Consider the following 264,503-nt stretch of genomic DNA (forward strand, 5'->3'; position numbering starts at 1 on the left):
AAAAAACGTAAAAAGTTAAACAAAAGAACCTAACAGGACATAACAAAAGGAAAAGGGTAAAAACGGTGAAGATGGGATTGATGAACAAAACTATCTTCAGTTTTAATTATTCCTGGTTAAATGAAATTCTGCAAGCTTTTATTATTATTATTATTATTATTATTATTATTATTTATTTATTTATTTATTTATTTACACATAATACATAAAAAATCGCACTGTCTTCAATTGTTTTGTTTTGTCATCTTAATCTGCAAAAATGAAAGTATAAATGCACTGAATATACACTAAAAGTCGTTATCAGGTATCTCTATATCAGGGATTTTGAGTCGTTAATTATACTCAATCGGGAACGAGACAACAATTAACTTAAAGTTTCCTGTGCATTTAATTAGCCACATTAAACAGGAAATTTGTAAAAATGTATCCGTTATTAAGATTATTGATGAGGGTGTTATGCATAAGTTTAGAAAAAATATTCAATTCTTTAAATGATCAGGAGATAAGGTGTATAGTACAAAAATTTTGATCTACCACTAGACCATTTTTTCACAATTGATTAAAAGAAACCTCGGAATGTTTATCCAAACATTCTACTTAATACTAATAGAAACAAAACTAAAGTTAAATAAGTTTCACGAAAAAAAAACGTTAAAATTGGAATGGAAACCCACCATAAAAATAGGAACTGCAACAGCTGACAAATTTCAGTTTAATATTTAATAAAAGAGGAAACAAAGGACCCAGGAATAGACCGTTAATAAAAACAGGACAAAAACAAAATAAACACACACACACAAAGAACTTGAAATCTTGAAATAACTAAAATAACACGCACATAGAAACAAAAGTAAATGAACGATCCAGACTCTACTGAAAATTGTGGCAAGTACACATGGTGCATTTCTAGAAATCTTCGTAGAAGGTCAAATTAGGTAAAAGAGGAAATGAAAACGATGGCAGTTGTGAGCAAATTGGTTCTCATGGTGCAGATGACCCACGTGTTCATGGTACCACTTCCAAACCATGTGCTAGAGTAATCAAGGGAACTAAGAACGTTGAAAAAAATCGGTTCTCATAGTGCAGATGGATACACTATAACGATCCACGAGTTCATGATGACGACCACAATACTTTTGCAGTGATGACTTCAATCTTGTGATATGCATACTCCATACGGAATGAAAAGTCATCTGGTTTGTCGTGTAGTTTTGTCAGTAGTTTTCCTTTACCATCGATCTCTAAGTGTAAGTCAATATTTGAGGCTAATTTTACAGCGTCTGTAGTATCTTTATCTCAAGTTCGTTGGGGGTAGATGCGATGTATAAAATCCCCGAAACTTGGATAGTTTAACGATAATACGTCAACTAAATAGCAGAAAAAGAGATCAAAGGGTTTGGCTTAACGGTGTTCCTTCCTTTGGATAAGATCAGCAATAAAGTCAGCCTCATAAGAGTGAAGGAATACATATTTCGAAGCATACATTAACAAGTTAAAACATAAATTTGCATATATTGGACATGATATTATTATATGTTTCTCATCTTCTACCTTATCGCTGCATACACATGTACATACCATATTCTGTCATTGATAAGTTCCTGTTTCAATCTTCAACGGGACCACTTCATAACGAAATTTATCTTATATCTCAAAGGTATATTTTGCGTGAAATACACCCTATTCCATGATTATTCTTAAATAGTTTTAAGTAGGTCATTTCTTGCCAGTGTTTTGAGATGAAATATTTTCTCCCAATTAAATATACCACAACAATTAAAAAATATATAAATAAATCTTCTAACTGTATTATTTCACTCAAAACTATTTACATCGAGAAATCTTTTCAATTTGAAATATCTGAACTATAACACCATTCTGTAATCACCAGGTTCGTCAAAATCCCCTGTTTGGTAGACATACGAGGTAGACATATTAACTATGGACCTTATTTGTGGTCTCTTACTGAGTATGATGTGGTTACTGGGTGTGACGCCGATATATTTTTCTTACAATGCATTGCTACTGTACTTGGAGCGTTTATCATAAATGATACACTTGAGTGTTTGTCACGAGTTGACAAAATGATATAGTACACTTGATTGTATGTCACAAGTTGACGGTATGATACTGGCATCATGATTGAATTAAAATTCTAAACTTGTATATTTTGGTTTGTTCTAACGAAGGCGATGTTTGGTTATTCAAGTGTTCAATAACATTTATTTATGGTTCCCTTCTAATGCTCAGTTGTATCCGTTCTGTTTAGTGTCACTAAATGTAAGGTTTGTCAATTCTTGGCTTTCTAAGATGTGATCCGATTCCCCAATATTTGCCAGTTTTAGGTACAAAAAACTATAAACCTTAATAAATTTATGGGTCGGTGTAAGTTATTCATTATTTGTTAATTGACTTTGGAACTATTCGCACAATAAACGTTACCTCTAATTCAGGCGGCGGTAATTAATTGTCTCTGAGCTCAGAAAAGGCCGCAATAAACCGGACAAGGTGCTAATATGGTCAATACTGGGCCGGATACGTTCAGCATCGTTACAATATTGTCATTAATGTTTTACTTTGTGGTACAATAAAAGATCTAGCGACGGAATACGCTTTCTCATAAATAAAGTGACGTGACGAATATCAATACTATATAGTTTACAAAGAGCCAGCACTCAATTTGACCACGCCTTATGGCAAGCCATTGTGGAATTTCTTCCCCATTAATTGATATTAATAAATATTTAATTACGTGTTAACATTTATTTATTGTGTTGATAAATCATTTCAAGTATTGATATAAATATTTATTTATTAACATATGAATAAATATGTTATATTTATTGATATCATAATTAGTCCAGAATATTAATAATTCATTTATTAAAGAGGGTGTCTGTATAGGCTAAAAACCACTAATTCCACTTCCCATAGGCTTCTATGCTAATTTCACAATATTCAATGGCTTCTCGGGACTTTACCTTAACTTTAACCTGCAGATGACTATATATCAGCATGATTCTACATATGTCAGCTCACAATCCTCAGAATGGCATGTGGGGTTAGCAGACTTGCAGTGCAGTACTGGTCACCGGAAGTGAAGGGTCTATAAATAGCATGGGAAATCCCAGTGTTTTCACAAGATAGGGGTATATTTAAAAATCATTATGGAGATTAGGCTTCACATCACAAGAAGCAAAATGCACCAATAAAATGTACAGAAATGTTTTTCCTTTCAGAAACTCTTTAAATTTTTAAAATAAGATGAGAACTTTTTTCACAGCACTAAGAGGAACAGGGGTAATTTCTGCGTAGGACTATTTTTGCGTACGTTCCAAATGCTCATTGGTTGAATTGGTGGTCTGTAACCTAAATGTATAGGTGGTTTAATCGTGGTCAGAAAAGTGTTTGTAATTGCTTATTTTATTGAATTGGATATTGCCCGGCATGCATAATCTGTAATAAGATTGAATAACAGGTTGATTAATATTATTAACATATTAATAATTCGTTCAATTTATTGATATCAATAAATGATTTATCAACATGTTACTAATTTATCTCTTAATTGATATCAAAAAATCATTTATGCACATGTTGATAAATAATTATTAACATGTTATTAAATATTTATTAATAAATGGGGAATAAATCCCACAACAGATTGTCATAAACTTGGTGTATCGAAGTACTAAACAACATATCGAAAAATTGCGATTAAAAATATATTATCAGCATTCTTTATTTCCTCTTTCCAAAGATCATAACATCAGGTTTTTAAAAAATTAAGTATTAATATATAGCAATGAATAAGACAGCAAACGATTCAAAATTCATTGTTCGTGAAATATCATTCATTAAATATTTGGAATACTAGTCAGAAAACTGACCACTATATAGATCTATGGTAATAGGGTATATAAGTCTGGTCACGTGAATCCGTGATTTGATGAGAATGGGTCCTTGTCTACCAATCAAATGCATGGAGATTTGTCATTTACACAACAATGGGTTCAATATTAAAAGCAATTTTTTGTGTAAAAATACTGATAAAAAATGAAAATATCTAGTTCTACATTTAAAAAAATGTTCAGTAAAACATAAAATAGAAGATTTTGCAACACGATTCCCTACTTGCGGAGCTCGGGATGCAGCCATATTTTATCATGTTTTTGCAGAGTTACCTCCCGTAAGAGCATGTGCAATTTCGAAGTCTCTCTAATCGATGTTCGGATTCGGGTGCAGAAAAAAAGAGGCAACTCGAATGAAAATGGAATCCCCCAGCAGACAAAAACAACGGTGTTTCTAAAATTTACAGGGTGTTTTAGTTTGTTGGTAGGTTACATGAGAATGATTTTCATTTGTATCCCGGGTAAAGAAAATTTATGGCAGGGTCAGTAGAACGAGAAATTCCCTTTTGACTTTCGAGGTTTTCTAAAGTAGGGAAAATGGCTATTTATAGTTCAAGACTACTTTTCTGTCCGATCTTCGTGGACTCATCCTATTTTCTTTGCGGGAAATTATTTTTTCACATGTCCTTAGAAATGCTACATAAGTGAAAGTTTTATTGAATCAATTTACATATTTTTAAAAAAATCCTAAAAATGTGCACTTCACTATAGAAGTCTATGGGAAAATTAATACGATACTGAGACCGGTAGTGCAGCGTTTCGATTTCCCGGAAGTAAACAATAAAATGCAGATCGGTCTTCGGATTTCAATACATCTATATCGGAAATTGTGGAAGGAAACTAGAACGAGACTTACAAACTCTATACAATAACACAAGTAATTCTGTGGAAACCTTAAACGTCGTCGCTAAAATCATCGTGAGAATTAACTTGTTTTTTTTAAATGATTTCCAACAAAAATATAAGAACTTAAATTGTAACTTACACAAGAAACGGCCTGGAGAGAATAAAGTAACCCCCTATACTACGCTCCTTCACAGAAACGACTATGCATGAGGAACCTATGTAACATCCGAATTTTGAAGTAGCTGTACGATACGAAACAGTTCATAGAATTTTGCAAGTTTACCCTAATGTATACTAATATTTTGCATGATTTTTGATTTTTCTGTTTCCGGATTTTCTGTCCCCTCTCCGTAATTGAGATTGTCTTATATCATTAGATCAAACTTCGTTACTGATTTCGTCATGTGAATAGGTGGAGCTTTCGCATTTAGAACATTATTAATCATTGTATGAGTATGTCTAAAGAAGCAGGTAAATTTATATACTGGAGGTATTTCTTTTAATTTATTTTTTCTCAAGTCAGGATATTATCTTGCCACAAGGCACAACCAGAGGCTTCATCATACCCCACTCAAGGATCAAGACGCTTCAGTATGCCTTCATCCCCGCAGCCATCAGGATATGGAATGCCTTGCCGGACACACTAGTTGTTACACTCACACTAGAGGCATTCAAAGTGGGAATCCTGACAGCAGAGTAGACGAACTTGGATTTTAACTGTATACACTGATTCTTTTAAATGTACAGTCATTTGTCACGGAATGTAATTAGTGTACATAGCCAAGTTCGACAATACTCAGACATCTGAGGGACGAACTTCATAGGAAGAAAAAGAAGAAGCCTATTGATCTGTCATTGATTCTACAGATAGCCTTTTGACTACAGAAATACTTATTTTGATTTGACATAGTCACAATATAAACTCATTAAAGGAAAGACCACCTTTGCATTAAGTTAGGCTCTTATGATAAATCATACCCATGTAAACAGAAATAAATAACCTTTAATGCAAAATGCGCTTTTATAAAATGCTCAAGGCTATGCAAAGTTCGAAATCCTTGAAATATAAGTGGATAACCATCTTGCAGAATTCTCCTATCTAAAGGAAGATCATAGCCAGATTTTATTGATTTTTACCGATAGCTTCCGATTGGTTTGTGATGTCACTAAGTCGGTTTGGTACTGATACAAGTACTGCAAATAATAAGTAAACAAAGAATATTCCATAAATATTTCTACGATCCTGTTTATTTAATCACCTAAACATGATGACTTGTCAAGCTTACAATTGCATGAATGATAAAAGAGAAATGTTCTAAAAGTTTTTTTTACCAGCAACACGAACATTCTTCGAAAGTAGCCATAAGATTTTCCTTACAAATACTAGTCAACTGGCTGCAAAGCCCGTTGTTTGTTAATGATGTCTGACATTTGCTTATTCATGTTGTGTCTCAATCTCTTCTTCTATTTATTTTGGGTTGAAATTACAGGGGGAAAGTCCCAAATTTGTGATTTCTTCAGACATCGTAATCAATTATCTATTTACTTTCCCTTTACAAACCGACTTCATGACGTCACAGTTCAACTCGTCATGATGGCGCCCATAGGCGCGGGAAATTCAAATTTCCTAATCATAAATCTTGATTTATTAATTAAAAAAAGGAAATTAATTTGTTTCAATTTAATTTTCATGAATATTTAACAGATTAGTTTCGATATTTATGACTTGCACAATAACATTCTCCTTGAAGAGATTTTTACCAAGGTATCAGCTCTTCTCAAAGCGACAGTGACAGAAGACAACAGTTTCAATGTAGTTAAACATGTTTTTACAAACAATGAATGTGTACCGGTCAAAGAATAAATCTCGCCATTTTCAGTTCCAGTTTATTTCAGTTTATTGGAAAACACTCAGATGCATTTACAAATATGTGTGATAAGAGGTCAAAATACAAACATTTTGATAAAACATGACAATATAAACATGCAATGACGAAGGAGACACTGTTAATATGTTTACATGTAAACATGACAACTATATCAAGACAACAATTTTCTTGACATAAAGAGACATTTTTTGTTTAGAGCAGTGTTACAGGAAGTCGTTAATCCTGTTTGTATTATTCATATAATACATGCAATTAAGCAAATAGATATTTCTTAATTAAACAATGTTATGATTTGTACATGTTAACATTGTATGGTATTCATTGCCAGTTTCCTCCCCACAAAAATGTACAGATTTTATCTTCTGTAGGTACATTGTACCATCTTCCTGTCTCTATAGTCAGTCGTTAATTTGAAGTATGGAGTTTTTTAATCCAAATTCTTGGTTGCTCTAGCAACCGTATTTAATAAGGTAGCTTTCGATCTCAAATTTTTTTCGAAAAAGTAGTATAAAATTGGCCTCTAGATGCTGCCATTATGGAGCTGTGCCATTCTTGCACAAATTGATCACATAAACTTGTCTTATGCTATTCATATTACACATACATGTACCTACATGTAGTTGAATATTAAAAATAAAGGACATATCAAGGTCATTGGCAACTGATTGAATAATATCTATCCACTTGAAAGTGACATTGCTACTGAATTGTAGAGATAGCAGACAGAAGTATTTCTCCCTTATCTCTACACTGTAACAAATTTCATTTCTGAATGAAAATTGTTGTTACATATAGGCCATAAAAAATATACAGTGTACATGTACAATGTATGTATGTTTATAGTTATTGTTACATATATACATGTAGTACAAAATAATGTACCTGGCTGACCCTATCACTTCGCGTCTGTTGTCGTCATTAACAATTATTCAAAACTCTTCTTCTCTGACACTACTTGACCAATTGGAACCAAACAAAGCTCCTTAGGATATCCTGCATAGAACTGATTTGGGGAATTCAGATCCATCGAAAAACATACAGTGTATACCCTGTTACTAAGAACAGAACTTAGGGTCACACAGTAATTTTTCACATATATCTCCAAAACTGTAAGGGTTAACCAAATTTTGACATGGAGTAAAAGTGTTTAGCATGATGAGATTTATCTTCTCCTCTGACACTTTTGGCCAATCAGAACCAAACTTTGTATGGATGTTCCTTAGTATGTTTTGCATAGAACTGTTGTGGGAATTTTTGATCCATCGAAAAACACGGCTGCTGTTACTAAAAATATAACATACATGTAGGGGTCAGACAGAAATTTTTCGCATATATCACCAATATCGATAGGTTTACAATGTAGCTGAATTCTTTCAATTGCTGAAATGATCCTCATTATAAGGCTTACTATAGTCTGCATTGGGTCGAAGTTGTCAGATGACTCCTTGTTAGAATTATTGAAAGGTGAAAAATGATGTTTTTACAGTTTTTAGTCAATACATTGTGTCTTGAAAACTATGATAGATGCATTTTGTACATGTAGAAAGAAACTTTCAATTTCGTGAAATGATCCTTATGATAAGGCCTACAAAAGTGTGCGGTGATCAAAGTTGTAAGACAACTCCTTGTTAGAGTTATTGCCCTTGAAATGTGAAAAATGATGTTTTTAGTAGTTTTCAGTCAATATCGTCAAAACTGTGATAGATAAAAAGTAACTTTCAATTGATGAAGTGATGCTTATGATAAGTACTACCAAATTCCTCTTAGAATCAAATTGTCAGACAACTCCTTTTTAGAGTTACTTCCCTTGAAAGGCAAAAATTTAAGCAGGTAAGTGATTCAGGCTCTTGGGAGTCTCTTGTTTTTATGCCCTTTCCTTAGTCATTAAATAAATGTTAGTAATGAACAGAGGTGCTTTAAAGAAGGCATTATGAAATTCGTATTTACAAGGTGTTTTCACATAAAAACATACAAGATGGTGACAGAAACATTATTCCTGTCATGCTGAATATTCAAGGAACTATTTACACAATTTTAATATGAGAGGACAATTTTCCTGTCCTTTCTATCAATAAGTAATTATACTACATCATTACATGTGACTACATGTGACTGTTTTTATAATGAAAAAAAAATCTTACCAATGGTACCAAAATTGGAACACAACATGATTTAAATCTAATGTCATACATTTATTTATTTCAGAGAGTTTACCCCCTCCTCCCTCGTATGAAGCAGTCACTCAAGGACAGCCTCCTCCTGATAAAAATGATCAGTCACCATACCCTCCTCAGGCACCAGGTATGTTTGAAGAAAGTTACTTTACCGGTAATTTAACGTAAATCTTGGTTATTTATACTTAAAATACATTAACTTTAATCCATATAATTTATTTTTAGATTTTTGATTTATCAAAACACCTTATGTCGCAGGTCTATCACTGGAACTTCCCAACTATTTCTGAACACTACACAAAAATATAGTCCAAATTTAATTCGTTTTACATCATTCAATACTTCTTTTATAACCAGTAAATATGTTTCTTGCAATTATTCAGCTCAATAATAGTCTTATTATTTCTGCAAATACAATTGTTATCTAGTTCTCATATCAACTGAAGATTTGAAGGACTCCTTTTAGGCCTTGAAAGGTATTAAGTAATAAATTTGCATTTAGGAAATTGAGTTCTTGCAGTAATATGTTAAGCATATTCCATTTAACAAACTTATCAGTCAAATTCTCCATCCTTTCATTAATTGTTTCCCTTTAATAAATAGGAAGTGAAGAGCAGTGATTTTAATCAAGTAAAATTGGCGGGAACATTCAAATTGATAAAAGTGTCAAGTTTTTTTGAAATCTTATGTTTGTCCAGGAAATTATTTCTTAAGCTGAAATTAGTTTCATTTGTGTACATGGTGTAATAAATGATTTGTTACTTTAGGTTTTTTTTTAGACAGTTTTAAAAATTCAGGAAAAAGGTGAAGTTCAACACAATTTGAGTTGGTATGTGAAGTTGGATCAGAAGTATGGATTGACATTCAGTTTATACATATTAGGGAAAAAACAGTTCTTATATTAGATATGAAAAATGCAAATGTATGATTACAATTTTATTTTACATCATGTAATCTTAAAAATTTTGTCCATGCTACAATTTTCACAAGAATCAAAAACCTCCAGTGTTGACAGCACTTTGATTATCACTTTTCCCAGAAACCCAGATTGACAAAATTTGATACAAATGTATATGTAGATACACATAAGGGGTGCATGTGTTGTTTTATACACACATAAGTTCTTTTTGAAGATTTCAGTCTTAATTTTTCTTTTTTCTCTAGGGTATCCGACACAGCCACCTTACCCACAAACAACTGGTGGATTGTACCCTGGACAGTATACTGGCTATCCACAGCAAGGACCAAACTATTATGGCATGCAACCAGGTGTGCAACCAGGTGGACCATCAGGATATGGCCCAGGATATCAGCAAGGTGGACCATCAGGATATGGCCCAGGGTATCAGCCAGGCCAGTACAACCATCCTGGTGTTGTAGCACCTCCTATTACCAATACAGTTTTTTTCCATGGACAAACAGTACGTGTATACAAGTTTTTATAGGAAAAAAAAGACAAGGTTGATACTGATTTTGGGGGTTATGCCCTTTTGCTGTTTCTTAAATTAGATGCCTAAAATATCAAGCATTTTATAGAACTACATAACTCTGGTTAAAGCAGATAGAGGTCTACAATATTGTTTTGCATTATTCTATACCAATGATGTCAGACTGAGGTTAATTTTGGGGGTTAACACTTGAATAATCTAGGAATGAAGGACAAAATTGTACTATAAGAGGAAAGCTGGGATTGAAGTTTGGGTTTGTACTCATGTAATTTGAATGTTAAGGAATTAAGGGCTAAAGAGGGTAAAAAAAAGCATTCTCATGTCCATATGATAACTAGTAACTGAATAAATCTCTTTGCAATTGTACCTCAGGGTACTGTTCTACAAAATGGAAACAGACCAGATATGGTGAAGTGCAACAAATGCACCAGCCTACAACCTAAAACTCAAAATGGCCATTTTATACCTTCAGAGATCACTAAAAGGTCTTTATCAAGGGAAGGATGGGACCATATAGATTGTGTATGCATAAACCGATAAGGAGTCAAATATGGGCCACTTTGCTTCAGTCAAATTCTTTTCTGCAATCAAAATTAAGAGCTATATTCAGCTTGAATTACCCAAATGGTTCATGTTTAACCTCTGCAGTTATATTACTGGTAATTTGTGTCATGCGTGATATTGTATTTATACTTGTGTGCTACATGAACATGTACAAATTTTGCTACATAAGTAATTTACAGAATTAAAATTTATGTTGTAGATGCAAAAGATAATTAACTTGAATACATGATTTCTATCTATAAAAAGTGATTTATAATTTTCTGTTTGTTTAATATTTTGGGCAAATATTTGTCTTATTTATAGCAACTTAATTAAAAAAACAAGACTTAACAAGTTTACTCAGTGAACTAAAAATTTTATTTTCAGACCGATAAACAGACTGACATGTACATGTATACTCAGTGAACTATAAATACATTGTACTATGTTTCAGACCAATAAACATACTTTAAAAGTATAGTCAGTTAACTATAAATATTATGTTTCAGACCATGATGTTGACCCCTGAACAATTACAAGCAAGGAAACGAAAACAGATAATAATGTTTGTTATAGGATCAGTGGTTATGGTTATCATATTCATAATTATAGTGTCATCCACAGCGTAAGTACAGTGGTACTCTCAACAGCAGAACATGTAAACATATTATAGAAGTAAAGTGAAACCAAGGGAAACCATTAAACTAAACAGTCTGTGGGTAACTAAGGGACCATATTGTTTCAAAACAGTCTATAGGTAATTAAGGGACCATGCATTTTCTAGTCTATAGGTAACTAAGGGACCATGTAGTTTCTAAACAGTCCATGGGTAACTAAGGGACCATGTATATTCTTAATAGTCTATGTGTAATTAAGGGACTGTATATTGTCTAGAAATCAAGGGATTTTACCAGTACCTAGAGAAACCAAGGGAACATCTATTGTCTAGAAATAAAGGGATTTTACCTGTACCTAGAGAAACCAAGGGAACATCTATTGTCTAGAAATCAATTAATTTTACCAGTGCAAAGAGAAACTAAAATCTAACAATGTTCTATTTATTTACCCAAGTTATTTTTTATTTGTTAGTGTTGAGTCTTGATGACTCGTACATGTTACTTTGACAGTATAGATTTATGAGCACTTTAAAGTTTTAGGATTTGTCATTAGAAGATGGTAGAGTTATCTTTCTTAGCACTTTACTGAAATGCACACAAGCAAATTTGATAAGATCAAGAAATGATATGTTATATCATTTCATGTACGCCAATCCTTACGAATCATCAATTCTTAGTCATTTCTAAGCATTTGTATTTTACTTGTTGGCATTCTTAAATAACTCTTTACAATTTATACATTTGCAGGCATTTGTGTCGATTTGCAAAAGGAGATGAACAATTTTTGACATGTCAAAAATTTTTACACAAATAACCACAAATGTTTTTTGATTATTTTATTTGTATAGAGCTCGCAAACCATATAACCATTTGTAGGGCATCATTTACTGATCCCAAGAACTTGTAAAGCATTGTTTTATGATTCATTAACAAATGATTGGGAGTAGTAAATGATAGTTTTTCAATCACTTAACAGAAAACACAAAATCAAGCGAGCACTTTGTATACGTAGGCGATTAGGTTGTCATGACAGTGACTGAAAAAGAATTTTCAAGTATAAATTTGACTCATTTCAAATATGTCATGTGTGCATGAAGATGTACGTCTTGAATTTATATGACAAAATGCAACTCCATTGAAAAATCTGTATTGTAACCAAACTGCAAGTATGCGTAAAAACTTGTTAGACTATCGTAAGCCATTGTTTAATTATCTAAAAGAGCTTGGACCAAATCACAGCAATTCACAATGCACTCACAATTATTTCTTAACAATATTGTATGCTTTTGCAAATTGCTAGTATTTTATTGCATTGAATCTTGAACTACATGTATTAACGTAAACTCATCACATTCATTCTTGATAATAAGTACACTGAATGTTCATACTCATAACCAATCATGAAGCACTCATAAATCACTGGTAAAAATGGCTTAATTCACAAGTGTTTGTTTGTTTTACCAATCTTGTAAATTTTAGAGGTTTGTAAGGATTCGTAAGAAAGATTTGTGTATGTGAAGGGGATATTATGGAGAGAATTGAAATGAAGATCTCTAAAGTAGAAGTATATACATTGGTCAATTGTTCCAAATTGTGACAAATAATTATATTAAATTTCCAGAATTTTTAATTGGTTGAAATGTAAAAGAATAAATGCATTTTTGGTTCAAACGAACCAATTGATTTTAATAATTTTTTTTTTTTATTTAATAATTCGATTAAATTTGTAACAAGCTTTATATTTGGTGGTTCTCTTAGAGGAAACCAAACTATTTTGTATAACTTGCTTTAGTACCACATCATAAATGTTGATTGGTCAGTACTCCACAATCCAAATCATCCCAAATAATGTATTGATAACAAGCAAATTCCGAGAATCCATTACAAAGTAAGTTATAAAGAATGTTTCTAATTTTTGAACAGGTTATACAAAATAAAATTGATCGGGCCAATTTACACTCTTAATCTGTAAACTGCAGCAAACCATGTTATATAAACTGTTCAAACTTAAATGAATTCTTTATTACAAACAAATATTATACCAAAAAAATCTGCTGACTATTCATCACACACTGTGTAACTCCACATACTGGTGAAAAAGAAAGGCTGATGAATTGGTTTCTCTTATGAAGTATGTAGAAACCCTGTAAAATAGGAGGAAAGCTCTCACATAAATTTTATCATCATATGTGGTATAAAAGTCATGAGCATTTTTAATCACCGGCTAAGAAAGGAAGAAATCCATATCTAAATCATACTACCAACATAGGTTGGCTATCCTGCCACACATGCTGGTAAATCAAAGTACTGAAATACTGAAGCACCTGAAGTATTCAAATAAATAATGATAAGCCAGTATCATACATAATATCAATTAGTCATAATAATTATATATATATATATATATATATATATATATATATATATATATATATATATATATATACACACGATACTACACTTTCATAAAAGCTGAAATCTGATTGGCTGATGTTGGTCATGTGATGAAGAAATAAGAAGAGTATTGTTTGATCCTACATATATGGTCAAACTTTAATCAGATTGAAATGTACCATTTTAATTGTATTTTTATTTTTATATTAAGGGCTTAAGAACAGCATTTGAAGTAGATCACAAGATGAAGGAACGTGAAGCAACATACTTAAGTATATATCTACACCATCCTGTTTTCTCAACAAAGTTTGATGGTTTTTAATTCAATTTATATCTATTAGTGGTTGTTATATTATGCCACAGTGGTAATCTTGTGAAATTCAGTGCAACTTTTGTTTGTTGAGATAGGAAAATACAGGCATAGGTGTATTTGGTTATTAATGGAACTGAATCTCCAGGTTTTTATGCATTTTTATCGTTTTTATACTGCCATTAAATTATCTTGATTTCTCATTGTAAATAATTTATGCATTACAAAATATGTTTTCAAAGAATTTTGACATCAACATTTTGATAAAAGTAATTTCAGTGGTTTCACATTTTCAAGTTTGAACCCAGGACTGCCACACACATTTTACTTACGGTCTGACTGTTGCATTTTTGTTACTTTGGCATCTTAAAGTTGTAAGATTGACAAAAAATGTTAACTTTATAAGAACCCTTATGGCTTTATGGCTACAAGTAAGAGTTTGTTGCAGTTTTTGATACATGCAATGTGATGGTTAAGTTATTGTGCTGAACATTATAAGTATGACATACTTTAACATATATAGATGCTGAATGAACTCCATTGATAAAGGCCTGTAAATGAAGTGATCAGATTCCTAAAGGAGTTTCCTACTTACATAACATATGTATAAATAAAAGTCAATCACTCTTACGGGGTGATGGATCATTAAAAACCATGCGGAACATAACAATAAATTAAATAAATGTCTAAATATGTTAAACATCACCAAATGATGGTAAAATTTGGATTGATTATTTTGGATAACCAATATCTTTATCAACATAAATCTAACAAAGTTTATGATCAAAACTTTGATGCTGAGTCACACCATGGGTGATTGTACCTTTATTAAAGGCACACATAAGTAAATGATAAGGAATCTGAATGAGAACGAGAAATGAATTGAATGTTGAAATCAATTAAGAAAAGTCGAATTGTAGTAGTACAGTGTATTGATGTATAGCATATAGTGTTGTACCAGCTTTAGACAAGGATCTAACAGTGAATTATTTTTTCTCGTTAATTCCATCTGGAGAAGTTGTAATTTTTTCATCCAAAAGCTTTCCCAAGACACTCTTACTTTTTGACCAGTTGTTATTATGATCTATGATCATAACAATGTTGTGGAGATCCTCCTGGGTGTGTCCAGCAGATCTAAGATGGCGACTTAGAGGGAGGTCTGGTTTACATTTGTAGTCACTGTAATGACAATTCATGCGCCTGTTGAAAGGTTCTCTCTCACCAAAGTACTGCATACCACATCGGCACTGGAGAAGGTATTGTGGTGTTTTAGGTTTTGCAAGTCATGTTGCAAAAAATGGGGTATTCCTTTGCAATGCAGTAGCTTCAAAACATTTGGGTGTGCAGTATCTGGGTACAGGTCTTACATATTTTATCTCCACATGGTTGACACTGGCTGGTTGTATTTTGAAAAGGCTGAGATGAACTCTCTGCTCTTACCGGGGCATCTCTTTGACTTTAATTCATTTCTAGTTCTCATTCAGATTCCTTATCATTTTACTTATGTGTGCCTTTAATAAAAGTACAATCACCCACAGCGTGATTCACCTTCAGAATCATTGTTTTGATCTTAAACTTTGTTAGTTTTATGCTGTAGAAGGATATCCGTTATCCAAAATATTCAATGTAAATTTTAACATATTATAAATATATATATATATACATGTATGTGTGTGTGTGTGTGTGTATCCAGTAGCCCTAATAGATCAAATTCAGTCCTGGCACTAGGTACATTTTATAAGTGCATTATAGAGAATTAGATTGTAAGATAGAACTGCCCTTATAGATCTAAATACGTCTTGGGTACATTTTATCAGTGCAATATAGATGGGGTATTTTTGTATGAGATATATTGTGTTATTATGTCAGGAGTTATAATAAAAGAGTTTTTGTTTATATTTACAACAGGTTAAGGGTTAGGTTATTATACCCCTGGCTTGAAAAGAGGGAGGTATTTAATAATCATGCTGTCTGTTCATCCGTCTGTCTTTTTGTCACCAGTTCTAAAAAACTCCTCTCAAACCCCTGAATGGACTCTGATGAAACTTTCATGCATTATTTATCACAAGATGCCATTGTACACCTCCTTTTTTGTTTTTCCATCTGAATGATTTTGGCTTTTCCTTTTTTTTCATTGGTCAACAAAGAGGACCATTTTCTAATCTATAACATCTCTAAAATCCCTGCATTGAATTCAGTGAAACTTTCACACATTGTTAATCACATGGTGCCATTGTGCACTTATTATATTACCATCTGAATCTGACATGATTTTTTGTTTTATGTGGTTTCTAGGGAAGGTAGCAGGGGGTATCAACAAGCTCACAATATATCTAGTTTATAATTAATTTTCTATAATATCTTGGTTTATTACCTTTTTTTTGTTATCATGTTAAATGAATCTGTGATATAAATAATGCTCTTGTACCACATGTATTCTTCATGTTTGTCATATTTCTATTGTTTTTTATGTTATTTTTTTCATTTGTGTTCTCACTTAATTAAAATATACAAGTAGTGATAATAGATTAAATATGGAATCAACAGAAATCTTACTTCAATTAAAAAAAAATTTTGATACACCCACTTAAAAAAAGAAGTTGAAAATAAATTCACCATCAGTGTATTTCCATCAATAAAGTATAATATATTGTGAGTAGTAGTGTAGTGATTTTTGTGTATTAGGTCCTATGAAGGGCCTTGATTGGATTGTATGTAGAATGGGATATAACATTGAATCCTGACACCACCTGTTTGAAAGTCATTTTTGTTAACAATATATGGTGTTTCTGACCAGTTTTTTTTTTCTTTGTCTTCACTACAGACACAACATTGCAGACACATTTTTTCAGGATTACACAATTACTTGTGAAAGTAATTATTGCATCATACCTATTTTCTTTATTTCATTTTAACAAAATAACAGATTTGATGGAAGTATGTTTTCATTTTGTAAATAGTAACTACATGTATGTTTACATTTTGTGTTAATAGTAACTACAGGTATGTTTACATCTTGTGTTAATAGTAACTACACATATGTTTACATTTTGTGTTAATAGAAACTACACATATGTTTACATTTTGTGTTAATAGTAACTACACATATGTTTACATTTTGTGTTAATCAGTATGACTCATGATGATTGATAGTTTACTTTTCAGGTGATTTATACTTCTCTGAGCATTTACTCTGAAGGAAAGCTTTTTCTTTTCTTTTGATGTGTGTTTTATTTGTGTTTTTTTTTTTTACTATTTATAAAGTGCCTCTCATCATTATCTTATACATTTATATAATTGTATATTGTTAATGCAACCTTGTCAGCATAAAAATGACATTCTAGAAAATATGCATTATATAATGATAAAATAGTACAATATTGTTTAACTACATTTATGTAATGATTATTGTTATTTTCTGGGGTGAAATGTGAAATAAGAACTCAATTCTGAAATTTATCTATTCTTTTTTTAATTATTATTGTGAAAATGCTTCCACAACTCATAGCAGCAAGTTCAGAATTTTGAAAAGTATATAAATTTTATCTTTATATGTTACTTTAAAGAAAAGAATGTGTTTATGCTAATATCCTAGATTTTGTATATTACATATAGTAATTCCAAAATGAGGTAGTGCTGAGTCAGTGTAGGAAAAAAACCAGTAAGTTCTCAATGAATGTGGTTTATTCTGGAAACTAGCCATATTTTTTTTACATTTATTGATTGTGTGATAGATAAAATTTGTGAATTATTTAAAGCAAGAGGGTGGTAAATTGTGAAATAAGAAGTTTGCATAGGTTGAGTCTAATTTGTTAATAACAAATAAAAACTCCACTTGTACACTATAAATAAGGGGGGTGCAAATACTGAAATAAATGGGGTATTATTAAAATTAAATGTTGGGTATTGTTATGAGTAATGGGAAGTTAAATCCTTTACTAATCATGCTATAGATCATGACATCCACATTATTATTATATATTTACAGGTGTATAGTTGATATAAACATTTTTGTTAATATCTTTATATATTGTAATGGTTATTTTTATTGTTAATAAAACAGATAATATTCATATACTACAGTTATGTTTTTTAAACAATTCTTTTTGGTATTTATGCATTTGTAAGAATTCCTTTTTAAATGAATCAATTTATCCCTTCACTACAATTTTTTTCGTCCCCCACACTTTTGTATGGTGAACTCCATAATCGCTTGATGGATTTTCATGAAACTTTCATTGAATGATTATTTGTAATGATGTGCGGGTGCTGTTTTTTTATTAGATTTTATAGGGGGTTTCTATTAGCATATCATGGACTTAGCCTTTGATACAGATAGTTGGGTGTTGGGTTCTCGTTTTGTATCTGCAATTCCTTTTGAGTCGCTTGATTGATTTTTGAAAAAGAAACTTCCCGGAAATGATTGTAGTGCATTTTGTTATTTTGATTTTTGATCAAAATGAATTTGAGGTTTCCGTAAGCGTAACATGACTACTCGTTTGAATTAGTAATGCTCTTGTGTAAGTTTTAAGTTTAAAAGATATTTTGTAAAAGTTGTGCACTAATAAAATAGGAGTGCGGTATTTTATTTTAGCCTAATGCTCACATTTACATGCGCTCTGCCCCGGGAGAAAGTGGCATGTTTCTATGTATAGTGTAAGAAAGACAACTCAATCGCAGTTTTTGTCTTACTGGCATAATGAACTTTCTGCCAGTAAACAGGGCGAAAGAGTTCTTCCGCAATTTGTAAGTGTAGTTAATCCATTCTTGTTTCCTTTTTTTTTTCGTATCTTCCGACTCGGAATTTGAGCACACTGAGATATTTATGTTGTATTTTTCACTATACCATATGCTCGTGCGTTTCTTTTTCGTTCACTGTTACATTATACACAGATTAGGTTGTCTGTTCTTCATGTATAGACATAGGTTTACTGCTGTCCGTGTATTAGTGCGTATATCCCATAATTTCTCAAAAATCTCAGCAATATGTAATTAAAATAATTGGTTATCGCCTTATTTTAAAGTTGTACCTTTGTAAGCTTTTCAGTTAGCTTGCGCTTCTAACTTCATGTTTGCTTGGACGATTTTATCGCTTTCTGAGATCTCGTATTTTTTTTTGTCTGATAACTCTTAGTACTCTTTCATTGGAAAGATTTACGTGTGATACTTTAATTGATAGGTAGTACCACGAGTAACCTTTCCAGTTCGTTCGCGCATCAACTACATACACGTGTACCGAAACAGCCATGGTTCTTTTGGGGCAATTGTCATTATCCCAGCAAACCTTAACGTTCATTGTAGGTAATGTAGATTTCACTTAAATTAGTTATCAAAGCGTATTGTGGTCGATTGATCTTAGACCCCACCTCTAATTGATGTAAATAGCAGAAAAGTTGACAGTTGTTTTTTCACTTTTTTCACTTTGATAAGTACGATATTCAAAAACTAAAGCACTTTTTTAAATACCCGTCCGCAGCACTCCTTGTTAGTACGTTTCAATGAAGCACGAATTTAAAGGTAAGTAGCATCAATCAAAGCGGTAGAGAAGCTAAGTAGGGTTGTAATTTCCAGGAAAGAAATTATATTTTGACTTATCTTTTGTTTAACCTTCAAATACAGTGAACATATGAACAGGTGATATATTTCTTATAAGTCGAATTGATATGGAGTTGATATTGCGATATTAATTTGGTAATAACTTTTCCCCTTATTACGTTTTCTTTAAGCTGCATTAATTAGCTGTCATTTTCGTAAATTGTTCTTTCTTTTGAAATATGCCTAAACTTTGAATTATTTCTTCTACATTGTACTTTTCCTGGATAATTTTATTTGATATTCATAAATAAAATGCTTTAAATACATGAAATAGGTGTCTATATATTTATTGTCTTGCAAGACAAAGAATTGACCTAGATAAATTCGTATTCATGTGACTTCTGGTGACCGTAATCCGCGCATGTGCTGTGATGGTCTCTTCTTGAGTAACAAATCCGATTGCAAAGCGAAAGTGGTTATTCAACGGCAAGGAAGACCGACAAACTCGAGCCGTAAAAGAAAAAAAGTCGAATAGAACGCAAGGATCCACGTATTGTGACATAATGTGGCTCAAATGTGGTCATTATTTTGAAAATTAATCAAGAAATAGATGAAATGAAATGAAAACAAGACACGTGCTCACCAGTGTATCAGTTATTGATATTTTTTTACCAAGGTTAAAGTATTTTTTAACCCAGGTGTATGTCCTGTCGGCAATCTTCGGAAGTAATGTCGAAAAATAATTAGACCAGAGCTATCGATCTTCGCTGATTAAAAAAAAACCGTTGTTTTCACAAAATTCTGTAGATATTATGGACATTTATTGCTTCAGTTGCATTACTACGAACTTATTTCATTGAATCAGAAAAATTCAGTAGAATCAAAACTGAACAGATTGGGAAGCTAATGCAGCTTTAATTACAATAATAAAGGAAAAAACCTAGACCACTAGGTAGTACATATGCCAGTGTGACATGGATTCTGGACATAGGTCATCATAAGACAGGCCTATTTTCATATCCTATTACCCCATCAAGTCATTAACTATTAATAAATCTGGCAACTACGTCCGGTAAAGTACTAAACAACCGTCAGTGAGGTATAGATTGGTCATATATACTGTCCATATCGCCACTCAATGTGGACGGTGACACGGGTGAGGTGGGGGTGGAGGTAACTTAACTGATAACAGGGTACAGGTGTGCGGCCCCAAAATTTTTTACCCACCCTATTCATATATTCTGACAATGAAAAACCGACACCCATTCATATATACATAATGCATTTATGTAACACATCAATATATGCATGGTGTTTATCAGTATCTACATATCACAACAGGATGCTGATCAGAACATTTGACATTGTATCTAAAGACATTATCATGTCAGCTTCCTGCTTATCAGTCAAGTGTTAATCTTTATTTACTTTGATGACTTTAAGGATGATTCAACTGATGTAAAACCATGTGTAAATTATAGGGTATAATTTGTGAATTTTAACCCCAATCACCCCTTATTTTTCACTAATCCTCACAACTATTTTTTGTCTCGCTTTACTTTTTACTTATATGCCACCCAAACCTAAAATCCTTGATCCGACACAATTGTATACATGTGTACCTGAAATGAGGTTGCCCGAACAAGTTTCCAGTATTTATATCTATATGAATTAACATTTGTGGAATTCCTCCGAGTTGAGCTTTTAAGACCTTTACCTCCACATTTAAATGTATCAAAAACGAGGGACAAACCCGCTGACATAACGAACTTATAGCTGCATTAGCTGCCAAATTTGTTAGTTCTTGATTCTACTGAATTTGGCTGAATCAATGAAATAAGTTTGTAGTAATGCAATTGAAGCAATAAATGTTGATAATACACACAGAATATTGTGAAGACAACGTTTTTTTTTAATCAGAGAAGATCAATGGCTCTGATCTAATATTTTTTCGCCATTAATTCCGAAAATTGCCGAAAGGACATTCACCTGGGTTAAAAATACTTTAACCTTGTTAAAAAAAAACAATAACGGATTAACGGATACACAGGTAAGGACGCGTCTTGTTTTCATTTCATTTCATTTATTTCTTGATTAGATTTCAAATAAATAATGACCATATTTGAGTCGCATTACATCACAATACGTAATTTCCAAAATGATCCTTGTGTTGTATTCGAACTTTTTTTCTTTTACGGCTTGAGTCAGTCGATGTTCCTTGCCGTTGAGTAACTACTTGCGCTTTGCAATCAGATTTGTTATTAAAGAAGCGACCTTTTACAGCACATGCGCGGATTACGGTCACCAGAAGTCACATGCATACGAACTTATCTAAGTCGATTTTTTGTCTTGCAAGACAATAAATATATAGACACCTATTTCAGGTATGTAATGCATTTTATTTGTGGATATCAAATGAACTTGTACAAGAAAAGTACAATTTAGTAGAAATAATTCAAATTTCAGAAGAAACAAAAATTTCCGAAAATGACAGCTAATGCAGCTTTAACGAACATACAAGCAGCGTATGTGGCTGTCCAATAAACAAACCTATAATGACCTGCCTTGATACAGGCAAACACGGGAAATAAACCTATCATGACCTGCCTTGATACAGGCAAACACGGGAAATAAACCTATCATGACCTGCCTTGATCAGGCAAACACGAGAAATAAACCTATAATGACCTATAAGGACGCTTACCCTACCGGTGCACCTGGTCCATGCTCCCAGTTCTTGGTGGAGTCCGAGTTGCTCATTTACTTTTGTTGCTTTGTATGTATGATTTTAGTTACTTTATGTTCTTTGTTGTGTGTGTCTGTTTTCCGTGTTTGGTCTTTGTCCCTGGATTACATTCTTTTGATTGCCGCTGTAGCCTTGGTTCCCTTCGTTGCTCTTTGATACAGGCAGTTGCAAATACTGGAAATAAACCTATAATGACCTGCCTTCACACAGGCAAATATGGGACATAAACCTATAATGACCTGCCTTGATCAGGCAAACACGGGAAATAAACCTATAATGACCTGCCTTGATACAGGCAAATACTGGAAATAAACCTATAATGACCTGCTGTGATACAAACATGGGAAATAAACCTAAAATGACTTGCCTTAGTGAAGGTAAAAAAAAGAAATAAACCTATAATGACCTGCCTTGGTTAAAGCAAAGAAAGGAAATAAACCTCTAATAACTTGGCTTGTTGGTACAGACAAACAAAGTAAATAAACCTAAAATTAGGAAAACAAAATATCACACATGAAAAAACTATAGCACTATCAATATGAACTCCTACAAAACACACGGGAAGGACGAAAAGATTTTCGGGTAAAAATACGTATATTTATTCGATGGTGCTTATCTTCATTAGTTACCATGTTGATACCAATGCAACTGTTCTTTGTTCTAAAATATCACATATTCTGCAAAGAAAATCGGTAAAGTACAGATATCGTAAATATTCATATTTGATAATGACCTTCAATTGTGTTACAAGGACGTTTGCTTACTTGACAAATTACAACGGTCAGTTAATATGACACTAATTACTTGACCTGGAAATAAATTGGTCATATTGTGTTGTCAATAAATAAGTGATGTAGTTAGAGATACATAAAGTGTGTTTTATACACACTGTAGAGGTTTTATGATATGCAGCATTATATATATGGCTATTGCAACGAGACTCTAAGGAGCTATAATGGTTATGGTTAACAGTTCGTCTAGTATTTACGTTTAAAAAAAATAGAGCACCTTCACAGTTTACTCAGTCGCCTAAAAGGTATATGTACATATATGCAAATATAGAGTAGTCATCAATACTAGTACTATTTCATACATTGTTTACTAAACCAACTTCATGCAGTCATTACCTTTTATTCAGTTATAAGATTTAAAGGCGTTTGGGTCACCTTAAAACAAGGGTGGATCCAAGGGATAAATATGTCCTGGTCGTCCTTGGTGTGACACGCGTACACGGCCCTTAAACAAGCAAAGTTGGCTTTTTGAAACTATTAAGCCAATTTTCTCTCAATCAAAAGAAATTAGAAACCTAAGTATAAATATTACGAGGTGTTGATTTATTTATATGTAATATGTAAATTTTATACCCGTAATATACCCATGAACCCACAATTTAAATATGCTACGTATATACGTCATTTGCAAGTCTCATTATTATTATTGCAAAATATTTCAGACCAGCATAGTTGATTTCCCTTTTCATAAACTATTATTTATTAAAAGATAAATATTTTTGGATCAATTAATCATTCATTTGGCAATTCTATTATCAGTAGGAAGGAGCTAAGCTACAATACGTCACGTTACGTCACATATTGATATTTTGAAATATGTAAACATTGGAAAAGTTAGAGTAACTGGTATCATTTTGTGAATTAAGATCACAATAAATAAAGGATTGTTCAATTACAAATGTCAATATAATGGGTGTTCAGATACTTTATTTGTTTATTAGTAGTGAACTTGTGAACTTTGCATTTTAAAGTAGAGTCAAAGAATTTAACCCTAAGAAAACTATATCGACTGTATTTTTTAAGGATCAAAAGTTTTATGTTGGAATCAATGTTTTGATGGTGCAAAAATAAATCGCAGTGGAGGGTGTCGCTTAAAGCATATGGGGTAAATTTTGTAAACAATAAAGATGTCATGCAAAACCGTTCAATCAATATATATATATATATATATATACAAGGTCTCAGAATGTGACGACTCTATTTGCTACACTGCTCCATCGGATCAAATTGATACAGGGAAGATATATAAACGTATAGAAAGGTCCGAAAAATTCCCAACGATGTTAGAACTGTCAAATTTGCGATGCTAATTTTTGGTCGTTCCCTCCGCGGGACTCGAACTGCTGTGACATCTATGGCAACACCGCCTGCACAAAGTACAGCGCCCTAGACCACTCGGCCAGCTAGGCTATATAAAATATAGCTTTCGCTGGCCGGGTCATTCCTCCTCGTAGGATTAACGTAGGGCTGTAAATTAGTACACGATGTATGGTGGTACAGCGAAAGCTATATTTTATATAGCCTAGCTGGCCGAGTGGTCTAGGGCGCTGTACTTTGTGCAGGCGGTGTTGCCATAGATGTCACAGCAGTACAAGTTCGAGTCCCGCGGAGGGAACGACCAAAAATTTGCATCGCAAATTTGACAGTTCTAACATCGTTGGGAATTTTTCAGACCTTTCTATATATATATATATATATATATATATATGGCGATAGGTGCCATTTTCGAGCTTGTATTAGTCTATTTAAAATTAGACCTTGCGTTTTTTTGTTGTTTTTTTTTCGCGAGAAACAAATAAAAATCGGAGGGAGTAATTTTCATTAGACTGGCATGTATGTGAATATGGGGGAAACAACCTTACTTATATGGCTAGTCAGTAAAGTTTGCATTGCGAAATATATTGATGCCGAAACATTCCATAATACATAAGGGATTGACAATACGTATGCAAGCCACGTGACCATAATTTCATCAATGAAAGTAACGTAAATATTCCATGACGCATGCCCAAGAAACATTAATACTACAGTGTTTACAAATTAGTATGCAAGGTAGCAGTGTATGATACGGATAGAGCCAAATTCTTACCGATAATTAACTCTTTATTTCAATAGTTTAAAACGTTATGAAAGATAGTAAAGTTATCAACAAAGATTCGGGATTTTTACCAGCAAGTGAAATGGAGGAAGGAATTACCGATGGAGGAGAGGGTGTTCAGTATCTGTTTCCCGGGGTGCAAGTCGTGGAAGTGGTAAGTAGAATCAGTTCATTGAATTCATTCAAAACAGTATAATTATTACTCATTAGTAGAATCCGGTAGCCTTGTTCAGATTCGTCAAACATATATGCGAGTATAATAAAATGTAAATGAAGCGATGTATTGTTATTATTTATTTATTTAATTTTTGGTGTTTTTTTTTTGTTTTTTGTTTTTGTTTTTGTTTTATTTTTTTGTCATAACAGAATATCGAGTAAGACGATAAAGGCTTTGACTTGAATCCGGAACATCAAAAACATCAAAATGTTTGCGCTTCCAGGAAAGTACTACTTTCGCGGTTTTTTGACAGACTCTCCTGTATACGGAAGTGAATGTTATATATACAAATAATGATATTAACACTCTGTTAGGAGAGAATTTGAAGTATTATTGTATTATTGAAGGCATTTTTGTTGTTGTTGTTGTTTTGACCTTACAGTAAAGGGGTTGGTTATTCCACGCTTGTCATCAATATGTTTTTACATGTATGTCGTTACATTAATTTTTAGTTTGACTGAAGAATTGTCATCGTTCAGTTTTATTACCTTGTTGTCGGGTCCTTTCTAAGTTTTCACTTTTGGTTATCTCTGGAAGTATTTACTATATTGTATTTATGTTATAATCTGGTGCATTTGTTGTTTTACCGTATCCATTCTTGTTCTTTGTCTATAAATTATTATGTCATCTACGAATCATCTTAATGATTTTATCTCTTATTATTAACAATATGTATGGAGTGACAGATTTATCCATAACAGCTGCCACTCCCAATACCCTGACCGAGCAGTTAATCTCTATGACGCAATAAACACATGCAGGGTGTATGTGACCAAGCAATTACATGTAACAATCACAGTCTGTTAAAATCTATTACCGAGGGCACATGAGACATGTTCGTTTGCACCGTTTTTGTTTTGGACTCGAAGTGTCATTTTAAAAAATGATCAAGGATTGTTAACAATCGAATAGTTTTAAGTAATACCTTTTAAAACCACAATTAATTCAACATTTTTCTTACAATGTTCAGATAATGTAAAATGAAAGAACAATATATGTTAGTAAACACTAACTATTGATCGTACATATAGCACGTGTTCGAAAGATTCCATGGAAACGTAAATTCTTCTGGTATGACGCATTTCATGTATCAAGTCAAAAAGCACATTAGCGATAAAGCTGCGAATTGATTTTAGTTAACACAGATCCACAGTAGCTTATTTTTATTTCAAAAGAAATTAAAACGAGCAATTAAAAATAGATCTAGCCATCAATTAACCCCAGCATCCAAATGTGTTTACAATTAGTGGCAATGTTTATTTATAATTAACTATCGATCGATTCCAAGAATTTCTAGAGATATCAACGCTGACTGGCATTACGTAATTGTTTTACTGGAAATGGATAGGCAAGAACCATTGGCTAAAAAATACCGTGCACAAACCGGACATCAATAAACTTTTCCACTAGGTCATGAAGGTCAATAACTGACCATTACCCGCTATGTACGTCACATATTTTAACAACTCAATAATGGCTTAATGGTCCAGCTTACAGTGATCGCTTTGTAGGGTAAAAAACTTCAGGTTTCATCGATTAGTAGGCAAACAAAACAAGCTTTATAAAATGTACCGACAGCCTGAGTAATAACATTGATCAACATTAATATGTTTACAAGTGGTATTATAAAATAAATGTATGATTTAGTTGTTGATTTTGAGGAAGTTTACACTCATTTGAATGGTTGTTTTCCCGCCTTTTGTACAGGATTGTTACTACAATGTACGTCCATCTGTCGTGTGTGTGGTCATATCTGGGTGTCGCCCAAACTTGTAAAGCTACTATTAACAAATCCAAAACAATACGATCCTATCTGGAAAATAATGTGTTAAAATAAAGTATACTTTAACAATCTTAGAAGAAATATATCAACAAAGAAAAATTACTATTTGCACATATAAAGTAGGCCATGCTTTTCAAACTAGTATATTCAGTGTAAATTACCAACTGGAAACAAATAATACTACTACAATGTTTTCTCCTTTTTTTTCTTAATGTAATGTTACTTTTTTTCTTTTTGTAGAAAGAACTCAACGTAACAAACCCACAAAGAAGAGAAGATGTTTCTAGCTCTTTCGGGTCAATGGACAGCGAAGGAAGTGCGGACGACTTCCAAGCCAAAATAGAGCTGGGGCAACCCCGAGCAGCATGGGGAGGAAAACTAGAGTTTATGTTGACGATGATTGGTTATGCTGTCGGTTTAGGAAATGTTTGGAGATTCCCTTACTTATGTTACAAGAATGGTGGGGGTGAGTTCGATAGATCATACCCAGTGGCGAATCCAGGAAGGGGTTTCAGGCCAAATTTTTCCCATTTTTTGCCTAAATTTGACATGAAAAAGGGATTATGGGGTTCTGATCCACCCGAACCCCATTTGGTCCGCCAGTGGTGCCGTTCAACATAACTGTGAAGATAAGTTTTTACAGTGTTTTTTTTTATCCATACACATCACACATTTTACTTTTTATATATACAAAATGTATCTTGACCTGAAATTTAGACTGACTATGATGTATAATAAAATAATTTGTCATGTTTATGATTTTTTGTTTTTAAAAAATATGATTATAACGGAACGTTTGTTGTAGGTGCTTTCCTATTACCGTACTGTATAATGCTGGCAGTAGTTGGCTTACCATTGTTTTACATGGAGCTGAGTTTGGGCCAATACGCCAGTCTTGGTCCCATCACTGTATGGAGACTAAATCCATTATTAAAAGGTTTGTACGTCAATGTCTTCAGTGTTCTGGTACTAATCAATATTGAGACAAAGTAGATATTCAGCAGAATTATTATAACTGTTGATTATTTATAAATTAAGACCATTTGTGCTAGTATGTGTAAGCTGAAGAATATATTAGATGTCTTTTTCATAATTCTTATCTAGAATTACTTTAGTACTTGTTTATCATTTCTTAATGAATCTAAAATCTCGATTAAATAAAGTGATTGGGCTTGCACTCCATTTGAAATTGCAAATTATAATTAATGGGATAAGCATGAAACACAGAGAGAGGAATATGATGCAGTAAGTAATCATATGAATGTGATATTTAGTGTTGTATTATTTAAGTGAATTTAATTTATATTTTCTCCTTTTTTTAGGAAAAAGTGGTCCCTTCCTTATGTAATATTTGATGTTATTCTATTTATAGGCTTGGGGTATTCTATGGTGATTGTTTCCTGGTTGATCGGGCTGTATTACAATGTTGTCATAGCCCATGTACTTTACTACCTGTACTCCTCATTCACCTCTGTGCTGCCATGGACAACATGTACAAACGCTTGGAACACCGTGCACTGCCTGGCTGCTGATAGCACGGGAAAACACCAAGGAAATGGTGAGTTTTCTTATCTCTGAAAGAATTGCTTGTGAAATTAACCACATAAGTCTGTCTGTCTGTTTTTTTCTAAACAATGGGTACAGACATGTCATATTTAGAAAGTATATTTTAATGAGACTCATTATTTTTGTTTACAGACACATTAAATGCTACAATTGATTCCACTACTCCGGGTCACCTAAAGGAGAATTTTACTACCAGAACACCAAGTGAGGAGTATTACAGGTATAACGATGTACAAATCAAATCCTTCTGTTGATGTTGTTTGGATGGAAAAATTTATGTTCTTTGGCAAACATTCTCGAAAATGTTGTCCTGAAAAAAAATATGATTAAAGAACAAATGTAGAAATGACATTTGATATATGTAGCGAAGATAACAACTCACATCTTTACAATGGTTTTCGTTTGGTAAATCATTGTAGATTAGAATTTAAAAAAAAATATTTTGTAGAACTTAATTGACTTGTTAGCACTTCTACCCCAGCAGTGTCAAATCTCAGAAGGTTTTGTTAGGTTATGATAATTTACATGTTGCAATACTTTTAGTATTTTGAAATATGCTTTATGAACCTTTGATTTACAGATTTGGTGTTCTCTCCCAGACAAATTCCATAGATGAATTTGGATCTGTTCAATGGCATCTGGTATTGTCATTATTCATTGCATGGCTTCTGGTATTTTTGGTCTTACTAAAAGGGATCAAGTCACTAGGAAAGGTAACTATGCATTAAAGGAATTCCTTCTTAACAAACTTAAGAATATAATTGATATTACAGATGTTGTTTGTTTGTTGTTTGTTTGTTTGTTTTTTTGTTATTTTTAATCTAATGTTTAACTCTTAATGAACAAGTTTACTTAGAGAATTTTTGTCACCTTACATCTTTTAGAAACATTTTAAAATAAAAATGTCGATAAGAGTTGTTTTTTAGATTGAGAAATTGATGAAAATTCTTGTAGTCAAATAGTTTGGTTGAGTTTAATGTAAATATTTCCCGCCATTTCCTCATCGCACACATAAAACCAGTTATTTTTTCTCCACTTTACCAGGCCCCTTCTTTTCATTTTCTGGATTACAAACAGTTAATGGGACATAAATGTACTTAGTCAATGAGCATAATTATGAAATACAACAAAAATTATCACTTATGAAATTAAGTTCGTGATTTTTTTACATTTAGGAAAGATTAACCGTATTATTAACTGCAGACTGAAGACTAATTTATCTGTACATTTTGACATGACAGGTTGTATACTTCACTGCCATATTTCCGTACATAATGTTGACAGTTCTGTTCATTCGGGGAGTAACACTGCCAGGCGCTGGAAACGGAATTCTATATTACTTGAAACCCGACTTTGAAAGGCTTTTAGACCCACGTGTATGGAGTGATGCTGCCACCCAGATTTTCTATTCTCTGAGTGCTTGTTCAGGAGGTTTAATTGCTATGGCAAGCTACAACAAGTTTAATAATAACTGTTACCGTGACTCACTCATCGTCTGTATCATTAACTGTAGCACTAGTGTGTTCGCTGGTATGGTCATCTTCTCTGTTCTTGGTTTTATGGCTTTGGAAAAGGGAGTGGATATCAAAGATGTAGCTGATGATGGTAAGTCTGTCAAATTATTTTGTGAATTATGATATCAGATATTTAGATTTTAAAGCGATGTTAATTTAAATTGAAATATAACGGCTTGTGAAAGTCATTGTTGTTATATGATGTTCAAGTTGAAATCAGTCCTTATTGATAATACCAAAACCTATTTGTTCCTCACTTCTAATTTATTTTAATACTTGTAATTTTCAGGACCTGGTCTTGCCTTCGTCGTCTACCCAGAGGCTTTATCTCGCATGCCTGTAGCTCCGATGTGGGCTGTGTTCTTCTTCATAATGATGGCAACTTTAGGATTCGGTTCAGAGGTAAAGAGTCATTTTATCAAAGTGAAAGTCTCTGGCACTTTGTTGTGTTTACCTTTTCTTAAATATTTTAATCTCTGAATTCATTGACTGTACTAACCAACAATCAAGCTGATTTGAAATTCCACTTGTGCTTTAAATATGGGTTCTGTTTACACAGTGGTAAAATGATCTCTTTGTTGAATTAGGATTTAAAAGTTAAAATTTTTGTAAGAATAAACAATTCTTATTACTGTTTAAATGTTTAAAATTGGAGTTATATTTTTATATCACCAGATTTTAAATTGAATCCTTGTCAATTGTTTCTTACATATTATGAATGTAATATAGAACGTGGGAATTTCTTTACTATATTTTGTATACTTTTAAAGATCTTAAACTACTAAGTCCATCTATAGTAAGGCCAGGATTAGGAGTTAAGGTCATTTAAATTTTTAATATGTTATACCCACACAACATTATGGATCAAAAACTTTGGTCAAACATCATCTGGTCACCAGGAATAACATAACAAATAAATTTTAAGTACAGATTTCTATGATATATGATTTTATTTCAGTTTTCTATAATTGAGTGTGTTTTAAGTGCCCTGAGTGATGAATTTCCCATTGTTAGAAAACAGCGAAGATACAACATTATATTCCGTGCTGTCTTCAGTGCTTTAGCCTTTTTACTTGGTATTCCAATGGTTTGCAGTGTAAGTCTCCATGTTATAGATTATGTACTACAACATACTATATCTATAGCTTTATCAAACACATTCTGTAGCAAGAAGAAAATCAAGCATCGATACCCTGAAAGCTCTTGTAGTAAAATATATAAGTAAATTATTCTGAAATTACAATGAGGAGGATTCTATTTTTTGAAATATTTTTGTTAATCTTCCAATTTGATGATGGTCACTCCACACCTTACAGGTTAGCTACCCACCAATTCTTAGTAATTTTTACCATTATGCATTCATCCTTAATCAGAAAAATATATAAAACTCGATAAAAAACAAAGACTATGTTTTTTACTTATTTTATTTTCCCATACTTATATTAGTTATTTGGAATAGAAATATTAAATGAAATTGTTTTATTTACAGGGTGGTATATATTTGTTGAACTTAGTAGACTACAGTGTAGGTGGTTTCCCTCTACTTTTTGTTGGTCTCCTGGAACTTATTGCTGTTAACTGGATTTATGGTAGGTTTCATTAAAATAGTAAAAAGCTTTGCCCTTGGTTAATTTTTGTATCAGAATTTCCTTAATTTGTCTATTTCTCTGGTATCATTGTGCATTCTTAAAGTGTTCACATCATTGAGAATTACAGGATGTGAATGAGAAAATAAATCACTTTATCATTAACTTTGCATAAAGATTAACACAGAATCTACATGTTACCCAATCCTATGTTGTTACATATTGTTTTGTTTTAAACTGCTGTAAACATCTTTCCTTATAGGACTAACCAAGTTTTCTGACAATATAAAGATGATGTTAGGAAAGGAACCAGGAAAATACTGGGTTATATGCTGGAAATATGTTTCTCCTCTGGTCATTTCTGTAAGTATTGAAGGTTTTTTCCAACTATTTATTTAACTTTGTGTATGACAGGGATTTTGTTGGTATGCACCTAATGATCTGTCTTATTAACTGGTATGATAATGTTATTCATATACCAATCTTTCTATCATTGATATCTTTTTCACACCTATAATGTTGAACAAATATAGTTAAGTTGTTATGAAGAGCCCGGATTATCTAATGGTACTAAATCTGATACACAGTTCATTGTTAATTTGTTTCTTTCACTATAAGGAAGGATACCAGTAATTGTTCTCAGTTCCACTTTAGTAGAAATTGGCAATATCGTAGTTCTCAACACATAGCAGTCCCACTTCAGGAGAAATTGACAATATTGTAGTTCTCAACACATAGCAGTCCCACTTTAGGAGAAATTGACAATATTGTAGTTCTCAACACATAGCAGTCCCACTTTAAAAGAAATTGAGAAAATCGTAGTTTCCAACATATAGCAGTCCCACTTTAGGAGAAATTGACAATATCATAGTTCCAACACATAGCCATTTTACATTAGGAGAAATTGACAGTATAAGATGTTTCTATAAAGTAGTTTTCTATGACCTATTTCAGGTTACCATAGTAATGAATGTTATAATGTACAAGGAGCCAGACTTGGATGGTATATTATACCCTGGATGGGCTAAAAGTTTGGGCTGGTTGATTGGAATGTTCCCAATTATTGTCATTCCAGTTTGGTTCCTCTATAAATACTGCCACATAGGAGGTTTAAAGGTCAGTCTAATGAAATAGTACATTGTTGTTCTACTGAAAAGTATTTCCAATGAAAATTGTTAGATGGTCCGTTATGCTGTAATAATTTACTATCAATATATATTTCTGTGAATTGATAGACATAGATGTATCATAACACCCCAACAAGAATAAAAACAATGTTGCATTTATTAAAAGTTATGAGTTTAAGGTTGAGGCAGTTTCTGTATGATGATAATAATGATGACTCAAAACATTCAGAATCTTTGAGAGAATTTCATATAAAAACAACAACACAAGAAAATAAGACAAAAACCTTGCCTTGGTGAATACTTCAAAAACCTTGCCGTGGTGAATACTTCAAAAACCTTGCCTTAGTGAATACTTCAAATGATTCAGATATGTTTATGAATAGACTTCACATTTTGAAAACCGGTTTCTTTATTATGACTTCCCCAACAAGTTAGTCTGAATGTATATCTTAGTCAATTAATTGGTTTATTTGTGAATTTGTAGTAAGTGTTTACATAATTTTTTTTCAGTTGATGATAGACAGTATGAAACCATTGCCATCTTGGGGACCAGCAAGTCAAACAAAGGAGTACCAGTATGCTGATGTTGAAATAAATGTTGATGGTCCAAAGTCCAACCGAGCCTTCGCCAGGCTGATGGGCAGTACCCTGTCTAATGCTACTACGGTAACCGATTACTCTCCAGCTTCATCAACTATGAACTTGATCAGGACAAAGAATCCCAGTGAGTCTAACGTTTGATGACTGTAATATGTTAGAGTTTGAGTGGAGTATTACGGGTATCAGGACTGTTAGGTTACAGCTGAAGAATAAATAGCCTTAGACTGCAATTAGTTTTGGTCATTGTCACACTTGTATTGAGAGTTGTTACAACGGTAAACCTGCTCCAATAGTGGTTTTGTTGAAACAACCGACTGATATTGAATGCTGCCGAAAGGTTGATCTCAATGACTAAGTAAGCTGTTAACTCTTTACAGTACTCTGTTGGTTCTAAAGTGTTCAGTACAGTATTTATTATCTATGGTCGGCATACACATTGAATTTTCATTGACTCTCATTAGAATTAGGAAGATTTGCTTGCTTATTATTTATCACTCAGTTTTTGATTCAGCTCAGTGGTATACCTAGATTTCTTACAAGTTGCATAACTGAATATCCAAGATAGGACAATTAAAATGATATTGTATGACCAAAAAAGTAGTAATATATCAATCTGATTAATCAAACCCAGCCATCCTGGTATTAATGATATGATATCTTTTGTTGTATTGCATGCAGTTAATTCTAGTTGTATATTTTGTATGGAAATCTCAGAAATGCTCAAAACTGAATCTCTTTTGAAACATATCATTTTTGGTGCTTCACACATCATGTTTATAGTATTTCTCTGAGAGACAAAACAGTCTTACAGATATTCTTGTGTATAAAAATTCATGTACTGGATCAGAATTATACGAATATGTTATGCATTATTATGTTTGTGTGCAGCTGTGTGAATTCTGTTTGATTATTTATGAAGGTACGCAATAGGGACACAATGTATGAATGCTGATAAAAGTGAAAAGAGAATGTGTTATTCATGACACCGTCCATCAATGAATTGACCAAGTGTCTTTTTCCTAAATAATTGTTCTCCTTTAGATCTTAATCTTCCATGAATTATTTTTGTGATCATTTCGAAGTACAGGGGATTTTCCTGATTTTAGATGTATATTCTTACTTTTCTGAAATGTTCCACTTCCATACTTTTATTACAAGCTCATATGAACTTGATTTTATTCCTTAAAGAGAGAGTTTTGTTTATGATTAAAAAAAGACCAGTGCACTGTTTAAACACACTTCAACTGAATAATTTACATTATGACTGTAATTTATTATTGAGGCAAGTTTGTTTTCAATTTTTTTTCTGTAACAATGAGGAGTGTCTTTGCAAACTGTTTACATATGCATACATATTGTTTCTTTTTTACATATGCATACATGTTGTTTCACTTTTGTTGACATGTGTATACATGCACATATTGTCTTTTTTAGTTAACAAATGTATACATTTAGTTTTATTTTTTTGATGATTGAAATAAAAAAAATAATTTTATTCTTGGACTTGTTTTCTTACATTCTACATTATTTAGCTAAAGGAAGAAATATAATATTTACATCATTATTCGTTCATTATGTCTCATCCTTTGATTTCAACGACAAAGAAGAATGCTGACTGGTGTTTAATCCAGAGAAACCATAAACATTATTGGTTTCTTAATTTATACACGAAAACAACATTTACTAAAATAAATATGGTAAACGAAGAAAAAAGGAATGGAACCGTCGGTCTCTCCTTTTCCTTCGTGACATATTGATGCATACTACATCGTGTATCCGTTATAATTCAAACTTGCATTAAAGGCTACCAATTTTGTGTTTACCAATTTTGTGTTAATATATATCGAGCGCTAGACTTGTTATCGGCTATAGAATATTTTACTGGATCTGAGTTAACATATATCGTCTTTCATATTCAAAATAGTAATCACGGGAACCAAGGTTATAGCGGTAATCAAAAGAATGTAATCCAGGGCCAAAGACCAGACATGGAAAACAGACATACATAACAAAGAACATAAAGTAACTGAAATCATACATACAAAGTAACAAAAGCAAATGAGCAACTCGGACTCCACTAAAAACTGAGAACATGGACCAGGTGCACCGGTAAAGTAAGCGTCCTCTGCTTTTCTAGAAACACCCGCCGAGTGCTCATAAAAAGTCAAAAATGTTTAAAAGAAAACATCAACAAAGAATACATGGCATGAAAACTACTACATTTATTTAAAGCCAATTTGTGTTATAAGTATTATAGAAGAAAGTTTAATTGTAATATTGTCAACGTATTTTTGTCCCGCTCCTACTGTAATTCTTTTTTCTAGATTATCAGCAGTTAACTGGTTTCAGATTTTAGTGGAGTCCGAGTTGCTCATTTACTTTTGTTACTTCGTATGTATTATTTTGGCTTTTTTTGTTCTTTGTTGTGTATGTCTGTTTTACATGTCTGGTCTTTGTCCCAGGATTACATTCTTTTGATATCCGCTAGGATCTTGGTTCCCTTGATTACTCTAAGATTTCCGCAAGTAGCTTGGTTCCCTTGAATACTATGATTTCCGCTAGAATCTTGGTTCCCTTGATTACTCTAAGATTTCCGCAAGTAGCTTGGTTCCCTTGAATACTATGATTTCCGCTAGAATCTTGGTTCCCTTGATTACTCTAGGATTTCCTCAAGTAGCTTGGTTCCATTGAATACTATGATTTCCGCTAGAATCTTGGTTCCCTTGATTACTCTTTGATTTCCGCAAGTAGCTTGGTTCCCTTGACTACTATGATTTCCACTAGAATCTTGGTTCCCTTGATTACTCTAAGATTTCCGCAAGTAGCTTGGTTCCCTTGAATACTATGATTTCCGCTAGAATCTTGGTTCCCTTGATTACTCTAAGATTTCCGCAAGTAGCTTGGTTCCATTGACTACTATGATTTCCGCTAGAATCTTGGTTCCCTTGATTACTCTAAGATTTCCGCAAGTAGCTTGGTTCCCTTGAATACTATGATTTCCACTAGAATCTTGGTTCCCTTGATTACTCTAAGATTTCCGCAAGTAGCTTGGTTCCCTTGACTACTATGATTTCCGCTAGAATCTTGGTTCCCTTGATTACTCTAAGATTACCGCAAGTAGCGTTCATTTAGAGGTATTTTGAATTTTGTTACTTTCACTACTATAACCCCCTCCCAATTTGTCTCCTTAATTATTTCAAATATTTATTTATCTATTTGTTTCTGAGGTAAGGATGTTGTGAATTACTTTAAAGTTACCAGGCATACAGTCTACACGTAATCATTTCATCCTAGTCATGAAGTAATTATAGAACGTTTATGGAGTGTGTTAATAATGAATTATTGTATATTTTTCTTCGAACATCTTATCAACAACAGGATATTTTGTACAGAAGGAAGTTTGCTCATTTCCTGCGGATATTACTTCCGAAGCACCATTGACGGAGGATGCAATGAGTAAGGAGATCTCAAACTACCGATACATTTTACGCTGCAAAGCTTCAAGTGCCATACGGACTTCGTTGCCAGTTGCATTTTACTATATGTGTGTTTAAAGTCTGGGTTTGTGTCTTTATTTGTGATATCTTTTCCCAGTAAATCTAAATTTTGGGAGGAGCACAAAGAGACACACTGTATGTCTATCTGTTGGCCTGTCTGCCACGTCCGTTCATTTTTCTGTCCCTATATACATGTAGTACATTGCAAGCATTATCCCTAACCCGCTCAATGAGTTTTAACGTGGCGTTAATATGATGATTTGACATGTAAATGTGCAATATCATCCGATGACTGCATTGTGAGAAAATCAAACTTCTGGGTGTTTAATGTTAAAATCTCATCCCTAAACTATATCTTTTATCTGAAAGATTATATACATACTCGTTTTATTTATCATTAAAATGTATGACAATGGACTTTTTTCATTTTTAATTAGTCTGCATGTGTCTTTCTCGTGTATTCTTATCAATGAGGCTATAATTAACGTTCCTAAACCTTCATATTAATAGTAGGAGTAGACAGCAAAACGATTCCGTATATAGACAATCTATATTTTAACAGCAATTGTACGTTAAATAAATCATGTTTCTTCTATAAAAATAGTGGGAGTATGTCCATTACCAAGAAACAATGAGTACTTTATCAAAACATATTTCTGGTCGTTGTTCACTTGGTTTCTCTGTGAATGCATATTCAGTTGCAGTATGAACTAGTATAGATCGGCTTAAAGTATTTTGTTGCAGTTAAATCTGGTTTTAACTGGTTAACCAATGAATTGAAGGAACCAGTAAGTGCATCATATAAATGCAGCAGCAATTATGTCCTTAAGTGAAGTAAATATGGATCGATAGACACCGATAGGAAGGACCACATTGTAATATTTCTACAGCTGACTGTCAGTATAATTCTCGAGTTCAATAAAACATGCACAGGGAACAACATTTTTAATAAGTTTGATGAATTGATAGTACTTTAATAAGACCGGATCAAAATATGAAGACATTAAAACTACATGTAAAGTTAGAATTAAGTATTTGTAATGTTGTGACCTTCGATCCTGAGTTACTGATGCGTACTTTCATTTTATATTTAGACTGTATTATAATTTTACATCGATTTCATACACATGAAAACAAATATCTGTTTAGGGTGTATTGATTTAAATATTTACGTCATCAGAGAGACGAGTTTTATTGCTTTTGAAACCAATGGATCTTGATTGTTCGGTATGGAACAAGTATTATTATTAACTTAACACTTAATCATACAGGAAGCCATTAAATTAATGTCAACGATGCTATATTTGGTTTAAGTTAATCAGTTAATACTGCTATAATAGGAAAAGTATTGATGATGAATTTGTTTCTCCTGAAACAGTCGTTAAGTTCAACTAAATCCTGACAAGAAAAACACATCTTTGGAGTAGAAGACATTTATATTTTAAAAGGTTTTAACATCTGTCCGGCTTGATAAATTATGATTAAACTCATAAAACTGATTTGTCATAAGGTCACGAATAATGAACATAAACTCTGATTAACTACGGAACAAAGAAAGTGAGTTTTTGTTATTCATAAGACCGGTTATGTTTGATTCAAGTTTTAAAAGTACATTTGACTTTAAAACAATATACGCTCGTTATTATTGTGTACTGCTTATTAAAAAGAGACTTTTCGTATTTGTTTTGCTTTTGTTTTGTTTTTATTTGTTTTTATTTGTTTGCTTTTGTTTTTTTTTTTTTTTTGTGTCATTGTTTCTTCGATTTTAATGACTATTCTGACTGAAAAAAATTTCAACAGATTATCTGACCTCACTGTACTTAATATTCGAAACGGGATTGTACGATATTGTAGACGTTATCAATGTGCTGTTTTAAAAGACACACCTAGTAGTGTTTATACATTCTAAACATATCTTAACAAGGTTCAAATCATTATTCAACTCCTCAGATAACTTTATCTATGGCTTTAAAGACTAAAATGGCCACTTTCATTTAAAAACAATTGAACATTTATTGTACCCATTTGTTACCGAACAGCTTATCAAAACATTTTATAGAAACGCCTGTGACCAGTATTAACGGCGTTAAATGCTTAGTAACATTTTTCACAAATAAGTGTAACAACCACTGTTTGGAAAACTATCTTGGTCAATGAGAAATGTAAATAAAATAGCAAAACATGAAAAGCAAACCAAAAACTAAACAACTATTACCAGCTCTTGTCGTCTACCGATATCCTCGTTAATACAAATAAAGCATAGCTTTTGTTACAAAGCGTCTTTGAAATGACTTTGTATCGACTGATAGTGCAAACAAAATCAATAGATATTCAGATGCTATTTTTAATTTTCTGTATGGTACTAACAAAATAAAAAAGCAGAATCTTAGATATTCATGCCATATGTAGGCGGCTGAATGAATGGTCATACAAAAACTAAAAACAAAAATACTGATATAGGATTGACAACATCAAAATACAACAAATACATGACGAAGAGATGTTAGTTCTTTTAAGATGTCGACAAAGCAAATATAGCAGATTCATTAATTAAAAAAACCCAAAATATTCATGATCAAAAGGTAAGAAATTTGGTACCATGCAAGTCTCTTCTGGCTTAAGTTTCAAAAATCGTTTCGTACAATGATTTTAAAAAAATAAGAACCAATCAATTCTGATGTGAATTTCTCAATTCATTCTGTTTTTTTTAATATAAGATGTCATGTATTTTTTCAACAAATTACTATCACAAATATACAAACATGCATGGTGTATAGTTGTTTGCAAAAACTTGTTTGATCTGTATAAAAATGATTAAAGTCAGTTCCAATGATTGAGATATTGCTAATGTTTAAACGCAGTCCATCTTTAGACAAAACAGGTATTCAAATTAAACAAAACTCTTTTTTACGTGTACGATGTGTATCACTTTTTGTTTGTGACCGACTGTTTCACAGATAGAATGGCACGAAATATCGTTTAAGATTAGGTCTAGTGCAGTATAAAATTATTGGTCATATTCCACCGAAATTTTCCGCTCTTCTTTTAAATACATTTGGTTACTTGATGGTTTCAGTTGTATTTATTTACACAGCTGGCAGTAAGTGACAATATGCACTGTATTTGTTGTTGTTTGAGCATCTCGAAGAGGTAATATTTCTTCAGAATCAATCCTTATACTAGAGACAAATCGTTGACATATTTGTACTTTAATATTTTGATTTTTCATTGTACATAATAACAAAAAGCTTATAAGATCATTTACATTAATTTCATAACAACATAATACTTTTAAGCGGATATAACAAATCCCCTCCTATGAGAAAAGAACTTGTTGACCCATACAGAGAATAACATTCCTACATACGTAACAGTCAACAAAGGTTGGTCCAATCAGTTGATAATGACCTACATATCCTCATTTGAACCTGTAAATATTTTGTATTTAAAAGGTCCAATTGGGTTTATGGAGCTCTTTAGAATACTGATTAGCATATCGTGTAAAACCATGATTTGAAATCTTAATCCAAACATTAGCACCGAGTACTGACAGAAGTTGGAGGTCATACATAATCACATATTTACTTTTAAAAATCTGGAAAGATTTTGAAATACACTGTAAATATCTGGGTTTTGTACAGGCAACACTAGTAAATTTGACTCAGCCAATTTTTTTTAAGGACTGACAGCATGTTTTAAGCTTATATAGAGAGATTTGAAATGCCATACCATAATAAACTCTTCTTCTATGGGGCTGTGAAAATTAGGGTGTTGTCATGATTGAGAAATAGTAATTAAGAGAACCAAAATTCTAGCGGAAATTAAAAGAATGTAACCCAGGAACAAAGGCCAGACATGGAAAACAGACACGAACAACAACGGAAATAAAATAACCAAGACATGCATACAAAGTAACAAAAGTAAACTTGGACTTCACTACTCGCCGAGTTGGTCATAAAAAGTTAAGCCCAGGGAAGACAAAAGAGGAAAGGTATACAGTTTTCATGTCGCAGATGGATACACCGTAACGATTCACGAGTTCACGATGACGACCATAAAAGTTCTATAATAATGACTTCAATCTTGTAGCAGCATAGCCTATTTGTTAGAATTCTAGCGTGATACAGGTGCTGAAGGGATGTTGCTACAGATGAAAGAAAAGTTGACAATACGGAAAGAAATGATCGCGTTTGTCGTATAGTTTGGTCAATAGTTTTCCTTTAACATGGATCTCTAAGTGTAGGTCAAGATATGAAGCTGACTTCAAAGTGTCTGTAGTATATTTTTTTCTCAAATTCTTTGGGATAGATGCGATGTATTAAATCCCCGAAACTTGAATTAACGATAATACGTCATCTATATAGCGTAAACCGAGGTTAGAAGATCTAGCTAAACGATGTTCCTTGTTTTGGATCAGATCAGCTATAAAGTCAGCCCCGTAAGAGTGAAATAATTGGTCAGCAAGTATTTTCATTTCATTCAAAAATGTCAACTTTCCTTTCATCTGTGGCAACATCTCTTCAGCACCTGCGTATGGAGTGTTCATATCACAACTCATACGTTATGCCAGAGCTTGCCGAGACTACGCAGACTTTTTGTATCGCACTAGAATTATAACAAATAGACTTCTGAAGCAGGGTTATGTAGCTACACGATTGAAGTCATCACTACAAAAGTTTTATGGTCGTCATCATGAACTCGTGGATCGTTACGGTGTATCCATCTGCGCAATTAAAAACTGATTTGTTCAACGTGTCATAGTTTTCCTGTCCTCTTTCGTCAACCCCGACTTGACTTTTTGTGCGCAACTCCGCCGAGTTGCTCATTTACTTTTGTTACTTTGTATTATGATTTTAGTTACTTTGTGTTCATTGTTGTTTATGTCTGTTTTCCATGTCTGATCTTTTTGCCTGGATAACTTTCTTTTGATTACTGCTATAACCTTGTTTCCCTTGATTACTCTTGTTCCCATTGGAATACCGACCATTTGTTGAAATACACATCCACCACACTGGACAAATATGTTGTTGATAAAAAAAAACATCTTCCTCGGTATATATGGAAGATGATTTGAAATTATTTTCTTTTTACAAAGTATGAGGAATCTCTACCAAGACTAACATATTTGTATCTATGTATACCGTCTTTTGTTGGAGTAACAACGATGTATAATGATTTTGAGTCGGACTTTGTACTGAGTATTGGGAATAGAAGTATAAAGAGTTGAAACATCATAGGTTTTAAGTCCCTGTATGAATCGGGCAGTCGGTGAAATATGGTATATCATTTGATAGTGTAATTTGACTATTTGCACCAAGAGAATTAAGGAAAACAGACAAGATTTTCCATATCATGCTGGGCCATTGAGTGAAGATTTCATTAAAATGCACTTAAAATGAAGGGCAAATAAAGATTTTTGCGCAAAGCCAGTGATGCAGAGATCAAATAATGGTCTTTTCAAATAGAGAAAGTATCCCTAAGTGATAATACATGGTCAGATCGTTGAGTTTTCACATGCACCTTGTTTCTGATTTTTTCCCATTTTGCCTGATTCTTACAAACACTTACACTTCATAATATTGTATTCAGATAATAATCTTGAGTTGAGAGTTTCCAGAATATATTTGAATTTTTCCGGATCCACATTGAATTAATATCACTAAGGGAGTAATAAGTGTCGTGGTACGACTAGAGACTCTCTTTGACAGCTGTCAGTGTAGAAATTAAAAGCTTTGAAAGAGGATTGGTGGTACATTTAGCAAATCCAGCTATGTAGCGGTTTTTTTTTTGTATGGTTTTTTGGGGAGTTAAGGAAATAAATATATATATTGTGGGACCCTACATTACTGACTCCTTCCATAGACAATGTGGGATATTTTGGTAGTTGTTCGATTTTTTTAAATCCAATTCCAATTATCATAATTAGAGAGAATGAACATATATTGTCATACTGTTTTGTTACATTTTATGTGTTGTGTGATTTATATGCTCTATATTGGCTCTATGACTACATTTATTCATATATTTCTTATAAGGTTATTTTAGAACAAGCGACTGAGTTGAATGTAAGATACAGCTGATATTCCAAATGAATTATTGATTTATATATTCATAATTATTTTTATTTATAATAAGAGACACTGTTTCAATGAAATATAGTATGGGCCTTGTTGTGCCAACAATATAGAATAAAAATATCTGTTCCTTGATATCATGTTCCATGATATACGTTTCATATCGTTTGTTTCCCGCAACATATTTTGCCGGGAGATCCGTCATAACTTTGACGTTTCATTTTGGTTTCATGTTATACTAATGAATTTCTATTTACATCGAGGTTGGACCTACTAATGTAACGTACTTTAAGCTATGTATTCGTCATAATTAATAATTCTATCTATGTATTATTTCGCTGCTTCGTGCAGTCAAATATCATTCTTTATTTTGTTTATTCAGCCAACCGGAAATGGCACTATTTTGACGAGTAACGAAAACTCCTGTTGGATTGGTAATGATGGGGATTCCGAAAACGGTCGGCAACACGAACAGTCGCAAATAGTTAAAGGAAATTTTACACCAATTACATCATTTTAACATCTTGAATGTGTTGGCTAGCAAATGGGCGTGGAAATATATAAGTAAATGGTAAAACACAATAGTAATACAATATCAATAGAAAATCAATAGAAAATGACACAAAAGCATGAAAATACAATATGTAAAAAGAACTTAATTAAGATTTAATTAATTAAATCGCTATTAAGCTTCACTGAGAAAATAATTTATCGATCGGCACCTAACATACAGTGAAAAATTGCGGTGCACTCGAAAATCAATCTGCCTAACATTAAAATTAAAGTCAATAAACCTACAAAAATTATATCTAATTATCAAAATGTATGTAATTAACCATCGGAATTATATTTATACAAAGATAAAGTAAAAAACTCACCAAATTAATAATATTTCCACCAAATCAACACAGAAAAACAATCGTGAAATTACAACGGAAGTACTCGAAATAGTAAACAATAACACTGGATGGAAAAATGATAATCGAAAATGATGATTAATGATATTTGGTTTAACGGTGGAAATGAACTCTACATACCAGCCCCTTAATTGTGAAGCATAGCGAGCAATTACAATAAAACAAAAAAATATAAACCATAAAAAAATACAAGAAATACCCTCACAAAATAATCAAAGTGAAAATGTCAAAATAACAAATGAAACATATCTCAAAATGTCCCTACTAGGTAAGTATACATAATACCCTAAATTAGTCTAACTCTAAAATTGTACACAGTTTGTCAATCGGACGGGTAAGTATGGTTGAACCAATCTTAACTTTGACTTGACGAACTAGTCCATTACGATCAGGAATCAATGCATGTACAAGTCCCATAGGCCAAGAATTTCTTGGAGAGTTCGAATCAACTACTAGAACTACATCTCCAACATGTAAATTTCTCTTAACATTGTTCCATTTTTGCCGTTCTTGAAGAATTGGTAGGTATTCACATAACCATCGACTCCAGAATAAATTGGACATGTACTGAAGTTGACGCCACCTACGTCTGCAGTAATTGTCAGTCTTAGAAAATAATCCAGGAGGAAGAACCGGCTTGCATTTCATCAGAAGCAAATGGTTTGGCGTTAATGCTTCTAAATCGTTCGGATTGTCAGAGTTCATAGTAATAGGTCTGCTATTCAGTATAGCTTCCACTTCACACATCAGTGTATGTAGACCGTCATCGTCTAGAACTTGTTCCTTGATCACACTTGAAATTACTCTCCTGATACTACGAATCAACCTTTCCCAAATACCTCCGAAATGGGAACCACAAGGAGGGTTGAATTTCCATTCAACACTGTTTTGAAGCATCGAACTTTCAATCTGATGTAAATTCCATTCGTCAATAGCTCGTTTCATTTCCCGTTCCGCACCAATGAAATTAGTTCCGTTGTCAGATCTTATGAGTGAAACTTGTCCTCGTCGAGAAACGAATCGTCTTAGAACGTTAATATACGAATCAGTGTCCAATGATGAAGCGATTTCCAAATGAACTGCCCGACTGGCCAAACATGTAAATATCACTCCGTGACGTTTAACTCTAGATCTGCGTTGTTTAACCTCAAAAGGTCCAAAATAATCCACACCGACTCTAGTAAAAGGCGGATCGTCCGGTAACACACGATCTTCTGGCAATTCTACCATTTTTTGCTCTCCAACTTTAGCACTTACACGACGACAATTTACGCACTTGGAAATTATCTTTCTGATGGCGGAAGGAGCACTAATTATCCAGTATCTTTGCCTCAACGCTGACAACATATGATTACGACCACTGTGTTTCAAAAGAATATGAAAATGATGAAGTATCAAATTCGACACGTGATTGTTCTTTGGCAGTATAACTGGATGTTTACGGTTTTCTGGTAAGCTTGAAGAATGTAAGCGTCCTCCGACACGCAATAAATTTCCATCAAGAAAAGGATCAAGAGTTCTTATACGACTGTTCTTGTGAATTTTCGGATTTCCTGACTTCAAAGCACCAATTTCCTTTCGGAATGCTTCTTGCTGCACAATACTTATAATAGTGTTTTCGGATTCTTCAAGATCTTTTAAAGTCAGTTTATGCCTAATCCTGTGATCAGCTCTTGTCTGTAGTTTACGCACACGCTTCAGTAATTGCTCTTTAAATTTTATTATCCAAGCTACGGCACGTTTTAACTTATACCATGAGGAATAATGCTCGAAAAGTTTTAACATAGTGTCAATGTTTGTGTTGTTTAGTCTTAACACAACTGTAGCAACTTTCGCACGCTTTATTTCTCGATCTTCCGTGTCGATGTTCCCGAGATCTTCTGTAGGTAGACTAGGCCATTCATCCGGATGCCGATTCAAGAACGCCGGTGCATCGATCCAATGTTTTTCTAGCAAATCGTTAACAGATGCACCTCGAGACGATATGTCTGCAGGATTCATCTTCGTATTTATATATCTCCAATCACTAATATTCGATCCCTCGTGAAAGTCTATTCGCTACGAATGTTTGAAATCTAGCGGTTGTGTTGTTGATATACCGAAGAATGGACATACTATCAGTCCAGAAATACGAATGGTCTATCGGAATTTCGAGTTCACTTATAATCATCTTGTTAGTCCTAACAGCGACCGTCGCTGCCGTAAGTTCCAACCGGGGAATAGTAACTTGCTTCAGTGGCGTAACTCTAGCCTTGCCCATTACGAATGAACAGTGAATTTCGTGGTCGACATTTTCAAGTCTGAGATAACTTAATACACCGTAACCCGATTCGCTGGCATCGGCAAAATGGTGAAGATGAGCAGATAACACGTTTCCGAAATCGGGTGGTTTGAAGCAACGAGGCACACTGAAGCTAGAAAGTCTCGACAAATCGTTGTACCAAATCTCCCAGTTCTGTAATAGTACGTCGGGTACCGGATCGTCCCATGCCAATCTCAACTTACATAGTTCCTGAAGAATAATTTTCGGTCTCAAAGTAAGCGGAGCCAAAAATCCCAACGGATCGTACACACTACTGACCATTGATAAGATTCCTCGTCTGGTTTTCGGTTTGTCTTGAAGAGATATCTTAAACTGAAAAGTATCGGTTTCAACGCACCATTGAACGCCTAACGCTCTGTCGATCGGCAAAATCTCTTGATCTAAATCAATGTCCTTCACTTCTTTGGCTCTATCTGATATCGGTATCGATCGCATCACATCTCGACTACTGCTAATCCATTTAGCTATCCTGAATCCACCTCTCCGAAGAAGCGCTTGTAAATCCTGAACTAACGTAATAGCACCGTCAACTGTTTCCACCGATTTAAGACAATCGTCCACGTAAAAGTTTCTCAATACCGTATCTATCACTTTATCATTGAAATGACCTCTGCCTTCTTCTGCAGTTTGTCTGAGCGCATAATTGACACAGCTCGGTGACGACGTGGCACCAAAAAGGTGAACGTTCATTTGATACTCGATCGGTTTCGAGTTAGTGTGTCCATCTTTCCACCATAGGAATCTTAAGTAATTTCCATCTTCAGTAGGCACGCGCACTTGATGGAACATGGAATCAATGTCACCCATTATTGCAATGTCATCTTGCCGAAATCTAATCAATGTTCCAACGAGACTGTTCGTAAGATTAGGACCTTGAAGTAAGCGTTCGTTTAATGACGTACCTTGGAATCTTGCCGCACAATCGAAAACCACTCTGATCTTGTTCTTACGTGGGTGATACACACCGTGATGTGGTAGATACCATACATGACCATCGTCCTTTAACAAATCTTCTGATGATACCTCCGACGCATATCCTTCACCTAAAACTTTTTTCATGAACGTTACATACTCATCTTGAAAGTGTTTGTCTTTTTCAAAACGCTTAGCCAGTAACATCAACCTCTGTTCTGCCTGCTTACGATTATTCGGCATCGTGTTTTCGTTCGACTTAAACGGAAGGTCTATAATATAGTGTCCATTTTCGAGAGTTATCGATCTTGAAACATTATCTAGAAATTTACGATCTTCTACGGAAGGCGAATTGACATCATCAATAGTCCTTTCACAAAAGTCAAAGTCAAACTGATTGCGAATTTGAACTTCCAGCGAAACGTCTATACGATTCTCGGACACAACTGACGCACTGATGCGATTGGCTCTGACGAAATTACAAGAAGTATTTTCATCTCTAGAAACATTCAACGGACCGTTTATTACCCAGCCAAGCACAGTCTCAACCGCGAAAGGTCCACCATTAGCACACGGTACCACACTCCACGGCTCCATTGCACGAGGAACATTAACTCCGATTAAGAGTCCAACGTGATCGTTACTAATCCTTTGTAATGGAATATCACGCAAATGTGGCCAATTTGAAATGTCACTTACTGAAACGATATCACTACTAGTAACAGGTAATATCTCCTGTGAAAAAGTAGTCGGTAAGGATATAACATTATTACCGTTTAAGTCACTGATTTCCAAACCACTAACTACGTAATAGTCTTTCACATCCGTTTCCGTCTGTGTCATTGTAAGCAAACCGAGTTTCGTTTTCTTTCCTTCGACATTCAATTCGCGCATGATAGTTTCTGAGCAAAACGTTGCGGTACTGCCACAGTCAAGAAAAGCGTACGTTTCAACAAACTTGTCACTTTTCGCACATTTAATTCTTACTGGTAATATTGGAAGTGCCTGCTGGACGACATCTCCAGCCCCTGTAGACGTTGCAGAACTAGTAACATCTCTAACCGAATTGTCATTACAAGTTTCATTTACTTTCTGTTCACGTGAATCGACGTGAAGAATTGACGGATGACCCTTTTTACACACGGAACACGTTGCCTTCTGACTACATACAACCTTCTGATGACTGTATTTCAGACAACCGAAACAGAAACCTTTAGACTTGAGAAAATCGTATCTGTCTTCAAGAGACTTACTTGTAATCTTGTCGCACATCTTCAGTGAATGACTTGAGTTTCCACAGTAAACACATGGTTTCGAAAATGCATTAGGTTTTGAGTCCGTACTATCGTTACGATCATTTTGAGAGTTAGATTCAACTGACGTGGCCAACGTTTTACGATTACCATAAGACGAGGATTTCGATTCTTGAAGTTTCTTTACCGACGAGGGTGTACGCATAACGTCTTTACCGTAAATAGGGTCATTAGCCTTTTTTGCCTCTCTCTTAACGAAATCTACAAGTTGACTAAATAACAAAGTTCTTCGCTGTGACTTTGTTGCATACACTATATTACGCCACTTGTCTTGTAAATTGAACGGAAGTTTTCGAACTAGAGTTTTCATATTGTCCGAGTATTCTAACACCCTGACCTCATCGACGTTCTGAACAGCATACAAACACTCGGTAAGAAATATCGAAAAGTCATCTAACGCTTTGGGGTTATCTTGCTTAACCACGGGCCAATCTAAAGCCTTTCTAACGAACGAATTAGCTATCACATCCGGCTCACCGTACCTGTCCTGAAGTTCATTCATTGACGCTGTATAGCCTGTTTCCGCATCCAAGTGAGAAAATCCTTTTACAATACGATGTGGCTCTCCAAGGGTAAACTGTAACAAGTAAGTTAAACGTTCATCACAGGAAGCCGTATTCGATTCAATTCTAGCTTGAAATTGTCTCTTAAATCCATTGAACAACATAGGATTGCCATCAAATTTCTGTATGTCGATTTGATTTGAGGCTTATTCAGCTCGCGGACTATTGAAATACTTTCTGACGGAACGACAGGTGTGTTTCTATTTACTAAGTCGTAGTTCTTCACCCTAGGCGTAGACTTACTTGGAATCCATTCAGATGCTTGCGGATTTAAACGTGACGTTTCTTCCTGTACATACGTTTTCATACGTGTTGCCTCTGATTGTCTAGGTTTCTGATTGTAAGATACTTCAGTTAGATTTTCATGTCTATTGAGTTTAAATTCTAACAAATCGTCGTCTCTCATACTTTTCTCCAGTTCCTCTATCACCTTTGATTTAGCGTCACTAACTTTAAGCTCCGTTTTTATTTCCAATTCTTCTTCCTGAATTTTAAGTTTTAACTTAGCTTCCTCGAGTTGTTTCTTCTCACTTAACGCTTCGGCTCTTGCTAGCAATTCTACCTTACGTTGTTCTTCCATTAACTTGGCTTTGGATATATGACTTGCATTACTAGATCTCGCACTTCTGTGTGACCTTGCACCTGAACTCCTGTGCGATCTTACGCTCCCGGATCTGTGTGATCTCTGATCATCTTGAACTATATGTTGCGGCGATATTGTTTTCGCTTTATTCAATATAAACCAGTCCTTTGCTGATTGATTTGTTGATAGAAAGACTCGATTTTTATCCTGGAACGAGGCATTGTCTACTTGTTTATCGTTCAAGTCAGTAAAAATTGCTTGGTACTTATCATGTGTCTCTAGTAATTCCTCGTATATACCTATCCACTTAGAATACACTGGTCGGACCAAATCAACGTCTCCTGGTTGCGATATCAATCGTTCAAGTTCACCACTTAGGATTGTCAATGATTTTATAAGACGAGTACGTTGGTTTCTATAAAGATTCATGGAATACATCAATCCCTTTTCCGTAAGCTTTCTTTCTCTACTAGCTTCTACTAAGTCTTCCGTATTGTCATCCATTGTCACTTGATAAATTATTAATTTTTAAATAATGTGTTGGCTAGCAAATGGGCGTGGAAATATATAAGTAAATGCGTAACATCTTTAATGACAACAACCAGAGAGTCCAGAGATTCCAGAGAGTACATTTCATTAGCTGAACAAAAATATAGATGATGTTGACGATGTTGACGATGTTGACGATTTACTGAAAATAGAAAAATGAAATACAATGTACCTATGTCGTCAACCAAGAAAATAACCAATCAAAACAAAAAATACAAACACAATAGTAATACAATATCAATAGAAAATCAATAGAAAATGACTCAAAAGCATGAAAATACAATATGTAAAAAGAACTTAATTAAGATTTAATTAATTAAATCGCTATTAAGCTTCACTGAGAAAACAATTTATCGATCGGCACCTAACATAAAGTGAAAAATTGCGGTGCACTCGAAAATCAATCTGCCTAACATTAAAATTAAAGTCAATAAACCTACAAAAATTATATCTAATTATCAAAATGTATGTAATTAACCATCGGAAGTATATTTATACAAAGATAAAGTAAAAAACTCACCAAATTAATAATATTTCCACCAAATCAACACAGAAAAACAATCGTGAAATTACAACGGAAGTACTCGAAATAGTAAACAATAACACTGGATGGAAAAATGATAATCGAAAATGATGATTAATGATATTTGGTTTAACGGTGGAAATGAACTCTACATACCAGCCCCTTAATTGTGAAGCATAGCGAGCAATTACAATAAAACAAAAAAATATAAACCATAAAAAAATACAAGAAATACCCTCACAAAATAATCAAAGTGAAAATGTCAAAATAACAAATGAAACATATCTCAAAATGTCCCTACTAGGTAAGTATACATAATACCCTAAATTAGTCTAACTCTAAAATTGTACACAGTTTGTCAATCGGACGGGTAAGTATGGTTGAACCAATCTTAACTTTGACTTGACGAACTAGTCCATTACGATCAGGAATCAATGCATGTACAAGTCCCATAGGCCAAGAATTTCTTGGAGAGTTCGAATCAACTACTAGAACTACATCTCCAACATGTAAATTTCTCTTAACATTGTTCCATCTTTGCCGTTCTTGAAGAATTGGTAGGTATTCACATAACCATCGACCAGAATAAATTGGACATGTACTGAAGTTGACGCCACCTACGTCTGCAGTAATTGTCAGTCTTAGAAAATAATCCAGGAGGAAGAACCGGCTTGCATTTCATCAGAAGCAAATGGTTTGGCGTTAATGCTTCTAAATCGTTCGGATTGTCAGAGTTCATAGTAATAGGTCTGCTATTCAGTATAGCTTCCACTTCACACATCAGTGTATGTAGACCGTCATCGTCTAGAACTTGTTCCTTGATCACACTTGAAATTACTCTCCTGATACTACGAATCAACCTTTCCCAAATACCTCCGAAATGGGAACCACAAGGAGGGTTGAATTTCCATTCAACACTGTTTTGAAGCATCGAACTTTCAATCTGATGTAAATTCCATTCGTCAATAGCTCGTTTCATTTCCCGTTCCGCACCAATGAAATTAGTTCCGTTGTCAGATCTTATGAGTGAAACTTGTCCTCGTCGAGAAACGAATCGTCTTAGAACGTTAATATACGAATCAGTGTCCAATGATGAAGCGATTTCCAAATGAACTGCCCGACTGGCCAAACATGTAAATATCACTCCGTGACGTTTAACTCTAGATCTGCGTTGTTTAACCTCAAAAGGTCCAAAATAATCCACACCGACTCTAGTAAAAGGCGGATCGTCCGGTAACACACGATCTTCTGGCAATTCTACCATTTTTTGCTCTCCAACTTTAGCACTTACACGACGACAATTTACGCACTTGGAAATTATCTTTCTGATGGCGGAAGGAGCACTAATTATCCAGTATCTTTGCCTCAACGCTGACAACATATGATTACGACCACTGTGTTTCAAAAGAATATGAAAATGATGAAGTATCAAATTCGACACGTGATTGTTCTTTGGCAGTATAACTGGATGTTTACGGTTTTCTGGTAAGCTTGAAGAATGTAAGCGTCCTCCGACACGCAATAAATTTCCATCAAGAAAAGGATCAAGAGTTCTTATACGACTGTTCTTGTGAATTTTCGGATTTCCTGACTTCAAAGCACCAATTTCCTTTCGGAATGCTTCTTGCTGCACAATACTTATAATAGTGTTTTCGGAAAGTGACAACCACCCAATATACAAAACTTGAGTGGCACTTCAGGACTAAATAAGGCGAGAATGATACAATGTAACGGCTGTTGACTGTTCTCGAAATACATTATAGTTACTAAAATATCAGTATATAATGTATTGATGTATCACCTTGAACATCCTTTTCGGACCTCTTTGCTTTTGCACAAAATTTGTCAGGAAGACAAAAATTGAAATTAAAAAAAAAAATTCAAAGTATATGAAGAGAAGAGTTTTTATATTTTAAAATGAGAGAAATATGAGAGTCATTTTGAGTTTGTTCATTTCGCTCATTTTTGCTGATACTTTTAAGAATAAAAATTTGTCACAAATTGCTTACTTACGAATAAAACAAACTTTTCCTGCATATTTTATCCCTAAAGTGTTCATTACGAATGCAATAATACCTATGTACTATGTATACTAGAAAATCTGGGTATTTATTTCTGAACACACTTCCTTTGTTTAGGGAAACTTTTTTGTCATAGTGTTCATCGAATCCTCTCTAGATTCGGGTCAACTTAAAGTGTCATCTGTTTTATCAAATCCTCGAAAGAGTAATCAAGGGAACCAATGTAATAGCGGTAATCAAAAGAATTTAATCCAGGGATACAAAGTAACTATAGAAGTCTATGGGAAAATTAATACTGAGACCTTATACGTTATGTGTTTATAACTTAAATTATCTCCCTTCTAACATCAATTTATGATTTAATTTCAGAAGTAACACGCTTCCAGGTTGGATAAAAAAAATTGTCCATTATCTCATAGACCAAATTGTGTGTATGTCTGTGACGTTATCCACCTTTCCAATGATTTAATCGTTTGATACTAAACTTAAATTATAAGGAATGACATATTTTTCAGTCTATTCGAAATAACCTCAAAGCCCTTGGAGCACACTTGAAAATAACCTGCTACGCAGAATATTTAGTGTACATCGCGTGATTGTAGACAGAAAAAAATATAACAGTAATTCCTTAATTGATTTCATAGCAAGGTTATATAAGTTAAAGATATTTTTTTTAAATCTTGATTTGTGTGAATTTTAAGGATTTGCTCATAAACCTAAAGTTACCTTAGTAGTTTCTTTTGCTCTCTGTGTGAAACTTTTAATTTAGATCCACTTATAATGTATGTATTACCTACAATGTATGTATTCCCTACAATGTATGTATTACCTACAATTTCGACAAAATGAGTGAAACAAAGGTATTCAATGATTTGTTTCAAATTTTCATTAAAAAGAAATCAGAATCTTAATGGAAACTTATCTTCCTGCTCCCTTTCTTAAATGAGACATTTTTGTTTGTTTTTATATTGTTGTTTGTTATTTTTGTAGATTTTATTGCTTGGATTTCTGAATATTTATTTTTGTTTTGCCGGTTTATTTATCATTTATTGGTGAGAGGAAGAAAGATTTTTCGCCGAGTACATAAACTCCTGGGTCGTGCATAATTTAACGAAAATTTCATAAGCACTCATTATTTTTGTGGAAACGTGTTTCACAACACGGACATTTAGTAACCTTTTTGTAATCCTTTAAGGTCTTTTCAAGCAATCAGATATATCATGATGCCTTGTTTATTTAGTTATGATTCGTAAATGAGAAACTCGGACTGAACTAAAAACTGGGAGCATGGACCAGGTGTACCTGTATATATTTACATTATTTCTCCATTTTTCGTAAATTCGTATAGATCGTATAGATTTAAAAGAGTAATCAAGGTAACTAAGGTTATAGTGGTAATCAAAAGAATGTAGTCCAGGGACAAAGACAAAGATCAGACATGGAAAACAGACATACACTACAAAGAACATAAAGTAACTAAAATTATACATACAAAGTAACAAAAGCAAAAAAACAGAAAATTTAAATTTGAAACTTCATATATAACTAGTTTCTGAAAACAAATCAAATCATAGATAAAAAAAAACAACTTCGATACTGGAATGCGAAGGGACAAGTGTACAAAGGTTCTCATATGAGTTTAAATGCTGTTATTTCCCCCCAAGTAGTTACAATGTAGTTAACTAAAAGTGTCCTGTGTTTAGTAATAAAAAAGTACAAAGAAACAAAAGTAAATGCGCATCCAAGACTCAACGTCCTATTTGAAGCATTGAAATTAATATGCCGACCACTATGGCTCGAGTCTAAAAGAGCGACAGAAACAAAATTGTAGATAAAATAATGCAGCGTTTTCTTAGAATTGCCAATAAATCCCGTGCATAGTAAATGGTTCTTATTTTAGATAACTAAAACAAACATAACCAAACAAAACCAAAAGAAGAACGCATACAATTTTTATAGCTTGAAGAGGGACAACTGAGCAAATTTTTGTTTTGTTTTCCGAAACATCTTGGAACAGGCTATCAAGTGGAACTCAAACCTATATCTCTGCTTTGTTAGCTTTGAGAAAGCGTTCGGCAATGTCCATCGAGAAACACTATGGGAGATTGTGAAAGTATATGGAATACTAATGATGGTCAAGATAATGTATGAAGGCAATAGATGTACAGTTGTTGATGGTACAGGTGAATATGAATGGTTCAACATTAAATCAGGTGTAAAGCAAGGGTGCGACATGTCAGGCTGTCTATTCCTTTTTTTTTCATTGATTGGATTATGAGACATACCTATACAAATTACAACACTAGTATAAGTTTGAAAATGACAACAAATCTAGATTTTGCAAATGATATTGCCCTTCTCCAAAGCACAAAATATCATATGCAAATAAAAGAAGACAATTTAAACAACTACGCAACATCAACAGGACTAAAACAAAATGCTGTAAAAAGCAATGCGCCTCAACGTAAAGAAAAACAGCCCAAGTTGAACACATTAGCCATCAAATGAAGACCTGCAGATGGAAATGGATAGGCTATGTTTTAAGAATGAATACCAATGCGCATCCACAGATTGTCTTATCATGGACACCAGGAGGAAAACGTAAAAGAGGTAGGCCAAAAGAGACCTGGCAGCGAACAGCCGAAAGAGATAGGGACACCTGGGATTTAAGACATAGACGGAGGCCAGGACAGAGATCTGTGGAGGACTTGTCAGCAGCCATAATCTCTTCTAGGGGAAACGAATTCAATCAAAAAGTCAAATTTAAAACAAGTTGTTTAGTATCTAAACATTTTTTTTAATTGCTTTCCTGTGTTTTATCTCCAAATTTTTCTTTTGAAAGTTAAATGGTAGTTTCGTTGAGGTTCTGTATCAAACCAAATTATAGAAAAAAGTCTGATTTGATGATTTCTCATACATGTTCCAACAATACACCATCACTTATAAGTTGACAATGGAGAACAATAGACTGAAAATAAACTTCAGGAAGAGGATAATAAATTACATTGTTTAATAACTGACATTTCTTTTAGATGGAATCCTTAACGCTGGAGGGTGTCGACAAGCGTCTTCATCACAAGTTCGACATTTCTGACCGTCTATGGTTTGGTATGTTGGTAAAACACATTCCTTTGGTATACCCCACAATTTGCAATGAAGTTTTGGACAAAGTGGATAAATTATCGTATCGTTTGTCAGGGAATTATTAGTTGTAGGAGGTGGTTTTGGGGTGGTCGGTGGCGGATCAATACAAAGGTCAAGATCACAATCTCTACAGAGAAATCCATTAATCCTTCTGAAGTGTCTCATTACACATTTTTGTGGAATGTGTTTATCGATGCAAACGACACCAGCACAATAAGGTACTGCAACTTTCGGAGGCCATTCCTTTATGACACAAAGGTCCACGTCACAACTTTTACATACGGTACCATTCAACATAATAAAGTCCTCTGCAGCACATTGTGGTGGAATGAATAGGTTTGGACATGGAATATCACATGGTGCTGCTGGTTTAGATGCTGAATCTGGTTGAAAATGAAAATAACAAATTAAGTATGGAAACACATACTGCATTTTTTTTTTATTTATCGGTTTATTAGAGGAATGTGTTTTATGTCTCTATGTTAAAACGTCAATATGGTGTTTTGTTTTATCAAACATTTACAATAATTCTTCTATTGTCCTGTAAAGAAACTGAATTAACATTCATGACTTGGAACTTTCTCTGAATTAGTTTGTTTGAGCAGAATAAGGTCTTTCAAATCACGAGTAGGTAAATTGATTGATAGCATGTAGATTTGTCGGAAATTTTCTGCTATATTTTAATGTAAAGTCTCTACATTTTTAAATAAATTGTTTAATTTCGGAAATACTAACTGACTAACTATTTATAGTACTATTCATGGTGAAATAGGATGTATGCCATTATTTGCTTTTTTCCGTAACATCTTTAGTACAGTGTACTGTAAACGGACTCATTTTCGCAGTTTAATTATTGTTGTTATTTTGGCGGCGGACATAATAATAACCGCGAAATTGGTTGTGAACCCTATATAAAGCTAACCATTTTTTATACCGCGAAATTGTTTTGATACTAGTAAATTTGTTCACTGAACAGAATTCGCGAAAATTAATACGTTTAAAGTAATGTTTACTGGTATGTAAACAATTAACTCTTTTTACTTAACTAACATACAACAAATGACAAGTTGAAATATGAGAATTTCTTTATTTCAACTCTATTCAAAATCTAAAAATACATATTCGTAAACCTTACAAATGATCATGAAACATGATGTCACAGAACTAGTCATGTGTGTTTGCATTTTCTTCCACTTACGTGACATTTGCATATAAATGGTAAATCAAACTCCTTATATTTTTAGAGATAAATACAATTTCAATATATATAAATTCTAAAAATACATATTCGTAAACCTTACAAATGATCATGAAACATGATGTCACAGAACAAGTCATGTGTGTTTGCATTTTCTTCCACTTACGTGACATTTGCATATAAATGGTAAATCAAACTCCTTATATTTTTAGAGATAAATACAATTTCAATATATATAAATTCTAAAAATACATATTCGTAAACCTTACAAATGATCATGAAACATGATGTCACAGAACTAGTCATGTGTGTTTGCATTTTCTTCCACTTACGTGACATTTGCATATAAATGGTAAATCAAACTCCTTATATTTTTAGAGATAAATATGATTCCAATATATATCAATTCTAAAAATACATATTCGTAAACCTTACAAATGATCATGAAACATGATTTCACAGAACTAGCCATGTTTGTTTGCATTTTCTTCCACTTACGTGACATGTGCATATAAATGGTAAATCAAACTCCTTATAATTTTAGAGATAAATACGATTCCAATATAGATAAACAACACAAAATATTTCTCGCCGTTCTTTATGACCAATCTATTGAAAGGTCAACAATGTAAATATTTCATTAAGTTTAAAACATGTTAAACGCTATTGAAAAAAAAAATACATGGCGTCAGCATCGTGAGGTGCAGAGTATTTTTGCTTCATTAATGTAGGAAATTCGGTTTTGCTACTAGGTTGGGATTGTAGGTATTTTATAAAATTGTCCCTGAATTTTATTAATTTTAAGAACGTCACCCTCTGAAAAAGTAAATTATAGTTACTAACTTCATGAAAAAAATAAATCAATAATATTTTTTTCTCGAAAAGGTCTATTAACATATACACTTTTATAAACATTTCAATTCTTTATCCAAAGCACTTCCTTATACGTAAAGCGCACGTAACTCCCAATGAAAAGAAAAGCTAAATGTGACAAAATGCCCTACATACACTTGATTTTCATCAATGTCAAATATTAACCGACTATCCTTTGATCTGACCACTTACCTGTTACTGGTACAAATGATAATCCGGCTATACAGAAAATAATCGTTTTTCTCCGAAGGTATAACATCATACGAATAAACAAAGTACGTAATGGCGATAATTAATTAACTAGAATAATTAATTATGTGACAAGAATAATAGTATAATTTAAAACGATGTTTTATTTAGTCACTGAGTAAGAAGACTTCTATGAGACACGTGTTGTATACATGACTTACATAATACACCGAGTTTCTAGAAACAGACCAACTGTATTGTCCGGTCACGTTAATTGATACATATAGTGAAATTTAATTCTTTATTCTAATAATTTCTAAATGGAGTATACAATGTACAAATTATATCCCCTGTCTTTCCCATCTGATTGTTTTTATCGGTTTTGTGATGGTTGTTTTTTGTTTTTTAATTATTATTATTTTTATTGTTATCCTTCAAATGAAATCCACATGTTTAAATTTGTTCTTTTTTCTTTCTCATCAACTCTATGTAATAGTACTTTTTCTTATAGTCTATGGTACCGTATGAACAACCAAGCAGACTATGTTTTTCAATAACTTCGTGTACATATCAAATTAACCTGGTAACCATATAAAACATAAAACAAAATAAGACAGGAAAACTCGTTTTGTCCCATGTTTAAAACTCTGGATGTAATATATACCATATTTTTGACATTTCATTTTTTTATGTAAAGGGAATCAAGTAATCAAGGGAACCGAGATTCTAGCAAATGCAATGAGCGATCAAAGTACCATTCCAAGGAATGATACATATCATGCGAATTTCATATGGTTTTAGGCAATGAACACGTGGTTTAACTTCTTTTTGGTTTAACATTTATTTTCTAAAATTCGATACAAATTCAATATTGATTGGTGTGTGTTGATGAGCCTTCTAAAAATACATTATGACCACGATTTAATGCTGTTAGGTAACTTGACACTACAGTGTTAATTGCCATTTCCTTCTAACTTTAAATAACAACACGAAATATATTACTATATTTATTTGTAAAATGAGATAAAAAGTATAAAACTATATTGCATTCAATGAGTACAAATAAAAACTACATGGATTTCTATGCAGTATAACATACAATTTGTAGAATTTGTTTAATTTAATCTGGTTCTTAGAACTATACTCCCATCTCCAAGTTACTGCTATGGCAACCAACTGAGTTGATATATATGTTGATATCGATGGAATTTAAGACTAAGGAATCACTTAGCTTGCATCATTTTGAATGATCCTTTCAACCCCAATAAAATTTATTCGAGTAAAAGTATGGACGAGCTCGAATATTGCGGCATATATTTTTATAACAGCCTCTGCATTTTCTTCCTCGGTATAAGTAAAACGTTGGCATTTTACATCTAGACGGTATCAAAATTCGCGGACATCTTAATATCGGACAGCCTCTATTTAAATATCCTCTGGTAAACTTGTTTGTATATCGACCTGAAATTGGAAGTAAATATAAGTGGTGATCATAAATATATATATATATATATATATATATATATATATATATATATATATATATATATATATATATATATATATATATATATATATATATATATATATATTTATGTATTTATTTATTTACTTGTGTTTGGTATGCTCTTTTGTTTCTTTTGTCAGTTGGAGTAATTTGCTATTGAAATGGTAAATTAAGTAAAACAGCAACACATCGACGGATTATCTTCTAACTAGTAAAGTAAAATCAAACAACCGATAGAAATTAGAGCGTGTATTTTAGCCACCAGTTATATTATGTTGTTGATACTATGAAAGTAGTTATTCAATGTATACAATGTTAAATCTCTTATGAATAATAGCTACAAAAAGTTTGGATAGAAGTCGAGATAAATTTAAATTGATTTATTACCGAAAATAATATGTGAGAGTACTACATGATGTATTGAACAAAGTGTTTGACAGAAAACAAAAACTCAATTAATCGCCTTCTTACAGTGAGGGACTCTTTGTTCCAACATGTCATATTTTGGTTAACTCGTGATCTAGTTTTAGATTAACAAATAATATTACTACTTACTTTCACTTGAAGCCACAGCAAAAATCAATAAAACAACAATTAACAAGAAACGATTCATGTTTGGAGTTCAATCCTCACTACCAAATATACTAAATTATATGACCTAAAAGTTTCCTTTATATAGGTAGTAGGAGAACCTGTGACATGTTAATTAATCATCTTACAATAAAACAAACAAAAAATACATTAACATTTGATGTTTACTTACAAGGTATTTCTACAGTTCTTGTTTGTGTCATAATTGATAAAACAATAGAATGGTCACTGAATTTCGTAATGCGTTATAAAAAGTTTATTTTATCCATATTATTGTGTTAAGTATATAGAAGTTGTTCGTCTTCCTGGTTAAAACGGGTAGTACATATAGGGTAATATTGGATCAACTTGGCATATCTCATCAAAACAAAAAAATAAAAACAAAAAACAAAAAACAAGACGCAAATTAAAACAAAAACAAAACAAAAGAAAAAAACGAAATATAGTTTTCAGTTATACTAACTGCGAAGAAATATGTAAACAAGTGACCAACGACATTGTCTATCATTAACCATTATATATGTATCATTATAATGTAAAGAGTGTTTCAAGTGTTCATTTAAAGTTTGAAAATTTTCTGAAAAGTTAATAAAAATAAAGAACATTCAGAAAGTGTAACACAATAAGTAAGCTAACGTTTGTAGCTTTTAACATTAAAATTATGTACCTTGTATCATATAGAAAAAAAAACCAATATCTAGCCCGAATGAAAAGTCTAGTCACTCCCCGCAGAAAATAATATAGTCACTGCCTGAAATAGATTTTGAAACAGTGACATAAACCAATTATATCAGATTGAAACAGAGAAATAAACGACTGATGTCAAATTGATACAGTGACATAAATGACTAATGTCAAATTGAAACAGTGACATAAATTACTAATGTCAAATTGAAACAGTGACATAAACGACTAATGTCATATTAAAACAGTGACATAAATGACAAATGACATATTGAAACAAACACATAAACGACTAATGTCAAATTGATACAGTGACATAAATGACTAATGTCATATTAAAACAGTGACATAAACCAATTATATCATATTGAAACAGAGAAATAAACGACTAATGTCAAATTGATACAGTGACATAAATGATTTATGTCAAATTCAAACAGTGACATAAACGACTAATGTCATATTAAAACAGTGACATAAACGACTAATATCATATTAAAACAGTGACATAAACGACTAATGTTATATTGAAACAGTGACATAAATGAGAAATGTCATATTGAAACAGTGACATAAATGACTAATGTCATATTGAAACAGTGACATAAATGACAAATGTCATATTGAACAAATACATAAACGACTAATGTCAAATTGATACAGTGATATAAATGACTAATGTCATATTAAAACAGTGACATAAACCAATTATATTATATTGAAACAGAGAAATAAACGACTAATGTCAAATTGATAAAGTGACATAAATGACTTATGTCAAATTGAAACAGTGACAAAAACGACTACTGTCATATCAAAACAGTGACATAAATGAGAAAGGTCATATTGAAACAGTGACATAAACGACAAATGTCATATTGAAACAAACACATAAACGACTAATGTCAAATTGATACAGAGACATAAATGACTAATGTCAAATTGATACAGTGACATAAATGACTAATGTCATATTAAAACAGTGACATAAACCAATTATATCATATTGAAACAGAGACATAAACGACTAATGTCAAATTAATACAGTGACATAAACGACTAATATCATATTAAAACAGTGACATAGACGACTAATATCATATTGAAACAGTGACATAAATGACTAATGTCATATTAAAACTGTGACATAAACGACAAATGTCATATTGAAACAAACACATAAACGACTAATGTCAAATTGATACAGAGACATAAATTACTAATGTCAAATTGATACAGTGACATAAATGACTAATGTCATATTTAAACAGTGACATAAACCAATTATATCATATTGAAACAGAGACATAAACGACTAATGTCAAATTAATACAATGCCATAAACGATTAATATCATATTAAAACAGTGACATAGACGACTAATATCATATTGAAACAGTGATATAAATGTCTTGTATCACAATGAAACAGAAAAATTTAATGACTTCGACTTATATCATATTGAAACAGTGACATAAATGCCATACATCATATAAAAATAGTGATATAATGGCCGTACTGTAACCGTATTAATTTTTGTGGTGTATCAATTTTCGCTGTTTTCGCAGGAGACAGAAAATCGTGTAAAAATAGTACCCGCCGAATTGTTTTTAAACGTTATATAACGCTAATTATATGGTTTTTTTATACCGCGAAAATTGATACCCTTGTTTGAACCTGCGGAAATTAGCACCCGCGAAATGAATACGTTTACAGTATATCATATTTAAATAGAGAAATAAACGACTTATTTTGTATTGAAACAATGATAATGGTATAAACGACTAATACTGTATTGAAACAGAGACATAATCATTATGTCATATAAACACAATACATAAACGACTGATATCATATTGAAACAGTAAATTATCTAACAACAATATTGCAGCTTGGTAAGCGGTCTGAACTTCATCTTTTCCAAATGTCATCACAACAAGAGCGTGTTCTTCAGAAAATAATCTTAAGCAGTAAAACTTTATTATGATTGACCTTTTATCAAATTGAGATGTAAATTTTCAACCGAATTCATTTAAATCGGACGCAGACTTTTGGAAGCCTTTTTCGTGGGACAGAAATTGTTTAAACACTAATGAAATCATCATACACTACAAATTTAAAACCATTAGATTTAGTAGTGATTTTCATTGCTACAGGTCGCCTGATTATAAATATGAATTTTACTTGTCTCCTTCCTGATTTTTTGGGGTTTTTTTATTGTTGTTTTAATTTGTTTTTATTTTTATTTTTATTTTTGTTTTTGTTAACTTATGTTCGTTACTTTTAAAATGAATAATTCAGATATAACTTCAAGTGTCAATTGAATCCATTTTGTGTTTTCTTTGAAAAATCAATAATTGGTTTTCTTCACACATTTTGATTATTTTGGGTAATAAAATGAAAGCAAAGTGACATTTACTGTCTAATGACGTGACAAAGGAATACATTTAAGGTTGTATTTAACATTTTATAATGTGCTAAATACTCATACATAGAAATAATGATAATTGTTAACATGTTATCTTATAATGATACCTTTATTGTTAAAACCAAAAAGAATTTACTTATCAGAAGAATTGGTTATATTACGGCCATGTGGTGTACCAAACCCATAGCAGACCGTTGACATTGGTTGTCAAATTCGGAGAACATAATTATTTGTGGGAACGATAACCACATTCACTTAATTAAGACATAGAAACACATGTTGACATTTCAAATATTTCCCTTCCCGGGTTGGTAGACGTATTAATTTCTTCAAAGTTCATATTTTTCTAAATACTAACTTTTTAATTAAACCAATGCTAGTTCTTTTACAACATGAATCTTTACATACTTTTTGTTCAGAGCTGTTCATTTCAGTGCTAATGTTTGATTAGAACGAACCTATTACGAATATACCGAACTCGAATCGTTTTCTTACAATGTAAATGCTATTTTAGTGATTCGCTACAAGCAATACGACAAACAAGGTTCAACAAACCTTGTTTAAAGGTTGAATAATCAGTGTTCATTTTATCTGTTATTTTTTAAAGTAAATTGTTGTTTAATATTACATTGTATCTGTGGGCCCGACATTGTGAAAAAAAACCTTCGACTGAAGGGAATTGATAATCAAAATATAAAAAAAATATTTTCGATGCGTTTTTTTTTTTGTTTGTTTTTTTTGTTGAAATGTTGAAGTTTGAAATCAATGTGACAGTCGAAATAAAATTTAGCATACGATAGTTCGGTAACGCAACAATTATTATTAGTGGAGTCCGAGTTGCTCATTTATTTCTGTTTCTTTGTGCGTGTTTTTTTATATGTTCTTCGTTGTGTGTTTCTGTTTTCCCTGTCCAAAGGTTTGAAATAGTATTAAAATAAATATGAGATCATTTTATCTCTTTATTTGAAAACCACAATATACAATAACTATCAAATACTACAAGTAAAGAAGCTATTTATAAACGTCAACTTGGATTTCTGAAGTATATTGCTTATGTTTACATTCATTTAAATATTTATCACCACGTAAATTATTTGTTAAGTTATCCCTATAGAAGCTTCTTTTTACAGAATATTTTAGAGATCCCTAAACAACAGCCAAGGTACAAGTTTCAGAGATCCCTAAACAACAGCCACGGTACAAGTTTTAGAGATCCCTAAACAACAGCCACGGTACAAGTTTTAGAGATCCCTAAACAACAGCCACGGTACAAGTTAAAGAGATCCCTAAACAACAGCCACGGTACAAGTTTCATAGATCCCTAAACAACAGCCACGGTACAAGTTTCAGAGATCCCTAAACAACAGCCACGGTACAAGTTAAAGAGATCCCTAAACAACAGCCACGGTACAAGTTTTAGAGATCCCTAAACAACAGCCACGGTACAAGTTTTAGAGATCCCTAAACAACAGCCATGGTACAAGTTAAAAAGCCCCCACAGTAGCCATTATCCCTTTTCAGGCACATAATCATTTTATAATGACTTTAACGGGCGTCGTTCAATTATCAAAATTAGAATTGTACATGTACAATTAAACACATAAAACTCAACTGCTAAGATCTTATCTAATATTAAAGTTAATATACCATCATCTGATAACCTAAACGATTAAGTTCATCTTTATAAAAAAAACTTCATCACTAAACAAATGACTATCAAAATATATCAAACCATTGTCACGCCTTTAGAAGGATATCTACACCACTTGTGTAATAAGCTTTCTTTTAGTTAGCGACCATCAATAAAAGTTATATCACATCACGTATTGATTTCAAAGTTCACAGATATTGGTAATGAGTGTTAATAATATCTCCTTGAAAGATGTTAGATACGCTCAAAATATGTGTACAATATTACCACTCGATAATCTCAATGTAAAGAAGTTGTCCGTATTCATTGTCAGATTAACCAGTTTTAGCACTATTGAACTTAAGCACAAAACCGCTTCACACATTACGATGTTACAGCATACAGCAGTCCTAGATCATTGCATTACGTCTATATCAACCCCAAAAAAATTTAGTATGTCGGTATGGTGTTGGTTGGACATCCTCGTCATCACAGATATTATGATAGCAACCTCTGCATCTTCGTCCATTTACGTAGTAAAATGTTGGCATTCTACATCTAGACGAAATCAGCACTCGTGGACAGTCCAATATACGACATCCTCTGTTTAAATAGCTAGCAGTAAATTTGCTTCTGAATTGCCCTGGGTGAAAGAATATAGTACATTTATTTTCATTATTCATAACTGAATGTTTCTGTTTTTTATCCAATGCCTGAGAATATTTTTGGAAACTAATATTCTTAACCTTGAATTAATTTGTTTTTTGGTTTGTTTAAAAACCCCATCAAAGATATCCCAAAGTAGTAACTGCTATAAATTTGAAAATTATTTTTTATGAATAATAAATATTAAAATAAAATGTTAATCCATACAAATTATAACTTCCTTACCTAGTGAATAATGATGCATCTAAGTTTGTCTGTCTGAATGTTGTTTTATACTGATGTAAATCAAGAATAAATTAGTTCTATTTCTGAACGAAACATTTACATTACACACTGCCATTTAACATGTTTCACTCACCTTCAATAAATGTGGTTGTGAAAGCCGTTACAGCAACCCAAAATAGAGCTCGATGCATTTTAATGTAACTCTTTGGCAATCTCAACTTCAGATCAAGTATAACTGGAATGTTGTGTTTGGAGTATTCTTTTATTTATATACAAGGTACTTGTAAAATGACAACGAATGATAATTAACCAACCCACTGAAAAAAAAAACATTTTAAATGTTAAACGTAGAAAATTAAGGACGTCTTTTCCATGTTAATGTACACTGATATGATACCTTTAATTTGCTTTCACATTTTTAAGAATTATTTTAATGATTATGTTCATAAAATAACCACAGACAAAAATGTTTTCATCTACTTAAAACAATTCGGCGTGATTGATTATTTCCTAAGTGAATGTATACAGTTGATATTAGTACAAATAAGATAGTATTTGGTCCCCTTGAGGAAACGATTGTCTTACATAAAAGCATATCGGTTTTAAAACGCTGAGTCTAGATAGTCAGAGTATGTTTATAGAGACAAAGGTATATGTTCAAAATTAAACTTCGGGAAAGCAAAGTTTTAATATAAGCAGAAGCAATAATATTAACAAACAATCTTTCAAATGAATGAAATATAAACCAAAATATACTCTCTATATGACGCTTTTATCAGATAAACAATTGTATACATGTAACGAATCACAATTTATGACTAGAATAAATAAAGACCCTTCCAAACATCATTTGGTAGAAAAATTTAATAACACCTTTAGATATTTGGACGACATTTTGGCTCTAAACAAAGATGACTTCAATATTTATACTAAAGATATATACATCCTGTAGAACTGCCTTATAATAAAGCAAATATTGACAATAAAGAATATCCATTTCTTGATCTTAGTATTCATATCGGTAATGGTAAATTTAATAATAACATTTACGATAAAAGGGATGGTTTTTCATTATTTTTGTCAATTATCCGTTTTAAAATGGTGACTTCCCCTTGTCACCATATTATGGTGTTTACATATCGCAATTGGTTCGATTAACTCGTATTTGTCACAATGTTTCTGTTTTAACAAAAGGAATATTTATATAAACGAGAAATTACTACTTCAAGGTTTTCGATATTACATTCTCGTAAAAACATTCACAAAATTGTTCAATCGATACAAGGAACCCGCTCTCAAATACAGATGTATTTGTATAGGAGTAATACGTGCGGGTATCTCTCACTCTTTGTTTTACGGTTATATTCCACATAAAGAACGGAAAGCTTGAAACTCAAACAATAAGTTAACTAAACCGTTGAATATGCTCATTTGTATTGTTGTCAAATCGTTAATGATAGCTTTTTTTTGGTATTAACATTCATTCGTTCATATATAGAAATTAAAACACCATATTTTAAAGAAGTTTTTGGCATGACATGGGTTCTGTCCTTATTGTATTATTTATGATGTACCAAGATTATCATCCTCGCATGAGAAGAATTAGGATTGATTTAAGATACTATGGGGACATAAATTTTTGTAAGTTCGAACAGGTCTGGAACTGGTAATTCACTTTACTGCAAGTAGTCCTTAGTTTGTACATTTGTGTAGTTTATACTCAGTTTATTTCTGGCCTCTGTATGTCTTGTTCTGTTTTCACCTTTAGTTTATTTTTTTTGTTACTTGAGTGTACAGGGGCAACTCTTTCGCTGTACCTGTGTATAATGGTGTTTTGGGGCCAACTTCATGGGGATTTCCTCGTCCTTCATTGAAGACTAATAAATGGGTGGCCGTGGGCCGACATTTTCATCCCGGTGGGGTTGTTGTCTCTTTGACATATACACCGTACCTATTCTAGTTATACAACTATTTCCTATAATAAAAAAAAACTCTGTGTGTGTATTTTGCTGTCAACATAATGCAATTTATTTTGGCTAGCGATTACAACAATCCTTTTGGTTTATGTGTATTTTGTATTCATATGACTGACTATCATTGTAATTAATAGACGTTTTGTCCAAAACATTTGCTAATCTGATGTTTGTTGCATCACAATTTTTTGATAAATATTGTTTACTTATCAATTTGACAATAATGAATTTTTCGTTTATGCTTAAAATCTGTTTTATCAAAATAAACGTACATGTTTTACGTCATATTAAAAGTCATTATTTTTTGTCGACTGATTTTTTTATATTTTTTTTTTATTTCTATTTGTTTTAATTACTTTTATTAACATTTTGTAAGAAATTAAGTGTTAAGTGAAAAATGCTTCTGTGCACACTGTAGAGCCAAATACGTAGACAGATGTAACTATAAACTGCAAATTTTACTAGTAACTGCCATCCAAATATTCTAGCTTCGTAAGATTTTCAATTTTGATCACAAATAGTAGTTGCCAATAAGTCCATATACAATTCAGACGCTGCCTATGGTGAGGTGGTTCATGGTGTAGAAAAACCCACGAATCAGACGATGCTTTTTTGGTCTATATATGCTATGTTTTTATGTGGCAAGAGTCCTTTCTGTATTTATAATGTACTTTTGTGAAAACTACACTTTGACCTCCCACTAAAATCAACCAAAGCAAAACCAAATCAAGAACGATAACTCTTGGAAAATTATAATTCCATGTACAGTCTATATAAATTTTATCTCAAAAGTGTCAGCCCAAAATAAAAAAAACTACGACTGGTAACGTGATCTATAATGGTTTCTTTATGAACAAGAAATAAAACTGAATTCGGTGGGTTATTTACATGTATGACCACATCCTGTCTGATTTTTACAGTGACTTATTTATTAAAAAGTGCAAAGTAAAACTGTTCATATTTCAATTAAACACATTCCATGTGGATGTACCGGTAAGTAAATTAGTACTAACTAAAGATTCATTTTCAAAGTTTTCAGTACTGAACACATACGCACGCAGTCTGCGTCTTTTGGATGTACCGACAAAAACAATTCGTCTTTCTAAGATACTTTATTCTCAAACAAAAAAAAAAACATAAATACAACAGAAGTGTTGTATAGTAATGCTACAACCTTGTCTGTCTATCTGTCCCTAAAGAAATAAAAAGTCCTTGTTTTTTCTTGTTATTTTACAACTCTGTTGACGTTTCTGTTATGTTGGAATCTTTACATTTATTCAAAATGTGTACTTAGACCCAAAAAGTCAAATTCCAGATTCAGTTTTCACATCAAAATTAAAATCATGGATATTTTCTGTATCAATGTGAATTTTCCCTATAAAGATTTAAATGGGTTTCAAAATTTCCTGTTGGCCTGTGGCGGAATAGCAATATTGACACAAACAAGATAAGGAAACGTTTTTTGAGAAATATCTATTTTTCACCCAGTCTAACGTCTATATGTCTAGAAAATAACCACATTTCTTATAGGGTTCATAATGAGTGAAAATTGAGTAACGCAAAATATCAACACAAGTATCATACTAAACAAGCTTCGGCAAGCTTATTATGATGTTGAAGTTTTAAAAAAGCGAGTTGATATTCTGCAATATTCAAATTTCACGATCTGAAAGTTTTAAAAAAGCGAGTTGATATTATGTAATATTCAAATTTCAAGATTTATAAATTCTTTTTCTATGATTACGCTTGTCATAGCGGAAATTTTATCGATCGTCCGTCTATGACGTAACCAGTTATTACAGGAGAAAAAAACATAAGAAACGTCACCTCGTTTTGGACATATCAAATTTTATTGACAATATGCGTCACATTCACACAGCAACCAAAGTTTCATATCGTTAATTCATATCACATCGTCCATGAAGTAGATAAAACGACCAAATCAGAGAGAATATATCAAACATTTCTGTATATATAATAGGTTTAACAGTTTACCTTTTATGCGGCTTGGTAATCAATTTTCAATTAAGAAATGATCTAAATGGCAGAACCATATGCATCAATTGCCTATCTGTGGTGTGCCAATAATTTTGGTTTTCTATGAATATACTAGAGTGTATCACACACTTTACATAGTATAACCAATATGTACGCCTTGTGTCTATATGTAATTATATAAAACATATCCTCTCCTCAGAATAACATCCTCCTTTTTAACTACAATGATAGGATCGCGAATATGTCGAATAAAACCAAAAAATACTAAATCAGCGTGTTGAACACCAAATTTATTAACTCCAACTTAGTTTAAATAGTTTTAAGAAATGCTATCGGTTTTTTGTTCTTGATAATGCCAATTCTACAATGTATCTTTTTCATATGGGAATTGAAATCTATTTTGAAAATTTCAAAGGACCTAAGCCATTTTGTTCATGATTTTGACACAAGTAGAGCCCATTTCAAAACTTCAAAAATCTTAAATTTTCATTAGATTCTCCAAAAAATACCTATTGTTTCCAAAATACAAACTTGTGAAGAATAAGAAAAGGAAAAAGTACAAAAATTAGCAACAAAAGAGGGTGTGTGATTTTAGAAAAAAAAACCATAGTCTATAAGCGCAAGATGGTTGAATATGGTGCTTTAATGTGAAAATTTAACTTTTTGGTTTAAAATGAAACCCAGAAGCAGATAACCTTTTCAAGAGTAATCAAGGGAACCAATAATTTAGCGGAAATCAAAAGAATGTTATCAAGGGACAAAGACCAGACATGGAAAACAAACACAAAAAAAGAAAATAAAGTAACTAAAATAATACATTCTAAGTTACAAAAGTAAATAAGCAATTCGGACTCCACTTAAAACTGGGAGCCCTTTTCAAGAGTAATCAAGGGAATCAATAATTTAGCGGAAATCAAAAGAATGTTATCAAGGGACAAAGACCACACATGGAAAACAAACACAAAAAAAAGAAAATAAAGTAACTAAAATAATACATTCTAAGTTACAAAAGTAAATAAGCAATTCGGACTCCACTTAAAACTGGGAGCATGGACCAGGTGCACCGGTAGGTTAAGCGTCCTCTGCTAAGCTTGTTATATAGTGCTCGTAGCCAAACTGACTTGACAGCTGAACTCTGCATTCATTGCTTAAAAAGAGGCTTCAATTCGTGTCTTACCTTGGCTGTTTTCGTTAAATGACAAAATATGAACGAAATACTTGGAAAGTTGGTCCAAGCTCTTTATACAACTGTTATCATGATGTGATGACGACGATGAATGGAATACGTTCAAATATTGATCTTTTGGATCAATCCATTTTTTCTTGTCAGCGGATTTTTGTTGCTCATTTCCTTCTATGTATTTGTTTTGGTTTCTGGACTCTTTGAATTTATTTTTTTTCTGTACAGAAATAAGCTAATTGCTTTCATTTTTCTAACATAATGACAAGAAAAAGTTAACACAGATATGTAGAAACGAAAAACATCAAATCGTTTACCAACATATTTATTGAACATAATAAATACAGCACTAACTAGAGCAATATAAAATGTTTACTTCAGTCTTTGGACAATCACAGCATTTAATAAATTAGCTTTTTGTAAAGTCAATGTTTCGTCTGTTAACTCCTTGTTAGGAAAGGTCGTCATCAGCACAAAGGTAGAGGAATTATACTGGGGTCTCGCTCTGATGAAAAGTTAAGGCACTAAGCATGTATTTATGAACAGTTCCTACTACTTGTGATCAATGCTTTCAGTTCTAGATGAACATTACATCATAATATGCGTTAAACAAAAAGATAAGATGACTGTAGTAACTGCTAGAATTCGATGAAAAGCATAAACCGAATAAGTGTACCTTCTTTACTCTTTCCATGTGAATTTACCTCTAAGGATCTCTAAGGACTTTACCGCAAAAGTCATGAAAATAAGTTTCAAAATACATAACGTATTCTGATAAACATTTACAGGGGCTGTTTATCCTCAATTTAAAAGTGCAGTCACTTCAAGTAACGGATGCATTTGAGGTAATGTAACTTATACACAGTTCTTAGAAATATCTGAGTGAACAAGTTTTCTAACAACTTAAAATTATCGGAAAGTTTAATTAGGAGTGTCTCATAATTTCGAGAAACCACAAGCCAACATTTCCCCAAAATTTTTAATAAAGACCTCTATTTTGAAACCATCAATTTGTTACACCTGACCATAGGAAAGATAGATTGAGTGCAATACATTCAATAACTATTTAAATTATTGAAAAGTAATCTATCACACAGGCTAATTAATATTTCATTAGCATGTCATTTCACTAATTCATTAGCAGTTAAAAAGAAATTGTATAAATGTCTAATTCAAAGGAAGGTACAAGCAGGATCAAACAAACCACTGTGAAGTGAATAAAAAGACATGGGTTTGTACTTTAAGAATAATTATTACATGTATAAATTAATTATCCTTGTGTCATTGTGATAGTTGTTTTAATCCATAATTACAGGATTCAAAATGTTTTATAAGAGACCTAGTATCAGGACACTCATGTATACAAAATGAAAACTTGATGATATAAATAATCAATTATAATAGTGTTTTCTCTTTCTTAAGGTAATATGTAACAGTAATGTTTAAATTTTCAATTTATAAGACAAGGACTGTAGTGAAAACTCAACTAATCTAAAAATAGAGAATTTCTGATTTATAAATTAGAGGCTTCTTGGAATAATGCCACACTGTGAATCACTATAGAACTGTTTCTAGAATTACAGTTTATCCTATGTATCATTTTATATTAAGTATCAGTCTTTACAAAACTCAGGAGGTGATTCATGCATGTTAAAAACCCACCAAATTCAATTTTATTTCTTGTTCAGAGACAGTTACTGATCACATAACCAGTTACAGTTTTTCATTTGGTTGTTGCGCTTTTGAGATAAAAATTATATAGATTGTACATGAAATTGTCACTTTGCAAGAGTTATTGTTCTTGATTTTGTTTGATTTCGTTGGTTATATAGTTGGAAATAAATGTATGATTTTCTAAAAAATTCAGATCTGAATACAAAAAATAACTATTGCTATGTGAAAATATAGCATATGAAGACTTAAAAAGCAACCATTTGTTTGGTGGGTTTTTCTACACCATGAATCATTTTACCATTGGTAGTGTCTGAACTTTATGTGGTCTGGTACTTAAAAAGTTAACATTTTCATGATTTTCTTATTATAAATTTTCCATGTGAAAGTCTTAACCAAAAGTCCTACAAATCAAAATATGGTTATCAAATTTTCATTGACAATGAAAATAAACAGTTTGTATAAATCATCCTGCCCATATCTTAACACTAGATTTACAACCTATTAATGTTCGTTAAATAAACATAGATTTTAACGAACATCTAGTGTTGCACAAATAGATAAACGGACTCCAACAAGATTTGTTGGTTGGTAAAATAAAATGGAAAGACATAATCATCATTGAATACTCCCTTTAGTAAATATCATATATAACAATCATTATTATTTTGAGGAGATTATCCAGTGCTTTTTTGAGGCAATATTTAATTACAGAAGAGTTTAACCAATAAATTTAAAGACCCCATAAAAGATTAAGAACAAATTAGTCTTTGACAAAAGATGACTTTCATCTTTGCCATTTACATTGAATCTGGTGGAAACTAGTTTACCATTTTACACTAGACAAAGAAAGGATATCTGATTGGAAGGATACAAGAACAGTAATAGTTATGTAGAAATACGTCTCCTAACATAAAAATATCCAAAATGCTTCAATAATATATGTATCCTTTACAGATTCTTTGTAGTAAGTGAATGTCCCATTGTCATGTCTCTTGACCTTATACTTGTTGACCCCAGTTCACCTCAATATAACTTTTCTGGAATAAAAGTATGAATGTTAAAGTTGTTTAACTTAAGGTAGCTAATGATGTTACCTGATTAATACATCATTCAGAGGTCAATTTATTCCTAAACCATTCACATCCTCACAGACCATGGCTATTATTTTATTCTTCAGGGTGACTATTAAACTGAGTAATGCAGAATTTGTATCCTAATAAAGAGATACAGGTAAATAATAGGTTTACTATACAAGGATACGTGACTATGTATCTTCTGATATCTCGTACAGTATGAGTGTGGTTTAATTTTGCTGTTAACCTGAAGAAAAAAACATGAATCAATCACAAAATATTGATATAATCATGAAATTAAAATATCATTATCAAATATACAAGAACAGCACAAAATCCTGTTACACATGTAAATACTGCTACTGCACTGACAGCAATATTACAGATTTATTTTCTTAGCAATTACATAACAGATAAAGAAAATTGAACCTATTTTTTTTTCATTGACAGAATGAGAGAAGATATATGTGGGGGAAACCTGACACATGTAAAAAAAATAAATACTGAAAACACTGTGGTCTACCTCACCTGTCCATTAGGGACACAAACCAAACATCATCTCCAATAGAGTAGCATTTAATGTAGCTTTATATGAAGTTTGGGAAATATATGAATAAGGAAAGATAATTAATATCAATAATGTTATCAATAATACTGCAAGATACTGTAACAGATATTAATCCAACAAAGAAGTGTTGTGGTATCACTCCAAGTTCTATTTACTTCTCAAATGATCATTTTTTTTATAATGCAATGAAAAGTGAGAAAACTAAGACCATTCAACCCTTTAATAGATTTCTAATTTAATGAGTAAATAACAAAACAGATTTGAAATATATGTGGTGAATTAATTATAAAATATTAAATACATTTTATAGAATTAAACTTATACAGAAGTGTAGTATTAAGATGTTGGGAAAATGTGAAGATGAAATCAATGACTACAACAAAGCATCATGTCAAACAATTGTAACAAAATGTGTCTAACACCTGAGATTATCCTATCTACTAGAGAGTGCCACACTGAATTTCACACTTTCATCAGCCCTTTTTGAAAATGAATAAAATTGGGTACAGTAATTAAAACAGGAAGATTAATTGAAAAGAGTGAATTACCAAATTATGATCACTAGTGCCAAAGAACACTTAGCTTTAACAAGTGTGTCAAACTTATTCCACATACAAGTCATATCTTTGTGCATTCCTGAGACAATATTTATATTTCAGTAATTCAAAATAACCAACTGATTACCCTATTTAGTATATAGATTTTTATCATATTTTATCGCTATTTCCAACATAAATTTTAAGTTTTGTGATCATTGGATTGATATTCATGTTGTGAATTTTGGGCAGGAGAAAGTCCAAGAATGTGCATTGTGAAATTTTTTTGCACAGGGATCATTCAATAATAACATTCAGTAACTACTACTAAATGTAATGTTTTCATGTTATAATATGATTGATTAAGTATGTCAAAGTTACCTCGACCCATCAGCTAGACGAATCTGTATATTTGTTGTAGGTTGAGATGTGTTGACAGATATTTCACTTTGAGCTGCACTTTCACTTGCTGAGGAACTTGGTCCTGTGGCTGCTGCAGAGACAACATGTGGAGCTGGGCTACAAATTTCAGATTTTTAACATATCATTCTGCTTCCATTCTAAACAGAATATTTATCATAAGATGTTGGGTTTTATTAACAAGAGATATCGCCTGGGTTTCAGAAAAAAAAATCTAAAATTGAGAATTTCATTAAATCTTCACTATCAGTCAATCTGATTTTCATAATTTTAGTTAACTGGAACTTTTTCCTACTTTTGATCAAAGGAAATACTTGAGAAGTATAACTTTACTGTAAGTAAAGCTATTACCTCTGACCATCACCTTTGAATGCTTTGTTAGAACTTTATTGTAAATAAAGCTACATGTAATCCTCCCTAACAAACGACCTTCACCAGATAATACTTCCATAGCAACTTTATTTTAAATAATGCTATTACCTACCTAACATATGACCTTCACCAGATAATACTTCCATAGCAACTTTATTTTAAGTAATGCTATTACCACCCTAACATACGACCACCAGATAATACTTCCATAGCAACTTTATTATAAGTAATGCTATTACCTCCCTAACATATGACCTTCACCAGTGAATGCTTTAATAGGAACTTTAGGTTGTACATATTCCTCCGTTCTGTGGTCTTCCATATCCAAGTTTACCTCCCCACCTCTAGCCTCCTTCACCAACTCATTTGGGACTTCACTGACAAAAAATAACAAGAATTACAATGTACTGAATCAATTGGTTCCAATAACATCAATAAAGTTTAAATTCCAAAATCCTTATTTCTTTTATCAGCCTGGTAAAATAACAAGATGACTAAAACTTTAAACTGATGGGAAATTATTCATGTTTTTAGATTATATATCTAAGGCCAGAATTTTGGTTTTATATGCTGTCTATCGGTTAAGTAGCCTACATGTGTCAAGCCACTCTGTTCCATGTATTTTGTATCTGATTTAATACACCTACCCTTTTGATATGGAATCTAAAAATTCTTTATTTGTAGGATCTTTGAAATCTCTTAAAGGCCCATTATCAACACTGAATCCATTCTTCCACAGTTTTAGCACCATATCTACCTGGAAATATACCAAATATGGGAAAATACTCTCATATAATACATATAGTCAAAATATGAAACATTTTTCCTACATCAGCATTTTTGTCAGTAATCAGGTCTACAAAGGTATACTGGCAATATCTTAGCACTAAATATTCCACAATATATGATAAGCAAGCCCACAAATATACACAAAAGAATAATGTAACAACTTGTAGACTACCTTTTCATGAAATAAAATTTGTCAAGAGTACAATTCACCTGATGATTATATATTTTCAAAAATAGTATAGAAAATTTGTGATTTGAGGTTTCATTGCATACTTAAACTAACCTTACATATTTGGAAGGATAAAAATTCATGTAATAAGAAGCATAGGCAAAGGGAACTAACTCTAATCACTCAAGCATCAATATTGCCAGTAAATGTTCAAATAAACAGGGACAACTCAAAATTACCAGTATAAAAGTATATTGAAAATGCAATATAATATACTCTCTTTCTTTATGTACACTTTCATTCCAACTCAACTTCACACAGAATCTTTATTGATTTTAAGTGTTTCAGAAATACAAATAGATAGATTCAGGTTATTATTCGTATCCCTATATAATTTTAGTGACAGGGAAAAATATAACTTTATTAAGAAATATAACTGTATCATTCAGGGTGCTTATCGCATACTTATTCATGTTTTTTTTTTTAACTTTGGGCTAATGATCATATTGCACAAATCTTTTATCAGTCCAGATTAAGCAGGATATATTGAACATAGAAACAATACCATAGTGCAATACCAAAACAACAAAACTGAACATAGAAACAATACCATAGTGCAATACCAAAACAACAAAACTGAACATAGAAACAATACCATAGTGCAATACCAAAACAACAGAACTGAACATAGAAACAATACCATAGTGCAATACCAAAACAACAGAACTGAACATAGAAACAATACCATAGTGCAATACCAAAACAACAGAACTGAACATAGAAACAATACCATAGTGCAATACCAAAACAACAGAACTGAACATAGAAACAATACCATAGTGCAATACCAAAACAACAGAACTGAACATAGAAACAATACCATAGTGCAATACCAAAACAACAAAACTGAACATAGAAACAATACCCTAGTACAATACTAAAACAACAATACTTTTCTAGGTTCTGTTGATAGAGGTCCTCCATGCACCATGTCTGAGGGGGTTTCCTCAGTCTCCCCTAATCTGTATCCTGCCCCTCGGAAAGCCATTTTAGTGGCAGATGGTTTCTTTTGTTCTGATTCTTGGACTTCCTCTGCACCATGTCTAGACAGAAAAAGAATGAACTGATGAATAAGATGGATCCTGCCATTAAAGTTACTCCTGGTAATGGTGTCAGAGAAACAGTCATATACAAATAAAACAAAAAAACAACAGGGCACATTGTATAACCTTTTATACATTATGTTATGTAATGTCATGTGCCAAAATGACTGACCTAATTACATTTTATTTTAGTTTAAACATATTAATTCAGTCAAATACATTTCTGTTTGAATTTTACACAGTACAATAATACACACTGGATCAGGAAACAAGCAAAGCTAATATTAATCCATCTCCATATAAAGTATGACAAATATAATATCATGTAACATAGTATGATGCTCTGTTTACGAATTTACTAAACGATGAATTGCTTGAAGTTAATGGATAGTGTTGAAGTAGTATAAAATACAGAGGACACCAAATTTAACAATATAAAATGAACAAAAATGTAGAAAGAAGAAAACAAAAAAGTTTTTAAAGAAATTGAATAATTTGAAATTTTTTGTAAAATTGGAAAAGAAAAAAAATGTGAAAAGTTGAAGTGCATATCTTGCTGTCAATGATATACTTGTGGACTTCTAAAAATAATAGTTTGTTTTGATCAACTAAAATTTTTATTTCATTTATCTCAGTGCATCTGCAACTATAAATGGTTATGTAATGAAACTTAAAACAACTTTTATAACACCTTAAAAAACCCATAGATTTTATAAGACTTAAACACATCATAAGTTAAGGGCACTGCAAGGTAAAATAAACAACTATCAAAATAATATATTTATAAATGTAACCCTTCATTTAACATCACTTGGGTTTAAATTTGAACATATGTCATTGCTTGCAATTCATAACAGCTCTGCTTTATGCTTTTACATTGTTGACTTTATAGTGTTGTTCTTTTATTTTAATCCTATTTTACATTTGCTACTATCTGCCTTATATGTTGACTGATGATTTATGTATGTTTGCATGAAAAGGACTAGATAGTTGCCATGTATTGTACTTGTGATGAAAATGTTATTTATTGTTGTGCATGTATGTTAATTTTAAAAGCTCCCAGGAGCTTATATTGTATTGTTTTAAAATATTGACGTTAAAAAAAGCTTTTGTATTGTATTGTATTGTACTGAAATATAAAGGTTGAGACCATGTTTAAACTGATACAGAATTACATCTTAACTTTTTGAAGTGATCGTCATAAGCTTCAATGTATTGAATTTCCTTTTGGGCTACAAAAAGGATCCGTAAAAAATGGAACATTAAATCACCCTATTTTATCAAAAGATATTGGCAAAAGGATCTTAGTCCTACAAATTTTGCATTATCATAAAATCAAAATGCTGGTAAGAACTAAAACAATTAATACCATAAATGTACTTTTCAAGGTAAAACTGGAACTGAAATGATTATATAATGAATGCATCCAGAAATGTCAATATATAAACCTACTCTTTGGCAGATTTAAACAGATCTTCTACAATTTTCTTGCTATTTTTCTTCTTGGATGGTCCTATGACTTGCTGTCCACTGTAAAAAAAAAATACTATTCATAAAATTCTCCACAAGCCCAGCCTGATACATATGCAATGGTCAAACTTGAACAGCAGTTGCAAGTGACACCACATTCAGATCCATAGGCCCTCAATATGGACCAATTTAAAAATGGGACCCAAACAAAATCTAATTACAAGGTTGACACCACATTCAGTTCCTTAGGTCCTAAATCTGGACCAATTTAATAATGGAAACCAAAAATTATTTTTTAAATCTTATTACAAGGTTGGCACCACATTCAGTTCCTTAGGTCCTCATTATGGACCAATTTAATAATGGGAACCAAAAATTATTTTTTAAATCTTATAATAAGGTTGGCACCATATTCAGTTCCTTAGGTCCTCAATATGGACCACTTTGATAATGGGACCAAATTATAAAAAAAAATCTTATTACAAGGTTAATTCAGCATATCAAAGAATACTGGAATTCATTTTTTAACAAACAATATTTAACAAAGACCCTCTGGATAGTAGTATAGACCAACTTACTGGGCCATAACTAAAATTTACCATTGTAATCTTGAAAGTGATGACACTGCCATTATGTTATATGACCACTGATTTCTTTTAAGCCACATAAAAAGTGGAGTAAAACAGATGTAAACCAGACCTATAGGACAGGTATGGTTTATGCTAGAAACCACTCCACTTTCCATAAGCTTCAATGCTAATTTCACAATATTCGATGGCTTCTCCGGACTTTACCTTAACTTCATCCTGCAGTGGACTATATATCAGCATAATTCTACATATGTCAGCTCACCATCCTCAGAATGGCATGTGGGGGTTAGCAGACTTGCAGTGCAGTGCTGGTCATCGGAAGCGAAGGGTCTATAAATAGCATGGGAAATTCCAGTGTTTTCACAAGATAGGGGTATATTTAGAAATCATTATGGAGATTAGGCTTCACATCACAAGAAGCAAAATGCACTTATTAAATGTACAGAAATGTTTTTCCTTTCAAAAACAATTTTAATTTTTGAAATAAAATGAGAACTTTTTTCACAGCCCTATAAAAAACAGGGGGTAATTTCTGCATGGGACTATTTTTGCTTACGTTCCAAATGCTCATTGGTTGAATTGGTGGTCTGTAACCTAAAAGCAGCTGTAAGGTTTACACAGGTCTCTGAACCAGACCTTTAAGACAGGTATGGTTTAACCAGGTAAAAGGTTTACACAGGTCTCTAAACCAGACCTTTAGGACAGGTATGGCTCAACGAGGTGGTAGGTTTACACAGGTTTCTAAACCACACCTTTAGCACAGGTTTGGTTTAACCAGGTGTTAGGTTTACACAGGTCTCTAAACCACACTTTCAGCAAAGGTTTGGTTCAACTAGGTGGTAGGTTTACACAGGTCTCTGAACCAGACCTTTAGGACAGGTATGGTTTAACCAGGTAAAAGGTTTACACAAGTCTCTAAACCACACCTTTAGGACAGGTATGGTTTAACCAGGTGGTAGGTTTACACAGGTCAATAAAGAGACCTTTAGCACAGGTATGGTTTAACCAGGTAAAAGGTTTACACAGGTTTCTAAACCAGACATTTAGCACAGGTATGGTTTAACCAGGTAAAAGGTTTACACAGGTCTCTGAACCAGACCATTAGGACAGGTATAGTTTAACCAGGTAAAAGGTTTACACAGGTCTCTGAACCAGACCTTTAGGACAGGTATGGTTTAACCAGGTAAAAGGTTTGCACAGGTCTCTAAACCAGACCTTTAGGACAGGTATGGTTTAACCAGGTAAAAGGTTTGCACAGGTCTCTAAACCAGACCTTTAGGACAGGTATGGTTTAACCAGGTGGTAGGTTTACACAGGTGTTTAAACCAGACCTTTAGCACAGGTATGGTTTAACCTGGTGGTAGGTTTACACAGGTTCTAAACAAGACATTTAGCACAGGTATGGTTTAACCAGGTGGTAGGTTTACAAAGGTCATTAAACCCGACCTTTAGGACAGGTACGGTTTAACCAGGTGGTACGTTTACACAAGGCAACAATTCATTGAAATGGATTATAAGAGGTTCAATACCTGCCTGGTTAATGTGAAAGTGCTGTTGTTCGTAGGATACCAATTTTCGTGGTTTTCGTAAGAAGTCCTAACCACGAAATTTGGTTTCCAATGTAAAGAGGATTTCTATTGATGTGTATACTGGAAACCTCAAAACCACAAATTCAAGAATCAATGAACTGGTATTTCTTCCCTTATCCACAAAATTGGTATCCACTAATTAAAGTACTTTAGCAGCATATAGATTTCTGATCAGGATTTGGTTTACACAGATGCAGTCATCAATATAGTAATATATGTGTTATTTCTTAACCTCATATCAATTAAAATATCACCCAGCACAAAAATGTGTGGAGAGTCAGCCATACCTGAATAGTTTTAGTGATATATAGTCATAGAAAACAGCATTGTTGCGAAAACATTCCATTGATAATTTTCATGTCAAAACATATAAAAGATATTGATAAATACATGGCTCCAAAAAAAATTCAAATCCATCAACATTTCAATGTTTACTTATATGTAGTTTATCGTCATAATTTATGGTCCCATAAAAACAATTGAGATTTTTCCCAAAACCATAACATCAAATGCTATCATGTTAAGCCCCCATTCAATATACTAATGAATACAAGTAACATATATATAATATAATTCAAATCAACCACTGTTTTCTCATTGAAACTATTGCATGAATAATGAAGTGAAATTGACACAAGGAAAAATCACCACTTTACTGGTATCCCGACAACAAATGCATGAAATAAAACACCATCTGAAACCAAAACCATAAATAGCAATCAGATTGAAATTCTTTTATCTACTTTCTTATCACAGGAGCTCTATATACTAAATTTCCAAATTAATGAAAAAGTTGTTTTTTCTTAATAAATACATGCTGTACATATTTTTATTAAAACAATTGGGCATGGTTTAATGCATTAACTATTCCACTTCAATTATTAAAACAGGTTCGTCGGACTGTCAGATATCATCGGTAAAAATGACAGGACTAGTAAAAAAATCCAAAACACCAGACCAGAAGTCCAGAAAATTGTCAATATTAGTCATTCGTCATTTTTGATTCAGGTCAAAATGGACGGTAAAACATGGTTTGGTACTGAAAATAGTACGTCATCACAGGACTGAATGTCCTGAAAAAAAACTGAACCTTTGGAAAGACTGTAAAAGATGTTTGTTTGTTGAGGTTTAACGTCCAGGCAACAATATTTCAGCTATATTCAGACGATGAACATGAAATTGATGATAAAATGAACATGAAATGATGATGAAATGAAAAAGGAATGGGACACAAGGACAATGGGGTCGACAAATTTTGATTACCACTGGAAATAGGGAGAGGTGGGTAGGGTCGGGCAATTTAGCCTCCTGTGGCGGAGCCCTATGGTTCCTACTCCGGGAGAATACCACAGTAGGGTTCTTCAATGTGCGAGGAACGTGGCATCTTTCCCAACACGGTGCACCGCTATGGTTTGCGGTCAGGTTTTCCGTATTATAGCCTGACAACCCCAGCATGTAACACGTCAGGGGTACCCCATTCCACCACCTGGGGCACACATCCCAGTTGTTCTGCTGGCAGAGCGACCTAGCCCCCAGCTAGGGTTCTGAGCACTATTTAGTCGCCTTTTACGACAAGCTTAGCGCTGCTGCAGGCCTATTCTTTAAACACCCGGACCTGCACGGGGCGACTGTAAAAGATACAAAATTTGCTAATATATGCCATGCTAATACACATAGGTATTTTTTTCTGATTTTTTAAACAATCAATACATGAAAAGCTTAGATATAGCATATTTTTGTTGGTTATGCACAAGATAATTGTTAACCTGTGTTCAGATCCTCCAGCATAAAATGCCTGCCCCTCCTCAGAACTTGAATCTTCATCTTCGTCCTGGTAATTTGACAATGTAGCAAACCTAAAATGATCAAAACTTTTATTTCAATCAGTAATTTCATAGATCACTCATTAAAAACATGCATGTCAATTATCATACTTGAAACATTGACATGAAATACATGCATGTCAATTATCAAATTAAGAAATAATCATAGAAGCTCCATTTCATCATTGTTTTACCACAGGCTTGGCCATTTATGTCACATTGTTTTACCCCAAGTGATATTGAGGGGTTAAAAAACGACATAAATGGCCAGCCTGTGGTAAAACAATGATAAAATGGAGTTTCCATGATTTATTTTGATCTTAAGTTTCTTCATATTTTTAAATAGACCCTGCCTATGTCTTTCACGAAATGTTGGTTATGTATTTATCACTTTTTTCCATGGCTATGGTCTAAAGAGCTTTGTAGCATGTTATATTTGAACTTGAAATAATTCATTAAAATCTTTTACTGAAAAAACTTAAGTACCTAGTGCAATTAAAACTAGAGTTCCTGGTCAAAAATAGTCTTTTTAGCTTTCTAAGGCCAAACTCTTGACCTTACTTAGCTATCCACCAGGTTTTCATGTTATTAAATATATCTCTCATAGTCATTTTTCGACTCTTCAAGGGCAATAACTCCAACATCAATCAACAGATCTTCATAAAATTCTTGCATAGGTCTGTCTCACCATGCTAATCAATTTTACCCCGTGAAAACTTGGCTACACCAATTAGTTTTCAAGTTATTTCCCCAATTTTGAAAATGGTGACCATGTTATTTGACAGATCAAAAATTTCCACACACAGATTGTTAAGGATATCCTATCAAACTTTCATGCCATGTTTGGTTACAGTTCATCCTACTAGTAGTCTCAAAGAGAAGATTTTTAAAGTTGAAAATGAAAAATTAAGGGAAAAAAATCCATTTCAGGACACATTACTCATTAACTTGTCGATAAATCCTTCTGAAAATTTTGGTGTACATCCATCTCATCATGCTGAACAAATTTACTCTCTACCAGATTAGTAATGGTGGCCATTTTTTTCTGCCAGATCAAAAATTCCCACACAAGGACTGTTAAAAATACCCTTAGGAACATTCATGCAAAGTTTGGTTACATTCTGTCAAGCAGTTTCAGAGGAGATAATTGAAGTTTACAAATGACGAAGGACACATAGTGATGGCAAAAGCTCACATGGCCTTCTGGTCAGGTGAGCTAAAAATATCAAGGTGTGGAGATACAGGGTATTAGGCAAAGCATGGTGTGGAGCTACAGGGTATTAGGCAAAGCAAGGTGTGGAGATATAGGGTATTAGGCAAAGCAAGATGTGGACATACAGGGTATTAGGCAAAGCATGGTGTGGTGATACTGGGTATTAGGCAAAGCAAGGTGTGGAGATACAGGGTATTAGGCAAAGCATGGTGTGGTGATACTGGGTATTAGGCAAAGCAAGATGTGGAGATACAGGGTATTAGGCAAAGCATGGTGTGGAGATACAGGGTATTAGGCAAAGCATATACATCTATATAAATACAACATATCAAATACCATGTCCAATGTACAGTTTTGAGTGTATGTACATTTCCATGTATTAACATTTAGCAACCTTGAACATCTTTATAATGTCTTAGCTAGCATAAAATAAAGGGGTGGTTTTTTGCCTCCCTTTTAATGTATATGACTGGAATACTGTCTCCCAAACTATATTTGGCAGGTATGCACTTTTGAATCTGGTAAAATGTCCCTTTTTCATATTACATGTGTATATCTCTCTACACTATATTTTTTCAACCTCAGTCACCAAAAGTGAAAGCAGGTCTGTAACTGCACATTTAGCTGAAACACTGATTCATAATAGTGTTTTTCTGTTGTCAGTAATAATTAATTCTTTTTTGACAAGGAGGTACATGTATATTTGTTAAAAGTAAGCAGCTCCTACACTGAATTATGTACAACTCATTTTTATTTAAGTGAAGTAAATAAGAGTTGTCTATTGTGCCTTTACCAACACTGTAACAGTGGCTCTACTGTATTTTCATTGACCCTCTATATTCATCTTTGATATTTGATTATACCAATGTGAGCCCTAACTCATACTTCTTTACAAACAGTCATGTTTGTTTCCATTATTTTTTTTATAATAAAATACATTTTCTGACAAAAAATAATAGTAATAGTTTTAACCTGGACTGTTTTGGTGGACCACTGGCACCATGTTGTGTTGAAGCAGTGGACTGTGTAGGCTGTCTTGTTGGACCTTGGGTCATGTCATCATCACCATCATCTTCATAAAAACTTGATATTGCCAACTGTAATCAAATAACTTAATTCCTTAAAAGTCTGCAGATTACTTTTGCTTTAAGAGAAAAGAATTATTATTAACTAACTGTTCTTTTTACTTTCTCCATTCATTGGATAAAAAGAGAAAAACATCACTGATAAATAAACGATATATGTATGCTGTTTTTTTTAACTATCAAAAAAGATGAAGATTACTTGATTACACTTCATATGGTAATCAACCATGGTTTTTTCAACAATGACATGTATGTACATGTAACAACTTTTGATTTTCTATTTCAGTTGTTGACTATGCCAAGCAAGAACTGTTTTGTAATGAGTGTGTACACCAAACAGATTAGGTACAAGTGTTATTCAGGGTCTGGAAAAGGCTCTCAATAATGGGGCAATTTACAAAAGAAAACAATTGGGCCCCTAGGAATAATGTGTTAAAATTTTAAAAAGATTGGACACGCTCTACTCAAGTTTTCGTAAATAAACTAAAGTTATCGGGATGCTAATGACGACGCTAACGGAGCTAACAGGGTGATACCATTATACGACCAACATGTTTTTTTGCTGTCATATCAAAATTAACATGTACTATCTCCTATATGCTCTGTGCTTGACATAGAATCTGTGACTACCGATTTTTAATTTTTGGCGAGACTTAACTGGGAACTTTTTGGCAAAATAGTAAGTGGCCATTTTGAAAGTTGATAGGAATATGACAATACATGTATGTCAATCCCTGAATGGTTACCATTAACCATTACCATTGGAGGAACTATAAGTACTGTATAGTACTTTCTCACTGAATCGTAGTATTGCTAGGACAAGCACATGGAATGATGTTCTGCTCCAAAAAGGGATTAATTGTTGACCTCGAAAATATATTTTTCAAATTTTTCCAAGAAACAGGAGAATAAGGGTTAAAATCAAAATTTGGATCAACATTATCAAGGTCAGGTCAAAAAGTGTTTACTAACGTATTCAAATCAGCTCAACATTCCATACATGGTATATTTTTTAAGTTTGCCATTGTGATTTACTGTACACGCTAACACGCTATAAATCAGTGTATGCATTCAAAATTAAGATTCATATACCAATATCAACCTACAATGAAACAGAACTGATTAAGGATGTGCTATGTAGGAGACATTCCTTACTAAAAATAAAATCAAAGTTAAATGCACGCAAGACCAAGAATTTCAACCTTTGCACCAGGTTAAATAATCAAGAGCTGCACCTCAAGCGCATGATATATCTGTTGGCCTTTTAACTTGTCCTTATGCTTTTAATGAATTTATAAGATCAACTAGAAATACTGTGAGCCCTGTCAAATACCCTCCCCCACCCCACCCCCAAAAAAGTCAATGAAAAACGCACACAAAATTTGGCACTATCAAGGCTACCTCAAGTTTTTAACTAAGTTTGTTGTCTTGATTTTTCACCCATACATTTCTATCTTATTCAAAACACACTTTTCTCACAAGGTTACCAAGTACCTTTAATATTTATTAAGGCATATACATTTATATAAATTGAAAGGAAGTTTACTTCAATAGATATGAACAATTCACCAAAGTTTCATAAAAGTTAGTGAAAGTGTTTTTGAGTTATAGTGCGAAAACTTGAAATTCCCCCTTCTTTTAAGTATAAAAATTAATAACACAAAAACGATAAATCTGAAATTTATAAAAATCAAAAGGGAACTTATGTCAATAGATATATACAATTCACCTAAGTTCGTAAAAGTTGGTGAAATTGTTTTTGAGTTATTGTCCAAAAACTTGAAAATCCCTATTTTTTTTAGTATAAATATTCATTAGAAACGAAAAATCTGAAATTTATAAAAATCGAAAGGGAGCTTATGTCAATAGATATATACAATTCACCAAAGTTTCATAAAAGTTAGTGAAATTGTTTTTGAGTTATTGTCCAAAAACTTGAAAATCCCTATTTTTTAAGTATAAAAATTCATTAGAAATGAAAAATCTGAAATTTATAAAAATGGAAAGGGACCTTGTCAATAGATATCTACAATTCACCGAAGTTTCAAAAAGTTGGTGAAATTGTTTTTGAGTTATTGTCCAAAAATTTGAAAATCCCTATTTTTTAAGTATAAAAATTCATTACACAGAAACAAAAAATCTGAAGTTTATAAAAATTGAAAGGGAGCTTATGTCCATAAATATGAACAATTCACCAAAGTTTCATAAAAGTTGGTGAAAGTGTTTTTGAGTTATTGTTGAAGACGGGTGTATACAAAAAATAATGGCAGCCAATAACCCTTGTCATTCCTCCATTCCTTAAATACATTGTAGGTCAGCATTTACAATCATAATATTTTTTTATGTTTAATAGAAGAATATCCAGGCAACATGTATGGAAACAGTAAGCGAGAAAAAAATGTCACAGGAAGAAAAGTCACAATTCTAGCAGGAAAAAAAAACACAGGAAAAAAGGTCACAAGAATGTTTGCTAGGAAAATAGTTCCAGGAAAAATATTTAACATGTCACAGTGCTTGAAATCAACATTATCATAAAAACCCTACCAATTAATAGGTATGGTTTCATGCACATGTCAATTGTAGCCTTATTTTCACACAATAATTTTCATTGCAGTGTGTAAAACTATCGCTATGCAGATCATACCCTGAATGTTGTAACCTTTGTTCTGGTCGGAGTGGCCTACCACTTTTTAAATACATGTAATAAGTAAATTCAGCAACAAAATGGCTTCCTTCCAAACTGAATACAAAACTGTTTACTTTCATGATATAATTGGGTTTTTTTTTATTTGATTATTCTTTTTTGAACTTTTCAGATATCAATATGCAAATATAGTTTAAAATTAAAATTTCAGTATTTAATTATATAAAATGGATGATAAATAAAACTTTTAATCATTTATAGTTGATATTTCCCGTGAATTTTTTTCCTGAGACTTTTTTCCCCATGACTTTATCTGTGATTTTCTTTGGTGACATTCTTTCCTACATTCCTGGAAACAAAACATCTCCATCAATTGTTGTTTAGAATTTTTTCGGAGGCTTAATATTTTGACCACTGGAGTGGAATTGGCACACTATATGCATATTACCATGTACACATTTTTTCAATTTTATTGTTGATGAATTTGTGCTATTAAGTATTTAGTAGTATTCATTATCATTTCTGAAGACCTTCCAGTTACTTACCCAAAAAATAAAGAGTTGTGACCTATTGATAGTTAATGATCGTTTAGAAAGACAAATGAAGGATTTTACTTTCAGTGCTGTGAAAAAAATGCAGTTCAAAAGTGAACAGCAACATGGTCATAGGGTTAATTTCTATTTCCCAATAAAATAAATACAATGAATCTAAATTATTATTACTTCTAAATTTCCTCCAGCAGATTCCAAGTAAAATTTTGCTCTATCATTATCAACGCCGGTCAAATTAATAAATTGTTCGATTTTCGCCTGATCTGCCATGATTTGCAGTTTAGAAATGAGTGACGTCCCTTGATGTTCGACTGGTACTTTTTTCATGTGGAGGAAATGGAGGCGTAGTCCTGGCTGTACAAAGAACCAGCTTAAAGTAGCGGCAAAAGTAGAAACGAAATTAAAATGAAATAAGCAAAACGAAACGAAATGAGCCCGATTAAATGAAATTTTATGTCACAAATCAAACGACAATTTAAGTCGATTCGAGTTTAGTCAAGTAAAATTTATTTATAAGTTCGTACATGGATCAATTAGGGAATAACTATTTGATATCTAGGGCTAGAATCAAATTTTTACTGTCCTGGATTCTTTTTTCAGTATATATTTTAATTTTTAACCCTGTCCTGGACCAGGTCCTGATTTTTTTCCTACCACTTGCATCCTGCCTTTTTATTCTAATCACTGAATTGTTCATCCTTGATTTTTGTTCAACCATACATCATCATCCTGTCTTTTTATTTCAAATTTGACCTTATTTAACAATCAAATGATTCTTGAAGGTCAAGTCAAGTAGGTCCTTAAACTCTATTGAGACTCGATGTTTAAAACAATAAACATAAGCTCTGTAGAGCTTTTCACAATCGACATAAATAAGCAAGAGACATAATACATATAACTAAAACACATATATGACATACAAATCATAGGTAACATGCAAACATATATAGCATAAACAAGAACGCAAAATATAGGTCTGAACTAAAAGTAATGAAAATATTAATGGAAGGACGTACCTAAAAGTAAAGCAAAAGTAAGGATAAAGCATCTAAGACAAACATGCCAGCAAGAATAAATAGAAGAAATATATTGTATCTGTCAGCTGAGTACATGAACGTCATACTATTTGTAAAAAGTGTTTGAACATCCCTCACTCCTCCACTTATTCATTAATTTTTTAAACCGATTAAGTCCCATTTCTTTTCCTATTTCATTTGGATATTGGTTTTAAAGGTTGGGTGCCCCATATCTGACAGAGTGTAGGTCATACCTGGTGGTGTTTACTCTTGGTATATTTACCAAAGTCATATCTAAAAGAGTAAGAACTTTCTTTAAAAGTAGTCATGTCATGAAAGTATACAGGAGTAAGTTTGTTAAAGATTTTATATACACAAATAACTAAAAAAACGTAAGCGTCTAATAAAGATGGCATCTTCGACTTTATCAATAGTTCTTCATAAGACGTGCTGTCAACGTTATAAATAAAACGTAAAGCTCTCTATTGATTTTTTTTTAATTTGGGGCTACTCTTATTGTAAAGATGTCAGACTCAATGACAGTAATTGAAATTTACAGGTATAAATTATTAATAAAATTGTTAATTTACCAAATTCGCTGAGATTTTTTTCCAATTCTCTTTAAAACTTTTAACTGTTATGATGCCTTTTTAGTTATATTTGAGATATAGTTATTAAAATTTAATTTAAAATTAAAAGTTATACCAAGTAATTCAACCTCGATCGTCCTTGCAGAGGGTGTCATTTTTATCTAATTTAAAAGAAACTACTCTTTCTGAGTCTTACTGTCAATTTCAACAGCCTGAAACTTGTCAGGATTGGTTTTATATGGTTATCGGAGGACCACTTGATCAAAATACTGTTCTCCAGTTCTTCTGTCAGAGTACATTCGAGTTACACAATTTAAACAGGAACAATATAATATAAAGTCCCTAAGTTTAAAGTTTAATACAATTCAATACTTTATTTCGCACAAACTCAAACAGAGCATGGTAATGGCATATTACAACAGATAGAAATATAACAATAAACATATAACAGATTACAGTAATATTTAAACAGTATATTTTTGATAATTTACAAACTTCGCTATTGAAGACTTAAATCTACAGTTTTAAGTACCAATCTATATACAATTTAGACACTGCCAATGGTAAAGTGGAGAGTATAAAAACCACCAAACAAACGATGCTTTCTAAGTGAATATATGCTACATTTTACAGAACGACAATTATTTCCGTATTCCGATCTGCACTTTTGAGAAAAAAACATACATTTATCTCCCACTAAAATCAACAAAATCAGACAAAATCAAAAGCGGTTACCCTTGCAAAGTGCCAATATCATGTACAATCTATATAATATTAATCTCAAAAGCGCAACAAACAAATAAAAAACTAAGACTGATTATGTAGTCTATGACTGTTTTGGAACAAAACAAACATAAAACTGAATTTGGTGGGTTATTGACATGCACGAATCACCTCTGTCTGATTTTTATAAAGAGTGCTATTCAAAACAAGTCAATGCAAATGTGGAAGACATTCTAAGAATAGTTGTTTTGTTTTAGATAAAGAGCAAACATTCATAAAGCCAGGGATTAATTTATTTATTGTATTCATTAGGTGTTGTCTTTCTTGTTCATAGTGAGTACAATGGTTCGAGTTAAATGCACGGTTAAGAATTTTTTCCAGTTACTGCTCTACTACGAGATATTCTTCGAGTTCGAGTTGAACTTCGAAATTGATTTTAATTTCGATTTTCATCCTTTGCTTTAAAAAATATTTAGGGCGAATCACAAGGAGTTGTGTACAGTAATCAACTCTCTCATCTTGAATACCTAGTGCCCCTGTGGGTGAATAGGTTACAGGCACAGGAACTATAATTCACAGGGTTTGTCCTTTGTTTGAAGGCAATGGCCTTTTTAACGTCCAGCAATTTGTATTGAATGCTGCATACGGGACAAAAGTTGTTAGATATGCATTCAATATTAAAAAACTGACATAAAAAGGAACGGATAGGGAAAAACGCAAAACAATGCACCAGCTTTTATTAGATACTTGATCAGATATCATCAAAGTCTTGTACACACACCTTCAAGTAATGCCTTGATATGCCCCGACAATAAAAGTAATAAAAACCACGGTAGCAGTACGATGGAAATTCTTCAAATTTAAACTAACAAGTAATATAACGACACAAAGACACATAAATGACAAACATCACAGCTGGTACCGCAATGGTCATGACTTAGTACAAGCATTTCAAACGAAATAGTGGGTTAAAACTAGGTTTTAAAGTGCGCTGAACCTCCCTCTTCCATTGCGGCGTGAATAAAGCACTGATGAATGCCTCAATATACACAATATACCATACAGACAAAACTAGCTCAGAACATATTTAAAGTGTAATCAAGGGAACCAAGATTCTAGTGGAAGTCAAAATAATGCAATCCAGGGACAAAGACCAGACATGGAAAACAGACACACACAACAAAGAACATAAAATAAAAAAATACGTACAAAGCAGCAAAAGTTAATGAGCAACTCGGACTCCACTAAAACCTGTGAGCATGGTCCAGGTGCACCGGTAGGTTAAGTATTCTCTGCTTGTCTAGAAACCCCCACCGCGCTGCTCATAAAAGTCCGGGTTAGACGAAAGAGGAGAGGAAAACTATATATGACACGTTGAACAAATCGGTTTTCATAGTGCAGATGGATGCACTGTAACGATCCACGAGTTCATAATGACGACCATAAAACTTCTGTTGTGATGACTTCAATCTTGTAGCAACATAACCCTGAAGCTTGATTGTAAGAAGTCTAGAGTGGTACTAAAGTCTGCGTAGTTATGGCAAACTCTGGCATAACGTGTGAGTTGTGATATGAAAACTCAATACTCAATTGCAAGTGCTGAAGGGATGTTACCACAGATAAAGGAAAGTTGACGATACGGAATGAAAAGTCATCGCGTTTGTCGTATAGTTTGATTAACATGTTTCCTTTACCATCGATCTCAAGGTGTAGGTCAAGATATGAGAATGACTTCACAGTGTCTGAAGTATCCTTTATCTCAAGTTCTTTGGGGTAGATGCGATGTATCAAATCCCCGAGACTAGGAATGTTTAACGATATGTCATCTTTATAGCGGAAACTATATTTTTCTTCCATTTGGATTAGATCAGCTATAAAGTCAGCCTCATAAGAGTAAAGGAATAGGTCAGTGAGTAGACCAGCACAATTTGTTCCGATTGGGATGCTGACCGTTTGTTGAAAAACTCGTCCACCACACTGGACAAATATGTTATCGATAAAAAATTCCGGCATTTTCAAAAAAAAACATCTTCGGCATATTTGGAAGATGATATGGAATCGTGTTTTTTTTACAGAGTACGAGCAATCTCTACCAAGTACTCAATATCTGTGTCTAGGTGTACCTCCTATTTTTTTAGTAACAACGATGTATGTTTTTGAGTCGTAATTTTATCTGAGTATGAGGAACAGACGAATAATGAGTTGACAAATCTTGGGTTTTAATGCTATTGTATTCTGATAATGTTCTTGAATATGGGTAACAACAAAAATACAGAACACTAATCCGATCCATAATCAAGTCAAGTCCAAAATAAACCTGACAAATGATCTCACCGGAGTAGCTGCTTCTGATTTGGTGTATGAATTTCACACCAAATGGTGGGGTAAATCTAGGTTTTACAACGCACCAAACGTCCCTCTTCCATTGCGGTGTGAATATACCGGAGGTGATTAAATAGCATTTTAAAATCGGTAAATCAGTGGGCATATCAGTACAAAGAATAATTTACAAGAAGTAACCATTACTCATTGTTTTATAAGAAAGTGTTATTTATCCCAGGACTGACCAATGTTTTGAGACGCATTTTTTTATTATTCTCTTACGCAGATACATATGTCGTTCAAGGAAATCAGAGTAGTTAGTACTTGCTCTAGCGTAGCGAATTAATACAATTTATCGTATTAATATAAATCAATTTAGCATAAGTGAATGAATCAGAGATTGGTATTTACTTATATGTAAAATGGTGGTTTTCTTTGTTACAAGAAAGATAAGTTCCCGAAGTGTTACCAATTCGGAATCTTTGAACTTCTTTGATAAAACCGGAGAGTTCGGGTAAATATTGCTACCATATCGGGGTTCGTGTTACTTGGTCTCTCTTGCCCAGTGTGTTATCACGGGATTGTAGCTATTACTGTTGCCATTAAAGCGGGGCTAGGCTTGCCAAATTACTAAATGCTAAAATTATTTTCACAGTGAAAATAATTGCGTGAACAGGATATGGCAAGATGACAAAAGTCAAAATCATACAATATCTTTTTACTTAAACTAGCATTATAACCTAGTTTAAAGAACCAGCCACGAACGTTTTATACACCATGCCTTAGGTCTTAATGTTGCCATTCACCCCTACCTCTATTGCAATTTCTACCACGCGCTGTTCTCCGGGAATTGTTCCTATTATCTTGAATTTGATGGGTTTGTTCATTTAAATTGTGTTTTCGCATGTTATTCATAGCATGGACTTTATCATTGGCATTTATGAACTCGTTGTCAATAGATTTAAAGATTGTCGTATTTCTATTGTTCATCCTCAATGTACACCTTATTCCAGACACGTGAGTTTGTTCTTGTTCTTAATTACTTTCACTTTTTGTTCTTTTTTTAAGTGTTGTTACATAATCTCCAGGTTTTTATCTTTTACTTTCTTTTCTTTCTGCCTGAACAACTTTCATATATTGAGATGAAGTCCATAACGACTAAAAGCCTATCGCCTTACAATGATTGGTATTGCTTTATATGTAGATGGTTATATCATTTGATACCGTTCTATTATCATCACTTATATGGTGCTTTTGTACAATACGCCTACCATAAGCTGACTATTCCACAAGACGGAAAAATCCAGCAAGAAACAAGATCCAATACTTCGGGATGATATAGATCGGCAAACTTTGGCGTTAGTGGAGTAAAAAAGACGCCGTACCTCTATATCTTGCGCGTATCTCTCCCTAAGCTTTGATAAAGGGATGTTTACTTTATTTTATTCTTTTACTTACTTGATTTTTTTTTTTTTTTTTCTTTTTTTTTCTTTTTTTTTTTTTTTTGGGAGGGGGTTTATATTATTTCGTTTTGTAAGAAGAAAAAAATTCATCGACGCCAAACACGAAATAACCAACATGACGTCTTATTACAATACATAACTGTCATTCCGACCGCATCATACATCACAAAGTTAAACATAGGTGCAAACTTACATTTGCAAGCTATAAGAAGTACAACCACAAAGATGTATTTACAAAGTAATAAATAATTATCTATGTAGCTATTTCTACTACTATTAAACCGTAAAATTTGCTCTCGTTCGTGGTTATCAGTCATATACAGTTGAATCAAGTGTCTTACCTACCATACACGGTAGTTCTATCATAGAAGATGGGACTTAAACGTATTCTCTGGGACCTATGGGAAGTGAAGCGTACCCTCATTGTTATCATTGTACCTTTAGTTCTACTTCCGGTCCCCCTACTTACAGACTCTAAGGTAAGACTATTCAGCAGCCAGCTTAATTACAGCAGTAACTAATTTTCTCGACAAGAAGTATTTCTTTTATTTTCGTGAATTTTCTTTTTGTCATGCAGTTTTAGGCTTATTTATTGATAATATCTCTGGACAAATGGCTCCCTGTTTTGTGCTCTGCTTATGGAATTGCTGAGCTGAAACAAATAAGTATTTACTTGGTATATATAAAATTTGATAAAAAATAGTCTATATTCTAATGGGTTCATAGGATCCATTGCGGGCTTCTTAATCGGAGAAAAGGATTCATGGGTTCGTTACCGCCAACAATCAAGGGCATTTGCATTTCACATTTCATGATTAAAAATTGGAATTTGGTAATAATGTATATCTTCAAACATAGTTGATGCTACCAAATTTGTCTTATATTCAAAAGAAATCCAGTAGTCTTCAGAGTTTTATAATTCTCGTAAGTGGGCAAGTAGTTTTTTTTTCTCACAAATGCAGTGCCTGGCCCGGAAGTGCAATCTGACTGATAGCAATTTCCTACGCAGACCTTTAACTACTTTCTGATGTGCGTGAAAACAACCACGAGGCATGAGCACTGCTCATAGCTACTTCCGTTGTACTGTACTTATTTGCACAAAGAGGTGTTGTTAAGTACTGACTGTGGCAAATGTGTAAAGCTTTGAAATACCCTCTGTACAGGAGATTGGACCGATAGCCCTCTGTGGAGGAGATTTGGCAGATAGCCCTCTGTGTAGGAGATTGGGCCGATGGCCCTCTGTACAGGAGATTGGACCGATAGCCCCCTCTGTACAGGAGATTGGACCGATAGCCTTCTGTGCAGGAGATTGGACCTATAGCCCTCTCTGTACAGGAGATTGGACCGATAGCCCTCTGTGCGGGACATTGGGCCGATAGCTCCTATTTTCATAAGTTCATTACAATTTACGCTGAGCTCGGATTCGACTTCATCTATAGTTCAGTGTATTTTTGCTTACGGTGACAAGATCTTTTTCTTCTTCTAATGCCTGGGCATACCCTTTTCTGCCATTAAATGATCATGTCTTGTATATTCTAAATCTAATATAACGATATGTAACTCAAATCTATTTTCAAATATATCATTTTAATTAACGAATTCTAAGATAAAACCTTCGATCGGATCTTAGATCTGCGATGATGACACATTCAAGAACTGATTAAAATCTATAGACCGTCGAGATCGTTGAAATCGGGATCTCAATCTTTGTTAGAAACACCAACTACCCGAACAAAGTCATACGGTGAAAGACGATTTGATAGATCTGCTGCCTTTCAATGGAATACTTTGCCAAATGATTTGTGGGACACTACAGTGAGTGTGGATGTTTTTTTTTAAAAAGAGACTAAAAACCCATCTTTTAAGCATTTATGTGATAACTTGTATTAATCTGTTTTATTTTTTATAGTATTATTTCTTTCATATTACCATACTTGAATGTTTTCCATGCATGTTTTAAATTTCATTTTGGTCTATTTTATTTTATTTTAATTTTGAATATATTATCATACTCTTTACAGATTCAATTCCAATCAATTAGTTTTTTTCCTTTTGTCTCTTATTTTAGATTGTTTTTTTTTAAATAGAATGTCTACACTTTTATCATCACTTTTGTCGCTTCAGTTCATTTTTGTTTCATCAAAATATGTATCATTGTGTTACTTGATATTCATTCAATTTTATTTTGTCGTGTTATTTTTATTTTTTTTGTAATTTGATGTATTTATATCTATTTTTTATATATGCATGTTATGTACAGCACTTTGAGTATATGTATTATAGATATAGCGCTTTATAAGATATGCAATAATAATAATAATAATAATAATAATACATGTTGTAAAACTGGGGACATAGAGCAAAGTTCCCATATAGCCCTAGCTTTTAATAGAAGATTTTTCTTTCACATATGAAGTGGTAATATCTTTGCTTGACTTTAAAGTATACATAAACTAATGTAGGATATGAACAATCATTGCACTGGTAACAGGACGTATCTTACATGATCCAGTAAGTCGACATTAAATGTTCAGGCGTACAGGGTCATCTTGTTACATACCAAGTTTCTGGAACAGCTTGTTGATTTTGTAAAATAAAACTATTCATGTTTTTTTTATATATATGTACAGCAACCTTGAACTTTTCAAGTCTACTTCATTTTACCGATTGGGTGTTTAAGTTAATGTTTTCCCAATGCAAGATTCATCTTGTGTCGTTATTTGTTCATGAAATTAATAAATAAATGTACTTTATATTATACGATCCATTTGCTAATGCATTCCTTAAAGTATCTTGAAAACGGCGAAATTTCGTCGTTGATGCATCGCATTCATTCTTATTTAATCGTAAAGCGACCAATCAAATTCGTAACTAACCGTAAAACACTCAAAATCAATCGTATATTCGCAAGGATTCGTGTTACAGTTTTACGAATCTTGTAAATTTTGGAGATCTGTAAAATTCTTGTGAACGGGGTTATTAACCGTCATGACTTGTTCCACACCTAAATGCATTACTGCTATAGATCCAGAGTCTGTATCAATGATTGTCTAGACAGACAACATACACTATATTGAATTGCTGCCTTTGCAACCTGGTCTTGTTCTTCCAATTCACAATAAATTTATGTATACAATGTTTCACCGTATTTGATACAATTCCATCGGAGTCATTAAATTTATGTCTTTCGACAAAAAAAAACTGAATCAAGTCAGCCACCTTGAATTTACAGAGTTATCTCATTCTGAAATATGAAGTGTCATTAAAAGCAGCTTTTTATGGCAATTTGACGCGCAATTATTTTGCAACAGGCAACTGGACCATTACATCGGCTTTGCATATCCATAATTTACATTAGCTATTAAAAACAGTTTTGCTTCATTTGCATAGTTTTTTCTCTAAACATTCCTGGTATTTTTGTGTATGTTTTCGTACTAACCTAACATCTTGCATTCCCTTTGTAAGTTTAATGCATTCTTCTATTGTTTGTTTTTGTTTGGTTACTGTTTATATTGTTACAGGAAGCAAAATGCGCGTACGGGCTAGCTATAATGGCGATATTTTGGATCACAGAAGCGCTTCCATTGGCTGTTACCGCACTTCTTCCAGTAATTGTGTTCCCAATATTTGGAGTTATGAAAGCAGGTGACGTGGCTTCAAATTATATAAAGGTATAAATAATATGCTTTTTGTACAATAAGGGTTTTTTGACGGAAATAAATAGAATTATCCGATCGGAACGCCATAGTCGATTATCTGCAGCTAATTGTCATTTCAAACCATTTCGTTTCTGACAAAAATCAGGAATACAATTTGACTGCGTAGTTTTTTTGGGTTTTTTTTTTCAGGGTACCAGTTTAAATGATGTCTTCTATAACAACAGTGTATAATGACATTTTGTTTGTGATCTTTTATTCTAGGACTCTTCTATATTTGGTATTGGCGGATTGACACTTGCTATCGCTGTAGAAAGGTGGAATTTACACAAAAGAATAGCACTCCGTGTTTTATTATGGTTTGGATCTAAACCTAAATGGTTGGTTTTTAATTATTATGAATTATATATGTTAATCAGATAAAAACTCTTTAAAAGTCTTTAAAATCTGCAGTTACCACGCATGAATGCGCAAGGATATCAGTATATATTTTATCATTTCATACATTCTTTCCCTTGATTACTCCTTCTTAAATTTCAATGAGAAAATTGGTTCCCATTGCATCATTTAATGACCAGTTTCAATCATTAAAGTTTTTTTAAAACACGATGACGTTAATTGATATATATATATATATATATCAATTTGATCCGATGGAGCAGTGTAGCGAATAGAGTCGTCACATTCTGAGACGTTGTATAATATCTATCTATCTATATATATATATATATATATATATATATATATATATATATATATATATAAACAACGTCTCTGAATGTGCCGACTCTCTTTATGGAAACCACCGCAACAGAACGAGAATTTTACCCAACCTATATACATAATCAATGATCAATGAATCTTTACCATCCTTGCTGCGGTGTGTTTAATATACCTTTGTTATGCTACATAGGTTGATGTTCGGATTCATGCTTCCCACGTGGTTTTTATCCATGTGGGTAAGTAATACCGCTACGACCGCCATGATGATACCAATAGTTGGTGCTGTGATGGACCAGTTAAAAGAAGTCAACCAAGTCGATGGTAGGTTAGTTAATGATTTGAAATAAAGATGGGTTAATATTCCCCGAAATTAAAGAGGTTGTCATAATCATTTTTGCATTATTTCATTAAAGTAAATTAGTCGTATCATTTGTTTCTTTCGTTTGTTTGTTTGTTTGGGTTTTTTTTTTGGTTTTTTTTTCAATCTTGCTTAGATTGACCCGTCTTGATATGCAAATACTACAAAAGTTAATAAACTGTGTCACGATGGATGGCATTCATGTTATGCCGAGATACTTGTAAACATTGTTATCTGACTTGACAATCTTGTCATAGTTTTGATGTGCACTTTAAATTGCACTTCACAGAGTGGTCGTTCAATACTTATACCTTTGTAATAAATAAAACGTGACCCGTAAAACGCTCATTCCCTGAACAAAAAATATCGGTAGCGCTGCAGAACCAATGCTTGATGGTCCATTGTAGTTTTGTTGATAATTTTGGACTATAGATTGAGAAAAAATATTAAAAGTTGACTTTCTGTTGCTGATATATATACCTAGATATATCAACCAAATTGCGGAACCTCAAGGCAACTTTCAACGGGAATATTTTAATCTAGAGGTTCAAAGGAGCCTAAATCTAGAGGTTCAAAGGAGCCTAAATCTAGAGGTTCATAGGAGCCTAAATCTCCTGTTTTTTTTTAAATAAATTGCTTAAAAACAACAAAGAAACTAAATTGTTTATCAATGAATTTTCCGTTGCATCTTCAGTCTCAATACCCTTTGTAAGTAAACATCATTGCTGAAACAATCGATTTGCAGTGGTAGTTGAAAGAAGAACTTTTTCCCTTTTATTTGTTCGTTCATTCATCTTTTACTCGTACCTCTAGTCAGACCTTAATGGATGTATGTTTTAAAACAGAAATTGGTAATGACAATAAAGGCTACATCCATCTGGATGATAAGATCAAAGACATAACAAAGGGAAATTGTCATACTTCACAAAGTGGTTCTAAACAAGATGATAGTGGTGTCAATACAGTTGAAATATCAAACACTGTGAAAGATGATGGTCTTGATGTAGAAATTCAAGTCAGTGGAAAATCGTAAGTCAACAAAAACCAGTACTATCTTAAAAAAAAAGATAGCCGACGCAGTAAACACTGTTCTTTTTACTTTTTCTACATTTAATTCAGGAAATAACACATGACACACACTTTCGATTTTCGATACAATTTTCGAACGCTATTAAGTTATCAGTATTTGACCAATCGGGAAACAGAATTGCGGTCAAGTGACTTGCGTTTCCATGGACGAGCGTCTTTAAGGTCAACGGATAAAAACCGAAACTATACCGAATGCGTCGAAAAAACTGTGTGCAAATAATGTGAAAATATAAATAAAAACATAAAATACCATTTTATTACATTTCTAGCAAGAAATTTTAATACGATAATCTTTTTATGGTTTTAATTGCACTACCACTACAAAAGGTAAGGGTTTTCCCTGGACGCTGTATTTACAATCAATCCAAATACAATGAACCGAATGCTGTGATTGGTGACCACAGATTTATATGTACATTCTATTAAACCAATCCAAGAAAATGTTGAATGGATTACATGTAGAAAGTATTATTGTACCGGGCCGACACTGGTACATAAGGCCGCCTATGAATTATTGACAATGCAATTTCCGTATGGGGGGACGGGGTCCTCACTTCCACTAAAATCTAAAAATAGATCCTGGTGAATTTCTCTAATCTAACGCAATGTTGCTTAAAACCATATAGCTTTTAAATTTTGAAATAAAAACCACCATTTCATGCGGCGTTTCTGTCCGTAAATTAAAGTTCAAACAGGGGAATACTTTTTCAAACATCAATTTTTCAGTAGCCAGCCTTAAGTGCCCCATAAAATATGGGCTGCTAGCTTTCAAATTCAATACTTTTGGTTCCTTACTGTTCGTACAATTTTTTCATGAAAATATCTTTTTTTTTATTATCCACCAATCGTGAACGCTTCTGTATTTTACACTATGCTGCATGTAGGGTAAAGATCTGGCTGAATATCGAGGAGACATAATTTCGCTATTGTAACATCTAGTGATTGCCATAGTACTTGAATTACTCCGGCAAAAAATAGAGTTAAGTTGCTTTTGTGATTCATGGTCAGTGTTAATTCGTTACTTAATAGATTTCTTTGGTATTAAATTTTGGCATGACTATGTTAAAAATAATAGTAAATTTTAGTTCAATGAATTATTGTAGAATTATTGTCATCAGAAAAAAGAACTCAAAGAGAAATGCATAAAAACACTTTGAGAAAATAATTAATTCAAATTAAAATACTACTGAAATAATTGACATACATACCTTACAGGGAACCAGAAAAACCTATAAGCCGTTCTTCTGAATCTAAGGACTATCAGAACACGTGTAAAGCGATGACATTGTGTATTGCCTACTCAGCGAATATAGGAGGAACTGGTACCCTGTCTGGAACTGGTCCAAATATCATCATGCAGGGTCAGGCAGACTTGTAAGTTACAAATATCGTCATGCAAATAAATGCAAACTACTTGCAAGTTTAAATATATAGTAATGCAGGACGTCGAGAGTCGACAATATAACCAGAATGAGTATGATGAATATGTCAAGGAGACAACAACCCCACCGGGATAATAAAAATATCAACTCAAGGTCACCCATGGGTCTTCAATGAATAACGAGGAAATCCTTACATCAGAGGACTAACTGCAGCTAGCTCAATTGCAACATTTTACACGGGTACAGCGAAATAATTGTCCCCCATATACTCCAGCAACATTTTACACGGGTACAGCGAAATAATTGTCCCCCATATACTCCAGCAATATTTTACACGGGTACAGCGAAATAATTGTTCCCCATATACTCGAGCAACATTAAAAGAAATTGAAAGTGAAGCCGAAACAATGCAAACAGAGGCCCAGAAATTCCTGACTTGGAACAAGCGCAAAACAAATGCGACAGGGTTAGAGTACTTTTGCATGATCACAACCCCCCTTCTAAATCTGGCCACTCTGTAAAATATTGCACGAATAAACATACTTAAAAGGTATGAGTCCCTTGTAAAAACAGAAATAAAGAAACTCATTATACGTTACACAAAATACCTCACTTGCTAATCTTTTGTAAATGGACAGATCAATTTCTTTTTTTTTTCTTTTCTCTTGATTTCACCCTTTCATTCATTCCTTTTTTCCTTGATTTCAAACTTTCATGTCTTCCTCTTCCCTTGATTTTACCCTTTCATTCATTCCTTTTTCCTTGATTTTACACTTTCATTCCTTCCTTTTTTCTTGATTTCACCCTTTCATTATTTTTTTCCCTTGATTTCACCCTTTCATTCATTCTTTTTCCTTGATTTCACTCTTTCATTCATTCCTTTTCCTTGATTTCACATTTTCATTCCTTTATTTTCCCATGATTTCTCCCTTTCTTCCCTCCATTAACCTTGATTTCAACCACTAATTCTCTTGACAATCAGTCTGTATATTGTTTTATTCCCCTTCGCGGTAATGATAGAATGTATTTCATTCACTTTTATTGTAGAATTTTTCAAAGAGTAGGACTAGAGTCTTCTGGTATTAACTTTGTCAGCTGGATGATATTTGCAATACCAGGTTCTGTAATTTGTCTTCTACTACTATGGATTTGGTTACAGATATGGTTTTTAGGAATAAGGCAAGTGTGTTGAGACAGCAATCTTGCGTTTCTTACCAATAGAATATATATATTACTGTTCCATTTTTTAAAACCATTTTAGAATTCAACATAATTAAAAGAAAATATTTATAAGAAAAGCTATACTTATTTGTATTCACTAGTATAAAACATTCAGATCTAAGACCATCTATTTCTAACTTAACAAATCCAAAATTAATTTATCAAAAGGCATTCTTGCACAAAAATATTTCTATATATCAATTGAATAGTAAATGATTACCAGACGGAGCTATTTTCATTTAAAAAATAATATATTTTATAGTGTTCAGATAGGCATAGGTAAGATTTATTGACACGGCAAAATGTTTAATATATCTACTTAAATCAAGAAAAATAAGGTTCTTTATAGTTAGTCTACCACACCATAATGCTTGTCATGTTTCTATTTAAAGACAGTTGTTTTGTTCAAACCTCAAAGAGGACAAAAGAGCCACAAAAATCATCAGGGATGCTTATGATGGCTTAGGTCCGATGTCGTAAGTATCGTTCTTTGTCGTGGAGAACGTCTCCTCAGAGGGAAATCAAGGTTTTATACGTAGACACTGTATCAGTATCATTAGTAGAACAAGGATGTATTGTCTCTGTTCCTTCAAATACTGTTCTACTAACAGGAAAAATAGGAAAGAAAACTGTGTTATAAAGTGTTTGGGAGATTAAAATACATACGTTTAATAATCTATCAGATGTTGTTTTAAACAATATTTTGATTTGCAATCTTATGTTGACCATTTCAAATTTTAATATTAAATGATTTCCGTCATGTGTTTAAGCTGTTAAGCAGTTCTGTAACTCAATTAAGTATGATTAGTCTAAATACTGTAATTTACTGTTCACTTACTATCTCCCTTAGATTTGCTGAAATAGTAGTCTTGGCACATTTTATACTGCTGATTTTACTATGGTTTAGTAGAAAGCCTCCCTATGTGAATGGATGGGGTTCCTGGTTCGAAACAGGGTAAATATGTGCATAATAATGTGTTCTTAGTAGAATTACTATTACTTTAATTTTCTGTATTACTCAAATATTTGCTTTAAACTTTGTTTCGGTATTAAGATATATATATGTAAAGAAATATTAGAAATTAAAAGTCGCCTCAAATTACGCCTCCTACAAGCAAATCTATTTTCATTAAAACAGTTAAGCAAAAGAATGTTTTTGCCGAAATATAATTTGTCACATATTTTGTTTAAAGCTTTATTACAGATTCAGCGTCAGCCATTATTATTGTAACATCGATGTTTGTTTTCCCCTCAGTTCGTCCAGCAGTGCTCTGCTTCCGTAGGACAAACGGTAAAATACTTTGCTCATTCACATAAAGTTTTATGTTGACCATTGTTTTGTTTTTTTGCAATTCCCTCTTTTCGTTTCTTTACTATGACCTTTTAAAGTCAAGTTTTTTTTCAACAACCATTGTTACCCAAGGGGGAAGGCAAGTTTTAACAAAACTTACCGGACCTATGATACTATATTTTGGGAAAGGGGGCTATTTATCAATTATGGACTTGTAGCGAAGTCAATACATTATATATGGACCTGCTCATATAGCAGGTCCTTATATAGCGTATTGATTGAGTGAAAGTCCTTAATTTATATATTTCATATGTAGATAATATATTTTCTTTTTGTCTGCGGCGCTACCGCCATGATTGGCGGAGAGTAATTACAGAACGGAACGGTTTATACTCGGATCTAAATTTAGAAGTATCGATAGCATCAATATACATATAAATAGAAACATAGCTTCAATATATTTTAAAGGCTTCATGTACGTGGAATATCCTTTGCATCACGTGGTCTTAACAACACTAGGAGCAAAGAAGACTTTTTCACCATATGTAATATTAAATAGTGCTCAGGTTCAATATGATATACATCATGGCATAAATATCATTCTCAATGACAGATATACATTTGAGAAAGGGAGATATTAAATTGTACTCCGGTTCAAAACAATACATCATGGTGTAGATATCATTCTTAATGATAGCTATAAATAACCAAACAAAGCAAATATTCCTTTCATTTTCTAGAAGTACAATGGCCATTACCAAACTCGTATTTTGAGTTTGGTAAGAAGTGGTTAGGTCCATGGTTGGGTTGTAAAGCCGTGATTAGATCCATGGTTGGTTGGTTGTGAAGCCTTGGTTAGATTCATAGTTGGTTAGTTGTTAAGCCGTGGTTAGATCTATAGTTGGTTGGTTGTTTAGTAGTTGTAAGATCCATGGTAAGTTAGTTGTTAAGTAGTGGTTAGATCCATGGTTGGTTGGTTGTTATAGGATGGTTAGATCCATGGTTAGTTAGTTGTTAAGTTGTGGTTAGATCCATGGTTGGTTGGTTGTTAACCTTTGGTTATATCCCTGGTTGGTTAATTGTTGAGCTGTGGTTAGATCCATGGTTGGTTGGTTATTAAGTTATGGTTAGATCTATGGTTGGTTTGTTGTTTAGAAATGGTGAAATCCATGGATGGTTGGTTGTTATATAGTGGTTAGATCTATGGTTGGTTAAGCGGTGATTACATCCATGGTTGGTTGATTGATAAGCCGTGGTTATATCCATGGTCGGTTGATTGTTAAGTAGTGGTTAGATTCACGTTGGTAGGTTATTTAGTAGTGTTTAGATCCATGGTTAGTTAGTTGTTAAACGGTGATTACATCCATAGTTGGTTGGTTGTAAAGCCGTGGTAAGATCCATGGTTGGTTGGTTATGAAGCCGTAGTTAGATCCATGGTTGGTTGGTTGTTAAGTTATGATTATATCTCTGGTTGGTTGGTTGGTTGTAAAGCCGTGGTAAGATCCATGGTTGGTTATTTGTTTAGAAATGGTTAGATCCATGGTTGGTTGGTTGCTATATAGTGGTTAGATCCATGGTTGGTTTGTTGTTAAGCCGTGGTAAGATCCATGGTTGGTTAGTTGTAAGATCCATGGTTGGTTGGTTGTTAAGTAGTGGTCAGATCATGGTTCGTTAGTTGTTAAGTAGTGGTTAGATCCATAATGGGTTGGTTGTTAAGCCATGGTTAGATCCATCGTTAGTTGTTAAGTAGTGGTGATATCCATGGCTGGTTGGTTGTTTAACAGTAATAAGATCAATGGTCGATTTGATTTTAAGTATTGGTTAGATCCACGGTTGGTTAATTGTTAAGTAGAGGTTAGATCCATGGTTGGTTGGTTTTTATGTTATGGTTAGATTCATGGTTGGTTAGTTGTTGAGAATGATTAGATTCATGGTTGATTGGTTGTTAAGCCGTGGTTAGATTCATGGTTGATTGGTTGTTAAACCGTGGTAAGATCCATTGTTGGTTAATTGTTGAGCCGTGGTTAGATCCATGGTTGGTTGGTTGTTGAGCTGTGGTTAGATCCATGATTGGTTATTGTTATTTAGTGGTTAGATCTATGGTTTGTTGATTGTTAAGTCGTGGTTAATTGATTGTTTGTTAGTTGTTAAGTAGTGGTAAGATCCGTAGTTGGTTAGTTGTTAAGTTGTGGTTAGATACATGGTTGGTCGGTTGTTAAGCCGTGGTTAGATCCATGGTTGGTTAGTTGTTAAGTTATGGTTGCACCCATGGTTAGTTATTTGTTACGTCGTGGTTAGATCCATGGTTGATTGGTTGTGTTTGTCTCTGAGACACTTCAGAATTAAATCATTATTAAGTTACCTATCCATGGATGTACCTTTACGATTAAAACCAAAGTCAGTGACAAATAAAATCCTGTCAAAATACCATGAAGTAAACAGCAATACGGAAGTAAAAAATAAATGTTTTATGACTGAGTGTTTATTGAATGAATAGGCTATAAATTAAGGTATTTACTTTTATCTTTATAACTGTCTATTTCAATTCAGTTGTACATCGACAATGACAAAAGTATATAGAACGAATTTGTGAATAATGTTGGTAGTTTTCTCCTGACATTTTATATATTAACATTTGTTTTACTTCCTGACATAATATTACCAGAACTTTATTCAAATATCCATGCAACACAATCCTGTTTTATGGTAATGGCCTTATTTATTGAATTGGTTATCTAGTATTATGATCATTGCTCCACTTCAAGCCACTAGAAACTAATTGCAGACTTTATAAATCTAGTATCCTAGATATGCTGCTTCATAAGTTTGTCCGTTGCTATTCCATGTTTAAAAAGAAGGTAATTTAAGTGTCACTTTCAAAAAATCACGAATACATTCATTATAATGTGTTGCGGCAGTTGCGTCCATTTCTATATTCAAACAAAATAAATTTAACCTTAACCATATTTGCTGCATAAGATGTCCCAATGAATATCATATAACTGGTGTAATTTTTCATTTTCCTATTTAGGTTGGAAAGATTAATAGTGTACGTAAATATCAGTTTTATATTGAATAGGTTTTCCAAAAGATGACAGACCACATAAACCAGTACCTCCTATTCTTGATTGGCCAACTGTTGAGAAGAAGTTCCCTTGGGGTGTGTTGCTCCTGATCGGAGGAGGATTTGCACTTGCTGACGCTTGTGAGGTAAAGTTGGATAGCATTTTAACAACTCAAAAGTAATTTGCAGAAACTTACTTAAATCATTAAAAATTTAGGTTTCAATTATTAATTTATTAATGAAATTATTTGACTGGCGGTTATTTATACAACTGAAACGAATTCAATGGTTTCATGTTTTCCTATTTCACATCTGACTTAACTTCGTTCTTAAACTTTCAGGAAAGACTAAAGGAAAAAAAATTGAAGTAAAGTAGCCATGTATAATATCAAATACAACCCGTTTGTGCTGGGATTTTAAATCTTATATGATATCTTCAGAAATCTGGACTTTCCGCATGGATTGGATCACACTTGGAAACTTTCAGCGGCATGGATACATGGGTGATGATTTTTGTTTTCACTGCTTTGGTTGCAGTTTGTACAGAAGTAACCAGTAATACAGCGACAATAACTTTACTACTACCTATCCTTGGAGATTTAGTATGTTTACATTGTTTACATTGTGTTTGTGTTAATACAGTGAATTGCACTATCCAATAAAAGAAAGATGACATACTTAAACTTCTTCAGAACAAAATAGTATTTTGAATAACACACATTCACAAGTTTCAAAATATCACTTGCATGGCAGCACCAATACTTGCTAACCCTTGAAACGTTGCAAATTGACAAGAATTTTATAGCGAGGATTAAAACTTGACAATACAAGAAATTGTTTTTACATTTATACTATTTCATATGACTTTAATTTATTGACCTATGTTTTAATCCATACTTGTAGGCATTGCGTCTTAATATAAACCCATTGTATCTCATGTGGCCCTGTGCGATAGCCACATCATTTGCCTTTATGTTGCCAGTAGCCACGCCCCCAAATGCCATTGTTTTTGCTACTGGTCATATTACAGTTAAAGATATGGTATGTATTTGCGAAAATACATTTCTTGTTAATCTTAAATATCTTGGGAATATTTCTGCTAGTTATTAATAAAAATGTTAGAATCTTACACATGCAGTTTGTTTACAAACAATTAGGAAACTAAACTGTATTGTGATCATTGCAAAATACAACTAGAAACATGCAAGTTTTCAAGAATCAGAACTGTACTTTTGTACCAATTGTTCTTTTTGATAAAAAAAAGTTTCATCGATTCCTTTCTTTTTTATTGTCATGACTGTTCGAATGTGAAAGTTGGCATTACACAAATTAAGAATGTCAAATCTCTCTTTCAGGCTGCTGCTGGATTTGTGGTGAACATATTGTGCATAATTGTTCTTAATATTGGTGCCAACACTTGGGGAATGGCTTATTTCAATCTCGACACCGTACCTCCTGAGTTTTTAGACAGACAGAATAACTCCATTAATGATATAACTACATTCACACCGTAGGATTTGTTCTTTTGTCATCATAGCACAATATATCCCTACTTGCATTACAGATCCGTGCTTTATATAGGTTGCACTTACTTCGTCCGTTTGTTAGTTCGCAAACAAAAAAATCAATAGCGAAAAATGCTGAATTCAAACAATTTTCTAATATAAATGTCCATATCAATGTTTTGTTGTATTTTGATTGATATTTACATAAAAAGTACAGATTTTGATTTTATGCGCACAAAAGCTATCAAATATTGAGAGCTGAAATTATAACAATTTAAAGATATAAAATGAATTTAAAATGAATTCAATGAATTTAAAAAAAATATAATTTGAATATAGAACCAAGTAATCTTTCCCTAAAATAAGAGTATTGTTTACTTCAAAGTTGAGTTAACCTACCGCGTTACGCGTATTTCAAATGCCACATCGCTAAATGGTTCAAACATTGATTTGAAATTGATGATATTGTTTTAATTCCACTATGCTTTTGGATGTCTATTTTTTTCAGTTATTATTTATATACTAGATACGCTAGTTTGAAAATATTTTACTGTCAGTACTCATATGGCTATCTATATGTTCATTCAAATTTAAACCAACAATTTCGTTCTTTCCAGAACGGTAAGTTATTGATCCATTTTTCTTGTGATTGTGTTCCTTTCATTTACACTTTTGCGGGTGTTTCTAGAAAAGCAGAGGACGCTTACCTTACCGGTGCGGTGCACCTGGTTCATGTTCATTTTTAGTGGAGTCCGAGTTGCTTACTTGCTTTTGTTACTTTGTATGTATGATTTTAGTTACTTGATGTTCTTTGTTGTGTATGTCTGTTTTCCGTGTTTGGTCTTTGTCCCAAAATTACATTCCTTTGATTATAACCTTGGTTCCCTTGATCACTTTTCGACTAGGTCGCCTATCTTTTGTTAAGTGACTAATAGTATCGAGATTATGGTAACAGAAGAATCAATTGGTGTTCGTGAATAAGCAAAATATTGTCAATCACAATCTTCGAGAACTGACCGTCCGTAGTCATTTATTTTCGGTCTATTTCAAATATTGGCCAAAAACACCGAAGCGTCAGAAAATGATTAAGATACGTCATAATTCAAAAACACATGGCCTAAATGTGAACACATGAAAAAGAGTCGATCTATATACCAATGAAGCGAACCTAATAAAACAAGATTACACATAAAAACGGAGAGAAATAAGGCGTCACACACACAAAGAAAAACTAAAGCACAAGATGAACTCCCACAATCGACTTATTCATAATATTTCCTCATTTGTGACGGAATTTAAGTGCTGTAGTAGTCCAGTTTACCTTGTCAATTTGTTTTGATATATATCATTTGTTCGGAAAAATCATAATAGTCAAATGATGTACTATTTAAGCAGTACCGTGTGTGTGTGTGTGTGTGTGGTTTGAATATTTATGCTCCCAGTGTTGGGTTGCTTTTGTTACTTTGTATGTATGATTTTAGTTATTCTATGTCCTTTGTTGTGTATGTCTGTTTTCCATGTCTGGTCTTTGTCCCTGGATTACATTCTTTTGATTATCGCTATAACCTTGGTTTCCTTGATTACTCTTTGATCCTTAACATGATTTGAGAATTGTTAATAAAACTTGTACAAACCGAATCACTATTTTATTGTATGACTTACTAAGGTACATTTAAACTGACAGAACTTCAAAAGTGTTGGGTTTATCCAGGATTTCGTTAAGTGTTGGGTTTATCCAGGGTTTCGTTTAGTGGTGGGTTTATCCAGGGTTTTGTTTAGTGTTGGGTTTATCCAGGGTTTAGACAGGTTTTAATGTATAATTATGTCTTTTATATAATTGATAAATAAATTAGTTCACAACTTTATTGACACATATCGTTTTTTTTCAACTGTGTTAAGTGACTAAAATGTGCATAACGAAAAGGCGTTTCCCTATATTTTGAATTGTTCAAATCCGATAACATCTTAGTCCAGCATCACAATGTTTATATTGTCAAATCGGCCGTGATTCTGTTACCAAGTTGATATTCGGTTGTTAATTATTTGACAAAAACAATAATTAACCTCATAATTTCATGTCTTTTGACGTTTATTGTTCCTTCGAAATATCGGCAAAAAATACCGAAGCGTCAACAGTAGGATGATTCAAATATATCAAAATCCAAAACCATGGCCTGAACGTGAACACGTGAATCAAAGCTAATAATCTAGCAACAAGAATGCGGCTCTGTGACACGTGTCAAACACTATTAACACTAAGGCGAAAGCATTCATTTCCACTTCAATCTTGTAGCAACATATCCCTGTTCCAAATGCCTAATTGTTAGAAGTATAGCGTTACGGCAAGTTCTGGCATAGCGTATGAGTTGTGATATGAAAAATTCATACGCAAGTGGTGAAGGGATGTTGCTACAGATGAAAGGAAAGTTGACAATACGGAATGAAAATTCATCGCATTTTTTATATAGTTTGGTCAATAGTTTTCCTTTACCGTTGATCTCCAAGTGTATATCATGATATGAGGATGACTTCACAGTATACTTTCCTCAAGTTCCTTGGGGTAGATGCGATGTATAAAAACCACGAAACTAGGATTGTTTTACGATAATACGCCATCTATATAAAGGAAACTAAGATAAAAGTATATGGCTAAATGGTGTTCCTTCCTGTGGATTAGATCAGCTATAAAGTCATTAGAGTGAAAGAATAGGTCAGCGAGTAGAGGAGCATAATTTGTTACCATTGGAATACCAACCGTTTTGTTGAAAAACGCGTCCACCACACTGGACAAATATGTTGTCGATCAAAAATTTCAACATCTTGAGAACATCTTCGGTATAATTGGAAGATGATTTGGAATCGTTTTTTACAAAGTATAAAGAATCTCTACCGAGTACTTAATATCTATATCTGTATGTAGTCTTTTTGAGTAACAACGATGTATAATGTTTTGAGTCGGGATTTCAACTGAGTATGGGAAATAGACGTATAAAGAGTTAAAAAAACATAGGTTTTAATGCTATTGTATGTTTGTTCATTTTCTTATTTGTGAGAAATTACTTTTTTTTTGTCATCACAGAATTAGGAAATCCAATAATATATCTTTGTCAGCTATACGCGCTTCGTAACAAACATGACGTAATCACAATAGAATTGCTTTTAAATATGCATATAGACCGTAAGTACTGATGTTTGTTTGTTTTTTGTTTGTTTTTGTTTTTTGTAAACTAACAAACACATATTAAATAAAAAGAAAGACAACTCGGTCTGGAGAATAGAAAGACTGAGACAATAATTGAATTGATGTCGAGTAATAATTACATTTTCCATTATACCGGTGTATACAAAGTTGAGCGGACAATATTGTATTTTTACCTTCTTTATTGACGCAATAAATGAAAATAAAGCATTTGAACCAATTATTGTCATTTCTTTGTATACTGTCACTAGATTAAAAAAGATCAATGACCGCATGTTTATTGAGGTTTGACTGTTTCGCTTATCAAATTATTGAAAGGACTAAATGTCCTTATCCAAATTATTTTCAGCTTGAAGTATTAGGCGATGTAAAATTAAATAGAAGCATTGTTGCCTTTATGTTTTCTATAGAATCCAATAGACTGTGAGTAACAAACGTGACAAAAGATGAAAGAAAAGGGAGGAACCAAGTGTTAAAGTCGTGAAAATAATGTGCAATATTGAAGGAATTTTAAGATTTTTCCTATTTACATTTACACCGTATTACAAAAAATAATGGTTTTTACTTTCACATCTAATTTAAAAGTGAATTTAGATGTGAATTTATTCAATTCAAGAAGTCAGACGGTCTCTAATATGCATATGCAAACATGTTTTGAAGAGTATTTTACTATTATCAATTTTAAAATATTATCTCATTTTGACTCTTCATGTCGATGCTTCCTGTTGCGTAATTTTAATCAATTCTGGGCAGCAAAGAAAAGGACCTCATCTCGTGCCAAGCAACTCCTATAACATCAATGGTCACGTTTTGCTGTCTCTGCCTTCATGCAAAGGATTAAATACGCTGCAGGAATCCATGTTTAAATAACTAAGTTTCACATAATCATCTTTACAATCGAGGCCTTTAACAATGAGTGGTACTTATAGAAAGAAAGATCAAAAGACTTCTAAAATTCGTAAGTTAAAAGTTAAGTTTTCATCTTCCTCCTTTTCTTATGTTTTTTTCTTAATGTTGGTTTAGCAATTAGAAAATTTGACTCTGAAAATTTGTGTTTTAATGAATGTTAAATCTTAGAATTTGGTTTAGCAGCTTATTTGACTAAATGTAATTGTTGAAGAATAAATTTTAAGTTTCTATTTTTCTGTTCCTTTTATTGAAAATGCTTTATGAAAGGGCACATCAAGACAAGATTTAAACGGTTTTCAAAAAGAAGATATTTCTTACTTAACAACTAGTCAACAAGAACATATAACTAACCATGATAACATGCACATAGAAACAAAATGAAATTAGAGACCTGGCTCAACTGAATACTGGGTGAATGGACCCGGAATACCGATAGGGCAGGCGTCGTTCGGTGCCTTTTTTATATGCTCATAAAGTGACACGTGCAAGTTAGACAGAAGAGGAAAACTATGGCACGGTGAACGAATCGGTTCTCATGGTGCAGATGGATACATAACAACGATTCATGGGTTCATGATTACGACCATAAAACCTTTGCGGTGATGACTTTCAATCTTTTAACGGCAAAACAAAAATCGAAAGAACTCTTTAACCACACAAACTGTATATGGAATATAAAGGAAGCTGTTTTTAAGCCTGTGTGTGTATTCGGCACAGTACAAGAACAACGAAGCCCATACAAGCTATTAACTGTATTTTTTTACAATAGACTTATATTGTGTATAGTATGCAAAGATAAAATAATACCTTCTTAAATATAAGTATTAAATATTCTCCGTTATGTGCACCACAACTATTTTGATTATCCCATGTTCAGAGGATTTTGCTGAGCAAAACATTTGGTATTGAATATGCATATAGTATACTGTTCCGGGTGTCAAAAGAAGAAGTCTGCAGCAGCGCTAAGCTTGTCGTAAAAGGCGAATGAATATTGTTCAGGAACTTAGCCGAGGGCTAGGCGCTCTGCCCATAGAGCCATTGGATTGTGTGCCCCAGGTGGTGGAATAGGATACCCCTGACGTGTTACATGCTGGGGTTGGCAGGCTATAATACGGAAAACTTGACCGCAAACCATAGTGGTGCACCGTGTTGGGAGAGATGCCACAATCCTCGTACGTTAATGAACACTGCTGTGATATTCGATAGGAGTAGGAACCTTTGCGCTTCTCACAGGAGGCTAAATTGCCCGACCCTACCCATCCCCCTTTTTCTTGTGGCAATCAAAATGTGTCATCCCATTTCATGTTCATCGCCTGAATGTAGCTGAAATATTGCTGCTCGGGCCTTAAACCCCAATAATCAATCAATCAATCATTTATTTTATGACATGAATAACAACGAAAAGTTATGGCTATGTTTAGCAAGACACATGAACTCTTTTTTACTATGATGTACATAGTTATAGAAAAAATGTTGGTGCATTTTATTGTTTTCTAAGTCTTATTGGTTTTGAACGTATGTCCATACAATATTTTGCAGGATAACATGATTTTCATGTTTCTATTATGATGAAAAGACAGGACTTCTGAATTATAGTTAAACATTACATGTCTCAACACGAGGATAGTGAAATAAAATACAGACAGCTATCTTTAGATGATCAAAATTGGAAATTTTAGTACTAAACAAAGACATGCATTCAAAAACGTGCTTATTGTGTTACAGATGCAACACAGTAAAGGGAAATTTTGCAGGTTTATGGCACGGTCCGAAAATTTAAAGTTCGTTGAGTCTTTGAATACATACATACTAAACACTTAAATAGTACGTACATTTGCATAGTGTTACCCTTCATATAGAAATGAATTTCTGTTTTATTGTGAACTCCCTCCGCTTATCTTTTTATTAGTGTTTCCCTTTAAACGGGGTTAAATACCACTCAAAAATTAACAAAAAGTTTACATGTTTAATACTTTTTGTAAATTATTTTGATCAGTACATGCTTGGTTCAGAAAAGGGGTCCGGGAGTTGGATTTTATAAAATCTGGATCTGCCATAGTCGTCCATTGCATTCATACGGTGAAAATCTACTTAAAATTATATGTATCCTCCCAAACGTAATGGGTCACTTTAACATTTTAAGCAAAACTTGAATTGTGGGTAAAAACACAGCAGTCGCCCAAAAGGTCTTAGTTACAAAAATCTAACGGGAATAGGTATGTTATATATTTCAAAGAGACAACAACTGGGATGAAAATATCAGCCCAAGGTCACCCTTTGGTATTAAAGGAACGACGAGGAAACTCTCATAGCATAGAGCAGTCTGCAGCTGGCCTAAAACATCATTATGCACAGGTACAACGAAATAGTTGCCTCTATATACTCATGAGAAGTAACATAAAAATAAACAAAAGGTGAAAAAGAAACAAGACGTACAGAGGACAGAAATTCCTGAAGGAATCACAATCCCCCTTTCAAGTCTACTAAAAAGGACTACTACCAGTTATCTGACACGCCAGCTCCAGACCAGTTTAAAACATTTCGTAGAAATTTCCGACATGGTTATCTCGAATGATATCAAAAATAGTCTAAAATGACCAAGATTAATGTCCGGACGAAAATGAATAACATACGCGTCTTATCAACTTACAGCATATATCAAACTATTGGAAGTTTACATTTGCCTTTTAACTGAGAGATGATGCAACACAATAATTCATATTACGCAGACTTTTTGTATCGCGCTAGAACTCTAACGAATAGGCTTCTGGAACAGGGTTATGTTTTATGGTCGTCATCCTGAACTCGTTGATCGTTATGGTGTATCCGTCAGCACTATGAAAACTTATTTATTCAACGGGTCATAGTTTTCCTTTCCTCGTTTGTCTACCTCGGACTTGACTTTTTATTAGCAACTCGGCGGGTGTTTCTAGAAAAGCAGAGGACGCTTACCCTACCGGTGCACCTGGTCCATGCTCCAAGTTTTTAGTGGAATCCGAGTTGCTCATTTGCTTTTGTTATTTTGTATTTATGATTTTAGTTACTTTATGTTCTTTGTTGTGTATGTCTGTTTTCCAAGTCTGGTCTTTGTCCCTGGATTACATTCTTTTGATTAGCGCTATAACCTTGACTTTTTAATATTTAATCAAATATAACAATATTGTTTATCCACCTCAGATCTATTTTCAACGTGTTTATCAACGGCATTTGCGATAAGCACCACTTTGGAGCGGGTTTACCCGGGTGTGAAATATCACGTATAAAGCGGATAAACCAAAATGAAATGATTGTATTTTGATAATGTAATTATTCCCGGATAAAGATGAATGCGGGTTAGAATACTGCTAATTCAACAATTTTTTGTTATGTGTGTAAAAAGAAGAAATTACAACAACATATTTTAAGCATTTGAGTGTCAAACACGTATTTAATTTTAACAGAAATGTGTCAAAATTAAGCAGTATAGACATTTTCATCCATGTGAGACTGTTGTCTCTATGATATATGCACCATACATATTCTCGTTATATCAAATGTTCTGGTAAATTCATATTTTGGTATAATATTGTCTGTATTTACTTTATGTGGTTTTGCACGCTTTAGACACTGGGTCAATGATTTCACTGTGATAGAATATATGTTGAACATCGACTTGCAAGTACATGTTTTGTTTTACAAACTTATAATAACTAAATGTAAATTGCTGGTTTTGCAATTCATTATAATTTAACTTAGTTTTTCAGCAAAGTACTTTTGTTAAACGTACTTTCTTTAACTTGATCATACTTTTATAAACCCCAGTTTCGCAATTTTCTTGTTAATATCATACTAGGAACACAAATGTGAGATCTCAATATGCATGAAATATTCTTTTGATTTTCATATCATTTAAATTTATTCTTAACCTGACTTAAGCATTATACTATGTTACTACAACCTAAACCTGTCTTGCCAGAATTGCTCAACTCGTTTTACAAGTTCACAGTCCAGTTAAATGTATGTGCAATTTATAAAGTATATTACAACATAGATTGATACATACCTTACAGAAGATAGACACTAAGGTAAGGTGGTATTTTGTATACAGTTATGAACATTGTTGGTGCTGAAAGGTAAACTTAGAAAATACGAGTAAATCACATAGTATATTGCCGATCATTTTTTACTATATTTTTTTTTTGTTTGTTTTGTTTGTTTGTTTGTTTTTTTTTTTTTTTTGTTTAGTTTTTTTATTTGTGTGGGTTTTTTTTATTTTGGTTTGTTTCGAAGTATCTGTTAATATTAGTTCGCCTGATGGACGATATTGTTTTTAAGTTTGCGTTTCGCAAATAACTAAGTTCCATGATTGTTGAAAAGTACAGTATATTGTTTTTTCTTCTTCTTTGTTTCAATAATAATAATAATTATAATTATTATTATTATTATTATGTCTGTTTTAATTTTGGTCTTGTACTCTGTTTTTTTATTTCTTGGTATGTCTGTTTTAATTTCGGTCTTGTTCTCTATTTTGTTATTGTTGGTCTGTTTTAATGTTATACTACAATAGCTTTCATCGTATAAATATGTGTGTGCCATCATCAATCTATGAAACCAAACGAAAATATTTTCTGAACGTATATTCAGGAACGAAGCAACTAAAATTGCGATTCAAACAACAACGTTTAGAAACGGAAGAAAATTAGACAGGAAACTAAAAGTAATTACTTCTTTTTCAGATGATTTTTTTTTTTTTTTTTGTATAATTAAATGTGGTGCTCATCACAATTTCGCAGAATATCGTTAAACTCGATAATATAAATAAACCTTATGTTTTTTCAGTCTCAGTCACACATTCTTCACCAACTATGGGACGTAACCAGGCCAGAGGACTTAAGGTAAGGCATTGCGGGATAGTGGGTTTTATTGCCAGTTTATATGTATTGGCAGATGTTTAGAGACTATAAACAATTTGAATAGGTATGGGACATCTTTAATTGGTTATCACTGCCAGTAAAGTTGCTGTGTACTTTGTATTATTTTTATAATTTGATAAACTTCAAATCTAAAGAACATTGACTTTTTTTCCTGGATGGTTTCTTAGCTTTGTGGATTTTGTCCTGTCAGTTTTTTTATATATTTTTACGCTGGAGATTACAATCTTAGCTATTACCATTTAACTACACGAGGGACAAAAATAAACGAAAAAAATCTGAAAAAGTTTTTTGTTTTGTTTTATTTTTTGTTTTGTCTTTTGTTTGTTTGTTTTTTTTTTCAAGAGCATAACAATTTAGTTAGTCTATATGTGATTTCAATATCTCATATTCTGTTATTAAGAATTGATATTTTTATTATTTCTTTCTGAAGTTCTTTTTCACATTATATCCATGACTATCGTAAAACTTTTGATTTCTACAGTAACTAATAGGTGTATTGGGTGTTGTGAATATGTGATTATGTGAAAAGCACATGTCATAGATTGTTATCTTACTTAACTTACTTACTTACGTATATATATATACGTCAAAAGGATAAATAAAACTTCTACTTTTAACAAGTAATATGTAAAAAAATCTATCCTAATAGCAAGCTTTCTGCCTGTTCTATTTTTTTTTTATTCTTGTAAAATCCGATGACTTTTAACATGTAGTGTAATAGTCATATCATTATAATTTGTATATAAATCTCATTTTATAAGGAAATACTGAAATAAAATAACTTGAGGTAGATTGTCTTCAATATTTTTATATACAGATTTTTCTATTTTTTCTCTTGAATGAACCTACTGTATTTTTTCCATTATTCCAATAAAATCATAGGTCATTGAACTTTATTTTTAAGATTTTCAAGCCCTAGTAAAGGCAATTTTTACAACATTGTATATAGGTTCTGTAGCAAAATATTCATTATTTTGCAAACTATTGAAAAACTGGTTATAGAATTTCTTAAAAAATTGTATGAAAAGCACTTTACTGAAATTCTTTTATATTAAATAAAAGAAAACTAATGGTCACCATATTCTTTTTCTTATAATATTAAATAAACTAAAAAAATTCCCATTATATATCTTTAGAATATTGTACCACCAATTATATCCCGCCTTCAAAGGTGCATTTTTAAATTGATTTTTATAAATTTACCATGCAGTTTGTATGTTAAAATAATCTAAACATATTATTTTTATATCATTTCAAATACTATTAGTTAATTAAAAATACATATGCCTGCATGATTTTGCAAGTTGACAGAAAAGAAACCTCCACATAATTACGTTTGATAGATAACTAGTTGAATCCATGTCCAAAAATTAATACTTTTTATTCAAGTTTAACGCGTGAACTTTGTTGAAAAGCATTTTAAATGCAGAATCAGTTTAAACTATAACATCAGGCGCGTAGCTGCCGTTAGGCAAAAAAGCTTTTGCCTGCACTTAATTTTGTCAATTTTTTTTAGATTAAATACATCCAGGAGAGGCATAAATGATGCTCTAAAACGCTATCTCCGCTTCGCCCCCCTGGACCCCCTACCAGGGCTCCGCCCCAGACCCCCTGCCGTAATTTTGCCTACACTTCAATTTGGCCTCAGCTACGCGCCTGAACATTTTCACAACATAACATATAATTTGTTACCAAAGTGGGGGTTGCAACAATATAAACTAGTGCCAAAATATTGGGGATGTGAAGTTTAGTTACAACTGATATTCTTAAGTTTTTGTAATAAAACTTGTTTATATTTAGCAATGAATAAATGTCTGTTTTCTGAATTGATTTCATTCTACAGTGATTACGTTGTCATTGGACTGACTTCTCTCGTCTAATTGTAGGCCCTAGCTGAAGGGTCATTGGCTATCGCTAAGTTCCATACTATACTTGATAAGACTGAGAAGCGATTAGAATTAGAAATAGCCAGGGAGAACAAGGCTCCACCAGAAACATTGATTGGAAAGTAGGTGATCATAATATGGATATTGTTTGTGATGCTAAATAACATCTCAAGTTTGAACTGTGAGCGTTTTCTTTTTCAACTTAAATGGTCCTGATTGACTTCTCTATGTATGGAGGGTAATTACAAAATTGTCAAGCTGATCAAATATATGCATTTCTGCATAACAAAGTAATATCAGGCTAATAACCGGAAAGTTTGAAATCACTGCAATGGTCCTTACTTGGTACAGGCATTTCAAAATGCAAGTTGGGTTACACCAGGTTTTATAGTGCACTAAAGCTCCCATTTCCATTAGGGTTAATTATTTCCGGTATATTTCAACACAAATGACATCTTCGAAATTAAGTTTGTTTTAGCATTTCTTCTTTATTTATCCCCATGGTTTATGTGTTTTTTATCACTTTCTTTGTCCTGTATCACAGAGCACGACACAGAGGAGAGAAGGTTATTCACAGTAAACCCATTCTGTTCTGTGTCATCATACTGAACGTCATTGACTGTATATTGGTCCTTGGAGAACTCATATTGGACATGTATTATGTCAAAGGTACATTCAAATAAATGAATTTGAAAAATTTGATTTAATGAAATTCGTGTCTAAACTGTCCCGTTATGATTAAAATCATTTATCAGTGTTCTTTGTGCACTGGTTTGTTTTTAGGGTCTAAAATTATAGTTAATTTCTTGTTATTTGCATATTAATAGATTAAATTCAGTTAAGAAAACATAGCATGTCGTTATTCTCCTGATAGAAGCAAACATTCTTAGTGTTACTGTCAGTGGATACAATCTCCCCTTTCTCAAAATGTATTATAGGTTTACTGGAATCATCAGAGGCTGTAACAACGAATTTTATAGTAGACATGAAAGCATTATATCCCATCGAACTTAAAGGCATCAAAGAAACAGACGTTGAGCCGTTGTTTGAAAAACTGATCCGTGCTCACATCGACTGGGGCCATAACGAGAAGAGCAGTCACTTACAATCAACACCAAGTTCTTTCACAAACAGTACACTAGAAAAAGATGTTCATTCTACAAGTTCTCCGCATGACATTCACAAACGTGCTGCTACAGAAAATGATCACAATTCTGCTGTAGATGACCGAAACAATACGCATGGCAGTAACCATAACTACCATGACGATCATCACGCGCATAGTCTAGAGGAAGAGTTAGCTCATGCTTTCCACAAAGCTAGTATATCTATTTTAGCTATACTGGCTATAGAGGTCAGTATATCTTTTGTATCTTAGGGGATTCAGTGTGTTGTACGCAAATGGTCTGTGATATACCAATTTAAATCGTGGCATGCATGTTCGAAAGTTTTGAGTTTGTTGTATAATAACGTTGAAATATCAGTTTATGTTTTGTGTTTCCAGAATATGTGTTTTAAGTTTCATGTTTAAAAGAACTGGTTCAAAATGTTCCAGACTTTTCAATTCAACTTAGAATTTGATTCTTTATATTTAAGAAAAACGAAAATGGCCAACAATTTGGTTCACGAAAAAGCGTTTTTATGTTTATTAAGGTAACTTTATGTTTATATGTTGGCTTCCGTTAAATGCAGGCCCTATAACATTAACTTAATTGACCTCAGTCTTACATTGATATTGTCAATGTTTAACGCTGGTATCGATGCAACCTAGTAATATATTCCATAACCATAAGGCCTGTTTTGTATAAGATTTGCTTCTTAATATTTAGCCCCGTGCAGGTCCGGGTGTTAAAAGAATAGGCCTGCAGCAGCGCTAAGCTTGTCGTATAAAGCGACTAAATAGTGCTCAGAAACCAAGCCGGGGACTAGGCGCTCTGCCCACAGATCAACTGGGATGTGTGCCCCAGGTGGTGGAATGGGGTACCCCTTGCGTGTTACATGCTGGGGTTGTCAGGCTATAATACGGAAAACCTGACCGCAAACCATAGTGGTGCACCGTGTTGAGAAAGATGCCACGTTCCTCACACGTTAAAGAACCCTGCTGTGGTATTCGATAGGAGAAGGAACCTTTGCTCTCCGCCACAGGAGGCTAAATTGCCCGACCTTACCCATCCCCCCTTTTTCCAGTGGCAATCAAAATTTGTCGACCCTATTATCCTTGTGACCCATCCTTTCTTTTTTTCATTTCATGTTCATTTTATCATCCATTTCATGTTCATTGTCTGAATATAGCTGAAATATAGCTGCTCGGACGTTAAACCCCAACAAACAAACAAATACACATCTTAATATTTATACCTTACATATTTGGAGTCTAGAAAATATCTACTGAAACAAGTGGCTTGCTTAGGGTGGTGGTGTACATTATCCCTCATAAATGTCTATTTTCTTTTTAGACTCTGTTTAAAATATTTGCTTACGGTAAGAGATTTCTGGAGAGAAAGTTAGAGGTAAGTTATATTATGATGTGTATTTGAACACTAAGAACACCACAGGCTCATTCATTGTTTTAAGTTCAAAGTCCTTCCGTTTGTGTATATATATACATACATATATACCCTTTGTTTCTTCTTTTTTTTATTTGGTTATAAGATTTTCAACTTTACCTCATTGAATTGTATCTTATTTTTTCAATTTGCTAAATATATTAAAATAGGAGATGTGGTATGTATGCCAATGAGACTGTCATAAGCTTAGTTATGTGGTTTTAGTTCATTGATCTTTACAGGTCTTCGATTGCGTTATTGTCTTTGGATCTTTGTTTGTGGATATTTATTTCCTGAAAGGAATAAGTGCCTACAAAATAGAAGAATTTGTCATTATATTGGCATTTCTCGTGCCATGGAGAGTGATTCGAGTGGTTAACAGTAAGTTGCTTACTACATTTATAAGCATTACTTTAAGCATGGTTGAAGTCTGGAAAAAGTAAACGTTATAAATAATTTATAAAATATTTTGTTACTTTATTTTTCTATGCAAAGAAACTACTTCCACTCTAAGTATCCTCCAGTATAACAATAGTTGTTTTTACTTGAAGGTTTGGTTGTCGCTGTTATTGACCATGAACATTTCCGTCTTAAACTCTTGTACAAACAGAAAAAAGAAATTAGCAATGATTTGAAGAAAACTAAAACAGAGCATAAGAACCTTCAGGTGAGAATTTTGTGAATATAAAATAAAAATAAATCAAGGCGTGAATATGTGATACTACTTATAAAAAAACGCATCAAATATAATCAAGCAATCAAAAAGCTAAGTGAAAAGAAAATATTGCTCACATTCATTAAAAACGCAAATCAATTATTTTTCTAGATAAGTGTGTCGATTTTTATGTGTGGTAAACATTCATTGTCTTATTCTTTTTTGTATTTTCGTATTTAAGCAATCACTGGATATAGTAAAAAGACTGGCTATTGACAATGGTGTCCCAGAACAGAAGATCTCAAAGCATTTAGGTATTTATTTTATTCTTTTACAAAACAGTTATAGGTAAACCTGGATATTACCTAAGTTTTAGTTTTCTGCGTGAAATGAATTTGTTTTGGAATTATTAAGTCTACACCCCTTTACTGATGTTTTTTTTTCTATTTGATTTGCAGTACAGTTAATTCATGTGTAATTTTGATGGTCACCTTGTCTTTACAGTCTGGGTAGACAGTTTTTACTTTTAGAACTTTTCCCCTTGGTTCAGGCCATAAGGCGGGGGTTTGGGCCTCGTTTCTATATTATTCGGCGTTTTAGTATTTTATATGTACATGTACATTATATTTATTTCCCTTTTGGCTAAAAACCACTAATTCCACTTCCCATAGGCTTCTATGCTAATTTCACAATATTCAATGGCTTCTCTGGACTTTATCTTAACTTTAACCTGCAGAGGACTATATATCAGCATGATTCTACATATGTCAGCTCACAATCCTCAGAATGGCATGTGGGGTTAGCAGACTTGCAGTGCAGTACTGGTCACCGGAAGTGAAGGGTCTATAAATAGCATGGGAAATCCCAGTGTTTTCACAAGATAGGGGTATATTTAAAAATCATTATGGAGATTAGGCTTCACATCACAAGAAGCAAAATGCACCTATAAAATGTACAGAAATGTTTTTCCTTTCAGAAACTGTTTGATTTCTTTAAATAAGATGAGAACTTTTTTCACAGCACTATGAGGAACAGGGGTAATTTCTGCGTAGGACTATTTTTGCGTACGTTCCAAATGCTCATTGGTTGAATTGGTGGTCTGTAACCTTTTGTCTTTCAAATTTGGCTATTATTCATTATTTATTATTCTTATAATACATTTTAGCACTGCTTCTACAAGACATGGGAAAACACAAGAAAAAGGGTGCCCTAGCAGGCTTTGGACATAGTTTCCCACTTTTCCATCATCACAGTATGAAGCCGTCACCGAAATCTTCTCCGAAAATGCCACATTCGTCTCCGAATGTATTACGCAACGTAGAAGGAAATTCAAATGGGTCGTTAATGGCCCACGACAGTGTTTCTGAAAACGGAAACATTAACAGTTTTGTAAATAACGGATATGTGACGGACGGAGATGATGTCAAAAACGTTAATGACGTAGCTGTTTATGTTCCGAACAACACTAACAGTAAGGCAAAATGATCTCTAAATCTAAAGAAACACGCTCTATCTGCTAAGGTAGATAACGATCATAAAAGTACTGAATTTTCATTTGTGCATTTGTTCCTTGCTGTTATTTCTGTATTTGTGTTTTTTTTTTTTCATGATTATTGAACCTAGCAGCAAGATATTTTTACGTTTTATATGCTAGCATTCGCTGAAAGCTTATTTGTTGGGTTGATGCGTTCTTATTATCCATATTATATAAACGTTTGCTGCATTGATATATGGGTTATTATTATTGTGTGATGTAGAAGTGTTGCATCAGTGTTACAACGTTATCTTGGTACAACCAGCAGCAGACATAAACAATGAAACAAAGATCATTTTATTACTAAGCACAATAGAATATAATACATTCAATAAATGTTATTTATAAAAGAATAAAAGAAAAAGTGCAGAGATTAGTTGTACTACTTCTACTCCATTGTTTAGTTTTAAGTGTTTGTATAACTAGTACTAAATACTGAAAGACAGTGCTACTAAGTATTCCCTGATTTATTTGCTACATCCCATAGTTTCGACGTACCGTTCATGTCTATTTTTTTGTAATACACATGCGCAGATCCAACGTGCAAACATCTCCGAAACTCAAAAAGTAGACTCACATTCGGCCTTATACCATCCATACATCCTTTTCTATTCTGAGTTATACGAAATTGTTACAAGTTTCTGTAACATGGCTTTGATTTGTATTATTATTGTCTGTTCCATTCTGATGAACGCCATCTGTAAGAATACTGTTAGATGATGTATCAGATGTATCCCTCATTTTAAAGTTAAATAACGGCAGACTCCTTCTCATGCTGTCATTAGATCCTCTACCTTTCTTCTTCTGTTGTTTCTGTTGCAAAAGTGCTGAAAAAGATTGAACAGAACTGTACTGACGGATCCATGAGGTAGTTCTGAGGAGGAAGGGGCTAAAACCTCCCTTTTTTGTTAATTTTGTATAAAATTTGGGCTGAAATAGACAAATGATATCCTGATAACCTTATTTCCTTGGTGTCTATATGTCACGTGTTTTCCACACAATATTTGTTTCACTGTTATGTTTTCTTTAGCGTTGTTCATCATGATATAATTGAATTAATGTATTACAAATTAATGGTGTTTAAATTACATGTAAATAAACAATAGATTTTTCCATTGATTTTACGATTCAGTAATATCTGGTATTTTAACATTGCCATGGATTATAACTTGTATTTTTGTATTATTTCTATTAATGGGTTTTCTCAATCAAGCTTTTATTGAATAATTATGCTATATGGTATTATCAACATCGCGATTAAAGTTCTTACCAAGATGTTGAGAAATTTTCTGTTCCGGAATTCCTTCATTTACAGCCATTTGCTTCACAACATCGAATGATTGCTGAAAATACAAAATAGTTTATATTGTTTCCCTCCACTGAAAGCAACTACAAGTTTATACCCAACAAACCATCGTAAAAAATGGATTAATACGTTGATATCCAAGTCTTTCTTGTTTGAAAGCTCTAGGAAACAACATGAACTAGGCCGTAATGGAATAATTATAATTGTGGCACAGACACGCTGTGAAAATTTACATTGGTCAAATGTTAACAGAAAATCGATGGAAATGTAAATAATTTATACAACATTACTATTTCAAAGTAAAATAGAACATTAAAAGAAAGATGTAGGCGACTTATTTGAAAAATTATGGAACCGTTCTTAAAGCACATCTTCACACACCACCACTTCTTCAGTAATTCCTAAACGACAAATCGGAAACAATGAAAACCTAAACGGAAATCAGACATTCTGCAAACACATGACAACAATCATCTAAAATATAAATTTGACCTTAATATGTGTCACACCGACAAAGGCATGTTGACTTCACGCAAATGTGTCCTTGAATGACAAATTTTAGCAGCCATATACCGACAACAATATTTGAAAATCGAACATTTGGCAAATATAAGCCATGATCAACAGCCTTCAGGACAAGGAAAGTCTAATAATGATGGAACTCCCGTGATAGGATATGTAATTGGTAACTTTTAAACATGTGGAATCAACAACAATGTTGGCCTAATATTTACAATGTCCAATGTCTAAGGCACTGGGCCACCTTGTCCCATTACAACACGGTTGTCTGACAGGTGTTTTTAAAGGAAGATCATTATTTGGAAGTATAGAGCAACCAAATGGCTATAAAAATATGAATGTTTGTTGAATTTCGTAGCCGAATGATTTTACTATTAAACAAATATAATTAAATATGTATAAAATCTATTCAAAAAGTCGAAATTGACATAATTTTCACGAGACGGTTTTTCTACAAATTATGAAGGTCGAAAATGTAAGGCAAACCATATAAATATTACGTGAATCAGCTATTTTTAGGAATAACTAGACGTTTTAATCAGCAATAAATATCTCAATGTTCTAGTTCTCTATAGAAGTTTTGCTTGAAATAGAAACTGTTTTACCTCTAAAATTTTATGATCTGATTTTAATTTTTTTAGTTCATTTGACACATTCTTCTTCTGTTTATACAACAACTTTAGTCTGAAATGTTCGTGTTCAATCACTGAGACTACAAGACCTGAAAAGAGTGGAAAATAGTGAGAGTTATTATGTGTCAGTCGATCTCTGTAAGAATCAGGCGTGAAACATGGCATGAAAAACAACCAAGTTTTATTTGACCATTAGCACCACCATTCAAGGAAAAAAGGCAAGATATTCCATATCATGTTGGTGCATTGAGTTATAATTACATTGAAATACACTGAAAAAAAAAAATCTCAAGGGCAGATAACTCTGTCAAAAACCTCAATTTTCTAACATTCTATTGAAAAAAATCTGAGCAAATCCAGTGATGCAGAAATCAAATAATGGTCTTTTCAAATAGAGAAAGCATCCTTGAGTGATATTGTATTGTCAGATCAGTGGGTTTTTGACATCCATGTTTCTGATTTTCCGTCTTTGCCTGATTCTTACAAATACTTACACTTAAAAACATTGCAATGGAGTATGAATAAGATGCAAGGCTGAATACAGACGTTATGTAGCCAAGGTCTCAAATGTATGTTTATCTTTAAAATTCATGATTTTATAGATATAAAATCAATTTGGCACTATAGCTGTAATAAATAGAATTAATAAATAAATAAAGAATCTGTTTAACTTTGATTTCAATGACAAATTTTAGCGCAGTCGCAGTCGCCCAACCCATTTCCCTTCTGGGATCACTTGAGTGGTAGCAAACGTCGATACAAGGTAACGAGAGTTGAATTAGAGGCTGTTGTTTGAGAAAAATTGAACTGTTAATTAGTACAGTTCCTACAAAGAGTCATTCTCTAGTCATTAATGAATATTAATAAATTAAAAGCAATAAGACATTGATAAAAAGGAGGGACGTGATATCCATAACCTGGGGACAATGTCTGAATAAAGAATAAAGAAAAAACACCATAAAACACAATTAACTAAAAGTACTCACTGAAACTATGAGCAACCCGAACTTCACTGAAACCTTTCAGGTGTGAACCAGACACGTACGTAGAGTGAAGTCCATCGTCGGAAACCCATGGATGGTTACGATGTGTTCCTGGTGTAGGGTGAAACCCATCGTTGGAAACCCATGGATGGTTACGATGTGTTCCTGATGTAGGGTGAAAGCCATCGTTGGAAACCCATGTTTTTTTTACGGTGCATTCTTGATGAAGGAAGGCAAAGCACCATAATTAACCGTGGATTTTGGAGGATGGGTGTAAGCTCCTTCAGCTATTCTAGAAATACCCACCGGGTTGATGTTAAAGCCGGGTTAAAACAAGAGGGGGGGCTACGGTTAAATTTTGATGGACGACGGGCGCAAAGTTAAATGGAATCAATCAATTGGTCTTTTCATCAGTAAAAAACCAGTGCTACTGTGAAACACGACTACATAGCTTCAGTGTGTTTTTTTGTTTTAGTTTTTGTTTTTTGTTTTTACATTTTTATGATTAATAGATTTTTTTCTTTTCTTCTTTTTTTTTCCTTGATATAGAATTTGTCCCTGGGTTATGGATATCTAATTCTTTTATCTCAATGTTTGTTCATGAACAAATAATTCAAGTAAAGATCAAATATTAATTGCAAAAGCGATATAAATGAAGAATAAATATATCATATCTTTGTATTTGAACTTACTGTTAACGACACGAATGACCCTCCAGGGAACAAGGAATGCTAAAATAATAACAAAATCCTGAATCTTAAATGCACTTATTCCCTTCAGGAAATAGACGTCCACAAACAGGGAACAAAAAACAACCATACAATCAAACACCTGGAAATAAAAAACGTAATGCTATATTTATTGGTCAAGTTATTCTCGCCAACCGATTTTTCGTCCTCTCATGTGAAACAAGTTAAATACGTCTAAGAGACTGCTTATATTTTATCATATAACGATTTTCATTCAGGATAAAATTTTAGTGAGCAGATTGGTGAGAATGTTTTCTGCCCTGAAAATGGCGAGATCTAGTACAGACTTGCAAGACATATCAAGAAACAACAACACAGTAGAATAAAATTGTTTTTGTCGTTAACGTTTGTAAGTTTGTTGTATGTTCTTGGTGTCTGTTGCTGTGTAGAACTTTTTGCCATGATATTACATGTACATAATTATCTGGATTTCCAACAAGTTTAGATTTTTTTGTCTTCCTTCAGTCTTATTCCTTATCATTTTTAATTGTGATCGAAGATCAGGATAGATATAGCTGTCACTAGAGCCTATACATTTATAATGCCTGATAGCATCTGCAAGTATCTTACAATACGGCAGGAAAAAAGTCACCTTGGCACATACCACATCAAGGTTCAAATAATGATAGTTATGTCCACTTTCTAATATATCAAGTTTAATTCTATATTATTTACACCAATAAACAAACCCCATTAACAACTTAAATTGCGAATTAAATATTCTGATTAATTAGGTTTCCAATTAAAAATAGTTCCCGAGAACTGTACTTGTAAGAATTTTGACAGTACAATCCTCGGGAATGTTGTCAGTCTGTGGTCTGGTGATATTATCATTCTATTTAGCTATTTTGGCCATGCGTTAAGATGATAGAGCTGTGTGTGCTCCAGAGTCATAAAAGATCATGTTTAGCTATTTTGGCCATGCGTTAAGATGATAGAGCTGTGTGTGCTCCAGGGTCATAAAAGATCATGTTTAGCTATTTTGGCCATGCGTTAAGATGATAGAGCTGTGTGTGCCTCCAGAGATCATAAAAAAGATCATAGCTGGTGTTTATTACACTAGACATTATTGTTGAACTTTGATGTTTATGTTAATGTACGTGCTTCTTGAACTAGGTGCCCAGAAACTAAGCGTTCTTACATGACCTATAGGTGTCTATGCGATAAGTTGTATAGTACCTAAGCTATAAAGCTTATCAACTGAGGAATGTAGCTAGTCGAGAGGAACATGTATCAGGTATTGTGGCTTACATTTGGATGATTTGAGAGACAGTTTCGACCTGGAGGTCGACAGATTGAATTAATTTCGACTTGCAAATTTAGAGACTGACACAGGCTAACTAGTAGTTTATAGTTAAATTATGCAGTTTGTCGGGGAACTTTGTGTTCATCCATCTAGGCGTTCCATGTAAACCGACATGGAACCTGAATATTACGCAAAATGGCGCACTACTACGATGCATCACGAATTGTGGTGTGTGTCCTTTTAATCTCCTTCGTAATCAGAATGATGCATTAAAGATGAACCTAGGAGTTTAATATTAACTATTCACAACATAAACTTGTATTTAGATATGTTTTAATTCAATACCTGTACTTTCCTTTAATCTCCTACAATTTTTTTTTTTTTTTTGCAATCTGATGATAATTTGAGACATTAAAATTAAAACGATTGATATAAATTGATTCAGTGCATGAGGACTTTGATTATACCAGTACATACACTTACCTCTAATTTTCTTTCAAGGAATGCCTTTCCATATGAAAATATTTTAAAACAATTCTGTAAAGGAAAAAATCAGAATACGAAACTAATTGATATTTTTACAGAAGAATCAAAACAGCAATACAGAAGTTCTATCTCGATATTATTTTTGTTCTTTCCGGATACTTTACAAGCTCACTAGCGTGGGTTATTCTGATACTCTGCAGGACTCGTCGAGAATGGGCTTACGTGTTTTTGTTTGGTTATGAACTTCACTAAATTGGATGGTATAAAATATAATATTAGTTTTGAAATGAAAAGATACAAACATGTCCCCGATGAATAAGCAGATATTTGGTTATGTCTAGTATATGTTCTGTAAAGGTTGTTATTATACTTGTGTGAAACATCCGGATAGACTGCCTACGTTATAGTCTGCCATGTAATAAAACCCATACTGGTATTAGCTAGTTATCAGAACATTGCAGGGTCGTGCAGCAAAGTCAGCCGAATACTATAATACTATAAACATGTAGATTAAATGTTACAAGCAATACTTGATGTTGCCATTGGATAATTATTGCGTGTTTTATTGTTTGAATGGTATGTATTAACTCTACCACCAAACTAATTATCATATGATCTGGTTTCCTCCAAAATAAATATAATAATAATAATAATAATAATAATAATAATAATAATAATAATAATAATAGGCTACTCAGTTATATCCATTACTCAAATGCTGGTCGGTTTTGATACAGAACATTAACAAAATGCCGTCCGACCTTGCATGCGAGAACATTACTGCTAAATTTCTTTTATTTATCTGTTTTGTTTATTTATACAGTTAACTAACTGAGAATGTTGACCTTTATAAACCACGCTAATATAGTTTTATAATGATGTTTGATATTGCGTGATAAATTGTATCAATATTGGGTCGATGTTCTTTATCCATATAACTATATATGAGAAATGGGACGTGTGTCATTATTTTTAATAGAGGCGAAAAAGTCGCTGAAAAGAAAGAACAAATACGTACAAAAGTGTACTTCGCATAATTTTACGATTTTTTGTTCAGTTAAGCTTTGCTTTCCCAGCATTTGAAATTATGAGTTAGTGTTCCGCCCTAAATTCATTGACATTTTATTTTGGATTTTTGTATTTGTCAGAAACCATCTTCCCTTTCAATAATAATCGGAAAGATATACATTAGTGTAATTCGCTCCTTTGAATCCATGCATTAATTCCTCAATGTTGCCAGTGTAGTCTACGTATAACCCAGACATGCAAAATATGATGCCCTGGTGTAATATTATGGAGATTTTAATGAAGCTATCCATGTTACTTTATAATTACCAATATTCATCAGAAGTTTTTTAACTGTATTATGTATACTTTCATTATGTGTGGGTGCCGACCTAAAATGTAAACTGATGAGAGTAGAACTATTTAAAATACTGTTTTTAGCCTCGTGATGTTCTTTGTCCGTCCTCGTGATATAACTGCTCCACAAGTAAGTTCGTGTGGATTGAATAATAGAAATACAGGCAGTTCATACATGTATGATTAAATATTAAAATGATTGTGTATTTGCCGAAGTCGTCTAAAAAGTAACGTCGTTGGTGCTACACTGAAAAATGTATATCCTATTTTCATTCAGTCATTCCTAACAAATGATGGGTATTTACATGCTCATCTTTTGTCAAATCATAGTAGAGTATTTTTATTATTCAATTTACATTTTTTTTATATTTTGACCAAAGTATTGATCAGATTTTCTGGGCGGTGCACTGGAGAAGCAGTAATCAATACTATGATAATATCTATCTACCTCTAACGCCAGTATACAAAGAATGGAAATACTGGCTTTGTGGAATGCGTGCGCCAATACTTCTTCTATCGGGTGGTCATCAACATGACTGTTGTGGTACGACCGTGTTTGGTTTCCTATCACTTTGGTCACACTGGAGTCAAAGTTTGTTGCTCGCCTAACCCGGATGTTCGTCACATTTGTTGTATTTGCGGCAAATATTACACTTCCCTCGCCAATTACTTTGTCTAATGAAGTTTCATTGCCCCAAGTGATATGGGATTGCAGTATGTGATCATACAGAGGTTCAATGTCAGTCAGGTCTAAATTAGAAAGTTCGTATGGATACTGGTTTTTCATTTCGTTGATAAAGTCCTGGGTAACGGTCTGTGATGATTCCAGAAGTGCTGAGAGGTGAAAAAAAATGGAACTTAGTATTGATAGCATGTGTTTGATGCCCCACATATTTTATCAAATTCAGTATTATTAAGTGATTAAAAAACGCCACGTTTTTACACAGAAGTGCAAACATCTGCCTGCAATGCGTCCTATAATATTATTCAATGTTCATTAAACAGTGCTTTTAATTTGCTAAAAATAACCTAATATTGCGGAATTTTAATTTCAACATCATCACTATAAATATTTGGCATGTTTAAATGCAACATTTAAGGATAAAGATGTTTTAAATGTATGAGATATTAGCAAGTCATGATTATCTACCTTTGATATAGTACATATCTAATATTAATTCTCCAAGGACCAGTATACAGTCTACGATGTTCAGAATAACAATCACGATCAACACAGCCTTACTGTGTATCAACTTCTCTCCCTTCCGTCTGGCCCTGCAACGGAAAACATACACCATGAAGGTTGATCAGGGAGGCAAAAGATATATAAGACTTTTTACTAGTGGTACAAAAAGAATCAATGGCTAAAATTCCAATGTTACACAAAAAATTAAAGTTAGATTTTTTTAAGCAGAAACAACTGAATTAATCTTTGCTTTTTGAATTATTTTCAGTCTATGATGAATAAGGATTTAAAGGATTCTGAAATCCCACCGAAATGTCAAAAAAACGTATACAGCGAATACTCATACTCGTGGGATTCGTTTTATTCACGACAAAGTTTCTACAATGTTGCAATGAACAGCAATGTTTGGATTACACAAAAGGATCAAGTTGGTGCCCCTTAATACCTACCTTCCTACCACAGTTGTTGGTGCTTTGTTTTCCCGCTCTATTTCATGTTCGAGTTGTCGTTCTGTTTTGTCCAGCTCTGTATGGAATCGAGCAATAGCCAGAGAACCAGACGCAAGTGCCTAGTACAAATTGAAAGAATATTTCAGGTTTACTCTCACAGTTATTTATAGACACGTTAATCAAAATAGTTATATATCTTTTATTTATTCAGCAGCTAGATAGCAATCGCGTTAAAACAACTTTTGAAGATGTGAAATTAATGAACATTATGTTTGATATCATTAATAGAACATAAAACTACGTAGCACTCGAAGTAAAATGGTATGTTGGTGTACTTGAGAAAACAACCTCAATATCATGATATTAATACATCATGTAAAACTAATCTGACATATAACAAAACAGATCCGATCATACTTAAACACGGTGATGCAGGTTTGTCGAGTCCTGTGAGGCCAAGGTGCTTGTTGTTGTTGTTTTTCACTTAAATATCAGGGGCGGATCCAGGATTTAAAATTGGGGGGGGGGGGGCATGGTTAAAATTTCGACGATCGGAGGTTAAAATTTTTAAATATTATTCTAGAGTAGGTGCAATCTTTTGTGGTAAATTTAGCGAGAAATTAAAGTGCCTAAACCTACCCCTGACAACCCATGCCTTGTAAATTTTAGGGGGGGGGGCAAGCCCGCCACGCCCCCGCCTGAATCCGCCCCTGAATATATGTAGATATATGGTCTAAACGGTGTGATACAATGTCATAAAATGCAAAGAATATCCAATACCATAGATGCACTTGTTTTTATTTAATAGTATTGTACATAATTTTGTGCTATTTTGTCACTTTGTTCTACACCATCAGTTGATGCATTCAGACATAAAATAAGAAAATATTGTAAAGGGACAATCTGGAAAGAATCACTAAAGTAGTCAGAAGATGAAAATACAGGGCACCGTCTAGGCCTAAACAGAGTAGAACTAAACCGCAAATCTTTTTTTTCAATCACCCACGGAAAGTTAACACAAGTATACAAAACCAGAACCAATAATTAAGTTATGTACCTAACCATTAACTGTACTATACCTGGAGTCCTTTGTTCGGTTTTTTCTTCATTCTGTGTTTTCTGATGATGTCCACTGAAACATACATACTTCCTGTAGATCGATTCATTCTTATCATCAAAATAAACATTCATGTTTTAACTTAAAAACCACCATAACATTTCCCAATTAACTTCATACATATTCTCACAGAAACCAATATAATCGATGGCATCTCCACATTTTTAATCTGTATATTAGATTTATAATCATTTAGAAATGAATATTTTACGAACTTTTCTCCACAACTTAGCATACACAGTGTCTTAATTCAGATGTTTTTGACGGAAGGCGTAAAGGGGAAATTAAGTTTGGCTGGTGAAAACATTAGACGTCACTGTTGTGGAAAGTTTGTAACACAGTTTTCAGGAATAGTTATGTCATGTTTCATAACTTTTCCTTGCTCATATAATACCATCCAGTTGTGTTGAGAAATGAAATCAAAGTCTCGTAAAGTTTATGCATTTATAGTTAACAGAGAAAAGTGATAATTATGGGAGAAATAGTTTTGGTAATCTTGTGTTCATATCTTATTTGATCAAAACACTGTTAATTTGTCCAGGGGTCGGCTTCTTTCTACACATATAAGATGGAGTAAATCCGTACAATATTTAAATTCAAATAAAAAAAAAGAGAACAGGTAGAATGCAAATTAGAATAGGGTGAAAATTACATTATTTTTTTCGGAAAACTGTCACTTCCGAGAGTCACTCACATTTCATTGGGTTTTAAAACATTAGCCAAACAAAAAAATGGTGCCTATGTGTTGGTACGGACAACAGACTGAGTGTCCGTTCTATTAACAGGGGATAACTGTTATGGAGTCTACAATCAAATCAATCTATGATTATCGCTGGTTTATGTTACTTTTGATACGAGAGATTCAATGTTTGTTCTTCTGTAAACTGATTAGTTCAGTTCAATGAGGGAGAAAATCATTGATTCCGACGAAGGATGATCTAACGCAAGATCCCAGCATGTTGAGTCTGTTCTACTCCTTAATTAATTTAGTCTTCCCTTTCAATGAATCCCATGGTATGACTAATTGGAAATATACACTTCTACTCATTAAAAATTAAGAGGAGAGTTCCTTAATATTTCACGAAGTGTTTAAAGTGTTCAGGGACTGGCTGTTGTTTTTCTATGATAGGAGAGTCAAAACCCATCAAGCCAGTAAGCCTTTAAAAAATCTTCGAAACAAAAAAAAACTTCTTAAAAATGTCGACCTTCCTTGATAAATAGTATCCATTGATCGAGTGTAGTAAAACCGCGACGTAACATAAACAGTTTCCAAGATAGTATGTTAAAAAAAAACTTGTGTATGCGAGTCGCTGTAATGATAAGGGTGGAACATGGTGTAAAAATACCGCCAGTTTGAAAGTTTAATTCGACTAATTGCATCAAAATGAAGAAAAGCAGACAAGATTGTCCATATCATTTTGGAAAATTGCAATTTGAGTTATAGTTTCATCGAAATGCACTAATAATTAACGTTTCAGGGGCAGATAACTCTGTCGAAAACTTCATTTTTTTAACAATGCTCAGCAAATCCAGTGATGCAGAGATAAAATAATGGTATTTTCAAATAGAGAAAGTATCTTTGAGTGAAATTATATTGTGAGATCGTCGTGGTTTGGACATGCATGATTTTTCCTATTTTGCCTGATTCTTAAAAAAAAAAACTTGCACTACTGACCGCAAACACTTATAAAATAACTAATAAGATAAAAACAAAATAAATAAGTAGAATTATTACACACGATATTTCATCAGATTATTTTTTTAATTAAGCAGAAAGTTTTCGAAAATTCTTTGACACTGGTGTCACATTTCTTTTTGTTGAGAATGCATTCTATTTTTTGTCCAGAAAAATGTAATATATTTATCTAATTACATGCACAGTTTACTGTGATTGCTCGCGGCATTCTACTTTTACTGTGGTTCAAAATCAACCAACAACTGGCACTCTACCATTGAAGTAAAAAAACATGGAGATCATAAGAACCAATCATACTATATAAATGACTATCTGCTAAATATTTGATGTATTCAGCGAAGTATTTATTAATTTAAAGCCATTTGTGAAACATTTGTTTGCTATTTGTACATTCATCCCAAATTTTCATTAAAAAAACTAGATGACACTTACCAAAGAATTTTAATGATATGTATAGTCAGTGGTGTGTGATTAATCCTACGGTGTACCAATTAGAAATGACGGAATCCTTCTTTTTATCAATGTTTTTGATATCTAACTCTACAGACAAAATACCCAGGGGTATACTTGGTAATAGATCACGCTGGGAAGATTGTTTAGTGGATGATTCTCTTGATCCAATATAATCATTCATAACTCTCCCATTTAATTGTCTAAAACCAGAGACAAGTCTTTAAAGTCCAAATTTAAACAGAATTTTAAGAATATATTAATCTTTGTACATTACATAAAATTACGGTTTACAATAGGGTTCAATAGATTTATTGCGGTTCATGTCAGAGTCAATGATATAACATCTGAATTATCAGAATTCTTGGAGTTGGTGAACCAAAACAAAATAGTTCATACAAACTGATTTCTATAGAAAAGATAATACTTGAGACTTTAAGATTCGATTCTATCTATAGTCTAAGTCAGTGAAAGAAAACAGAGCAACGAATGCCTTTTATTTTCGTGGGCATTGACAGTCTAAGTACCTAATTGTAGAATCAATATATTGAGCCAAATCGTCTATTACAATACACCTAATAAGACCTGAATTGACAAAACCGGCTGTAAGGTTTGTGTGAAACAGAACAAAATAACGGAAGAAAAACAAACAAAAACAAACACACACCACTTTATTATCGTAATGTAAATATTACATGAAACTAAGAAATTATTTGATTTGTCATATCAGGTATGTTTTAGAGTGCACTTCACAGATGAAGAATTTCGAAGCCGCAACTCAACTGCTCTAAATATTCAGAAACGACGAATACAACGCTGGAGTACAATGAGCAAAAACCCTAACCAGTGCCCAATAACAACTAGTGCTCAATAAAAAATACTTGGTGTCCTCGTATCTCTTGCAGACAATAATTTCGACCATAAATATTGAATTTTATATAAGCTCCGGAAAAGGTTACTCTTTGACCAACAGGTAAATTACAGTAACTGTGAAAGGTAGCTCTTTCGAAGGAGAAAGTGCTAAACGACACGCCACCCATTCTTCCCGCCACCCATTCTTCCCTTTTCCACATTTGCAAGTCATACATCTCCAATTACCAGTCAGACCTTGGTAGAGACCTTTCCTTTGTTAACAATTACCAGTCAGACCCTGGTAGAGGCCTTTGCTTTGTTAACAATTACCAGTCAGACCCTGGTAGAGGCCTTTGCTTTGTTAACAAAAACATAATTTGGTTCAGCTGTCCGAAAATTTCAATTCTTTCAAATGTGAATAATCCATCTATTTCATATATTGCTTATGTATAAGCTAAATGAACATTCTAAATGACAAACTATGTAAACTTTTCTAACGTTACCGTCTTCAAGGTTTATTTATATTATAGAGCAAGTGGTGCTCCGATTTTGGAATTTTACCGGATGAAGTACACCCTTCTCATCTAGATAGTGTAGTTTAACTTAAGAAATGTTAGCGGTGAAATCAAAAACATATTACGAAAAATTATTGAGCACTGGTCAGGCGAGTCTAATAATTAGTGGGGTTTTACTGTCAATGATTTTACATTTTCCGGGAATAGATATTTTGTTATTGCTCATATTGCTCTTCAAAATGGTAATCAGAACCTTGGAAGAAACACGGACAAACGATATAGCGTACCCTTCTATCTTGTCTTCCATTATACCGACATATTTGCATGAACAAAAAAGTACTATTATTTAAGTAAATTATTTAGATTTTTTTTAAATGTGTGTCAAAAGCAGAAACTATTATGCCGTATAAATAAACCTCATGTAATTGATCGTTCTAGCTGTTATCAAGATTTATACATTTGTATTGATATCTTAAGGCGTTCATGTAAAGATATTGCATGCATAATTATAATATTTGAGCACTACGCGTTACGCGCGTTGTTCGTGAAAACATTGGCGCATTTTATGTTTGCGTGACACCACTTTTTTGTGCTTACTTTCAATCATAAAAACGCCAAAAAATAACGAAATAATAATGAAAGCACCAATACCATGGTTAAAGCTACAATTATACAATTCGACATTTTCTGTTGTTCACAGGAAACATTATTTCTTCTTTCAGTTTATATGCAATGTACTATTTTCTGATAAATTAGAAACGTTAATTTGCCTAATATAACAAAAAGTGGAGCTTACCTTTTGCATACTTTATATGATGTCTCTCCGCCTTTTCTCCTGTATTTTGAAGTGCAACTGAAAGTACCATGCTTTAGACGTGACATACATAGTATAATACAGACAATAAGACTGAAGGGAATAACTCGACATGTTTTAAAAGCCCGGACATTCAATATTGCGCAATATATTATATGTTGTATTGTATTCCGTTAAATTTTGGATCTGTGAAAAAAAGTAATAGAAGGCTCGATATTGAAAAAGGTATTTGAATAATTTTCTAGACAGGGATTACTCAAATTGTTTTAATTGCTAGAAGCGACAGACAAGATTAATTGTCAACAACTCAACTAAATATTTTAATTAAGATGTCGATATCAACAGCTACATGTAGGTGGTGTTAATAAAGAAATTAAAAAATATGTATACACATTTATTCATTCATATCTTTATTTCCTCATTACATGAGATCTTAGAATTATATACAAATCAGTACATGTAAACAACTAATTTAAATAAATGCATGCCTTCAATAATCAGAGAAAAAAACACACACATATATATATATATGAAGTATATAGTTATATACCTGGAAGAAGTTTTATATCAAGCTAAGATATGTCATCATTTGAAGAGCATGTTAGACAACATATATATCTTATGTGGGATCGAATTGATCGGCTATAATCGGCAATGGTTTTAACAACGTGTGTGTGGCACAACTTCATGAATTCACTGTGGTCTTCAAAGTCACAAAATTCGTATGACAATGGCAACCGACCGAGTAGGACAATCAGTTCATCATCGTAAGTAGAGAGTTCAAAATATAAATGAAGTTCGTAATTTTCTATAACTAATGTCCAAAATATATCCATAAGGTTATTTGTACTCGAACAAGAACAACATGCATGTACATAAACATCTTCAAAAAAACGCATTACATACTTTACAGGTATCTGGAGTACTGTTTTGAATTGTAGTTATCAGTTTTGTGGTAAAGTAAGAGTTCCGTATTTCACTGAACGAGTTCGACTGTTTCCAAAAGGTTGTTATTGAGACTGTCTTGTGAAGGTGTTTGAAACGAATAAAGTCATTGTCGGTTTCTATTCGGTTTATCCATTTCTTTTGCTTTGCTGATTATGCATTGCACTGTTCACAATTTATCTATAATGTTTTTTTGTTTTTTTTTTTGTGTGGGAATAATCCTATATTAATATAGCATATCAAGTATTCAGTAAGGTTGTACATAGAATGTTGATAAAATCCGGGATAAACCCGTACATTTGTCTTCCTGAGTTGGATAAATATGTAAAAAGTCTAACAAGGAAAATCTGATAATGTTTTAATACTCAAACTAAATTTATGTAGTAGAAATAGTCTCCTTTTGTGAATGCAACTGATGATCGGATGCAGTCCAATGATACTTTCACACATATCGGATCTTGTGGATGTGTGTAAATCCAAATAATTCGTGGATAGAAATTTTCGTACATTACTTTGGTACATGCATGGTGTTTTCTCGATATTTCAATATAAAGCATCATGCCAACTCCTATGTAGAATTAAATTTAAAAAAAAAAAATACAACACAAAATGTCCAAAAATTATCAATTATATGAATATTTAGAAGACAACTGAAATTAATGGAATACCAGGGAAGGTAATTGAAAATTGTAAATCAGTTATTGTGACACAATAACATCTCTTATAAGTAAGTCTATAGACAGTTGTGTGTTTCCTGATAGACTCTAACAAGCAATAGTTACTCCCCTTCACAAGAAAAATGACCCTTTGAATAAAACAGATTACAGGCCTGTTAGTGTATTGCCTTTTTTTTCTAAAATATTTGAAAAAGTCTGTGAAATCCAACTTTTGAAATCAAATATTTTGCCTATATTTATGTGCATTTAGAAAAGGGCATGGTTGTCAGATCACACTACTGAAGCTCGGAGAAGACCGACGAGAAGTATTGTGTAGCCGGCGTTTTTACTGACCTTTCGGAGGCTTTTAACTGCCTCTCCAATGAATTCTTCTTAACAAATTGTCTACATATAGTGTCTCATCTCATCCGATCTCCCTCTCGATTACTTAATTAATCGCAAACAAAAATTCAAGTTAAATATTATCGCCAGTAGTTAAAATCGAAAATGGTGAAAATCAAGGCTCAATCCTTGGAACGTTATTATCTTTTTTTTGTTTCTTTTATAAACGATGTATTTTCTTTATTAAAAATAGTAAACGCTACATACTGATGACAGTACCAGTACCTTGTGATTTTACAGTCCAAATTATGAATTATTTCATGATATCTACACTTGAACTGAATCTTTAAAACTTATTGAATGATTCTGTAAAGAACAAAATCTAAGAATCTAGAAAAAAATGCAGGAAAGGGCAATTGGTCTTGTTTATGAGGACTGTTCAAGCTCAACATTTAACTTCTTGACTGAAAACGCTAAGATGCCTTTCGATCATATTAGAAGACAATAGACGATATTCACTGAAACAAGTCAAATCAGAAATCAATTCTCAGTTACATGCCATCAGAATCTACTTCTGACTTTTCCGATACCAGAGTTGCTCTAGTTAAGTCACAAAATATTGTTCTTAACTGTAGCATAAGTAAAACTACACTAAAGAATGTAAGATAGTACACATTGCTGGGAGCATTCATGTCAACGCATTTTGCAGAGAACATATTTCTCTGGCAAGTAAGTTGTCTGTCTGTCTAAATAGGACGCACACCATTATAGCAAGCTAAGATGCAGCAAGGTAATACTCAAGCTCGAAATCAATTCAGCTTTGTTTATCTGTAAAAAAGATTTGCCGTCTATAGGGTTGAGTAGATCCACTGAACTCTCTTAATATAGTAAACGCGATTATGATATTAAGAAATCCTTTCACCTATTTATCATGACGAATTAATGTGCACGGGAAGATTGTTCAGGGAGTCTTCTACGGAACTAACTTAAGTTTGAACTTTCTAATTGAAAATTGTTCAGTCCGGTCGAATATATTGAGAACTACAAGTTTTTTGTTGAAATAGCAAATTACCATACATATCTTTTATTTTTTTACAGACATATATGATAATTTGCTATTTTAAAAAAAAGGTTTTTATGTACCTGAATTTTAAAAGAGTAATCAAGGGAACCAAGACTTTAGCGGAAATCAAAAGAATGTAATCCATGAACAAAGACCAGACATGGACAACAGACAAACACAACAAAGAACATAAAATAACCAAAATAATACGTACAAAGGAACAAAAAGAAAATGAGCAACTCGAACTCCACAACAAAACTGGAAGTATGAACCAGGTGAACCGGTAGTGTGAGCGTCCTCTGCTTTTTTTACAAACATTCACAGAGTTACTCATAAAACGTCAAGGTCGATGTCAGACGAAAGAGGAAATTAAACTACGACGCTTTGAACAAATCATTTTTATTTTATTTTTTTTTTTTGTGCAGATGGTTATACCATAAAGATCCATGAGTTCATGATAACGACCATAAATTTTTTGTGGTGATGACTTCCATCGTGTAGCAACATAAGCCTGTTCCAAAAGTCTATTTGTAAGAAGTCTAGCCCGATACAAAAAGTCTGCATAGTTACGGCAAGCTCTGACACGAAGTATGAGTTGTGATAAAAAAAAAACCTCATACGCAAGTGCTGAAGGAATATTGCCACAGATGAAAGGAAAGTTGACAATACGGAATAAAAAGTTATATCGTTCGTCGTGCAGTTAGTTCAATAGTTTTAATTCCTTTACCATCTAAATATCCAAGTGTAAGATATGAGGCTGACTTCACAGTGTTTCTCAAGTTCTTTGGGGTAGATGCGATGTATAAAATCCCCGAAACTAGGATTGTTTAACGATAATACGTCATCTTTATAGGGAAACTGGAATTAACGGATCCATGCAGCTAAACGATGATCATTCGTATGGATCGGATCAGTAATAAAGTCACCCTCACAGCCTCATAAGAGTGAAGGAATAGGACAGCAAGTAGAGGATTACAATTTGTTCCCATTGGAATGCCGATGGTATGTTGAAAAACACGTCTACCACACTGGCCAAATTCGTTGACAATCAAAAGTTTCAGCATTTTGAAACATTTTCTTTGGAATGTTATATTTAGAAGGTGATTATACATCCAAGATTAATGCCACAAGAAATCCGGGAAAATGCATGGTTATATGTGAAGTACAACCGTACAGTACTAGCTCTACCTTAATATTTTGTGATTTCATGGTTTGAAATTTTTGTAGTACAACAGTGTTTTCTTTTGCTAATTTTAGCTCCCTCCTATATGCAGATGACATAATACTCTCATCTAGTACAGTGAACGGTTTACAAAATTCTCTTTATATTTTGGATAAATTATGGAAACTAGAAGTCAATGAACAAAAATCCAGTAATAGTTTTCATCTCAAACGAAAACAAAACGTACCTGAATAAATTTACATTCAATGAAGCATTGAAATTATACCGTTCTTTAGGAGTTACTATAAAATATACAGGTAATTTAAACGTTTTCAGGTTCAATATATTATTATAGCCTCACCACATACAAACATTTTAAAATGTACATAGAACAAATAAAACATAAGCATTGTATGCACCAATCTAAACAGAATTATAAGACACTGTTGAAGGACAAAATTATATTCTATATACAAACTATATACATTACAAATATAAAGTAGAAAGAGCATTAGTTTATTCCTTAAAAATAAACATATAAAACAATTAATATGTTTTTCAAATTAGTGATATAAAAGATTTTTTTTTCTTGATAAAATATTGCTGCAGGTTTTGGCAGCTATATTACTCATATTTTCACATATAAACATCTACACTAACTTACTAATTGAGAAAGACGGAAGGAAAGAAAGAATATGACTTGTTCATTATTAGAAAAAAAAACAGTTTGACAATGTGATCAACTCAATGTAAAGTATAGGGAGTTGTACTTTTAAAGATACAGAACATCTGTTACGAGTACAGAGTAGGGCAACGAATGTGACATGTCTCGTTGAACTGACAACCCCTGAAAGTAAAATACGGATACAAGTAATCAAATTTTGGGAACACATTTCTATTAAAAAAACACTCTTGTAAATAAGATTTATAACAATATTCCGCAAAATAACAAATGGGTCACACCAGTGCAGAAATGGGTATAAAGGAACTAGGATTTAATTACTTAATCCAATACCCAAAATATTAAACAGACAGTATTAATCAAGCATACATAAAACAAAGAGGAATTCTTTATCAAGCAATTCAATATCAGTATAGTAGTTTAAGGGAAATTAAATAAAAACTTTGCTTTTATACTAGCATTTATCAGTCAAACCATATGGGACCTTTTAATGTTGACATCTGTAAATTCAAAGCAGACAGGCCCACAATTTGTAAATTTAGGATAAGTGTTCACTCTCTCGCTAAAGATAGGGGACGTTGTAATAATATCCCTAGAAAAAATATTTACACTTTATGCAATACTCAACAAGTAGATGATGAAGTGCACTACACTGTTCAGTATATAGAAAATTTAGGCAATCAAGTGATAAACATCAACATCCAATCAAATACTGAAAATTATGTATCTTTTATTTTGAATAACAACTCGTTAATAACGTTAAAAGCTTTAATCAAATACACAAACACATACCAAGCTTTGCCTGTAGTTAAAATATTTTAGAAGTATTTGAATATTACCACTCCAGTCACCACTGCTCTAGGTCATATATTTCTTGATGACATATTTTTAAGTCGCTAATATTGTTAGCGACTTCTTTTGGTACTTATTATTCGCGTATGATTTGCATAAATATATAGCTATACGCGACGTAATGCTGCAGATCGTCGTATTTACCGCCACAGTATCATAGCTTTAGCTTCATACGAGATAAAAATGTATCACTTAAATATCATGCACGTGTGTTCTACGTGTGTTTCTTGCTTACATGAGAACGAGAATTCTTAAGTTTACATGAAAGGATCAGTTAGCATTGAACATTACCCAGTTTCCGATTCAGGCACAGGGGCTCCTTACAAGACTATATAGATCTTATGCAATAGCACGGCCCGATATCTATGAATATTCATTGCCAGTTGTTAAATCTGTGTCCAAATCTGGTTCCCTGCTGGTCAATATCATAAGTGACAGAAAGATATCGTATTCTGGTTCCCGGGATTACGTTCCAGGTATTAATTACTATCAATACACTCTCACGAGAGTATATGTGTAACATACTGAATATTGCGATCGGGAACCAGTCTAAAGATATCGCTACAACGTACGTCTTTTAATAAAAATCATACAAATGTCTATGTGTGTTTTTCTTTTGCTTGTATGAGAGCAGGAAGATTACATTAAAAGATGGAATGGTCGGTTAGCATTGAATTTATGCAGTATTACCCAGTTTCCGATTCAAACACAGGGACTGGTTACAATTGACTATATAAAGGAGAGTTCTTCGTGATGTCATCACTTACCTGTGATTTGGTTTTGGTTGGCAAAAAATCCATTGAGTTGCATAAGGTATCAACTTTAAATCATCATATATTTTTTTTCATTTTTAAAGATAATTGAAAAATTCTTTTGGTTCCCAACATTGCAACTAAAATTCTTTTTATCCATGGAATTTTTTAATAAATATTCAGTAATTAAACTATATGTACATAGGATTTTAATCATAATTTTATACAAAAATAGAGGTTTACATATAAATATCACTACAAATTTATTTTTTCAAGTAAAACAATTATAAATTCACATACATAATATGAAGAATTTATTTTATCTAAATGAAACATTTTACAGAACCAAAACTGGATATAAAATAACAAAGGTTATAAAGTTTTGAAAATTGGAATTCTAATCCTGAAATTGTCAATTGTTTATTTAGTTGTTTATTTGCCAACCAATTTGACACTTAATGATATGCAAATTAGTGAATATGGCATCACTGATGAGATTGGTGAACTCTCCTATAGGTCATATATATTTTTTTAGGACCTCGATATCTATACATAGTCATTGCCAGTTGTTTAATCTGGTTCCAAGTAATTGAAAACATTCGGGTCATCTCGATTACGAATGAGTAACCGTATCAAGGGAACCAAGATTTTAACGGACGACACCCGAATTTTGAACATATCGCATTCGTGCCATTCCGGATTTTGAAAGTAAGCCAAAATCAGTGACCGTGAATATTTAACGATTAGCGGCTTTGAAGAACAGTCTTTGATTAAATTACTCCTCTTTTATGTTTAATTATATATATGATATTATGTCATAACCATTTAGTGTAAATGCGTTAGAACGAAGAAATATTTGTTTGTTTGTGTGATCTTTTATTTGACAAAGCAAACCAAGTATTTCGGTGTTACCACAAAAAATACTTTGTTCATCTATCAAAGTAGTTTGTTATTCCTAAACCAGCCAAAGACTGACAAATTAAGCCGACGATTATTTTTGCCTTGTATTTTTTTCCGTTTAGTATAACACAATTGGTTTTCATTTCGTTTCATTTTGTCTCTTTCGGCCCCTTTCGTTTCGTTTCGGTTTTTATCGTTCCATAGTTTACAGGTGTCAGCTTTAGCTCTTCAAATTAGAGGAAGAAAACCGGAACTTGGCGCTTGTTTATGAACTTTTAAAAAATGAATGATTCGTCAACCTCCTAGCTATTATGCAATTTATCTCATAATATGACAAATAGAGTAATGGACAAAAACCAAACAAAAGAACCCATTGTTAAGGTGATTCAATATGGAAGTGGTATGGTTACATAACTCAGGGAGAAAACAGAACTCCAATAAAATATCGCAAACAATAAATAACACAAACAACCGACTGATTGAATTATCTTAGCTAAATATATAGAAATGATTTTTAATCTCCCCATGATAGGACTGAACAATTATAGAGACAAGATTATTTTCCTCAATTCACTTAATGAAATTCTTAACTGTATCAACCAGGAATCTCTGGCACTGTAACTGTATGTCGTTGCTCTACTAACTGCAACGAGTACTCCACTAGCCCAGGTAATGGTGCAAGGTATTCATATCTAAACTCTTAACAGTATCAGACAGGAACCTCTGGCACTGTAACTATGCTGTTGCTCTACTAACTGTAACAAGAACTCCATACATCCCAACTAATGGTGCAAAGTATTTGTATCTACCACCAGTGAGAGGAAGCAACTACTACATTTAGAGAATCAAGTCCAATAGAAATATGACAAATTTGACAAGATAATTGTTCTCTGTGTAGCACACTATTTGATCACCTAGCTAATTCAGGGAATGCATTCAGAACTAATAAGTTCATACTACATGTACATGTATTATGGGTAAATCCTTTCTTTTCAAATGTTAGTTCTTCAGTTATGCTACGTTATTAAATTATTTAAATGCCCAATGATAAATCCTTTAAAAGATTACTTAGAAGAAGAGTTTAAGATGATTGCAGCAGCAGATTTTGAATTAACTTTCAAGGGTTCTGTATAAGTTAAATGAAGGCAATTAGAAAGTGTCACCTTGCTCAGGGGCTGCTCTGGCTACAAAATTTCCGTTGCCAGAAGAATTACCAGCTTCCATAATTTCTGTTGCCAATTTTCAGAGATTGGAGTCAACATACATGTACATGTAGGTGCAAGAAAAGGAATAGATTTTATTTTTAACAACATTACTTGAAGTCCAGTGATGAGTTATCTTTATGAATTCATCAATATTAACATTGTTAGTGACATAACTAGCAAATTGCTACACCTAGAATTTCTCTCAGTCATGTAATTCATAAAGTCCATTGGACTTTCCAGCATATCCAGTAAAAATTTAGTTCAGCTTCCAAAGACTTTGTTTTCTCTGGACCATACTATGTCCAATAAATATTGCTGTGTCATAATGGTCACATATTTTTTTAATCAGACAGTCTGGATGTTTTAAGGCATTAAATTTGAGGTTACCAGTGGAAGTTCTTGCAAATGAAAATTCAGGGGATATTGCTAATTATGTATAAAACTAAACTTTACCCTGATATTTCTCTTTACTACAACCATTAATGTCGAAAAGAAGCTAAAAATCTGAGAACACTAGAAGTCACTGTAAGATCTATTTATGGTGACACTGATATTTCATACCACATGTACCCCAAAACAGGTTAAGGCTTATAAACAGTTTATTTACAATTGAAAGAGTAATCAAGGGAACCAAGATTCTAGTGGAAATCAAAACAATGTTATCCATGGACAAAGACCAAACATGGAAAACAGTAATACACAACAAAGAACATAAAGTAACTAAAATAATACATGCAAATGAGCAATATTGGACTCCACTAAAAACTGGGAACACGGACCAGGTGCACCGGTCTAAAATAACTAATTAAGGATTGATAGGATGTTCACCACTTGATATGGTTTCTGCTACCATGCCACTTGAATGGAGATGCTGAGATCAGATTAAATATTCCTCCATTAGGATTGTTCATTATATTCCTGATTTATTGTCTATAACAGGGAATATTGGTACCTTATGATAAACATCAAACTACAGTACATTTATATTTATTATTATTTTGGTGATTGTATTGTATTTGTATTGGTTTAAACAGTTAGAGCTCGAATTCAATTTGTGATAGTGAATTATTGTAATATTTTTAGTAAAGGTTGTTCTAACTGAGTATTGACCTGGATTACTAGTGTTCCCAGAAACTTTTGAAGAAAAGGGTAATCCAAGATAAAAAAGGGGTTCTCAAATAAATTAGAGGCTGTTTGTAGGCTCATCATGCAAGTATTGATATTTATTTATATATATATATATATATATATATATATATATATATATATATATATATATATATATATATATATATATATATAGGTAAAATTGGAAGAGAAGGGTTGCCATAGGGCTTTTAAAGAAAAACAATCAAAAATGGCAGGGAACTCACAGTCCCATATTGTTCAAAATTGGTCAGTAGAAAACTCTAATTATCTTGCCCTATTCAAAAGATGCAAAGAACTTTAGTACATATAGGGACTGCACAGTTTTTTTAGTTACATTTACATGTATGTTAATTGATATAAACAATCTGCTAGCATTTTACTTTTATTTTTTCAGTGTACACCCAGGCATAAAGAGTACCTATTTTAATTATTTATGAAGTTCATTTTGGGCTGTTATAATTAATGTCACAGCCCCACTACAATTTTTTTTTGTCTTTTGAACTCAGAATACAGTGTAACAAGGCCAAAATAATGTATAAGAGTTTTTTCCCCATATTTTATGTACATTGTAGTTTTGCAGACTTCCTGTAATACTTCATCATAACAAATAGTAGAAAAGTAATTACCAGATACATGTACATATATTCAAAGTATTTCTATCAGATTCCCCAGTTAGGTTCTTCAATTTTTTATGTGCTTGGACAAAAGTGAAATAATTTTTTTTCTCTTTCAGGTAATGATTTGAAACTGGTAATACACATTTACATGGTATTTGATTATTTCTGTTCATTAACTTACTACTTCTGTATATTTTAAGTTGAAACACTGCATTTACTGTGTGCTTGTACATGTCAACATAATAATAGTTGTAATTTGATCTTTTTAGCCTCCAAATATTGAGGATTTTGAGTTTATAAAACCTATAAGCAGAGGTGCATTTGGGTAAATATACTATTTATTATATTAACTTTATAGTTATAAAATTTAAAGATTTGGATATACATGTAACTACATGTATGCTTTGATCACATTGTGCCATACAGTCCATCCTGTATCAAGCGGTCACGTCTGGGGAATACTTAATGTGACCTTTATAGAGAGGTGACATTTGAAATGAGGTTACAAATTGTGATATAGAAAGTCTTTGATGTCAGCATATATTCATTTATATTGTATCACATGTGATTGTCATAATATTGCCTCATTTCTTTCGATCAGTGTCAAAATTTTCTGTTTCTGAGAAATTTTGTTGCAACTCAAACTTTCATAATTAAATTGTAGACTGAAGTGTTTACGACTTAAACATCGACCAGTGAGTAAATTTCTCACCTTTACTATGGAATCTTTAATATTGTTTTCATTGCAATACAATTTTAATCCCTTTGGCAACCTAATTATCAATATTTACGTGTACTAAATATAATTAAATCATGTGACACGGTACTGTCATCGGGTAATGTGATAAACTGAATGTTTACAAAATGGTCAGTATAAGAAGTCAGAAAGAAGATTTCAGTAAAAAAATAGGTGACAGCTTATTTGAGTTAAAATATATAGAGAAAACAGGTGACCGTTAAGTGACTGGTTGAGCCGGTTTGACTGTATTTTTATTCATATAAAGAGAAGCAAAAGAAATAGCTAAAGTGAAATTATTTTTTATTGTGAAACTTAAACATATTCAGCATTGGTGCTCTAGTTTTCATACTATAACCTGTTACTGTGTATCTGTGATCATTATACACACATGTATACATGAAGGTAATGTTGATAGTAACAAAAGTATCCAATACCATCCAATTTTTTGCCATATACATGTACTGTATATAACATTTTTGCTATATTTACAGTACAACCTGTACTTATTATATGTTTATATTTACAGGAAAGTTTTCCTTGGATGTAAGAAATGTAACAGAAATAAAGTATATGCCATTAAGGTGATGAAAAGAGCTGATATGGTACAGAAGAATTTGGGTGATCAAGGTATATTTATCATAATTACAAATGTTACTTGTAGATTTATTACAAATGTAGTTACAATTGTGCAATACATGTACATTTCATATGTACTCAGTGCTTTCATTAAGAGCCAGTACCCGGTACTTTTACCCGGCTACGGTAACATCTGGTACCGACAGGATAAAATAAAAGCAAAAAAAAGTCATGAGGACAAATCGAGTAAATAGATATCTAAGATTGTTATGGAATTTCATTTAATAAATGTTTAGTTTTGTTCCTATGCTTTTATTTGCATGTGTTAGTGTTCAAATTTTGTAACAAGTAAATAAAAGCCTAAGAACAAAATATGACATTTATCAAAATTTCATATAAAATGTCATAGTATTAAACAGTCAACAAAGTTTATCAGCATTAGTCTAGAAATGGATCTGGTGGGAATCATGGGGAGCTCCAGGATTTCAGGGTTTTTGGACTAAATCGGTTATGATTCATCATATATCTTGATTTCAAATTCATATATTTTAAACAAAACTGAAGCAAATATTGCAGACTTAATCCCATAATTTTAAGTCAAAATTTAAATCTCAAAAGCCCCCCCCCCACCAAGGCGTTGCCCTGGACCCACTGGGGCCTTCAGTGGCCAACAGACCCCTTGCCGAATTTATTTGATACCTCCTACTTTCTGTAAAGTACCTCCTGCCTATATTATTAATGAAACCCCTGTGTACTTAATCTGTCTACCAAAATTTAGGTCTAGGGTTACCACAGTTAAAAGCTGGTATCTGCATGTAACTCAGTAGTTATTGAGATCAAACTACTAGACCTATAAATTATAGATATTCATTGTACAATAAATTAGTTGGAGACATTCATTGTACAAAAAAGGTAATCAAGACTTCCATTTTACAATAAAAGAACTGGAGACTTTCATTGTACAATAAAAAAAATTGGATACATTCATTGTGCTATAAATGAGTTGGAGATGCATATTTTAGTCAAACATTCATCTAAAGGAATATTAAAAGAGACAATGATTGTACAAGAAAATAATTGCAAACTTAACCTATGTGTACATGTTACTTTGAACATTTAGGTCTTATATGTCACTTTAAGCCTGAACTTGTTAACACAGAGAGTTGGTCACCGTAATGTCCATGTTTCCATTGTAGATCATTGTGACTGTTCTATATATTTTGTAACTATTTCTATTTCAGTGTTAACAGAAAGAGATGCTATGGCATCAGCTACTAGTCCATTTATTGTCCATCTTTACTATTCATTACAGTCTAAACAGAACATATATCTAGTACGTATTGTATATTAATTACTCTCCAACCTTGACTAAATGTTCATGAGATCCTCCAATCTCTACTAAGTGGTCATGGGAATCTCTTACCTCTACTTCATGTAAGTGGTCATAGAATCCTCCTACATCTACTCAGTTTGTATGGGATCCTCCTACATCTACTCAGTTTGTATGGGATCCTCTTACATCTACTAAGTGGTCATGGGTTCCTTTTACCTCTACTAAATAATCATAGGATCCTCTTACCTCTACTAAGTTGTCATGGAATCCTCCTGCCTCTGCTGAGTTTGTATGGGATCCTCCTATCTCTACTCAGTGATCATGGGATCCTCCTACCTCTGCTAAGTTTGTATGGGATCTTCCTATCTAATTAGTGGTCATGGGACCCTAATACCTCTACTAAATGGTCATGGAATCCTCCTACCTCTGAACAGGTGATAGAAAGTCACTTGTAATTATAATTTATCAGTTATGAAATTAGTATATAGTTGCCACTTGAATTTGCGGAATATTTTTTAGTGTAAAATCCATTTTTATTGGCCAAATAATAGATTTTTTGTTTTTTTACCCAATGGTACACTCAAACAGAAATCCTTTAAATGATCTGTAATTTTCAATGTTTTGTAGGTAATGGAGTACTTGATAGGAGGTGATGTTAAGAGTTTGTTAGGAATATACGGATTCTTTGATGAAGATATGGCCATGTTGTATACTGCTGAAGTTACTCTAGCCTTGGAGTACCTAAACTCTAGAGGCATTGTTCATAGGTTTGTTTGGATATACAAAAACAAGACTGTATAAAACTTATGTGCTAATGTTTGTAAGAATGAGGCAAAATGGGGAAAATTGAAACATGCTTGTAAAAAACCACCAATTGGTCAAGCAAGTCTTTTCAGATTTGAATGACCACTATTAGAATCACCTTGTCTGTCTATCCAAATGTCATCACAATTATCTCAGCTCCCAATGGATGGATTGATTTTAATTTTTTTAGTGGCTTTATATAGATGAAGCATATGTTATAAACCATTTTGGTTGCTGTACGCTATCAACTTTTTTTTTGTAGGACTTGTCTTTTCACTAAAAGGAATGATGTAGAAAGTTTTCGTCACAAAAATCTCTGCTCCCAATGGATGGATTTATTTCAAATATGATGTGTGACTTTATATGGATAGGGCATATGTTGTTAGTAATTTCTGTTGTTGTCTGATATGAGTGGGAGTATAAAATTTCATTTTTTTTTCTTTAGAGCATTTCTACAGAGACATTTTCCCCTGAAATCTTCAGTTGCAATGGGTTTCTGTGAAATTATATCTCATTGGACCAAACTGGCATAGAAAATTTTCACTTTATTTCTCGATTCTGATGGTATATGAAATGGAATTACCCTGTCAAGTGGTGGGTTATTCCATACTCTGCCTGATTCTGATGGTACACATAAAGTGGAATTACCCTGTCAAGTGGTGGGTTATTCCATACTCTGCCTGATTCTGATGGTAAATAAAGTGGAATTACCCTGTGAAGTGGTGGGTTATTCCATACTCTGCCTGATTCTGATGGTACATAAAGTGGAATTACCCTGTCAAGTGGTGGGTTATTCCATACACTGCCTGATTCTGATGGTACACATATAGTGGAATTACCCTGTGAAGTGGTGGGTTATTCCATACATTGCCTGATTCTGATTGTACATTAAGTGGAATTACCCTGTCAAGTGGTGGGTTATTCCATACATTGCCTGATTCTGATTGTACATTAAGTGGAATTACCCTGTGAAGTGGTGGGTTATTCCATACTCTGCCTGATTCTTATACTGACAGTCATAACTTATATTGATTTAGAAGAATTTCCTGTTATGAATGAAAAGTTTATTTTTAAACTGTCAGAAAAAGAAAATAATTACACTAAAAAGTTGTAAAAGATTCAGTAAACCAGTTATGATAAGTAATTGCTATCAAAGAGTAATCAAGGGAACAAAGATTCTAGCAGAAATCAAAAGAACACAATCCAGGGACTAAGACCAGACATGAAATCAGATATAAACAACACCGAATATAAAATAACCAAAATACATGTACATGTATCATGTACAAAGAAACAAAAGTAAATGAGCAACTGTAACTCCACTAAAAACTGGGAGCATGGACCAGGTGCACCGGAAAGGTAAGCATCCTCTGCTTTTCTAGGAACACTCGCCAAGTTGCTCATAAAAAGTCAAGTCCAGGGTAGACAAAGAAGAAAGGGAAACTATGACAAGTGACATGTTAACAAATCAGTTCTCATGGTGCAATACTGTAATGATCCACAAGTTCATGATGACGACTATAAAACTTTTGTAGTGATGACTTCAATCTTGTACTTATTATTCATCTATTATCATATAGATAGGAGTGATGTACTGAATTTTCCAAGTGAAAAATTTTCGATAATTTACACTTAGAAATAAATTCAGTAACTTTACTCTCCTACTTTCTCCTGCCAAAACGTCACAAAACATCACAACCTGTATATCAATCTGACGTTTACAAAATTTGAAATTTATGTTGAAAACAGCGACAAATAAGTGAGAAAATCTATATAATAAATCAGTGATTGACCTAAATATAGTCACTCGTCCCAAGAACTAAATATAATCACTCGTCCCAAGAACTAAATATAATCACTCGTCTCCAAGAACTATATATAATCACTCGTCCCAAGAGCTAAATATAATCACTTGTCCCAAGAACTAAATATAATCACTCGTCCCAAGAACTAAATATAATCATTAGTCTCCAGAACTAAATATAATCACTCGTCCCAAGAACTAAATATAATCACTCATCCCAAGAGCTAAATATAATCACTCGTCCCAAATAATCACTCGTCCCAAGAACAAAATATAATCACTCGTCCCAAGAACTAAATATAATTATTCGTCTCCAAGAACTAAATATAATCACTTGTCCCAAGAACTAAATATAATCACTCGTCTCCAAGAACTAAATATAATCACTCATCCCAAGAACTAAATATAATCACTCGTCTCCAAAAACTAAATATAATCACTCGTCCCAAGAACTAAATATCATCACTCGTCCCAAGAACTAAATATTAGCACTCGTCCCAAGAATGCAGTAACATTTATCTCTTGCACTGAACAAGTTCCACACACTCATTAAATCTAAACATTTTTCAGCACTCATGATCAATTTATTCATGATCTTTATTCACTCTTTCCAATTAATTATCCTATTATTAGTTCTATGTAATTTTATCATATCAATATTTGCTTGTTAGTTTCAGTAAAAAGCCTGAGAAAACAACTATGCAACATATCCTTGGAAACTATCATAATTGATTTTGGAAAAGAGCCAGAATATTCCAAAATTCACTCGGTTAATATTGCATTGTTGTCAAGTTTAACACAAAATAGCAGATGCCAATCATTCCAAAATACATTGTTTTTGTTGTTAAAACAAACAGTTGTATACTGAGTTGGTGAATGTCAATTAACAGTAATTTTATAATTAATAGCTAAGCAGAAAAAATTGAGAAGTGAGATGGATATTGAATTATATGTAGTTCAAATATGAAGTTTTTGTTGTTATTAGAGCTGGTGGAATAGTTCAGTCTCGTGCAATATGACATCGTCTCTGGACAGCATTCACTAATATAACCATACATTATGTTCAAATGCAGCAGTATTAACAGGAGTTGTACTGCTGGTTTATTGTTGGATTATTTTCTTTACACTGAATTCTGTCTGTTTACAGGGATCTGAAGCCAGACAATATGTTAATAGACAGTAAAGGACATATTAAACTAACTGACTTTGGTTTATCTAAAGTCAACCTGGATATTGGTTAGTAGTGATAACTGTTTTTATTACATGGTTTTGAGAGGTTAAGCCATATTGGAGTTATTGCCCTTTTTTCAATGTTTTTTTTTTTTTGCTATTTCTTATGTTATTTCTTTCAAAAATCCTCTCCTCTGACACTACTTGTCCTATTGGAACCAAACTTGGTATGACTGTTTCTTGTGGTATTTTTCACAAAACTTTTATAGGATTTTTTGATTCGTGAAAATTATGGCTGCTGTTACTAAAAATACAACAAATGAGTCAGTCAGCTTTCTCTTATATCTCCAAAACAATTAGGTTTAGCCAAATTCTTTCCATTGCTGAAATGATCCTTATTATAAGGCCCACAAAAGTCTTTCAAGGGATCAAAGTTGTCAGACAAATCCATGTAAGAGTTATTACCCTTGAAAAGTTAAAAATTATGTTTTTTTTTGTTTTTTTTTTTCAGTTATCAGCCAATGTCTTGAAAGCTACATGACAGTTAGAATGAAACTTTTAGTTGCTGAAGTGGTTCTTATGATAGGGCCTACAAAAGTTTGTGGGGGTCAAAGTTTTTCGGACAACTCCTTGTTAGAGTTATTTTTAGCAGTTTTCAGCCAAAATCTTGAAAACTATAAAAGATAGAATGCAACTTTCAATTAAGGAAATGATTCTAATGATAAGTCCTTCAAAAGTCTTCCTATAGTCAAAATTGTCAGACAACTCCTTGTTGGAGCTATTGCCCTTGAAAGGCAAAAATTTTACCAGGTGAGCGATTCAGGCTCCTGGGAGCCTTTTGTTTATCATTATTTTCACACGGAAAGGTGTTTTGCCTTTAACACTGTACTCAATGCCTTGTATTAAATTGTCAACAAATCTCAGTGTATTTGAAAGGTAGACTTACATGCCCAATATGTCTTCCTGAACTCCTTTTTGTCTTAATGGCTATTCTGTCTCAGGACACTACTTATTTTTATATAACAATATAGAAAACTCAAGAATTCTCGTCCTTTGTTCTGGTTAAACATCCTATTAAGTAAATAAGATATATGGTGAATGTTTGAAAGACTAAAATCTATTACAGTTTGTGTTGTATATTGATTTATACCCCTCTTTGAGTAGTGTTATGTAAGTCCTTTATGTGCAAAATGTTAGTCTATTGTATAATTCTTTAGATCCCCATCTTTCCAACAAATACATTGTATTACATGTATTAAAATTAAAAAAAAAGAATATATATGGGGATGCATTTCAGATAACATAGGATTTGATGTTACTGCCAAGACACCAAGGATACCTGAAACAAAGAACAGGAAAGATTACTTCAGAACTCCGGGACAAATTATATCATTTAGAAGTAACTTAGGACTTGTAAGATTATTATTTATAATAAGTTGTCAAAAACTCACTGTCATGTTTATCCAAAAATGTAGTCATTGTCACCAGCTATATTTTATATTAAGCTATAAATACAATTTAACACAATTTATCAAAATGTACAGAATACATGAATACAATAAAACAAATAATACAGTCTGCCACACAGACAAATAATACAAACAGACTGCCACACAGACAAAGATTTAAAAAAAAAATATGGAGTTTTGCAGCTCTGATTTTAGTACATTCTGTATCACAAAATTAGTTTTATGTTAAATCTGTCTTTTTGCTGAATTAGAAATAGAGATATGTCTCACCCTGCTCATATGCCAAGTATTGTAATTTTTACATAACTTCCGTCTTAATGAAAAGATATTGCTTTATTTAATCTCTGATAATGCTTAAAATATATTGATTTCAGGGGTTATTTTTCTTAATCAGAAAGAAAATAGAATAAAACAATTTATTATAGTATTTTTTGTTACTGAATAGATTTGTTGTGTTGCAGAATTTCATGTTTCATTGAGTATATTTGATGTGATTATTTGTAGAGTTATAGCCAGACACCTTTGAAATCAGGAGGCAGTAGTTTTAGCAGTTTAGATACACCAGCTTCCATTAAGAAAAGAAACAGTTTGTGTAATGTTACCAATTTTTCACCCTTGGTTCAAAAAAAGCGGTCAAACATCAGAAATAGGTTGATGACATCAGCTCGTAAAATTTCCATAACTCAATTGACTCCACCTATAAAAAGTTTAACTCCAACACTGCAAGACTCATTGAACTGGTCTCCCACCCCAAATAGTGGGGCTGATTTTTCTTTCAATGTTAAGGAATCTACAAGACTTTCAAGTTTGATCAGTGAAGGAGAGTCTAAAAGTTCTTTAAGATACAAACGTCAGCCACTGTCACTCTCAAATGTACTGAACACTTCATCAGTGACAGAAACAAGTAATGATAGTGTGTTTGAATCCAGTGGTAGTATCAACATATCATGTAATACTAGTGGTGAAGTGTTCCATACATGTATGAAAGAGAACTGTGAGCCAGAGCCAGACTGTACCTGTGCTAGTCACCTTAAAGTTCCATCTAGACAACAGAGTGAGATGGATGATACACCTCAGATGCACAGGTACATGTATATCTCAATTATTGATAGGCAGTCAAAATGGTTTTATAATCAATTGAAATAACATAATTATTAATAATTTAACTTGATTGTTTATTTCTTATCTGGCCATGTTTATTTTCCATAAACGAACTTGGTACTGTGACCTCATTAATGTCAATCTGTCTGCAGTCCACACTCAAATAATAGTACTGTGACCTCGTTAATGTCAATCGGTCTGCAGTCCACACTCAAATAATGGCACTGTGACCTCGTTAATGTCAATTGGTCTGCGGTCCGTACTCAAATAATTCCAAACTAAACAAGGCTTTGATGAAGGGACAAATCGTAATTTTGATATTAATCAAAAAGAAATTGAATTATAAGGATTTTTTTAAAATTTGTAGACCAAATTGTGCTCGCATAACCTGGTAAACAATTACAAACAATCCTTAAATACTGGCCTATAAGTTAGATTTTTGGGACTGCATTTTTTAACTGCTGGGAAGAGTTCTGACTTATAGAAAAAATTTATCTTATGAACTAAAATTTTCAGCTTGAAAATGTTAAAAGCTTCATAATTGACATGAGCATGACACCCATTGAACAGCCAGACCGGCATCATTTACCCCAATGTTATTATAAATTGTAAACGTCAGTTTTAGGAAGATTGTCTTCATCTTCTACCTTTTACATTTAAAATATGATGTAGTTAAAGAATATTTACTGTTTAGTCTTTATTTTGCCACAGTGCTGGCCTTTTATGATTTTAATGGTATTTCCCACTCATCCATTTTGTGGATTGATTTTTACCTGTGCACAAAAAAAAAAAACCAAAGGTATTAGAAACGTGACCCAATAATGTACTCGTGACAAAAGTAATCAATATTTTAGTTGGTTATGACAATCTTTATTATGAATTTCTTTTTCCTTAAGATAAAACCTCTTAATTTACTGAAATATCTCCAAAAATGAGTAGTTAGAGTATCATAAACTTTCTGTTTTATTCTTTGTTGTTGCATATATTTATGATTTTTATTTGGGTTATTGGTTGTACCAAAATTAGAATAAATTAAAAAAATTGCTGTATTAAAACACATGGCTTGTCAAGGATTTGATTCCTTACTGCTATAAATCTGGCTGGTAATCATTTATTTCATTATTGATTGAAGTTATTAAAATAAACAGGAATTGTTAGTGATGCAGCTGTCAGAAATCAGTCTGACTTGTAAGCGGGTCAAGGCTAAGTTCCAGAAATTTTGTACTGAAAAGGGGGGTCCGACTTATAGACGGATCGACTTATACTCTTCTAAAATGGTAGATTGTAATTTGAGGTGAACATGTTCAATGCAAAATTACACAATAAGTTTTGTACATAATTTAGATGCATAACTTTTTTAATGCTTTGGATGAAAAGAGATGATACAAGTGTATTGACCTTTATTTAGATTGTGTCCTCTACACAATGTGCATGTATCAAAAAGTTACATCTTGTAGATTTATAGCAAGTTAAACAGAATTATGGATAACAAAAGCTTTGAGAAAATTGTATGGACATAAATTATCATATGATACAAAAAACTTTGTGTCTTGACATTAATATTTGAAATTATCGTACTTACATCTGTTGATTGATAATTTCTGGTAAATCAATCATCAATTTTCCAAAATCAGTAAGTAGTATTTGAAGCTCTTTCTGATTAGATATATCAAATAATTGATAAAATCATAACACCACACAATTTATGCTGTCTCTATATATTTTGTATCTTTTGTCGATCATTTCTGTGTTGTTTTTATATATGTTTGTTTATGCGTCTGTGTGTATAAAATAAATTCTGGTAACTAATCGAGTAAGGCAAAATTGGTATATTTTCCTCTTTCATTTATATTACTTTTTTAAGTATTATTGTTTGTGTTGTACCAATATTTAGTAAACCACAAAATTTGGTGTCCAACGAAAAGAAAATTTCCCAATTGTTTGTATGATAACATTGTCAAATCCATCAACTGATCATTTTCCCCTGAACCACGTAAATTGGAACCACGAATAAAAGGACCTTCACAGTATAGACCAACAAGTTGCATTTTATCAGGTTTTAATTGTTCTAATCTTATTATAATTTGCTTATAGCTTTGATATTTGAGTTGTATCTTGTCTTTAGTTTCCTGAATTTGAAACAAGCAACCTTTCTTTATGAGAATTTGTACATCAGTTATATGTTTAACTACCTGTTTGAGTCTGATAAGGTCTGTGTGTATGTTTAACTACCTGTATGAGTCCGAGTCTGTGTGCATGTTTTCTTGGTTGTTTTTTTTTAAATAGATTTCACTCATTAAATTGTGGAATAGATAGTGCTAGTGTTATAAACAAAAATCAGGATCAATTCATTTTTTGATTAAGAAATGTAACTAACATCTGAATATAGTATCTTGTATAAAGAACTTCGGTTTTATTTAGACATAACATAGACCGCTTTGCAGGTGAATATCTAAAAAGAAAATATCAAAATATATAAAGTGTTGACTAAATGGGATTTATTTAATTAGGCAGAACATTTTCTAAGTTAAGTTTGGAATAAGCTATGTGATGTATGTGACTGCTCATTTCTTCTATTTACTCACTTGTTGCAACTGAAATTTTTTCTGAATTTTTTTCTCTGTTTTTTTTTGACAGATCTGATGAATCAGTGTGGAACTCGTATGCTGCTAGAAATTTACGATCTATGAGGTATGGTTCCTACTCAGAAGACAGTGATGATAGTGAAGGTAGAGAGGTACATAAAAACCTTGATGGGTCTTGTAACTCTAAAAAAGACTCTGTTCCAGATATTTCTGTCATAGATGATGGTGGAGAATGTAGCCAGAGCAATGGAGAGAGTAGTTTCTATAGTTACCATTCAGATGATGAACAGGAAGACTTAGAAAGAATACAAGAACAAACTAAAAATAGAAAACGATCTTTTGTTTGTACAGACAGAAGCCCTCGGTTGAAACACTTGTCACAAAGCACTGGGCTTACGCAGGAAATTAATATTTTAGCAATTTATGGTGATGAACATCGTATGAAGAGGTCAGCATCTGGGAATGATTTGCTTGGTGTTGGAGAATTACAAAAAAGTGAAAGCGATTGTCAAAATTACCGGGATTTTGCTGGCTTCACTGGGGAACATACCTCTCAACAAACTGAAAACCGAGATGCAACTTGTTCATCTATTGGTGGAAATTTTGAAAATCAAAAAAATTATTTGTCAAGATTTGAAGAACCTATGAATGTTGGAGAGGGGGAGGAAACAAATTTAGAAGAGCAAGATAATTCTGATTCTGAAGAGAAAGGTCAAGATGATTCAAAGGTATGAGACAAGATAATCTTTAGTAAACATCATGTACATGTATTACATCAGTAAAGTGGAAGATAAAATATGCATACCAGTTTATAACTGATGTACAAAACTGAAAAACTAGTCACTTTTACAAGCACACATAAAATCAGTAACATAAATGAATGTCCAAATGTACAATTTATACTCCACTTAAACTAAAAGGACTGTTTACTTGATCAAAGCTTTCCATCAGAGTCCTTGTCTTTTTTTGACCATGTAAATCTGTATCAAAAACTTTGATGGCATAGTACTCCATCCTATTTTTCAGTTGACTTTGACAGACTTTGATGGAATTTGATTGATCAAAATGCATTTTTTGAATGACAATAAAAACAAATAGATAGTGCATGATTTCTTTCCTATCCATATGAAAGATTTCAATTACTAAAATTTGAATGTATAAACAGACAAGTTTTCTTTGACCAAAGTTTCCATTAAAAACATTTTTAAAAAATTTGATGACAAACTTTGATCATGTAAACAGGCCATAATGCTGTTTTAATGCAGCATTTACCTCCTTTTGTCGAGTTGACTAAGAAAATACTAGAAATTCAGATTTTTATTTCGAATGTCATTTGCTGTAGTACTGCTATTTATTATCCTTTGCATGGCAAAGTCAAAGAGATTATAAACCTTACCATGCTGAAATAGCATACCAGTGGCAGGCAAATATTATTTCTTATATTCTGAGTGGTATTGGTCTTTTAATTGATTATACAAGTCTTCTGAAGCCAGTGATAAAAAATGCATATGACTTTTTAACAATCAGGCTCTGAGTAAACATCTGCTAGTTTTGTCGCCATTTTACTTTTTCTAAGTTTTCTACAGATTTCATTGGAGAATTCGTATCTCCTTCAGCTTATTCTTCTTTTAAGTTGTTTTCCACTTTCTGTGGTAAAATTAAAACTTTTGATATGTGAGCTAAAATTAAGAGTTTACCATAGAGAGTTGATTAATAATTTAAACCACTCATTATTGACAGAGAATCTATTTTCCTTAAGTTAAATGTATATTACGTACATGTAGGTCACACGTTTATATATTTTACAGAGAAAAGACAACCCTGATGTTTTTGATGTTAAAAAGAAGAAAACGCCTGTGAAAATTACCAGATTTTGTAGTACAAATAGATTCTGGTCTGACAACAGGTCTTTTGGCTCTTTCAAATTTTCCAGTGGTCTGCGGACACCTGAACCTGCCAGTAAAAGAAAAGTAGGTAGCAAGGAATTCCTAAGATATACATGTTTATGAAAATGTGGTCTTTTTTTACAATACACAGATATTTATACATGTGTACTTTCAAAATGTACTGGACATTAATTGTTGATTGAAAATGAAATTTTAGCAACAATATGTTTAATCAATGTTTAATCAATTGTCATGTCTCGTTTAAGTGTTTACCCATGAAAATCCAAAACATCAGTAACTTACAATTTATTTGTTTGATTTAACCAGACTGAATTTTATAATTCCTTACATCTTATTGTTATTCCACCTTCTTTGTTTCCAAGCTCTACCTTGTTGACAAATAATGATCCTAGAATTTTTCAATTTTTTGTGGTGATAAAATGATGTCCCACTAAAATTTCGAATATATATAAACATTTGGCAAATATAACGTGATAGGATTTTAGATTCAGTGTTATTAATAAATTTGTTTTTAAGTAAAAGTTATTAGTTACTGAAAAATGCCTTGGTAACAGAAAAACTACCAACTTTACTGTTTTTGACTACCATATGTAAATGTACTGCATTACACTGATTTTACTCAAAAGGATCACTGCTCTTAAAATACTTTAATTTGTGGGAAAATGTATCAGTTTGTACACTTAGGAAGGATTACCACTATATTATTGATTTAAAGAAAGGTTTAGGGTCATTAAGCTATGAATATGACAAAAAAATTTCAATTTTGTTGAAATAAAAAAAAAATTGTTCAAAACATTGTAAATTATATAAATATAAGGAAAATAATTGTTCTGTGGCATTAGTTCATTGTAATGTCGTCATAATGTCTATGGTTATACATCATTTAACAAAAACTGCTGAGAATTGTAAATTTTTACCCCAAAATCTAGGTGCAAACCCAAAAAAACATTTTATTTTCATCATGATAAATTATGTAATAATGAATGTATTGACTAAATATTAAGTTGTTTTTTTGGTTTTTTTTGGTGTGGACCCTTTTCCTAGCCGAAATATGACTTGAACTATGGTAAACTTCATGCAATTCTGTTGTATTTTTAATGCAAGTATTTCCTTAAAGCCTTATGTTTGCTTCTCTGTAATATATTCAAGTATCTGAATTCATATTTAACACTTTCTCTACTTGATGATTAATTTTCAGTTGTATCTAAGGCCAGTAAGAGCCTTTATCGTCCCTTCTTTCTTTACACTTTATTTTAACTATTTATGTTGTTATATACAAAAACATTTTGTTGGTTTTTCAGCCTTTCAAATATCAGTGTAATAGTAAACATTAATTGAACTGACGTTTTCTTATATAGCCTTTGCTTACCTCAGTCAGAATTAAAGCAGAAAAGACAAATTATCTTGATATAGTATGTTACAATACAGGCTAACATGTGGGATATATCTTGGTATAAAACAGTAAACTGTCTTTAAACCAATAAGGCTAACAATGATAATATTGTTGTTTCATGTTACCAGAAGAAAAAAGTTGGGTAGGTAGGTAGGGAAATTATTTTATTTTCCAAAAGCATTTTACATTGAGTTAATGGGGAAACAATCTAGACTTTAATGGTGCTTGAGCTAAAATGGCACAAAAAACCAAGAGTAGGTTGAATTGCAGGAAACAGACATAAATAATTTTTTTTTGGCCTAAATAAAACACAAAATAAAGGATCTTGTGTTTTAGACAACTAACACCACTGATAGTGCAAGGTTTAGAAATCACAAACACCCAAATTTCAAATCTGAAATTTTATAGTTTTGCATTTTCTGATGGGTTTTTTTTTCTCACTTATGTGGTCAGTTTTGTGATAAGTATGCCAACAAAGCTACGGTTCTTTATTACTTGCTGTTAGAGTTGAAATGGAATCAAATATGTAAACTTTTTGTGATATTGTTTAAGTTAGTCTTTAGAAATTCAAAATTATCAAACCACAAAAAAAAGAAAGGATATGTAATTATGTTCAATTAAAAATGTCAATCAACTTGAATGGTTGTATGTAATTTGTTTGTTTATATTTAGGTACAAAAGACTCCTTTATTACTGAAAACTCCAGGTAACTGTCAGAGTCCTGGGTTGACAACACCTGGACCTCCAAGGACACCAGCAACTGGACTCCAGAAAACGCCTTATAGGACTCCTAAAAGTGTCAGACGAGGACGCCAACCATGTTCTGAACAAAGGATTTTGGGAACTCCAGATTATTTAGCACCAGAAATTCTAAAACAACAACCTCATGGTATTTAATAAGCTAATTGTTTTCTTTCATACATCTGTATTATTATGTGCTTTAGAATAGCTGTTTGTTGTTTATATTCCATGGTTTATGATGTAAACTTTTATTAGTGACTTATTATCCAAGTGAATTGTAGTAGTGCCACAAGACTTTATAGACATGCTGATTGCAGAATCTTTATAGAAGACAAAAGTGAAAAAGTATGAATTTACAGCAACTTTTATTAAACAATTTTAAAAGAAGTTTTTTTATCATATTATACATGTTTCAAACACCAGAATGTAAACTGTTGTGGAGAAAAACTCATCTAATATAGTGACAATGGAAATGGTGAATTTGTCAAAGAGACAGTAACTCCATCGGGAAGAAAATTGTCGGCTCGAGGCCATCCATTGGGTCTTCAATGAATGACGAGGAAACCCTCTCACCATAGGGAAGGCTGCAGCTGGCCCCAAAACAACATTATACACAGGTTAATGAATGCTGAAATAATGACACAAAAGGGGAATTAATTGTAGTGCATGAACTGTTCTCTAGTCATTTTAAATCACAGTATCTAACAGTTTCTTGTTTTCTTCTAGGTATACCAGTAGATTGGTGGGCTTTAGGTGTTTGTCTGTTTGAATTTCTCACTGGTGTACCCCCATTTAATGATGAATCACCTGAACTTGTTTTCCAAAATATACTACACAGAGGTATTTCATATAAACATATTATAGAATGAGTTTTATAATAATAATGAAAATTGTAGGGAATGATAAAAATAACAGTAAGGAAGACAGAGTGGGATTTAAATATAGTATAAACATAAGGATAAAACACTCTTTCTCTGTCTGGTTTTGATTGAATTGTGATTTACAAAATCTATGGGAAAATGTTATTAAATTAGATCTAATATCTGGACCTGGAGATGATTTATCTGATAAATAACCATCTACATGTATATCTTAAACCACATGACAGAAACCTTACTTCTTTATCAACAAAATTGTGAAAGTAGGGTCTGTACAATTGGTAAAAAATTCTTGTCCTTAAATATTTGAGAAATCTGCCATAGGACTTAGCAGATACTTAGTCCTTATGAATAGGTTCATATTTGATTTTCATGGTCAAATATTAAGGTCACAGAGTCACATTTTAAACACTGGAATGCTTCGCATTTTCTTAGTTTTATTTATTTTTCTAAAAAAAGAAACAATGAATTGTAGATGTACCCTGGCCAGATGGAGAGGAAGCAATGTCAGAGGAAGCTCAGGAGGCTATTAATTGTTTACTGACCATGGACCCATCAGAAAGGCCCACAGCTAAAGGTGCAGTCTTTAAGATCAAATAAAAATATGTAAATCACAATACTGCACTGTCAGTATAAAAATGTGATGCTCAGGCAAGCATTATCACAAATATATTTTTATAATTCAAATGAATTTTTTGGTCATGGTTTTTGACAATGAAACAATGTATCCTGACATTGGGGACATTTTTCAAGTTTAAAGCAAAACAACAGAACTTGTGACATTGTAATTCAAAGTTTCTCCTCTTTTTTTAAAGTATGATTAATATGTTAATCTAATATTTAATGATTAAGTTAAAATGTATTTTATTTGTAATAAACAAAAACTGACTCAGACACAAGTAACATAACTTACTTGTGAAGTCTTCTCCTGAAATAATAATAATAACAATAAAGTACAAGCATACAAATTCACTAGTGTTGAAAGCGGTTTTCTGTATCATTTCCTTACATAAATCAGATATTATCAGATATTTTCTATCATGGTAGATGTATAAGAGATCCTAATACATAAAAATTAAATTTTCTTTTCTAGTTGTAAAACAGATGAAGTTTTTTGAGAATTTGGACTGGAAGAATCTATTGGATATAGAGCCTTCATTTCTTCCCCAGCCTGATGATGAAACTGATACTTCATACTTTGATGGTAGTATTATAATAATGATGATACAATCGAAGGTGTCCATGTTGTTATGACATTTCAATAGAGAACCAAATAATGTTAACATGTCTGGTATTCTTTATACATATGTCAGGTATTCTTTATACACATGTCCGGTATTCTTTATACACATGTCTGGCATTCTTTATACACATGTCCAGCATTCTTTATACACATGTCTGGCATTCTTTATACATATGTCCGGCATTCTTTATATGCACATCTGGTATTCTTTATACACATGTCCGGTCTTCTTTATACACATCTGGCATTCTTTATACACATGTCCGGTATTCTTTATACACATATCTGATACCCTTTATACACATGTCCGGTATTCTTTATACACATATGTGGTGTTTTTTATACACACATCCAGTAGTCTTTATACACATGTATGGTATTCTTTATATACATGTCCAATATCCTTTATACTCATGTCTGGTATTCTTTATACACATGTCTGGATCTGACATTAACATCTTATGATACATGATAATTTTATTTGACCAATGTGAAATCAAGGTTGTCCTGTAAATTGAATAGACTTCGATCAAAGTTTTCTTCCAGCTGATAGTGCAATGTACTTAGGCGTGTGAGATCTGAATTTCGTGTTTTATGGACCATTCAAAAGTTTATTATGCTTCCACTGTTTAACACATTGTTTAGGTTTTTTTTGTCATTGTAACATAATTACTGTTACTTTCTTTACAGCCCGTAACACAATGCAGCATCTTGTTGTATCAGGAGTTGATCTCTTATAGAAAGTCATTGGAGGTAGTCTGCAAAGAACTGGCAGAAAGATACCCTGTTGAAGCTTGAGATTGTCTAAAGCAGAAGTTAATTAAGAATCAGGCAAATAAAGAAAAAAAGTGAAAAGTTTGTCAACTTTCTTTACAACCTTAAATTTTAAGTGATCTATATGATAAAAGTTCTAGTAAAGGATGGGAAAGTAATGAAGTAAGTTGTAAAATATTTACCATCATTTTTGGAAAATACTAAATAAATTTACACTATTTAGAAAGTTGACCAAAAATATGGACATATCACTCTATGCCTGATTCTTCAAAGACTGTAGTAGAGGAGTTACTGTGATAGAGATACTTTGTGATATATTTGGGATACCACTGTTTTATGTAAATGCTGTAAATTTATAAATGATTGGTGCACTTTGTGTTCTTACAACATAGAGGAAATAATGTGGTCAGTACAGTTTTGTTTTATTAATATTTGTGACTGAATAATAATAATTTGAGACAAAACTTGTTATTTAAGCTATATTTGTCAATACTAACTGTTTAAATATAGATTTACTTAAAAGAAGTACAATGATAAAACAGTTCTCTTTAAGAAACATGAGAAACTACATTGTGGAAAATTACCATAGTGCAAACAATAGTTTATGAATTTACAATGTTGTGATTTTACTTGTGATGAAATGTAAAATGTGTGAGTAGTATTTTTAGTTTATTTTAGTGTGAATTGTTGAAGCTGGGAAAAATTTAATGTATTTGTAACATATTTACCTGTTGAATTAGGAAAAAGGTTAAATTTTAAGGTTCAGTACCTTTTTAGTTCATACGTGTATTGTTTAAGATTTAAATGTAAACTGTTACAGTCCTGTGGTGTGAGGGTTTCATTATCATTCATTGAAGACCAGTGAGTGGCCTTGGACTGACATTTTCATCCAAGTAGGGTTGTTGTCTCCTTGACATATTCACTATACCTATTCTAGTTATATGTTGAAATATGATTTTAAAATGATGTAAAAAATCATGCATTCATATTTTGAGTTTAATTTTGAACATCAATCATGTCAAGAGGACTTTTTTGTTTTGTTTTTTTATTTGACACTATTTCCTTCCAATAACACAAGAAATCCTGCTACATGTAATATGTTATAGATACTAAGAATTTAAGCAAAACAATTTTGATAATTACTTTTATTTTCATGAATTAATTCATTAGTTCCAAACTGTTTTTTTTTTTTTTTTTTTCATGTTGGCCATAAACGTATGTTTCACAAAACATATGAAAAACATGTGTTGCATTTTTCCATTGTACATAATACAGAATTAACGTGAAAACATCATGACATCGTTCTTAACTGATAACTTGCCACAAAGAGCTGGAATTTGTCAGGATTAGTATAAAAAATGAAAAAAAACTGATCAGGAACTAAAAAAGAGAGTATTAGATAGCATGGTATGCAGAGTATGAAGACATTTGGGCATTTTTTTCTCCCTTATGTTTGAGCGTGTGTCTTGTGTTTTTTTCCTTATGTTTGAGCGTGTGTCTTGTGTTTTTTCCTTATGTTTGAGCGTGTGTCTGTGTTTTTTTAATACTTGTTTTGTTTTTGTTTCTTTGAATATTGATGAAGCCTTATAAATTATTTATTATTGTAACATTAATTCAATTTGGAATATTGTTTATCAATGCAATAAGTAATCATGAAGTTTTGTGAAATTTTGCTGCACCATTATATTAAGCATTTAAGTTGTATGTACAAATGTATCTAGTCAACAATTGTCTTATTACCAAGTAGATGTACAACATTAGCTTCAGTGTTGTTAATACTCTATACTTTCCTGTTTGACATATACTAAACTAATAGCATGTATGTTTATGTTTCTCATTTGTTACAATTTAGTTACAATCAGAAAATAAGGACAGTTCTGAAAAAAAACTCTCTTAAACGAGTTGGTTAATGCAATAGCCTTAACCATGTTTTCTTTTTCAGTGTAGTTTTGGCTGAACCTGTTTATTTTGAAATATTGCAAGCATTTCGTAATTAATTTGTCACCATATTCATAGAGAAATTCACCTTTTTGCTATGCTTAGTATTTACAAGCTTTAATACATGTATTTTGGGATTAAAGTAGAAATTACTGATGTAAGCACATTGATTTTGTAGTTTACTAATTTTTCCTTTTTTTTTTTTTGTGGTGGTCAGATAAACTTGAAAAATAGTACCTGTGAAATTAACTTATTAATCCATTGAATTAATATGATACAGTATATTAAATAAATTTCAAAATAGAAATAATTATATTATTGTCACACTTTAGTATTCACAATGATTACATTTTACAGTCAGATGAAAATTTCTAAAATTTGTACAGAAACAGTTGTTTGTGTTTCTATTCTAAATGATACAATTACAATATTGATATCAAAAGTTTTTTTTATACCAGGATAGTTACCTTTATTAACCTCGCATATACATTTACATTGTGTATCTTTCATATCAATGTGGTTCAGGGTTATTGCTTATCATTTGAATAAATCAGTGATTTATTTCTTGAATTTTCCATTAAGTAGTATACTCAATCAATCTGTTTTAATAATGATTTATAATCAGGTTATTAATTTCATTTTCATTTTATTTCTAAGAAGAAGAAACAGCTACAAGAACTTCAGAGAATTCAATCTCTCTTTGTATAATATTATAACAAGTACACTGGTTTAAGTAAGATCTTTAATATTTGAATTAGCCAAAAAATGCAAAATAATGTGTGTGATTAACGAGATCTGGACCATACTGTTCCAGTATTGAAAAAAGCCAACACTTCTAAGAATGTAACCAAATTGTATCTTGTTTCTTTGTTCGTTCTGGTGTTTTTAAATTATGGAGATGAATTTTGCTGTAGAGTGAATGTTTTTTTTTTTCTAAAGACAAGATCTTGAAAGTTAAAGATAAAAAAATCTGTTTAAGACAAATGTAGCTTTCCATAGATCATGTAAAATGATATATACTCTCAGGCAAGTTGAAGGAAACCTACTCCATGCATGTTAAATTGGAAGATTTTTCTTAATAACATTTAGTGACCCATTACTACAAAGAGCATTTTGTTTTTAATTAGTAAAAAGCAGTTCATATACATATCTCATTCATAATTTATTATGGATGTCATTTTTGTTTCCAGTCCACGTTATATTAGGTAAATAAATCTGAGCGAGCTTGATAGTTTTTTTTTGTCGCCTCATAAAATCTTCTCGTCTTGAACTTTTATACCTAAACCTGGTTGACAGAACCTGAAAAACTTAACTTTGTGTCATTTGTTTTTATAGAATGTGACATTTTACCAGTTATGAGCATTACTATATTATTTAATTTATACTTTTCATATTGTTAAGACATAAATTGAAAGTGCTGCACATGCAGAGGTGTTTACCATTATGATTTTGTTGTAGTTTTTATGTAATTTGACTGCAAATTAGGCTCAACCGATAGTGAATGTCTCCATAATACCAATGTTAAAATGATACAAAGTTCAAGATTTTATGACTCATCTTCATAAGTTATGACTAAAAGGAAGGTTGGTCTTAAAGTATTATAAACAGATCTGTGTTGAATCTACTATTAGGATTCCTTCCAATGTATACCCTTGTCAGTCCTGGTTAGTTTTAATGTCAACTGGATTCCTTCCATTGTGTACCCTTGTCAGTCCTGGTTAGTTTTAACATTAATTGCTAGTTGTATTTATATTGTTTACATGCAAAGATTCATGGGGCCAGACCTGACATATGCCACTCCCCTAAAATCAAAAGATATCTTTTATTGGCATAACACCATTAGTTTGCTACCTCCCTATTTTGGAAACTAGAGAGACAACTTAGAGCATTAACCTGTGTAAAATGCCAAATTTTAAAGAGACAGAAAACACCCATAATATTCCCAGTTTAATAACTGAACACGTTATTGTAGAGGTGTACAAAAGTTGTAAACAAAATAAAGCAATCACTACTAATCTACTGTATTGCAAAGCATGTCTGAGAAACAGTGACAAACATGATATGACAGCATTTGAATTCTATTTCAATGTCTTTTGTACATGTGTTAATAGAAAAAAAAATAATAGTTTTTCACTTCAAAAGAAATAGAATTTAATCATCTTCATGACTGGACATATTTCATTCAATGTTTTAAACAAATGGAAACAACACTAAAATTTCCAACAAAAGGATACATGATTTATAAAGACTTCTGCAGATCTATAAAAACTTATTTTGCAAACCTGTAAAAATTTTAATACCAGCATGTCAACAAGGTTAATAAAGTTTCCTTTTATATACAAATGTAACCACACAAAATTTAACAGTCTTTTTGATTTGAAATAAAATCTTTCCAAATTCAAACTTAACAAATACTTACAAATAAATAAACAAAAAAAAATATATGTGTATCACAGCTGTTCAATGCAAACTAAGTCTTACTGGTGTAAAACTAAACATTTCTGGAACTTTATTAGCAAGTTACTCATTGAAATGATTTAAATTTCATACAAAAAATTTCTGGTAAAACATAATTTTTCATATACTGTATAAGGAAATTTTGCAATTTAGAGGTAAAAAGTTGTGCCAAAAATTTAGGAGTGTCTAATTTTGGCGGATTCTAATTGGTGCACTAAGTAATGAACCTCAGAAAATTTTTTTTTTTTATTTTCACACACCTTTTTGCCTCAAAATAACCCAATTTTACACCTGCCAAAATAACCCACCATAAAATATTTTGATGGGTTCCATATGTATGTCACAAGTATGTTTCAGTCAGACATCTTCCAAAAACTAATGTGCCTAGACTTTTTTCATTTAATATTTTCATAAATAATAATTGTGTGATTGTAAATCATTTTTGGTAACATTAATGGCAGTCTTAATTAATAAGCAATTTTTTTCATGCAACACAATTAAAATTTATGCTGCAGTTAAATAAAATCAGCAATATATGAAATAAGTGAACCTAGAAAATCCAATGAGGTTGCTCTGAACTGAAATAAACTGAAGAAGATGACCTGAGGTTCATATATCGCTGTTGAATTTTAAAAATTCTAGGTGAATTCTATTTTATGGGCCAAAAGACTTTGGTAAAGCAGTTCTTTTATTTTCATCTAGAAACTAAAAACAACAGACAGACAGACATTAGATAACTAAATGCCCCTGATCCTCTCATGAGAAAAAGTATTTGAGGGAGTAAAGATCAGAACAAAAATGTGTTTCTGAAATGATCTCTGCTCTGACATCTACAACCTTTATCACTATTTAAAGCAAAGCCAAGTAAATGATGTCTTATAAAAGCAGCAACTTCTACTGGCAAACAAAAATTATTTTCATAATTACACTAAATACATGTTATTTGTATCTTACAGTGAAACTAAAAATAAAACCAGTAAACAAAAAGCTATAAATAGCAAGAGTAAAATGAAACTAGAAAAATCTTTCAGATTACATATAAACATCTACTCCATAAACAACCTTTTTTGTTTCTACATATAAAACCATTGTCCTTTTAATACTATAAACCTCTGTTTTTTTTTTTGTTTTTTTTTCAAGAATTATCCACTGTCCCATTGTATTTTATTTAATTTTTGTAGTTTTAGTTTAGGTTATTTGGGCCTTCTTCTTAAATGTACCAGTAAAAACATATCGGATCAAAATGATGTTTTCTACAGAGATTTAAATATATTAGTCTACCGGTTTATGGCAAAATTTAACAGAAATGATCAAATTTCAAGCCTTTTTACTTCCAACAAAAACTCCAAAGTTTCATCAATCCAAGGTTCCCTCAGGAATATGGTTTGGCTTGTAATATTTTTTCTGCATCACTCAACTCCTTCATAAGTCAAAATTCCTGGAGAAAATTAAATTTAATTCTACCTAGTTGAACTGAACAAATCAAAATTCATGTAATTCTAACTAGACTAAGCTCTCTTTCTAAAACAATAACTTAAACTGGCTATTCTTGTCTACCTGATACCTTTGGCCTCTGGGGTTTTATATTCTATATTTTACAATTGAGCAAATGATTTGATCACAAAATAGGTTCCATTTACATTAGAAACCACACACATTGATATATACAATGAAGAAAGTTGCATATTCCATTTGAGACAATACTGGTTTACAAATAAATGCCATTCTAATGACTAAAGAACAAATAAGCAGTTATTGCACAGTACTACATACATACAAAATCATTGTAATTAACACCATATAATAGTAGTCATTGTATAAAGTCTTGGCATTTGACTTCTGTTCAAATCTGAGCTGTAAAATAACTCAACTGACAAAAAGCATTCTACCAAATAATAAACATTTATACCATGCCTATCAAAATTGAAAATCATTTTTTATAATGCTTCTAATATAAAAAAAGGAAAATGATAATTTCAATGAATTTTGACAACTTAACGAACATGTATAAAAACAACATCAAAAAGTGGGATGTGATCAAAGGAACTTAATCTAAGTTTGACCTGGAAATTTCTTTTGTGGGGAAACTTTATTTTTATACCAAAGCAGAAATATTAAAATTCAAGAGCACTGTATTTTCTGTTTAAATCTTCAGAGGAACATCTGACATATTGATTGACATTGACTTGTACATGTCAGTAAACTATTTCAATGCAACATACATGTATGATAGAGCATTCTAACTTTTAATTTTTGACAATTTGAAAATGTATTACCAGTCTATATATATCAGTGAATAAAATACAGATTTTGCCAATTCAATAATTTACTTAGTAGTCAAAATATCAATGGACAGAAAAAAATCATAGTAAGTTGGATTCAAGAATAAAAAATAACTACAAAGTCAATTCATTTGGGGGAAAAATAACTATGAAGTCCATTCGTTGGGGGAACAGTAACTACGAAGTCCATTCATTGGGGGAAGTATCTACAAAATCCATTCATGAAAAAAGATGAAAAAAAAAACGCCAAAAAATCTTATTCTAAACACTATAACAATAATAAGATACAAAAATATAACTTAACAATTAATCAATTACAGTACACAATCAAGTTTACTGAATAATCAATTAAGTACAAAACCATGTAAATATTAGGTAGGTCCATATGTGATACAATATCCTAAAAAAAACTTATGTATAATCTTTTATTTGCTGGAATACATTCATTATCCTTAGAAACAAAGGTATATTGTACATCCAAAAAGACAGGAAATTAAATCATTAATATTTGCAATGCACCAATTTGTATGAATACAAAATTATATGTCTTTAAACTATAACCATTAACATTTGTAAGCCAATATCTAAACAGAGTGATGAAAATTATACCATCTCCAATGAGTTCCTGTGGTGAGGAAGAACAGGATCCACAGACATGCAAATATTATCAGGTGCAATAAGACAATAAAGAGGGACATCACCAACAACACTACAGGAGAAGCTGTATGGAACAACAGATGCCTATCAGAAGACCACAAGATTTGCAGAGGAAGCTGAAATCCAAGTGTTAGGAAAAGAAGAAGAACATTACCAAGAATGAGTATCTATGTGTATTGGATGTATTTCAGCAATAAAAAGTAGGGTTTTTTTTTTCAGTTTATCACCTCATGCCTGATTTTACATGGATGTGACTTACTTAAAGGAGTCATTCTTAAAAAAGCAAATAGTTTAATCAGTAGTTTGCACCAGAGAAATATCACACTTCCAAAAAGTATCTATATAAAAGCTATAAAGGACTAATAAAATGACTAATATATAAACACTATGAAATGTTGGGATACCCACATTCTAACAATGTCATCTTATCTATTTTAGTACAATTAACACTGATGAATTCTGAAAGGAAGCAGTCAGATTTCTAATCTTGTCCCTTTTTTACAAATAGATCTGTTCAGATGTATAATTTCTGACAGAATAAAGGAAAATAAAAACAATAGCCACTGATCAAATTAATGAAGTACATATGTCCTAACATATTTGGTGTCATTCTTTTTAGGGCCAGGTTTCACAGAAAATCTCAAAACTGAGAATCACCTCATATCCTTGTTTGAGGAAAATCTTAACTACAGAATCTCATGCCAAAACTGAAATTAGTTAAGACCACAAGTTTTGTTTTTTTATAACAAAACAGAAACTCTAACAAAGAGAAGTAATGTAACTGTCATATCTCAAAAGTACAATTGACAATATTACACTAGAGTCTTCTTACAGCTAGGTCAAGATTTCTCAACTTCACATTTCAACATTTAAATCTTTATTCAATTCTTGAATTTTCTTTAAATCTTTAATACTGGTACAACCATACATGTGTAGAAGCTTTAACCTGTAATAAAAGAAAATAGTTGTAGTGCAATAAAATTTCCCTTGGAGACAAATTTTATTCAACTGATGGAGATTTTTTTTTAAAAAGTTTCGAAATTCCACACATTTAGCACACACTAATGATTCAACATAATGTACAGGTTGATGGGATAGTCTGATGATTTGGCTAAACCTTCATTTTAAATGCATACCTAAACATAATGCATGCCACAGACAGTAAATAATCAATATGTACATATGTATGTTTTAATGGTTTTAAATTATACTTGTTAAAACATCATTTGCCTAGTAACATTGATCACTCTTTTCCTCATCATTTTTCATTCATTAAATGAAATAGTTGCTTACATCTTAACACAACTAGTTTGACCTTTTGACCTTAGGCCTTTTTATAATTGCTACCAACCTTTTACAATGTTTGACTAGTTTAATAACTACAGTATCTGTAACATCAACTAGGAAGTTCAGCTTAGCAACCTCTAGTCTATGGTTACAAAAATTAGCCAGCATTGATACACTGAAATGTAAATTAGCCAGGATTAATTCATAGCAATGTACTGTGAAAGTATTCATGGGTACAAATATTTGTGGTTTAGGGAAAAAATGTTAGTTTGCATATTCTTGAATTTGTGGATTTGACAACTCTACCATATAATTGAATGGAAAATTTCTCTTTTAGGCAGTTGTTCACTACTTACCTACAATGTGTACATCCAGTTTAAGTGATCTATATTCAGTATGCTTTAGCAATTGTTTGACACTTACCTAAGATGTTTACACCCAGTTGAACGGATATCTATATTCCATAAGTTTTGGCAGTTGTTTTACACTTACCTACGATGTGTACACCCAGTTGAACGGATATCTATATTCCGTAAGTTTTGGCAGTTGTTTGACACTCACCTAAGATGTTTACACCCAGTTGAACGGATATCTATATTCCGTAAGTTTTCGCAGTTGTTTGACACTTACCTATGATGTGTACACCTAGTTGAACGGATATCTATATTCCGTAAGTTTTGGCAGTTGTTTGACACTTACCTATGATGTGTACACCCAGTTGAAAGGATATCTATATTCCGTAACTTTTGGCAGTTGTTTGACACTTATCTACGATGTGTACACCCATTTGAACGAATATCTATATTCCATAAGTTTTGGCAGTTGTTTGACACTTACCTAAGATGTGTACACCAAGTTAAACGGATATCTATATTCCGTAAATTTTGGCAGTTGTTTGACACTTACCTACGATGTGTACACACATTTGAATGGATATCTATATTCCATAAGTTTTGGCAGTTGTTTGACACTTACCTACGATGTGTACACCCAGTTGAACGGATATCTATATTCCGTAAATTTTGGCAATTGTTTGACACTTACCTACGATGTGTACACCCATTTGAACGGATATCTATATTCCGTAAATTTTGGCAGTTGTTTGACACTTACCAACGATGTGTACACCCAGTTGAACGGATACCTACATCCAATTGAACAGATATCTATATTCCATAAGTTTTGGCAGTTGTTTGACACTTACCTACGATGTGTACACCCAGTTGAACTGATATCTATATTCCGTAAGTTTTGGCAGTTATTTGACACTTACCTAAGATGTGTACACTCAGTTGAACGGATACCTACATCCAATTGAACAGATATCTATATTCCGTACGTTTTGGCAGTTGTTTGACACTTACCTACGATGTATACACCGAGTTGAACGGATACCTATAATCCGTAAGTTTTGGCAGTTGTTTGACACTTACCTACGATGTGTACACCCAGTTGAACTGATATCTATATTCCGTAAGTTTTGGCAGTTGTTTGACAAAGCTCTTATACTGTTATCAGTAATGTTTCTGCAGCCACAGACATCTATCACTCTTAAAGAAAAAGTAAATAAGTAATATCAAAATCAACATTGTTCTCATTCCTGGAATTTTTAACCATTAATACATTAATAAAGCTGGACTTCAACCCCAGCTACACATTGCAACATGTCCACCAGTTGTGTAAGTCCCTTAACTTTAATAAATTCCAATAGAAAAATCCAAAAATACAAAACTTCAGCAAAGGACCTAGGTGTTCCTGGCATGAAACCTTGTTTTTACATAAGAAAGAGGTTTTTATGGTACACTTGACAGAAAAATTAAGAACTGAAAATTGTATTGTAAGTCTTTAGTTCAAGCATGATTGAAAATCTGTCATTCTGTCTGTCTTATTGTGAGTCTGTCCATCTATCTGATAAAAATTATCATTTTTTTAAATTTAAATGAGATATCTCACCTGATATCACTGAGATATGTAGAGATCTCAAGCAAAGCCACATCACTGATATTAGGACAGTTGGCCATCACTATTGTCTTCAATCTTGGACAGTTCTTTACAACATATCTTATACAGTTATCTTTTATCTATAAAACACAAGTAAATGACTGTATATTGAAATCATCACTAACTCATGCATCATATTACACTATGTCTTATTCAGAATCTATTTTTACATTTGGAATTCCAATGTGAATAACACTTGAAAAGCTTCAACTTACTTTACAAGGTACAAAGGTATGTGACATTCAGAAACCTGAATATGATTTCTAATTGATTTTACCACACCAATTGAGAAAATGAAAATAAATATTGTCCTTGTCTAAAATACATGAAGTCTTATAATGACAAAATTCTACAATCTACAATACAACCCATTCCCATACTTAAGGATGAATGATTTACATGCTGACCTGTAATGTTCAAAATAATTGTAATTCAACACAGTTTAAATAGTTTATATACAACAGAATGTTCGGCTGGTATTTCAAAACTAATCTGAAATTTCAGGGCTTTTTAAACATTTTTTTTCAAATAAAACCATAGCCCATGAAATTGGGAATTTTCTATCGCAAACATGGTCATTTGGGAAAAAAATGTTGAGAAATAAAGGCTTGTTTCTACTATTTATTCTTTCCTTTTTCACAGAGCTATTTTTCTTTCTATTGTAATGTTATCCACTTGCTGGTCTGTAAAAATGATCTCCCTTACCATACAAATCCTCATCGCACTAACACAACTTTATCAAAACCATACTCATTTTCCATTAAGAAGATATTTTTGAACCCAAACTTTTTGAGTTCAATGGACTTTGATCCATTATTTACATACTTTTTCCAACTTTTTCAACTAATATTTACTAAGTGATATGGCTACATATTGTAAATTCATTTCAGAATCTTTTGAATATATCATCGTAAAACAATGTCATAAAACGGATAAATCAAACATCTTACTCCCATTTTTAATTACAACTCTTGGAAATTAAGATAACAAATGATTTGCTCTTTTGATCACTGATTTACTTCAGATTTTGCAGTCTAATATTTTAATAGACTACTATTTTTCATTGCTCCAACCCATTAAAATATTTGTCACTTAACTTAAGACTTTATTTCAAGTTGGGAATGGGATAGATGTTTGGCCGCAAAGCCCTGAATTTAATCTTATCTCTAGAAGCAAACATTTCTAAATTCCAAACATTCAAAAGTTGGTCTATTGTTATAATAAGCAGACAAAAACACTCACATTTTTTACTCCTCTCAAATCTAAACATTCAATCCTTCCGAGACTGGCAGACAGCTGAGATATACAGGAATCCTTCAGCTGAAAAACAAAACAAATTGAACGTTTATCTTAAATAATTATAATAGGTTAACTTTTCATATTATCCAAGGATTCATGATATAGATCTGAACAAAGTACTTATATACTGTGTCAAATATGCAAAAACTTTAACATAAACATTATTTTAACATCTAAAAAACAAAACATGGGTACAGTTAGAAAAAGGGCAACTAGATACAGTGCCATCAATAGCCCTGGCTAGTCATCAACGGGGTAACTAGACATAGTGCCATCAATAGCCCTGGCTAGTCATCAACTGGGTAACTAGACATAGTGCCATCAATAGCCCTGGCTAGTCATCATGGGGTAACTAGACATAGTGCCATCAATAGCCCTGGCTAGTCATCGACGTGGTAACTAGACATAGTGCTATCAATAGCCCTGGCTAGTCATCGACGGGGTAACTAGACAGAGTGCCATCAATAGCCCTGGCTAGTCATCAACGGGGTAACTAGACATAGTGCCATCAATAGCACTGGCTAGTCATCAACGGGGTAACTAGACATAGTGCCATCAATAGCCCTGTCTAGTCATCAACGGGGTAACTAGACATAGTGCCATCAATAGCCCTGGCTAGTCATCATGGGGTAACTATACATAGTGCCATCAATAGCCCTGGCTAGTCATCAACGGGGTAACTAGACATAGTGCCATCAATAGCCCTGGCTAGTCATCTACGGGGTAACTAGACATAGTGCCATCAATAGCACTGGCTAGTCATCGACGGGGTAACTATACATAGTGCCATCAATAGCCCTGGCTAGTCATCATGGGGTAACTATACATAGTGCCATCAATAGCCCTGGCTAGTCATCGAAGGGGCAACTAGATATAGTGCCATCAATAGCCCTGGCTAGTCATCATGGGGTAACTAGACATAGTGCCATCAATAGCCCTGGCTAGTCATCAAGGGGTAACTAGACATAGTGCCATCAACAGCCCTGGCTAGTCATCAACATGGTAACTAGACATAGTGCCATCAATAGCCCTGGCTAGTCATCAACAGGGTAACTAGAAAGAGTGCCATCAATAGCCCTGGCTAGTCATCAACGGGGTAACTATACATAGTGCCATCAATAGCCCTGGCTAGTCATCATGGGGTAACTATACATAGTGCCATCAATAGCCCTGGCTAGTCATCGACGGGGTAACTAGACATAGTGCCATCAATAGCCCTGGCTAGTCATCAACAGGGTAACTAGAAAGAGTGCCATCAATAGCCCTGGCTAGTCATCAACGGGGTAACTATACATAGTGCCATCAATAGCCCTGGCTAGTCATCATGGGGTAACTATACATAGTGCCATCAATAGCCCTGGCTAGTCATCAACAGGGTAACTAGACATAGTGCCATCAATAGCCCTGGCTAGTCATCGACGGGGTAACTAGACATAGTGCCATCAATAGCCCTGGCTAGTCATCATGGGGTAACTAGACATAGTGCCATCAATAGCCCTGGCTAGTCATCAACGGGGTAACTAGACATAGTGCCATCAATAGCCCTGGCTAGTCATCATGGGGTAACTATACATAGTGCCATCAATAGCCCTGGCTAGTCATCGACGGGGTAACTAGACATAGTGCCATCAATAGCCCTGGCTAGTCATCAACAGGGTAACTAGAAAGAGTGCCATCAATAGCCCTGGCTAGTCATCAACGGGGTAACTAGACATAGTGCCATCAATAGCCCTGGCTAGTCATCCTGGGGTAACTATACATGGTGCCATCAATAGCCCTGGCTAGTCATCAAGGGGTAACTAGACATAGTGCCATCAATAGCCCTGGCTAGTCATCATGGGGTAACTAGACATAGTGCCATCAATAGCCCTGGCTAGTCATCAAGGGGTAACTAGACATAGTGCCATCAACAGCCCTGGCTAGTCATCAACATGGTAACTAGACATAGTGCCATCAATAGCCCTGGCTAGTCATCAACAGGGTAACTAGAAAGAGTGCCATCAATAGCCCTGGCTAGTCATCGACGGGGTAACTATACATAGTGCCATCAATAGCCCTGGCTAGTCATCATGGGGTAACTATACATAGTGCCATCAATAGCCCTGGCTAGTCATCGACGGGGTAACTAGACATAGTGCCATCAATAGCCCTGGCTAGTCATCAACAGGGTAACTAGAAAGAGTGCCATCAATAGCCCTGGCTAGTCATCAACGGGGTAACTATACATAGTGCCATCAATAGCCCTGGCTAGTCATCATGGGGTAACTATACATAGTGCCATCAATAGCCCTGGCTAGTCATCAACAGGGTAACTAGACATAGTGCCATCAATAGCCCTGGCTAGTCATCGACGGGGTAACTAGACATAGTGCCATCAATAGCCCTGGCTAGTCATCATGGGGTAACTAGACATAGTGCCATCAATAGCCCTGGCTAGTCATCAACGGGGTAACTAGACATAGTGCCATCAATAGCCCTGGCTAGTCATCATGGGGTAACTATACATAGTGCCATCAATAGCCCTGGCTAGTCATCGACGGGGTAACTAGACATAGTGCCATCAATAGCCCTGGCTAGTCATCATGGGGTAACTAGACATAGTGCCATCAATAGCCCTGGCTAGTCATCAAGGGGTAACTAGACATAGTGCCATCAACAGCCCTGGCTAGTCATCAACATGGTAACTAGACATAGTGCCATCAATAGCCCTGGCTAGTCATCGAGGGGTAACTAGACATAGTGCCATCAATAGCCCTGGCTGTAGTCATGGGGCAACTAGACATAGTGCCATCAATAGCCCTGGCTAGTCATTATGGGGCAACTAGACATAGTGCCATCAATAGCCCTGGCTAGTCATCAACGGGGTAACTAGACATAGTGCCATCAATAGCCCGGGCTACTCATCATGGGGTAACTATACATAGTGCCATCAATAGCCCTGGCTAGTCATCAACGGGGTAACTAGACATAGTGCCATCAATAGCCCTGGCTAGTCATCTACCGGGTAACTAGACATAGTGCCATCAATAGCCCTGGCTAGTCATCGACGGGGTAACTAGACATAGTGCCATCAATAGCCCTGGCTAGTCATCGACGGGGTAACTAGACATAGTGCCATCAATAGCCCTGGCTAGTCATCGACTGGGTAACTATACATAGTGCCATCAATAGCCCTGGCTAGTCATCAAAGGGGCAACTAGATATAGTGCCATCAATAGCCCTGGCTAGTCATCATGGGGTAACTATACATAGTGCCATCAATAGCCCTGGCTAGTCATCATGGGGTAACTATACATAGTGCCATCAATAGCCCTGGCTAGTCATCAACAGGGTAACTAGACATAGTGCCATCAATAGCCCTGGCTAGTCATCGACGGGGTAACTAGACATAGTGCCATCAATAGCTCTGGCTAGTCATCGACGGGGCAACTAGACATAGTGCCATCAATAGCCCTGGCTAGTCATCGACTGGGTAACTAGACATAGTGCCATCAATAGCCCTGGCTAGTCATCGATGGGGTAACTAGACATAGTGCCATCAATAGCCCTCGCTAGTCATCGACTGGGTAACTAGACATAGTGCCATCAATAGCCCTGGCTAGTCATCTACGGGGTAACTAGACATAGTGCCATCAATAGCCCGAGCTACTCATCATGGGGTAACTATACATAGTGCCATCAATAGCCCTGGCTAGTCATCAAGGGGTAACTATACATAGTGCCATCAATAGCCCTGGCTAGTCAACATGGGGCAACTAGACATAGTGCCATCAATAGCCCTGGCTCTAGTCATCGACGGGGTAACTATACATAGTCCCATCAATAGCCCTGGATAGTCATCATGGGGCAACTTGACAGAGTGCCATCAATAGCCCTGGCTTGTCATCAACAGGGTAACTAGACATAGTGCCATCAATAGCCCTGGCTAGTCATCGATGGGGTAACTAGACATAGTGCCATCAATAGCCCTGGCTAGTCATTAACATACCCAGAAAATCATAATCCCTTTCAGGAAATCTGCTACTGCTATTCATGATTGAAATAATGTTTACTTGTTTGGCAGTCATGTCAAAATGAATTAATAGTTTAAGACTGCATGACTGTGTGAATGCAATATACTTATTTGGAGATAACATTTAGAAATTCTACATAATTACCTAAAGGAAATCTTAGTATTTTATGAAATGTAATTTTCTAAGTTCAAATGAAAACACTCTGGTGAAAAACTAGTTGTACTTAAAGTTTTTGTTACTATAGAAAATGCGTGATAAAGTCAAACATAAAATTACCTTTATTTCTTTTATAAGTAATTTAAGTATTCAAATGTATTTCAAAATATTGATGAACAGTAAACTAACAATAAAAATGTGAACAATTTTTAATGGAGTAAAATTTATTATAATTCATTTCAAGTTGTCATGTATGTCAGTGTTGAATGTAATTTTTAATCAAGTGATGTATCAACTGTTTGCTTTGATTAAAAAAACGTAAATATAAGCCAACCGAAAACAGACTTTAAAACAGCCAAAGTTTAATGTCAGCAGGTTGGTGCAGTATAAGTTTTACCTTGTAACACTGGCCAAGATTTAATGTCAGCAGGTTAATGCAGTGATTGGCAAGGTATCGGATTCCTTTTGGTGAAATCTTAAAACATCCAAACATCTCAAGTACCCGTAAACTGTAAAATAAACATTTCAAGTACCCGTAAACTGTAAAATAAACAAAATCTATATATTCTTCAATGAATAAAAAAAATAATTTGAAACACTTGTTATTAATAAATTATGATAAAATTTACACTTCACTTATCTTCATATTGAATGTCTACACATTACTTAGTTCATTTTACAAGTATGTACAATTAACTCAATTTGTTTATGTGAGTACTTTCTCTGATTTTGCAAGCAAAAATAGATGTTTTTAATAAATCCCTGTGTTAATGTTCCTTCATTATGGATTACATGTTAAACAAGATAGTGTCAGTCACAAAAATAAGTGTAGCTAACTGATATTGTGAAATAAGTATCTACAAAAATAAGCTGGTTTCCATATTCCTCTACAATACAAAACAGCTTCAAAAATACATGTAATTAAAATCTCAAAAGGCTCACAAAAATATTTGCTAGATCATTTAGAAATGTAGCATCCCAAAAGATTTTCTTAGAGGTACATTTTTTTTTTATGATTGAAACAAAGTTATTCTTAATCCTATAGTATGTCACTTTAAAAAAAAATAAACACAGATGAATTTGTCATTTAATGGAAAACTGATAATTAACAAGTCAGTTATCTTCCCTTTGCACTTGAATAAATGGTAAACTGATAGTTAACCTCCTAGACTTGGGAACCAATACTCATATCATGGTACTGACATTCTTCAGGAACGGCATTTTTTTCTGTCATGCTTTTCTAATTAAAAGATGTAAATGAAATATTGCTCAGTGTGATCAGATGTTAAATACTATCATGTATAAAACTATAGAGTACCTTTGACCATGCTTCTTGATAACTGTTTCTAAACCTTCATCTGAAATGTTTTGACAGCCATTTATACACAAACTCTCCAGCCTAAAAAATTAAAATTATTTTGTTAGGATCAATATTGTAGCTCAAGACATGTATTAAACATAATTATGAAAATCTGAGAATTTTGAAAAAAAAAACATAATGTTAATCTTGTTAAAATTCAGTTAAATGCATTTGAAGAATAAAGCCATCTATCATCTGTAATGATTTAACCATATCATTATACATCCTTTAGTACTACATACTTGTAGTTTTGTTTGCATCAATTTAATCTTTTAAGGATTTCATACATAATCCAAAAATAAACTGTAATCACAGATGTCTCACCTGTCCCACACATTATTATTCAACATTTGATAGTGACTACAGGGGCATATACATAAAACAGATATGGAAGTATGATGTAGTAATGCCATGTTACCATACACTTATTACCCTTGACCTACATGTAGCATACCATACACTTATTACCTTTGACCTACATGTAGCATACCATACACTTATTACCCTTGACCTAAATGTAGCATACCATACACTTATTATCTTTGAACTACATGTAGCAGGAGTAGTTCATGTTACACTGATATAATCAGATAACGTAATATTATATCATCATAACAAAACTTCAAAGTGACTGTAGGGGGCATGAATTGGATACAGAATTGTGATATGGTGAGGGTAATGCATACCTAATATGATTGACCTAGAAGTGCAAGTAGTGCATATTTAACTGACCTAATCTGTAAACTTGACAAAAATTCATAACATAGATGCTGTTGTAGACCCTGATCCTGGAAAAGCAAAAGCTAAGTCTCGCCTTCCACAACTTTTGTCCCAGGCCAGACAAAAATAAAAATAAAAAAAAAGTATATCAATAAAAAACTAGAAGCCCTGTTTATAACAGGAGCCCCCGCCTCATCTGTTAGTAGTGATTTTTTGTTTAAGTAAATCAGATGTGTCTGTAAGACACTAATGATGCCCCCACTCACTAGATTTGCCAAATTAGGAACATGTTTATTTTTGTATGAAGACATTGTTTGTAGATTCTGAAATTCTTCCAAGACTTGTGATACTCATGGTCTGTTGGTTCAGCTCAATCCTTCCAATACTTGCAAGGACAAACTGTTCAAGTACTGTAACTCGAAAAATTTGGGGATCAATTTGGGGATCAGAAATTCCTAAATATATGCATATCTACATATTGTATCCTGGCCACAAATTTCCTAAATATATGCATATCTACATATTGTATCCTGGCCACACAGTGTCATGAAATTCTGTTTGGTAGTGTCAGACTAGTTGCGATGAGAAAAAGAGGACCAATGGACGGACTGTCGCATAAAAAATGTTTATACCCCCCATAACAAATCCCTAACTTTGTTGCTTGGGATATATTTCTGACAAAAATTACAAAGTCTAACCATCATCCAGTTCCGTAATATTCCAAAATTCAACTATCTCCCAGTTCCGTAATATTTCATGAAAATCAAAATCCTATGACCTTGCACACCATCATTATGTGTAGGAACATCCTGCAAAAAATATTTTAGAGGAGGAGATAGCCATACAAGCCATATAGCCCTATTTCTGAGTAAAATGACTAAGTGTAACGATCACCAATTTCCATACTATTTCATGAAAATCAAAATCCTTTGGCCCTGCACACCTCCATCATGTGTAGAAATATCCAGTAAAATATTTTAGAGGTAGTTCAAAAACTGTATGAGGAGATAGCTGGACAAGCCATGATCAAGTATAATACGGACGGCACGACAGACAGACGGATAGATGGACGGACGGACAGGGGTAAATTAATATGCCCCCCGACAGTTTGTCACAAGGTCATAAAAATAAAAACAGATAGTATCTAATCATACTTTTTCGTTCCTCTGACTTTTAAATTTCACATTTCAAAGAATATACAAATGACAAAGTGCTGACCTTTTACAAGAACTTGAAATAGCACCAATGCCACTGTCAGTCACCATACACCAACTGGCATCAATATGTGTCAGGTTGTGACATCTGGCTGAGGCATGCAGTAATATACAGTCTCCTGTTAAAGCACCTCTACTACAGCCACAAAAATTCAATTCCTACAAAAAAAATATATTCCATCAAAATGTGTAAGAAAAAAATACGTCTAATCAAAATAACATCAGAGTTGTAAATTTAAGTCAAATCATCTAAACAAGTTAAAGCCAATGTGGACATCTTGATATTCCATAGATTACAGATCTTGTTTCTATTATTGAGAACTTTACTACAGGGAACTCTATTACATACACAAGCATATATTCATTAAAATTTCTAACCATTAAACATGTTCTGTTTTCTACATACATTGTGTTGTTTTATTCAGTTTTTCTTACTGCTATTTCACAATTTAAGACCCCTATATATTATATGTGTATAATTGTTCTAAACAGATTTTCCTTTAGTTACATAATATCTCCCCAACTGACGGAAAACACACTTTAATGGTATGAACTTAAAATAAGTGTATCACAGCATTACCAGAACGTCCCCTCAGACCTAAAAGTTAGAAGTGATATTTTAGCAGTAATACTACCTACAGGACAGCTATCTACCAGAGCATGAACTTACTCTAAATGTATCACAACATTCCCTGAAGAGCCCCTCAGGCCTTTAGCAATGATACTACCCACAGGACATGTATCTACCAGAGCATTCCCTGAAAAGCCCCTCAGACCTTTAGCAATGATACTACCTACAGGACATGTATCTACCAGAGCATGCTTACTCTAAGTGTATCACAACATTCCCTGAAGAGCCCCTCAGACCTTTAGCAATGATACTACCAACAGGACATGTATCTACCAGAGCATTCCCTAAAGAGCCCCTCAGACCTTTAGCAATGATACTACCTACAGGACATGTATCTACCAGAGCATTCCCTGAAGAGCCCCTCAGACCTTAAGCAATGATACTACCTACAGGACATGTATCTACAAGATCATGAACTTACCCTAAGTGTATCACAACATTCTCTGAAGAGCCCCTCAGAACTTTAGCAATGATACTCCCTACAGGACATGTATCTACCAAAGCATGAACTTACCCTAAGTGTATCACAACATTCCCTGAAGAGCTCTCTAAGACCTTTAGCAGTGATACTATCTCCATGACACTGTATCAGAGCCAAGCTGACTGGATGCCTGTTACCAATTTGTACTAAGGTGTCGTCATCCATGTTGTGTCGTTTCTTAATTGTGATGTACCGCCCTTCAATAATGTATTTTATATGATCAAAATCTAAATTCATATATTTTCATCTAAAATACTTAATTTGTAATGGTCAAAATAAAAAAAAATCACATGTGAATCAGAAATACATATATACAAGCTGTTTGCTTTGTACCCTTATAACTATCAATCTAATTTTAAGCAAACATGTCATAAAATCAGATTCCCACAAAAAAATTAATGATAAAAAACATTCGAACATGGTCTTCCTGACAACTTTAAATAACAGTTGTGTAAAGAAAAATTATCATCATGATTTTTTGTACTAGTATAGTCATAATTTTTTATTACATGTAAACAGACGGAACTCATTACATTGAAGATGTCAATCATATACATGTAGTGACATTAAATTATTTGGTACACCGTACAGTCAATTCTGTAAAGTTCACTTTAGCTAGCAGTACATAATTGATAAAAAAAAAAATTCATTATAAAAAGTACTAATTTTCATGGTTTTGTGGATCAGTCAAGTTATGATTTTCCATTTCCATCTGCTATTGAAAACATTGTTGATTAAATAAAATTGACAATGTTTTAACTCCACAAAACATGACAATTTTAATAATCCTAAAAAGTAAAATTCCCTTAACTTTTTCAAAACAAAAGGATAAAATCTTACAAAGTGTTTCATCGAGGGCAACTCTGTAGTATCGTTTACATGACAGGGCTACATTGATCAGTTCAGAATGGGACAGGAAGGAGAATATCTGTAACATGATCTCATCAGGTAGACACATCCAAGGAGAAAAAGTTCCATCTGCGATCCGTGGTGTCTAAAAAACATGAAAAATTCAACATAAGTATAGGTGGTGTCATTGAAATATATATGAATAATTAAGGAAAAGTGTATTTACCTTAGTATACAGAGGAAAAATTGCAACATGTGTTTCTGAAACCTGTTTTTCATGTGTTTTTCATATGTTTAGGACCACCATGAAAAACATGTTTTCAATTAAAATATAAACATATACATTAACAAATGTTTACCAAACCATTTCAATCATTAAAAATATGTTTTCATTTAAATTGGGTAAAAATATTTAGTTCATTTGTTTAAAGGTGCAAAAATAGATATATTCCCATACAAGTCCTAAACATATGTTTCCATATGTTTTGAAACATGAAAACATATGTTGCAATTTTTCCTGCGTATTACAAGATACCACTTATATATAGATGATTTTTAAAGGACTTTGTATGGGTGGACCTTTAAGGACTTTGTATGGGTGGACCTTTAAGGACTTTGTATGTTTGTATGGGTGGACCTTTAAGGACTTTGTATGGGTGGACCTTTTGATTTAAATCTTGACTGGACCTTAAACATACTGCATTCATATCCCTGCAGCACCTCTTTTATACAGTAAACTTCTCTTATTTCTTTTACATGTATGTCTAAATGATAGTTTTGAGTGAAAAAATTAAAATGTAATACTAATTTGACTTCAATGACTTGGGCCTATATACTTTACGTTGAATACAAGTGCACTTACCATTTCTTGATACATAGAGTAGGCACTTTGCAATTTTCCAACATCTGAAAATATATCAACATACAATTGTAACCAATTATTACACATGCAACAGATCCATGAATTATGTCTGTATTTATACCATGCTTCCAGCAGGAAAATTTCAACTAGCTTTCAAAATATTTAAATATTTCTTCCTTTAAGGAAACTTAGTTTCCTCTAACTTCAGATGTGTTTACCATTTTTTTTACTACTGATAAAAGCAAATGCCATTGTTATTCAATCACTTTTTTCCTGCTTCTATTTTTTTTGTTTTTGTTTTTTAAAGACAGGAAATCTATAATGCTCAATACCTTTGATAGGTTCAATATCTTCTAATGGTAACCGATGGTCAATAACATAAGGCAAGGATTTAGGACTCTGTTCAGATGTAGGTTCCTTCCTTCTTGTTAGAGAGGTTTCCTTCCTCTTTCCATGCCTGTCAGGGCTGGTTTGTGTAGCAGGTATGACTGGACTTATATTGCCACTAGATTCTACAGACCTTAAACAAATCCAAATGTCTTAAATGATTATAAAACACAGAAATTTCATAGCACTGACAAAATATAACCTTGCTGAAAAGCTTTCACTTAAAGTTTATTTAAACTAATTATGACTATGACTATATATATTATAACAACTTTTACTCATTACGAAACACAATCAAGGGTAACTTATTTATTTCTAGAACAAAAACTCAACTCTACACAAGATCTTTTATTTACTCTGGTCCAACTCTGTGGAACAACCTACCAACAATTATAAAAAATTCCAAAAACTGCCAAACTTTTAAAAAAAGATTAAGATGCTATTTACTCAGCAAACAGAGTTGATGTTTTTGTGTGAATGTATGTTAGAATGTATTTTAAAATATGTATTATTGAATTTTTGTATTTGTTTACTGCTGAGGACCTCAGGGAAAATTAGTGTATTTACTAACTGTGTTACCCTCTTGAAATAAAGTATTATTATTATTACAGCACTGTACTTCAAAGTCATAGCAATGTACCTCTCAATATATCAAGACAGAATGTAATCTAGAACAGATCAGTGATGAAATATTATTATTATAGAATACATAGATTGTCTATAATCCACATCATGTTACAGGTTTAATTTTATTTAGTCTTATCAGATATTGTTACCTTGCTGAAAAATCTGCATTGACAGGTGTGTTGATCTTTGACCCCATCTTTCTCTCAGACTCTTCAGTAGGTATAGACAAGTTATGCATACTACCAGATCTTCTGGGAACATCTACATTGTTGGCACTAGGAGCAGCTACTGACTTAGTAACTCCACTTGATGGTCTTTTACTCCCAGCACTAGATGGTCTATTTTTGCCAATAATGATACTTGACTTTGTGCTTAGTTCCCTTGGCTTATAAGAGCCCCATGCCGTACTTGATTTTGCCCATTTTCTTTGCCTTAACGGGGCATCAATTGATTCTTTTACAATACTCTTAGCATGTGATTTTCTAGTTTTTGAAGTGTTACTTGGTGGTCTTTTTGATATTTTTGGTTGATGGTCCAGGAGCTGAGCCAAGAAAGGCTTGGAATCCCCAACCTCTTCTATCTCTGGACTTTCAGGGACAATTTCTTCATAAGGAACTTCTATCTGTTTTTCTTTGTTGAAGAAATCCTGCCAGTCATCACTTTCAGCAGACATACTCAGAGGTACAAAGGGTTTCTTTTTGTGCTGTGGCATGTCTTCTTCATCACTACTATTAGCAAGGTTAAGAGAAGGGACAAGAGGATCTCGCTGGGTTGATTTTCCCTGACGACTTTCTTCCATTGTGAATATTTCAATATCAATAGGTAAGTGCTCTTTACTCAGAGGAGCTTCTCTCTTCTCGCGTTTTCTTTCATGAAGCCAAACATCCTCATTATGTAAATGATGATCCTGTTCAAATTCTACAGGACTTTGGCTTTCTACAGGATGTGGAAAGTTATTCAACAGATGTTTATCATCAAAATCATTTTTAATGTTTTCATCTTCATAATAGAAACCATCCCCATTTTCAGTGTTTTCATCTTCATAATTAAAATTTTCACCATTCTCAAAGTTCAGCTGATTTTCTGCATCACTATATTCATCTACTGAATCTTCTTCCTTAGGAGTGACATTTTCATTCCATTTCATTTGTTTTCTATCGGAATTCAAGTTTCCATTATGGTCCTCTTTTCTTGAAATTTCTTGTCGTTTTTTGTTGAAGTAGGCCTTAATGAAGCCTTTGATAACAGGATCACTAAGACTTTGACAAATTTCATCAATTTCATTTTCAGTCCTTGTAAAATCTAAGTCCTCACTTGAAGGTCGCCCACTGTCTTTCCCATCAGATTTACTGGGAGAGACCTTTATTCTTGACCTTTCACTCTCTTTTACTGCTTCCTCATTGTCTTTCTTTTTTTCCCTTTTATTTGCCTGTTCATCAAAAGTCACATTTTTATAGAGAACATAGTTCTTGCCATTACTTTCCCCAGAATTCTTTGTCCTTCCACCTTTTCGTTTGGGTTTTACCTTGACAGGGTCAACACCAATGAGAACCTCACTACATTCAGAACACCAAGTCATGTAAGGTTTATTTATTTCCCCACACTCAGGACATACAATTACATTTCTTACTTTTTCTACCTTGCTTTTGTAGGAATTTTCAGTTTCCTCTTTCCCTTTCAAATAAGAAAGGTCAATGCCTAGCTCATCCATTCTTTCAGTAATACCTCCAGCATTTAGAGTAACTCCAGTGGTTTCAGAATTAACCATTGTCTGTACATCAGTAAGACTTTCCCTTAATATTTCCATCGACCTATCATTCATGTCATTATTATGTTTACTGGAATGGTGTTCAAGAGATGTAAAATAGCGATCAATTGATTCTTTGGCAAATACTCTCTGTTTCTCTAACATCTCATTTTCTTGCTGCTGTCTTCTACAAAACAAAAATACAGAAATGTACATGGGACAAAAATATAGCATCTATAAAAAGAAAGTTTAACTGTAACTAACAAGGAAATTCAAAATATCAATTTCAACTGGACCTATTCTGCTCACATTTTGAAAAGTACATATCAATAAATGGTCACCTACCACTGCTATAGCCCTATCAAAGAAATATTACTGTAAATATCAGAAATGGGGTAATTGTAATTGTAATTGAAGGTAATTAATGCATTACAAATTTTGATGTAATTGAATATAATGTGTAATTGGGCATTTTTTAAAGTACATGTAATTAATTTATATAAAAGCATGTAAAGTTTAATTACTTTTCAATTACATACAGTTTTTAGTGAAAATGCCAGGAGAATATGATAATAATAATTCTAAAAGATTTTTTTTCTCACAAATACCAAAATTTCAGACCTGTACAATTTTTTTTTGACACAAAAATCTTAAATTATTTTAATTTGTTTTTATAATGTATATTGGCTGAGAAATGTTGGCTTATGATTAAAGTGTAAGTTTTTAAGAATCATTCCTTATTCTTGCTCAGTTTTTAGAAAGATCTTTATCAAGATTGACTGAGTACTTATTATCACCTTTTTAAAAAGCCCTCAGGTTATCCTTGTACACCAGAGCTAACAATTAAAAAAGCCCTCCGGATATGTTGCTTTGTGACAGGGACAGCACATGTGTTACCAATGTAGACATCACATATGTTGCCTTCTGGCAAGGGACAACAAATATGTTACCAAAGTAGGCATCACCATTGTTGCTTTGTGGCAGAAACAACAAATACACTACCTATGTGGACATCACATATGTTGCTTTGTGGCAGGGACAACAAATGCATTGCATATGAGGACATCAAATATGTTGCTTTGTGGCACAGACAACAAATACTTTGCCTATGTAGACATCATATATGTTGCTTTAGGGCAGGGACAACAAATGTGTTACCTATATGGACATCACATATGTTGCTCTGTGGCACGGACAACAAATGCATTTCTAAAGTGTGGACATAAAACTGCATTGTTGATAATTTATAAATCAAATTTTCACCAGTGTAAAATGGGTGATATATCATTCAAATGGGTCTAGAGAAATTTTTAAAATCTTAACTCTGAGCCGTTGAATTTGCTTAATCCATATCATATTTACCTTTGTTCATGAAACTGTCTTATCCCTTCAATATGTCTCTGTGAGCTATTAAGTTCCTCAGATTTACTGTCATCGACAAATTTTTTCCCTACATCAATCTTTTTCTCAGTAATCTCAAGTGATCCATCCTGTTTAGTGGACCTTCTTGGACTCCCATCATACTCTCTCCTTCTGAAATGTCCTGAGCCAGGCTTGTTATCTTTCCTTTCTGCTGGAGGATGGGGAATCATTACACCTAGTTCAGGAGAAGAAAATCACCGATTACTCTTCATCCATTAGAACATTAATACCAGTAGTAATCTAATTGGAACTAAAATCTTACCAACAAAATATTTTATGCATGTTACAAAACTCAATTTTCAAAAGCCCCCCCACCACCTCATCTCCTTTTTTTGATGAGGTATCTACCATACTAGTCTCATTTTTGTGTTGTTTTAAAAGATTTTAAAAAGTACTACAAAAATGCATTTCATTTACACCATAAAGTCATTCAACCTAAGACTTGACAAGAAATAAAAGACCAAAAATCTATAATCCAACAACTTTGCAAGTATGAAATAAAAACAGGCATTACTCAACAGTTTAAACTTAGAAATGTACATGTACATGTAAGTAAGGTCAAGAGGTTAAGACTGTGTAAAGCAAACAACTAACAGACGAGAACAATGTGTACAGCATACTGTAGCAAACATATATGTACCACAAGAACAGGACCATATAGGTTCTAAAAAGCATTCTGGTCTCACTAACCACTTCCGGGTCAAATGGCCACCCCCTATGTAGTACCAAAAACACATTGAACCTAGACATATGCATTGTAAGTGCATTATTTGTGTGTATTATGATTAAAAGTAGTCAAAATAAAGCTGAGAATGTGTACTTTAAAATCATATATGTAATTAACTACAAAAGCGTATGAATATTGTTTACATGTGTGAGTAATTTGCCTCCATGCTGTCAGTTAGCAGAACAGGTAAAAAGGTGGATTTTGAGTATTATTTATTCAAGTAAATTTTGTGAAAACTTTCTACTATCATCGTACCATTAGCATAATGATTTTGGAAGCCTTATTTTCCAAGCTTCGCAACGGTATGCAACTTTAAGATGTCATTTGTCCTGGGAATTCACAGTGAGACTTTGAAAATTACTTTTTTAACAAGTAAAGTAATGGAAACGTTAGAAGTGGTTAGTGAGACCTCTACCCCTTAATTTAGATTATCTCCCTTTACGCACACCTAATTTACATGTGATACCCAACCTTAATATTAAATTTCATCACAATCCCTTGAGAGGTTTATTAGTAGTTGCTCTTACAAGTTTTTAACAAGTAAAACCCTTAATTTGAATTATCTCCCCTTGGAGTTCCTCTACAGGAATTACAATGTATATTCCATCATACACATCTACATATGACATTCAAGCTTCCTATAAAATTTCATCAAAACCCCATGAGCGGTTTAGGTCTCACTAACCACTTCTGGATCAAATGGCCACCCCCCAATGTAGTACCAAAAACACACTGAACCTAGACATATGCATTATAAGTGCATTATTTGTGTGTACTATGATTAAAAGTAGTCAAAATAAAGCTAAGCATGTGTACTTTAAAATCATGTATGTAATTAATTACAAAAGTGTATGAATATTGTTTACATGTGTGAGTAATTTGCCTCCATGCTGTCAATTAGCAGAACAGGTAAAAATGTGGATTTTGAGTATTATTTATTCAAGTAAATTTTGTGAAGAATTTCTTCTATCATCGTACCATTAGCATAATGATTTTGGAAGCCTTACTTTCCAAGCTTCGCAACGGTATGCAACTTTAAGATGTCATTTGTCCTGGGAATTCACAGTGAGACTTTGAAAATTACTTTTTTTTAACATGTAAAGTAATGGAAACGTTAGAAGTGGTTAGTGAGACCTTAGGGGAAGTTGAGGTTTAAACATGTTACCCTTAATTTGGGTTATCTCCCTTTGGAATCCTCAGACAGTTATTATATTCCATCATGCACATCTTCATATGATACCCAACCTTCCTATCAAATTTCATCAAAATTCCTAGAGAGATATAGGAGGAGTTGCATTTACAAGGTTTTAAGATGTAAAACCATTAATTTGGATTATCTCCCCTTGGAGTCCTCTGACAGCAATTATACTCCTTTATGCACATATAAATATGATATTCAAATTCCTATACAATTTCATCAAAATCCCTTGAAGGATTTACCAGAAGTTGCGCTTACAAGAAATGTGGAGACAGATGGACAGACAAGGAGATGCCTATATGCCCCCCAAACTTTGTTTGCGAGGAGTATAATGAACAGTATTAAATTAAAATTGTGCCTAACTGCAGCTAAGTTAGTAAAGAAATCACTCACATGCATACGGTAAATAAAAATTCAAATACATCTGGATTCAAGAAAGAGGAAAAGTATAATTTCGTGCCCCAAAGGTAAAAAATAGTATTGCTCTGTCTATACAACCCTCTACAATAAGACATCAACTACTATAAAATCCTGCTGCAAAGCTTCACTTCAGGTAAGATGCTGGGAACTGGGAATAACATACTTACCTCTGGGTTCATTGTTGATCCTGCAGTCTAAATGTGCAGATAGTTCTTAATATTGTAACAATTTATATATCAACAGCTAGATTCTAAATAAAAGTAGCAGAATTTTTGAGACTTCAAATTTTTTTTAAATAGATACAAAAAATACCTACAATACATGTAGATAATAAAAAAATGATATAATATTTCATTCAAACCTTTTCTATACAACCTGCAAGGAAAAAAGTCCTTCCACATCATGAATTGTATTTCTTGTAATATTTGGATTTCAGAAGTACATACATCTAAAATTTGACAAATCACAATACTATATGGACAGAACCCCTTATTCATATGTGTACTGTTTAAATTGACTTTAGCCTAACATATATGTGGTAGTACTTACCTTGATCTTCTCTGGGAGAATCAGGTGGAACCACAGTATGGTAGGGAATAGGATAACCCTGACTTCCTAGAAACTGAAAGTATGCTTGTAGTTCAATATCGTTAGGTGGTGGTGGATATGGGATACCCTTTGGCATCATATGAAGATAATCCTGAAAGGCAGCCATATCTCCATGAGGTCCTGGTCCTGGTTGTGATTCAGGAGGATGTGGGAACATCTCAGGGTTGTAGTATGGTGGATTATTGCCCATTTTATCTCCTGGAAGGTGTGGTTTCATCTCCTGGTCATATCCATGTTCTTCAGGTGGATGAGGAAACATTTGTGGATGTTGCTGCTTAAATCTGTACATATCCTGTTGATCCATTTTATGAACACTTCGTGCTGAAATAGGCCGGCCATGAGCATCCTCAAAATGTGAATAAGAATGTTGCATCAAGGGATGACCATGTTCTCTTCTAGATGTTGGTGAATGTGGTACTTGTCTTGGAGTTCTAATTGGATAGGTACCCTGATTTCCATAAGGTGCTGACACAAAATACCCAGAAGAGCTTTGAGGTACCATATAGTCAGGAGAGTAATACGGCCCTTGACTAGGTGGGGTAGAACCATCATAAGAATGGCTATGAAAAAATGCAGGATGTGATGGGAATTCATGTGGAAATGGCTGGCTATAGCCAACATGGCCAGGTCTGGCAAAGTTTGATATTGGTCCATGATACATAGGATGTCCATGTCCTATCCCATCACTCCCTGATATTTGTATTGGAGTAGATTTAATCATGTGAGGTTGGTAGGCCTGACTGTATATTTCATCAGCAGAAAAAGCAAAGTTTCTACTTGATAGAATATGTGGCTCATCCACACTTTTACTTCTATTATACCTACTAGCATTGTTTTCTTCCACTTCAGTCTCCCGTTTGTTTTGGTAAATACTGGATGGTTCATATTTAGGGCGATTTAATAATGGTCTATTCCCTTCTGTAATTGGCTCCTCCCATTTCTTGTTAGTTTCATTGTTAGCTTTTTGTTCTTTCTCATTTATTTTCTTGCTCATCAGAGTACTTGTCACATTATCATACTGTTCACGTCTCAGATTAATGTCTTTAGTACCACCTTTCTCTAATTTGTCAACGTTAGTCTTGTTCTTAAAATTATCACCATACAGAGCATCAATGTCTTTCATTGATTTTTCCAGAAATTCTTTGTATTTTCTTTCACCAAGTGCATATTTTAAATCCTCAGACATTGATTCATCTAGAGCCCTAGGAGACCTTTCTTTACTACCAGGACCATCTTCGGGTCTGTGTGTAGATAATCCAAGCTCTTCTACCTGGTCAGCATCAACAGATTTTAGAAAGTAGCTGTATGCTCCATTATCATGAGAATCCTTCACTGAGGCTAAGGTTTTTGTACTTTGTCTAACCCTAGATGAACTGTTTCTGTCACTAAATATGTTTTCTATATGCAAATCATTTGATTGCTGTGGCCTATACTCCCTGAAATCTATTACATTGGATTGGTGTAACTGAGCAGGTTGTGAGTCTGTTTTTGAGGAAGATTGTTTTGGAGTAGACTCCCTTGATGAACTTGTGCTGTACTTTTCTGCCATTTCTTTCTTTGTCATTTGAATTAGTTTTTCAACCTTTTCATTGTATCCATCTTCATTTCTGCTAATTTTCTTGTCATCTAATTCCAGCTTTAAATTAGGAACAGTTTCTTTAATGATATCAATTCTTGTCATTTCTTCTGGTCGTTTTGATAATTCCTGAGTTGGTACTTTCCTATGAATTATGGTTTTCTCTGAAACAGTTGGCCGTTTACCTTTACTGTCATCAAACTGTTTCTCTGGAACAGTTGGCCGTTTACCCTTACTGTTATCAAAGTGTTTCTCTGGAACAGTTGGCTGTTTCTTTTTTGTATCAGCCTGATTCCCTTCAACTGCTTTTTCAAGACTTGTTTGTGACTGAAAGTATGCCAATCGTCTTTGTCGTATTTCCTCAGCTGTTAGACTGTCTGATGTTTGTTCTTCCATGTCCGTTTTACTTTTACAACAGCAATTTTACTTTCTTTATTTTAACGTCATTCATGTCAAGGTTCTCCTGAAAATAGTATCATGAAATTTTCATTTTAGATTATTTTCAATTTATATGTATACATGTATAATAAAGGTTAGGAACTTAAAACTTATGGTCAATTATATTCACATTTCATTTACAGGTTATCTCCAAAAAGATACATGTATTCAATTTTACAATAGTGCAGAAATCAGATATCTTCCCACAAATTTTAATTCTAAAGTCATTTTTTGCACAACTTAAATACATTTACATGACATGAAGAATTCAAACAAAAAAACAAAGAAACAAAGAAAATTACATACATAGAAAATGAAACAAACAACTTGACATGGTAAACATGCGAAGCAAAAAAAAGTGCCCTTTTCCGACTACAAAGGTGCCCCTCTGCTCAACAGAACCCTGCCCCTTTCAATTTCTAGCTGGAGCACTGCATGTATACAGCAGTGTGTCAGCAATATAAAAAAAACAGGTTGTAGCTACTTTAATTTTCCAAGTAAGGGTAAGGTTTTAGGATCAAAATGAGCAATGGTTTTCTGATACTGTATAGAGTTAGAACATATAAAAAAATACAAATTAAGGTAACATAGTGACGTTTTCATATACGTGTATATTAATAGTCTATGAGCAGGAAGGGTCCACCATGCACTCCAACTTATCTATAGTAACTTCATGATGATTTTCAGGAACCTTACTACTTCACATTTATAAATCAATTTGTCCAAAATCAGCCTTTAAATTCTCAGTTTTATACTATACAGTGACCAATAGTTAATTCATTTCTAGCCACAAAATGACTTGTCACATATTTTAATTCTTCTCTCCAGGGACTTTTTAGTTGGACCCACAACTTTGGCACAGCTCTAATGAGCTTGATTATCAACACCCTTTCAGGGAGAATGGAATGGAGGTATTTCAATAATTTTCCACAAGAGACCCTGTTTCGTTGACATTTTGAACTGTAATAGAGAGTAGGCGGAGCTTGTTACCTTTGGAACGGAAGAGTAGCGGGCATGTAATTTTTCAGCGGAATTTTGAAATATTCTGTTAGATTCCAGTTTTAAAAATCGTTTCCGCTCCGTTCCATTCCAAAGTTAACAAGCTCCGCCTACTCTCTATTACGGTTCAAAATGTCAACAAAACTGGGTCTCTCGTGGAAAATTATCGAAACTTCAATAATAAATGTAATTTCTAACTAAGGCAAATTTGGTATCAGCATGCAGGAAAATGATTCCGGAATCGAACTAGGTAGGTGTGACATGCACAATTTCAACTTGAAAGTCGTTACAAGCGGTTGAAGGACAATATAACAAAAACATAACAATATCCAAATAAAAAAGAGAAGGGTTGCAGGGTCAGAGGAAATTCGGACTAACTGCACGAGCCGGACGAGGACACAACAAACATCGGCACCACATGCAATGCTTTATTGTTGAAATCGTGTTTAAATGCGTGTAAAATATTGTAAATATGTCATATGGAATTTTTTTTAAATCATACTTTAATTTAGACGCCGAAATTCAGGAAGTTGGAAGAACCTCATAATCTCATTCTGTCAATTTGGTTGGTCGGCCATCTTGTTTCTTAGTAAACATTCTTGAGAACGGGGAAAAATAATTAATATAGGAATTTTCTTTCCTATACTAAAACTCAATATTTTTTTTCATAAAATTTGTAAAAGTATCATACAAATACATTTTTGTAGAATATCAATCAAAAAGTTAAGTGTTTAGAGATTAACAACTGGTTCCCCGAAAGGCCGGCATTTTAAAAACCAGGCATAACGTGGAAAAGCGTCGAATGGAAAGAAATTAGCCCAAGCATTTTGGCACGTAATACTTATTTATCAATCTCTTCAATTACGGTTCAGTTACCCATTTTTTCCTTAAGTCAGCTATCACTGTTGTTTTACACGTATTGTAATATACTAAGATAATACTGGTCGACATAGTCAGTGAGTGGGTATCGCCATTTTCCTAGACAAGCAATTCTCGAAAATCGGCTCAACAAAATTGTATTCCCCTATGAAAATCGTTGTTTGATAGCTCATTTTTCTCAGCAAAATATCAGTAATCTGGTAGCAATTTGTTATTCTTGAATTTTGAGCATGAACTTGTTTCACATGAGGGGATGAAAAAGCAGTTGGCGAGAATTACTTGCTTGTGTCACAAGTTGTGTAAGTTGTGAGAACTACCTCTTTACCAGGGAGCGAGTTGTTTCGCCCCAATTACCTGTTCGCCCCAGGTTGTTTCACCCTGGTTATATTTTGCTCTTTTCATTAATAAAATATCACATCATTTAAAAAAATATATATATACTTCAATTTTAATGCTTTTAATTATCATCCACTTTCTTTTGTTATTTTGACATTGTAATAGCAAATTGATTAATTAGTTTTATTATAAATCGTTATTATTTTAATTGGCTTGACCATTTGAAATAACAATTAGGATATTGTTTAACTATAAACTAGCTAGCTTCAATCAACATGTTGTAACAACAGTATAACTGGTTTTATGCCACAATTGTAAATATAATTTAATTAGTCATTTAGAATTTTTACTAACTGGAGATTGATTCCCCATACTTTGCATGGAAATTTATAACCAGGGCGAAACGATCCAGGGCCAATGGGAATCGGGGGAAAAACGACCCAGGGCGAACGGGAATCAGGGTGAAACGACTCAGGGAGTGAACAGGATTCGGGGCGAAACGACCCAGATTCCCTTCACTAGTATGCTTTTACACAAGGAGTTAAATATAGAAGGATTCGCATCTCATAATTTTTCACAATATCTCGCATGGCGAGATTGCAGTATACTTGCCACAGCTATTTGCCACCTATACTGCTATTGAAGTCAAAATTAGGTAATATAAAACATTGATATCACAAAAGCAGGGAAAGCTACAGTTATAAACATCCTTATATACACCCTCAGACCGTTTTTTATCAATTTAAAACAAATTTAATGATGATCAGGTTTTGAAGAAGGAGTTAGAATTTTGATTTAGGAGGGAATACATTTCTCGAGGGCGTGACTCAGGCTGCCATTTTTACATCAACAGTTGGTCAAATAAAAACATTGATATCACGAAAGAATGGGAGGCCACAGCTATAAAATATCTTATATACACCCTCGGACAATTTACAATAATTTTATTACCATTGTTCAGGTTTTGAAGAAGGAGTTTGAATTTTAAATGAGGAGGGAAACAGCTGTCGAGGGCAGGGCTACGCAGTCATGAGTCAAAACCAAGGCATATAAAAACATTGATATCACAAATGCAGGGAAAGCTACAGCTATAAGACTCCTTATATACACCCTCATACCATTTCTGATCAATTGTAAATAAATTTTGTGATGATTGATCTGGTTTGGAAAAAGGTTTTTGAATTTTAAATGAGGAGGGAAGACTGCCTTCGAAGGTGGGACCAGGTTGAAAATTTGATAAGAGATTAAGGTCTCGAATCAAGGTATTGATCACAACAAAACATTGAAAAAGTCTGGAGGCAATTTGAGGTGGAATATATTAATTTTTTTTTCAAACCACTGTCGAACCTCGTTAAGTCGAAGTCGAAGGGACCATGCGAAAATGTTCGAATTATCCAAAGTTCCAGTAATCCGAGGTCGAGGATAAACCGGAAATGCTAGTAGTTTGGTCCATGATTGTTTGTTGTGCTTGTACATGTACATGTACTTCACTTTACACGGTACTTCGTAATGTCATGTGTTTCATATCAGAAGATATTTTTTTGTATGTTGTATATCATGTTTGAAATACTGAACAGCACCAAGTGTTTTAGTGAAATTTCCTTTTCATTTTTCTATATAAAAAATGTCATAGTTCATAAAATGCTGCTTTGTTTGATTCACAATCAGGAGTATCATCAAACCATGTGCTCTACAATATTATGACGAAATTTCAAATTCTTTAGCGAAACGAATGTAGTCGTTGAAATACCCTTACTATTGTCTGTTTGATGTTTCATTAAATAGTCAGATACCATTACAATTCATATGCATTTTTTATAAATTTTTTCAAAATATCAAAATATCCGATATCACTGTTAGTGTAAATTCCCACATTTTATTAATAAAATTTGTTTCTTGTAACAACACACGCAATTTTTAAATAATTGAGTAAACAAATCAAACCATAAAGAGTGTCAACAAATTAATTTTAAAAACCACGCTAATTGTTGTTAAAACACACTTCAATCATGGTTTGTAATAAACAATCAGTTTTCCGACTAATTAGTTGACTTCGAGATGTCAGGGTTAATTAACATCGAAGTTCTTTTGAGGGGACTGATTGATTACCTCGAGTTGTCTGAGGTTTCGATTCATCCGAGTTCGGGTCATCCAAGTTGAAATTGTATTGGAGTAAGGGGAGTTTTGCTGGGACTTTGAAATTAGTTCGAGTTATCCGAGATTTTGACTAATCCGAGTTTGACGCATGGAGGTTTGACTGCATATGGGTCAGAATACACTATGTATCTACATTTATCGTGATGACATGTTGAAGCGATGGAAATCGTCCGCTATTAACAGGGCATGATCAGCATCAACGAAATGCATCATGGAAAATCTTGCTGTATATCACCCCACGCAACCCATTTATTATCATACTACATGTATGTAAAATTGTGCAAGATTCCAATCCTTGCTATATATAAATCCTTGCTTTATAATACAGCTGTTTTTTTGTTTTTTATAATGTAAATTTGTTTTAATCTTTTTGTCACAAAACCTGTTGCTGTTTTAGTCAGCTGCTGCATTATCTATGCACATATATTAGGCGTTGCTTATATTGGCTATAAAAGTGAGCACCTTGAGTTTCACCAAACTTGAAATTATATTTTACCCTTACCAGCAGCTATTTTACATAAACAAATGCACATCAAAGATTTTTGACACAACTGTCCATTTATTTCAAGAAGATATTGAATGCCTTTCCTATAATCGTAAGAAGCCGTTAGCTATACTACAATTAGGATATTACGATCATGGCTATTTTTTCTGAGGCAGGTTAGGTTCTTTAACAGCCATTGGAACTGTACATACATTTCCTGAAACTTTTGAACCATATTGATTTCTTTTCAAAATAAGAAAAAGAATAGAAAAGGACCTCAAGAATATCCGAAAAGATTAACTTATTTTTACAAGACATGATCTTTGATCATACATTTTTTATTTAATTGAGTGAAGAGAATATTAAATTATCTCCTTTAGGACAGTCACTTTTTGTTACTTTTGGGATATGTTTTTTTTTTCGTTGTTACATGTATATTGGGGAACCATTACGAAAGAAAGATACATGTACATGTTATAATGGTAGCACTCACACCACTTAGCGGTGTAATTGAAAAGCATGATTTGACTCACAAAATGATACTGTTGCCACAAAATCCAAGAATGCTCGATGATAGTACAGTGACAAAATGATTCAGTTAAAGAATATATCCTTTGGCAGTGAAAATGAAATACTGCAGGAACGACAGACATGTTTGGTAAAAACGCCTGTGTTCCTGCAAAAAAATATTGTTTTATATTAGTTGCACAAATAAAAGAATAGTACAACATATGAGATTCAGTCTGGTAATATCTAAACCAATTTCACATACACAATGTGGGAAACCATCACTCGCCAGCTCACAAAATACGAGTATATGTGTAATTTGGCGAGTTCTCATTAGATTATACTCGTCAATTTGGCAACAGTCATTTGATTAGCAAGTTCCAAGGAAAGTTAAGCAGCCAACAGGTTATTTAGGTAGACATCCCTTAACAACATACATTAAAAACATTTTCCCTACATTTTAAGAAGTTTAGCTTTAGATCTAATATGTCGAGTGAATTTTGGCATGATATGTACAATTTTATTGATGTAAAGCATTATTTACGATCTGCCATTTTAATTTCCGGTAAAATGGGATGTGCCAAAACCTACGTGACGGTCCAGATCTCGAATTAGTATTCAAACAAAATTATCTTGGTAATTTATGATATGTTACCTTAAATTATTATATTTTATTGTCAAAATAAAAATGAACAAGAAGCAATGATAAACATTTTCTTGTTTCATAATGATGAATCTGTTGAAATATAATTTTATTTTTAAAATATGTGTTCAGAAATAGAGTACTTATTGTACATGAAAAACTTCAATGGGAGGGAATATTCGAAAATGGAAAAGTTTTTGATAAATTTAAAAACAAATGAAAAGATAGTTGAAGAAAGAAAAAGAAAGGCAGAAGATAGTCAAATCCAAGAGAAAACAAATGATAGTACAGACATAAAAACCCCCAAAAAATTGGCTAGTTGAATTTCTATTTGGCTAGCAAGATCAATATTCCACTAGCCAGAATGGCAAGTTGGGGAAGAAAATGGTTTCCCACACTGATCATACACTGCATTTGACCATGTTAATCTACTTAAATCTACTACCCACTACAACACTGTGTGAGGCTTTCCTGTTACAATTGAAACAAAATGAAAACATTTTCTTTGAAATTTAAACCACTTTGGTAAGAACCTAAATGGTTTGGAATAAATGATATAAAAGTATCCCAAGTACTTACCAACCGTCAGGTTAAAAAGTTCTTTCCTTTGTATAAAATGTAAAGAAAAAGGATAAAAATAAATGTAACAAGGTTTCAGTTGTGTTTGCCAGCAAGTCCCATATAAGTCCCCTCACATTCATCATATTATCACAGAACCCAAACTTTTGAATTCAGCATACAATTTTAAATCTAAATACCAAGTTTTATAATATTTTGGATGGCGGCCATTTTGATAGGCAGCCATCCAGAATATGAAACTAATTCACACTCATATGGTTTTGTATATCCGTTATGTTTGGTGAAGATATCTCAAGGAGACGATAGACATTTAATATATTTGTAAAATTATTGGTTGAACAGTTCCTGGTTTGAACCTGAATGCAAGGTTTTATCATAATCTGTTCGAATGAAAGTAAAATGTTGCTATTTATACAACCGCAAAAAGTGTGTTTTAGTTACATATATGATGGATTATTGATGCTGTTGTCATTATTGTTAATTTTTTGGTTTGCCTGCAATTTCTTTAGTTGTAGTTAACCAAAAGTCATGAAACTTTGATATATTGTTACTTGTTGCCAGAGGTAGCTTGTTATATGGGATCACTTGTCCTTGCTGTTCAGTGAAATAGGTGTTTATTCAAAATTGATGTAGGAGGTTTATTTCTCATTTAGTTCTGACAATTATTTTATATATCGTATAATATTATTATTTATATTTCTATTTTGTCTATAGGGGCCAAAGTCACAAAAAATCGACTTTTTTAATTTTCATCCAATTTTGAAAAATGTTTTAGTTGGATTCTTATGGTGTCATTGAATCCCTGCTTGTATTTTTTCAATCAGTGTATAAATATATTTCTTAATTTTTTTGTGTAACAAAGGGTCATAGGGACCAAAAGCGTAATTTTTTTGAAGACTGTTTTTTTTTTTTAGCAATTATTCAGCTCAGTAATATTCTATTATTTATGCATATAGAATTGAGATCTAGTCTTCATATCAACATAGACCGTAATTAAATAGATTTGCAACTAACTGAAATCTCACATTATCACACAGCGGGGAATGACATCTTGCACTTACTTAATCGACAGTGACAACTTCACTTTGAACGATCTCAAGTGAAAAAGTATTGTGAATATCGAAATACCGGTAAAACCTTCAGTTTTTTACATTACAATATCTTAGCTTCATGTTCATACCACATTTTTCTTTCTACCAACACAAACAAAAATTGAGTATTAAAAAAAGAAGTGACCCCCCCCCCTCCCCACCATGAATTTAATTATGAAAATTAGTCATTATTTTAACATTAACTGATCACAACTTTTTTGTTTTTAAAAATAATTGAATAAAATCTACAGTTTCCACATTTTTACACCTTCTGATCTTCTGGATGTCTGCTGTAATTTATTTCAGGTCATTTCATCAAAAGGGGAAAAAGAGTAGTTTTATAAATAAGTGGAAAGGTGTGGGAATCTTGTTCTCCATCCTTCCATTAATAAGTAGGAAGGCAAGAGCAGTGATTTTAACCAAGTGAAATTGGTGGAAAAATTCAAATTGGTAAAAGTGTCAAGTTTATGGAAATCTTATGTTCATTAAGGAAATGATTTTCTTAAGCTGAAATCGGTTTTAATTGAGTATAATCAACAATCTGTTACTATAATGTTTTTTATATTAATGCAAATTAACTTTTGGACAGTTTTAAAAATTTAGGAAAAAGGTGATTTATATTTGTGTGTGAAGTTGGATCAGAAGTATGGATTGACATTCAGTTAATACATATTAGGAAAAAAAACAGTTCTTGATATTAAATATGAAAAATGCAAATGTATGATCACAATTTTATTTTACATCAGTTAAGGAGGTAGACCCAGAGTAAAGGACATAACTATTTAAAATCAGTGATATAATGTATGTTTGTATTGAATTCAATTTCACCAAAGCCTATCAAGCTTTCATTTGAAACGGAATGAAATGACTCCAAGTTACAGAGATGCTTACATGATATCTATGTAAAATGGTTTTAAGAAATGTACAATTGATTTTTAAGAGTTATGCCCCTTACCCTAGGTCTTACCATCTACCTCCTTATTCGAAATTTTATTCATGCTATAATTTTCACAGGAATCAAAAATCTCCAGTGCTAACAGCACTTTGATTATATTTTCCATCTGATTTTAATGACTGAAAGCAGAACTTTATAATTAAATTGAATTTCAAAATATTGTGCAATATTGTAGTCAAACCAGTTGTTGTGTCCATAATGAACTGTAGGTTCGTATGTTAAAGTGTGTCAAAAACTAATATTTTGTCCACACTTGCCTCAAGTGAACAGTGTTCAATTGTCTGCAGTCATATTATGCTGCGCTAAGCAAAGTGTTTTATATTAGTTTTGAATAAATAATTATGACATCTTTAAAATGTTAAGTCTTGGCTGCATTTTTAATATTTCTTAAGCTTCTAAAGATCACAATGTAATGTTTTGCTTTGATGGCATGACTAACCCCCATTAGTAGGGGTAAGTTTTGTCTTTTTTTTTTTTTACTTATTTTCTTAAATTCAAATAATACTTTGTTTTGTATGACTTTTCTTTACATGTAAGCTTTGCTTGCTTATCATTTTGGCACAGGTTTTCTCAATAAAATCATGAGGTAAAATTTTACTGTCTACACGAAAACATTTATTCAATTTCAGCATAGGAATATGAAAGCAACCAGTTAACTGAAATACCAGAATGACTTAAGTGGAAATGTACTTTTGTTTTCAAATAGAAATTACTGATTTTTATGAATTTTTTCCTTTAAGTTGCAGATAAAATGAAATAGGGTTGGTCAGGTATTCATAAGCAGATATATGTTTTATGGCCTTATTATATATCCTATATCTTGTCTTCTTTATTTTTTAAAAATTTATATTGATATAACCAAAATTCATAGTAAAGATATATTTGTACATGTATTTTTGATATCAATATTTCTGTGATTCACTTACGGGTATGAATTTATGTAATCTTTATTTGAATGATCAACTTTCTAATTTTACAGCTTTCTCAGAAGTAAAATTGTAAAAATAAGCTACCATGGACTTCCAGCACAGAGCTGGAGGAAAGACGGGATCTGGTGGAGTGGCTTCTGCATCAGAATCAAACAGGGACAGAAGGGAGAGATTAAGGCAGTTAGCCTTGGAAACTATCGATCTTAATAAGGTACTGCTATGATGTATATGGATAAATATATAGTTTAATACTTAAAACATGTTAAACTAATGATTCATTTCCAACTACATTTTAAATATGTTAATTTTCATGCAATTTTCATTTTTATTGAACAATTTTTTCTGTTGCAACATGGTTTCCAGATGATAGATTGAGAATTGTTTTGAAACCTTGCACAGTTCTTTAGTACTATAAAATATTCTATTAGATGCCCATTTTTATCCTATTCAATAATTTAATGGAGTGTTGTTTGATCTGAATGGAACAATTGATAGGTTAATTTTAATTAGATTGTCAATTTGAGCAACCAAAATGTGCTTGTATTAATAGTACATTTATTGATGATATACATTCAATGACAGTATATAAGACTTCTTCTCACCTTTCTTTCCTACCCTTGCATTAACTAACTGTTTGTCATAGTGTCACTGTAGGAGTACCCCTAGTGAAGACGAAATGTAAAAAACATGTTGTATAAAAAATACACTTGATTTTAAAAGTGATTAGGATTGCAGTAAAGATAAAAAAATAAAGACTAAAATTTAGCACATATCTGAAAAGAAAAAAAAAACACTGGGCAAGCCTAGCATTTTACCTAGATTTTAAGCCTCATACATATATATTGTTTTTCTTTCAAGTCAATACACTGTTATTGTCTATATATTATATACAATCAATTAATGTCAGTACATGTATATCTGTTGTATACTAGCACTAGATGTCACATGAATTATTATAGTTATTGTTCCTGTAATGGGTCCATGTTTAGAGAGGATAATTAATTGTACTGGTTTGGAAACTATAGTATGTCAACGCTATAAAAAAATTGAATATATACATGTATAATTTTATTTTTCAGGATCCATATTTTATGAAGAATCACTTGGGATCATATGAATGTAAACTATGTCTAACACTTCACAACAATGAGGTTTGTACGGCTACGTATCATATAACATGTTCAGCATTTTAACTTCAAATATTACTTGGTATATTATATAAAAAATATGTAGCATTACTGTAACCAAATCTTATGGGGTTAGTAATTGAAATAATTTCATTTTTGCAAAAATGTTCCATTCAATTGACATTATTAGTGCCAATTTCAAATAGACATATTTGAAAAGTTGTTAACACAGCTTTTGACTTATTAACTTCATGTTTTTTATGTTTTACAGGGAAGCTATTTAGCTCATACTCAAGGGAAGAAACATCAAGCAAATTTGTAAGTGTTTATTTTCCCTAAAAAATATATATTTAATCTTTTCATGAAAAAATACAGAATAGAGTTATCATTTTAAATATTTATTAAGTCCTAAGTTTTGAAATCATAATAGAAAATAGTAGTGTGATGTCATTGCTTACCATCAATTTTACAATGACAATATATTGTGAAATGGGTCACTGATCCAAGGTTTTTTTTTAATATTATACAAATACTTTTTCCTTTGAAATGAGAGAATCTTAGGTAAATATCTTTAAACTTGTCAGCCATGTGTTACTTTTCATTTCATGTTACTTTTTTTTAAATTCAGTTCTTTACTTACCAAAGTCATGTTCAGCTATATAATAAACAGGTTAACACACAAATACCAGTAGTTTATACTTTAAAGTATTAAGCAGAAGGTTTTGTGAAATATTTTTAACATGTCTGAATGGACCTTCATGGCACAAGAGAAAAATTTACCTAAATTTCAAAGTCCTTTCACAGTGCTAGAACTTATTAATTGTACATATTTAGACATGGAAAGTTTCTTCCAGTATTAAGGTTTGATGAAATAAGATACATACATGTACACAGGAAAAATTGCAATTTGTTTTTAGGACCAGTATGGAAATATTTGTTTTAGGACCAGTATGGAAATATTTGTTTTTAGGACCAGTATGGAAATATTTGGTTATAGGACCAGTATGGAAATATTTGTTTTTGTGCATATGACAACATACAGTTTCCAAAAATATACAAAAAAACATACACCTTTCATATAAAGTCCTATGAAACACATATAATTACCATTTTTTTTTATTAATTAATCCATTAGTCCTTTCTAAATGTTTTTCATAAGTTTTTTTTATTTGTCCTAAACATAAAGAAAACAAAGACATGTTTTTATGGAATGGAACATAAGGAAAACATATGGTACTGTTTTTCCTGTTACACATGTTGTGATTTAAGGTACTTGATGAACAAATATAGCAGGCTAATAACTTTAATTACATAAGAAAATAGCAATGTAGCCTTGTAATGTGATAATTTTTTATGATGAAATCATTGGAATTTAGTATTTGTTTTTAATTAGTTGTGTGTTTATTTTAGAGCTAGAAGAGCTGCCAAGGAGGCCAAAGAAGCCCCTGCCCAACCAGCCCCTGAGAAACCAAGAGTTGATATAAAAAAGTTTGTCAAAATAGGTCGCCCTGGTTATAAAGGTATAAATCTTCATGTTTACATAAAAAAAATAGTAAGTGTCTAAAATTAAAAAGAAAGTTATAGGATCTCAAGCCACATCATCAGACTCTAAAGGTCTGTTGGTATACCACTGTTTAATAATGTCTGCCCATCCATTAAATAATTCAAGAGATTTCAAGATTTCTTGTAAAATACATGTATGCCTTCTGAATGGAATCTCCTCTTTGTTTTTTTTTTTCTTCTTTTTTGCTGTTTCGTATCAGAGTTTTGACACTTGAAACACCTATAAAAGCAGAAAGCAGAATCAGCATATTGTGCTTTTAATGCAGCTAATTATTTAATGGTACAGGAGTGAGGCAGTTTTTTAAACCACGACAAAAAAAATTGTGGTGATATAATTTGGCTGTTGGCATCCATTTCTTCATCTGTGTATTGAATACCTGTAGATACATGTAGATACCTGTAGATACTTGGTTTTTGTGTGATAACTTAAACATTTGCTGTTTTCACCACAAAATGATGGTTATTCTGATTATTGTGTTATTGACACAACCATTTTTTTTTATTTCAAAATTAAAGAGGTCAAAAAGCGGCCAAAAAACAAGTTTTTTCAAAGAATTAAATTGAAGATACTCAGTACTGGTTGTGATATTGATATCTCTTGCAGGTTCTACAGCATATTATAGATCAGGCTAAGAATGTCAGTGTAGTACAAAGCAAGCTCTCAATCATTATCATCCTAAAATGCATGAAATATCTGCCATAGGACCTTAAACTACAATCAATCATATAACTATTATAAAATGGTTTTTATATAATTATAATAAAATGTTGTGACCAGAAAAGAAGGATCTGTTTAGCTTTATATTGGATAGACTATTTTGTTTGACTAGTGTTTGTCTTTTCTAGTAACAAAGCAAAGAGATCCCGAAAGCCATCAGCAAAGTTTGCTATTTCAGGTACGTTTATTATCATTTGCCCAAAAAAGTTGTAACTCTATTGTCTGTCTGTCTAATATTCTGTAAATAACAATTTCCAATTCATTTTGAATAAAAGGAATCTTTATGTCTCTTTTTTGTTAATTTTTTTTTCTTTTCATAAAGTGGCAAAATTAGCTTTTTTGAAAATTTACTAGGTGAAGATTTATGTTTATACATTTGCACAAAATTGAAAGGCAATAAGACAAATCACAAACATGCTTTAACTTGACCAATAATCCAAATAATGTATTAGACATACATGTACCATGTTATCGGATGCACTTTGTCCTTTTATTTTCACCTGCATTATTTATTTAAGTAAACATTTCGTATAGTAAACAAACTGTATACTGATTGTTCTATTTAGATTGACTATCCAGAGATAGTTGAGGGAATAATGCCCAGACATAGGTTTATGGCAGCTTATGAACAGAAGGTGGAGCCACCAGACAGGAAGTGGCAGTATTTGTTGTTTGCTGCTGAGCCTTATGAGACAATTGCTTTCAAGGTGAGTTATAGTCAATTCAATTTTGATGCTGTTTGACTTCCAGACTTAAATGACATACGTAATAAAAGACTTGTCCCAGCAGTTTATTTTTAGCAATTTTTCTCGTTAAATTATTTGGAAACATAAATTGCACACACAAATAAATTGGCTTTATTACAGTAATGTACTTATTTTTTTCCATCTAATTATCATGTAAATGTTTAAAAAAGGTTCAAGTAGCTCAGAGGGTGAGATAAATATCTAAATAGTTTATTCATGATGCCTAGGGGAAGATGCTTTGAATCTAACCTGATGTTACTGTCAGTTGTATATTTTTTATCATGGCAGAAGATTGAAACTGAAAAAAAGATGGGTAGAAAAAATATGTAAGATTTGCTAAAGTAAAGTTTAATACAACCAGTTTCTGATGTCTGCTCTATATTACAGGTACCCAGTAGAGAAGTGGATAAGGATTCCAAGAAGCTATGGACTCACTGGAATAAGGAAACAAAACAGGTAACACCTGTCAACTACATGGAATGTGATTATTGACTCTTGACCTCCTTCTATCCCAAATCAAGTGTCAATTATCACATTCCTGCTGAAAATCTACTATTAGTATAAGAAATGTTAAAAAATTAATTCTCAAAAAGATAATACCAATCATTGAATGGCATTTACTTTTATTAATGTAAGATTAAGAAGCCTTTCTTTAATAAAAAAATGAGTTTTAATTGTGTCCATGGAGTTAAGCTTGTTTGCCATACTCTTTCCTTTTATTTCTTTGTTGGAATGCGTGATTGGCTGCACCTTGTCAATATACCCTGTTTTTAGGGAGTGTGGGATACTTAATTATTCTATAGTGTCTGCATGTTATGAAACTGTATACTGTTTTACCCTTGTCCTTAATTCCATAACAATTTTTTGTCAGTTTTCTCAGCAACTACTTATCACAGAGGCTTTTTAGCACATTCTTTCTGTAGGTATGCCATTATGGTGGGATTCATTTTCAGATAAAAATTTGACAACAACTTCCTGTTTTATTTTTTACTTAATATTTTGAAAGTTGAAATTTTCGTTTCATCACAGTGGCTTGAAATTTAAACTCATTCTTCCCATAGGTATGCCATATGGTGGGATCCTTTCTTCCTGTAGGTTTGTCATATGGTGGGATCCATTCTTCCTGTTGGTATGCCATATGGGGGGATCCATTCTTCCTGTTGGTATGCCGTATGGTGGGATCCATTCTTTCTGTTGGTTTGCGGATCCATTCTTCCTGTTGGTATATCATATGTAGGGATCCATTCTTCCTGTTGGTATGCTATATCGTGGGATCCATTCTTCCTGTTGGTATGCCATATGGTGGGATCCTTTCTTCCTGTAGGTTTGTCATACGGTGGGATTCATTCTTCCAATTGGTATGTCATATGATGGGATCCATTCTCCCTGTAGGTATGCAGATCCATTCTTCCTGTTGGTATATTATATTGTGGGATCCATTCTTCCTGTTGGTATGCCATATTGTGAGATCCATTCTTTCTGTAGGTATGCGAATCTATTCTTCCTGTTGGTATGTCATATGGTGAGATTCATTCTTCCTGTAGGTATGCCATATGGCAGGATCCATTCTTCCTGTTGGTATGCCATATGGTGGGATCCTTTCTTCCTGTAGGTATGCCATATGGCAGGATCCATTCTTCCTGTTGGTATGCCATATGGTGGGATCAATTCTTCCTGTTGGTATATCCTATGGTGGGATCCATTCTTCCTGTTGGTATGCCATATGGTGGGATCCTTTCTTCCTGTAGGTATGCCATATGGCAGGATCCATTCTTCCTGTTGGTATGCCATATGGTGGGATCAATTCTTCCTGTTGGTATATCCTATGGTGGGATTCATTCTTCCTATTGGTATGCCATATGGCCGGATCCATTTCTGGAAAACTTTCTTTTAACAAAGAACTGTTTATTTTTTTTATATCGTGATTGAAATAGAGGGTATCACTATTGAGCCGTCACTCACAGAATTCTTGTTTATAACGTTTAATCTGTTTTCTTGGTCATTGTACTTGGATTATGGATATCTTGTTACTTGCTATAATCATAGTCTCCTTGCTTTTACTATCATACTATACCCAGTGTTACAAAATAATACATGAAACTATTAAGATGGCAGTCATGGAGTTAATATGTACATTTTATCTTTTTAATCAGCATGTTATCAGTAAAGAATAAGTATGAAATTAATTCAGATCTGAACATGCAAAATACTCTTGGTCTTATTTTCTGATGAAAAAAGTTATGATCAATATTGTTGTATCGGTGAACTGCTGAGATACTATACTTAACGGTATTATATGCATTTATAGCATGAGGATTGTTCGATCTATGTCATTGGTGAGGTCATAGAAGGGAGATCACAAGAATTTCCACCATGACAGATGTTATATGCCAAAATCTTTTCATAGGAATCATGGAGAAAAAGGATTTACAACTTGAATATTGCAGAATATCAACTTGCGTTATTTAATATCAATACCATAACAAATGAGCCTCACCAAGTTTGTTATTATGTTGAAATTAAATAACTTGAGTTGATATTTTGCATTATTCAGCTTTCACTCATTATGATACCTATAAATCTATTGTATGACTAATGTTAGTTTGTGTCTACATTCTGGATGAATATATTTAAGTGATTTATTTTTCAGTTTTTCCTGCAGTTTGCTTTCAAAGGAGATTCAAAGATTCCATTGCCTGCATCATCAGGGCCTCCTCAGCAGCAGTCCCAGGCACCCCCTAATGTGCCTCAGCTGCCATTACCACCACGCCCGCACAGAATGCCGATGCCACCAAGGCCACCACCACCTCCTGGCATGATGATGAGACCAGGACCTCCTCCTCCAATGGCCCCACCCCCAGGAACATTTATGGGACCACCAGGAGGGATGCCACATGGACCACCACTTGGAATGCCAGCTCCCCCTCCTCCTCCTGTGCCACCTCCAGTGCCACCTCCTGGGACATCACAAGCGGGAGGGCCAGGGCCCATTGCCCCTCCACCTCCTCCACCTCCATCCAAACCTCCAGAAGTGTCATAAACTCATTGACAATTATACTACCAATATGGATTGTCTTTATAAAGTGGAGTCATTTTATCAAATAAAAGTAAAAATTTACACTGTAGTTCAGCTCTTTATACCATCAGAAGTATAGACAAGATACTCCACATTTTAGTAAAATTTCATTGAAAAACTTCCAAGGGAAGATAACTCTGTTGTCCAAAACAAAAATTAGAAAACTTGTTGAACACATCCAAGGATACAGTGATCAAATAGTGAATATTTAAAATAGAGAAGACTTATTAATGTGAAATTATATTGTCTGATCGGTGGGTTTTTGACATGCTTGTTTCAGATTTTCATCTGAACTCTAGTTCCTATGATCTTTCAGCCATATGGTAAATATTATAGCTTATTTGATTTTACATATATCCTGTGTTTATTCATTGCTTTGATCACAGTATACCAGTATGTTACTTTGTCATAATGAGTTGCCACTATTTATCTTTTTATAACCCTATTGACTAGTTGCTATTTTTGTATTAACACATCCTTGTCCAAAATGGACTTTACCCATTGATTTGAAGCAGTTTTTTATAGTTTTTTGGGGGGATTTATGATCTACTGTTGTTTTACTTGTATGTGATGTGTGCTTTGGAAAACTTATTTGTGTAAAAATGATTGTTTCATGTAATTTGTCTGTTTACCAAGAAGACCTGTAAATTCAGAACCCCTTCAATCATATTTAATAACAGATAGGCTTGTATTTACATAATGTGAAACATTAATAAAAACATAGAAAGTATAAGGAGGCATTAGTATATCAAACAGACAGTGTCCACAATTGATGTTAGGTGACTGAACCAGCCCCACCCCCAGTGAATAAGCATTAGTTCTTTGTACAGTAGCAAAAGCCCCCTTTTTTTGTTGGAAAAATTTGTTTCATGGGTTTTGGGGTAAAAATCGACGACTAATTATATTCACAAAGGCTTTATCTAGATCTACTACTGGTATATGTGTAGATTCCCTGTCTTTTCACATGAGATTTATATATTTTGTAACTTTCATATTCTCAACAGTATTTCTCTTATTTACATTCAATGATGGATGTTCATTTACCTTACTCCTTTCTAACCAAGACCTTTGCGCTAAACCATGGTCTTCAGGTTTTCTGAATGGGGGTGCGAACTGATCACTGATAAGCAATTTAACTTGGTTGTCTGGCATGATTTCTCTTAAATCACAGGCTAAAATGTAAAAGTTTTTTGGGGTTTTTTTGTTTGTTCAAAAGAGTGGTGTGATCGCACCTGTCGCACCTACTGGCTACGACCTTGTAATCATAATTAAGTGTTGCGTGGTTAGGAAACACCTACTATTGAATTGTAAGCTACCACTACATACCAATTAATTTATTGAATTAGTGTAGAATCAAATGGAGAAATAAGGCAGGTAAATACGTCCCGAGAAAACGCTTCTTTAGTTTGTTATAGCTATTCTGAATTTGGTCTTATATCGTATATCATTGGTTAAATGCTGTAGCGTGTGTGGAAATTAATACCTTACCAAATATTTTTGTAGTATCACTATTTCCCTGAAATCAAATTTGGTAAATCGTAATTAGTTGTAATAAAGGATCTGACAGTTTTAGTTTAGGGCACACGACTGCTTGCATAGAGGTTACAGACCACCAATTCAACCAATGAGCATTTGGAACGTACGCAAAAATAGTCCTACGCAGAAATTACCCCTGTTCCTCATAGTGCTGTGAAAAAAGTTCTCATCTTATTTAAAAAATTTAAACAGTTTCTGAAAGGAAAAACATTTCTGTACATTTTATAGGTGCATTTTGCTTCTTGTGATGTGAAGCCTAATCTCCATAATGATTTTTAAATATACCCCTATCTTGTGAAAACACTGGGATTTCCCATGCTATTTATAGACTCTTCACTTCCGGTGACCAGTAGTGCACTGCAAGTCTGCTAACCCCACATGCCATTCTGAGGATTGTCAACTGACATATGTAGAATCATGCTGATATATAGTCCTCTGCAGGTTAAAGTTAAGGTAAAGTCCAGAGAAGCCATTGAATATTGTGAAATTAGCATAGAAGCCTATGGAAAGTGGAATTAGTGGTTTTTAGCCTTACGTTCAAGCCATGGCAAAATGAAAAGTTTCTTGAAATAGCTTTAAACTACTTGAAGATCTTGTTAACTTTGCCATGAGAGGAATACACTACAAAAATCCTTCAAAATATGCATTTTTCTAAGTTACAGGTCCAAATTATGGAAAATTGGTCTTTTTGGCTAATTTTTATGTCCTATCTTGTAAAAAGTGTAGAAAATTTAGTAAAAATATCAAATATTAAACTTTGAGGGCTATATTTACCTAAATATGGTGGTAATAAGCACTTGAAATCAAGTTTTGTGTAAATTTGAGCAATAATTAGGTTAGAAATGAGGAAAAACTCACTTTCATTACTGCGGTTAAGGCCATATCAGCATTCCCCTATGGCAACATGGAAAATCCATTATTGAGTACTTTTTTTGCTTTAGGTGCCCTTTACTGGTCTTGTTTTAATGTGAAAACACTGTATTTACAAATTTAAAGCCAAATATATCACCTTTTGTGAAAATTTAAAGATTTAGGATTTTTGACATGTGATCAAGAAAAAGGGGGAGGCATGTCAGAAATAAATTTTTAAAAATAGACCAATTTCCCAGAAAATGATTACTTTTAAAACTATTTCTTCATTGATATTGTTAAAAAACAAATTGTGATTGACATTTTTTATTTGAAAAGTCAGAAAAAGTTCTTTGCAAATATTTAATGCATTAAGTATGGTAGAATATTGTCACTTTTTTGCTCGCACAACTTGGTTACCCTATATTTAAAAATCAAATATTTAAAAAAGTGCTTGTCACATTTCACTGAAACTTTGCAAATGCATTCAGTATGTGTGTAGGAAGATACCTGTATAGTTATTTATTTTTTCTAAGACAAAAAGTGACTCTTTAGGTTACAGACCACCATTTCAACCAATGAGCATTTGGAACGTAGGCAAAAATAGTCCTACGCAGAAATTACCCCTGTTCCTCATAGTGCTGTGAAAAAAGTTCTCATCTTATTTAAAAAATTTAAACAGTTTCTGAAAGGAAAAACATTTCTGTACATTTTATAGGTGCATTTTGCTTCTTGTGATGTGAAGCCTAATCTCCATAATGATTTTTAAATATACCCCTATCTTGTGAAAACACTGGGATTTCCCATGCTATTTATAGACCCTTCACTTCCGGTGACCAGTAGTGCACTGCAAGTCTGCTAACCTCACATGCCATTCTGAGGATTGTGAGCCGACATATGTAGAATCATGCTGATATATAGTCCTCTGCAGGTTAAAGTTAAGGTAAAGTCCAGAGAAGCCATTGAATATTGTGAAATTAGCATAGAAGCCTATGAAAAGTGGAATTAGTGGTTTTTAGCCTAGAGGTAACGAACCCAATGATCCTTTCCTTAAAGGAACATGCAAGATGAAAACTAAAGGCCAATAACGGGGAAACCTGTTGTAATGACAGTGGAATAACTCACCATAAGTGAGTGATTTTATTATTAGTAATCAGAGGTGTAAACTAATATACAACCAACTCGGTACATTATATACAAACTTTAGCACGGAACTAACTTGTTCTTCATATTCGTTGGGGCAGTAGAAATGTAGCATGTTAGCTGACGCATTACAATATAAAGCTGCATAGGACGAATCTTACTACTTTCCATTTGCCCGCAGACTTCTAGAATTTTCTACAGATAGGACAGGTCCGTCTAAAGTCAGTATAGCAGTCTTGACAATATGTTGCCTTACAACTTTGGTTCTTGCAAGCCATCATTAGGTTATTAGAGGATTGGTTGGCTCCACAGTTCATACAGAACTTCAAATCTGACTTGGTTTCAACAGTTTGAAGCCATGGACACAAGATATTTCTAAAGGACAGTTTATTTTCTGCCATTTTTTGGAACTGTAAGGATTTTACATGTTGCCTTATAAACATGTGGTTTCGCTTCCTGTTAAAGAGAATTTTCTTGTGCAAGAAAACAATGCGGTCTTCCTCTTGTTCTGGATAATAATACGCACATATTTTTCTGTGCCATCTTTTCCCATAAGCTTGCATTAAGACAAAAATAAAAGCAGCGAAATAAGCCCCACAGAGGATAGGGATATCATCAACGCCAGGTGCTGTTGGATCTGGAAGACAAAGTGTTGTGTTGTAGCTAGCTTCATATGTATTTTCAATATTTATGTTATTAATGAAAAGGTTTATAAAATCTGCCATAGTACCACCTTTGACTCGAAGATTGATTTTACTTTCTCCAGTGACCTCTACGTTGACCTTACCATATCTATTAACAAGGTACAAGATATAGTAAAACACATAGTTAATAAATATGATCAGTACAGCTAGAAGCATGTGCAGTAGGAGCAGGACAGTACCCATCTCCATTTCTCTGAGCTCACGTGATGACATTCTTGGTAGTATGGTATTGATGTATGTCCTTCGTTCCTTTTTACGGAGAGGAAGAACGGTTTGCTCGTTTCTCTCTTTACATACTGAATCATACTCTTTAAACTTGGAGGTAATATAGATGTTGTCGTATTCATTTTTTGCTAAGTAGTTCTTTAAGTAAAATACTGCCTGGATGAGAAGTAGAATGAGAGAAAGTGCCAAACATTTGTTGAAAATATCAACTGCTATTTTGAAGGTGATCTTTCTTTCTGTCAGTGCTGTACCTACTTCTTGTATAAGTTCCTTGGCTGTTTTAGATGCATTGTAAACTTTGTCAACTGTAGATTTATTGATGACCTCGAATTTGAACCATTCTTTGATTTCATTTACAAGGTTAATTAATTCCTGAGCTGCGTTTTCTGCAGCTTTATCTAATGCCCTTACAGGTGAACACAGGAAATTAGTGCTGACAACTTTACATACTTCATCAATGTTTAGTATCTGGCATAACGTTGTTATATCAAGTCCTGGTACATATCTGAAAACAATATCAAATCATATTCATTATTTAGATAATGCTACTTAAATACATATTTCTACATGTTTATGTTGTTTGCAGTCAACAATCACATTTATTACTAACCATTTGATTTCAGGGCAGTTTACGGGACTTAGTTTAAACATATTTTATTGCTCAAAGCACAACGGATTAGACGAAAGTGAATCACAGTTGGGATGTCTGCTCCAATATACAATATAATGATTACAAATCTATTGAGCGTGCATCATTTGTATAATAGTGATATTTTTAGAAACAATAGGTAGAAATGAAGACAAGGGGATGATGGATGATGACGACATGACCTTGAAAAAGTACTTAACGAAACACAAAAAATATTACACTACAAGGAATCTTTTTGATGCTTTTATATAGTCTTGACTTAGTTTGAAATTACTTGTGTTTTGGTCATTTGTTAAATTCATATTACGTTTTGTTAAATTTTCAACATTAATTGAAGAGTTTTCTGGAAGCCAATTCAGATAGTTTATTAGTGTATTTCTTTGCATGTTATATACTGGACAGTCAAGAAGAAAATGTTTTACATCTTCAATTACAGCTCCACAACTACAGGACGGGTCTGCTATAATATTACAGCGAAATAAATCGTAGTTTAGTAAAGAAGCAGAACATCTTACCACTGTGTCAAAATAATATTAAGCTTTTTGGGACCAAATGAATAATACGATGGAACATTTGGATTATCTTTTCTCAATCCAGCTTTAAATTTCTGTTTTGAGTCTACGTTTCTTAATATTGGGTCAAGTTGACTCCATTGCGTTATAGTTGAAGGGAAAAATGATTCAGTAGATAGTGTTAGTCTACAGAATGGTACAATAATATCTTGTCCATTCCGAAGGGGGTAGTTGGTAGTACTTTGAATACTAGGAGGGGTTATGTTGTTCAGGAAATTGGGTGCATTTTTATGGAAAATGTCGTAACCGATTTCTCTATACAGAATATAATTTTTTGTAAAAGTTGGTAGATCCGTAACTATTCTCGCTGCTCCTAGTTGCAACTGTTCTAGTCTGAATTTCCCTTCCTACAATTGTCCGAAGCATACTCGAATATCGGTCTAATAAAAACAAGATATATTTTTTTCTAAATTTTTTCTAGAAAGTGTATATTTTAATTTTCGAAGAATATTCACATGTTTTTTGATACTAGATATTATGTTGTCAACATGATTTTTCCATTTGCCATCGCAGCTATAAGTAACCCATAAGTGCTTATGAGACACTGTCGGTAGAATATATTTATTATTTAAAGTACAGCTAAGGGCAGGTATTTCGGTATTTGCAAAATCATTATCTCTGTTTTATCTGAAATGAATGACATAAGCAATTTCTTTGACCAAACATCAAGCTCTCTAAGATCTTGATCAATAATACTTTTGATCTGTTCCCCATCCTTTCCGGAATAGTTAAAAGAAGTGTCATCTGCGAATATTCTACATAAAGAAGTCAGGCTATGGGCTATATCGTTTATGAATATAATAAATAGAAGGGTTCCTAGAACTGATCCAGCTAGAACTTCACGAAGTGAGGATGTAGTTTCATTTAGAACTACCTTTTGTTTTCTAGATTTTAGATAATGTTCAAACCATTTTAAGAGATTTCCATTAATCCCATAGGCTTTCATTTTATGAGTAAGACCCATGTGCCAATCTTTATCAAACGCTTTGGAGAAATCGCAAAAGACAAAATAATTCAATTCTTTACGCTCCAAGGAGTCTAGAATGCAATCGTAAATTTCTAATAATTGATGCACTGTTGAGTACTAGGGTAAAAACCCTGACTGGTATTTATAGATAAGCTGATTGAAGTTAAGGTAATTATAGACATGTTTAAAAACTATTCTTTCCTAGACTTTACTTACGCAACTTATTAGGGATATGGGTCTGTAATCAGAAGGGACCAATGCATCACTCTTTTTGAATATAGCTATAACGTTTGCTATCTTCCATGTTAAAGGATATCGGCCAGTGTTTAGTGATTTGTTAAAAATGATTTGAAGTGGGACTGCTATATTATAAGGACATAGCTTTAACATTCTATGACTTATTGAATCAGGACCTGAGGCTTTATTAGGCACAAGTACATTTATTATGTCGACGATTTCATCTATTCCAATTTGTAAGTCGCTTATTTCTGAGTTTGTAAGATTTTCAAAATCTGGTAGAAGGACATTTTGCTCATTAAGGTTAGATATGGAAGTGAAATATTTATTCAATAGGTTACATTTATCCTCATCTCCGTAAACTGTATCTTGAATTCTGTCATCATTAATTACTTAACGGTGGAATACCAGGGGAACCTTTGTTTGATTTAATAAGCATTTTCAGTATTTTTCAATTTTTCAGAATGTTTTGGGATTAGATGCATTTTCTAAAATAATATTATCTAGATTTTGTTCAAATTTTTTTAGCCAACTTTTTCATATTATTTACTTTGTTTCTCTGTTTTTTTTTGCATTTGTCTATATGAAAGTCACTTTTAGTTTGAAAAGTTTTTTTTTCTAAGTCTGTCGCGAATCCCTAATTCTTTTCTCATATCATTGTTAAACCATGGTTTTTCTCTTGTCCGTACAGTTACTTGTTTAGTCGGTATGCACTCTCTTGCTATTTTTAGAAAAGTTGCATTGAATTTTCCAGACATTTCGTCAATATTCTGTTTATCAGACAATAGAGTATTCCAGTCAGCTTCTTGTAATTTTTCCGAAATTTTATCCCTATCCATCCTTTCGTATAGCCAAACTTCCCTTTTGTACTTCCGCTTGGTAATAATTGGACAGTCTAAGAAAACAATAGGTGCATCATGATCACTTGTGAGTTGCGATACTTGAAGAACATCGTCAAAGACAGATGAGAGGGTATCGCTAATTAAGACTGGGTCAAGAAGTGTACCACTTCTATCGGTAACTCGAGTAGGTTTTTCAACAACATTTGTAAGATTATACGAATTCATATTACATGTATGTCAATAAGTTTATTATTACTATGGTTTGGAAGTAGGTCACAATTCAGATCACCAGTGAGCACAATATTTTTATTTAGTTGAAGCGATAATCCGATTTCATGGGAATATCGTGTCCAATAGTTAACATCATAATTAGGTGGGCGGTAAGTGTGACCCAGTAAGAATGTGTTGCCTTTGGCATGTATTTCTACCCATATGATTTCATCAATCGGGTTCTCAAGTACACATTTTCTTTCAATACCAATATCGTCTTTAACAAACGCCATCTCCAAAACTATTTCTATCTTTTCTGAAGATTTTTTCTGAAAAGGAGTCGAGTTTGATTTCCTCATCTTGTATGTTGGGATTTAAGTGCGTTTCAGACAGTGTTAGTATATTATTTAGCGTTATTTAGGAATTCAAGTTTATTTCGAATACTGTGTATGTTTAAACTTAAAATGGATACATGTTCTCTTAAAGTTGCATTATTAATTTCGGTTTGTATGTTTAAATCGTTCAGTGGCCCAGGACTGGTTTCCACATTTCCTATAATGAGGATAAAAGGTAAGACGAACAGGAGAAAAACTGTGTCAATTTTGGGATTTATTGATTGAAGAATTGACAGTTGAAAGGTTAGGAAGCAGCGATGTATGTTACATTTAAAAATGAACATGGATTAATTTTAAAGGTGCCACGTTTACGGGACTGGGCTTGTCCCTGATTTTTTACAAGAAACTATCATCTTGAATGAAAAAAATCGTCAACATTTTGGCAATGGGATAATAACATATTTTCATAACAAGTTTAATTGTATTTATCAGATAGAAATGAAATAATTATCAAGTCTGCGAATCTGACATGCCTGTAAACCCAAAGTCCACGTAAAACCAAATTGTGCATGCATGCACTTACTGCATCCCGATATTTCGAGAATAATTCAATGTACGGGGCGCCAAAATGGGACTCTTGTGGTTTTTTGTACTCAAAATTCAATTTTGTATAGACAAAAATGAATTGTGTTCAACAAAAATGAATTCTGATTAACAAAATTTATAACATTCTACAAATTTTCAATTTTGTGTCGCAAAAGTCAATTCTGTGTCACAAAATTGTCATTTGTTAGATAAAATTCAATTTTGTGTCACAAAAATCAATTTTATGAGAAAAAGTCTATTTTGTGTCACAAAATTCAATTTTGTGTGACAAAATTGAATTTTTCACAAAAGTCTATTTTGTATACAAATTAGTTTAAAGAAAATTTATGGCAGGGTCAGTAGAACGAGAAATTCCCTTTTGACTTTTGAGATTTTCTAAAGTATCGTCGATATCGGATGGAAAACCTTACGTGTTCCGAATAGACACCTGCTCCAAATGGAGATAAATGTTGACAAAACGTTGGTCCGCAAGTCGGGAATACGATTACGATATCCGATATGTCTTTCACTTATGTGCTTTATTATAACCGTGCACATTCGTACCTTATCCACTGTATTGCAGTAAATGCTTTAAGTTTGTAATACAAATGTACAATGATGCTGCACATTTTGAATTCATTTGCATATCCAAAGAATTCTGTAAACTAATTTGCATACTAAATTGACCTTTGTGACACAAAATTGAACTTTGCCTCACAGAATTGATTTTTGTGGCACAAAGTTGCATTTGCCTTACACAATCGATTTTTGTGAGACAAAATTGATTTTGATTACAAAAAGATCAAGTCCCATTCGGCGACCAGTACAACAGTACAGCAAACCCTGCTGTAGTTGCACTAACACTATGCAGAACTGACACCATAAAAACAGCCTGGATGCAGTTCGAAATTCAAAATACCTATATATCAACATCATTTACCAGTCTATTGCCATCATCGTAGGCAATGTAATTTGAAATGTTATATACCTTTCAACATCATTTACTACATATTTTATAATACCATCATCGTAGTCTAGATAATTTGAAATGCAACATTCTATTCGAATTCAATTTCGAAATAATCACTGTAGCCAAATGTAATATCTTTCAATATTATTTACCACAATAATACCATCATCGTAGGCAAAGTAATTCGGAGCCATACTAATACCTTCATCGCAGATAATCTAATTCGAAATGCAGTATATCTTTCAATATCATTTACCACACTAATAGCATTATCGTAGGTAAGGTAAATCGGAATAAAACATACCTTTCAACACCATTAACCACACCAATACCTTCATCGTAGGCAATGTAATTCGGAATGCAACATACCTTTCAAGATCATTTACCACACTAATACCATCATCGTAGGCAAGGACATACCTTTCAACATCATTTAATGCATTGATACAGTCTCTGTATGCAGAATTTATCCCCGATACACAGTCTGAATACACCCCTCCAATCACCCGGTCGCATTCCTTAAGTATAAAAACTATTAGTTGAAAAATATTAAATGAAACATGAACACGCACAGAGATTTAAAAAAGGGTTCTTGAGACATAAACTCTAACAAATAAAACCAGAACAAAACGAACAAGGTACGTTTTAAAAAGATCTTTCATTAGTTTCGATTGCATAGAAACAAAACAGAAGTGTATTAACGTTATATCATACTAAGATACTAAGCACAAATACTGCACACATTGAAACTAATAAATTATTTGACAGTTCAAAGTTAATTAAAACATTTGAATTACCTGTGATGCATAATCCAAAGCTTGGCTAGCTAATTTGACACTGTTTTTCACTGCCACAAGAGCCTTGTATATAGGATCAATAACCTTTTCTATAGTATTACCGATCTTTTTGATGTCCTCTCCCTGACTTTGCAAGGCAGCCTTAATCTTTTCAATAGGTATTTCCAGTTGTTGTCGGAGGGAGTAAGTCTGATTATGAAACAGCTCCGTGCTACATGCCATGCTGCGGGAAACTTCTGACATATTGTTGGAGATATTTCGTATTGGTCTTGACAAAAGTAATCCAAATATCAAGGCTAATATGGCTACTCTTCCTCGACTTGTGAACAAACTTGGTATAGTAAGAACCATGATACATCTGACATGAACAGAAATGGCAAGTGAAAGGCAAGCTAGAAAGGTAAATCCACAGCAAATATAACCAGCAAGATCATAAGGATAGTTAAAACTGTATACAAGGATAACAAACAGGATACCGCCAGCAAAAATACCACCAAGTATTCCAAAAACAGCTTTCAGACAAGTGAATGTATGACGATCACTTTTAAATAACATGTTGGCAAATGTAACACCAGGATTCTTCTGCTCCACTTCCATATGTCCTGTTTCAAATATGGCCAGTTTGTCTTCTGCTAACTTGCCCATCTCTAAACTGTATGTTTATTATGATTATGTAATTCTTCGTTGGTATATGTAGATCTGAAATTAGCAATAACAATGGAACTAATAAAAAAAAATCACTTAAATATACATGTACGATTGTTTGATAGCAAAACATTTCCTGGGTTAGATTAGCAATCTATTTTTATGACAGATTACAGTACTAGTACAACAGAGGATATTTTGTTTTTAAGTGTTATTATTTTTTGTTTTTCGTAGTTTAAGTTTGTATAATTCAGCTGAACAATCGAAACCTGGAAAACCAGATGATATCAATAAAGTTGATATTAGTTTGAATTATCTAAGTATATACTATAAAAAAAATACTTACGCTAGTTAAACATTTCTGAGGGTTTATAATCCGCGCTTTATTTTTCCATATTATGACTTTGGTTCTCAATATTAACCAATATATAAATACATTTCCTTATACAGGAAAAAACAAATTATTGGAGACTTATTGTCGGGTGATGTTATTGACGATGGCGATGACTTATCTTTAACCTCATAATATGTTCTGAACTAGTGACTCACAGGTCAACTGTAAGTTAGAATAGTAGTGGACAAAGTCTGAGCTCTCTAAAATCTTGGTCGTTTAATCTGAAAATTGAAAAGAAATTCTGGTCCGTCTATTTCCATATGACACAGGAAACATGCGAAATACCTGGACAACATGTTTATCATATATTTTTCATATGTTAAGGACCAACATGTAAAACATACATAGAACAATCGAGTTAATTTAAAAAAATGTAAATTATTATCTTATGAAAATTATAAAGCTTTCAACAATGTTTGTTCAATTACAGAAAATGTATTTTTTCATGTTTTTAAATGCACAGAAATAAACTGTATTGATTTCGTTCCTGGATATAGTGAATTGTGTGAACTAGTTTTTGATTTCTGATTTGCTTCAAGATAATAGTATGTTATTCTGTTGTACTTGGCGCCGAATGGGACTCTTGTGGGTGCTCAATCTATACCATCGGAGATAAACATACTGCCCAATCAAAAAGAAGGCATCGTCTTGTATTTAAATTGAACCCCAAGATATCCAAACCAGAAATAGTACCATAGTAAGATACAGCCATACAGTGTCATAAGAAATGTTATGGACAATGTATAGATAGCTATAATGTACGGCACTTAGGCAACTATGTGTGTAGGCATCTTGCCAGATCTTCCTCAAATAATAAAAAAAACAGTCCTACCCAACATAAGATGAAATAACCAAGGCAATCTTATCTAAGAGGTAAACATTACAGTGTAATTGTTGGAAGTATTAAGACAATAATACATAAATAACAAAAGGCAGTGGTTACCATATACATATCAGACATTAAGGTAGTACTTTGATTCCATGCTTGTTAAAAGGAACATCCTTAACATAATTACCGTAGATTGGTGTTGGCAGTGTATCCTTTTTGGTTGCTTATGATTTGTAGGCAGTGTATTAGCTGTGACGAATACAGAGATTAATGGTTATAGAAAACATTGATGGTTTCCGGTAAAGTTAGCTCAGTAGTACATCAAGGAAACACATTTACTATGTTAAAACTTGGAAAGGAAAAGGAGGCAATGTGTTTCTTGCAAAAATATCCGTTAATTTCTTTACTTGAATTTTTTTATTTTATAATTGTCTTTTTCCTGCGGACATTTTTTTATTTCCTTTATTGGCTGTTCTTCCTGTGCCTATTCCGTTACTTGTCAGACGTCCGTCACTAACAATACCTTTCTTCACAATAAGTTTTAATTGTCTGACTTTCAAGGTTACAGGCCCTGTGGAACCTACAGACTTTCTAGGTTTAGGCCCAGTGGAACCTACTGACTATACAGGTTTTAGGCCCTGTGAAACTTACAGACTTTCCAGGTTTTAGACCCCGTTGATCCTACACACTTTCCAGGTTATTGGCCCTGTGGAACCTACTGCTTTTCAGGTTTTTTGCCCTATGGAACTTACCGACTTTCAAGGTTTATGCCCTATGTAACCTACTGACTTTCCAGGTTTTAGGCCCTGTGGAACCTACTGATTTTCCAGGTTTAGGCCCAGTTGAACCTACTGACTTTCCAGGTTTTAGTCCCTGTGAAACCTACTGACTTTCTAGGTTTTAGGCTATGTGGAACCTACTGACTTTCCAGGTTTAAGGCCTTGTGGAACATGCTGACTTTCCAGGTTTAGGCCCCGTGAAACTTACAGAATTCCCAGGTGAATCCTATAGACTTTCCAGGTTATATGTCTTGTGGAACCTACTGACTTTCCAGGTTTAGGTCCTGTGTAACCTACTGACTCTCCAGGTTTTAGGCCTTGTGGAACCTTCTGCCTTTCCAGGTTTTAGGCCTTGTGGAACATGATGACCTTCCAGGTTTTAGGCCTTGTGGAACATGCTGACTTTCCAGGTTTAGGCCCGGTGAAACTTACTGACTTTCCAGGTTTTAGGCTTTGTGGAACCTACTGACTTTCCAGGTTTAGGCCTGTGAAACTTACAGACTTCACCGGTTTAGGCTTTGTGGAACCTACTGATTTTCCAGGTCTTAGTCCCCTTGAAACTTAGAGACTTTCAAGGTTGTAGGCCATATGGTACCTACTAACTTTCCAATGAGTAGTTTATTTATCTTTGGAAGGGCAATTTTGTAATCTAAGAAATTGTTGTATATGACGATATACTGTTTCTTATCTTGTGATTGTACAACATTGTCTCCTTATATTGTCTCATTTCTAAAGGAATAATTCTCTTTGATTTGGAGTTGTTATGTTCTGCAATTCTGTCTTATTTATATTTGCTGTTTTTGTCTAAACTTGTTTTATATCTTACCATTTTTACCACGAAAATTAACACTATACATTAGATATTTCCAAAAGGATGCTGGAAATTACCTATATTAGTCTTTACGCTGCGTTTCACTCACCAAAACGTTCGACACTTTTGTCTTGTCCTGCCACAAATAATAGACTATGGCACTTATCTGAAGTATCCTTGTAATGAATGAATCCTGGACAGATTTGGTTTGTTTAACCGGGACGATGTGAAATGACACTATTTCTTAAATAGTGATTTTACCAATGTTATTCTAATAATAAACATCAAATTAAAAACTTTTTTTTTTAAAAAATGTTTTATTGCAGAATAGATAATACATTATGTTATAAAGTATTTACAAAAGAATCTTTCCTATTTACGTAGTTTAGTCCTCGTATCACACACAAGGCAGTTATTTTTCATTTCTTTTATAAAGCATTCCTCACAGTAGTTTGAATTACAGACAGGACAGACTGAGAATCGTACTTCACCGTCGTACTCGATGTCACAGCTCAAGCATTTCTTATTAGTCGGTAGACAAAAACTACAGAATCGGGCACAGAGAGGATATTTATACTGAACCCAGCCCCGAAATGTGATTCTATTTTCGATATGAAATTGCTTGTTCCTAGAGAGAATGTGCTGCCTCATCCAACCAAAAAACGATTTTCTCTTGTGACGAATCTTTTCATGGAGGAACTTGTTTCTCTCTTCGTCCCTGTCTGGATAGAAAAAAGTCGCAATTTTGTGACGGAGCCGTAAGCCATATGCCTGCATGACAACAAAAACAAATCCAAAGAAGTAAAGGAAACTAAAAATATAGATGTTTTCCTCCTTAGGTTTGCTGGCCATAGGGATACAAGTTGTAAGGTTAAATTGAACACCAAAATCTGAGTTTAAATCTATTGTACTTAGAAAAGCCCTCAAGAAAGCAGCTATAAACCCACTCCCATCAACTGATACATCAAGTTTGCTGTTGCCTCCAATGTTTATATTCAGGTTTCCATAGCGATCAATCAAGCTGAGAACAAAGTACAAGGTGTAATCAAAGACGATGATTACTGCTGCAATAAGGAGATGAATTAATACCTTCCCAAACCCCTGTTTGAAGTGAGCAATCTCTTTAGACACCAGAAAGGGAGATCTGGTATCTACATATTTGCTCCTTTCACCTCTTTTCAGAGGCAGAATTGAGCTGTTTAATTTTACTTTGCATTGGAGGTCATATCGCTTGAATGAAGTAGTTATGTAGAAATTGTCATAACGGTCTTTGCTTAAAAACTTCCGTAGGTATATAGCTGACTTGATGAATAGTATCAATAAAGTCAATGTCAATATGTTTCCAAATATACTCGCAGCTTCAGAAAACTTAGCCAATTGAGACAAGATGTCTGCTTTTACTTCTGATACTATTTGTGCCGCACTTTTTGAGGAGTTGATATTCCCATTTAAATCGAAATCACCATCAAAATCAAAGTAAAAAAATTTGGTTACGGAGGAGACGGCTTCCTTTATACCATTGGTAGTCAGGCCAATCAGGTCGGAGAACAACTTTAATGGTGTACATACTACATATTCTCCCAACTCCAAAACGTTGCAAATAGCACTTATGTCTAACACTACGCAGATTTTGTCTAGAAGACTTAACCTTTTAATTCTGAAAAAAAAGAAAATGATAAAATGATAAAACCAAAATGGCTTTTGACTTATAGCTTAGTAATTAATGCACGATTAGGATGAACACTAGGGAAAGGAACACATACTTTAAAGCATTTTCTATTGTAAAGTATCGTTGGGGAGGTTGGATTAATACAGGGATCTACTGCTTTTGTCACATGATGTTTTACTAGCTACTGTCACATGATGTTCTACTACTGTTGTCATGACTTTGTTGAAGAACAAATAAAAACATTAATATGGGGTAGGCATTGCCTAAATCAGCGAGCACCCAGAGCTTTACGACACGTGTACTGTCTGTGCCAGATTCGTCAAAATAATGAAAACATTACAAAAATGAAAAAGGGTAGGGGGTCGGACGAAATTTTTTGTTTTGCAATTGCAATATTTCTATTTAAATTTCAAGGCAAGCGTGATCAATATTTTTATTTGAAAATCTGTCTTGTTAAATAACGAGGATATTTTTTTTCAATGGGTGAGCAAGGAGCTCATTTTTAACTGCTTGAAACGAGTGACTATGAAATAATTTTTTCCCAAAAAAATTCCAACCTTTTCCCCCTTTTCCCTTCGCCTTTTAAATAGTCGATAGTTATGTAACACTTCGCCATACTTTACATTTTTTTTTATTAAAATCGTGTCTAGTAACACCCTTTTCAGTTTTAGCCGGTCAGATCAATTTGTACAAATACCGGAAATATTACAGTTCTCCACGAATGGTGGGAACATGTGACGTAAACAAAATTCAGACGCAACTGACAGCTGCAAACAAGAAAATGAGTGCCTTACCTATCTTAGAAAAGCTATGTTTCGATTTGAATAATACAATCGGGGTTATATTTTTTTCAAGGCGGGTTAGGTTCTTGACAACAGCAACAGTGGAACAGCGGAGATACACGTACGTACATCCACGTGTTTCCCGAAGTTTTTTTTACATCACATTCACTTCTTTAAATAAGTAAAAAAAAGATAAAGACCTGACAGTCTGTTAGAATTGGTCTCAGATATTACCGTGGATGTGAGAGTAATCAAGGTAACCGAGATTCTAGCGGAAATCAAAAGAATGTAATCCAAGGACAAAGACCAGACATGGAAAACAGACAATCAAAAAACATAATGTAACAAAAATAATACATACAAAGTAACAAAAGTAAATGAGCAACTCGAACTCCACTAAAAACTGGGAGCATGGACCAGGTGCAGCAGTAGGGTAAGCGTCCTCTGCTTTTCTAGAAACATCCACTGAGTTGCTAATAAAAAAAGTCAAGTGCGGAGTAGACGACTGAAGGAAAGGGAAACTATGACATGAACACGTGATTGTGCTGGTTTTTTTTACGCATATAATATTTTTCTGATACCAATATCAACACTTAAAATATAAAAAAAATGTCATTTACCTTTTAACAGAATGTTGAGAATTGTGTATGGCAAACCAAAGTGGACAAAAATCAATATTTTGTAATAGAAAATAAATTTGTAATATTACAAAATCATTTTTTTAATATTAGAAATTCATTTTGTTATATTAAAAATTCATTTTCTAATATTACAAATTCCTGATTTAGTAATAATATAAACCATCAGACATTTTAAAATATTACAAATTGTATATGTAATGTTAGAAAATGAATTTGTAATGTTAGAAAATGAATTTGTAATATTAGAAAATTACTTTGCAATATTGCAAAATCAGTCACATTTTTTAATATCACAAAATGATTTTCTAATATTAAAAAATCGTTATTGAATACGACAAATCCATTTTCTAATATTAAAAAATCAATTTCTAAATATTAAAAAGTCGCTTTTAATATTAGAAATTTAGTAGATTTTTTAATATTAAAAAAAGAGTTATGTGATATTAGAAATCTAATTTGTAATATTAAATAATCATTTTTTGATATTAGAAAACACTTATTTTGTAATATTAGAAATCATACTTTTTAATATTAGAAAACATACTAATTCATTTTCTAATATTACAAATTCTGATTTAGTAATACATGTATTATAAAACATTACACGTTATAATATTACAAATTGAATTTGTATTACTGGAAAATAAATTTTATTATTAGAAAATCACTTTGTAATATTAGAGAGTAATCAAGGGAACCAAGGTTATAGCGGTAATCAAAAGAATGCAATCCAGGGACAAAGACCAGACATGGAAAACAGACATACACAACAAAGAACATACAGAAACTAAAATCATACATACAAAGTAACAAAAGCAAATGAGCAACTCGGACTCCACTAAAAACTGGGAGCATGGACCAGGTGCACCGGTAGGGTAAGCATCCTCTGCTTTTCTAGAACCACCCACCGAGTTGCTCATAAAATGTCAAGTCCGGGAAAGACAAACGAGGAAAGGAAAACTATGACCCGTTGAATAAATCAGTTTTCATGGTGCTGATGGATACATCATAACGATCCACGAGTTCCTGATGACGACCATAAAACTTCTGTAGTGATGACTTCAATCTTGTAGCAACATAACCTTGTTCCAGAAGCCTATTTGTTAGAGTTCTAGTGCGATACAAAAAGTCTGCGTAGTTTTGGCAAGCTCTGGCATAACGTATGAGTTGTGATATGAACACTCCATACGCAGGTGCTGAAGGGATATTGCCACAGATGAAAGGAAAGTTGACAATTCTGAATGAAAAGTCGTCACGTTTGTCGTAAAGTTTGGTTAATAGTTTTCCTTTACCATCGATTTCTAAGTGTAGGTCAAGATAAGAGGCTGACTTCACAGTGTCTGCAGTATTCTTTATCTCAAGTTCTTTTTGGTAGATGCGATGTATCAAATCCCCGAAATTAGGATTGTTTAAAGATAATACGTCATCTATATATCGACACTGAGATTGAAGGATCTAGCCAAACGATATTTTTTCTTTCTGATCAGATCAGCTATAAAGTCAGCCTCATAAGAGTGAAGGAATAGGTCAGCAAGTAAAGGAGCACAATTTGTTCCCATTGGAATGCCGACCGTTTGTTGAAAAACACGTCCACCACACTGGACAAATATGTTGTCGATTAAAAATTCCAGCATTCGAAAACATCTTCCTCTGTATATTTGGAAGATGATTTGGAATTATTTCTTACAAAGTATGAGGAATCTCTACCAAGAACTAAATATTTGTATCTAGGTTTACCGTCTTTTTTGGAAAAAAAACAACGATGTATAATGTTTTAAGTCGGGAATTTAACTGTGTATGGGGAATAGAAGTATACAGTGTTGAAAAACATAGGTTTTAATGCTATTATATTCAGATAATAGTCTTGAACTAATTGTGTCCAAAAGATCTTTCGAATTTTTCAGGACACACATTGAATTAATACCACTACGGGAGTAACAAGTGTTGTGGTAGGACTGCAGACCCTCTTTGACAGTTGTGAGTATAGAAGTTAAAAGTTTTGAAAGAGGTTTGGTGGTACATTTTGCAGATCCAGCTATGAAACGTTGTTTGTATGGATTCTTGTGGAGTTTAGGAATCCAGTATATAGATGGTAAATCACAATCATCATCATTAAAACAATCACTTTGCAATATTGCAAAATCAGTCACATTTTTTAATATTACAAAATGATTTTCTAATATCAAAAAATCGTTATGAATAAAAGAAGTCCATTTTTCTAATATTAGAAAATCAGTTTCTAATATTAAAAAATCATTTTAATATTAGAAATTCAATCGATTTTTTAATATTAAAAAAGATTTTTGTGATATTAGAAATGTAATTTGCTCCTGCGTATGGAGTATTCATATCACAACTCATACGCTATGCCAGAGCTTGCCGAAACTACGCAGACTTTTTGTATCGCGCTAGATGTCTAACAAATAGGCTTCTGGAACAGGGTTATGTTGCTACAAGATTGAAGTCATCACTACAGAAGTTTTATGGTCGTCATCATGAACTCGTGGATCGTTATGATGTATCCATCAGCACCATGAAAACTGATTTATTCAACGGGTCATAGTTTGCCTTTCCTCGTTTGTCTACCCCGGACTTGACTTTTTATGAGCAACACGGTGGGTGTTTCTAGAAAAAACAGAGAACGCTTACCCTACCGGTGCACCTGGTCCATGCTCCCAGTTTTTAGTGGAGTCCGAGTTGCTCATTTACTTTTGTTACTTTGTATGTATGATTTTAGTTACTTTATGTTCTTTGTTGTGTGTGTCTGTTTTCCATGTCTGGTCTTTGTCCCTGGATTACATTCTTTTGATTACCGCTATAACCTTGGTTCCCTTGATTACTCTTTGTAATATTAGAAAATGAATTTGTTTTATTAAAAAATCATTTTTTAATATTAGAAAATACATATTTTATTGTCCACGCTGGCTTGCCATAGTGCTGGATCTGTTTTACGTATATAATATTTTTCTGACACCAATATCAACACTTAAGATATAAAAAAATGTCATTTACCTTTTAACAGAATGTTGAGAATTTAATATTGGATGAAGTGATGTTTTCAAACTGCTGGTGGTTTGAGAGATATCCCATGAGTAAAGTCCAGTAGAGTAGGGGATTTCTGTCGAGCTGGACGGAATCATCATATCAGACATGTTTCTTGAATTTAGTTCAGAATTTTTGTGTGCAAAGTTTGTACCAAATGCTACATGTGTTTCTCTTCTAAATTTGAGTGTGTTAATTGTTTTTTTGTTAGATCGTTTTCGATTTCTGTTGTTTCCTATCGAGTGTAGAAAAATTTTGTTGATGAGTGACCTCGCAGTTGTTGAATTTTGTTTTGGTGGTATGATATTCATTATGATTTTCTGTTGTTTCTTCCTTTGTACCCTAGCAATAAGTTGCTTTGCTAAATCGATTGCTGCCTTTTCCTGTTCAGTCATGGCTCGTCTCCTTCTCTTTTTCCCAAACACACGTCTAAAACCATCTCCAATAGTCCTGACTGCATCTTTACCGAAGTTTATGATATCATCAGTAGGATCAATTTTCTTCAGTTCTCTCTCACATGCTGATTTGGCCCCGTTTATGCCATCTTCACAGTCTTTTTTGGCCGACTGAATTCCGCTTGAACATTTCTGATATAAAAAAATGTAAGGAAGAGAAAGTCAACTATAAACATTGTATTACTAAAATATAGTTTCACTTAATTTGGTTTAAAACCATGTATTAGTTTTATGCTTGAAATTTCAAACTGCCCAACCCTTTTTCTTGTAATCAGGGTATTTTGATATTTTACCCTACCGGTGCACATGATCCATGCTCCTAGTTTTAGTGGAGTCCGAGTTGCTCATTTACTTTTGTTTACTTTGTATACGTTATGTTCTTTGTTGTGTTTGTCTGTTTTCCATGTCTGGTCTTTGTTCCTTAATTACATTCTTTTGATTTCCGCTAGAATCTTGGTTCGCTTAATTACTCTTTTATTGAATGCAATAAATTTCTAAGACAAATGATAAACAATATCACCACATGACGACAACGCCTATTGTTAACGCAAAACATTTTTCCAGTAAAGAATGTTTTCAGAAAACTTGTTTTGTTAATAGGATGCCTATTGTTTCCTTAGAGATGGAGACAAAATCCCCTGATGAAGGCATATTACATACACCTGAGAAAATAATGTCCATTGTGAATAAGGTATATATGTTAGTGGGAACAAGATATACAGACAGTCATGTTAAGTGAGAATGAGGTATACTCATACTGACAGTAATGTTCGGTGAGAATTAGGTATACTCATACAAACAATAATGTTCAGTAAGAGTAAGGTTACACCTACAGAAAGTAATCTTCAGTAAGAATAAGGTATACACATACAGAAAGTAATGTTCAGTGAGATAAAGGTATAAATGTACAGAAAGTACTGTTCAGTGAGAATGAGGAATACACATACAGAAAGTAATGTTCGGTAAGAATGAGGTATACTCATACAGAAAATAATGTTCACTAAGAATGAGGTATACATATACAGAAAGTGATGTTCGGTGAGAATGGGATATACCCATACAGGAAGTAATGTTCGGTGAGAATGAGATATACACATACATATACATATCATTATTCAATAATCAATATAATAATCTATATATTCGATATACTATAAAAAAACATAATGATTTCAAAGTTTGACTTTACATTTGACGTGAATATAAAATGACACTTACATATTCACCATTAAATGTCTTACTAATCAATGAACTACAATTCAAACATTGCTAATCTGCTTTGGACAAATAACTAAATGAAAAAGAGATATAAAATTATGAATTAAAACTGCATTAATGGTTACACAAGATTTAAACACTTCTCTACCAAGCTCATTATTAGTTACATGACGTACCTGTGCGGCTGTTTTCAGAGCATTTCCAGCTTTTTCCAACCCACTTTCAAAGTCGTTTATAAGATTCAACACAGGCTGAATGAAGTCCTTAATATCCTGAGCTATGGTCTTTACCCTTAATAGTCCATTATATAAAGTATGTTCAATCCTCCGTATCGGCTCCTCTAATTGTCTTTTAAGTTGTTGAGTTTGGTTGTAAATTAGCTCCTGAGCACATGCCATAGATTCAGATGCCTGTTGAGAATTATATGCAATATTAACGACCGGCCCAGCTAAAAGTTTGGCAAAAATAATCGACATAAATACAGTCCTTCCCTTTCCGGTAAATAAATTCGGTACCATTAAAAGTATGATGCAACGCATATGTGTAGATAGTGTCATCCCTATACAAATAGGGACAGAAAATCCTACAGTAATCCAGCCTGATGTCTCTATAGAATAATCATAACTGTATCGTAGGAGCACAAACAGAATTCCACAAGCAATTAATCCACCAGCAAAACCCAAAAAACCTTTTAGGATTCTTTTTTCCCCAGGGCCACTTCTTAGAATGTTGTGTCGGGCTGTGTTGACTGGCCTTTTGATACACTCTGGAAGTTTAACCCCTAACAGCTGTTTTTGACCTGGAATGAAAGTAAGTCTTCTGTGGAGAATGTTGGCCGGTATCTTTGCCTTCTCCCTGGGGATTAAGTCCTCCTTGCAAACTGTTTGGGATATCTTTATCTGATCTTGTGGTTTCGTTGCCATTGAGAGTCTTTTGACTTTGTTTCGGAACGATTCCTTTTTTGTAATAAAGTTTGTTGGGAAGGTTCCTGTTTTACCTGAAGATGCATTATACCCCAGTGACCAACCATTTCCAACATCTTCTACTTGTGTGATTATGTCTCCAACTTTAAGATTTATGTCTGTAACTGATTTAGCATTATACGAAGTGGACACCTTGTACATTGCAATATACCTGAAGCGAACAATAAAATGATTAACAAAATATGTATCAGTTTGTTCTTGTTTCTGTACTAAAATGTACTTCTAAAAAAATGGTGAATCCTGACCACACCTACCATATTATTAATCAAAACCCTTATTATCTCAAAAAATATGTAGCTGTATTTATTAGTTCTATGCTTTGACATTGATGATTCATAAATCGTTATTTTAAAATAACACCATGTCTTGGTCTATATATATATATATATATATATCTATATATCTATATATATATATATATATATATATATATATTTGTCAAATAAAGTTCCAACACAACCAGAAGTTCCATATTTATAATTCACTAGTACTTTCACGTCTTTATAGACGATCTTCAGGTGAAAAACTACAATAGTATCTAAGTAACGTTTCAGTGACGTCACAGATATAGAACGACTTAGTAACGTTATAAATAGATTCAACGTTATAAATAGAGTTAAAACGAAACTGAAAGTGTAAGCTGATACATATAATAAAAATGAATTTAACGTCCGTTTAAGATAGGTTTAAATTTTTCAATAAACTTTCGTTCTTTCAACTCCCTTAAAGTGTCTCTCGGAGATTTCATTTTATAAAATGGAAAAATAAAAAAAAATTCAGAAAAGGAAGCTGATGCATTAAAATTTTTCGCATCAGACCAGCAATTTCTACGGCCTACCCAAAATTCACAAATCCGCGGAAATTCAAAACGCAGTGAATTTACAAAACACAGAATATATTAAAGTAACCCCACCTACTGCTTTAAAACTTCGGCCAATTATAGCCGGTCCAGTATGTCCTACACATCGCCCTAGCCACATGATCGATATTGCACTTAAGCCACTGTGTACATATGTTCCGTGCTTCATTCGGGACGATATTGACTTTTTGTCGCATATACCGATAGAACAGATCCAAATTCACTCTTGGTTAGTTACGACGTTATAAGTCTTTGTACCAACATTACGCATAATCTCGGAATAGAAGCCGTAAAATTTTGGATTGAAAAACACAGAGGATGTATTCCAGATAGATTCGATAATGACTTTATTTTAGAATCAGTCAGACTTATCTTAGAAAACAATTCGTTCTTCTTTGGTGGTAAAATATATACAAATAAAAGGAACAGCGATGGGCGCTAAGTTTTCTCCCACTTATGCCACGTTAGTCATTGGTTATTTAGAACAAAAACTGTACCGCAACATAGAACAAAAATATGGACTAGAATTCACAAGAGATATCTCATTGCTACTTAAGGATGGCAAACTAACCACAGATATTTACTATAAGAATACAGTCACCCATCAATATCTAAATTTTAAATCTTGCCACCCATCTCACACGAAACGGAATATCCCGTACTGTCTGGCACGAAAGAGTAATCAAGGGAACCAAGGTTATAGCGGTAATCAAAAGAATGTAATCCAGGGACAAAGACCAGACATGGAAAACAGACATACACAACAAAGAACATAAAGTAACTAAAATCATACATACAAAGTAACAAAAGAAATGAGCAACTCGGACTCCACAAAAAATGAAAAATATGCACTGTAATTGAAGATCCAAACATCAGATATATATATATATATATATATATATATATATATATATATATATATATATATATATATATATATATATATATATATGTATGTATGTGTGTGTTATATAAGGTGTCAATGCTTGTTTGTAACTCAATTCACGTTTGAACATTTTACAGATTTGGTATTATTTTAAATGTTTTCTTTACATCTTGACACACGTATAATCTATCTGTCATTCGTTAACTACAAAATTTGGACAAATTAGAATTAAAAAAAAACACGTTTTTTTCCCTTGTATTTACCTGTTATGAAAATTGTATGTTACCTTACCTTGTGGGCAAAACCCAATCAAGATGTAAAGGAGGTATTATGTGCTTTAAGAAGTTGATCTTCTATGAAAAGTAACAAAGAGGCGAAACTAGTGACGTTTCTAAATTCAGTTATGGTCCTCCCAGTTACAAATAAAATCCAATCATCATTTGTCGGATGACAACCACTTTGTTCATCATCGATATAAATTGTAATTACTAAGAATTATTTCCTGAATTACGATTGGCAGTTGCATTGAGGTCATTGTGTAGAATCTGCCATGATATAGATTTGTCCATTGCATTATATTTTAAAAATAACGATAGCTTATTAAAATCAGCCCATGTTTAGTCATGCACAAATTATGGAAGCTAGGTCATAATGATTCCTACGTAGCCTGATTGAAGTATTATAGTGTTGAATCACAAACAACTAAACCATATATATATATATATATATATATATATATATATCAGCATGACACATATGTTTTTTTTTCTACACGGAACATAGTGAAAAATTAACTAAAAGCAAATCAAAGCTAAACAAAGAGTACATGTACAAAGAAAAAGGGCAATAAAGATGGACGACAGTTATATTCATTTTTATCGAAATATGTATAAATTATCCAACAATCAAGTCACCATAATATTAAATCTCTTGAGTTGAATCGACTGCAAAATGTTTATCACATATTGTTTTATTTCAGACAATGCACAATGTTCTCCTCTTTCTCAATTTTATTTTAAAGTTTTAAATACTAATCGTGGAAGAGAATTATATATCAATAGTATAGGAATAATACATTTTACTTCTATAGCATAATGAATAAATTGTTTCATATCAAATGTTCATCAGTACATAATAAATTTAGGCAAATACATTCGGAATTTGTGATTGACAATATTTTTATCGAATTTTGAGGACAGGTTTTCGGGAGACGAATGTCACCAATGGAATAATGATGGGATCAGATTATTCAACAGTCAACCCACCAAACTTGACACTTAACGTACTTTACTGTTTTTGGAGTGCAAAAAAAAAATCATTTGAAGTATAAGATCGACTTTATAACTTTCAAAATTAGTATGATTCAGTTGATAGTTATGACTTTTCTACGTTTTATATAACGTAACTACATAAATTGATTAAAAAAAATGTCAAATTTAATTAAATGATCCTGGTTCTTTTCTTGTAATGCCTATTATGCATTTGTCAGTGATCAAAGACGGGATAAATACATCAATTATATTTATTTGGATATTAACAATGCTTTGAGTTTTTTTTATTGATAATATCTTCATTCGATTTGGTAATTCCTAAACAGATAGATTGTTGGTATTCAAATTGGGACTATGAGTGCTTCCATTACAGCCGATTTGTTTCTCTACTGCTACGAATCTCAGTTCATGGCTGAATTCTTTCAAGATCCTTCAAAACATGGTCTGCTGCATGAATTCATTGATACTTTTAAATATCTTGATGATATTTTGATTGTAAATAATCCTAACTTCAAAAACTATGGTCAAGATATCTACTCAAAAGAACATTAGCTGACTAAATCTAACAAAAATAGTATTGGTACACCACCATTTCTTGATTTAGTTATTACACTAGAAAATGGAAGCCTTCAAACTAAAAAAAAACAAAAGAGATGATTTGGATTTTTCTATAGTAAATTTTCCATATTCTTGAAGCACCCTCTTATGGTATTTATATTTCACAACTGGTCCAAGTTGGTCCTATTTGCAATTTAGTGTTAAATTTTAATGAACGCAATAGATTTCTTACAAAAAAAGCTTTTGCACCAGGTGTATCGATATCACAAACGTCTAAAAACATTAACTAAATTTTTTCACCGTTACAAAACTTTTATCACTTGCAGGTTCTTAATTAAAAATGGTTTTGCCCACCCATTTTTTAACGAAAATATAGTCTATAAAGCACATTATTTCAAACAAAATCTTATAGGTTTATTCGACTGCCTTTAATAGATTTTTTGGTAATGGATACGATTTTCAAATTATTGTCTATTCTTTGAACCTTGTTTTCACAAAAAGCAATATTCGACTCCTAATTGAATCCCTGTATAAAAATATGTCATTTTTTAGTATTGGACTGTACATCGAATCTTGCCCATTTAATACTTGACGTTACTACTCCAACCCACTAGAATTGTAGTATTTAATTATTTCTCATGCTGGTAGTTTTGATGGTATTATCCTTCGTTAATATGTTCTGATATAGCTTACTATATAGTTACTTAGGGCATTCTTTAAGTTTTATCTCATTTGTCTCTGTGGTTTATGTTGAGGTATTCCGTGGGGGAATTGGATGTACTATAGGATGAATTTAATGGTTTTTTTCTTTGTTGTTTCAGTTCATTTTTTGTCCTTAAATGAAAGGAGGATGGTAAAGGCCTTATAAAACTAATTTAACTCCATCGGAGATTTCATGCGCCTGTTCACAGGCAGATGTTGGTCATTAATGTGTCTTTGTGTCGTTATATTACTTTTTAGTTTGATTTTGAAGAATTGTCATTGTTACCGTGTATTTTATCATTATGTAGTCGGGCCCTTCCAAAGGTTACTTAGAGGTGTGTTTACACCTGTTCTAAACATTTTGGTGATCTCTAAAGGTATCTATTATTTTGTGTTTAGGTTATACACTGGTGCATTTGTGTCGTTTTACCATATCTGTTAATTTTCTATTGCATGGTTTACTTAAAGTCAAAAGCACGTGGTTTTTATTTTCATGTATATTCAGCTGTCACCGTGTGTCACCATTTGTGTAGTATCTTCACAAATATGATAAACTATCTGCTAGGGTTCTTATAGATTTATTGGAGTTTAAGAAACACCCGGTAACATAATAAACACAAACTTAGACATTGACAAAAGACAAAGATAGTACACATAGCATGCAATTCACATACAAAGGTAGATAACTCTAATTGTCTCTCGTTACTTAAAATGAAAAATATAATCATTCTGTCAAGTCAATTCATTTTGAAATTAACCATTTATCTATAAATATATTTAACTCATATTCAATGTACAAAACTATCAAGCCAACTTCTGGTAATGAATTAGTTTGCAAAATCTTATAATACATAACACTTCGTATCACTGATCTATACTCAGTCATTCAAATGGAAAATTACAAGTTAATTATAAGACAAATAAGAAACACAGACAATATAAACAAAATACACATGTAAATAAACACACAAACTGAACACAGCTTACCATGTAACTGATTACAGGGGCTTAGCTGCCTTCCTCTCAGTCAGCCAAATTCTTTAAATATAACTCATACTGGATCTGAATAAAAATAATAACGACTTCACAAGTCTTTATATCGATATTGTTGGATATATCCAATATTACTTGATACAAAACAATATTATACATATCAAAATAATATATTCTGTATATTTAGATCCAATATCTGAATCTTTACCTACAGTTATAACTATATCTCAAGTGCTATAATTATTATACCAATAAAATACTTTGAAGTCTAAAACTTTATACCAATGAAAAGAATATCCGCATTCATTCTGAAAATCATACGTCTTTCATACCAAAAGATAAAACTATAGAAAATAGAACGCATCAGAACAAAATATAAGGAATGTTACTAACCTTCAGATATGAATATCCATAACTATAATAAATTGAAACTGTCAATACAAAATGTGAGACTGGAAATTTAATATGTCTCCTCAAACAAAAATTGAAAAGTGTAACTCACAAAAGAGTTCACACACAACCAATCAGAACAGAGAGAATAAAGGTCCCAGGATGTACAATATGTCTAAATGAAAATCAAAGTACTGAAAGTCCTAAAAGTCATAGTCAAAGTCTGATATGCATCTATCAACAAATATACACATTTATAATATTTATTCATATAAAAAATATCAAATCATATCAAATCCATATATACTACATTGATTTGCATGATAAATTTCTTTAATCATTAATTAATTCATTCATACATTACTTCTATCATATTGAAGAATTCGACGGGACAATGTGAAGAAATGGACTTAAACTTATGAACGGACTACATTTAATAGTTGTTTGTTTGTTTGTTGAGGTTTAACGTCCGAGCAGCAATATTTCAGCTATATTCAGACGATGAACATGAAATTAATGATAAAATGAACATGAAATGATGATGAAATGAAAAAGGGATGGGACACAAGGACAATGGGGGGTCGACAAATTTTGATTGCCACTGGAAATAGGGAGAGGTGGGTAGGGTCGGGCAATTTAGCCTCCTGTGGCGGAGCCCTAGGGTTCCTACTCCGGGAGAATACCACAGTAGGGTTCTTTAACGTGCGAGGAACGTGGCTTCTTTCCCAACACGGTGCACCACTATGGTTTGCGGTCAGTTTTTCTGTATTATAGCCTGACAACCCCAGCATGTAACACGCCAGGGGTACCCCATTCCACCACCTGGGGCACACATCCCAGTTGCTCTGTGGGCAGAGCGCCCTAGCCCCCGGCTAGGGTTCTGAGCACTATTTAGTTGCCTTTTACGACAAGCTTAGCGCTCCTGCAGGCCTATTCTTTTAACACCCGGACCTGCACGGGGGACATTTAATAGTACATGCTAGTACATGCTTTCACGCACTAAACTAGCTGCATGAGCACCCGCACTTCACTGGTACTTAAGTAGCAGTCCGCCTAAGAATCATGCAATTTTCACTAAAAGTGATTTATTGATGTCAGATATTTTATCCAAATTGACTCTAAATCAGTTGGATATTTCAGAAAAACAATGAATAAAATGAAAAAAATGAAAAATGTTACACCGTTACCATAACAACAACCACTCCTTACCAACCCCCAATTTAGGGCCTGATTATCACAAAAATGTCACAATTTGAATGTATTTTTTAATATCTAATGGTGGAAATTTACCAAACTAAATAATTATATTAATGGAGTGTGTATTATGGAAAACAATTCTTAATAATGTACAAAGCAATCTGATTTGTTAAGATCCGGTTACCATAGCAACCAAAATTCTTAATTTCTGACAATTTCAAATATACGAAAATAGGCTATGTTTAGACCCGTTTTGCTAACAAGAGCAGGAAAATATTATCAAAATGTATGCATGGATGTGTAGTAGGTGCTCTTCACTGAAACATAACCAAAATAAAAATATTTAGCATATCTTTGTTTTTTGCTCATTTGGGCCTTAAATTACCCCCGTAAAGACTTTTCTTCTTCTTAACGCTTTTTATACAAACTTTGTCCAGACAATAACTTTTTTGTCTTTTGACCTAGACTTCTAATATTTAGTATGTTGGTATATCCTCTCGAGGCAGAGTGTCGCTACCAGAGTGGTAGACTTTTGACTTTGACTTTTATATCAAGGTCAAATAACATACAAATTTTGGCAAAATACGACACACAATGTTTTCTGTGCCATTACTTTTTGGTCTTTTTACTAAGATATCTGATAAGATAATTTTGGCCAAATATACAAACTTTTGTCTGGGCTATAATTTTCTTTTGTCTTTTTTCTTAGACATCTGATATTTGGTATAGGGTTATGTTTTCTCAAGGCGAGGCGCATCGTACTAGATTGGTTGACATTTGAACTTGACCTTTGACTTCATGGTCAAATAACATATCAACTATTGACTTGATAAGTGTAAATGAGGACAGATGTCATATGACTGATACTAAATTGTTTTTTTTTTAATTTCTGTATTTTGAGAGAATTCAATCAGACCCAAGAATAATATTTCTTGCTTTTGTTAATCAACTCTTGACATTTTCAACTCCTGTTTTACTGAAATGCACATCTTCTTATCAAGATGTTCCAGGATTACATTCTTTTGATTTCCACTAGAATCTTGGTTCCCATGATTACTCTTGTAAACATGAACATGTAGGTTCTTGTTTACAGAATATTTCAAAATGTTTCATAATTTTGTTGTTTAAACATATATCACAATACTGTGACTTACACAAGATGGAATTTTGTGCCAGAAATTTAGATAAGAACAATTGGAGAATCAACATTAAATTTTATAATACATTATAGAAACATTATAAATGGATAACTAGAGGCTTAAGAGAGACTGAATTGTTCACTTGGTTTACCATTTGCTTATTAGAAAAAAATGGCAATGAGACAGGATAAGTTAAAATTAACTGAATAGCCAAATGTAGGAAACGCTTTTGATAGCATTTTATGACCTGAACCAGAATTTTGCTGACGGCAAGAGTTTTTGAATTATTTTTTAAAGACTCTTCTGACCCCTATGTTCCATTTTTAGTATAGGCACCATATACATTTTTAATGGATTAAACCAGCTTTCATGGTGCAGATGGATACACCACAACGATCCACGAGTTCATGGTGACGACCATAGAACTTCTGTAGTGATGACTTCAATCTTGTAGCAACATAACCCTGTTTCAGAAGCCTATTTGTTAGAGTTCTAGTGCGATACAAAAAGTCTGCGTAGTTTCGGCAAGCTCTGGCATAACGTATGAGTTGTGATATGAACACTCCATACGCAGGTGCCGAAGGGATGTTGCCACAGATGAAAGGAAAGTTGACAATTTCGAATGAAAATTCATCACGTTTGTCGTAATGTTTGGTCAATAGTTTTCCTTTACCACCGATTTCTAAGTGTAGGTCAAGATATGAGGCTGACTTAACATTGCCTGTAGACAGTGTAGTATCCTTTATCTCAAGTTCTTTTGGGTAGATGCGATGCATCAAAGCCCCAAAATTAGGATTGTTTAAAGATAATACGTCATCTATATAGCGGAAACTGAGATTAAAGGATCTAGCTAAACGGTATTCTTTCTCTATAACCTTTCTTTCTGACCAGATCAGCTATAAAGTCAGCCTCATAAGAGTGAAGGAATAGGTAAGCTAGTAGAGGAATACAATTATTCTCATTGGAATGCCGACCGTTTGTTGAAAAACGCATCCACCACACTGAACAAATATGTTGTCGATTAAAATTTTCAGCATTTTGTAAAAATCTTCTTCTGTATATTTGGATGATTTGGATTTATTTCTTACAAAGTATTAGTTAACTTTACGGGACATACTTTACATAGATTATGCATGTTACGCACAGTGCATGTTATTGAATATTCCAGGTTACGCATTGTTTGGCTCATTTTCAGCAGTGGCCATATTTAAACATATTCAGACTTACTACCATCATTTTCCACTGTGACACAGATACTATTACTTTTACCTAGTTATTCGATGAAATTGACACATTAATTAAACAACTATAGTTCAAAGGAAACTTTTTTCTTTCTTAATAATTTAATTTCAGAAGTAACACGGTTTCTGATTGGATAAAAAAATTTCGTCCGCCATCTCATAGACCAAATTTTGTAATGTGACAGTGGCGTCATCAAAGAGTCATCAAGGGAACCAAGGTTATAGCTTTAACCAAAAAATGTAATCCAGGGACAAAGACCAGACATGGAAAACAGACATACATAACAAAGAAAATAAGTAACTAAAATCATACATACAAAAAAACAAAAGCAAATGAGCACCTCTGACTCCACTAAAACTCGGGAGCATGGACCAGGTGCAACGGTAGGGAAAGCGTCCCCTGCTTTTCTAGAAACACCCGCCGAGTTCTTCGTAAAAGAGTCAAGTCCGGGGTAGACGAAAGAGGAAAGGAAAACTATGACACATTGAACAAATCAGTTTTCATGGCGCAGATGGATACACCGTAACGATCCACGAGTTCATGATGACGACCATCAAACTATTTTAATGATTTACTCAGTGAATTTTGATAATTAAATTAAATTATAAGGAATAACTGTTATATCTTTTCGGTCTTTTTGAAAAAACCTCAGTTTTGAAATTGACCTGCTACATAGGGTATTAAGTGTGCACCAAGTGACTGAGGTTATTTCTTCTTAGACCGAAAACGTATAACAGTCATTCTTAAAATGAAAGGAAAAGCAGGGAACCAGTGTTAGAATAGGGTAAATGCAAAAGAGTTCGTATGATATTGAAATGTGTGAACAACTTGTAGGTTTTTTAAAAGTTTGTAAAATTGAATTAAAGATATCCAATGGACTTAGAAATGATTTTTCTGGGCCTTCTTAAAGAATTGCACGATTCGACGACTTTAATTGTAATTCCATCACATTTAATACGACACAGACTTAGTTTTTGTCACAGTTCGAACTCAGAAATAATTACAAACAAAACCAAACAAAATAAAAACTAAACATTTAGAAATTTTAAAAAATTATCTGTTACCCTTAATGCAAAGTATTTTGGTAATACGACATAGTGACCAGGTAAAAGTGATTGAACTAAATCCTGAAGAAAGTCAGATGTCTACATATTTTTTTTATTATACTATACAAATCAAATGATCTACCTATTCGTATCAGAAGAAACGCGGGTCTCTTCGTCAGTGTAGGGGCTGATATTTCTAAAATAAAATCCTTTTTGAAAGTCTTTCCTTTCTCATAGATGACTGAGTTATCAGTTTTACTCATATGCCCTTAAAGATTCATTTGGTTTTGGTTAACTCTTTCCTACCATCGTACAAAAGAACCCATGGTGATATATACATTTTTATTTCAATTCCAAAACTAACCGTACTGAAAGCCGGAGATTTATTGCGATATAAAACCTGGTTTAAAAATCCACCATTTCCATCAGAAATGCCTGTACCAAGTCAGGGCCATTCCGATTGTTTCCAACTTCCCGGCCATTGCCATATTGCCACATGTTATGCGGACTTCCCTTGAGTTTGACAGTTCGGTAATTTTGTTACCACCCTTTATTTGATTTGTTATGAAATAATAAAAGGTTGATGATGTTTATTTGAAAAAAAAATATGATATGCAAAGTAAAATTGATATTACGTCTTGCTTGCAAGCACAGAAACAGCTAGATAGGTTGAGATACCTTCGTTATTTCTATACACAATTTTATGTAGAGCTAATAAAAAGACGTTTGTGAAAGGATGAAATATTGTTTTTTTTTCTATCAAATTCAGATCGTCCATTTCATTTGACAAATTCCTTTAGGTATATAATGTTTTACCCTCATCTCGTCATTGCAAAAAGTAAATGTTGTTAACATTAGTCTTAACATTATTCTTCTTACATTAGCTAAGTTTTGTATGTCATCAGCTGAGTCAGTTCAATTTTAATTTTTCTGATGATGTTAAAATATTTTAAGCAAATTTTGATGATGTTTTGGATTTGTGAATGATACTTACCTCGTTTCTGTTACTAGATTGCTCACTTACTTGTTTTAATAGTGGAATCCGCGATAACTAGAAATTCACGTGGTACATTTTGCCTTTATAACTATTAGGTTAAGGTATGGTTGGTTTTGTATTGTTTTGTTAATTGCCGGATTTCTAATTAATTTATAGCAGAAGAAGAGGTTATATTTTTTGTTTGGTAGTTATGACTTTCCTTATACTATTAGGTTAAGCTGTGGTTCTGATCGGATTTGCATGTTATTTGCCGGGTTTCTTGGTTACTCACAGTTACAAATGCGATTCCTTTTGATATTTGTGTGTCAGTTGCCGGGTTCATTGTTTACTGCCATATGAGACATTTCCATACAACAAAATATGATCAATTTTAAATAATATTTATAAATTTGTATTGTTAATTGTTAATCAGAGTGTACCATCCAACCACAGAACGAGGGTCCGCCATAGTCATCGCTCATTAAATGAATATCTATGGTATTGTCAGTTGAAAAGGTTTTAATGAATATTTTATCGCCCTGTTGGCATGTATCACCGTACAGAAAAGTTTACAGTAATCTAGCCTGATGTCTCTATGGAATAGTCATAACTGTATCCCTGGAGATTAAACAGAATTCCACCAGCAATTAATTCACCCACAAAACCAAAATAACTTGTCAGGAATGCTGTGTCTGGCTGTGTTGACAGGCCTTTGATATACTCTAGAAGTTTAACCCCCTAAAAGCGGTCTTTGACCTGGAATAAAAGTAAGTTTTCTGTGGAGAATGTTGTTTTTATACTTTGTTTCGGAGCGGTTTAATAGATTCTGTTGGGAAGATCCCACTCTTACCTGAAGATGCATTATAACCCAATGACCAACCATTTCCAACATCTTCTACTTGTATGATAATGTCTCCAACTTTAAGATTTATGTCTGAAACTAATTTAGCATCATTCGAAGTGGATACTTTGTACATTGTTATACAGTTGAAGCGAACAATAAATTGATTAAAAATATATGTATCACTTTGTTCTTGTTTTATAAAACAACGTAATAAAATTTACTTCTAAAAATATAGTATCCTCCTTGAGAATCGTGACTACACCTACCATAATTTTCATCAAGTTCCTTCTTATCTCAAATAATATGTGGTTCTATGCTTTGACATTTAGGTGTCATAAGTCATTGCTTTTGAAAAAAAAACACTGTCTTGGTCGGTATTACATATGTGTTACATAGGGTGTCAAGTATCGTACCTGCATTCACGTTTGCAGTATGCAGATATGTTCTTATTTTAAGTGTTTACTTTAAACGTATAATCTTTCTGTCATTTATAACTGCAAAATTCGGACAAATTAGAATTGAAAAAAATACGTTTTTTTTTTACTTTTTACATTTATCTGTTATGAAAATTGAATGTGACCTTAACTTTTGGTTGCAAAAATCAATTAAGCTAAAAATGAGGTATCATCTGCTTTAAGAAGTTGTTCCTCTATGAAAATCAAGAAAGAGGCTAAACTAGTTATGTTTCTAAATACAGTTATGGTCCTCCCAGTTACAAATTAAGTCCAGTCATCATTTGTCGGATGACAACCACTTTGTTTATCATCGATATACATTATAACTACAAAGTGTTATTTCCTAAATTACGATTGACAGTTGTCTTTAGATCATTGTGAAGATTCATAATATAGACCATTTTCATTGTATTATATATTAAAAATAACGATAGCTTATATGTACAAAGAAAAAGGGCAATAAAGATGAATGACAGTTATATTCATTTTTATCGAAACTTTACTTACTCAAAAAGAAAATGCCAAATTTTAAATATGTTTGGGTAATGTGAAAATGTTTTTTTTTTTTTTTTAAATATCACTGTTTAGATTAGTTTTTAATGTTATTTTTTTATTTGTAGAAAAAAGTAAATACCCGTGTTAAAGATCAAGCAGACCCTTCAAATCAAGACTTTGTTAACTTGAAATAGTGATTTCTAGGAAACTACAATTTTGAGCAAAACTTATTTGTTGATTACTTTAATATTGCAGTTTATCAAGGTATCGTTCATTACAAACTAAAAAATATGTAGGCATTGAATTGTATTTAACACAATGACAATCAATAGATTCATTCTTTTTTAATTGTAAAATGTAAAATAAATGTTGCTATAAACATGCATGTGGGATTTATTTTAGTTGTAAATATTTGCTAGAATATTTTCTATTAGATCAATTTCAAATACTCAAGATTAGATTAAAATGTCCTAAGAAATGACATGTTATAGTGGATCTTTCTCCAACCTAAGTCGACTGGAATATCCAACAATTCCAATGAAGTAGTAAGGAACATAACTTCACTTGTCTCGTTCTCGTCAATATTCAAGATTAGAAATCGATTTGAAATGTCTCATTGCAACCAACAATGTGTATATTTCAGGAAAAGGCTTGTTATGAATGTGTTCTGTTTGTCTACAGAACTACCTTAAATAAGAATTATTGAGAAGCACAAATCTGAAATGTTCCTTTTGTCATCATCAGACCCCCATTTCCAATTGAATGAGCTTTAGTTCACTTTGTAATTGTTATTTCATAACAAGTTTATCCTTATTATAGTTTTTTTTTTGTGGTTACACTATAGTAGTGGGTAACACCTTAACTATTATTAGGTGAAAAATAGAAGAATCCAATAATTTTATGACATAACACTTTTCTTACAAACTCATTGGCATGGTTGAATATTTATAATTCATACATACCTCTGAAATTAGTTTTCTAGTCTTATAGTGATAATCAAAATAATGGTCATTTTTTTCATATATACGATACATTTATATTGCCTGAACTGAGGGGTCATTCAACCTCCATTAGAAAGTCAACGCTGCAGTTTTATTTTAGCAAACAGGTAGAATTTGGTTCCACAAAAATCAAGCTTTAAAATCAAGCCTACATGCAAAAAAAACCCTCCCCCGTCTTGATCTGAGAATTCGAGGTATTTTCAATGCAAAATGTTTGGAAGGGGATTATTTATTTATTTTTTTTTGCTATAATTATATGATAAAAAACTTCAAACCATAATTCATCCAAAAGCTCAAAAAACGGAGCTATTTAATGATATCTAACATTTTTGTATCTGTACCTTTGTTATTGGAAAACACAGCTTTTACTAACATATCTACACAAATCCCTCCAACGGGCATGGGGTTATGCTGGCCCACGGTCTATCAGCTGCGTATTGATTTTCTAGGTAATTTGCGTGTTTTCTCTCTTTTTTAAATTTTGTATGTCATTTTCTTTACTAATAGTTTTAAACGTAGTACATTTCGTATTTATAGTATTTATATGATATTTGCCTGGTTTCTTGCTAATTCTTAAAAGAAGATGATTGTGTTTGGTGTTTGCGGCTCGGTAGAGATGGTCTTCTTTTTAGATTCGCATATTGTTAGCCGGGTTTCTTGGTTACTCAAAGTTATAAATGCGATTCCTTTTGAATTTTGTGTCAGTTGCCGGTTCCATTATTTATGACATATTTCCATACAGCAGAATACGATAAACTTTGACTAAGATTTATAAAATATATTTATAAATCAAAGGATACCAACCAGACGCAGGTTTTCCTTTAGTCATCGCTCATTCAGCGAACATCTACGGCATTGTATACCGATAAAGTATCGCTGCACCGTTTCTAACAATTACTTGATCAGCGCATTTATCCTCTAAAATTACCATAGATCCTTCAACTATGCTATTTCTCATAAATACAAATGCTCCATTTGTATTTGTTGTTTCCAATCCCCGCGAATACTGCAATGAAAAAATACATTCCACTCACTTGGACAATGGACTGTATGTACTGTTTATGTTGGTGCTTCGGTATCAAAGATTATGATCGCCAATTTCTACTCTATCATAAAATGTTTTGTAGTTTACCGGGACGCCCCGCTCTTAAAACTTTGTAAATTTGTATATTAGTGATAGTTATTCTGACATATGTTTTCTTTGACTTTTTCAGTCAAGTTCATATTAATGTTCCTTTAATAATTAAGCACTTGATTTACTTGAAACATCGGACCTTCGAACAATTTAGATTGATTGAAAACAGCTGATTTGTAAACGTATGTTATACGCATTGGTATGTTCTTATCAGTAGCCCGTGTGAAACAGCTATCTCTGGGTTAGATATTCCAAGGGATCAGATAATAGGAGGTCATATCGTGTTCATAATGGAAATATATTTCATTTTTTTAATTGTTGTCTTGTGTTTGTACCTGAAAGATGCTGAGTCATCTAACGATGGATCGGTTGAAGCGCGACTGAAAGTAATGGAGAAAACTATTCATGAACAGGAAAGACGAATACTACTTTTGGAAAAAGCTGGAAACCAATGTCGTCTGAAAATAGATGAACAAGCAGAAATCTTAAAGAAGCAGGACCAGGAAATATGTGGACTTAAACATGAGAAAAGCAATACACCGGACAATTGTGACAGACAGTTAAAATTGAAGTATCCCATCGAGGCGGACTTTTCTAGAAAAAGTGAGAACATTAAAAATAATTATAGTAGAGGTAAACATATCTTGTAATATTATGGTATTATTACGTGGTGGTTTTCATTCTGGCTAAGTTATGGGTCCAAGGCTTGTCATATAGGGCTGAGGCAACGCTGGCGACCAATACGATGAGCCGAGGACCTATAACTCTGTCTGTCTGTTGGTAAGTTTACAAGTACTCGTATATGCCAATATTGGGCTCGCTAAACCCGTCCAATATGGACAAAATCTTTATTACCCTTGAAGGATGAAATTATCGATTTGGCAGTTTTACCCGTATTTGGTTACATATGTTCTTGTTAATGAAATGTGTTACTAGTATCACATTTCGTAATTCATAGCTTCCATTTAAAAATTCTGTATTCTCCAAAAACAAATACATACAATGACTCGACCAAATTAAATGTATACCAAAATATTGTTTTAAATCGTGATGAATAGAAACTATATCTGTAGAATTTCTACATAGAAATGTAATAAAACAGTTATGAATATCATGTTTTATGGCACAATTAAAAGTTATATCGACCTCTGCCTTGGACCTCGACAATATCTATTTAAAGTGTTCCATAAAACATGATATTGCATGCACTGAGTTACCATTAATGTGAAATATTCCACTGTAAAATAAATAAGGCTTTTGTGAGCAGATACTCTTAACTTAACTTTTTTGTGTCTACTTATTTGGTACTAAAATAATGTGTATGCTGTATAATTGTTTTATCTGTACTTTACAAGAACTAAACATGTGTTTTTTTAATTTCATGTAGTAATTTTCTACTTATTTGATACTAAAATAATATGTATAATATATAACTGGACTTAGTGCAGGCGGTGTTGCCATAGATGTCACAGAGGTACGAGTTTTAGTCCCGCGAAGGGAACGACCTAAAATTTGCTTCGCAAATTTGACAGTTCTAACACCGTTGGGAAGTTTACGTTTTCTTCCCTGTATCAATTTGATCCGATGGAGCAGTGTAGCGATTACAGTCGTCACATTCTGAGACGTTGTATATATATATCAATGCAAGCATTTATTTAATTAAGTTGTTTATCTGTACTGACTTGTACAATTTATATAATTCTTAGATCTCATGTAATGAGGAAATAAAGATATGAGAATGAATGAATTAATGAATGAACATACATGCGCAAAACTTTATTATTAACACCATTAAGTTTTTTTTTCTTTCAACCAGGAAATAAAGGAAGTAGAATACCTGCATCCGCCGTCATAAAGCTTTATAACAAACATTTAACATGAATTTAAAACATAAATTTTAATACATACATCAGTAGTAAAATAAGTATATCCAGCAGCAGTGCACTATATATTTCCTGTGTTATACACACACTCAATCGTATTTGCAGAAAATACATCCTTGCTGCTTTTCAGATCGCCGCCTTCTCCTTGGAAGTAATGAAGCTAGTGGAAGTAGTAAACATTCGGCATTTTATGCCTACTTATCTCACCACGAAATAAACCCGGGAAACCACCATACTGTTATATTCGATTTTGTGAAAACGAATACAGACGGTTCATATAGCAACATTACAGGGGCATACACCGCTCCCTACAATGGGATATATGGATTTATCTACTCAATACGGATGGGAGGGCATGCGAAAATGACAATAGGACCATTTGAACTTCTCAGAAATAATGTCGTTGAAGGAGTTGTATTTGTGGAGTCCTTAAACATAGGTGATCAGGAGACAGTTACTGGGAACGCAATCATCCACGCTGAAGCAGGCGATAAAATATTTCTACGAACCCATACATCACACACTATAGATAGCAATATTTACAGCGATATAAATGGAAGAACATCCTTCTCAGGGTGGCTGATTTATTCTGACGAATAAAATCCGAAACTTGCTTACAAAATGTGTCATCAGGTTGCCGTTTACTGTTATATTTATTTCAAAGTCTATCACCAACTAGGACAATGATGGAAAATAAAGGGTTATAAAGGACGCTTTATAGGACGTTTAACCTCCCCATTCCATTATGGTTCATTATTTCCGGCATTCATGTTGTTCAAAATTGTAAGAAATAAAAAGTCGTTTTAAGTATTTTATATTCTCTAAGTTTTTTTTCTTGTTAGTGGCTGTGTATATTCTATATCTTTTATATAAACTTTGTACCTTGGTCATAATTTTATTATTTTGACTTTTGGGTTTTGGTTGTGTCAATATACTTGTGTTTGAAATCTAGGAGACCAAGCTGTGAGGAAATATTCTGCAGATTAAACCTGAGGAAAATAATAAACGCGCAAATGACGTAAAAACAAAATTTAGGAAAAAAAGGACCTGACAAATAACATAAATTAGAATTGCATATTAAATATACATAAACACGAAACCAAGCAAACAACAGAAACTAAAACGAACCACCTCTATAACTCTAACTGGAGAAGAAACATGATAAAAACATACAAAAACAAACAAAAAATACATGTTCAACTATTAGAAAAACTAGTTCCGAAAATTTGTGATTCCGTAATTAAAAGGCAGGATAAAAAGTACAATTCATACATTGGAGATGTTGTAGAAACCTTGCAAAAAGGTGACAAAGAACAGGCTACGATCATAGAATCAAACAACAAATAACAATTATAGCTAATGTTAATAAAATTATAGACAATGAAGTCATAATAAAAATAATGAACTACAAAATGATACCAAAGACTTACACCATCAAGTAACTAATCTGGCGACTAGACGAACAGTATAGTAGACGTCCATAATATACCCTGTCCTAATTCACAAAACCTAAGGGACATGGATACTGACAAAATTGTTATGCATACCTGTAATGAAAAGCTGGAGGTGCCTATTACGCTGAATGATTTAGGTAGAACTGATCCCATCGGAAAAGAGCGTAACAACCAAGTTAGTGTGGTAGCACGATTTATCTCTTACCGTTGTCGCATAATATAAGTTCCGGCCCGTCAGCGGTTCCGATAGAATCTGTATTCTATAATAGAGGTTTCGCTTAACTATAATTCTGGTTCCCCCTGTATAAGTTAGGTTCCATCCCAAGAGAGGTTCCACCCCAAATATGTGTTTGTTAAAATGAATGGAGTAGTGTTGGAGTCAATGAAATAGGGAAGGCAGATTATCTTTCAGTGAGGTGACATTTTTTCTGTAGTTTACCTGTGTTTATATCTATATAACACAATTTAAAAGAAAGAAATAAATTGAATGAATTAGAAATATATTATACGAGTTTGTTTTCCTCTACACTGAATAGACAAAGAAAGTTGAAAATGTTATTTAGTAAATATTAAGTAATTATATGCTCGTGTAGACTATTTTCATATCTGAGGTAAGGGTGTCATAAATATGTGGCAAGAATAGCCGAAAAAGAATACAAAAAGACAATTAACAAAGCACAGAGAATTTTTCAGAGAAACCAAAATTTAATGGAGAATTGAATAATGTACCGAAAGATTTTTGTAAGTTATTAAATACTGGTAACTTTTGAAAAAAAAACGGAAATGATATCTAATAATTTAGTAGACTTAAAATAAAAACAAAACAAAACTTAAATAGCAGAAAAGTAAAGAACATGTTCATTTTACATAAAAAAAAAACTACAGAAAGGTAGTTTTTAACCGAATATTTGAATACACTTATATCGAAATAAAGCGAGTAATTTAAGAAAATGCCTAGGCTTGTTCAACTGATGAAATAAAATCAACAACTGAATTATTCCCGAAACAACTATTTAAAATGAATTTGTTGACAACAAAGACACAAAAAATCTATCGCCCTATTACAATAGTAAGTTGTCATGATAAAATTATTTACGGCAATATCACAAGACGTACCTAATTTTCAGAAGAAACCAAACCAGTTCGGCCTCCGAAAACGTTACCCGACTTTGTCAGATTTTTTTTTCGAGATTTGACATTATGTCAAGGAATGTTTTATTAACTGTCTTAATCCAATATAAATAGTATTATTTGCAATATTGGTCGTAATATATAGCTTAATATTAAGTCGAGGGGGAATTAATCGCGTCGTGTCAATCTGGCGTTTAGACAAAGTGAAAATCATGTCCCGTCCTTTCTTCGTTATTTCTGAATGATTTAAGAGATTAATCTAAATGGATTGAGAAATATGAGTGCAAAATTCAAAGATAAACTCGATTATCCAATTATAAGTTCTTCGTTATTTTCTATGCAGATGATACCGTGACGTTGGCAGAAAACTCGACAGACTTATAATGACTCCACTTCATTAAACCAAACAAACGAACAAATAAAAACAAAACAATCAAACAAATAGACATAAAAAAAAATAAAAACAAAATTTACTACGCAAAACAAAAGCAAAAGCAAAAAAACAAAAAACAAAAAAAAACAAAGAATGTTATTAAGGCCGACAACTGTTAAATCAGAGATTCTGATATATTAAAAATAAAGGCAAAGACTATACAATGTAACTATTGACAGCTATACAACTGGAAGCTTCAGAGCTGGACAAAAACACATTATAAAAAAGTAAAACAGGAGAGTCAAAGAGTAATCAAGGGAACCAAAGTTATATCGGTAATCAAAGAAGGCCAAATTACATTTAAAAATAGTAATCTCTGAATGTGAAGTCTTGGGCTTTGATGATATCTTTTTTGCTTGTTGGAACCTACAGACTTTATATATATATCTAATACCCCGGAACCTGAATTATATAATACATTTTCCGCCCAGAAGATTTAATATGAATACTATACCTCAAGGATACAGGTTTTGCATGTGGGAACTTATAAACTTTTATATATTATATCAAATGCCATGGAACCTGAACTTAATAAAATAGGTTCCGCCTTACAGATTTCATATGAATACTCGACCTCAAGGATACACGGTTTGCTTGTGGGAACTTATAGACGTTATGTATATATCAAATACCCCGGAACCTGAATTACATAATACAGGTTACGCCTTGCAGGTACCTCTGTATATGATGTGTATAATGCGTTTCACTTTTTTATAATACCCTTGTGCTAAAGGTTAAATCTAAAATGTATTCAAGAACCAGTATTAGAAATGATAGGTTATGTTTTTTTTGTATGGTAGTGCTGAACTACAATTCTTGAATACATGTTCTGCTTTGTAATTTTTATGAGGTATTTTATACACGATGAATAAGCATTCAAAATACTTTTATATAACATGACAGGCACAATACATGCCTCCTCGATATTACGATTCACTTTGTGGAGACAAACTTTGCTTTCAAAACATTCAATAAGAAATCCATAGCATGAAAATAAGTTGCCGATTTCTGGAGGGATAAATTTCTTTGCTTGTGGGAACCTTGTCTTGCTCATTTGCTTTTGTTACTTTGTATATATAATTTTAGTTACTTCGTGTTCTTTGTTGTGTATGTCTGTTTTTCCATGTCTTTGTCCCTGGAATACACAGGCAAAATTATTTCACATGATTTTCACACGAATTTCACTTGATTTTCACCTGATTTTGAGCAAATAAACTAAGTGACAGAGTTCACGTGAAATTCGGGTGAATGGAGTCTTCACGTGAAATTCGTGTTTAGTGAATTTCACATGAAAATCATGTTAATTTCATGTGAATTTCACATGAATTTCACGTGAAGCTCAATTAACATGAATTTCACGTGAAAAATATTTGCCTGTGTACATTCTTTTGATTACCGCTATAACCTTGGTTCCCTTGATTACTCTTATATAAGAATAAGGACTTCATTGAATACCCCTGAACCTGAAATATATATAATACAGGTTTCGCTTTGTAGTTGTTATGTAAATTTGTGTAAAATCCTTACTATATTGTATTCACATCTCCACAAAGTTTCACAACAATGCTTCAAAGATGCTCCGCGCAAAAAGGTTTCATCCTGCCTGAGGTCTGTACGAACTATTTTCTATTTTCCCGTTTTTTTCCAGCAAAATTTAGGCACACATGGGTGGTCCGCAATAAGTGTAAATGTAAGAGGATTTAAAAAAAAAATAAATGATTTCACCTACCAATCCTATTTTTTCATTCATGGTAACCATAAACGGACATACATTTTTATTGGCCTTAATGGTGCTTTAATAAATAAAATCTTTAAATTTACATACAACCTGTTTTATCTAAAAGAATATGTTATTGCAATCACATTAGTATATAAAAAAGTGCACATTTAAATGCAGTGTTCTGTGTAATGCAATAGAAATAAAGCGCCCATATCTAACATTATGTCTATGGGGAAAAGTCAGAACAACTGAATTTGACTTCTTCTAAAATTGAAATAAAAATTAAGTATTTACCTATTTAGAGGGTCTAATTAATGGAAAAGAGTGTAAACCTATCATTTCAATGCAAATTAACAGGTAAAAGGGCCAAAAATAATATTAAGATATTCCTTGAAAATTTCCTAAAATTAGCATACCCTCCCCCTTTTCGCACAAAAATACAAAAATCACCTAAAACATGCCGGGGTTGGGAGGGTGGTAAAACTGTTGTTCTGCTTCACATACATGAAATATGTATAGAAAGATTAATGGTATACTTTTAGTCGTGTCTTATGATGGAAATCTGGTTAAAGAAACACATTTTGCTGTTTCCACTTTGTGTAGACTTATGCCATTGCATTCCATTATTAAAACTTTGAGTAGTTCCTTATAAGGAATTATTTGGGTGAACACTAATACTAATGAATCTGTTGAAGAAATAATAAGCTACAAGAGAACACAAATTTATAGGATTAATACCACATAAAACACATAAAGTAAATAGAATCTGGAGAAATTTCTCTTAACCCTCACAAAAACGGAAAAAAGCAAACTTTTTAGATCAAGCAGTTACACCTTAATCTACCTTTAAGTAACATTCAATCACAATGAAGGCTACAAGCGCAAATTTAGACAGAACAGCAAAACAAAGAAAATTATGAATTTTCATACAAGGCAAATTTCATAGTTCTGCAGTTTATCTACTAATCTACATATATCAAGGGGAAAAATCAAATTCATGTTCAGCTTTAGGTATGTATCAGAAGTAATAAAACCTGGTATTAGTACGTAAAATTACTGAGGGTTTTTGAACATCCTTTATTACCCTGTGTCTCGCATGGATGGTGTACGTAAATTCACATTCATCATTATTTATATAGAAGGATGTAAGGTGTGATATTTTTTTTGGGGGGAGGGGTTGATTTGGGTAAAAACCATTATTTTCAAAGTTATAAAGTTTGTTTTTCAAATACATTCACTTAAAGCTATAAAAGCAGGGAACAAAACACACAATTTATTTTCCACATTGTTGGTGATTGTTTTTTCTCCCTAAAATTTGGAAACAAAGTGTTTTTCAATAAAATCCACGGCACCCCTAAGAAAAACAAATGGTTGCCCCCTGAAGGCAAACATTTGAAATAACAGTCAATTTTTTCAAATGGACAAAATTTGGCACATTTTGGGTCAACAACTATACAAAAAAACAGTAAAATTGGAGCAACAAGTGTATAAATAAATGTGCTTTGTAGCAGTTACAGATGAAGTTATTGTCAAAATAAAAAATAAATCTTTTAGCAGTTTTTTAGCAGCAATCAAGGGAACCAAGGTTACAGCGGTAATCAAAAGAATGCAATCCAGGGACAAAGACCAGACATGGAAAACGGACAATCACACATGCAAAGTAAAAAAAGCAAATGAGCAACTCGGACTCCACTAAAAACTGGGAGCATGGACCAGATGCACCGGTAGGGTTAGCGTCTTCTGCTCTTCTAGAAACACCCGTCGAGTTGCTCATAAAAAGTCAAGTCCGGGGTAGACAAACGAGGAAAGGAAAACTATGACCCGTTGAATAAATACGTTTTCATGGTGCAGATGGACACACCATAACGATCCACGAGTTCATGATGACGACCATAAAACTTCTGTAGTGATGACTTCAATCTTGTAGCAACATAACCCTGTTCCAGAAGCCTATTCGTTAGAGTTCTAGCGCGATACAAAAAGTCTGCGTAAATTAAACAAGCTCTGGCATAACGTATGAATTTTGATATGAACACTCCATACGCAGTTGCTGAAGGGATGTTGCCATCGTAATTGTAAGGAAAAATGTAAGCATACATAGTTAACGATTATTTTGTTTATACCGGGACCAGAATTATAGCCGGAAGTAGGAACCTCTATTACAGAATGCTAGTTCCTATCGGAACCGCTACCAGACCGGAACTTATACTATGCGACACCGTCAAAGAAATGCCGTCTTCAGTGTTAAAAAGACGCTAAAAGACGACTCAAATAAATTATTCATAACAGATAGCTTGATTGATTGATTGATTGATTGTTGGGGTTTAACGACCGAGCAGCAATATTTCAGCTATATTCAGGCAATGAACATGAAATGGATGATAAAATGAAAATGAAATGATGATGAAATAAAAAATGGGATGGGGCACAAGGATAATTGATTGCCACTGGAAATGCGAAAGGTGGATAAGGTCGGGCAATTTAGCCTCCTGTGGCGGAGCCGTATGGTTCCTACTCCGGAAGGCTTCTTTAACGTGTGAGGAACGTGACATCTTCCCCAACACGTTGCACCACTATGGTTTGCGGTCAGGTTTTCCGTATTATGGCCTGACGACCCCAGCATGTAACATGCCAGAGGTACCCCATTCTACCACTTGGGGCACACAACCTAGTTGTTCTGTGGGCAAAGCACCCTAGCCGCCGACCAGGGTTCTGAGCACTATTTAGTCGCTTTTTACGACAAGCTTAGCGCTGCTGCGGGCCTATTCTTTTGACACCCGACGACAAAGACTCATGGATGAACTAAGCAAGCTTCGTTTTCAATACCAAATGGAGACATGTTGGTCTTACGACGGTCGTGTATTGGCTCTTTGTATCAACAGCAAACAACACAGAATGATAACATCTGATCATGACATTTCGCATTGCTTCAGTTATTTTCATCAGGCAATAATACAAAAAGCAACTTAACAGGCACAGATCCAACAAAAAAAAAACGACTAATAATGTTACTCAAATTGACACATGAACACGGCTTTTAATGGTGTCTTAGTGAAAACAACCTACCGGTTTATAAGTATTGAGGTCAATTACCCGCCTCATTGAGTAAACGGGAAAACACATGAATGGTCCTAATTATACTATGAAATAAATTTATTTGAGGAATATAGGCTGAGCTATCTATGAAGAACATTATAGAAAATATAGACCTGTATTTTCATATAGCCTAGCTGGCCGAGTGGTCTAGGGCGCTGGACTTTGTGCAGGCGGTGTTGCCTAGATGTCACAGCGGTACGAGTTCGAGTACCGCGGAGGGAACGACCAAACAAATTTGAGAGTTTTAACATCGTTGGGAATTTTTCAGACCTTTCTATACGTTTACATATCTTTCCTGTATCAATTTGATCCGATTGAGCCGTGTAGCGAAGAGTCGTCACATTCTGAAACGTTTATATATACATATATACTGTAATTAATTCTTTACATTGTATATTATGTTTTGT

The 264,503-nt window shown here is 33.0% G+C and overlaps 17 protein-coding genes and 2 long non-coding RNA genes across 24 annotated transcripts; 7 read left to right on the top strand and 12 right to left on the bottom strand.

Annotated features, from left to right (window-relative positions):
- The first annotated feature begins 5,102 nt into the window (after positions 1-5,102).
- Positions 5,103-18,209, top strand: LOC148608893 (uncharacterized). Its single transcript, XM_088596298.1, has 5 exons — positions 5,103-5,228; positions 8,852-8,947; positions 9,985-10,241; positions 11,321-11,436; positions 14,034-18,209. The coding sequence occupies exons 1-5, from the start codon at positions 5,207-5,209 to the stop codon at positions 14,038-14,040; spliced, it is 498 nt and encodes a 165-aa protein (XP_088452424.1). The 5' UTR covers positions 5,103-5,206; the 3' UTR covers positions 14,041-18,209.
- Positions 18,210-25,246: 7,037 nt separating this feature from the next.
- LOC148608894 (sodium- and chloride-dependent glycine transporter 1-like) lies at positions 25,247-35,190 on the top strand. The gene is made up of 13 exons (XM_088542436.1): positions 25,247-25,456; positions 27,543-27,768; positions 28,108-28,239; positions 28,675-28,860; positions 29,001-29,088; positions 29,449-29,581; positions 30,110-30,473; positions 30,672-30,784; positions 31,341-31,478; positions 31,872-31,971; positions 32,231-32,331; positions 32,923-33,084; positions 33,606-35,190. The coding sequence occupies exons 1-13, from the start codon at positions 25,331-25,333 to the stop codon at positions 33,834-33,836; spliced, it is 2,100 nt and encodes a 699-aa protein (XP_088398562.1). The 5' UTR covers positions 25,247-25,330; the 3' UTR covers positions 33,837-35,190.
- A 9,284-nt stretch (positions 35,191-44,474) lies between these two features.
- Positions 44,475-46,184, bottom strand: LOC148608895 (uncharacterized). The gene has a single exon (XM_088541168.1). It carries the CDS (start codon positions 46,182-46,184, stop codon positions 44,475-44,477), a length of 1,710 nt encoding a protein of 569 aa, XP_088397294.1.
- A 25-nt stretch (positions 46,185-46,209) lies between these two features.
- LOC148608896 (uncharacterized) lies at positions 46,210-49,233 on the bottom strand. Its single transcript, XM_088541169.1, has one exon. It carries the CDS (start codon positions 49,231-49,233, stop codon positions 46,210-46,212), a length of 3,024 nt encoding a protein of 1,007 aa, XP_088397295.1.
- On the bottom strand, positions 48,678-51,478 carry LOC148608897 (uncharacterized). Its single transcript, XM_088540798.1, has 2 exons — positions 50,947-51,478; positions 48,678-50,568 (listed from the first exon to the last, which is right to left on the bottom strand). Exon 2 carries the CDS (start codon positions 50,379-50,381, stop codon positions 49,323-49,325), a length of 1,059 nt encoding a protein of 352 aa, XP_088396924.1. The 5' UTR covers positions 50,382-50,568; positions 50,947-51,478; the 3' UTR covers positions 48,678-49,322.
- A 36-nt stretch (positions 51,479-51,514) lies between these two features.
- On the bottom strand, positions 51,515-52,213 carry LOC148608898 (uncharacterized). The gene has a single exon (XM_088541171.1). The coding sequence runs from the start codon at positions 52,211-52,213 to the stop codon at positions 51,515-51,517; it is 699 nt and encodes a 232-aa protein (XP_088397297.1).
- A 3,530-nt stretch (positions 52,214-55,743) lies between these two features.
- Positions 55,744-58,475, bottom strand: LOC148608899 (uncharacterized). The gene is made up of 2 exons (XM_088541907.1): positions 58,378-58,475; positions 55,744-56,497 (listed from the first exon to the last, which is right to left on the bottom strand). Exons 1-2 carry the CDS (start codon positions 58,445-58,447, stop codon positions 55,980-55,982), a joined length of 588 nt encoding a protein of 195 aa, XP_088398033.1. The 5' UTR covers positions 58,448-58,475; the 3' UTR covers positions 55,744-55,979.
- An 893-nt stretch (positions 58,476-59,368) lies between these two features.
- Positions 59,369-61,416, bottom strand: LOC148608900 (uncharacterized). Its single transcript, XR_015914516.1, has 2 exons — positions 60,437-61,416; positions 59,369-59,835 (listed from the first exon to the last, which is right to left on the bottom strand). It is a non-coding gene; the product is annotated as an uncharacterized LOC148608900 (long non-coding RNA).
- Positions 61,417-65,199: 3,783 nt separating this feature from the next.
- LOC148608901 (uncharacterized) lies at positions 65,200-66,398 on the bottom strand. The gene is made up of 2 exons (XR_015914687.1): positions 66,239-66,398; positions 65,200-65,857 (listed from the first exon to the last, which is right to left on the bottom strand). It is a non-coding gene; the product is annotated as an uncharacterized LOC148608901 (long non-coding RNA).
- A 5,167-nt stretch (positions 66,399-71,565) lies between these two features.
- On the bottom strand, positions 71,566-89,254 carry LOC148608902 (NSFL1 cofactor p47-like). Its single transcript, XM_088540778.1, has 10 exons — positions 89,097-89,254; positions 85,618-85,742; positions 83,376-83,465; positions 79,413-79,490; positions 77,810-77,960; positions 76,547-76,656; positions 76,139-76,276; positions 75,489-75,626; positions 74,191-74,250; positions 71,566-71,761 (listed from the first exon to the last, which is right to left on the bottom strand). Exons 1-10 carry the CDS (start codon positions 89,250-89,252, stop codon positions 71,629-71,631), a joined length of 1,179 nt encoding a protein of 392 aa, XP_088396904.1. The 5' UTR covers positions 89,253-89,254; the 3' UTR covers positions 71,566-71,628.
- Positions 89,255-95,338: 6,084 nt separating this feature from the next.
- LOC148608903 (Na(+)/citrate cotransporter-like) lies at positions 95,339-111,199 on the top strand. The gene is made up of 14 exons (XM_088540819.1): positions 95,339-95,518; positions 98,561-98,710; positions 98,960-99,075; positions 99,609-99,739; positions 100,622-100,805; positions 102,081-102,239; positions 103,295-103,430; positions 103,865-103,944; positions 104,319-104,423; positions 104,662-104,759; positions 107,839-107,969; positions 108,264-108,425; positions 108,727-108,864; positions 109,179-111,199. Exons 1-14 carry the CDS (start codon positions 95,411-95,413, stop codon positions 109,335-109,337), a joined length of 1,857 nt encoding a protein of 618 aa, XP_088396945.1. The 5' UTR covers positions 95,339-95,410; the 3' UTR covers positions 109,338-111,199.
- A 1,994-nt stretch (positions 111,200-113,193) lies between these two features.
- LOC148608904 (uncharacterized) lies at positions 113,194-125,267 on the top strand. 2 transcript variants are annotated; one of them, XM_088541123.1, is made up of 10 exons: positions 113,194-113,485; positions 118,255-118,310; positions 120,236-120,357; positions 120,780-120,904; positions 121,174-121,589; positions 122,692-122,745; positions 123,024-123,162; positions 123,333-123,448; positions 123,678-123,750; positions 124,602-125,267. In XM_088541123.1, exons 1-10 carry the CDS (start codon positions 113,440-113,442, stop codon positions 124,919-124,921), a joined length of 1,467 nt encoding a protein of 488 aa, XP_088397249.1. In that variant the 5' UTR covers positions 113,194-113,439; the 3' UTR covers positions 124,922-125,267. The 2 variants fall into 2 exon arrangements, with proteins under 2 accessions (XP_088397249.1, XP_088397250.1); XM_088541124.1 differs by lacking the exon at positions 113,194-113,485 and adding an exon at positions 117,409-117,500.
- LOC148608905 (uncharacterized) lies at positions 125,257-135,306 on the bottom strand. Its single transcript, XM_088541125.1, has 9 exons — positions 134,968-135,306; positions 133,889-134,007; positions 133,404-133,528; positions 132,702-133,087; positions 130,889-130,942; positions 129,103-129,241; positions 127,401-127,516; positions 126,241-126,313; positions 125,257-125,797 (listed from the first exon to the last, which is right to left on the bottom strand). Exons 1-9 carry the CDS (start codon positions 135,073-135,075, stop codon positions 125,589-125,591), a joined length of 1,329 nt encoding a protein of 442 aa, XP_088397251.1. The 5' UTR covers positions 135,076-135,306; the 3' UTR covers positions 125,257-125,588.
- Positions 135,307-146,934: 11,628 nt separating this feature from the next.
- Positions 146,935-171,338, top strand: LOC148608906 (serine/threonine-protein kinase greatwall-like). Its single transcript, XM_088541980.1, has 15 exons — positions 146,935-147,067; positions 149,927-149,982; positions 150,923-151,023; positions 152,214-152,305; positions 152,933-153,072; positions 156,061-156,149; positions 157,381-157,496; positions 158,057-158,637; positions 161,291-161,966; positions 163,047-163,208; positions 165,211-165,427; positions 166,006-166,119; positions 166,633-166,734; positions 167,251-167,361; positions 168,091-171,338. The coding sequence occupies exons 1-15, from the start codon at positions 147,017-147,019 to the stop codon at positions 168,138-168,140; spliced, it is 2,658 nt and encodes an 885-aa protein (XP_088398106.1). The 5' UTR covers positions 146,935-147,016; the 3' UTR covers positions 168,141-171,338.
- A 708-nt stretch (positions 171,339-172,046) lies between these two features.
- LOC148608907 (uncharacterized) lies at positions 172,047-201,132 on the bottom strand. 3 transcript variants are annotated; one of them, XM_088541978.1, is made up of 17 exons: positions 201,034-201,132; positions 197,459-199,557; positions 197,077-197,103; positions 194,505-194,739; positions 191,545-193,329; positions 190,714-190,901; positions 190,382-190,425; positions 189,511-189,664; positions 188,704-188,867; positions 187,563-187,717; positions 185,583-185,663; positions 184,662-184,773; positions 180,039-180,116; positions 178,749-178,876; positions 178,229-178,345; positions 176,860-176,970; positions 172,047-176,454 (listed from the first exon to the last, which is right to left on the bottom strand). In XM_088541978.1, the coding sequence occupies exons 2-17, from the start codon at positions 199,488-199,490 to the stop codon at positions 176,364-176,366; spliced, it is 5,502 nt and encodes a 1,833-aa protein (XP_088398104.1). In that variant the 5' UTR covers positions 199,491-199,557; positions 201,034-201,132; the 3' UTR covers positions 172,047-176,363. The 3 variants fall into 3 exon arrangements, 2 of the variants coding, with proteins under 2 accessions (XP_088398104.1, XP_088398105.1); XM_088541979.1 differs by lacking the exon at positions 197,077-197,103; XR_015914695.1 differs by lacking the exons at positions 172,047-176,454; positions 176,860-176,970; positions 178,229-178,345; positions 178,749-178,876 and having other exon boundaries at positions 184,662-184,804.
- A 77-nt stretch (positions 201,133-201,209) lies between these two features.
- On the top strand, positions 201,210-216,363 carry LOC148608908 (splicing factor 3A subunit 2-like). Of its 2 annotated transcripts, none has more exons than XM_088541983.1 (9): positions 201,210-201,361; positions 209,142-209,302; positions 210,171-210,242; positions 210,490-210,536; positions 211,629-211,738; positions 212,628-212,677; positions 213,066-213,206; positions 213,633-213,701; positions 215,896-216,363. In XM_088541983.1, exons 2-9 carry the CDS (start codon positions 209,177-209,179, stop codon positions 216,283-216,285), a joined length of 1,005 nt encoding a protein of 334 aa, XP_088398109.1. In that variant the 5' UTR covers positions 201,210-201,361; positions 209,142-209,176; the 3' UTR covers positions 216,286-216,363. The 2 variants fall into 2 exon arrangements, with proteins under 2 accessions (XP_088398109.1, XP_088398110.1); XM_088541984.1 differs by having other exon boundaries at positions 201,262-201,365.
- Positions 216,364-219,806: 3,443 nt separating this feature from the next.
- On the bottom strand, positions 219,807-229,062 carry LOC148608909 (DC-STAMP domain-containing protein 2-like). 2 transcript variants are annotated; one of them, XM_088541982.1, is made up of 5 exons: positions 228,998-229,062; positions 228,137-228,202; positions 226,943-227,641; positions 226,566-226,663; positions 219,807-221,283 (listed from the first exon to the last, which is right to left on the bottom strand). In XM_088541982.1, the coding sequence occupies exons 3-5, from the start codon at positions 227,585-227,587 to the stop codon at positions 220,035-220,037; spliced, it is 1,992 nt and encodes a 663-aa protein (XP_088398108.1). In that variant the 5' UTR covers positions 227,588-227,641; positions 228,137-228,202; positions 228,998-229,062; the 3' UTR covers positions 219,807-220,034. The 2 variants fall into 2 exon arrangements, with proteins under 2 accessions (XP_088398108.1, XP_088398107.1); XM_088541981.1 differs by lacking the exons at positions 228,137-228,202; positions 228,998-229,062 and adding an exon at positions 227,934-228,102.
- A 1,635-nt stretch (positions 229,063-230,697) lies between these two features.
- On the bottom strand, positions 230,698-241,397 carry LOC148608910 (uncharacterized). The gene is made up of 4 exons (XM_088541261.1): positions 241,227-241,397; positions 238,384-239,341; positions 236,505-237,121; positions 230,698-232,057 (listed from the first exon to the last, which is right to left on the bottom strand). Exons 2-4 carry the CDS (start codon positions 239,329-239,331, stop codon positions 230,773-230,775), a joined length of 2,850 nt encoding a protein of 949 aa, XP_088397387.1. The 5' UTR covers positions 239,332-239,341; positions 241,227-241,397; the 3' UTR covers positions 230,698-230,772.
- A 13,215-nt stretch (positions 241,398-254,612) lies between these two features.
- LOC148608911 (complement C1q tumor necrosis factor-related protein 5-like) lies at positions 254,613-257,069 on the top strand. The gene is made up of 2 exons (XM_088542118.1): positions 254,613-254,982; positions 256,393-257,069. The coding sequence occupies exons 1-2, from the start codon at positions 254,670-254,672 to the stop codon at positions 256,860-256,862; spliced, it is 783 nt and encodes a 260-aa protein (XP_088398244.1). The 5' UTR covers positions 254,613-254,669; the 3' UTR covers positions 256,863-257,069.
- Positions 257,070-264,503: the final 7,434 nt, after the last annotated feature.

This window comes from Perna viridis, chromosome 8, assembly GCF_037379345.1.
Source record: "Perna viridis isolate PV_CMFRI_1.1 ecotype Kerala chromosome 8, ASM3737934v1, whole genome shotgun sequence".
In the NCBI taxonomy this organism is placed as follows: Eukaryota; Metazoa; Mollusca; class Bivalvia; order Mytilida; family Mytilidae; genus Perna; species Perna viridis.

Excerpts from the sequence above, each read along its gene's own strand:
- LOC148608893 (XM_088596298.1), top strand. The coding sequence starts at position 5,207 with ATGAGTATGTCTAAAGAAGCAG. Across the intron at positions 8,948-9,984 it reads ATACCCTCCTCAGGCACCAG|GGTATCCGACACAGCCACCT; the intron begins GTATGTTTGAAG and ends TTTTTTCTCTAG. Across the intron at positions 10,242-11,320 it reads TTTTTTTCCATGGACAAACA|ACCATGATGTTGACCCCTGA; the intron begins GTACGTGTATAC and ends ATTATGTTTCAG.
- LOC148608894 (XM_088542436.1), top strand. The coding sequence starts at position 25,331 with ATGAAAGATAGTAAAGTTATCAACAAAGATTCGGGATTTTTACCAGCA. Across the intron at positions 28,240-28,674 it reads ACTAAATCCATTATTAAAAG|GCTTGGGGTATTCTATGGTG; the intron begins GTTTGTACGTCA and ends TTCTATTTATAG. Across the intron at positions 31,972-32,230 it reads TGCTGTTAACTGGATTTATG|GACTAACCAAGTTTTCTGAC; the intron begins GTAGGTTTCATT and ends CTTTCCTTATAG.
- LOC148608895 (XM_088541168.1), bottom strand. The coding sequence starts at position 46,184 with ATGAATCCTGCAGACATATCGTCTCGAGGTGCATCTGTTAACGATTTG.
- LOC148608896 (XM_088541169.1), bottom strand. The coding sequence starts at position 49,233 with ATGAATGAACTTCAGGACAGGTACGGTGAGCCGGATGTGATAGCTAAT.
- LOC148608897 (XM_088540798.1), bottom strand. The coding sequence starts at position 50,381 with ATGGATGACAATACGGAAGACTTAGTAGAAGCTAGTAGAGAAAGAAAG.
- LOC148608898 (XM_088541171.1), bottom strand. The coding sequence starts at position 52,213 with ATGGTAGAATTGCCAGAAGATCGTGTGTTACCGGACGATCCGCCTTTT.
- LOC148608899 (XM_088541907.1), bottom strand. The coding sequence starts at position 58,447 with ATGATGTTATACCTTCGGAGAAAAACGATTATTTTCTGTATAGCCGGA. Across the intron at positions 56,498-58,377 it reads ATCATTTGTACCAGTAACAG|ATTCAGCATCTAAACCAGCA; the intron begins GTAAGTGGTCAG and ends ATTTTCAACCAG.
- LOC148608902 (XM_088540778.1), bottom strand. The coding sequence starts at position 89,252 with ATGAAAAAAGTACCAGTCGAACATCAAGGGACGTCACTCATTTCTAAA. Across the intron at positions 83,466-85,617 it reads GGTCCACCAAAACAGTCCAG|GTTTGCTACATTGTCAAATT; the intron begins GTTAAAACTATT and ends TGATCATTTTAG. Across the intron at positions 74,251-75,488 it reads CGTCTAGCTGATGGGTCGAG|GTTAACAGCAAAATTAAACC; the intron begins GTAACTTTGACA and ends TTTTTTCTTCAG.
- LOC148608903 (XM_088540819.1), top strand. The coding sequence starts at position 95,411 with ATGGGACTTAAACGTATTCTCTGGGACCTATGGGAAGTGAAGCGTACC. Across the intron at positions 99,076-99,608 it reads TTTGGATCTAAACCTAAATG|GTTGATGTTCGGATTCATGC; the intron begins GTTGGTTTTTAA and ends TATGCTACATAG. Across the intron at positions 108,865-109,178 it reads ATATTACAGTTAAAGATATG|GCTGCTGCTGGATTTGTGGT; the intron begins GTATGTATTTGC and ends TCTCTCTTTCAG.
- LOC148608904 (XM_088541123.1), top strand. The coding sequence starts at position 113,440 with ATGAGTGGTACTTATAGAAAGAAAGATCAAAAGACTTCTAAAATTC. Across the intron at positions 113,486-118,254 it reads TCAAAAGACTTCTAAAATTC|TCTCAGTCACACATTCTTCA; the intron begins GTAAGTTAAAAG and ends ATGTTTTTTCAG. Across the intron at positions 123,163-123,332 it reads AGTGATTCGAGTGGTTAACA|GTTTGGTTGTCGCTGTTATT; the intron begins GTAAGTTGCTTA and ends TTTTACTTGAAG.
- LOC148608905 (XM_088541125.1), bottom strand. The coding sequence starts at position 135,075 with ATGTTTATTTTGATGATAAGAATGAATCGATCTACAGGAAGTATGTAT. Across the intron at positions 134,008-134,967 it reads AACCGAACAAAGGACTCCAG|GCACTTGCGTCTGGTTCTCT; the intron begins GTATAGTACAGT and ends AATTTGTACTAG. Across the intron at positions 129,242-130,888 it reads TCCTTGAAAGAAAATTAGAG|GTGTTTGATTGTATGGTTGT; the intron begins GTAAGTGTATGT and ends TTTTATTTCCAG.
- LOC148608906 (XM_088541980.1), top strand. The coding sequence starts at position 147,017 with ATGACAAATAGAGTAATGGACAAAAACCAAACAAAAGAACCCATTGTT. Across the intron at positions 166,120-166,632 it reads CCAAAATATACTACACAGAG|ATGTACCCTGGCCAGATGGA; the intron begins GTATTTCATATA and ends AATGAATTGTAG. Across the intron at positions 167,362-168,090 it reads TGATACTTCATACTTTGATG|CCCGTAACACAATGCAGCAT; the intron begins GTAGTATTATAA and ends CTTTCTTTACAG.
- LOC148608907 (XM_088541978.1), bottom strand. The coding sequence starts at position 199,490 with ATGGAAGAACAAACATCAGACAGTCTAACAGCTGAGGAAATACGACAA. Across the intron at positions 190,426-190,713 it reads AGATATTGAACCTATCAAAG|ATGTTGGAAAATTGCAAAGT; the intron begins GTATTGAGCATT and ends ATATATTTTCAG. Across the intron at positions 188,868-189,510 it reads TGCCCTCGATGAAACACTTT|GGCGGTACATCACAATTAAG; the intron begins GTAAGATTTTAT and ends ACATTATTGAAG.
- LOC148608908 (XM_088541983.1), top strand. The coding sequence starts at position 209,177 with ATGGACTTCCAGCACAGAGCTGGAGGAAAGACGGGATCTGGTGGAGTG. Across the intron at positions 209,303-210,170 it reads AAACTATCGATCTTAATAAG|GATCCATATTTTATGAAGAA; the intron begins GTACTGCTATGA and ends TTTATTTTTCAG. Across the intron at positions 210,243-210,489 it reads TAACACTTCACAACAATGAG|GGAAGCTATTTAGCTCATAC; the intron begins GTTTGTACGGCT and ends TATGTTTTACAG.
- LOC148608909 (XM_088541982.1), bottom strand. The coding sequence starts at position 227,587 with ATGGGCAAGTTAGCAGAAGACAAACTGGCCATATTTGAAACAGGACAT. Across the intron at positions 226,664-226,942 it reads CTTTGGATTATGCATCACAG|GAATGCGACCGGGTGATTGG; the intron begins GTAATTCAAATG and ends TTTATACTTAAG. Across the intron at positions 221,284-226,565 it reads GCATTAAATGATGTTGAAAG|ATATGTACCAGGACTTGATA; the intron begins GTATGTCCTTGC and ends TATTGTTTTCAG.
- LOC148608910 (XM_088541261.1), bottom strand. The coding sequence starts at position 239,331 with ATGTACAAGGTGTCCACTTCGTATAATGCTAAATCAGTTACAGACATA. Across the intron at positions 237,122-238,383 it reads CTCTGAAAACAGCCGCACAG|AAATGTTCAAGCGGAATTCA; the intron begins GTACGTCATGTA and ends TTTTTATATCAG. Across the intron at positions 232,058-236,504 it reads TCTCAACATTCTGTTAAAAG|AATTAAAAGGTTAAGTCTTC; the intron begins GTAAATGACATT and ends CTTTTTTTTCAG.
- LOC148608911 (XM_088542118.1), top strand. The coding sequence starts at position 254,670 with ATGGAAATATATTTCATTTTTTTAATTGTTGTCTTGTGTTTGTACCTG. Across the intron at positions 254,983-256,392 it reads GGCGGACTTTTCTAGAAAAA|ATCGCCGCCTTCTCCTTGGA; the intron begins GTGAGAACATTA and ends GCTGCTTTTCAG.